This window comes from Phycodurus eques, chromosome 12, assembly GCF_024500275.1.
Source record: "Phycodurus eques isolate BA_2022a chromosome 12, UOR_Pequ_1.1, whole genome shotgun sequence".
Classification (NCBI taxonomy): Eukaryota; Metazoa; Chordata; class Actinopteri; order Syngnathiformes; family Syngnathidae; genus Phycodurus; species Phycodurus eques.
Genome location: NC_084536.1, coordinates 15,528,604 through 15,776,525, shown reverse-complemented (window position 1 = coordinate 15,776,525; position 247,922 = coordinate 15,528,604). Strand labels below are relative to the sequence as shown.

The 247,922-nt window shown below is 40.1% G+C and overlaps 8 protein-coding genes across 20 annotated transcripts; 5 read left to right on the top strand and 3 right to left on the bottom strand.

Moving 5' to 3' along the window:
- Window positions 1–16,137: 16,137 nt before the first annotated feature.
- csrnp3 (cysteine-serine-rich nuclear protein 3) lies at window positions 16,138–46,658 on the top strand. Its single transcript, XM_061692194.1, is given in 6 exon segments — window positions 16,138–16,338; window positions 36,250–36,418; window positions 39,796–40,055; window positions 41,195–41,209; window positions 41,211–41,492; window positions 42,577–46,658. Coding segments are annotated over 6 exon segments (1,743 nt in total). The 5' UTR covers window positions 16,138–16,335; the 3' UTR covers window positions 43,591–46,658.
- galnt3 (UDP-N-acetyl-alpha-D-galactosamine:polypeptide N-acetylgalactosaminyltransferase 3 (GalNAc-T3)) lies at window positions 46,287–57,149 on the bottom strand. 3 transcript variants are annotated; one of them, XM_061692193.1, is made up of 12 exons: window positions 56,454–56,478; window positions 55,383–55,512; window positions 54,380–54,921; window positions 52,792–52,964; window positions 52,135–52,284; window positions 51,814–52,048; window positions 51,631–51,748; window positions 50,022–50,222; window positions 48,701–48,832; window positions 48,392–48,493; window positions 48,127–48,279; window positions 46,288–48,030 (listed from the first exon to the last, which is right to left on the bottom strand). In XM_061692193.1, exons 3-12 carry the CDS (start codon window positions 54,874–54,876, stop codon window positions 47,917–47,919), a joined length of 1,875 nt encoding a protein of 624 aa, XP_061548177.1. In that variant the 5' UTR covers window positions 54,877–54,921; window positions 55,383–55,512; window positions 56,454–56,478; the 3' UTR covers window positions 46,288–47,916. The 3 variants fall into 3 exon arrangements, with proteins under 3 accessions (XP_061548175.1, XP_061548177.1, XP_061548176.1); XM_061692191.1 differs by lacking the exons at window positions 55,383–55,512; window positions 56,454–56,478 and adding an exon at window positions 57,112–57,149 and having other exon boundaries at window positions 46,287–48,030; XM_061692192.1 differs by lacking the exon at window positions 55,383–55,512 and having other exon boundaries at window positions 56,454–56,717.
- A 161-nt stretch (window positions 57,150–57,310) lies between these two features.
- ttc21b (tetratricopeptide repeat domain 21B) lies at window positions 57,311–75,182 on the bottom strand. 2 transcript variants are annotated; one of them, XM_061692445.1, is made up of 29 exons: window positions 74,999–75,182; window positions 73,990–74,119; window positions 73,779–73,889; window positions 73,533–73,699; window positions 73,324–73,446; window positions 73,025–73,182; window positions 72,483–72,567; window positions 72,259–72,357; window positions 71,978–72,170; window positions 70,408–70,505; window positions 70,064–70,264; window positions 69,836–69,965; window positions 69,602–69,759; window positions 68,163–68,387; window positions 67,859–68,097; window positions 67,653–67,725; window positions 66,327–66,437; window positions 66,106–66,244; window positions 65,242–65,348; window positions 64,849–65,037; window positions 64,585–64,695; window positions 64,417–64,498; window positions 62,942–63,092; window positions 62,692–62,853; window positions 61,652–61,847; window positions 61,179–61,403; window positions 60,963–61,083; window positions 60,779–60,846; window positions 57,311–57,354 (listed from the first exon to the last, which is right to left on the bottom strand). In XM_061692445.1, the coding sequence occupies exons 1-29, from the start codon at window positions 75,020–75,022 to the stop codon at window positions 57,349–57,351; spliced, it is 3,882 nt and encodes a 1,293-aa protein (XP_061548429.1). In that variant the 5' UTR covers window positions 75,023–75,182; the 3' UTR covers window positions 57,311–57,348. The 2 variants fall into 2 exon arrangements, with proteins under 2 accessions (XP_061548429.1, XP_061548428.1); XM_061692444.1 differs by lacking the exon at window positions 57,311–57,354 and adding an exon at window positions 59,993–60,700.
- A 201-nt stretch (window positions 75,183–75,383) lies between these two features.
- LOC133411007 (tetratricopeptide repeat protein 21B-like) lies at window positions 75,384–89,016 on the top strand. Of its 5 annotated transcripts, XM_061692786.1 has the most exons (30): window positions 75,384–75,482; window positions 76,423–76,552; window positions 76,641–76,751; window positions 76,826–76,992; window positions 77,062–77,184; window positions 77,866–78,023; window positions 78,206–78,290; window positions 78,385–78,483; window positions 78,568–78,760; window positions 78,825–78,922; window positions 79,657–79,713; window positions 79,822–79,857; window positions 79,921–80,050; window positions 80,134–80,291; window positions 80,451–80,675; window positions 80,804–81,042; window positions 81,257–81,329; window positions 83,358–83,468; window positions 83,572–83,707; window positions 84,082–84,188; window positions 85,545–85,733; window positions 85,910–86,020; window positions 86,110–86,191; window positions 86,305–86,455; window positions 86,534–86,692; window positions 86,808–87,003; window positions 87,129–87,353; window positions 87,869–87,989; window positions 88,115–88,182; window positions 88,277–89,016. In XM_061692786.1, exons 1-30 carry the CDS (start codon window positions 75,459–75,461, stop codon window positions 88,352–88,354), a joined length of 3,840 nt encoding a protein of 1,279 aa, XP_061548770.1. In that variant the 5' UTR covers window positions 75,384–75,458; the 3' UTR covers window positions 88,355–89,016. The 5 variants fall into 5 exon arrangements, with proteins under 5 accessions (XP_061548770.1, XP_061548769.1, XP_061548772.1 ...); XM_061692785.1 differs by having other exon boundaries at window positions 79,657–79,857; XM_061692788.1 differs by lacking the exon at window positions 85,910–86,020 and having other exon boundaries at window positions 79,657–79,857.
- Window positions 89,017–94,179: 5,163 nt separating this feature from the next.
- On the bottom strand, window positions 94,180–131,704 carry scn1laa (sodium channel, voltage-gated, type I-like, alpha). Its single transcript, XM_061693033.1, has 27 exons — window positions 131,635–131,704; window positions 122,460–122,776; window positions 122,091–122,209; window positions 121,769–121,858; window positions 121,551–121,679; window positions 120,244–120,335; window positions 119,284–119,547; window positions 117,713–117,776; window positions 116,917–117,058; window positions 114,745–114,948; window positions 113,820–114,068; window positions 110,838–111,209; window positions 110,085–110,202; window positions 109,760–109,998; window positions 109,503–109,676; window positions 109,069–109,425; window positions 108,421–108,903; window positions 102,530–102,656; window positions 102,297–102,451; window positions 101,967–102,140; window positions 100,210–100,332; window positions 99,621–99,896; window positions 99,477–99,533; window positions 99,230–99,367; window positions 97,800–97,904; window positions 97,445–97,715; window positions 94,180–97,348 (listed from the first exon to the last, which is right to left on the bottom strand). The coding sequence occupies exons 2-27, from the start codon at window positions 122,721–122,723 to the stop codon at window positions 96,201–96,203; spliced, it is 5,934 nt and encodes a 1,977-aa protein (XP_061549017.1). The 5' UTR covers window positions 122,724–122,776; window positions 131,635–131,704; the 3' UTR covers window positions 94,180–96,200.
- Window positions 131,705–134,378: 2,674 nt separating this feature from the next.
- slc38a11 (solute carrier family 38 member 11) lies at window positions 134,379–143,780 on the top strand. Its single transcript, XM_061692203.1, has 12 exons — window positions 134,379–134,453; window positions 134,529–134,649; window positions 135,269–135,343; window positions 135,430–135,564; window positions 136,482–136,547; window positions 136,639–136,745; window positions 136,824–136,903; window positions 137,046–137,116; window positions 140,233–140,394; window positions 140,472–140,584; window positions 142,045–142,176; window positions 142,265–143,780. Exons 1-12 carry the CDS (start codon window positions 134,442–134,444, stop codon window positions 142,502–142,504), a joined length of 1,314 nt encoding a protein of 437 aa, XP_061548187.1. The 5' UTR covers window positions 134,379–134,441; the 3' UTR covers window positions 142,505–143,780.
- A 166-nt stretch (window positions 143,781–143,946) lies between these two features.
- cobll1b (cordon-bleu WH2 repeat protein-like 1b) lies at window positions 143,947–174,908 on the top strand. Of its 3 annotated transcripts, XM_061691291.1 has the most exons (14): window positions 143,947–144,403; window positions 144,824–144,904; window positions 160,747–160,935; window positions 162,483–162,687; window positions 162,777–163,002; window positions 164,770–164,814; window positions 164,902–164,996; window positions 165,423–165,659; window positions 167,658–167,787; window positions 169,424–169,559; window positions 169,659–169,741; window positions 171,121–172,406; window positions 174,175–174,318; window positions 174,391–174,908. In XM_061691291.1, the coding sequence occupies exons 1-13, from the start codon at window positions 144,363–144,365 to the stop codon at window positions 174,310–174,312; spliced, it is 2,892 nt and encodes a 963-aa protein (XP_061547275.1). In that variant the 5' UTR covers window positions 143,947–144,362; the 3' UTR covers window positions 174,313–174,318; window positions 174,391–174,908. The 3 variants fall into 3 exon arrangements, with proteins under 3 accessions (XP_061547275.1, XP_061547276.1, XP_061547277.1); XM_061691292.1 differs by lacking the exon at window positions 144,824–144,904; XM_061691293.1 differs by lacking the exons at window positions 143,947–144,403; window positions 144,824–144,904 and adding an exon at window positions 154,445–154,639.
- Window positions 174,909–174,924: 16 nt separating this feature from the next.
- On the top strand, window positions 174,925–202,958 carry grb14 (growth factor receptor-bound protein 14). Of its 4 annotated transcripts, XR_009769542.1 has the most exons (16): window positions 174,927–175,142; window positions 178,897–179,082; window positions 179,922–180,045; window positions 189,728–189,884; window positions 191,242–191,363; window positions 191,462–191,536; window positions 193,543–193,680; window positions 195,817–195,927; window positions 196,006–196,101; window positions 196,717–196,779; window positions 198,370–198,486; window positions 199,296–199,362; window positions 199,627–199,714; window positions 199,854–199,947; window positions 200,289–200,565; window positions 200,902–202,958. XR_009769542.1 is itself a non-coding variant. In XM_061691294.1 (15 exons), the coding sequence occupies exons 2-15, from the start codon at window positions 178,928–178,930 to the stop codon at window positions 200,433–200,435; spliced, it is 1,554 nt and encodes a 517-aa protein (XP_061547278.1). In that variant the 5' UTR covers window positions 174,927–175,142; window positions 178,897–178,927; the 3' UTR covers window positions 200,436–200,888. The 4 variants fall into 4 exon arrangements, 3 of the variants coding, with proteins under 3 accessions (XP_061547279.1, XP_061547278.1, XP_061547280.1); XM_061691294.1 differs by lacking the exon at window positions 200,902–202,958 and having other exon boundaries at window positions 200,289–200,888; XM_061691295.1 differs by lacking the exons at window positions 199,854–199,947; window positions 200,902–202,958 and having other exon boundaries at window positions 174,925–175,142; window positions 200,289–200,442.
- Window positions 202,959–247,922: the final 44,964 nt, after the last annotated feature.

The window sequence follows — 247,922 nt, the reverse complement described above, 5'->3', positions numbered from 1 at the left end:
ACAATATAAGACAGAGGGCATTTGCCTATATGTTTTATTTGCAAATTGACATTGCTTCTGTACAATTTGTTCATTTAATAACAACCACTTAAAACTAATGTACACATAACTGTAGGGGGGAGCAGGGGGGGAAAAAAACTATTACAGTGGTGCCTTGACATTATAATTCAATTTGTCATCTTTTCCCATTGAAATGACTGGAAATGCTATTAAGAAACTTGCAATGAGGAAATGTGTCTCTAATAATGTACTTGTACAGAGGAATAACAAAATTAAATAATATGTAAACAAACTGCTTGTGCATGATGATTCAATGCTTCAATCAATTCATTGTGCTGCTCCTTCTGGTATGCCCACCTTGGCCACTAGAGGGCAGTATAATACAGTCATACAGTCACCTCTACTCTCAGAGATTCTGCAGCTGCAATAATATTCGTCTTTTTTTCACAGAGGATGACAAATTCACAGAGGATGACAAATATATACATGTGAGTGTAGTTTTTACACAGCAACTATTGATGCTAATTGTTAGCCTGTCAATTACATTTTCCATTATGTGTTAGCAACGAGCTAGAGGGGGCATTCTTAAGGTCAAGTTGATTGGTTGTTTTAAACACTCAAAAATGCAATTCTCTTTGTTTTATTTTTAGTTTGACAATACATTTCAACTGGCAGTGGCATTAAACCGCATGTTCACGATCAGCTAAATTGCAAATTATTGTGACGTGAGTTGGGTTGAGTTCACTGCTACCATATAGTGCTTGTATCTCTTGTTTGCACTTACAAGACAAAGCAAAAATTCAGCCAAATCACGACTTGTATTTTGAGAAACTCATAAGTTTGGTCACTTGTATCTCAAGGCACCACTGTGTGGTGTACAATTTAGAGTCTTTAATGAGTCTAACGTGCACGTTTTTGGAATGAGGGACGTAGCAAGTACCTGGAGAAAACACGGAGGGAATATGTAAACTCCACACAGGAAAACTTCGAACCCAAACTTGTGAGGCAGAAATGTTAACCCCTACACTACTGTTCTGCCTTGTTGAAGGTTTTCAGTAAGTAAACTGGGACGTGTAAAGCACTGCAACATCTAAGGACACCGAAATAAGTAAAATTGTCCCATTTATGCATTCATTATTGTTGCACTGTTCACTATTGTAATTTATGCTAATGATCGTGGGGGCGTCAGAATGATAATGCTCAACGAGGTTAGCTGATAAATGACACTCCAAGGCTCTAAAACTTTACATTTTCAAAACCTTTGCATACAACTTTTTGTTTTTATCCATCCATCCATTTACTGAGGCGCTTATCCTCAGAAGGGTCGCGGGAGTGCTGACGCCTATCCCAGCTATCATCGGGCAGCAGGCGGGGTACACCCTAACTGGTTGCCAGCCAATCGTAGGGAACATATAAACAAACAACCATTCGCACTCACATTTCACATTTAATTGTTTGAAAATAAAAAAAATAAAAATGTTTAACTTGCGCAGGTGCGTCTCCTGCTCCTTCGATGTTTAAAGAGATTAGAAAAATCTGAAGTTAAGGCAGTGTCGTCTGTTTGTAAGCAGCAGCAAGGAACGTTTTAACCCTCAAAGTCTTCCATGAGAGAAGAAGCAGGAACAGCAAATGCAGATTGAAAATGATATCAGTAGGATTAGCGCGCTGCTTCAAAATGTACAGTGTATTTCCTCACGCTCGCTTGAAACTTTTATTTTCAAACTGACGTGATTTCATGAAGTCTCTAACTACAGCTAACACAAAATATGATCTTGTTGCTCGGGGCATGAATACATTAAGTCTTTGCAAACTGCCAACAAGAATGTAACATTTTAGCTGTGCAGTGTACAGATTGAGACGTACTGTATATTCCACAGCGTTTAGTTTATAGTAGCGTGAAGGGCGGGGGATGACTGAAGCGATAACTCAAGGAAGGAATTTGACAGGCCGCCATGTTCACACAAACGCCACTAAATCACTGCTGAATGATGTCAACTGGCAAACGCTTGCATACCGAGATCTGAAGTAGCTCACACTGCATAGCTGCTTCCACTGCACAGTGACATTAGCAATGCAAATAAGCCAAATTTGAAACTTTTATTACCTGTGAAGTCAGCGACTGTTCAGTCCGATCAATAAAGCAAATCTTCACGTCGACCAAGACGCCTGACAACAGCAATGCGGCCGTTTATGCTGTTGCCCTCAAAATTATTCCAGTAATGTTGCAAATTGTATTTATTCAAAAAGGTTATACATCTTTTTAATTAAATCAAGGATGTACCAGTACCACATTTTTCAGACTGAGTACATGTATTAAATTTTAGTATTTGCCGATAGCAAGTTGAACCAATATGTGAAAATGACATTAGGTCTTGCAATTGTGATGAAAATCTGTTTTATCTTAATCAAATACTATTCCAAACCACAAACCTTTCTTAAATGTGGCATAAGTTTCACTCAAATAACATTTCTTAGAGTAACAGTTTGTCATTATTGACATTTTAACATTGCATGTTTTACGAACAGTCTTGCCACACATTGCACTTAAAATGTAGGCTGGTGTCTCAATCTGCACACTAGGGGGCACTATGTACAAGGAATACATACAGTAGATAATAGACAAAGAAGAAATAAGAGATAGAACATAGATTATGATGGCTATATAAGTAGGACTATATGGATGCTGTTACATCTGTGTGTTAACTACAAAAAGGCGCTCAAGTTCTTATTTAGTGGGTGAGGGGCGACTCCTGTCAGATTCTGAAGTGCATCATCGGCTGCTGTTTCAGACACCCCCCCTAAAAAAAATAAATACATCTGAAAACTGAAATGGTAAAAAACAGTTTAACACTAAGTCTCCACAATTGAGTACTCCTGTACATAGTTCTCAGTCTTTGCACGTTTTAGTAATTATCTTTAAACATGTATGATGTATTTAGAAAAAATAAATCTCAGAATTCAATTCACAGGGACTTCAATATTTTTAGTTTAGTTTTTGAAAGTACTAAAGGTTTTACGATGTAAACAGGCTGACCCATGAACGTATATCTATTTCCGTTCCAAGATGATGAGATGATTTATATGAGTGTAATTGTGTGTGACTTCTTTGATTGACGATGTTATGATGAAGTACATAGCGTTTCTGCGAATGGCCTTGTAGCTGTTAGATGTAAGCCAATGTATCCATGGTAACGAGGCGTGCGAGTGCTCTGCAACAGTAGTATCCTAATTGAAAATAAATGTCACATTAGAAAGACTAAAAATGACTGGCAAGTTTCAGTAAATTGATTTGATTACCACCACACCCTTGTGCCAGTTCTGAATTCTTCAAACTAGATCCTGCATTAGTATTATGACATTTGGCCCCATGCATCAAGACAAAACAACTTTTGTCATCACCATACAGCAATGAATCCCAGAACAGGAACAAACAAACAGGTGCTTTGAAAAAAGGGTAGGCTGCAGCTCTGTGACTCGGATACTCAGCGTGGCGCATTTGCAATTCTGCCCTTGCGTTCTTGCATCATGTTGGTGATGCTGATTGGACTTATGCTAACGAACTTTCTGTTTGATGTTTTCACACGACTGGTACTCATGCAGAGAACTGGGAGGATTTGTGTCAGTCGCCTGACCGCAATGTGGACAAACCCAAAGGTTGTCATTAGTGGATAAGGGAAAATATCGCAATCACAGAGTTGTTGTGAGTAAATCACGAACAACCAGAACACTCCAAAATATAGCGCTAAGCCCAAATGTTATGCCAAAACTTGATCGAACAGTCATCTTGCAAGATGTCACACAAACAATGAAATAATTCAACAATATTGGTAAATTGCCCAATCTAATTTAACTTTTTTTTTTTTTTAATTGTATTAATAGTAGTCTGGGGCAATAAAAAATATTATTTATGACTATATGATTCCAATGTATGCAGGTATTACGGGTTGAACCGATTAGTTGACGAGTCGACTTTACGACCACGCGTTGACGTTTAAAGCTTGAAGTCGACAAATCGCTAATCTCGTTTTTGGCATCTCATCTTCCAAATGGTCAATTTACAGGACTTTCAACTCGCCCGTCTGCTTCGCTTTGCGCCGCTGGCCTCGTTCCTCGCCGCCAGTCCCGAGGTCCCGCTGATATCAATCTTTAAAGACTAGCGGCGATCAGAATAGCTGAAGATAGCGAGGCTAACTTGCTATTCTTATCCACCACCATCTTATTTTGGTACTCATGGACCCGTATGAAGATTGTTGTCTTGTTGGCCGGACATTTCGCCGCTCCACAAAGCGTTATAGCCCGGCGACGGCAGCAGACAGGCCAGTTGAAAGTCCTTTCTTTGGAACCCAAGATGAGACCGGCTGGTTTGTTGAAGAAAAAAAAAAGCACAGGACTGTCACTATTTACAACAACTACAATTAGCGCAATGGTGAATTGTATTTTGAGCCATTTGATTTTATTTATTTCTATGCCTGTCTGTCAAAATATGACTTTAAAGGAAACTGGTCCGTGGCGCAAAAAAGGTTGGGTAGCGCTGTACTGTGCTGAAGAAATATTAATTATGTTAATGATATTTTAAACAAAACTCAACTGCCATCATATTATGATCAAATAATAAGTCGCCGATTTCTAAAACCTGTCTCATTTTTATTCCTTGGCTTTTTTGAAAACAACTTGAGATTCTGTTAAGTTTTAGTATCTTATTTTCATTTATTTGATTGTTTAAACTTTGTTTTTTTTGTTATATTGTTTCTAAATTATATTACATTAAATTGTTTTATGTTTGATTTGTATTTATGTACAGCAGTTTGTTTCAGCTGTGTTTTTTCTTTAAGTGCTATACAAAGAAAATCCTGTTAAGTGTTGAGACTACAAAATGTTTTTATCGTTCAATCCCTAACAGGTATATACTATTAATTTTAGTAATTACAACCCCAATTCCAATGAAGTTGGGACGTTGTGTTAAACATAAATAAAAACAGAATACAATGATTTGCAAATCATGTTCAACCTATATTTAATTGAATACACTACAAAGACAAGACAAGCTGAATGTTCAAACTGATAAACGTTATTGTTTTTAGCAAATAATCATTAACTTTGAATTTTATGGCTGCTATGGCTGTTCTTTGTGAACAAGTGCGTGAGAAAATAATCGAACATTGTCCTCAGTTTAAGGACAATGTTCCTCAACGTACAATTGCAAGCAATTTAGGGATTTCATCATCTACGGTCCACAATATCATCAACAGGTTCAGAGAATCTGGAGAAATCACTGCATGTAAGCGGCGAGGCCGAAAACCAACATTGAATGCCCGTGACCTTCGATCCCTCAGGCGGCACTGCATCAAAAACCGACATCAATGTGTAAAGGATATCACAAAAACATGCATTAATTGGACACTCTAAATTGCCCGTGGGTGCGAATGTGAGTGCGAATGGTTGTTTGTTTGTATGTGCCCTGCGATTGGCTGGCAACCGGTTCAGAGTGTACCCCGCCTCCTGCCCAATTATAGCTGGGATAGGCTCCAGGACGCCCGCGGCCCTAGTGAGGAGAAGCGGCTCGGAAAATGGATGGATGGATGGATGATTTGCAAATCATTGTATTCTGTTTTTATTTATGTTTAACACAACGTCCCAACTTCATTGGAATTGGGGTTGTAATAATTTTGGACTACATATTTTGGTGAAATGGCTTTTTCAGTAGGCAGCACGTCGGGCTGGTGGTTAACACGTCTGCCTTACAGTTGTGAGGTTCTGGTTTGAAAGGTTGTTGGACGAGCCACAGTTGAAGTTTTCATACAATGGAAAAAAACTGAGAAAACCTAATTTTGAATAAAATATACACTTCAGAATCCTCACAATGATTTTCATTCATGTTGCCAAGTCAAAACGCTGTTTATACTTTTTATAAAGGATTGACCGCATTTTACCCTCCAGCGTTCATGTTAGATTTTACAGAGAGAAAGTACAAATCAATCCGTCAGTGAACGCGGAATGAGTTTGGAAGGTTGACCCTCCTGATCTCTCTCTGAAACATAAGACCAAGGTCCTCGAAAGAATTTGCTATTGTATTAATTAAACCATTTTATTCATTTTCCATATATCGTACTATATCGACATGCTTGCAGATGAAACCAAAGAAAGTGAAGTACTCTGACCCTGTCCAACATCGAAACCACTGAGGCAAAATGTGCATGTTTTTCAATTTAAAACCTGAATTCACATTTTATTTTATTAATGAAGTTAATGACAACTAATGTACATAAACCAAGCCGCTTTGAAAATATATGATCGATTGATCTTTTCATTGCATGGAGACCATAATTGCAGAAGTGAGTTGAGGCAGGACTTGACATATAGAGTAACTATAAAACAAACCAACAAAGAACTTCTCTCATGATTGATGACTATAACATCCTCACATGTACCTCAGGAGTTTATATTTCCCTGAACCATTTTTTGGTAGTATTTTCTGCAAAACCGATGGAGAAAGGTGGACTGTGAATGTAAAAATAATAATAATAAAATGCAGGAAAGAACTCACTGAAACAAAATTGGGCAAGAAAATGAACAGCTAACAAGGGAATGAAAGAACAATAGCAGAGGACAGCGACAAGAAACCAACTAAAGACTGCACAGAGCAGTTAATCATAGTAGACGCAGTTGGGAGAACACAAGGGCGTGTAATTGGGTGGCACAGGAGATGAAAGCAAAACTAACAAGAACAGGTACATGCAGTATGTTGAATTCAGGAAAATAGAGTAGTCAAAAATTGCTGACCTCCGAAAGAAAAAGTGCATTGGAATGAAAGTTGTGTCCCTATCAGGGTAAATCAGTGGAATCCGACTTCAAATGTATAAATCTGATGACAACGCACATTGTGAATGTGAAACGTATATTAAAAGTCGACATACAATATTTGGTTGTCTCAGAATCTTTTCCTGTTCGGCTATGAAATGGATGGAAATGGGAAGCTGTGACATATCGTATTTTCACGACCATAAGGCGCACCGTATTAAAAGGCACAGTCTCAGTTACGGGGTCTATTTCTGTATTTAACACATACATAAGGCGCACCGTATTATTGGGCGCAGGCATGGTAAAATATATGATAGCTTAAAACATACGGTAGCATGCATGCACGCAAAAACAATGTTTTTAAAAAGCCAGCGGGAGCAAAACTGAGTTCGGTTGTACTTTATTGAAATATTTAACAATGTACTCACGTTATTTTTTTGATCAATCCTCATCCACAAATCCATCAAAGTCCTCATGTTCTGTCTCCGAAATGAACAGCTGGGTAAGTTCTCAATCAAACACGCCAGGTTCGAGTCAGTCTCGTTGCCGTGCGGAAGCTCGAACAGTGGAAGCAGACACGTTAGCCCCAGCATCCACAATCCATTCACAAATTGTGGCGTAACTCGCCCGGCGCTGCCTCCGCCCAGTCAGTAAAGCGGTAAAAAAAAATAAAAAAAAATAAAATAAAAAAAATTTTAAAAAAAATAAAAAAATAAATAAGTAAATAAATTTTAAAAAAAGCCGCTATATCCCTACTGGGGGCGTGGCTTTAGCGTCCTTCATATTTTGCTATTGCTATATTTGTGACTATTGGGAATGGCAGAAATGAAGGAACATTTGCGGCATGGTTTTGTGGGCGACATAAAAAAAGCCTTTGCCCTAGGGCCTGCTCTTTTCCAAACATATTCTGTCGACGTTTGAAACAACTCCTCTCAGGCCTCTCAGCAGCGAACACACGTTAACGCAAACCGAATGACAGCTATGTGACAGTTATATGAGGCTGGAAGCTGATTGCGACACATGGCTCCGAACCGTCTCCGTCAACCACCGTCCATCAGTATACCGATCGCTGTCATCTGACGTTAGACTCCACCACAACACGTTTCCCAACTCCAGAAGCGGCGAGCGGCCTACATGCTGAAGCAAAGCGAAACAGGATAACCGGAATGTTAACGATGTGTGCTGTATGACAAATGCTGCCTTCCAAGAAACAATGGCCAACAAAACACACACGACCAACATTGGTGGCAACAGGGAATATATTTAGCAGCTGCCTCTGCCATGACATAGTCGTTTCTGACACTCAATATCGGCATTAAAAGACACCACGGACACACGAAAAAAATCTAAAAATAAATGTCTCAAGTGACAAAAGAAGAGGCCCCATGACTTAAAGTAGGCTGACCCACACTGCAGTACATCGTGCGGGCGAATAGAATAAATAGAGAGTAGTCAATTTGCACGTCATGTCCAAGTTGGGCGTTTTCTACAAACGACACTTCAGTGAATGAACGATGGCATCGGGTCTAACATTAGGGTCGATGGTTGTAAAATGTCTTAAAGGCTTCTGTGGGACCTGTCAACTATCTATTTACATGCCATTGTTCCATTCTGGTCCTCTCGCTTGCTGTGTCAAGCCACTTGACGCCTTGTCAGCTTCAGTGTCCGTGCTGCAACATGTCACCACCATCTTGAACCCTCGTTTGTTAATGTGCACACGTATGTGTGTGTGTGGGGGGGGGGGGAATCATTCCTTCATTTTTTTCTCCTTTTCATAACTAACAGTTGACCAGTAGTGATTTATTTTCAACAAAACTTTATTATACTGGAGCGGATATTATGCAAAATGTATCATGCTTAATTAATCTCTACTGCCGCGAGGGGGCCTTGCAATGTAAGCATATTAAATCACAGGTCACACAGGCTGCCGAACCTGCGGTGGCTTAGAGATTAATAACGGAGTCGGGCGTTTGGGAGCTGAACCTTAATGAATGTTTTTATTAATGTTGGATCAGCATCGTGTTTGTTTGGATTAAAAATATTTGTCGATTTGTATTCAATCTCATTATAAGTGTTGCTTATATAGCTTGGGATTCATTTTTTTTGTTGCATTAAAGATTCAACTAATTCTACCTGGTTGAACAGTAATCTAACACACAGCATATAAAAGGGCACTTAAAAATCCATCCATCCATTTTCTATGGCGCTTATCCTCATCAGGGTCGCAGGTGAGCTGGAGCCTATCCCAGCTGACTGGTACACCGTGCACTGATCACCAGCAAATCGCAGGGCACACATAAGACAACACAACCATTTACACTCACATTCACACTTAAGGACAATTTAGGCTTCAATGAAACTAAAATGCATTTTTTTTTTAAATGTGGCTGGAAGCCACCAAAAGAAAACCCACACAGGAAGCCGGCGAATCAAACCCAGAACCTTAAGAACTGTGAGGCATAGGTGCTAACCATTAGTACACTGTGTTTTCCCCTGATTTTATATTTTTCATCGTTTGCCTTGATTGTCTCATCCATAGTAATCATGCACTTTCATTTGATTGTGCTGTTAGGGGCAGTTGCTCATAACCAAGCTGTATATCACATTCATCAATCAGTCATTTATCTTAGTCATTTTTGATTTCATAAGTACAAACAGGAGGGACATGTTAGATAAATATGTTTTTGCACTTTTAAAATGTATTCTGTGTTAATTATCACCTCATATATTTTGTTTTAATGCAAGGATAAGAAAGCAGATCTTGTTCCTCTCGCTCTGATATTGTTTTATCATTTTGCTGTGAGACAAAGCAAGATTTCTGTGGTTGAGGGTTTTTTGAGGTGGTACTTGATGTAATGTAAATTAGTGGAAGAGCCACTGGGTTCACACTTTGTACCTTTTTGAATGATGTGTGCCATCTTGTGGCTAAATCCAGCCAGCACAGTATTTTAATGACTTGGCAAAAAGACATTCAATGACATTCAGGTGTCACTAATTCCTTCCTATTTAATGAGTCTCCTGCCTTTTAAAGACTTTCTTGAACACATAACTCAGCATCAAATTAATAAAGTGATTACAATCACAGTGCAGGACTGAGCTGTATAAAGGCTTCTGTGCCTCGTGCCTTTTTCCTCTTAGTGAAGAATCGGAATACAAATGAGCCTCATCCAGTCTGATGAAATAATAATTCATCCAGTGTTACGAGGCCCCACACTCTTTAATACTCCTGCTTTCATTATTTATGTAACACAGCGCTCACTGGCTGCAGAGGTGCGAAACGTGTCAATCCAGGATGCTAATATGCCTCACGGCCCATTTGACGTTCACGCTGATTCTTACATACCGGGGGATGATTTACAAGGTAATTTGTAAACGTTGTCATGGATACGCTATCATTTGCCCCCCTGTGCTGGAATATGACACGCTGCCTCACACACACGGCAAAATAAATTACTTGCAGATTTTTGCTATTGGTGGCAGGGCTTGGTCCATATTCTACGCAAATAGCCGATGTTTCAATACTGTACATTGTAATGCCCTTGTATGTGGGCAAGGAGAGCCACAGTTACTGATTCACCTTGAGCCATTTATTGAACGGGACAAACAGTTGAACACACAAATACTAAATGAGAACACTCACAAGGAGCTGTTGTCAGCCACATCTCACACCCAGACGCTTTCATGCAGACTAACTGGCCAACAGAACTCCAGCTCCTCAATTTTACAGTCATTGCCTGTTCACATACAGCTATGTTTACTGCTCCTGTTACACAAGCAGATTAGCTTTTTATAGTGTAAGGGACACTATTTGCTAATTGAAGTAAAAATGAACCCACATGCCTTACAATAGGCAGGAGAACCATGTGATGTCGCCCAGCCAATCAGCTAAGAAAGGGAATCATAATGAAAACGTTCTAATGGAATGACAGAGGAGTACAGTATGTTATATTGTTAAAACAATACGCCAATACTGTAAAAATATTGATAATATTTACAGTTTTGAAAAAGCTACTGAAGTTTGTTTAAATAATAATCAATATACTAAACCTTTGTGTCGTGAAAGGGTTAAAAAACGAACTAACTCATCTGTTGCAGGATAAAAATCAATAAATTACTTATTCATTTATTTATTTTTTTGACTTTTTAAAAAAATGATTTCTATTTTCCCACAATGCACTCCAAATTTGAACAATTAAAATTGCCACTAAAGTAAAATGTGTTGCTTTCTAAACTGAAATCCCTTTTTAAATGTTCTTGTTAAAAAAATCTAAAGTTTGAAGCCTATGTAAGATTGAGTACGTACTGTATCGTGTGTATAGTTCCATTACAAATAAAGATAAACGATAAGTACAAGAGAGTACAACTACTGCGCCGCTTGAATTTTGGCAGATTTGCTGTCCAGCAGGTTATAACTTTCCCATTCCATTTAATCACGTGATCGTCATCTTAAATGTAGTTTCAGCAGAGCGCCCCATCTTGTTTTGATTCCTCACAATTGTTTATTCCACATTCGTGTGAACGTTATACCAAGTCACTGTGTGCCAATGTCAAGGCTGAGGGGCCAGATCTGGCCCGACACATAATTTTATGGTCCACTAAAACAAAAAATGTGTGTCCACTTCAAGTTTCTTGCTAAACAGATTTGTTCTTTACATTTTGAGAGAAAATCTGTTAAAAAATGTAAACTTTTAACATGTATTTCAAACTTTTCCACAAAATCCCTTCTTAATTTAAGTCGAACAATAGTTCAACAGTATACTTAAATATTTAGTTGCAAATTAAATTTGATGAAAAAAAAAATACAAAACATAAAAACAATAAATGCAGGGACCATTGTGTATAATATGATGAGGTGTTCATACGTTTATGATTTTCAGTCATCAGAAACCATAACTAAGATGTGACCAAGATGATATTGACTTAATTCCCCGCAGCAAAGATGTTAAAAGCAAATAGTCATTCCTCATCAAATTCATAATGAATCACACAAAAGGGAATGCCAGAAAAAGGATATGATTGTACATTTAAGTGTACAATTGCTCCAATTATTGACTAACACTTGTCAGTTATACTAGATGGGTGCAATTTCAAGCATGAACTGATTTGCCTATGTTTTACTGTGTCTATACTCATCAGCTAACCCTCATTCAAAAACACATGCATGCATCCACACAACAATAAGCATACTCACAGTAGATGTTATCCCAAATGTTGAAAGTTCCATCTTAAAATAATGCCTCCGGGAGCAGTAGCAACTCGCTCGTTGGTCTCTCTCATCTCTTGATTGAGTTTCCACAGACGTGCAACTGTATCACAGGATGATGACTGTCGGAGAAAGAGGACACAGGTCACTACACCCGGCCGGCTTCCACTTTCTTTGCAGCTTAAGAGGCCACTCGTAGAGACACATAATAGCCCTAAAGAGATGCACTTAGTGGTCCTAAAAGTGAAAATGATCGACATGTAATATAAAGAAAACAATGTAGTGATCATCGGTCAGAGCTGATTATTAGTGATTTGTCAGGATGTCAAAACCTTCGTCACACAGAGTGCTTGTATTGAAAGACGTTGGATGAGCTGTGTTAACTTGAGAGAGATGCATTATTCAGGTGAGGCCACAGCAGAGTGTCATGTAAAGCCTGCTCGCTCATCCACAAGCCATCAGGTTACAAAGGTGGAAGATCACTTTCTTCTTTGTACAAAGGAGTGGCTAGGACATTTTACTGTTGCTGGGTTGCTTCCCACATACAACCCCTTCCATCTCTCGGTGGTACTGGCCTGTCTTCTGGTATCTTTTACACGCTCTCGAGTCAACACAGGAAAGCTACTTCTGGATGAGCTACTCTACCTGAGCAACTTCAGTGGGCTGGAGATAGAGCCTCATGCTACCACATTTTTTTTTTACATGTGTATTTAAAACAACCACATAGCTTTGCCTTAGAAAAGTCAGTTTAGCTTCATGCTGACAAATAATGCAAAACTTAGAAAAGTCAGTTGAGCTTAATGCTGACAAATAATGCAAAACTCCGTAGAAGGGCTAACAAATAGCATCAGTGTTGCAGTGTTATAACCCTTGAAACAATGTATATTTGAAGATAAACGGTGGAGCAACACATGTAGAGAGATACTATAAAAAATACTCACAGCTATATATTCTTCCTATATCCTCTGTAAACTACTAATATTACTTTGGCTTACTGAGGACCTGACACCATCGTTCTATCACTGCATGTCTATATTATACTGCCCCAAGTGGCCAAGAGAAGCACACCAGAATCACACAATCTCCACTGAACTGAAGTAAAAATGTTTATAATTTCTTTACATTCTATGTAATTATGTTATTCATGTATTTTTTGTTAAGTACAATGTTATAGAGTAAAAAGTTTCTTATTAAAAAACACATTCCAAAAATGTTTTATGGGTTTTTTGGGGGAGGCCAGAAAGGATCAATGGCATTTCCATTTATTGCAATTGGGAAAGATGATTTTAGATACAGTATGAGCATTGTCACGGAACAAACTCATCTGAATTTACTCACAAATTTACTAATTGTGAGATCTTTCAGTCGTATGAATGACAGCAAGTGGATACGGAGGTCAAATGTAACTTTTGCCATCTAGTGGAAGAGCAGTAAATTATTTTACCTGTCAATATATGGCGCTGGCATAGATAGATGAACAAACATAGGCCACATTATTTGTAGTAAATAAATAATTATTTTCAGATCAACGTGTTGATCATTGTTAATCATTAAGGTCGTATTTTTTTTTCGAGGTGGTACTTGGTGTAAAAAGTTTGAGTTCATCATCCTCAATGAACCAGTAACTACCCTGCTAACATCCATCCATCCATTTTCTTTACCGCTTATCCTCACTAGGGTCGCGGGCTGCTGTAGCCCATCCGAGCTATCTTCGGACAGGAGGCGGGGTACACCCTAAACCGGTCGCCAGCCAATCACCCTGCTAACTAACAAACACTAATATGCAATATGCTATTTCCAGTTATTTTTCACTTCTTTTAACAGTCGAACCCTGACAGAGGTCTTCGATCTACTGAGTAACGTTGTAGTCAAATGGCCATTACAGCACTGCTAAAGCAACAAATCATGGCCTACGGCATTTGAGCAGTAAAGCAAGAAAAAATAAATAGCTCAAGTGCATCATTACTTGTAGAAATGAGTGAAGATATTAGGCAATAAAACTCCTCTGTTGGTTAAAGGTCTGCTTTTACACAGAACACTACATTCTCATTAGCCCTAATAAGGTTGTAAAAATAAAGGTCTAAGCCTTCAGAGAATACTCATGACATGATTCAAAATTTTAACAAAATAATGTATATACCACAGCAACATTTTTTTTTAATGAAGAAAATGTAAAAACATTATTTGTCCATTGTATGTAATGCTTATACAAGCTAGAGCTTATCCAAGCCATGTTTACTTGATGTTGTGTTTGTTCTTTGACCACTTTATTAGGAAGACCCTCACAAGCTTCAATACAAGATCTGTATAATACCTTCTGCCTTAAAAAGTTAATAATGCTCAGTTTTTATTGACCCATTCAGAGGTAAGAATTTAACATTTCCCCCCTATTGTTGCGGTGTAGATCTGCAATGTATCATGCTGAGTTGTATATATCAACATTGATTTTTTTTTTCCATGTCATATAGCTACAGGGTTAGGGTTAGGGTCACTGCCACCATACCCCTGTCATGAACGGTTATGGGTTAGGGTTACTAACCCTAACCCATAACGTTTGTATAAATCCCGTGCAATGTAATGTCTATTTTCCAGCATAACGGTAGCACCATCTGCTGCTCTATGCGAGAACCACAGGCGTTTCCAAATATTTTCAGACGTCAATGATCTATTGCCTTCATGTAAATGCATTCCTAATGTATGCCAATACTCCACGTGTGGGCGTAAAACCCCAACAGCCACCCACGTAAATGACATCTTTCTTCAGAAAATAAACAAATATTCAATGTCTGGTGTCTGCAGTGAAGTTGTCATTTATCGATTTGACCAAAGGGTGGCAGTGTGCTGCAGGAATCGAGGTCACAGCAGGTGAACATGAAGCCAATGTGGAATAGCACATGCAAAACATGACGTCTGGTGTTGTGAGCTACATCTTGCTTTCAAATACACCCAACTGGCAAAACATTAGGAATACGTGAATAAAATAACCACGTTGGCAAAGATCGTTTGACAGGGTCATAGAGTATTAACTTAATGTTTATTATCGTGGTGTAGAACTGTATTGTATCATATTGAGAGGCGTTTATATTTGTCATGTAGCACAATTACATAGCCAATTACCAAAATAACAGAAACACCTCTCTGTATGATGCTGTGGAGGTCTACAACAGCATAATAAACTTATTACATGCAGAAAATGAACACCTCTCTGACAAAAGTGGGAGCCACAATTGATCATTATTATCTTAGATGTTTTCTCAATATAGTTTTTGCATTGGTCCAATTAGATTGTGCAAGTGTACCTAATAAAGCTTCCAATAAGTGCATGTTTAATACTTCAACATGCCATAGATAGATAGACAGAGAGAGAGAGAGAGAGAGAGAGAGAGAGAGAGAGAGAGAGAGAGAGAGAGAGAGAGAGAGAGAGAGAGAACCCAAACTAACTGTAAATAAAAGTAAAAATGTAAAGGCTGAAATCTATTCAGTACAAAAGTAAAACTTAGTATTTACTATCAATTATATTTGGTACCTATATTAAAAATTTACACTTAGCACACATTACAGTTTCCTTCTTTAATTAACTTGCATATAGTGCATGTACGGTACTGAGGAAGTGCCCCCCTGAGTACTTCCCCCCCGTCCCCCCCCCCCCCCCCCCCCACCCACACCGCAACCTCTGGGACAACAGCTCCTGCATGAGCTAAACAAAATAACTGAACAAAAAATGCTGAATTAGCCAATGCTAATTGAGAAAAAAAAAACATCCTATGTCCTTTTTTTTCAGATGGATAATTTTTTTGAGCACAGAAGCTTGTGGTATAGGCTAACACAAGCAACAACATGTATAAAATAAATCTCTGAATTAAGGCCAACGATTGTCAGAAAGCTGACAAGTCAATTAAAGTTCGGACACCTGATCAATTTAAGACTAACGTATTTGTTCTTTGTTACTTCTCACCATTGCCTGGGATCCAAACACAGTGCACACACACACACACACACACACACACACACAAAAACGCGTGCAAAAGAGCTCTGCGGCTGATTCCTGGTGTTTGAGCCCTGATTGGACGGAGGAAGTCACGTTGGCCCGGGAGCCTGTCAGTCTGATGCCACACCATTGTTCCCCGGCAGCCGGAAGGAAGGCTACTGCTGCTGCTGAAAAGGCACCGGAGCGCGCTTCAACCGGACCGGTTCGTCTGCCGACCTCCGGACGCTGCCCCCATCAACGGATCCCAGTGCAGCCCACCGCACCGGAGGAGGTTCTGCATGCCGAGACACTGCATGGAAGTGAGGGAGGGGCGTTGATTTAATTGACTGGCTGCACAACCACATGAATGGTGAGTCGAAACACAAGTTAGTTGCACATTGACTGCAACGTCTTTGCATGGAACATTTCATATTTGGGTCTCAAATGTCTTTCCCCCCCTTTTCTGCTATGCAGTATGTTACATGACATTTGTCCAAACTCTACCTGGAGTCTGTAGCCAAAATTGCAGCCACATTTTCTTTGTCTTGCCTGAACAGTGCATCATTTTTGCTTCTTCTGCACAATGGATGTGTCTGTGTTACATAGCTCCCCCTTTCATTTATGGAGGGGGTGCACATGTGTGTCACCCTGGCTACAGCGTGACAATTAGACAGCAAGGCCAGCTTCCTGATCCGAAAGAGAATCTGGATCCCTGCAGAGTCCACTGCAGTACAGTTAGTCTTAACACCCACCTCCCTACACTTGCCTCCACCAGGATGCCCCCACTACTATGCATCTCCCTAATCATCTGTCTTACTCGTGCCAAAGTTTCCGAGCGTTATTTCTCTTTATTTCGGCTTCTTACATCAGGTTGCATGAGCTCTTTTTCTGCCTTACGTTATGCAACCTTGCTGCAGAAGCTAATGGTGATTTTATTTATTTATTTATATATATATTTTTTAATCCTCTGCAGGACAGAAGCAGGCAGCTGCAGTGTAATATCATTTTCTAAAGGTAAGATTGCATTGTTATGAACCTGAATTGGTGATTACATGAACATCCACACACAAAACTGTTGCTACTCTGCCTCAAAAGACCCTCTGGTAACACGAGATGATGTGCTGTTGATGCAGTGTAAAGTCAACACAGACATCTGCACCAGTCTCGCCGGATTATACCACAGAGACGCATCTGATATCACGCTCATTAAAAGAAGACTCTTTAGAATATTTATTGCGGGCTTGATATGCGGCGCTTATGAATCAAACATCAGTGGCATGAAATCGTTTCTCAGCGGTTTTTTGCGATGCGTTAAAAGACAGGCGGCTATTGAAGATGTTTGTTTATCAAGATGTTTCATTGATGACAATGATGTTCGAAATTTTCATTTTAGATTAGTTTGTCTGGTGACATCATCGAGTTGCAAAGTGCAAAGGGGTGGAAAATTTCTGGTGAGTTTGCATAGGGATGTTAAGATGGGGATTGTTGGAAATATTCCACAGTTGAACCTTTCCATGGGAATTTACAGTGAGAGGAATAATATATAGGTGAACCCTTTGGAATTTCTTAAATTTCTGCATAAATTGGTCGTAAAATGTGGTCTGAAATTAGAATAAACGAACAGTGCTTAAACTAAGACCACACAAACAAATATGTTTTCATATTTTTATTGAAAATAACGTAAATAAGGCGGGACGGTGGCCGACTGGTTAGAGCGTCAGCCTCACAGTTCTGAGGACCCGGGTTCAATCCCCGGCCCCGCCTGTGTGGAGTTTGCATGTTCTCCCCGTGCCTGCGTGGGTTTTCTCCGGGCACTCCGGTTTCCTCCCACATCCCAAAAACATGCATTCATTGGAGACTCTAAATTGCCCGTAGGCATAACTGTGAGTGCAAATGGTTGTTTGTTTCTATGTGCCTTGCGATTGGCTGGCAACCAGTTCAGGGTGTACCCCGCCTCCTGCCCGATGACAGCTGGGATAGGCTCCAGCAGGCCCGCGACCCGAGTGAGGAGAAGCGGCTCAGAAAATGGATGGATGGATGAATAACGTAAATAACATTCACTGGACAGGGAGGGAAAAGCAAGTGAATCTCTTGTCTATGGATTTTCCAAGAGCTAATCAAAGTCAGGTGTGATCCAATTTCAGCCAACCTGGATTCCAATCACAGAGACAAGATTGGAGGTCTGTCTTAAAGCTGCTCTGGCCGTTAGGAAACACAGACCAGGTTAGAATTTTCAAGTAGCCTGATGTGTACCATGCCTTGCTCAAAAGACCTACGATTAAGAATTGTTGAGTTGTATGAAGCTGGGAAAGCTGACAAAAGTATCCCTAAAAGTCTTGATGTTCATCTGTCCATCGATAAACAAATTGTCTGTAAATGGTTCAGCACTGTTGTTTCTCTTCCAAGGAGTGGCCGTTCTGGAAGGATGAGTGCAGGAGCACAGCACAGAATGCTCATTGAGGTAAAAAAAAGAACCCTAGAGTGTCACATGAAGACTTACAGAAATCACTGGCACATGCCAACATCTCTGTTGACAAATATACCATACGTATAACATTAAACAACAATGGGATTCATGGGAGAAGGCGTTGCTGACTAAAAAAAAAAAAAAAAAAAAACGTTTTCTAAAAGAGCATTTGGATGTTCCACAGCACTATAGGCAGAATATTGTGTGGACAGATGAAACCAAGTTGAATTGTTTGGGAGGAACATGTCATGTGTGGAGGAAAAATAGCACAGCACACCAATGTCAAAATCTTATCCCAAACATGAATAAGCTGGAGCGAGCATCATGGTTTGGTCGTGCTTTGCTATCTCAGGGCCTGGACAGCTTGCTATCCTCAATAGAAAAATGAATACACAAGTTTATAAAGATATTTCACAGAATTTGAGGCTATCTGTCCAAATGTTAAAGTGCAACAGTGGATGGGTGTTGCAACAGGAAACTGATCTAAAACACAGAAGCAAATCAAGAACAGAATGCTTCAGAAGAAGAAAATATTGTTCAGGAGTGTCCCAGTCAAATTCCTGACCTCAACCCGATTGAGATGCTGTGGCATGACCTCAAAACACACCACACAACAGACATCCCGGCAATCTTGCTGAACTACAACAGTTTTGTAAAGAGGAATGGTCCAAAATTATTCCTGATTGTTGTGCACATCTGATCCGCAACTACAGGAAACGTTTGGTTGAGGTTATTGTTGCCAGAGGGTCAACCAGTTATTAAATCCCTTACTTTTTCCTCCCTCACATGTAATGCTTTAAAAATTTGAAACAAATAATTGCTTTTGTGGCATTAGTTTAAGCGAACTCTGTTTATTCTTGTGATTTAGATGAAGATCGGTCATTTTCTGACCACTTTTTGCAAAAATTTAAGGAATTCCAAAGGGTTGACATCATTTTTCCTCCCACATTGTGGAAATCGAGTCCAATAATTAATTCAATGGAAAGGTTACATTTTCAAGCATAAACCTCTTTTGTTGTTGTCATAAGCAGGCATCCATACAAAATAGATAGCGCTCCTTACCCACATGCGAATACCTTAATTACTCTCCCCCCGCCCCCCCTTCACTCAAGGAGCATCATGTCTGTGGGTTGCTTAAACCTCAGATTTTGTCTCGCAAAAAAAAAAAAAAAAAAGACAAAGCCAAAAAAAAAAAAAAAAATAAGGACGGATTGTAACTCGAAAAATTTGGAACTTGGGGGACTCAAGTCAAGGTATTACTGTAATTGCGTGAAATCTGGTTGTTGTAGTCAGGATCAGAGGTGGGTAGAGTAGCTACAAATAGTACTCAAGTAAGAGTAATTTTACTTCAGAATTGTATGACTCAAAAGTAAAAAGTTTTCCTCCAAGTAATAATTGGAGTAAGTAAATATCCAGTGAAAAAGCTACTCAAGTACTGATTAACTGGTGATTAACTTCTGATTTACAAACTTTTTTAAGTAGCGCATGAATGTCAAATAATATAAAAATGGGAATATGCAAATTCAAATATTGCCCAACAATATCACTTTGAAACAAAAATTCAGCCACAATAAATTATCTTAAAATAAATTCCTTTGTTTACATACGTGAAGCAGATAATGCATAATTTGATTATATAGAGCTTAAACAGGTGGATTCACCCACATTTTTCAGCAGCGCTTACATCTGTTCTTCTGCCAACGTACATCTTTATCTTCTGTGCTGTGCTTTCTTCAGCAAGTAACAGAGAGCTCAAACGGGTCCAGACGAACTGCAATTTGCATTTACGTGCTGTGTTTGACTTGCTGATTTTATTCCACAGAGCCTTACATCTTGCAAACACAGACTGAGACAGCCTCCTTTGTTTCTCAAGTTCCAAGTGGAGTTCTTGTAGGCTGAAATGCGGACATTTTAGGCAGATACAAAGGCATAACTTAGCTTTTCTTTTGTTGTTGTCCATCTATCCTTTTTATATACCACTTATCCTCACTTGGATTGTGGGTGAGCTAGAGCCTATCTTTAAGGTAATTAGTAGATGTGTATATTTTTGCCATTTTTCATGTAATTGAGTCACTGAAGATGTTGCTTCTATGTGGGGCCATGTCGACCGTCTGACCCTGTGTAATGCGTGAAATGGAGCCAAGCGTCACTAGTAGGGCTGTTACAATCAAATATTTTTATAATTGATTATCCTATAGATATTTTGAGTACTCGAATAATCGCCCCTAATTTTTTTTTACTGCTAACATGCATTTCATTCTCATTTCTGAGGGCTGGACTTCTAAAACGGCATATGTTGGCACTGAGTGTATGTTATGAACTGTACAGAATTTGAGACAACAAAATCAGTGTTTGCTAACAGTTAGCATTCGCGATTAGCATTAGCACCCTAGTGATTACTATTTTAGGTTTAAAAAAATAATAACTAAACGGCCGTGTGAAACATTGGTTCAGGCGGCACAAACATGCTTCCGGGCAGAATCTTTTTTTTTTTTTTTTTTTTGTCCTGGCAGAGCTTTAAGGCAGAAATTCTGCGTCGACCTATTTTTGAAGTCGACTTCCCAGTCCCAGTCACTAGTAGTTATGTTGGATTGGTGAAACAGAGCCATGTGACACAAGTCTCCCTGACAATTAGAATTAAAAATATGTTATTATTACTATTATTATCATCATCAATTAGAATGGACTGCACAAATAGTACTAATTACCTGGAGATAAAACAATTTAAGTAGCGAAGTGGAATGTAGCTCAGTGTCAACGAGTAAAGGTTGTTTCTTCTCAACAGACATACTCAAGTAAAAGGTATGTTGCATAATTAAAACTTCTCTGAAAAGTACAATTTATCCAAGAAGTTACTTAAGTAAATGTAACTGAGTAAATGTATGTCGTTTACAACCCACCTATGGTCAGGATTATATATAAGTGGTGAACATCGCCGCATCCTTGCTTGTGAACAACTGAGCCTTTCGGGGATGCTCCTTTTATACCCGATCATGACACTCACCTGTTTCCAATTAACTTGTTCACCTGTGGAATGTTCCAGACAAGTGTGTTTTGTGTGTGTGTGTGTGTGTGGGGGGGGGGGGGGGGTATTCTTCAACTTTCTCAGTCTTTTGTTGCCCCTGTCCCAGCTTTTTTGGAACGTGTTGCAGGCATCAAATTGAAAATGAGACAATATTTGCAAAAAGAACAACAACAACAAAAAAAAAAACATTGACATTCATCAGTTTGAGCATTAAATAGCTCGTCTTTGTGGTGTATTCAATTGAATATAGGTTCAAAAGGATTTGGAATTCTGTTTTTATTTACATTTTACACAACATCCCAACTTCATTGAAATTGGGGTTTGCAGAATGTTTACATACTGTATTCCCAAACCCCGGATTGCATCATCAATACAGCAGCAATAATAAATGCGGTTGTAAGTCATTAAAAAAAAAAAAAAAACATTTTAAAGGTACCCTAACTGTTAGTGCAGTCAACTGTGCTGCCACAAAACAAACCTCTCTTTGCTGCATTAATAGAATAATTTTCTTCGCATCCCAAGAACTCTCAACTGCTTACCTTGTTTACCAGATGAAAAAAAGTAATCGAATTAGATCTATGAAGCACATATCACTGTTTTGATCAGTACGTGTTTAATGTAATAGTGTCCATCCTCTGATTAAACCCTGAGCATTTAGCTTGATTTTACCTTTGTTGACACCACTATGTAAGGAGCATACGTTATTAATGTCTGCGCTAGACTCTTAGATATCAGGAGAAAAATCCCTTTTGAATCAATACAAGTGAAGCTCCTGGCTTCTCTCGTCTGTTGTTGAGTGTAATATGATTTGAAAGCATGGCAGTTAAGTCTGAATTGACATTGGCGAACATGCATTTATTAATCAACATGTGACAAAATACAAAAACATAAAACACAACAGTGAGTTTAAGCGTCATTAATGGGAAAATGAGCACCTATTTGAATACTGTATTTTGCAGTGTGTTGTTACATCTATTAGAAAGAAAGATTCACATTCACACCATGATAGACGTTTATATATAAATAATAAGGCTTGTCTGCGGAATGTGAACACCCCAAATCCCACAGCCTTCTCATCCTGTGTGCGAGATGAAAGCATCCCCGTCTCCATGAAATGCTTTGGCAGCTCTGTTTCTGCCAGCGAGCCTGCCTTTTGTGAACTTTGCGATAACATGGGAAAATACAGTCATAAATAAGAAATAGAGGCATGAATAATGTAGTTGAGCATTGTGATTGACATCATGGCTGAGGGTTCCTGATTAGGGCTGCATGTGGTTGTGACTAGAATTAGAGCATATCAAAAACACGAGTCCGACTGTGGGACTGGTTTCTCGTACACCAGGTGCCTTGTGATCCCTCCTTTTTGTTACATCTGGCAAAATTCTATTATTTACAACGCATAAAGCTGTAATCCAAAGCCACAGTGGTCATCTTTGCTCTTTAGTTGTGTACATAGAAAGCCATGCTTCCTCTCCTTTATTGTTCTAAGTGGAAGAAGAACAGATCAATGCTTCCCAGCACTGTGTAGCATAGCTGCAGGAGGGAGTGCAGCTCCTGTGTCCGTGAGGGCTGAGCGGCCCACTTGCACCCGCACATCACTACCCCCACCCCTCCTTTTAATGTGTGCCGAGCAGATCTGTCTGCAGCCTCAGGCTAGTGCAAGTTAACAAATGTACAGCGAGCATGTGAAGTCTCATTTGCATAAATCCGTAGATGTCGCCGCATTTCCATAACTGGATTCCTTTGTCTGTAATTGGGGAATGGATATGTGTCGTTTTCTTTTGCAGAGCTTGACTGAGATTGAAAACAAGGACATTTGACAACTTTGCTTAATTATTTGCTCAGTTACACCATTTGATCTTTATCACACTGCGGGGATAAAACCGCCCGCTGCACACATTTTGCAGAAATTGTCAGCTGCAAGTTTTGCGTGCGTGACATGACAAATTAATGAAAGGCCATTTAAAAGTTTGTCACAGATTTAGTACTGTACAGTACTTTTAGCTATGAGTTACAAAGCAAGTTGTCCATTAAATTCCATCCATCCATCCATCCATTTTCTGAGCCGCTTCTCCTCACTAGGGTCGCGGGCGTGCTGGAGCCTATCCCAGCTGTCATCGGGCAGGAGGCGGGGTACACCCTGAACTGGTTGCCAGCCAATTGCAGGCCATTAAATTCCTCATTATCAAATGCAGTATAAAGTGAAGCGCCGTTTATTGCGGGCGATACAGTCCAGAAAATCCACCATACGGAAAGACCATATCAAAAAATATATATTCTTAATAGTAGTTTTATCTTTCCGACATGCTTTGAACACATTTTAAATTCTTGAAATACACTTCAAAGTATTCCTTAGCGCCTGTTCTCACTCTCACTGGCACAGTTCTCCAAATAAGAGGCACAGCGTGCTTGCTTCAAGCTGTTTATTTGTCACTCCCAGTTGAAGTTCACTGTAAAACTGACACATAAAACACAACACATTGTATATATTTAAACACCAAAATGTTCAACCAAACCATATAATTTCATCTAACAAAAATCAGCTAGCTTAATGCTAACAAATAATGCAAAACACCATAGAAAAATTCAGATAAATTAGCAGAAATGTTTTAGTAGTTGAAAAACATTCAGACAGTTACTACTTTACAACTCATGGAGCAGCAACATATAAACAGGGCATACAACAATCCTCACAGGCATTTAGTCTCTCTACTGGAGTTTAGTTGGGGACCTTCTCTGCCTCTTCTTGCTCTTAATTACTCTTTTTTTTTTTTTTTATTACAAGTAGACTCTTACAATAACTCTTACAATAAATAACTGCAGTTACACTTTTTACTTTCACTTTCAAATTCTGGCTGGATTAAACTCCCTTGCGCAGGGGTGTCCAACACATTTTTGTTGCGGGCCACATCGTAGTTGTGGTTTCCCTCGGTGGGTTGTTTTGAATGTGAACTCATATAAAGGTAAGATCATCTCATATTATTAGATACACACACAAAAATTGAACCCAGTGTAAAGTTGACTTTTTTTTTTTTTTTTTTTTTTTTTTACTATTACTTAGTTTATTGTGAAAGTTGCATTGGTAACCTTTAAGTTGGTAAGCTTTAAGTTTAACCCCTGTGCTCCACCGGTTAAATTTCTGACACCTAGCTCTCAAGAGGTGCAGCAATGTTTGCGTGTCCCTTCACTCTGATATCTCTTCTTACATGCCTGATTCTGGTTCTCTGTGTGGTGTAAACACAAAACATAGAGCAGAGTGAGAGTTGAATTTCCCCATGAGGGATTCTGGTCTTTATAACTCTTACCATAAATAAAAATACAGTGGTGCCTTGAGATAAGAGTTTAATTTGTTGTGTGCTCAAAAATCTGAACATTCATATCTCAAATCATCTTTCACTATTGAAATGAATGAAAATGCCAATAATACGTTCTAGCCTCCCTAAAAAAATACAAAATAACACTCTATAATATTGCACAGTAGAAAAATATAGTGATAACATGATTAAACAGAATGTAAAGAATTAAATTTGTGGATCATGATGAATTCATTGCGATTGTGCGGCTGGTTCTTGCGGCTTGGCCACCAGGGGGCCGTATATTACTGACCCGCGGATGGACCCATATGGAGATGGTCACAACTCCTCAGTAAGATGCAGTGATATTAGCCTTTTTTCACTGAGGATAAAGAATATATCCCTGTGAATATTGTTATATTTTGTCTACGTGTTGCTCCACCGTTTGTGTTCAAATACCAGTTGCATAAAGGGTTAATAACACCACAAAGCCAATGCTAGTCATTAGCCTGTCTGACTTTTTGCATTCTTTGTTAGCATTGCTCTAGGTCAGTGATTCCCAACCAGTGTGCCGGGGCACATTAGTGTGCCGTGGGAAATTATAAAATTTTACTTAATTGCCCAAAAAATAATTTTATTTCCAAGAAGTAATATATCTTTAGTCATCTATTTATGCCAGTGAGGCATCGTGACAGACAGAACAAAGAAATGCTCTTCTATTAGATGGCAGGAAGTACATACAGTAATTAATGTATCCACTTTTTGTGACATTTTTGTTTGTTGGTGTGCCATGAGATTTTTCAATTGTAAAATTACGTGCCTTGGCTCCGTAAAGGTTGGAAATCACTACTCTAGGTAGACTTTCCTAAGGCAAAAATGTAGTTGTTTTAAAAACACAATGTTTAATTTTCTGTTTTATTTTGACAATACATTTCAACTGGGAGTGGCATTAAACAGCTAATGCAAAAAGCATTAGCTGTTTTAGCTGTTTTTCTTCTTTTTTGAAGAAGAAAAAAAGAGAGTTCATTAGCTGCATTAAACAGCTAATGCAACTTTTTAGATATTTTTTTTGAAGAATTGTTAACTGTTTAATTGTTTTCTAAGTGAGTTCTGTTCACTTCCACAATACTTCACTTCCACAAGCAAAGTAAAATAAATAAATAAATAAATCAGCCGAACGATGGCTCGTATCTAAAAAAAAACTCTTAAGTTGGGTCTCTCGTATCTCCAGGCACTACTCTAAACTAATATAGATGGTGTAAATTCAGCTGAACCATTCATATCAGTGATGTTAATACATGCAGATGAAGACTAACTGACCTCTCACTGGCACCCGTGCCATTTATTTTAAGACCAAACCTCGACAAAACAACATTGATGAATGTCTGAGCTGTGTGTGTGTTTTTGGTGGAGGGGGGTAATCGTCTGTTGCTGTATAATCATCTCGGCCACAGTAAAGTCCAGCTGAGACCTACCTTATCTCTTCTCTCTCGCTCTCGCTCTCTATCAGTTTCTCTACCGCGTTTTCTCTCTATCGCCTCTTCCAAGGCTGCATTTAACGGCCGAGCGTGACACAGGTGATGAATGAGGTCGAATCCAAACTATTTTGTGGTTTCAGGATTTTGTCTTCAAGGCTTCTCAATTCTATCATCTGGTTCCACTGGGATGCACCCTCGGTTTCTCTGAGTGTATGAGAATGAAAAAGTGTTTAAAAAAAGAAAACAAAAGACATGATCTGCTGTAGTGTGTCCTGTGTAAAAACAAGTGGTTTATGATCTGCTAAGCCAGCATAGCTGGATGTTAGGGGTGTGAATTGCACAGTAACTCACAAAACGGTGTTTATAATACACAATATTTTGCTTAGGATAAACAACAGCGTCATGATAGAGGGCAATAATCATTTAATAGTCCATGTCTATGTCTGTGTAACGGAAGATTTAATTTTATTTTATTACAAATAGCCTTCTTGCACGTTAAATGTGTGTATATAGATGTGTGTGTGTGTGTGTGTGTATATATAAATAAATATATATATATATATATATATATATATATATAAAGAAATTATATACAGTGAATCCCTGGCGGTGTCAAGAAAGTCCATTCAAGTGATCAATCTCCACAGAGAAGCTAAGATTTGTGTATGTTGAGAAGTAGCTAGGTTTAGCCTGGTTTGTTAGCTAAAGTTATGGAGTAATTTTTTTCAAACATGAAATAATCTGTCAGACTTTTATTTTTACGGGTATGTAAAATGAGTTTGATTGTTTTGGGATCATAGTTTTGATGTACAGTACATTGCTTTGGCCACCGCAGGCACGGTCCATGAAATACTTCATGACAAGGAGCCACAATGCCCGAGATGGGTTGCTCAGATGAATCATGAAAATCTTCCCTTTAAAGATGGTCTCTTCTCGAGATGGTCCACACAATCCCCAGAGGCATAAAACTCCCTCAAGAGCACGTTGTGACAGTTTAGATCAGGGGTGCCCAAACTTTTTTGCCCCAAGAGCACCTTTTCAAGCATCCAACCTCCCGCGATCTACCTTTTTTTTGGGGGAGGGTGGGGGCCGCGACCATGTCTCCGGTTTGAGAGCGCGGAGCGCTACCAATGAGCTAAAATTCTGGGCCGCCGACACAGCTCAGCACCAATGTAGGTTGACGTACCCTGCATCACCGCATGAGCCAATCTTGCACAACACAACATAATTAACAATGTAATTTTTTTGTCATTTCCTGAGTTTACTCCGATGACTTGCACTGAAGTGAATCAGCCAGGGATGCGTAGTTAGTGTCGTATTTTCCATGCACAGTCCTAAAATGCCGCTCCACATTTCCGTTCTTTGGTAATGCGATGGCAGACTGGCAGATGAGGCATACGCATTTCGAAAATGTCATCGTGAAAAAATACTCCTCGTCCCATTCCGTCTGAAAGTGGTAAGTTTTAGTCTCCTTACTTGGTCCAGCTCCCCCACTCATTTTTATACCCTTTCTTAAGTTTAAGAGAAAACACCGAGAGATAAAAATTGGAGGTAACTCACTGACTAGCTTGTTAGTTTTGACACACTCGGCGCCGTTGTTTGCGCATCTGCAGTTACCTTTTAGCAGCGTTGTTTGTGCATGTGCGTGACCTAAGTCTCAGAAAAATTCAGATATCATCGATTATATATGTATATCAATCAAGGAACGGGATGGATGATAGGCTGATGTCTTTTTTTTTTTTTTTTTTTTAATGTCACGCGATGTCATGCGATCTACCAATACGATCGCGATCGACGCATTGAGCACCCCTGGTTTAGATCAACAATTTGCTGACACAGTGCGAGTGAAAACTTTGTTGACCAAGTGTCATAGAGAAACCATCCAGCTTTATGAAGTACATTTATTGCGGACTCTTTCATTTTTTTGTGAGTTCTATGGAAAGATGTTTAAGTATTTATTCTTTATGCTTAAAATCTAGCTTAAGGTCCATGTACTAGTATGCTCTTTATCCTCACTAGTAAGACGTTTCGGTGTACTATTAGAATGAGGTAAGTTATTTTTTGTTTGTTTGTTTGTTTTTTTCTTCTTCTCTCCTCTCCTCCCTCCCCCCGTCTTCTCCACTGCATGGACTGCCTTCCACCACCGTTTGACATTTCTGCATGCTAGTAGGACAACATGTTACTTGTGAGGCAAAACTGTGCACGAGTTGACATCGGTATGCTACTAGGAGTACTAGTGAACCACTAGATGTTAACTAGTAGAATTTTATAATGTGGCTCGTAGTACTAGTAGCGTCCTACTTGTATACAAAAATTCCATGTTGCAGAAAATGTCCTGCTAGTAGTGGAAATGTTTTTACTAGTTAGAAAGTCGTCAACGCAATGGATATTTGAACACGAACGATGTAGGCAGACAATATAACAATACCCCCAGACATACATTCTTTATCTTCATCAAATATTACCGCAGCCTATTGAGTCACTTGGTTTTGACCACAGCGCGACCGTTATCGATTTTTTTGAGGCCGATGCCAATCCTGATATTTGTCAGAATACAATTCCGATAGCCGATTCATTGGCCGATCAAATCGGCTGGCCTATTTATCGGTCGGGCCCTCGTTGTGACTCTTCTTTCTGTATTATGTATGTCTGTACAATTATGTACTGCCCCCTGGTGGCCAAGGTGCACATACCAGAATGATCAATACAATGTCAATCGAATAGTGATGCACAAACTCTTATTTAATTATGTAATTACTGTATGTCTTTATAAAGTAGAAGATGGCAGTGCGTAATTTTTCTTATTAAAAAAACAGGTTACAAAAAACTATCGATGTTTGGTATATCCGTTCATTTCTATGGGCAAAGATGATTTGAGATTTGATGTGTTTTGAGCTACGAGCGTGGACACGGAACAAATTAAGCTCGTTTCTCCAGGCACCACTGTATTTAGCATTAAAAATATATTTTATCTAAAGAGCTAAAATATACAAGATCTGGAGTGGATTTCAAGTGATCCTCATTTGCTTGTTTGGAGAAAATTCCATTAATGTTTTGGAAGGTACCTTTTATTCCCTACAATGGGAGGTGGCCAACTGTTTTGCATATGACCTCAATATTATTATGACTACACAAGAACATTTATTCTAAAAGCTTGTTTTTGTATGCTTGCTGTCTTCAGTTGGCCTTGATCGTTTTAAGGAAAGGAAATATAGGTCAGCGCATTGGCGGAGCAAATGCATGGCATCTCTCCAGCCTTTGCATCTTATGTAATAGGACAGAATATAAATGTGATACTCAGACAGACGTGCACAAGGTGCCTTCCAGGGACAAATTGAGGAGAAATTGACCAGACAACCGGGTAATAATCGGTTAGGATTTGATATATGTTTCGTTGCAGTAGCAAAACATTAATTGTTGACACTCTGGATGGATAAAAAATATTTTAAATGAAGCCGGCTATTGAAAACACTGATGAAACATATTTACAAATGCAGTAGGATCACAGACCTATCAAATAACAATAGAATTCCATAGATTCAGCAAGAACAAGTCCCTGTTGCCCGACACTAAGACAAGTAGCATAATGTTTATATTACGTGTATTGTATTGTTTAGGCATGCACTCGTTGGGAATGCCCGAGCTTATATAAATACTATTTCCTATACTGAATTCCCATGAGAGGGAAATGGACAACAGAAAGAAGGGTTTTAATGTGCACAAAGCCAGTAGTACTGTTGTATGAAAAAATCAGTCAAGATTTACATCAACAGATAAACAACAGTGAGCGTCTTCTTATTTTGCCTGCTGCACTTCTCTCATTAGCCTGACTTGCTCTTTGCTCTTTTGTGAGGCAGCCGTGTAATCTTGGCACGCTCAGCGGTGCACTTCCTCTGGCCTCGTTTTCAAACTGCATATTTAAAAGGTGATGTCTCAACGGGGCAGACCATTTATGAAAAAACATAACACATTTTAAATAATATACAACCACCACTACTGTGAAGAACATGAAATAGACCAGGGCTGCACAATTAATCGAATTTTAATCGTGATCGCGATTTTGGCTGCTACGTTTAAATTGTCTGTAATTTATTTATTTGGTAAAAAAAAAAAAAAAATTGCAGACAATCAGCCTCATTGAAACATATTTGTTCACAATTATCTGTAATCGTGTTAATTGAAGTTTTTTGTATCAAAAATACAAGTGATATCGGTACTCAGAATCGGTATCGTGAGTACTCAAGATTCAATACTCATACTGGTATCGGTATGAAAAAAAGTGGTATCGAACATCTAATACTCACCACAGATGCTGATAAATAAATATATTAATGTGTGGAGAATGCAGATTGCTACAGATGTGTTTTACTAGTTGACGTTGGCCATATCAAGTTTTACGTTGACCAATAAATCGGAGGCTGGAAAAATGCTGGTGCCATAAAAAGGCTGGCTGGCTGATTGGTTAAAGAAACATTCTAATTGCTAATAGTTTAAGTTACATAGGTCAGCATTACTGATTCTGAAGGCCCTGGGCAGAATACATTGACAAGGCAGCACAAAGAGGCTGAAATCTGATTGGACGAGTCTGCATGTGAGCATCTGGTCGTGAGCTGTGGTCGACAGCAGCTCCTGTGTGAGTGTGCCTTTGAGTATGAGTGGGCCTCAAATGTTCTCACTCTGCACACAAGTTGAGCGTACATGCAAAATTACTGTTATATTCATGACACGTGTGTACCGGCCAATTTTCTTAACATCACTGTGCATATGTTAATCAGTCAGAATTTATTGTAAATGGCGGGCTTGTGCCCATGAGCTGCAATCTGTTGGTGAATAAGGCCTAATGTTTGCATTTTACTGTTTTCCCTTCATTCGCCAAGCGGCTGAAAAGTGGCTCTCCTTTCCCAGTCAGAAAAGTGCTTAAAATTCACTATTTTCATTCAATCTACTCATCGTTAATTCATTGATTGATTGTGCGGTGACATTTTCTAATTTAGTTAGAAACTGCTCATGAATGCTTTTTCCAAGATGTGTTGCCAAAGAAAGAAATGAATTGATAGTGATAAGACAAAAGGTGTAGCAATGCATGGATGCTTAACTCTGAGCATTGACACAGCAAATGTCTGCACATCAGTCATATGTATGATATCTGATAACGCTGAAGGAGCAGCAGCTTGGCGTAGCTTCGGGAACCTTTCTAACAATATTCTTTGTTGATCCGACCAGCTGTGACGTTACTGTTTGTCTCGACTCTCAGCGCTCCCACAGCGTGCTCTCTGGCCTCAGCAGGCAGCTGTTTTCTGACAAAAAGCACTAAAAGCTCGCTACCTTCCTGCGCCACATCAAACTGACACAGTTAGTGGCTGCCTGGTGAGCACTGTGCACAATTTAGCCATTAAAGAGCCAGACGCTTCCCCGGGGAGTAAGATAGACCAAAAGCAGAGATAATGAGAGCTAATGTTGGTTTTTAATCACAATGCCATTGTTGACATTAGCTGAAAACTGCTTTAGCCACCTGTAGTGACCTTCAGGGCGTTACAACACGTGCTGTTCTAGATTGAGTAAAAATGAAATACAGTATGACATACTGAAATGCTTTATGTATGGGGTAATCAAGCATTTTTCTTTTTCTCTTTGTAGGCGATATGACAGTATTACGCATCCCACCAGTGTAAATGGATGATTGTTTTTAATGACTCTAATCCGGCTAGAGGCAAACAACTATGGGCTTTAAGTTTTCCTGTTACAGGAAGAACATGACTGTTAATGTTTACAAATGACAGCTGAGTCAGACGAATATCAACACGTCTTTCTTAGCTAGGAACATTTCAAAGCAACATACATAACAGCTTCATCTTTGCAGTGATGATAGTGAAGATAATTCTATATTGACAATTACACAACACAATAAAGATATGAATTAGAGGCAGAACATTTGACTGTTTTACAATACTTTGTCTTTTAGTATTTTTTTAACTTTACAAGAGCGAAAAATCAGCAAAAATCGTCAATTTTCTTTTTTGTTGATTTTTGTTTGTTTGTTTGAATGTAATTATCTTTGGCTTATGTTGTAGTGTGTTAATGCGTGGAAGAAAATAAAAATCGGTACAAAATCGGCAGATGTTTGCCCATTTGAAGATGGCTAATGTTGGCCGATTAAATCGGCCGGACGATTAATCGGTTGGGTCTTAATGAACATATTTTCAGAACTAAGATTATATATAAAGTATGAATGGTTGTCAGATGAGAACAAGCGTAAGTAGAAAAGCCCGGGGATGCCACCGCAAACCACATTCACATGTTAATTGTACAAACAAGAGCAGACATGCTCAACATGCTATTGCAGCTAACAAATGCACAGTCGTCATGTCGATTAGCTTCATTTTGCATTTCCTGACACTAGTAGTTTTTGGTCTTTTGATCAGTATTTTGTTTGTCGGCTGTTTTGCCAGTTAAGATCAGCAGCATTCTCTATTCAGGCACTCAATAAACACTGGAACAAAACAATGCGTCAACTTCCAATATGGTGGTGCATGACGTCACAGGCAAACCGTCGATAGCGGGACGGCGAATTGACGTAAACTGCACTAGATGTCCAACCCGCGACGTGAAAGTGATACAGTACAACAAGCTTCATTTGTTTTATTTTTGGGTCAATATTGATGCGGCTACTTAGCGTGTCGCGCAAATGGCCAACGCCGCGGCTAACGCCACTGTTTGCACTGTGTTGGCAAAGCCGAAAAATTGATTTAATTAATTCTTTATAGTCTAATTAATTATGTCATAATGAAATGTTTTAAATGTTCACTGAACTCAGGTCCTGTGAGATCTGCTGACGTCACGTCATGCATGATGACGTTTTGGACCTCCCATGTTTTTGTGCGTTTAGCAGTACCATTATTTTATTATTCCTATCAGATGGTTTTACAGCATTTTCTTTAACCTTTTCCCCCTTTCCCATCTCGCCCAAATACACCTCCTCATCCATTTCTCTGACGTTCCCTCGATGCCCCCCCCTCCCCATACCTCTGTTTCTGCCCCTACCCACACACCCTCCCTTTCCCATCTACCATGTTGGTAAAAATATCTGCAGACAGCAGGAGAGGAGGCACGCTCTCTCGCTCTCTCACTTTCTCTCTCCTGCACTCTCAGACAATCCACCCATGTGACTTCTCAGGCTGACTGTGCCTCAGCTCCATTCAGCCTCCTTGCCTACAAGCCGGCTGCCACTAATGCGCCTTTGTGTAGCAGGGAGAGCAACACTATGACAAAGAGGGAGCTAAAGTGTGAAAGATTGTCTTATTGCGTCTCTAATAAAGCATACAGTACCGACAGACTCATCTCTCAGCCTGCATCACCCCCCCTCTCTCTCTCTCTCACTTATTTTCTAAACCTCGTGCTCATGGACCTCTGGGGCCGCTGCAAGTCAGTAGACTGAGACAAAATGGGAACTCTTCATCCATCATGTGTGAATTGCCGCATTAATGATTGTGTAGCGGTCCTGCTGTGAGAAGAGGTGAAAAGAGTCGGAATCCGCCAGCGAATGGAGGTCAGTGGTCCCCGCGAGGGTCGGCCGGCCAGCGCCGGTGGGAGTTGTCGTTATGTTGCCTGCATGTTTGCCTGTTGTCATCTCCTTGGTGTGTATGTGTGTGTGTGTGTGTGTGTGTGTGTGTGTGTGTGTGCTTGTCATAGTGACTCACGGGGAGAACAGAAATGTAATATCAATGAGTGACGGTTGATTAAAGGATAGGAAAGGCTGTTCATTTGTGTGCCCAGAGGCTTTCCAAGATTGATTTTTATTTACTTTTATTTATCTATTTATTATATTTTTATTTTAAATTGAGATATCCATCCAACCAAGAGTAACAACAGTTTGTAATTTTAAGCATTGGCTTAAGTGATGTAGATGAATATCTTGTAATTTAGATATTTGTACATATACACACTCACACACTGGACCTTTTTTGGGTATTTGCTGATGATGAAAATTATGATTCTGCAGCGTTATATTGTATGGCTTTTGCTATAACATGTGACTACAAAAATCTGAACTTTATTTGTGGTGAATCAAAGGCACCTTAAAATGGTGGCAGGTGTGCTTTGAGTCCCTTTTAATATGAGTTTGAATGTGATTGGTTAATTCTGAACAAAGCCACATCCCCAGTTATAAGAGGGTGTGTACACATCTGCAACCACATTATCTCAGTTATATGTATATATATATATGTGTATATTTATAGGTATGTACATATATACCTATACATATATGTACATATACACATCCACTATATACAAATATATGCATGTAGTATTTCTATAATTATGCTTTTTTTTTTTTCTGTGAACATGTATACACTTGTATATGTAGTTGTACAGTATATGTATATTGCATGGCGTAATAATGTAGGGACGTCCATGTGCAATTTGTTGCTCTGGACACACTGTCACATGGGAAAGCACTAGTTGTGAGGGTACACTGGAATCTCCATGGAAACCCCTTTTAATATCAAAGCCTAATGCAGCCTCAGCAGAGAGCTAAAACGTACACATAGGTTGCTAACAATGGTGTCTAATTTGGAACCTTTTGGACGCTGCCCACGCAATTTTTGGTGGAAATTTCCATAACAAGAAGTTAAGCGGAATGTTTCTTGGTAGCACTGAATAGTGATGTGCATAGGCAAAGATTTGAGAATTCAAGTGATTTTGAAGCGATGATGCACCCTCCATACCGTTGTTTGAATTTATAAAAGGGAGTCCAATACTGACTTGACCCTTGCTGTCACTTTCGAATGGTGGATCGCACACCTCTGTTTTAGGTAGCGGTGGTTAATCCACAAAGCTGTTGGCGGTTGCAACACCCCCGCAGTTAAAGGAAAGAATAAAATCATAACCCCTGAGGAACAATGAGCCTCATTTTCTGGCAGTGCTGGTTCTCCTATCTGGGCTGCACCTCTTCTTCGCATCTCTTCTCTCAGGCAGCATGTCTCCCAGGAAGCATTTGCATCTGTAATGACTCGATAGCAGAGCCCCAGATGAAACGCGGCGGCCGTCTGTGAATGGAACTCCCCCACAACCTGCTCTGACAGATAGACAGGATGAGGCTCGGTGAAGATGCCGGCCGTCTTTGTTGTTTCCAAGGCGGGAAGCTGCGGAGCTGCCAGTCATTTCGTGCACAAAAGCAGCAGTGCTGTTACGCCGGGTTTATTCGGGACTCAGATTTGTTCAAGGGAGGACCATAAACAAATTTTGTGACCGAAAAGATCCACAATGTCTCGGTGCTTATGATGTTCCTATCAAACGGTGCTGTTGAATTCCCTTGAGCATGGTGCATGCAACTTCTATGCATTCTGATTGTCAAAGGTTGCGAATGATGCCAAAACAACTGATCTGTAACATACTGTAACCCTTTTGTTAGCTTTATCTGGATACCGACGCAAAACAGGTAATGTGGTGAATCTCGACACACTGCACTCAAAAGGTTGGATGTCCTCCATGGTCGCCCTTTGTTTACTTGGTTGTCTTCTTCTACGTAAACTTCCTTGGGGGTCGCTGCGTTAAATGATTAAATTGGCAAAGTCACTGCAGGGGGATTTTTTTTCTGTAGCACAAACAACATGTACTGAATATTCGGAACACATATTTCCAAAAAGGCGCATTGCCATTGTCATAAATTCAATGCATTACGCTGTTGGTCAAGCCTCCCTTTTTTTTTTTTTTTTTTTTTTTTTTTTCTCACCCCTTCTTGATGAACCCAAATGAACTTCCTCTCCATCAGATCGAGAATGCAATTAGCGGCTCTCGCTGGCCATCGCTCCTCCTTTGTGCCAAGGTGATCAATTGCCGGGGGAGCGCCAGGCAGAGCGGCAGGAGAGTTGGAGGTGGGAGGGAGGGATTTGGGGGAGGGGTGTGTGTGTATTTGTGGCTACGTATGTGGTGCTAATTGAGTGTATTGAGGATTACAGAGGCCTCCTAAACTGGATATTAAATAATGCGTGGCCCCTCTGTTGTCTTTGTGTTTCAGGTGCAGATGTGTCAGGCCATGAGTGGAATACTGAAGAGGAAATTTGAGGAGGTGGAAGCCTCCTCCTCCCCGTGCTCTTCCTTGAGGGAGTCTGATGATGAGATATCCTGCAGTGAGAGCGGGGATAGCAGCGACAGCGTCAACCCGTCCGCCTCTGGCCCTTTCACCCGTGAGTGTCGTTCGCCGAGTTGCTAACAAACCGCGTAATCCGAGTGGGGAAAAGGAATGTTGTCATTTCATTAGAGGGAAGGAAACAAAGGAGGTAATTTTAATCACAATGGAACTAATGGTATTATTCCAATGTTGTGTGGCTGAACTGGTCTTTAGTAAGAGGCAGTGCCATATGAATGCAGAGTCCGAGGTGTGCAGAGGAGAGGCTAAGTGATGCTGAGAGACCACTGGTGTAATAGAAAGGCGGCGTGTGCAGGCAGCTTCCTTTTATTAAGAACAGAATCAGCATGCCAGCCCAGCCAGATGAATGAGATGAGGACTTTCCAAGCTGTTTTGTGCATGAACCCTGTAACCTCCTTTCTCAGAAGAGGTTCACATAATAGTCTGTGCTACCTATTTTGAATTACATTTTGGGATAGAATAGCCCCTTTAGCCGGGGCGGTTTATTGTTTGCGCTTACTGTATGTACATTAAAATGTGCTGTGTCGAGGAACTAGCGGTGGGACAAAGCTGGGTTTTTAACACTATGTATCATGCGCCATCAATACAAATACAGTGGTGCCTTGAGATACGAGTGACCCGACGTGAATTCTTCGAGATACTAGCCGTCGTTCAGCTGATATTTTTGCTTTGACCTGTGAGCGCGGACTACAGATACGAGCTTACATGGTGGCGGTGAACTCGACTCGCTTCACATGAGTAGCACTTTGGCGAATAGTGAACTGTTCTTTAATAAAAGAGGCTCTGAGCTGTTTATTGTCACTATTAGTTGAAATTCAACCTTAAACAAAGATATTTTCACTTGGTGTATTCAAACAACCATATTGGTTAGCCTTACAGTCTGCTAGCTTAATGCTAATACTAAATAGCATCTATCTTGAGGTGCTATAGCATTTTTAGCAACCGATTGAACACAAATGGTGCAGCAACAAATGTAGACAGATGACCACTCAGTGATATTTTCTATTCTCTGTGAAGAATGACTAATATTTGTACGGTACTGAAGAGCTGAGAGGAGTTGAGATGTCTCTATTTCAACTCATCTCAATCTCTGTCCGACCTCCTCCATATCGCCACTTGAATTTGCTCCCTCCGTTCCCCCTCCTCTCTTCACCTCACTGTTCTCCCTGCACGCCTCAGCACCATGGGAGGCAGACCTTTCAGCTGCTCCGCTCCCCAACTCTGGAACTCCCCTGCCACCTGCCATCCGCAACATTGACTCTTTTCCTCTTTTCAAATCCAGAGTCAAAACCCACATATTCATGACTGCCTACTCCCTTTCCTGAACCTGCATTTCCACTGCCATGTATATTGTGTTATTTATTTATTATGTACGTTTATCTATCTTCATGCAATTTTACATTATTTTATTAATCTCTCTATGTGATTTTAACCACTATTGTATTGTTCAGTGTCCTAGGGTTTCTTGAAAGGCACTTGAAATGAAATCTATTATTGTTGTTATTATTAGGATTTTGCTGTGATTGTTTTTCCATACGGACTGTAACTGCAGAGCAATAAGTGCAAGCGAGGAGGAAAGAGTGCTTTAAATACAGACAATGTCCAAAGTTTGGGATCATTTCACACATAACAAAATAAGCTAAAGTGCAATGTGCCTTAAGTTAACCATCCGCACATCTCTGGTAAAGTAAACATTGTTGGCTAATTGTACCACTGCTAGTTAGAACACGTAATCCATAACAGGTGGTTTGGATAGAGGGATGATGGAAAGTGGATGCCACTTGTTCTCTTTCAATTGCTTTATTGAACAAATGGTAACAAAATACAGTAAATACAAGCACATTCTTGCCCTACTGCCGATGGCCTCAACTAACGCGGTCACTCTGGACACACAGTGGCTAAACCTAAAGCCAGTAACCAGCCGACTAGCTGAACGTCCTCATTCGCTCACTTCCACCTCACACAACAGGCAAGGCCCGCCTTTTAAAGCCAGGTACACAATGCACATGCATACATAGTATTACAGTATAAGCACAAATATATAAAATATTTGAAAATAATTCAACAAATACTTGTTTGCTACCTCACGGATTTCTTCGATTGCAGGGGTGGTGAGGAATGTAACCCATGCGATAAACGAGGGATTGCTGCATATACGTCTGTCTTGCTTATACTGCCCCCAGGTGGCAAAGGAGAGCACACTAAAAAGAGCAGCACAATCAATGGCCATTCAAATTGATGCTGTGCGCCAATAATTCTTTTTAATTCTGTTTAATTACATCATTACTGTATGTTTTTATAAAGTACAATACAATGGAGTGTTTTTTTCCCCTCATTAAAATACACATGACAACAATTTTTGTTATTATTTTTAGGGAAGGCTGAAACTAATTGTTGGTGTTCCCATTAATTTCAATGGGAAAAGATGATTTGGTTTACAAGTGATTTGACACTGTACAGCCAGAATGTTCTCTTCCTGCGAACATTTTTGGCATCCTAAAGGATAGAGGGTGAAATACTGTTGTCATCCCATATTTTTGTACCTCTGTAAAACTCATTTTGATAAAGCACTTGTATTAGATGTCATCAGATGCGAATACAGGTGTACCTAATGTTAGGGTTGGTGAGTGGAGAGCTGACATAAGGAGAGGAGTGCGTCCCTGGGGTCAGAGCGTGGCTTCTGTCAGCCGCAGCTGCCAGCGGACGGGGGCCCGCGAAGGCTGACCTTCTGTTGGTTGTCATGTAGTCGCAGCGCCATATGATGGAGGGGAAATCCAGTGACTCACTTGCGAACATTCGGGCACACTTAGAACGAGCTTGAAACATCTGCTAAAACAAGCTGATTAGCATTTGTTTTCCTTGAGAACCAATGTGGGCGGTGTCTCTCGCTCAGAACAGCAGAGCAGTTGTTGTTCCGTGTGTAGAACTTTAATGTCTGATAAGGGACGTCACTATATTGTGAAGTAGTACTCTTAAACTCAGGGCCAGCTGAGGAATTATTTATACTCCACTGTTGCCCTCCTCCCCCTTATTGCGTTCTGTGGTAACGCAGAACTGGGATGACATTTCCTTCACAACACAGTTGTGCAAAGCTCCTGATATGAAGAAGCGTTTCTCAAATTTCACGGTTTTAGGGTTGGTTTTCTCAGCAAATCTATGCCCCACATCTCATGTTCCCCACCAAATGAGAGTACAGTTAAATTATTTAAAGGACACGTATTACGCATCTTTTCCCAATTTAATACAGTTCTCTGGTGATTAAAAAAATCATTAAAATACTGTACGCATTTGTATAAAAGTAATTAAAACGTCAAATTTTCATAGTATCTCACCTTTAACACGTAGCTCAAAATGTTTTAATGGGCTCTTGATATTCGTAATGTCATGATTTTAACGCTGTGTTTTCCCCCGCAGCCGACTCCATCTTGAAGAGAGAGAAGCGTCTGTGCACAAGGAGGGTGCACTTTGAGAAGGTGACCGTGTACTACTTCAGCAGGAGGCAGGGCTTCACCAGCGTGCCCAGCCAGGGCGGTAGCACGCTGGGCATGTCCAACAGGCACAGCTGGGTCAGGCAGTACTCCCTCGGAGAGTTTGCCATGGAGCAGGAAAGAATCCACAGGGACATGCTGAGGGACCACCTGAAGGAGGAGAAACTCAACTCCATCAAACTCAAGGTAAAAAATATGTTTCATTCCACACATGGCTTCTTTGGAGTAATGCCTGTCACAATTTTCAACTCATTTGCATTCAACCTTACTTATCTATGCACTTATTGAAAACAACATTAAGTACAGCACAGTGCATATATAGCATCAGTGTCGGGCGAAATCCTTGCATCTTCAAAATTACTACTTTTCAGGAACTCAAAAGAACGCCACCTTGCTTTCATGTTGGTATTATACCTTACATTACAATCATATGCTGTTGTGCACCAACTTCAACACAACACCACCCCAAAAGCAACAATTTATACCGCTGTCGTTGATAGAAATTGTACGGATGCGTCGTCGGCACCACATCAAAGGTTGCAAAATTATATATATATATATATATATATATATATATAATTTTGTTTCACCAGAGTGAGTTTTAGGACATAATGAGAACAGAGATTTAACTGTGACCATCAGTTCTCTATCTACAGTGCATATTAATTGACGTGCAAAGATTTAGCATAATGCTAATTTCCATCTCTTGTCCCGTATAGGAAACATAAAGATATAACACCAAATGACAGACATAGTATACATTAAAAACAAACAGTGCCGTAACATAGACAAAACTATCAGAATAAACAATAAAACAGTTACAATAAAAAAACAATGAGCCCAGACCAACCCGCTATTAGTAAAAATCAGCGATAGGACAGACCATATTAAAAAATACTTTTATAGTGTTAACCCTCCCACATGCTTCAAGCACATTAAAACGCTTTTTTAAACACATTGCAAATGTACTTGAACACACACAATAAAACTGCAGGCATAAAATGTATAGAAAATACTCTACGTGAGAGTCTGAGTGAGAGCTGTGGCCTACAGCAGCTACTGCGTGAGTGTGCTCACTGTGTTTTACTGGCGTTCAATAAACATCTGAAAGTTACATCGGCAACTGTGGCTGTCCTTTCCGACATGCAAGGGCATTTTCAGTAAGTTAGTATACTGTAAAACCCGATGGAAAAACCTTTGCTTAAAAGTATAGCGGGGGCGCAAAATATGGACTGCGACATAGCATGGGAACATTGTACTTTGTGACTTGAGATTTTATAGTTCCTGAAAGTTTTGGTTCTTTTGTGATTTCTTCTATTTTCTAGCTGACCAAGAATGGTAACAGTCGAGTCTGACGAGGCCAACACACTCACCGCTGAAGACATTTCCGATGACGATATCGACTTGGACAACACGGAGGTGGATGAGTACTTCTTCCTGCAGCCGCTCACCACTAAAAAGCGGCGGGCCCTGCTGCGTACCTCCGGGGTCAAGAAGATTGACGTGGAAGAGAAGCACGAACTTCGGGCCATCCGCATGTCCCGAGAGGACTGTGGGTGTGACTGCAGAGTCTTCTGTGAGCCAGAAACCTGCGCCTGCAGCAATGCGGGGATCAAGTGCCAGGTAAGTTATGACAAAAATCACATAAATGTATAATTATTATAAATTATTATTATTATTATTATTGGGACAATTCTAATGTATATAATGCATCTATAACCCCTTTTAGTAACTGATATTTGAACACAAACGGTGCAGCAATGCATTAAGCTATTTAATATATCAATACTCACAGTCATATATTCTTTGTCCTCTATGAGGAGCTGAGACGACTTGAAGCGCTAAGGCTGTACTATACTGTGTTGATGTCCATTTGTGGTAAATCCATCTGTCTGTCTTATACTGCCCCCCGGTGGCCAAGGGGAGCAGCAGCACAATGGCCATTCAATTGATGCAAAGTGTGATGAAAACCTATCCCAGCTATCATCGGGCAGGAGGCGGGGTACACCCTGAACCGGTCACCAGCCAATCGCAGGGCACATATAAACAAACAACCATTCGCACTCACATTCACACCTACGGGCGATTTAGAGTCTTCAATTAACCTCGCATGCATGTTTTTGGGATGTGGGAGGAAACCAGAGAGCCCGGAGAAAACCCACGAAGGCACGGGGAGAACATGCAAACTCCACACAGGCGGGGCGGGGCCGGGAATTGAACCACGGTCCTCAGAACTGTGAGGCAGATGCTCGAACCAGTCACCTACCGTGCCGCCTGAAAACCGTTTAAGTCTTTTTAATACTATTCAATTACATCATTACTATTTTTCTCGTTTAAAAACACATTGCAAACTCTTGTTTTTTGGGGAGGCTGGAACAGATTAATGGCATTTCAATTTATTTCAATGGAGAAAGATGATTAGAGATATGAGGGATTTGTGTTACGAGCATTTTCACAGAATGGATAAAACCCTTATCTCAAGGCACCACTCTATTGCTGTTATAAAAATGCATTCCAACAGTTCACGACAACTTTAATGAATGCCTTGGATCCAATTCAGTATTTCCCAGCGCTTACTGATCCAAGGCACCCATTTTACATGAGAAAAACATGGGTTAAAAAAATGGCTGTACAGCACTGTTGCTTTTAAATTCATGTAATGATCCCAAAGTGTAGCCCATGACAGGAAATGCTTTGTTTTCTCTAGGTGGACCGCATGTCATTTCCATGTGGCTGCACAAAAGAAGGCTGCAGCAATTCAAGTGGCAGAGTGGAGTTTAACCCCATCCGCGTTCGGACCCATTTCCTGCACACCATAATGAAGCTGGAGCTGGAGAAGAGTCGTGAGCAGGAGCAAGCTTCCCCTACAAACGGTTACCACGGCAACGACGCAGTGAGCTCAAACCCTTTGGTTCAGTCTCAGCAAAGGTTGGACTACGCTTTGCCCGACGCCGTTCCGCAAAGCACCGGCGTGCATCTGCAGACGGCCGGCGAGATGGACGAGCCGCTGGAGGACGAGGACGAGGACGAGGACGAGGATGAGGATGACGAGGACGACGAGGAAGAGGACAACGAAGACGAGGAGGATAGCAGCAGCGTTTTCAGCGGGCTTTCAGACTCCAGCACTCAGAGTTTAGCCAACAGCGACTCGGAGGAGGACGAAGACGAGGACGAGGACGAGGAGAGGTCGGAGAACTTGTGTCACACCGAGGTGGTCCCCTTGGCCTCCGTGCTGTGTTACGGCGACGACGACAACCTCGTGAACGGGAACGCTTATTTAATGAACTCCTCCTCGGCCGAGTACTATCAGCTTGGGAATTCTGGCTCCGCCCCCAGTGGCCCAAGCAGCCAATCGGGCGAACCCTACGGGGAAGCCTTAGCATTCCAAGAGCCAATCATCAGCCCCCAACCCCAGGGAGCCTTCCCAAATCAGCCGGTGGAACAATATTCGACGAATTTTAATTTGGGCGGTAGTGCACCGCTGGCCTCTTTGAGCCACTACGCCCAAGAGAACGACAAGCAGATGCCGTCCAAAGCAGACTTTGTGGACCCGCCTGAGAACCAGTTTCATAACTACCTGAACAATAACGCCCACGGTCCGTTCAGCACTCACGGCTCATGTGCAACAGCCGAGCCGCCGCAGCAGTCCAGTGTCAACGGACACCCCGATCTGAACTTACTTGCAACAAGTACCAAGAATGTCTCTTTACCAGCTGTGTAGGAGGCCTCACATTTGCATCTTTACTTGCTGGCAAAGGTTGAATCAAGGCAGCTGAACTTTTCTCGATTGTTGAAGATGTTTCAGTTCTACATGTTAGGTGTACAGTTTCCCTTTTTTGTGCCCCGACGGTCGCAATGCAGTGCAGTGTAGTGAGAAGTGCAGTGACCTCTACATTGGAGAAACCAAGCAGCCTTTGAACAGGCGCATGGCAACAACATCGGCGAAAGGCTTCTTCGAGTCCAGAGTCAGCGGTTCATTTGCATCTTGAGAAAGGATATTCCTTTGAGGCAGGGCACCAGACTGCCCCTGAATGGTTGAACTTTGCCCCTAACTATTATTAAATATGAATTGTTCATGTGAAAATCTGCAGGTTTCACATAACTCTTTCACTATAAACTCGATTATCAATGCTTCTATTCTCCCCCCCAAAACCTTGATTCGATTTGTGAGGAAACGGTCATGACGAAAAAAGGCAGGAAATTCTGTTTTCGAGATAAGAGGCTGAGTATAATCACTAGTCCAGTGAAAGTCAGAGGAAATGTGAATATTAAAAGTGTGTGCCCCCAGATTTTGTGCTTCCGTCCCTAAAACTTTAAGTTAGGGGCCACTATGCTCCTAGTAAAAACAAAAAAGGTCATCTGGAGCCCCGCTTTGAGGACAATGACATCCAAATTCTAGACATAGATTTGGTTTGAAAAGATTCTGGTTTGAAAGCGGCGTAAAAGAAGCCGTCTATGTCAAACTCCAAAAGTCATCTCTCAACAGAGGAGGTTTGAGTAAGAGAGAACACTTAACTCTTAACTTAATTCTGGCCTCCCTTCACATTTTATTTGGAGATTCTGCTCTGTTTTTTTTTTTTTTTTTAAATGTCAAAATGATTTGGAGCCTGCCAGTCCTACCTCAAACGTCTCCAATTGGCTCAAAATGCTGCTGCTAGCCTCTTAACTGGTACATGTAAGAGGCAGCACATAACCCCTCTTCTGGCCTCCTTCCACTCACTGCCTGAATTTTCTCCTATTTGTTTTCAAATCTCAAAATGTTCTCGCCCCACCCTACTACTCTGCTGCTCCATTTCTACACTCCTCAGGTCAGCTGACCAGTTGCTCAGTGGGGACTGTGCTTTTTCTGTCGCTGGTCCCAAACTTCGGAATGCCCTCCCGGTGCACATGAGACAAGCCTCTTCGCTGTCCATTTCTAAAACTCACCTTTACATTTTTTTAAATTGTTTTAACCTTGGTTATTGTTTTATTGTTCTTAAATTACGTTAGTGCACGATGAATAAAATTCAGTTGAGTTACATCCCTTTCCCCAAAGATTCTCATTCCACGGGAAGAGTGACCCTAGCGAGTTCTTCACCAGCCACGCCAGGCAACAACACCGTATTGTGACCAGCAGCAGGGATCCCGCACGGCAAACAATAAATAAGGAGACTCCACATCTAAAATGTTTTGGATTAAAAGTGAAACGTCTTTAACAAACACGAAAAGTTTAATTACCTGGATTCAACCTTTGCTGATTACCATGACTGGGAATCCAAACGGACATCTTGGTGTTTTTTTTTTTTTAGGGAGCGCATAGCATTCATGGACTTTTGCATTGTCTGACTTTCAGTTTCAAAGCAGATCACAGCGCCGTGGCACATTTTCCTCGCTTCATCGTAGAAATGTTTCGGATTGTCACACAAATGACAACGTTACCACGGAACAAAGCTCAATTATGTCACGCTGTGCAATGTTATCTTGTAATTTCAGACGTAAAGTTCTAGTTTCGAGCAAATATTGTACCTTAGATGGAACTTTGTCTATCGTATGTGTCAAATGTGTGCAAAAAGGATTACCGTCAAGTTTATTTATTGTTTAGGAATTATATGTATACGTACAGTATATATTGTACAAGTTTTGATAATACGCATGCTCTTGGGAATTGCAGCAGTATTTAAGGGGAACAAAATGTTGTTTTATACAAAACAAAAATGCGCGCTTGTTTTTTTCCTCACTATGATATGCTTTTCTATGGTTTGAAAAGCATGAAAAAGCCTGAGTTCTCAGTTGTCAAAGGTGGGGCTAAAGTGTTGGATGCCGCAATTTTTCTTTTTTTTATCGATACTTGAATGGTGGAAAAGTGAAGATTCACCACATTAGAAAGTGTTACATTAATACAGGGATATTAATTAAATAGCACTTTGAAATGTCTCCAAAAAGCTCTTATTCAAATTCATACTGAACTATTTATCTAAAATAATGTATTGTCCTTTCTGGTTATAGATTTGTTTTAATTATAACTTTTTTTTCTCATTTGAACGCAGTGCAAACAACATTGCTGTCTGGTCATTTAAATAAATGAGGTTTATTGATGTGGATCCATTAATTGAGGTTGTTGTGTGCAATAGTTATCTACTAATGGTAGTCCACTAATTATTGTTTGGTTTCCTTTATGGCGCAACACTGCATATTTCTTTCTCTTATAATTGCCAATACATACATTAAAAATGGATGACAATCACAGCTTGATATTAGATGGTTCATATTAATAATTGAGTCATTGAAAATGGCAAAGGAGATACATTACAAAGTAAGCACTTAACAAAATCACAAAAGAAATTAAATAAGTGCTCTGCTGCTTATGCAGGAATATTTGCTTTTCAGTGGTTGTGTTGAGTAGTTTGGAACTTGTGCATGTGTAGACTGCTTTCAGGCAATGGAGGGAAACAACAGAGCCCTTATGGTACCGATTTATTTTGCCAAAGCATACAGGACAGTGAGGGCGAGACACTATAATGTTGCATCCGGTCAATAATTGTTTTTTTGTTTGGTTTTTTTCCCCAGTATTTGAGTGATATATTGAAATGTGTATTTATTGTGGGAAGTCAGTATTAAGTAAATTGCTTCAGTTTTTTTAAATGGTCAATTTATAAATGCTGATTGTGTGTTGTGAAGCTTAATGTGCCTGATTTCTTTTTCATTTTTCAATTATGTGAATTGCATATGTTTTGCACAAATGTTTGATTTTGATCTGTAGATAGAATTTGCTTCGTTTTAATTTTTACATGGTTTTGAAATAAATGTCATTTGTGAGTCTACTGCGCCCTCTCGCGACCAGATGAGCTCATTGATCACCTTCAGCGTCATGCACCGGGCTCAAAATATGGCATCTTTAGTTGCTATACAAAAAAAAGCCACAATTTGAATACGTCCACGCCATCTCTCCTTAACGATCATAAACTAAAAGTTGTGAAGCACCATTGGTGAAGAAAAAAAAATTAATTAAAAAACAAAAATAAAAATCACATATTGCTTATCCGGAGCTGCTGGACAAATGACTGCCGCTCATATTTATTTTCCAAGTTCCCATTTGACAGGAAATCATACAGTAAGGCTGGTAAAGATTGCAGTACTTAAGACTTCTAGCACAAAGCAGCCGCGTGTGGTGGTAATCCAAATTTGTGACTAAATGAAATCATACATTTGCAGCTAAACATGGGGCCTTGCATCACGTGGATCCAGAGCCAGCCAACTTCAAATCCAGCTCAAATAGCAAGAAAACAATGACATTGATGACCCACAACGGTATTCCCTGCACACTTTCACCCATTCAAACAGCAACTCACCTTTTCCCACCTCATATAGAATAAAATAACATCTAAGGCACTGGTTGAAAGCGGTCATAAAATATATTCTTAAAGGACTATGCTCATATTTGTGTTTCAGCTTTATCAATTTAGTCTCATTAGTGCACAAATTGTATTTTCTTTTAATTTAATAGATATTCAATGTTGGCTTCATATGTGCAACTACAGCACATTACAATACGTTGACAAGGAGACGTGAAAATACACCGCTCCTAAGTATTTATCAAGGAAGGGATTTCTAAATCTTAAGAAATCTTAAGTCATCTTACCCACACATTTTGGACAATAGTATGCTTCTAATTTAGTTGGAAAGCACTTGAGAGTCCTGACGTCAAACCCACTAAACGCCTTTAGGATGAACGAGAACCGATATTGTGTGCTACAGATACAATCTTGTAGAAAAGTAGAAGCGTGTGGATCAAGTTATTTTGTCCAAATACTTTTGTCCATATATTTGATCTCAAACACAAAAAGAGGCACCAGTCAGCACAGTGCATCTTCATTCTTCCAAAGCATCTTTGAATTCACATTTGGGGGGAAACGACAAACCCATCCCCCCACAGGAGCCCCACCTTGCTTTCTCCCGATATTCAGACTTTGAAGCAGCGACTGTTCGTTTGTATGTGTTAAAAATAAATTAAAACATTGCAGTCGGGAATCTATAATAAAAAAGGGATATTGAAGAAATTATTCTACATTCAGATGAAGGACCAAAGCTGGTATCTGTCCGAGGGGTCACAGGGAGCCAGAGCAGGATTCTCAAAACGGGCACTCAGGCACACTTTCCTTCTCGGCATGTAGAATAACTGGTTCTAGTCGAAGAGGAACACAAAAACACATTTCTTTGCAATGAAAAGCTCTGGAACTGCAAACAGTTTTACAGAAAAATGCTAAGGGTTCAAACATACATCCTTCAGCTCCCACTTTTGCTCCGGATCCACAACTGTATTCCCGCCTTTATACTGGCAGGCCTCCAGCTTGACAGCCCCCTCCGCTCCGTGCAAACACAGCTCCTTCTGAATGTTGTGTCGAATATCATGATGTGTGGAGAACTCAAAATACTACAGATGCACGCAAAAGAGAAGGGAGGGGGAAAAAACAAAAGTGTGATTTGAAGGTTAAACCAGATTAGATTTTTGTCGATAAGCCATAAAAAGGCATTTTCTTACAAACCTGGTTCCCTCCCAATCCGTGACATGGGTACATGATCAGATGTTTGCCCCCCTCATTGTTCTCGCCCGCATCCAGACACGAGTCCTTGCCCACATTTTTCACCTAAACACAAAGAAAGAACTCAAAACGAAAAGCCAACAAACCCGAGCAAGCTGTTCAAACAACTTGAGTGTCTGGAGAGAGTCAGTGGCGTCAAATTGGAACTCCTCTCGACCCGTTGGAGGTCCCGAGGAGAAACCCACAGCAGCCACACTGAGCTCTGAGGATTAGAGTCGGGGAGATGGCTGACAGGTCGGCGCCCAACATTACCGCGCCAAAGCGCAGAGGGTTCAGATCAGGCATGAAGACCTCTGGATAGACGTTCTTCAAATACCAGGAGAAGTTCTTGCACTGCAGCCGCTCACGAAGGTCGATGCGCTTTGAGATGTCGCCGAAGGTTTTCTGTAGGTGGGCACAACAATTTGGTATAGCTGCAATGACATCCACTTTAAAATTTGTTAGCAAATAGTTGCCAAATACATGTCTACGCTGGAGACGCATTTGCATACATTTTTGTTTGAAACGTAAAATACAATGGGGCTTTGAGAGCTCTCAAATCATATTTTCCCATTGAAATGAATGGAAATAATCCGTTCAAGCCCCCCCAAAACATAAGAAAACTAGCCATTCTATAATAATATACTTATAGATGCTCTTCACAGAGGATAAAGAATACATGCTTGCATTTTTTATATCATCTGTCTACATGTGTTGCTGTTCAGATGTCTGCACGTTGCTTAATCACTGCCACATAAATGCTAATTGTTAGCCCGTCTGCGTATGCTGCTTCCCACTGTATGTCAGTTTTGGGCAGTGGAAGTTCATTCACGTAGACCACTCTGGGACAACTCCTCAAGACAGCATTGTTCAATACAAAGTGTTTAATGGTTAATGTTGGAGACTATTCTCAAAATTTAGATATGATAAACACAAACAACAATATTAAGAAATAACAATAGAGCCGAGTAAATTTGCTCAAATTCAGATTCCTGGTCTACACTGCTCCAAAAAAACTGTAAAGCTGAAGTGTTGCATACAAGAAGAAAGACTGAACAAAGTGATTTTTTTGGAATAAGGGGAGCAATCACATGAAGAGGATGCTACTTACTTACTTGAACGCTCACAGCTAGTGCGGGGGACTCCTTGAGGAATGCGTGTTTGAAGGGTACTTGAGGTGGAGCCCTGAGGGAGCTTTTTATGGTACCTATGTCAGGAAACGCTACGAGCCTCTGTCATTTACCAGCGTTGCATTCTTCCAGGCTCTTTGGTCTCTGCCTGCTGCCAGCAAGCTTTCGTCACGGCCATTTATTTCTTTTCTTTTCAAACAATGTGCTTCCTTTCTACTGAATGAGGTAAATACTGGACTTCGGACTCTCTTTGTAATTCTACACTTGACCCTGAAGAATGTATTTCCCCCAAGCATGTAGCGTTGAGACCTAGCGCTGCTGCTAAGTAATTAACAAAAGGATAGGTTTAAACATGCCTTCAGAAGAGAGGTTCTAAACTTAAAAGGTCGACGTGAAAGCAGCTTGCAAAAATCTAGATTTTGAAATGATTGACTGGAAAAATGCTGATGAAAGGTAGCACGTACATCTTTGGCCATCTGTTTGGCTTGCTGGTTACGACGGTAGAAGATTTCCTTGTACTCGTCCATCCAGACCTCAGCCAGTCGGACCTGGTTGCGGGCGATCACCTGCGTGCCCTTGGGAAAGGTGTGGGGGCTCTTGGTGCGGAAAACGTGGCCGACAACAGAGCATGGCATGATCTCCAGCTGTCCACCACACTGCCAGACCTGCAGGTTGCATAAGAATGCCATAAAACACTTGCCATTAAGAAGCACAGTTCAGTAATGCCACAGTACGGATTGGATCAGGTATTCAGCAATAGTGTTCATACCAAGTACCACCTCAAAAAAGAATTCTGCACCATAACGACTAACATTAAAATAAATCTGCGTACTAGGCTCAAGTTTTCATCAAACACAAGGCAGAGGTACTATTCCTTAAAATACAGTATATTTAAGCCTTGTGCCGTGTTCATATTTTTGTCTTTTAGCCAGTGTCCATGGGTCTGGTGGAAATCTGTAATCAATTGTGTAATCTGATACATGGACTAATTTCAGTCCTCTGGTAAAATGTTTGGGAAATACGAGAGCAGAAGGTGTTGGTGTTTGAATTCTACAAGAATGTTACAATGTTGCGAGGGCAAGGTCAGAAACAAAATGCACATCCTGTAATATAAATGTGTTGAAAATGTTTTCTGATACATGCCGTCACAGAAAATGAGCCAAGGACAAGGAGTCTAACAAAAATCACTGTATTCATTTTAGGAACAAATAAAAATAAATAAATAAATAAATAAAAAGAAAATGCATCCCATAGCCCAAAACACCGTACTAGGATTATGTTAGCTACTGTAACATAGTAGACAGTTTGAACATAAACTCTAAACACGTATATGGAAAAGTCCCCAAATTTTAAAATAATGATCCAATTAAAATGTATTCAGGTAAGTTAAAAATGTACCTAAATGGTTAAACAAACTGTTCGAAAAGATTATATGCAAATGTATGGTACTTAAGCTAAACTCAACTGAACCCATTCATTGATTCAGTCAATTTCCAGACTGCTTACCCTCACTAGTGTCGCTGGCGTCCTGGAGCCTATCCGAGCTGACTCTGGGCGAGAGGCGGGGTACGCCCTGAACTGGTCACCAGCCAATCGCAGGGCACATATAAACAACCAACCATTCACACTCCCATTCACTCCCATTTGAACCCGGGTCCTCAGACCTCTGAGGCAGATGTGCTAACCAGTCCTCCACCCCAACTCAACTTAAAAATAAAATAAATAAATAAACATTATTCACAGTTTGACTATTTTAATCAGTAATTGTGTACCACACAGAACCACTGCTGTAACATTACTCTTGCAGCTGAAGAGCATGGAATAATGGCATTGACACTTTCATTCACAACAAGCCAGACAATTTGACCAATCAATGGACAACAGCGCGTCTACAGCTCCACCGATTTCAAGACGACAGACGCTTGCCACGGAGACGGGCACCTTAATGAAAGGCTACTGAACATACCGGACAGGTACTCTGCAGTAAAGTCACACTAAAATGCATACCACGACTGAACTAGGCTCTAGTGCTTGCTGGGAATGAGGTATGTTGATGGCTTGGCAAGGTCTTACCCTGAAAGACATTTCAATATTCTCGCCACCCCAGATTTCCATTTCCTCATCATAGCTTCCGACCTGGTAGAAATATTCCCTCGAGATGGAGAACAACCCGCCGGCAAACGTGGGAGTCCTACAGAACACTTCAATTAAAAAGAAGTTTTCACAAAATCGATATTGCGAGGCTGCTCGGCTTACTTGATTGGGCACGTTTCATTCTTCCTCCTCTTTTTCTCATGCTCCGGAAGGCTCTCCCAACCGAAGGATAGGCCCCAGTCAAAGTTTCCCCGGTTGTGGTTCTGGCCGTATGGGGACGGCTTGATGAACTCAAAGGTGTTAAGATCAATGGTCGATATATCAGGGCTGACCACTGCAGTCGAGTTCTCTGCTATCCTGGCAAGCAGTGGCTCCAGCCATCCATTAAAGCACTCACCTTTCAACACGAGAAACCACATCACACGCAGCTCCCTGACAACATTCGTAAGTGTGTCTGGGCTGGCATGCAATGTGTGAACTCACAATGGGCGTCCAGAAAGGTGAGCGCGTCACCGGTAGCCACGGATGCGCCCAGTAACCGAGCGGAGATGAGGCCTTTTCTCTCTACCTGCCGAACGACCCGAACGATACTCAAGGCTTTCAGATACTCGTCCAACTCATCCTTTAGCACATCTGAAAGGGAAAAAAAAAAAGAGAAAAAAATGAGACTGTGAAAGAGATTTAGATTTGGTAGATTCCCATATAAAGGTGCAGGGAGTCTCAAGGTGATGATTAGAAAAAAAATAATAATAATAATAATGAAAATGTTTGGCATGCATGACTCAACCAGAATAAAAGAAGAACAAGCTTTTCTGCTAATCCTCAACATGGCGAACTATTTGGTCAAACTAGTTTCCACCCACTAAGACTGCTGCACCACCTGTGGCCTGGCTCCAAACACGTAACTGAATCTAGCAGATCGACTGAACTCTCCCCGAAGATTCTGTTACTTCCCTCCCAGGATTCTATTTACAAGAGTCATTTCTAAGCTCTGACTGTGAAGTCCTCTTAGGAAAGTATTCACTCGAAGGCCTCTCTTCCTTGAGCTACAGAAGGGAAAGAAAGGGCTTTCTCGCCACCACGCCGCAAGAAATCAAACCCTTCAGAAAAGAGTGATAGGCTCCTAGTGGGCCCATTTACCATCAACACTGGCGTCGTCCACCAGGATAATCTCCTTGAGAAGAATAGCAGGGGATGTATGCAGGACACTGTACACGGTCCTTAGCAGGGTGCTCCAGGCCTCATTGTGAAACACGATTATCACGCTGGTGGTTGGCAAGGGAGGGCATCGTTTGAAGGTTTGCTCAATACATCTGCAGAGAGAAGCACAAAGATCTGTCTGTCCCCAGTGGTCCAGAAGGCTTCCTCTGTGGAATGTTCGATTGCTGCTGCGACACACCGTTCAAATCGGTAAGGGGAGAAATGATTTGATTCGGTTAGATTAAACAGCATGTTCTATGGCTGTCTGTAACAAATACAGCACTGAGATACAGTATTGGGGTGTGCTGTAATTAGCCAAACGCAAGTGCCTTTTGCCTGAGCTGGCCACAGTAACTGGGCAGGCATGCTGAAACAAAGTCTCGGTGAGAGCAATCATCTCCGTGGTTTCTGTCTAACTCCGCTTGCAAAAACCAAACACCGTGGAGTTTTTAATTTGAGTTTAGACTCCAGTCTTGTATTCCCCCCCCCCCCCCCCCCCATGCTAATCGATGTTACGCAAAAACTTGTGTGCTGTTTTTCACCTCCACCAAGGAAGTTACAGTGGAAGGTCTGAAGCTTAAAAAAATATGCTTGAAAGTCACATTAAGCTACAGAGTTTGAAACATAACCAATGAGTGTGTGCTTTCAAAGAGATGTCCCAATATTTGTGCCAGACCTCAGGACACTTATTTCAAAGAAAGGGCAGTATCAAAAAGGAGTGTAGTAGCAGCATCCATTTTCAGGTTATACTAGTTGTATCTGATTGACAACGGAGCATGACGTGGTTTCAGCAGACATGCCCACAGCGTTTGAGAGCAGACAATGGCTTGATATTTCACGATTTTGAAGCCACATTTCATATCGATTTGTTTTTTAAGCTTTCAAATTTGGCAGGGTTGTTAACAACTCCTCTGTGTTGTGTCAAATTTAGAAGACATACTTCTTTTACTTTACAGGGACTAAGTTTTAAGTGTTTTGTATTTATGTTTGGTTGTTTAAGTTATTTGACGACAGTTAAGAATGCTAAAACGTTACTTAAAACTAAAACTAAATGAAAAATGACCTTGATTCCATTGTTCATTTCTTTTGCTTGTCATTTAGGGTTTGCCTTAAAAATTACTGGGACAATTTAACCAAGCTTCAGTGAATGGTGAAAAGCACATTTTAACATTACAATACGGCACTTTTCAAAATTAGGACTTGAGGTTTTGTGGTCTATAGGTCCATTATCAGGCTATTCAGTTATAAATGGACATAGCACTGGTAGGGGTTTTTGGTCTATAGGTTGTGTCATATTTTGCCAGTTGGATTTTATTATTTTACTACCATTATCAGACTATTCGGTTGTTAATGGACATAGCCCAAAGAAGTAGGTGTGAATGCAGCTATGGTGCTGAGCAATTATTTGGGAAAGGAGTGAGCAACATTTTGTTCGCACAAACATCCCCGACTCCATGTTGAGTTTAAGATCCAGGTAAACATGAGGTCTTTTGTATGAACAGGATGAAGAGCGCACAAGCAAACATACTCCGGCGGTCTTGTGTCTGCGCCCAGGTCTCGGCTCAGGGAGATGCGATCACTGGCATACAGATTGAAGCAGTGCTTCTGCTCGCCAGTCTCCTTTTCCTTCTGTTCTGCGGGGCTCAGGGAGTCCGTGTGGAAGGGCTTGCCAGCGGCACCGGGAGCGAGCGGGTTCTGGGGAGGCCTCTCCAGGGCCGGTTTGAGCTCCGCAGCTGTGTAGCGACCCGGCAAACAGGTCACACTGTTTGCACTGTGCCTCTGATGCACAGGGGCTCTAATCTGCATCTTTGGCATGGCATCCCTGAAGTTATTAACTGCTCCCATCACCATGCCCAGCATGGTATCCCGTTTCTCTTTTATGTCCTTTAGCCACGGGTCCTTCTGTTGACTTTGGCTTTCCACTTCCCATTGTATGAAGAACACAAACGTGACAAAGACCAGAGCCACTGCGGCCAGTTTAAGAGGGTGCAGTCGTCGTCGGAGTACTCTGCGCAGATATGTCATTCTTCTTGGGTGGATAGGCCGACTGGTTTTAAACTGCAGTCTCAACTGCAACAAATTGATAGAGAACCAGTGTCAAACTCAGTGTCACATTTAGGGTCAATATCACGATAAAAGTGCCTTGCAAGTCCTCAACAGAATCACTCGGTCATTGTGAAAATGAAGCTCTACATCACAAGCTGACTTGAAACACTTCATCTTAGTCCCTGGTCAGGCTTCAGAATGCAATGAAAATGTACTGAATAGAATGAAAAATACAATAATGAATAAATACCATGAGATTATTTTTTTATAAGTGGCCAAACATTTGTATTGATTAGTACGATGACAAGTTTTTTCAAATGAGTAGTTGATTTTGGCATGTCCAACACATTGCTCTGCTAATGAGTGGGTTGTGATTGGTTAAAGGTCCCGTATTTTGGCTATTTAGACCTCCATAGAGTGACTCTCTAACATGAACTTTGTATACAAGTGTCAATTTCTTTTAAAACAAATAAATTTAAAAAAACCTTGGTTTTGTCGTACGTGTCCAGAAAAGCCCCCTACTTCTGTTTGACCCAGTTTTGTATCCGCTTTGTCCATATTTGGCTAAGACCACCCACTTTCCTCTGATTGGTTGTCTTCGTGTAGAAGACCCACCTGTGAGAGCACACGTGTTTGTTAGGTTGCCAGCGCTAGCTCGGGAGTGGAAAGGGCAGCCGGAGATCTTGCCTAGTGACATAGATTCATCCATTCATCCATTTTCTTTACCGCTTCTCCTCACTAGGGTCGCAGGCTGCTGGAGCCTATCCCAGCTATCTTCGGGCGGGAGGCGGGGTACACCCTGAACCGGTCGCCAGCCAATCGCAGGGCACATAGAAACAAACAACCATTCGCACTCACATTCACACCTATGGGCAATTTAGAGTCTTCAATCAACCTACCATGCATGTTTCTGGGGGAGGAAACCGGAGCGCCCGGAGAAAACCCACGCAGGCACGGGGAGAACATGCACACTCCACACAGGCGGGGCCGGGATTTGAACCCCAGTCCCCAGAACTGTGAGGCAGATGTGCTAACCAGTCGTCCACTGCGCCGGCCGTGACATAGATCAAGTCAAGAAACTTTAATTCATATTTCACGTTTACGCAGGCACCACAGAGACAATGTCACATCACAAATACTATCGTTTTTAAAAAGACGCATACACACACCTGTTTGCATGTGCACTGTCTACTTGCAGTTAATTTATAGTGTGGGAGCTTAACAACCTGCGCCTTTCCGACGGCATAACATCTACGTCATACAATAGAAATATGAAATTCAATAAGCGGCAAAATCGACTTTATTTATTTTTGTAAAATGGGGCATTCTCAAAAGGGACTCTAAAGTGATATTGACTTTGTAGTATTGGACAACACATGAACATTTTCCACTACTTCCTGCAGGTAAACATATAACTTGTTCTGTGATTGTACAGCGAGTAACTGTAGAATTAATATTTAATCACGTAATAAATGTGAAAGTGTCATAAATCACTGAGCCCCACCTCTGAGGATTCCGTCAGAGGAAGAGGATTGGGGGGGGAAAAAAGAACTTACCATGAGTCAGTGAACCAGACGTGCAATAAATAATAAAAAAAAAAAGGCTCCACAATCAACTCCAACAAAAACGCATGGACCGAATTCATGTCGCCTTCCGACGGGGCAACACGTCCGTGCCCACACCGACGCCGAGGAGAAAAGCTGCTGTTTACCGCGGAGACGAAATAAATCCGAATAAGATTTGTACTTCGCGAAACTTCCGTCTCGTTGGATCCAGGTGCGTTGCTCTCAGGTAGGAGGCGGGGACCGAGTGATGCGCATGCGCACAGCCGAAACCACCGTGTCAAACTCCACGGCTGAAATAAAAGGAGGAACACATGGAAAATGTAAAGTCTCTTGTCAGGCAAATGTGTTTTAAATGTGAGCATTTAAAAGCACACGGAGACGCGTTGCCATAAAGTTTCAATTCCCGGGTCGTCATGGAGCGGCTGAATGAAGAATGATGACGCCATGCAGCGGGGTTCGCTCAAGAGCCTCATTCATCCGCACTGTTGCTGGGATACAAACAGCGCAGGAACGCGCTTTATCGTGCACCGCATCCAATCGGCTCCTCTCACCAAAATTGGGCGAAAGTAAAAAGATCAAAAAAACAAACACTTTCATTCGCAAAAACAAGTTGCTACATTTGTGTGTGCTGTGTGTGTGTTTTCATTACCTGACAGTTACCAGCACGATGGATCATAAGTCCCCCAGCTCTTTTCTTCAGTTGATGTTTCGCGATAAAACAAAAAAAAAGAAAAAGAAAAGTGTTTGATGTTAAGAGGAGCAGCGACGTGGATCCCACCCGTGGGGAAAGTGGCTTTGGCCACTGTGGAGCGTGTCTGCCTTCAATTGGACTGCCTCCCACACTGCAAGCATCCACGTCTCATAAGGTGTTTCGGTGACTCTCAAACTAAATCTATAAAAGAAAAAGAAAAAAACTTAGCTCACCAAGAACCACAATCATGGCTAAAATGACAATACAGTAGTTTAGTAGTCCTGCAGGTGCTCAGCAAACTCAAGACAGGGTTTATTCCCGAAATGTACTATTATTGTAAGCTACTGTGCAGTTTGAATATTAAATTGTGCTTATAGAGGGGGGAAAACTGTACTTAAATTATTCAATTGAAATGTAAATTAAATAATGAAAGGCAGCACGGTGGACAACTGGTTAGCACATCTGTTCACAGTTCAGAGGACACGGGTTCAAATCCGGCCTCGCCTGAAAGGAGTTTCTGCTCGTGTCTGCGTGGGTTTTCTCCGTGTACTCCGGTTCCCTCCCAAATCCCAAAAACGACTCGAAATTGCCCGTAGGTGTGAATGTGATGTGGTTGTTTGTTCTATGTGCCCTGCGATTGGCTGGTGAACAGTTCAGGGTGTACCCCGCCTTTTCCCCACAGTCAGCAGAGCTAGGCGCCAGCACTCCTGCGACCCTAGTGAGGATAAGCGGTACGGAAAATGGACGGATTAAATAATGAAATAAATTGTTCCACAATAAACGTTTAAAAACAAAATGTTCTTAAAATTTTAATGCAAATGTACTGTCATAAAGTTGAAAACAACTGTGCTTATGCAGTGATTCTTTCATGTACCACTAGAGGGAGCCCATGTACCATTAGTGGTATGACTAGCACACTTTTTTTATTTTTATTATTTCGTTAGCCTAATAGCATAACTGCCTATGTTTTACAAAAAAATATATATTTTCACAAAACAAGAAGAAAAAAACCACCAAATTGAACAAACAAGAGTCCAGTTGCATTGATTCAACCTTTATGGATTAACCTTGACTTAGAATTCAAACACAAAGAAAACCCACAAACTTTAGCAAGCATTTCTTATTGACGTTGTAAGGTTTTTGATACATCTTGCAACGCACTCATCAGTGACGGATCTGGGGGGGCAGTGACCCCCCTTCCGTACAGTGACAATGCAGTACTCTAGTAAGATTTGTGTTACATTGCGTCAATGTAATGGGCGCATCACGTCGTCTTAGTCCCTGGTCAGGCTTTAGAATGCAATGAAATAATGCACTGAATACAATGAAAAATACCATTAATTAATACAATAAATTATAAATATCACGAATGAATAAATAAGCCATTCAGACAAAAGAGTGTGCGTGCCTATGTGTTTAAAACGCTGCCGACGCCACAGTTCGTTCCTCCTTAGCCACAGCCACCTTGAGGCCTTTTCTGCTGTCTCAGTGCTGTGCCGGATTGCCTGCCTTTTGTGGGGCACCTGTAATGCCCAAGTGATGGTAGGCTTCGCAAAGGGTCCAACCAACAAACCCTCTAGAGCCAACTTCAAATGGCAGGCATCAAGTCTTCCACCCCTGACTGCGGCAATCCTCAACCAGCTCAACGTACTTGCTTCGCTTCCGTTCAGTTGCTTCTTCCCACCGGTCCTCCAATGGAACAGCGAGCTCCAGCATGACCACCTACCCTTCCTTCTGATCTCTGGTCTCAGAGATGTTATTGTAATGGCCTCTGGGAACCAGATCTGCTTCCCCTAATCGACCATCAGCTTCCAGTCCTTGGCCATTGCCAAGAGACCAGTCGACGGCCTTTGCTGTACCTTGGGCTTCTCTCCAGCCTTGATAAAAGAGATGAATTACTTGGTTGGTCTTTGCTGTTGCTTGGCTCTGGCAATAACGACCTTCTTCAGAACCTGGTCGTGGCGTCAACAGTAGCGCCTTGTTTTATTCCCACTGCAACGGTAGCACATGCTCTTCCTCCACGCCCGCTCTCACTTCCTGTTGGGCCACTTCATGACTGGCTCCTGGAGCTGTTCTTAGCTGGAAGTGGTGATGGAATACTGCATAGACCTGCCCTTCTTGATGACACCTGACCCAGTTGATATAAAAATATTGTACACAAGTAGGGGCGTGGTTGGATGACATTTTGGTAAATCCAGGACTTGGACTTCCAGGCAAGGCCGATTTGTCAACCGCTGTAATTTGCCTCTGCAATTCTTGTCCTGCAGCTGTGATGGATTCGGTTTCTTTCGGGGAACAAATAAACAACTTCCCCAAGATCTGGACAGGCTTCTCTGAAATAGATGGTGTCTGTGTGGCTTCTAGGAAAAAAACGGAACTGGTAATGTAACAAAAAGTTAAAAATGGGCAATTTTGCTATGCAACTGTATATGAACGATTTGTCCATGCACTTTATCTTTAAACAATTCCCTTAAAAATAATTGTGAAAGCTCACATTAATTAGTTTAAAATGGGGGGAGAATATAGAAAAAAAAATACAAAAATGTATTTTACAAACATGCTATCTAACAGAGTCACTGCATAATCAGTGAAATTCAATTAAAAAGTTCTAATATATGCAAAATACGAGAAACATTAGTTAAACCCCACTGTAAAGTACAACTACAATAAACATATTGTTGAATGAATACATCTCTAATAGCGTGATTCAAAACTAAACTATCTTTGTAAATGCAGAATTATGACACAGATATTGTATTGTATAATTTCGTACAGGCGTAGCTAATCATATGGCCATGTAGGATGGAAAGACACTATGAGAATATGACACAAAACAATACAAAAATAATCTTCATTTATTGTGTTTTGGATATTTCCTTTACATTGGAGATTGATGATACAAAAAAAAATACTGAATTTAAAGTTCATTAAACTATGCTTAAGAAAGAAGTAACTATAACTACATGATCCCCCTGTTTTACAACAGGGTATATACAGTGGATATAAAAACTCCACACACCTCTATTGAAATGCCAGATTTGATAAATACTGTATTGTAAAAAAGAAAAAAAGAAAAATGAGACAAACATTAATCATTTCAAAACATTTTCCACCCACGATGTGACCTAAAACCTGTACAACTCAAGACCACAAAACCGTCAGGCTTCTGATAGAAAGCAAAAAATACATTTAAAAAAGTCAGGAAAAGCCTACTAGTACATCTGAAATTTATTTGTGGTAAATCAGAGGCAAGTTGAGTTGTACAGGTTAGAGGCCACATTAATGGTTGGACAAGTTTTGAAGTCACAATAATCTGGCATTTCAATAGCGATGTGTCGACTTTATATCCACAGTAACTCCACTGTGACCTGCATGGATTAATTTCCACAAAGTAACTGCAAAATGAACCAAACATTAAACATTGAACCAAAGTTTTAGTGTTTTTGACATTTAACAGGCGTTCAAGATCTTATGGTCTTAAGGCCCCGCGAGCTTTGTCCAAAATGTCCTTTCTCATTTTTGGATAGTTTGGATGAGCAGCAAGAACCTGTGAATCGACGGGAATGATTTGTGATTACAAAATAACGGGAGGTGTTCCAACTGTAAGCATCGTGAGATATCTCACCTTGTGGCAAACATCGATGGCATCAAAATGGCGCTTTGCTTTTAAGTAGTTGAAAGCAAGCTTGTATCCTGAAATGCAGATTGTTAGATTTTTTTTATTTTTTTGCAACATACCGGTAATCATCTTAACCCAAATTTATCTTCATAACTAGAAGTGGACATCGCAGTGATTCTGGTCAACATACCGATGGTTGGGTTGGACTGATTTCCATATTTCCAGGCCAGTTCATAGTTGAATGCTGCATCTCGGAATGCCTGCTCTTTCTCCATTATAAAACCCCGATACTCATACGCTTTACAGCATGACTGCAGAGAAAATATTGAGTTAAATTCTTGATATTAAACATTCGTGATTAAGAAAAAAAAGGTTGTACATTAATAATATTAAAGCAGTGACATACCTTGTTATGGTTGAGACATCTCTTTAGGAGGTCATCTGCCAAGTCGTACTTCCCTGAATGGATGTAGATGTCCGCCAGGAGCAGCCAGCTCTTCTCAAACTCGTCGGCGTCGACAATGTTCCACGTCATCTTTGCTATACGTTTCAGTTGGTTCCTGGCTCGAGGAGTTTGTTTTTGCATCATGTATGCCGTTGCCATGGCTAACAATGCTGGCACGTGGTCTTTCTAAATTAAAAGACAACATCCTGGTGAAACAAGATCAAGGCAGCAACACCACCCCATCCCCTTCTTGTCTGGTTACCAATTTCACAACGATCCGATCTACAAAACCACAGTAACATTGTGAAGACAGCTAGTTCAGCAATTTTGCCCCAGTGTAATGGGTGATAAGAGAAGATAAAATAATGTGCTGTTATGTTTATTTACAGTGGGAAGGATGCAGTCACTCAAGCATGCCATTATGGATTACTCACCTCACTGGTTGCAAACTCTGTGAAAACAGCAAGAGCTTTCTCTATATTGCCTTTCTGTTTAGTGGCGAGTAAGCAGTAGTTCTCCAGGATACGGAGCTGTATATGTCCACTGGGTGTCTGCGGCTTTATCTCCTTTACAAGTCTCTCGGCAGTTCTCACTGCAACCTGCTCCGTCTCTTGTTTCTCTGTTGATTTCCTGAACAGATAGGTTGACACAGATTGGCGTTTTAATTGAACCTTTTGAGTTATATCGTAAGAGGATACAGTACAGTGACGCCTTACGATACAAGTGGCTCAACTTGAGTTTTTCAAGATATGAGCCGTTGTTCGGCTTCTTATTATTCTTTTGCCTTGACTTGCGAGGGCGAACCTATGATATAGTTTTATATGGTGGCAGATGACATAACTCACAGCGGTTTGTCAGAATAAGTACATTTTTACAAAAGATGCTGCAAGCTGTTTATTAGTTTACTGTCAAACTAAACATACAACAAAATAGAATTACACATTGTGTATTAAATCACCATGTAGCTTAACCTTTAGCCAACTAGCTTAAAGCTACAAATAATGGGAACCGTCGTCATAGGCACGGGATGATCATTCGCATCTATGTGAGTTCTTTTAACCAACCCTTTTAGCAATGGATATTTGAACACAAGGGGTGCAGCAACAAATCTAGGGTGCCTATATAACAGTATTCAGTCATATATTCTTTATCCTCTGCATAGAACAACAAATATTACTGCTCAGGAGTTGTGACGTCTCGTCTGTCTCCATGTATAAAAGTATGTCTGTCCTACACTGGTGGCCAAAGCGCACACATCAGACAATGTGCATTGAATTGAATGGGATAGTGTGACAAAAACTCTTTAATTCATTTTAATTATATTTGTGTCATTCCTGTAAGTTTTTTATAAATTTTAATTATTATAGAGTTCTATTTTTCTCATTAATAAACTTACATTATAACTAAAAAAAAAAACCTCTTATCTCAAGGCACCACTCACCCAAAAATCTTTTTAATGTGCTTTTCCACTCACCCAACTTCCCCATCTAAATTCTCAAATACTTCTCCTCCCATCGTGTCACTGTCAGGATTTAGGTAGATTTCAATCATGTTATAAATTGCATTTTGACCCCAATCATTGTCTTTCCGTGCCTGGTTGAAGTGTCGCAGAGCAGCATTAGGTTCTCCTGTGTACCTGAGCATCAAGCACAAATTTTTGTTGAACTGTCTATCGTACAGTACAAAGCAGATGATACCATAATCTCAAGAAACATCTGACTCACCAAAGATAAAGTCCTTTGCAGTAGTTAAAACCAGGGTCAAACTTGGCCCGAGAAGAATGTTTCTCTGCCCTATCAAAAAATTTGGGCACATCTTCCAACTTTCCTGCCCTCCTCAGCAAGTCAATGAGACGTGACAGAGTTGGGTAGTTGTCTAAATTGTAATAAGAAAAAAAAAGAACAATTTAAAAATTCAAATGATTATGCTCGATATGCTTTTCCAATCAACCATACACCAATCTGTAGTTACCACAAATATATGGACAGAACTATGCAAAGGTCTTGGGCCAACATACTGTATTTGTACTTTTAGCAATGGCTAGCACATCTGCCTCACAGTCAGAGGTTCTGAGTTAAAATCTTGGCTGAGACCATCTGTATGGCGTTTGCAGGTTCTCCTCATGCTTGAATGTTTTTAAGGGTACTCCGGTTTCCTCCCACATTCCCCCAAAAAAACAACAACAAAAAAACAAACAAACAAGCATGTTGGATAATTGAAGACTATAAATTACCCCTTGGTGAGAGTGTGAGTATTTGTTTGTCTGCATGTGCCCTGTGATTGACTGCCCACCAGTAAGTTTGGAAAATGGATCGTTTAAACAATGCCCATCTATTAATCAGATATGTTTTTTTGCATTATTAAACAACATGTGCATGTGAGGCACAGGCATTTTTGTTGTCTGCTTCGAGTCGCCATCCACACGAGCCACATTATAATATCTGTGACTTTGAATGTGTGTGGCTTTAAAAGGTGGGGCCTGGCCTGGTGAGTGACATGCGAGTTAGCAAATGAGAGTGTAGCGATTGCAGTTAGCCGCTGGCTGTCAACTGGCTAACCATTAGCAAGTTTGCATACAGTTGAGTGCCTAATCATCAGTTTTGGCTGTAGAAGCTTGGGTATTTATGAGATTATTTTGTAACCGTTTTTCAGTCAAGCGAAGTGTGTGGAGTTTTCATATTCTCCCCGTGCCTGCGTGGGTTTTCTCCAGGTACTACGTTTCCTCCCACATCCCAAAAACTTGCACGGTAGGTTAATTCAAGACTCTAAATTGCCCGTAGGTGTGAATGTGAGTGTGAATGGTTGTTTCTTTATATATGCCCTGCGATTGGCTGGCGACCAGCTACGGATGTACCCCGCCTCTCAGCCAGAGTCAGCTGGGATAGGCTCCGGCACGCCCGCGATCCCAGTGAGGATAAGTGGTACGGAAGATGAATGAATGAGATTATTCTATAAATATAAATACATTTTAGTACTGGGTGGTAACATTATGACCGTTGATGCAATTAAATTAATGTATGCAGATCCACACTAAAACATGATGGCTTCCTTCCTGATCCCTATATCATGCCACCTTTTCACTGTGCAACAATGACTGCTGTGAAAAGGGACATTAAAACAACAAAGCTAGTGGGCCCAAGACCGAGCACAGTCATGCACATAAATAATAACTGATTGTAAGAAATTGTGTATTTTGCACCTGGCTTACGCTCCAAGAGTTGTTGATAGCGGAAGACAGCCTGCTCATAGTCTTGTCTCCTGAACATAAGGTCAGCCATCATCTAAACACAAACACATGTTGAAAATAAGACGTACTAATGTGTTCCAACAGATAATGGCCAAATATGCAGTGAAAGACTGAACACACCAGGGTTGCATCTTCATTAAACTGGTCCTTCTTCAAGATGACACTGCATTGTTCCTGGCATGAATCAACCTCATCGATGGTAAGGAAAATCTGGGCCAACTCCAGCATCACCTAGAAATAGTGAGTTTTGTGAATCCCTCTTCTCAAATCCAACAATCCAAGAGAGGGTTAATACATGTAGGGATGACACTAAAAGATGCTCAGGCTGGTCCACCACAGCTGCAACAGGGAGGACATAGGATGTTTTGATTCAGTAGTACGGACCTTGTGATCCGTCTCACAGTAAACAAGAGCTTCTTTGTAGAACTTGATTGCTCTCTCGTAGCCCCTCTGGCTAGTGTAGTGTTGAGCGATCTCAGCGCAGATCTTGGCAGCGAGTTGCTTCTGCATGGGGATGGCGTCAGGCTCCTCCAATTCCACGCGCTTTAGCACTTTCGCCTGCACATCTCGGGCCTAGAACAGTACATCATTCAATGATAATAAAAACTGCTATCCATTATAAAACATAACTGAATAGCATTGCCGTTAATACTTCATTCAGTGTATTATGCACACATTTTTAAATGAAATACTAATGCAGACCTGCTGAGAGATAATGGCATCATTGATCCAAAATATAAAATCTTAATCGAGAACTTAACAACTAGGACCACTTACTCTTTGTAGGGATGTTAACGCTTCCTCTGTTTTATCAACCTTATTTTGGACCTTTGCCAACAGCATTAGATAGCGGCAATCATCTGAGAGGGCGGTCAGTTCATTCACTTTGTTGGAAGACAGAACAATTGTAAATTACAATGACGTACATTACTATATAATTCCATAAAAAAGAGCTGGGCAGGTTCACATGTAATTTTGCTTGCTTTTCTGCCTTCTGTTCATGACATGCACGTACTCATGGGCGACAACAAGGCGATCTAAAGCGGCCACGCCAGTGCCAAGCCCACACAGTGGTTGTCAAGTGGGATTCAAAATAAATAAATAAATAAATAAATACTCCCTAACCGGTCTTCCACCTGTCTGTGGGTGATGTGTGTCCACTCATGGCCAGTGACGAGGCACTCGGGTGGCAACGCAAGTGGATTGTCTTAAGGGAAATTTTATTTTCGGTGTGTAGGTATAGCTAGGTAGAAAACTGGGCGTCGCAATTACGGCAGAAACGCAGATGCAAACGAAGGCGCTTAAGTTCTTAAATAGTGGGAGAGGGGAGACTGCATGCCAGGGGCCCTAGTGAGTCACTAGGCACCGTTTTAGCCCCCCCTCCAAAAAAAAAAGTTTCTAAAAAATGAGGACAACTGAAATGGTGAAAAGCAGCCTAACGCTATATCTCAGTATAAAGTACTACATCGCTCTCAGTCTTTGCATGTTTCCAGCAATTATCTTCAAACGTATAACGCATTCAGAAATAAATGTCTTGAGTTTATTTTACAGGGCAGCATTGTAGATCCACTGTCCTCTTTTCCCTGGCAGAGGTCTGTGGTGATGTGATGTTGACACTGTGTTGTATGGGAAGAACTGCACCTGGTTCACGGGTGAGAGAGTCATGCAGAAGTCTCTCACAGCGCTCGTATTGCTTCATCTTCATCAGCAGCTCAGCCAGGTCATAGCGCAAGATATTCTGTTGCTCAGACTTCAGTGCAGCTTCATAGTAATGTATTGCCTGTGTAATGAGAAGCATTGCATCAACACTGAGATCTTTCTGAGAGGCAATCATGGGTATCCCCGCAAATGTTGATACAAACCTTGGCGTAAAAATGAGTCTTGACCAGAGCTTTACCAAACTTGCTGGCAAGAGCGCCATCTTTGGGGGTTTTCTCAAGAGCATGCTCATAGACCTCAATGGCTTTTTCTGGCTGAGGATCAACATAACAAACAATGAGTGGTAGGGCAATTAGCATGGTTTAAATTCAAGCATAAAATGAATAGGCGGAAGTTTCTGACAATAATTGTCAAAGCTGCTTTAAAAAGTGAAGGAAATTCATTAACTACTGTATAGTTCACTCATGACTGTTTTGGTTTGTTTATAAGTACAAAACATAACTAAACACAATGCATAATTGTATAATGAACATAGTAATTAATTGAAAATACTCAGGATAATAGTGACTAAAGCAGAGCTGCCAACCTATAAAAATTCACTTACAGAAGAATTTATCCAAATTTGTCTGAATTTCCATGTTTCCAAAATGTTGTCAAGAACATTACTGTGCTTAGTGAAAACTAGTCATATCGCCAAGGTAAATGATGTCACTTTTCCATCCATGTATGTTTTGTTTTTCATTATACATGTCTACAATTCAGTTGCAGAGATCTGTTCGTAAATTACAGATGTCAGCAACTGACTTGTAGATATCTGTAATTCCAGTTTGAGATACCTACAACATCAGTTTGACTAGTCATAATTCCAGTCACAGATATCACCAACATCATGTCAAGAGTTAAAACGTAGTTTAAGATCTCTGAAAAGAGGCATGTAGATACTGTATCTTGAATTGAGGTAAATTAAGGATACCTTGAATCGGAATCACGACTCGGCATGGGCTGGCAACAGATTCTGACGGTACCATATTCTTGAGCAAAAATATCACGGTATCACGGTATTATATATCGAAAATGTATTATTTTTTAATATTTGGGTAAACAACTTTTTTCCCATTAAACACAATTTATGAATTACAGATATCTGCAACACATATCCAGTCTAACTGTTAAGATGTTAAAAGCGCTTGCCATAGTATTGTAGTTTGTTTTGGATGTCCAATATGTAAAATAAAAAAGTGCCAGTAGGGGGCCATGATTACCCACACGGGATACCAATGCTGACTCGCCATTCAAATGTGTAATATAGTTGATTGAAGTTTGACTTGAGTTTGAGTTACACCTTATTCTCGAATACAATACAGTAGCTGTAAAATTCCAGACTCCGAACGACTTTCAGGTTGTATATGATGAGTAAAGACGAGATTACAATTAAAAATGTACATCTCAAAACTGAATCTAATGAAAGTACTGTAAAAGGTACATTTAAAAAAAAAAAAAAAAAAAAATCAATTGATTCTTCCACTTACCTCTAAAATGTGCATGTAAGCGTCCCCTAGTAAGACACATGTCTGAGGACCAGGTAGCTTATCCACCATTTCCCTGGAGAACAGACCAAGATCACATTGAATACGTGCCTCATTAAACAGATATATCTAGGGATAAAAGTGTTGGTATACTTTCTCACGACTATAAATAATCCAGTTACATCATGATCCCATTTACTACTACTCACCTGTAACAGCTCACAAACAGACGCTTATCCTTTTTGTGGTTCAGGTATATTTCTGCCATTTTCTCCTTGGCCTGGATGTAGTACAGCTGCTGAGGTGTAATGTTTCTGAGCATGCTCAGTGCCAACTCTGTGTCACCTCGAAGCAAAGCCAGGTCTGCATTGGCAATAGTGACACGGAGCTCTTCTGGTGTCCCTGAGAACTCATTGATGGCATCCTGCATCACCTTGGCTGCTTCATGCTGTAATATTAAATTGGTATATGATCTTACAAACAATAGAGATTACAAATATACATTCTTTATACCTGTTCTCCATTTAGCCACAAGGCCTCAGCTAACTCCAAGAAGATAGAGACACAGTCAGCAGAACTCAGTTCGATCTTTTTGTTTTTGGACTTAGCTGATGAACCACCCCTGCAGATCCCAGGAAGACTCATTGCCATTTGCAAAATTTGAATAGCCTCAGTCAGTTCACCGATTTTTTTCTTTGCCTGGGCTTTGATCAGGAGATACAAGGGATGTTCTCGAATCTGAAATGAGCAAGTAGCTTATTAGGGCAAAACATTTTCTCCATGTCATTTACGAAAGATGTATAGTGGAACCTTGGTTTGTGGATTTAATATGTTCCGTGACCGAACAGAAAAGTTTGCGAACCAGCGTAATGCTTCCCATTAAAATGACTGACTGATCAGTCTAAACTGCAGAATTATGTTATATTTACCTAATTTCAATTGGTGTGTGTTTAAAATTAAACTACTGTGCAATATAGAAATAAGTGAAAGCAGAAAAACAATGTGCTTGAAAACAAATCACTGTGCAACGTCTTAGCCTTTTCCCATACAGTAGCTACTGTTTACATTCACCATGGATACAGGTAGCCTAAAATGGCCAAAAACAAGGATGCCTGCAATGTGTGCACGCATGGACCCAAGGATGTTTACACGGCACGAGAAAAAGCACAACTTAGCCTTTCACGACAATGCCAAGACTGTTCGTTAACCGCAAATAGTCCTTGAACCAAAGTATTTTTTATTTTCTCGAAAAAGTTGTATGTAAACTGGGTTGTTTGGAAATCGAAGTTCCACTGTATTATAAAATGGAAGCTGTGAGTAAAAAACACAACTCGTCCCTTCCATACATCAAAATATTGCATTGCTTGTTGTTTGCAATACAATATCAATAAAAATATTGATACATACGCACAAGGCACTGTTTGTGTGTATGTATCAGTATTTATATTAAAAATGCAGGCGATCAAAATGCCTTAATACTGGCTCCTCCAAGTGGCCCCCATCAGAAAAAAAAAAAAATCAGTATTGAACTGTAATATTCATGCTGAAGTGTACAGACACAAGAAAATAAATAATAATAATAATAAATCAAATTCAGAAAGTGCTTTTCTTATTACGCGTAATTATGACAATCAATTTCACTCATATAACAGAAACAAGTTAACATTATCTTGTAATTGCATCTTTAAAAAAAAAAAAAAGAAATGCATGAGGGTTAATAAATGTATCTGTGCCGAAAAGATTATCTTTTCTTTTTTTGGTAATACATAAAAACAGGGACTATTTTTTTGTTCTTGCAATTCATCAATTATTGTCCAATTGCTGTATTGTGGACAAAATATATAGGTAATATTGTATTGTTGATGAAGTGTTAACCACCAACTAAAGAGGGAATTACTTTGCACAGCTGAGGTCACTATAGAAAATTGTGATGGCAATGACGATGCTCTTACCTCAAAGTTATGGCTGAGGCAGAGTTCAAGCGACTGGGAACACGAAGTAAAGCTACCCCGCAACAAGTGGATCTGTGCCATGAGCAGATGAGAGTCCGTATGAGAAGGACACTGTTCGAGGCAGTGATGTAGACTGCTCTGAGCAGCGTCAACATCACCTGAATGGACACAGACATGCAATAGTTACAAAGTCAGTTAAAGAAGAAGCTAACACATTTAAAATGCAGTGCTCACCGGACTGATATCTGACTTTGGCTTGCAGGAAGACCCCTTGCAGGAGGCCTGGCACTATCTTGACCACTGTATCCAACAATGCAGCACAGTGCCTGAGTTGAGGAGCAGGAGACAGGCCCTGAGCTGGAGGCTAAACAGCATCAGTTGAGAAGAGAATTTTACAACAATAATTTTAACACAAACCTTCATGGTGGAAACTTAAACCTCATCGTCATTTATAAGTTGTACCTTAGTGGGACACAGAGCAAGGTACTCCTTGACAATCTGTAACAGGAAGTCAGGGTTCAGCTTCTGAAAGTACTCCGCACCCAGAGGTAGACCCTGGAGAGTAGACAAATGGATTTCCACGGCATCGTTCAGGAGCTTGGTTACCTCTTCCTGGGAGTGGCGCTTTTTAATTGCTACAAGCGCACGCAGGTAGAGGATGTCCTAATGAGATGGAAAAAAAATTTCAAATGTATAACTAGACTGAGATGGAACCAAACACTGACATTTACCCACAGGAGCAGATGCCCTGTGCTGACAATTATTGTAAATAGCATTTAAATAGCATTATTTTTGAATAATAATACCCCTGATTTTCCTATGGATTGTTGAATTTCTGTAAGAAATTCCAGTTGTTGGTCTGCATCATCAAGGCGGCCTTCTATCAACTGGCATTGAATTATACCTGTGCAACAAAATGATAATGGGCATATACTGGATATAAAAGACTACAAATCAATGTTCAAATTCTAGGTTTTTGCGATGTACAAAATAAGACCAATATAAATCATATCGAAAACATTGCCACCATTAATAAAATAAACAACTGATATAATGTGGTTGCACAAGTGTGCACACCCTCTTATAATTGGGGATGTGTCTATGTTCAGAATTAACCAATCACATTAAAACTCATCTTAAATGGGGTCAACGCACACTTGCCACCATTTAAAGTGCCTCTGATTGAACCTAAATTCATATCAGTTGATTTAGTAGGCTTTTCCTAACGTTTTCTAGCAGAAGCTTGAAGGTTTCGGACTATCACCAACGGGTATTTGGAACTGTTCATAATTTTATACCACTTGACAATGGCCCAAATTCCAGCAGAAGAGAAACAACCCTCAACCCATCATCATGCTTCGTTGTAGGTATGTTCTTTTGGAAATATGCAGTGTTGTGTTTGTCTGACACATACCTTTTGGAATTATAATTAATTCTAAAAGGTATGTTTGCCCAAAACACAACACTGCTCAATGCAAAAATAAATAAATAAATAAATAAACACCGCCAGATAAGTGTGGGGTAGCAGCATTTTCTTTAACTGTAACTGGGACCTTAGACAAAGTGTGAGGAATTACGAACATTTCCAAATCGCAGTCAGTGTTTGCACAACACCTTCAGGCTACTGCTAGAAAGGAAATAAAATATCTGGAAAAGTCCATCCATCAATCCATTTTCCGAGCCGCTTATCCTCACCAGGGTCGCGGGTGTGATGGAGCCTATCCCAGCTGTCATCGGGCAGGAGGCGGGGTACACCCTGAACTGGTTGCCAGCCAATCGCAGGGCACATACAAACAAACAACCATTCACACTCACAGTCACGCCTACGGGCAATTTAGAGTCTCCAATTCATGCATGTTTTTGGGATGTGGGAGGAAACCGGAGTGCCCGGAGAAAACCCACGCAGGCACGGGGAGAACATGCAAACTCCACACAGGCGGGGCCGGGGATTGAACCCAGGTCCTCAGAACTGTGAGGCTGACGCTCTAACCAGTCGTCCACCGTGCCACCTATCTGGAAAAGTGTACTATAAAATAAAAAAATTATTTGGGGTTAATTAGAGGCACTTTAAATGATGGCAGGTGTGCGCTGACTCCCATATAACATGAGTTTGAATGTGTATGGTTAATTCTTAACACAGCCACATCCTCAGTTTTACATTATCTCAGTTGTTTATTTTTATTTCCCTTCTTGAAAAGATAATTTTTTTTTCAATTGAGTTGTACAGGTCATAGGTTATATTGGTGGGAAAAAAAGTTTTCAAATCATTTATCTTGGTCTCATTTTTTTATCTCGAAAAAATTTGGCATTTGTGACTTTCTGTAAGTCATTATTTCCCCATGGATCTCTACGTTATCTTTAGTCTTTGCAACTTACCAGTCAGTGCAGAGAGGCTTGTCTCATCCAAAGTCATAGCTGTCTTGTACCACTTTATGGCCTCCTTGATTTTACCCTGAAGAACCATGAGGTAGCCCAACTCCGTGGCTAAATCCGAGTTCCCTTCTGTCATGTAGTAGGCTTTTTCCACCATTCTGAACACCTGTTCCAGGATTTTCTCATTTCGTCCACACTAAGAGGAATTAATGCATAATAATAAATTGTGAAACTCCACATTAGAAATAACTAAAGCAAAAACAAACAAGAATAGTAGCTCTTACAACTCGGGTGAATGCAAGAGACATTCTATAAACAAGCTCTGGGTTGCGTGGTTCAAACATGTCCAGACTGCTGATGAGGTTGGAAAGATGTTTTGTTGACTGCCAAGCGAAATACAGAAACAGTACAAATAAAGAAACTATAAGAGCACTTTGATGTCACATATAACAGCTGTATATAACATTTTACTGGGACTAAGGTCATGTTTGCTATAGTTTTGAGGTACCTCAGCAATATCTCCATTTTTACATAAGGAATACAGTGTTAGCATCTGTAGTGCGTCCAGGTTGTTTTTATCCATTTGTAAAAGTCTGAAATGAGACACAGCAACGTTTGAATTGAAGGGTTTTGCATTTAATAATTGATAAAGACATCGACGGAAGACTAATGAGCTTCCAGTAAAAAGTTCTGACTTTAGAATAGCTGCCAATGAATGGACAATATTGTGGCACCATACACTTAAACTGGGTAGGATAGCATTGTAAAAGCAGACCAGTGAGCACAACTGGTGTTTTTACTCTTGGAATTGCAGTATGTTTTCATACTTTGGTTTTTATTGTATTTATTTGTATTTGGTTTTATTTTGCTTTGTTTTGCTTTTGCTGTCTGCAGCCAGGTCAGCGTTGCAAATGAGAATCTTTTCTCAATTGCCTTACCTGGATAAACAAAGGTTCAATAAATAAATACAATCATGGAGGACTGATGTGCTTGCAATGACAAACTGTTAACTTTAGAGAATCACTAGGGAGAGACCATCTCAATCCTTACCTGATTGCTGCCTCTGTGGTTTGCTCCCAGTCTTGGAGGTTTAAAAACAGTTTCATCTTCTTAATAAGAGCAGGCAAGAACCCAGGGAAACTAGCAATGACCTTGTTAACCACATCTAATGCTCCTGAATAGTTCTGACGATATTCATAGTATTGTGCCTAGGATAGAAAAGAAATCCCTTTAATCATAGTAAACACAGCAAGAGGATGTACAGGTATACAAATGTTCTTCGCATCATAACAGTTTGAACTGTGGTTGAGGAATGAAATTCAATAATAAACTATTTCTTTCGAAAACACCTTTCCCATCAGAGCAAAAACATCTGGTCCGTCCTTCAGCCCTTCGTCAAAGTATTTTCCAGCTTTTCTGGCATATGCATCTTTCCCACACGTCACATCTATCCATCCTTTCAGGATTATACCCTGGAGAACAAATTTGTCATATTCTTTTCCCAGGACACCAACTCCTGAATGTTTCACTTACTCTAACGACACCATGATTGTCCTACCTCTTTGGAGCCATTGGAGAGTTTGATCATTCGCTCTGTGTATTCCCTCGCTTTATCATTTCGGCCTAATAGCCAGAGAAACACACCAGCATGGTAAAGACTCTGAGGAGACGCGCTTTTGCGATCCTCCTTGATTTTAGCTTCAAGTTCTTGTATAACTTCTCTGTCTGCAATGCCAAAAACAAATTAAAATATTACCAAAACTGATACATTTATATCATGAATAAAAGGACCTTGTTGTCTTACCTGGTTTTGTCTTTTTCTTCTCAATGTTGACAAGTGCCATTAGAGTGCACAGAGACACATCTCGTGCATCTTTTAGTGTGTGCAACTCTGCTGTAGCTTCTAGAATTGAATCTGTAGTTAATTAAAAACAATCTGTTAGTTACGTATGCATATTACAAGTAGACAATTTGGTAAGAGGTTATGTATTGCTAGTGTATTGTGTTCAGTCTACCTTGCATTAAAGAGCCATATCCATGGAAGAAACTGAGGACGGGGTCACCTCTGAATTTTGTCAGAGCAGCTGCTGCAGCGTTCACAGCATGGTTGAAATATTTTTCGTTGCAATAATATCTGATTAAAGCCTGAGAACAACAATACCAGAGAGTTATAGCACCAGTTGTGGGACGTGAAGAAGTTAGTGTACTGAAGTAGATTTTTCAAGCGTCTATATTTTACTTTTACTCCCTTCATGTGAAAACAGATATCTGGACTGTCCTTACTTTGTCAAAGTAGTCTTGTTACTTTTTTAAACCTCTGTAGAACTCAATGTGAGAAAAAAACAACCCGTAAACATATACTTATTGACAGTATAAGCTAAGCTCATTTTTCTTTGTACTTAACAACATTAGAGTCAATACTTTTAAGTAGACACGTTAAATCAGTTTGCCTTTTTATTTCACACAAGTATCTGTATTTATTGTATCTGTATAGTAAGGTGTATTTTTCAGTTATCATTATCTAATTTAGCAGATACAAAGCTATAAACGTATCCAGGTGCTCATTACTGCTCAGCACCTGGATACGAGGTGCTCGTATCCAGGTGCCCGGTTGTCAATTCAGTCCTGGTAAGGACAAAACCAACTTGACTTTAGTACATTTTAGAGTCTATACTGTTTTGTTTGTTTGTTTGTTTGTTTGTTTTTTAAACAGGAGCCGAATAAGTACTTTTAATTTGACCGTATCCGTACTTCTACGTAAATACTGAGTATCTTTCCCCATTTCTGTAAAGGCACACAGCAAACGCAAATAATAATAATATAACAAATAATAGAAAAAACACAAAACGTTGTGATGATTCATCACATTATCGGTCTAAATGACCCAAACTAAGAACGCTAACTAGCTTGTTAAATGTTTATGCGTCTTGAGCACAGCCAATATTCGTAATTTGATGGAAACACCCCGTACGTACGACATTACGTCCATGTATAGTAAGTAAATGAGTTAAAATGTGCGCTCACCAGTGCTGTCTCCTCCTTCTCCATTTTGGCTGAGAAACGCTATGCGTGTGCAACAACTGATGTGCGAATAAGATATTATTTATCCATGTGGTCTTAGTGTTTATGATCAACAATAACAGCTGCTTATTTGCTTTGCTGTTTTGTGGGGCCGATCGCCATTTTGAGCTCCCTCTTCTCGCGTTGCCTTGGTAACAGCAGACGGCTCATTCTCTTCTTCGTTGTTCGTCTAGGTTGACAGACGCAACACTGTCACCAACAGGCGCAGCTAGAAAATACAAGCGTTGGTGTGAATACTGCAAATCGAAAACAGAAGCTCCTTTATCGACGCGTCATCGGTTAGCTATAAAGTGGCTTTGAAGTAAAATGCGAGGTTAAAACATGCACTGTAAGTACTGTAAGCACACTAAAATAACACTCATTCCCACTTGAGCTCTATGAACTAAAAAGTCCCTCAGTCAAGATGGAGAATAAAGACACAGCAATGGTAAGCAGAGTCTTTATCGGTTTGAACGAACGTGTGTGTTTGGTATCCACGGAAAAAAATAAATAAATCTCTTGCTTACTTTATTTTACTTTTAAGAGAAGAATGGCTGCAGAGGCATTTGAAGTTGAACCTTGTGTGGTTTTAATTGTGATAAATGTAATTAAAACACGCACAAAAATATACTGTTTTACAAAGAGATTTAGTGAAACTATTACAATATAGTCTATGAATGACTAGTTTTATTTATACTAGTTCCCTCGTACCTCTAATTACATTAGAAAAAAATCATGGCACACTACGAAACAAAAATACACAGGTCAATTATACATAAACATACATAGACATAAAAAGTCTACACACCCCTGTTCAAATGCCAGGTTTTTGTGATGTAGAAAAATGAGCCCAAGATAAATAATTTCAAAAACCTATCTACCATCAATGTGACATATTTTCCCACACGTTTTGATGCATGGTCCGATGAAACCGAGGTTGAACCTTTTGGCCATAATTCTAAAAGTTGTGTTTGGTGCAGCGGCACGGTGAACGACTGGTTAGAGCATCTGCCTCAAAGTTCTGAGAACCGGGGTTCAATCCCCGGCCCCGCCTGTGTGGCGTTTGTATGTTCTCTCCGTGCCTGCGTGGGTTTTTTCCGGGCACTCCGGTTTCTTCCCACATCCCAAAAACATGCATGGTAGGTTGATTGGAGACTCTAAATTGCCCCTAGGTGTGAATGTGAGTGCGAATGGTTGTTTGTTTGTATGTGCCCTGCGATTGGCTGGCAACCAGTTCAGGGTGTACCCCGCCTCCTGCCCGATGATAGCTGCGATAGGCTCCAGCACGCCCGCGACCCTAGTGAGGATAAGCGGCTCGGAAAATGGATGGATGGATGGATATTTAATCAGCTTTGATAATCTAACACTGGGATCTTTTTCGTTTCTAGGCTTTGATTCGATATTTTTGCAATGAAAAATACTTCAATCATGTTGCGAATGCCACAGCAACTGCACAGAAGACATTTCGAAATGAGCCTGTCTTCAGTGTCTTCCGTGCATATGGCATTTTAATGCTAGGTGAGAAGGACGTGATCAAATGAAAGAATACTATCTTGTTGGAATTTCTCTTTCTCATTTGTACAACAATTTCATCATTCAATCACAGGTCAAGTTCAACAAGCTGCAGCCGAGTTGGACGCGATAAAGGATAGATCAGATGTGTCACTCTGCTCTCTAATGGCACTCGTCTACGCTGAGAAAAAAAAGACGACGCCAGGTAAGCCAACAAATTCGATTATTTGTAACAAATTTAACTCAGTGTTATCTTAATGCTTGTCTTTGTAATCACAGACAGGGATGTTATTCGCGAGCTTGAAACTAAAATCAGAGAGGATCGCAAAAGTACATCTCCCCAGGGTCTGTACTTTGCTGGGATGTTTCTTTGGCTATTGGGACGGAATGATAAAGCGAGGGAATACATAGAGCGAATGATCAAACTCTCCAATGGCTCAAAAGAGGTAAGACAAAGCTACTGTCATTCATTCTTGGTTGTGTGGACATTTGGGGAACTGTTGTTACCTTTACAGGGGATAATCCTGAAAGCATGGATAGATGTGACATGTGGGAAAGACAACTACGCCCGAAAGGCTGGAAAATACTTTGACGAAGGACTGAAGGACGGACCAGATGCTTTTGCTTTGATGGGAAAGGTGAGATTGAAAAGTTAAGGTGAATTCAGTTTTCTCAAACATTGTTAAACTGTTATGATTTGTCACATTTGCTCCTCCTCATATTCACTGAACACCAATATAGAAGCATCACTTGTTTTCACACCTATATTTTATGAGCTATACTCAAAAAAGTTAGGACTTTTCTACCTATATAAAAGGCTTTTCCTCTCACATTTTGTGCACAAATCTGTCAAAATGTTAAATTGGATGTTGGATGTCTGCCATACTACCATCGCTACCATCTACCGTGGATGGATTGTCCTCCGTAAAGGAGATGTGATCTCTATCACAATTTTAAACAGATTTGTGAGCAATATTTTAGAGAAATAGGCCTTCATAGTCAAAGTCTTAGATCTTTGAGTTCAGGTGATGAAAAATATGGGCGAAAACTAAAGTGTTGGCATTTATAACCTTGTTCAGTATAATAATTAAGGTGCTAGCTAAGAACAATGTAGAATAACGTATGTTATTAAAAAAGTACTGTACAAGGGAATCTCTACAGTAAAGCACATTTGTGAGACATTAGTGGAACCAATATTTGTTGTAATTTCAAACTATTTGAACTTGAACATATATATTTTGTAAGCGTATTTATGAAGTCAGTACTATAATATATTGTTGCGTTTATTCAGGCTCTTATTTTTGGTTTGTCTGTCCTAGGCACAATACTTTGAATATTGTCAAAATTACTCTGGAGCATTAGATGTGGTTAACAAGGTCATTGCCAGTTTCCCTGGGTTTTTGCCTCCTCTTATTAAGAAGATGACACTTTTTTTAAACCTCCAAGACTGGGAGCAAACCACAGAGACAGCAATCAGGTAAGCAGTGAGATGGTTTCTGCCATGCGATTCTCCAAAGTTACAATTTCTTCATTGCAAAAGCACATTGGATTGCAATGACTACGAAGAGTAAAAAAAACATCAGTTGTCATCACTAGTCTGCCTTTACAAATGCTATCCAATTTGAGTGTAAATGAACCATTTCACAACTGCCATTTCAGGGTTCTACAAATGGATACAAATAACCTGGATGCTCTACATATGCTAACTCTGCATTCATTATGTATCAATGGAGATATAACTGAGGTACACAACCAAAGACAACTTTGAACTATTAGAGTAGTAAACCAATAATAAACTAACTTATTTGTTTAAACTGTCTCTCTCTCTCATGTGGCAGTCAACAAAGCATCTTTTCAACCTCATAAAAAGTCTGGACGTCCAGGAACCACACAACCCCGAACTTGCTTACAGGATGTCTCTCGCATTCAGTCGAGTTGTAAGACAAAATTCTTCCCGTCTATTTCTGCCACAGTTTTATCTTGTATGGAATGGTAGCATTTTCCGCATTGATTCCTCCTAGTGCGGACGGAATGCGATGGTGCTTGAGCAGGTGTTCAGAATGGTGGAAAAAGCCTTCTATGTGACACAAGAAAGCTCAGATTTAGCAGCAGAGTTGGGCTACCTTATGGTTCTTCAGGGTAAAATGAAGGAGGCGATGAAGTGGTATAAGACAGCCATGACTTTGGATGAGATGAGCCTCACTGCACTCACTGGTAAATTGCAAAGTGTACGTGAACCCTTGTCAAGGTTAGGGTGTATGATTCTTTTACTGAACAGGTATAATTTGGTGCCAGCTGATAGAGGGCTGCCTAGAAGAAGCTGAGAAAGATCTGGAATTTCTGACAGAAATTCAACAAACCGCTGGAAAATCAGGGGTAAAGTTTATGCAATTTCCTTACTTGTGTTATGTATCTTTTGCATATATGAGGTGTGTCAGAAAGGTTCCGGGACTGGCGTCACAAAAGAGATATTTCATCCCCAAACTGCAAGTTTTCCCCTTCATTGTGGGCCAGACGATCAACCAGCACATCTACAAAAGAGATCCAGCGGCGTTAGCTTCGATTGCGAGAGTTGTGGTAGGACAGCTCATGGCCGTGTCACCATGACAGCGCGCTTGGTCACAATGCCCTGAGCATCTGACAATCCTCAACCGACCTGGACCCGTGCGATTTTTGTCCTCTTTCCCAATCTCAAAGGGATCACCAAGGGGACCTGCTTTGAACATGTGGACGACATCAACATGGTTGTGACGACGGCTCACGGAGGATCCCAGAAGAATCCTTCAAGGAATGTATAAGCCTGTGGAAGAAAAGCCTGGGAAAGTGTGTTTGTCTCCAGGGGAATTACTTCAAAGGGGAAACTTGTAGTTTGGTTTTGAAAATCTTTTGTGATATCTTTTCTGATACCAGTCCTAAACCTTTCTGACACACCATGTACTGGACATATTAAAAAGATCAGGTATCAATCTGAATAATTTGTCAAGATCTCTGTTTCTGTTCCTGCAGTTGTTTTGTCTTATCCTCTGTTCTCAGTGGGATATTTTACATTTTGGGATCTACTTTGTTCAAAACACCTTCTCTTTTTTTAAGTATTTGTTGCATCTCATTAGGAAATCCTCTACCTGCTCGCGCTTGTGGCAATTAAAAAGTGCCACCCCCAAGAAGAGGTAACCGAGCTCCTTAAGGAAGCAGTGGAAACCCACTTCTCTACTATCCAGGGTCTCCCTTTGGGTGTGGAGTTCTTTCAGAAGCTGAACCCTGACTTTCTCTTACAGATTGTCAAGGAGTATCTTTCTATGTGCCCTACTAAGGTACAGTTTATGTTTCTACCTTAAAGCCGTCTTTTTAAATAATTTTGGCTGTTTTTGATTCAGCCTTCAACTCAGGGCCAGTCTCCTGTTCCTCAGCTGAGGCACTGTGCTACCTTGTTGGAAACAGTGGTCAAGATTGCACCAGGCCTCCTTCAAGCGGTCTTCCTGCAAGCCAAAGTCAGGTATCAGTCGGGTGAGGACTGCATTCTAAATGTGCTGGCTGCTTCTCTACTAATTATTAGTAACTAGGCGTACTGCACGTCTGTGATCATTCAGGTGATGTTGATGCTGCTCAGCGCAGTCTACAACATTGCCTTGAACAGTGTCCTTCTCATACGGAGGCTCATCTCCTTATGGCACAGATCCATTTGTTGCGTGGTAATTTCACTTCGTGTTTCCAGTCGCTTGAACTCTGCCTCAGCCATAACTTTGAGGTAAGAGCATCAATTAAATACCATGGGTGGTCAAGGTTCTGGGGTTAAACGTTTTATTTAGTTTGTCACAGTAAAAGACAAAATGATTACCATTTTTTAATTAAAAAGAATTTCAACATATTTTCATACCCTTAGTTAAGTCCACTACGTCCATTCCAGATTCGAGAACATCCGTTGTACCTCCTGATCAAGGCTCAAGCAAAGAAGAAAATGGGGGAGCTGACTGAAGCGATTCAGATTTTGCAAATGGCAATGAGTCTTCCTGGGGTCTGCAGGACTGGATCATCAGCTAAATCCAAAAACCAAAAGATCGAACTGAATTCTGCTGACTGTGTCTCCGTCTTCTTGGAGTTAGCTGAGGCTTTGCGGCTCAGTGATAAACAGGTGCAAACAAGACTTGTACACAACATAGTTCAGTGTTTTAATCTATTTAAATTGTGTTTGGGAAATGGGAAATATTTGTTTGGTTTACATTGTTTATATACTCAAATATATATGTCTTATTATTGCAGCAAGAAGCAGCCAAGGTAATGCAGGATGCCATCAATAAATTCTCAGGCACTCCAGAGGAGCTTCGAGTCACCATCGCCAATGTAGATCTAGCACTGTTACATGGTGACACAGAGTTGGCACTGAATATGCTCAGAAACATTACGCATGAGCAGCCCTACTACATTCAAGCCAAGGAGAAAATGGCAGACATTTACTTAAACCACAAAAAGGATAAGCGTCTGTATGTAAGCTGTTACAGGTGAGAATCTCACCTGACAGCATCTCGATATGTCAGTTGCTGACTATGCATTGTTAGTTTCTCAACTGTACACAAATACAATCACTGACCTGTTGAAACAAAACATAAAATTGGAACACACCTGTAAATGCATTAATTATAGCATACAACCCATTCCTACAGAAAGACGATAACATCTCTTGAATTGAATGTGCTATGTTGGTCTGTTCTTTAGGGAAATAGTGGACAAGCTACCCACTCCTCACGCATACGTCTTACTCGGGGAAGCTTACATGCACATTTTAGAGGTAGGTGGCAAACACAGCTGGTGTGCATGTGTTTATATACAGCATTTCACAGTCACTTATTTGCACAATTACCTGGTTATATAAAAAGCTCAAGCCCTTGTGTACTTAAAATGTGTACATGTAGCATTTGAAATTGTTGTTGGCTAAACTTGAGCAGTAATGAAAGAGTTCACTTTTGTGGAGTGACTATTTCTACTGCCAGATAAGCATATAAAACTATCACTCGTCACTATCGATATCCATAATGCATAAACAACCCATATTTTGTGCATGTACATCTATTGTGTTTCTTTGGGCACATCACCATCATTTCCCGCAGCGCATATCCTCCCTAGGGTCGCGGGCGTGATTCACACTCACATTCACACCTACGGGCAATTTAGAGTCTTCAACTAAGCTACCAGGCATGTTTTTGGGATGTGGGAGGAAACCGTGGTACCCGGAGAAAACCCACGCAGGCACGGGGAGAACATGCAAATTCCACACAGGCGAGGCCAGATTGAAACGGCGGTCCTCAGAACTGTTAAGCAGATGTGCTAACCAGTCGGCCACCACATAACATTTTGGAAAAATTAAATGGGAAAATGCCTATAAATTGTTTAAAACAGAGCAACAAAATGTCCTGCCACCACGGGCGAGTCTAGGTCAAGTACTTTGAGTGGGCTGAGCCCATGACCTAATTTTGGAAAGTACCCTTCTGAAATTTGATCAAACTTTTTAGGCCTTGAAAAAGACCATTAAGTGGATGATGATAATAATAATGATAATAATATGCACATGGTGACACAGAGTTGTGAATGATATCTACTGTATTTATCTATTTATTCAATCCATTATAAAAGTCTGGTTTATTGTCAGAAAAGCATAGACCTTTTGTTACAGTATGCATACAATATGAGAATTTCATCTCAGAGGAAAGGAATATTAAAAACATTTTGGCTAGTCTCTAGCTCTATTAAAGAAAAAAATACGTTGATTATAAGGTCACCTTTTGATTTGCGTAATAGACAACACTGTTGGAAATATATACAGAATAACAACTACACAAAAAACAAAGGAAGACAAACTAATTATCATGCAGTCATGTATTTTTTCTTAGAGGCCCTCACCTGCACCTGACTGACTTCTTTTAAAAATATAGCATATGTCCATCTATTGAAAGGTAGGCAATTAAAAACAGTGTTTCGTAAGGTGTCCTGTCGTAAACTAGCATTTAACTAGATTTAGCACATGTAGTTATGACAAGGAAAGCGACCTGATACTGCCAGCGTTTTCTTAGACTGAAAGAAAAAAACACCCACACTGCAAAACCTCAAAATCTTAAAAAAAATAAGACTTATCACCTTGTTTTAGACAATTTTCACTTGTTTCAAGCAAAAATATATATTTTTTATTTTTATGTGATGCGCCCAATTTTTATTATTTTTGACAAGAAATAAAATATTCTTGGTAAGAGTTTTTGCAGGGCATTTTCTTCCCCATACTCTTAAATAAATAAATAAACAAAGCAAAACAAAACAAAAAGCCAGCACATAACATAGAGAGCAATTTAAAAAGATGCATGAAGCATCGCTGTGTGGATTAGAGATAGATTGTGTCAGGGTTGTACATCAAGTATTACCTGGTGATTAACGTTAACATCTTGAAATGTGTGTAGCAGTTCTGACAATAGATATGAAGACTTATACGCCCGCCAGCGCGCTGTCGCAGCCAGGCTGACCGACGTGCCTACGTGGCGGCCATGTTCGGAGGGTCGATGTTCCCTTCAAAGACAATGTATGGACATTGAAATTAAGTCATAACTTGCTCATTTGTCAACAGATTTTCACGAGGTTTACTTTTTTTTTCATTGCCAAAGCATGTTCCATGTTCTAAAAAAGGAACTAAAATATGTATTTTTTAAAATTAATTTGAGGACGAAATCATAGGGTTGGCTAAAACAGGTTTTTGGGTGGGCTCAAGCCCACCTAAAATAGGACTGGTCTCGCCACTGTCTGTCACTAATCTTACAAAAACCTGTACTCTCAGCCAGAGAAAGCCATTGAGGTCTATGAGCATGCTCTGGAGAAAACCCCAGAAGATGGAGCTCTAGTCAGCAAGTTTGGCAAGTTTCTGGTCAAGACTCATTACTTTGACGAGGTTTGTACTTGCATTATGCGTTTTTATATTTGTATTTTTAAATTCAAAATTAGGATTCACACTCAGCGAGAACAAAGTGGTGACACACACATCTTTTACACAGGCATTACATTACTACGAAGCTGCACTGAAGACCGGACAACAGAACTTGCGCTATGACCTGGCCGAGTTGTTAATGAAGATGAAGCAGTACGAGCGCTGTGAGAGTGTGCTGCATGATGCTCTCTCCCAAAAGCCAGGTACTTTGCAGTACTTACATCGTCCTTACACAGCCAATGCAGTGAAAACATCACAATGAACCGATTTGTGCTGTGGAAAATTGTCCACAACCCTTCCAGCGAGGTCCTCAAATTCAAATTTTACATTGTCGTGAAAAGGTCTTATCATCACTGTCCAATGAAAACAATCTATTTTCTTCCTGTTTTTCGATGAAAGCACAAACTTCGGAATTGTTGCTTCATTGAACAAACAATGTGTGTGAGAAATTCCTATAATCTTAAAAAAGAAAGATTTGTAATGTTGAATAAATGTTGCCTCTTACATGACCAAACAGAACCGTTTTTTGTTTTGTTTTGTTTCGTTTGTTTCTTATCTTTTCCATTGGCCATTCTAGTGAATGGACTATGTGCACTGTCAGATGATTGCCGTTATCTGATGCTGTTGGCAAAGGTCCAAAATAGGGTTGACAAAGCTGAAGAAGCCTTAACATCCCTACAAAGGGTGAGTCATTTTTAATATTCTATCGGTTACTTTCTTGTATCCAATGTTTTATCTATGAATGCGATGTATACTTGTTTTACATTTGATTCTATTTCAGGCTACATTTACACTATGTTCCCGGTGCCATGGTAGCACGGTTTCTGTCACGATCCTGTTATGTTGCCACCCTATGCTGGTTGTTTCCCTTGTGTTGCAGTTTCCTTGGAGTGTATTGGTGGGTGTAGTCTCCTGTGTCACACCTGCTGGCAATCTTCATCAGCAGGGCATTGAACACAGAAGAGATGGGGAGGAAGATGCTGAGTAATTTTTTGCTAGGTGCCATTGCCTCAGCTGTTGATACTCTCGTGCTTGTTTCCTGCGTTCTCCTGTTTCTGCCAGTAGTTACTCTTCGTCTGCTGTGTTACCACTAAGTACTACTGTGATTTTCTGCTGCTTGTTTCATAGCCTCGCATAGGATTTTTTTGGTTAGCATTTTGACTATAAACTGGATGTCTTCCTCCCGTGGCTCTCTGTCCACCTTTTTTGTAGTTGTTAGTAGTTGTTGGTATTTTCACGTCGAGCTTTTGTTTACTAGTATATATTCACGCTTGTGCGGTCCTTTTGTTCGATAGACTCTGTAAAACCTGTACCTTGTTTAGTTTCCACTGGACTTTGCCACAAGCGTTTTTGCACACACTGACTCTTTCAGGCCACAATGGACAAAAATGAATTGTTTTGAAACAAGGCAGGGAGATGGGATGGGCAAACACTACAGGCCGTGATTGCTGTGGATGTTCGATTAGTTTTTGTTAAAATGTGATGTGAGGAACTCCATCAGAACCTTATGTGCCGGGAGGGTGGTAAACCGCGGGCTGAACCAATGCACGCCTTGTAGCCTCCGGGACTCAGCAGCCCCCTTCCTCCCTCGGCCCATCACAGACACCGTGATAGATCGTGATAAAACTTAGCAACACTTGAATACGGAGAAAAAAGGGCCCAAATCCCACAGTGCACTCCGCTTCGAGTAAACGGCTCATGTGGCCGCTGGGAACATAGTGTAAACACCTTTATGGAGGTGAATGAGTTGTTTGAGGATGATCCATGAACTGGACACATTAGACAGATACCTCTCAACCCTTTACTAAAACTAGCAGTTGAGGCCTGTAAATGGCTGTAAAACATTGATTAAAGCCTATTAGAATGTACTAGCCACTCATGATTTAACTGTGCCTTTGTGTGATTTTGCTGCCATCTTGTGACTGTACTGTATAGTGATGCTTACATGGTCAACGATGTTTACACCTTTGAGAATGTCTATTCCCTGTTGACCTCCATTCTATTGTTATTGCTGTCACTGATGAATGGCAATGTTGCCAGGCGCGGGACATACAGGCCAGAGTGCTGAAGCGGGTGCAATTGGAGCAGCCCGATAGCTTCGACTTCCAGAAGCAGCTGGCTGCCAAGATCTGCACTGAGATCGCTCAACACTATACGAGCCAGAGGGTTTACGACAGAGCAATCGAGTCCTACAAAGAAGCTCTTGTGCATTGTGAGACAGATCACAAGGTTCGTACTACTGAATCAAAACATCTCGTGTCCTCCCTGTTTCAGCTATAATTGACTACCCTGAGCAACTTTTAGAATCTCATACGTACATGTATTAACCCTTTTGTGGATTGTTGCATTTGGGAAGAGGGTAGGATTTATATCCTTCATAAAACTGATGAAACATAGAATTCTAGGTGATGCTGGAGTTGGCACAGATATTCCTCACGCTAGATGACGTTGATGCATGCCAGGAACAATGTAGTGTCATCTTGAAGAATGGCCAGTTTAATAAGGATGCAACTCTGGTGTGTTCGTCTTCTGTCTTCTACCTCTCTGACCATAATCCGCTTGAAACAGATCAGTAGAACCTATTTCAACATTTGCTTTTGTTTAGATGATGGCTGATCTTATGGTGAGGAAACAAGATGATGAACAAGCAGATTTCCTTTGTCAGCAACTCTTGGAGAGCAAGCCAGGTGCAAAAACATCATATTTCTGAGAATGCAGAGAAAGTGTATGATAACTTCAGTTAGCTGTGGTGAATAAGCCTCACTGAATGTATATCAATTTGAACCTTTATTCTTTGAAGACAACTTCTCAATCGTGTCGCGTCTCATTGATTTGCTGAGGAAGGCAGGAAAGTTGGAAGACATGCCCAGATTTTTTGAGAGGGTAGACCAACAATCCACCTTGATTAAATTTGACCCTGGTTTTAACTACTGCAAAGGACTTTATCTTTGGTGAGTCAGATGTCTCTTGAGATTATAAGTGGCATCTGTTTTGCATGTTGTATGACTAAATTTGTGCTTGTTGCTCAGGTACACAGGAGAACCTAATGCAGCTCTGCGTCACTTCAACCAGGCCAGAAAAGACACCAAGTGGGGTCAGAATGCTGTCCATAAGATGACTGAAATCTACCTAAATCTCAACAATGACTTTATGGGAGTCGAATTATGTAACTTAGATTTTAGAACTGGGTAAGTGTGTTACGGTATCAGTAACACAAGGATCATGAAAAAGTATCAGTAACACAAGGAACATAGGTTGGACGTTATGCATGGGTTATCACGGACGGTCCACATCTCTCATCAGGAACTCTACAGAGATGCAGGAGATGGAGAGGGTTGCTGTCACAACAGCACATCAGCTTTTGAAGGAGATAAAGCCAGAAACACCTGGAGGACACTTAAAGCGCCGTATCTTGGAGAACTACTGCTTACTGGCCACAAAACAGAGGGTCAATATAGAGAAAGCCCTCTCTATTTTCAAAGAGATCGCAACTAATGTGGTAAGCAAACTGACAATTGTTATGTTGTTCTCAATTTACTGTACGGACTTAAGAAAAGCAGGAGAAGGAATGGGCGATGTTGCTATCTTGATCCTGTGTAATCAGGATGTTGTGTTTTATTCTAGCAAGATTACCTGCCAGCACTGTTGGGCATTGCAATGGCTTTCATGATGTTGAAACAAACCCCTCAAGCCAGGAACCAACTAAAGCATATAGCAAAGATGACCTGGAATATTGTTGACGCCGACGAGTTTGAGAAGAGTTGGCTGCTCCTGGCGAACATCTACATCCATTCAGGGAAGTATGACTTAGCAGATGACCTCCTAATGAGATGCCTCAACCATAACAAGGTCAGGTAATGCTTTAATGCTGTATGCGTTTCACAGCCACACGTTGCACTAAACCCGTTTTTAGACATTCATTTATAATTTTATAACTTAATACTAATGAACCACGGAACAACCTTGGATAATGAATGCATACTTTATTCTCACTGAACTGATCTGATACATCTGTGCAGGTCAAAATAGGGCAATAGCTAAATTTGCCAGTAAAATATGAATCCCGTGAATTTCAATGTAAAATATCACTTCAATGATTTGACATACATGGTGAATTTTGTAGAAACATCTTTTTTTTTTACCATGCTACCCATTGATAGACATAGCCATTATTAAGTTCAGAAATATGTCCAAGTTCTGACACGGCTGTTATGCGCAAGTTCTCTCAAACATTACAAACATATTTCATGATGACTAAAAGATCGACTTCTATTCGGGTGCTGACGTCATTTGCAGTGAATATATTTGGAGATGTCACAGGAGAAGCACAATATGATGATTCTAATTTAACATTTTCTCTGCAGTCATGCTGTAAATCTTATGAGTATCGGGGTTTCATAATGGAAAAAGAGCAGGCATTTCGTGATGCAGCATTCAACTATAAACTGGCTTGGAAATATGGAAATCAACTCAACCCAATCATTGGTAGGCCTACGTAGATCATTTATGTCCAAGTCTGTCCAAAAATAAATGATGTCATAATATGTTTCCAATTTATGTTCAAGTATGTCCAAAGGTAAATGAACTGATAATATAATGTGTCATTACAGGATACAAACTTGCCTTAAACTACTTAAAAGCAAAACAGAATTTTGATGCCATAGATGTGTGCCATAAGGTGAGATAGCGTAGAAAATCCTTCTTTCTGTGAGTGTGTGTTTTAATTTTTGGATTCTCACGTTTTCATTTGCTTTCTTTGCGTCTGTCTACAGGTGCTTGCTACTCATCCCAATTTTTCAAAAATTAGAAAGGACATCTTGGACAAAGCTTGTGCTGCCTTGAGGGTATAGGAGTTTGACTGCTGGGTTTTGGGAGAAGTATTTCTTTTGGAATTCAACTTAGTTACTGCACAGTATTTGTTGAGTCCCAAACATCATGCAATACTTCGGATCAATATTTAAAGTAAGTTGTACCCCTCTCTGATTGATCATTTCCAATATCACATTACTGTAAATTGGTTGCATGGTAATGTAGTGTTTCTGTAGTCATACTTGTCAAATAAAAAAACAGTAATCTGACTCAATAAATAGTTGAGTGGTCGGTGCATGTTAGCTTGCTAATATTAGCTTAACATGCTCCTGAAAGTGCTAACCGTGTAATAAGTTGCCTGTAACGTAAATGGCCCTCCTTGGTCGTGCCCACAATAATACATACCACACAATATTACACTATCACCATTCACAAGATGAAGCTAAGGTATTACTTTATTTACTTTATGAGGTATTAGTTAGTACTCACTAATCTTGCTTCAGATGTTTTTGACATGCCGACAAAATAAATGTAATTGGCCCTGTGTTACCTTACGATACTATTACTTACTTAATTGTTAGTGATCGTGAACAGGATTCTTTTTTTAAGGCTATGTTCCTTCATGGTTTAAAAAATATATTTTCCCATTCTTTTTTAATTGACTCAACCGCAGTATTGAGCTGTGTAAATGGCTAGTTTTTCTCTCGTACCTTGTGTGGTGTATACATGTTAAAGTCTCTGTAAAGTGAAAATACATTTCTGTATTTGATAGACATCATAGAATAGTGTTGTTAACAACTCTACCAAATTTAAATGATTAAAGAATTCAAGTTCACGTATAGCAGGGTAGAGGGGACTCATGCTGGACCCAAGTGCGTCACTGGGTGCCATTTTAGCCATGCCGCAAAAATCATGAAAACTTAAATGTTAAAAAATAATGTAACACTATGGGCTCTATTTTTGTCAAGACAAATCTGCGGTGTATCAAGGCTCGCCACGTGTTTGCCAATTTGGCGGACAGGTTTGTGCCAAGCTGGGCGTTCTGGACCAGCGAAAATGTCTCCTGAGAGATTATTATTATTATTAATTTCATCATCATCATCATTATTCTTTAAATCATCTCACTTGCCGGCACAGCTAAGGTGGTTACAATAACGATGAGGGCTGGGGGCCAAGTGCCACTCCATGGCACAGATATTTGTGATTCCACCCCCCCCAAGCCAAATTTACATCTACCGCCCATGGAGGTCTGCTTGCAGTTCTGTATAAAGGCGCTTTGCACACTTCGACCTCCAGGACGAGCAAATCAGTTTCTTCATGGGAAACATTTGTCTGCATCCTCCATGTTGAGACTCAGTGCGCGCCGTTTAAAGGGACTGAGAGGAGCTGCTTTGATTGGACATAATCGAAGTCGGCTGTGTTCACTTCCACTGTGGTGCAGACCTCTTCTAGATACGCCAGCTTGCGCTTGCCTCTGACGTAACCAACAGAGGGTCTAACCTGTCTCAGAGTTTCACCGGTTACGAAAATAGAGCCCTAAATCTCCATAAGTAAGTACTACATTGTTGTCAGTCTTTGCACAAGATTTTAAATATTTAACTACATTGCTGCATGCATGTCATTTAACATCCCCAAATTAATAGGCCGACTCACTGTTCACTTTGCTTTGTTGGAGTTCTGTTGTGTCTCCCCTGTCCTGCTGCTTGTCCAAGCAACCATATGTGTGTGCAACACTTTTTAATGCCGTTAAATATGTCCGTATTTTTGGAGGACACAATGGACACAACTCCTCATGCAAAACGAACAAACAAACTGTCAGCAATTATTGTGAAGAAGAAAAAGTCCCTTGTTTGTGTACTTTTGTTGAGATCGACCAAAACATCGGCCAGTCTTCTGCAGTCTTCCACACCCAGCACGCATTGCGGCATGCAATGCTGAACTTTTTTTCTCTAGTAAGGCCGTTAATCAATAATGTTTGTGTGTTTACGTTACCCGAAGTTCGTTGAATGTGTGTTTTAATTAACTGTCGGCTTTCATTATTTTTGTGCGTTATTAACATGAACTTGACTGTGACCTGTGTGCGATACAGTAAGATCTCGTTGAGGTCCACCCATTGTTAAGCAGAGGTTAGCATTAGCTGGTGTCCCACCTGTCAATCCTCGCTTTTTCTTCCTAGTAATTATGCGATATTTTCTACTTCTTCTCCATCTTGAGGAAGGCGCTGCTTCCTTGAGCTATTCACCAGGGCCACAAAATCACAATGATTGACAGTTTTTTTTTCCTATGGGAGAAGAACCTGTGGAAGTGCTACAAAGTGATGTCTGCCATCTAGTGGTAAACGGTGTTAGTACGACTTCAAACTGATCCATGTATGGCGGAGGAAGCATTTTTATAATGTTACAAAATTAATCAAGGGGCCACACCGAGTGTGGGCACTGTGAGCTACACTAACAAAAATAATGCCATAAAATCAACACAGTCTAAGCCATATGGTAGAAGATAAGTGGATTTTGGACTTTTATTAATTAAAAACTACGTTGGAACAATCCAGTATGAGGCGGCACGGCGGATGATTGGTTAGAGCGTCTGCCTCACAGTTCTGAGGACCTGGGTTCAATCCCCAGCCCCGCCTGTGTGGAGTTTGCATGTTCTCCCCGTGCCTGCATGGGTTTTCCCCGGGCACTCCGGTTTCCTCCCACATCCCAAAAACATGCGTGGTAGGTTAATTGACAACTCTAAATTGCCCGTAGGTGTGAATGTGAGTGCGAATGGTTGCTTGTTTGTATGTGCCCTGCGATTGGCTGGGAACGAGTTCAGGGTGCACCCCGCCTTCTGCCCGATGACAGCTGGGATAGGCTCCAGCACGCCCGCGACCCTAGTGAGGAGAAGCGGCTCAGAAAATGGATGGATGGATGGATAATCCAATATGCCTTAAATCATCATATTGTTACAGTACACAGGTTAAATTAATGTACGTAGCAGGCTTTATATGTAAGTGTTTTTTTTCAATGTAATCTAAAGTAAAGAGCAAACTGTGATGTTTGTGCGTTATTACCAGTCAAAGCATCTTTACAATGTTTAACTGTGGAATTATATTTCCATCCAGCCATTATGTAACGTCATGCATTGACTGATAAGCTTTTGGTTTACAGCGTTGATTCAATAGTGGGAGCAGCATGTATCCAGCATGGACGGTACAACTGTTCCAGGAGAGACCTTTCCAGGCCGTGTCAGATATTATTTAGCCACTAACTGTGGCACAAAATCATTAACTCTCTGCAGCACACATCAATGGAAGCGTAAATCACATTGCTGTCGAGGTGAGGCAGCTGTCTGTATCCTGTAGCGCACAATGTAATTCACAGACATGATTCAATCTTGTCGCAAGCCTTTCAAGAGAAGTATATATTGTCAATCATATAAGCAAATTAGCATTAACTGTGGAGAGAGAGGTTACATGATTGAGGTGTTGTCCATCGCAAAAAGTAATAAATATTGCATGGACTGCTGCACTTAGAAAGAATGCTTCTGAAAACCTTTTAGAGGAAAGACCGTGGAATATGCATGCCCTGGGTTATACTACCGTAGCATTCTAATGGCCTTCTCCATTGTGGTTTCTATGAGCCATTATTGATCAAGTCATACTTGAGTCCTACTCAGTGATGCAGGCCTTTGCTAATGAATGCTTTCGTTTTTCTTTTTTCAACTTGTCGTATGATTGGCGCAAGACCGTCTTTGCATCCAGGTGCCAATTTCCTCATGATATGTCTGTATTTAAAACTGGAGAAGGGCCTGCTTGTGACTTTTTTTGAGGGAGTGGTTCAATTGAAACTGCAATTTAGTGGTTGAGAGAGAGAGAGCATGTGTGTCACTTGGACATAGGGGAGGTTAGGAGGAACTCACCACAACCTAATCTAATGGAATCGTCTTCCCATTTTAGGCAAATAGAATTAGAGCTCTTATGGGTTGCATTCTCAGATTGCTCTCTGTTTTTTTTTTACTCTGCTTCTCCTTCGATGCTCGTGGCAAGATCCAAAGCCAAATTGACATTCTTTCTCTTAGTTCCAAAATTTCACCATATCGCAGTCCAACACAGGATAGTTGGCACTTGGCAGGTTGCTCCTGAGCTAGTCAGCAAAATCAGTTGTATACTTGTGTGTTATTTACTTCCTGTGGGATGTGGGGGTGTCAAATTTTGTGTGATTACATATTTGGAAGTGCCCTTTAAAAATATAAAATAAAGCGGCTGGGTTCAGCTACTCAGGCAACGATAACAATCCTGTGTGAGACAGGAGAGTTGATACAATCAATAATTGGTTACCATCCTTTCGTTTACTGTACTCAGGGTTTAGCTGTCAAAAGCAGTAAAAAATGATTTTTGACTGTAATCAATATTTTGACTGTTATTAATAATTAATAAAATACTCAACCCATTTATGACCCTAATTGTTTCCGGCAGAAACCACAGAGCACACTCACAAACCAGACTAGAGCTCATTCAAGAGAGATTAGCTGAAACATAATACACATTAGATTCAAGTATGAAAAATATGTCAGAAATGGAAATATTGACTTGTTTTATAGAGCTTATTTCATTAATAAGGGAAATAGTAATTAAGCGCACATGAAAGAAAAAGTAGATTACTGCATGTTACACTTAGCCTTTAAATTAGTTTTATTTTTATGATCAAGTACAATGATTGCTTGAGATACGAGTGACCTGCACTGTAACTGTTTTTTGTTTTTTTTAACAGTTCTTCTACTGTTTTCAACTTTACAGTATGTTACTGTAATTGCTGGTTTCATAAAATTTGTGTTTTACTGTATTTTCTTTCTTTACAGTAAAATACTGGCAACAGGTTTGCCGGCATTTTATTATTTTACAGTTCACTATTTTGTCATGATCTGTGTTTTTGTTTACTTTGTTTTCATTAGGTTTAGTTTGTCTCATGTTTCGTCAAGTTTTCCTGTCACGTTCATGTCTTGTTTGCTTGTTTGGTTTTTGTCTCCACTTGTTCTCGTCAGCCCTCTACTTTGTGTCAACCAATCAGTGCCCTCCAGCCACTCGTGTCTTGTCCAGGTGTTCACCGCCATTCGGCTGATTGTTATTATTATTATTAATTATTCTTTTTTATTATTTTTGCTTTGATTTGCAAGCGCTAATTTGAGATCCAAGCGCTGTATGGTGGCAGTGAACTCAAGTCAACTCCATAATAAGCAGCTGTTAGGCAAATATTGAACAATTCATCAAAAAAGAGGCTTCAAGCTGTTTAATGCCACTCCTAGTTGAAAGTAGCAGTCGAAGAAGTACTATCCTTCTTAGTTTGTGTCTCCATGACCGTATTACAGTATATTCCCTCCTGGTGGCAAAGGTGGGCACACCAGAAGGAGCAGCACAATGAATTGCATTCTAGCAATAATCATCATGATACATAAACTCTTTAAATCTTTATATTCTATGTAATTAAGTTAATACTCATAAAGTACAATATCATAGTGCTATTTTTCCTGTTAAAACCACAAACAGATATTTTTTTGTTTGTTTATTTGGAAGGGCTCGAAGGGGTTAATTGCATTTCCATTCTTTTCAATGGGAACAGATGATTTGAGATACGATTTGAGATAGAAGTGTAGTCACAGAACCAATTGAACTCATATCTCAAGGCACCACTTGTATTTTTTTTTTAAAACAAATGTTCTTTAATATCACTGTCTTCCATTAAAAAAAACATGTATCTCCAAGTGCAAGTTTATTTGTTATCTGAAAAATTTACACACAAAGGTGACTTCATAGATAAAAGAATTTGTGTTGGACGAGAAAACAAAAGTATTAGGCATACTTGAGGTACATGTCATCTTTATTCTTTTGGCTTTTCACTGAAATGGGTTATAGCAGAGTCTTGCATGCAGTATATTTATACACTACAAGCATTATGCATATTAATGATGGGAGATATTAGAGTCTGTTTAATCAAATCCTTTTGTCATCATGATCAAAACAATGTATGTATTGGATGTTTTAATTACATGCAAAACATTCACATTCATGTAATGATGCTCTCATAACATGGAACAGTAGATGTAGTTTGCTATATGGAAACAACCATCCCAATGACAAAAATGCCCCAGTAAAATGTAAACACAAGTAGGAAACTACTTTAAGAGCAAGGTCACATTGAATTTGTGGTGACTTGTCCATGTACAATCACTAAGAACTATTCTTGCATACCTCTAATTTTGATATTAATCATGATAACGATTGCGAGGTAAAACAAAAACAAGTTGAAATGTGTCCTTGAAAAAGTAGTGTTTAGAATGTTTAACTTCTGCTGGCTGTTCGGACTACCTCTATAAAACTGAGCATTTGTTTTATGTCAGAAGTAACCAATATTATGACGAGTCCACAACTTTATACTAATTAAATAATACAGTGGTTGATTATCATCTACAACAACTAAGACATGAAGGAGGACCTGTCTTATGCTTTTGTGTATGAAACACTTTTCAGTAATGACTAGTGACACCGCCGCCCAACTAAGACAATACTGTATTACTGATAATCTGTCTGCCCGGAGTCTATTCTTAGCAATTTCATGATACAAGTTCTATGTAATCAGCATTATGGAAAATGGTACACTGAGTAACACACAGTGACCTGAGATAACCGCAATGATGATGCAACAATAATGAATGTGCAAAGTTTTACTGGCCCAGTGTGACTGATCGGACAGCATGGACTTGTTTTAACATTCGCTTAAGGCAGTGCTTCCCAACCACTGAGATCATCAGGTGTGCCACAGGAAATTATCCAATTTGACTTAGTTGGTCTGAAAATTACTTACTACGAATAATGTATCTTTGTCCATCTTTCTATGGCAGCTACTTATACATACAGGCAGAACAATTAAATGCTCTTCCAGTTGATGACAGAAGGCAATTTTTGTTTAGCAGTTTGTCATGAGATTTTTTCCAGTGTAAAATATGTGCCTTGACTCAATAAATGTTGGGAATCACTGGCTTGAGGTGATGTTTTCTGTTAGCACGGACACTACAGTGTAACATCCAAAGTTAAATGCCAATAGTCGTACAACTTGCAAATGCTAAAGTAAACAGTGTATTATTCACTTCCCATAAAGCTTATATCACAAATGTTACTTAAAAATATACAATTAATACAGAATCTCATTGTATTATATTGTATGGAAATTGTTGACTTGGAAGTCAACCAACATGACAGAATGGATTATCATCAACTTTGGAGGTTCCACTGTATTTATAAAAAAACAGCCATGTCATGATTTGCTTTGCATCACGAAACAAGCAGCTGATGAAAATATGCTCCACACCAAATGCTCTTGCATGCATAATTCTGGGACAAAAAATTGTGAATCCACATTGGCTGTCTGACATTGTCCGTTGGATTTTTCAAGTATTCTAGACACAGCTAGCGTAACAGAAATTCTGTTCCCCCTGAACGAACCACAGATTTCAAAAGTTTGAAAATAAAGTGTGAGAAAAGGCAATCGATGGATTCTACAAGAAGTTACATCACGACAGGGCTTTTAAAATAAGTAGGCAAAACAATAAACCAGTCGGTGATATAGTTATAATCCAAGACACTGTAAAGCAAAGCTAGCTGCAATAAAAAGTAAAGCTTGAACTAGTTTTCGAACACTTGTGAAATGTTGCCCATCCCCTTCAAACAGTCTCGCTCTTAGAAAATGGTTTCACTGCTGAATGAGCCGCTTTACCCTTTTAGGCACCAACCTTTAGGCTCATGAGCGCAAGTCAGTTTGGCATCGATATCCACACTATGAGAAGGAGTCTAATGCCATTGTAAACATTTTGTCATTACATACAATGTATTTGAGGCATCTCCGACATTTTTTATGAATCATGCTCAGTGCCGTCTTTGCCTGTGACATCCAGTTCAGCATTGTCATTTTCAGACGGCTGATAGGTTGAAGGCTCCTTTATATCTAAACCAGAAACTTCATTGAGTTTGTCCTTGACTGGAACTTCTTTGTCAACTGGCTTTTCGTCATTTGGAATCTCATCTTTGGCTTCTTCAAATGTTTTGTCAGGAGCCTGTCTCCTCAAATGCTCTCTGAAAGCTCTCTGGATGATCACGGCTGATGTGTCCTCCTGTCTGCGGCGAAGGGTGGTCGTGATGGGTTCGTATGACATTTTGGAAGGATTGGAAGCCATGAATCTCTCCTCCATTTGCGCCCTTAGCATGTCCATCTCTCCACCCTCGCCAAGAACCCGTTTAGTAAAAGCAAAGAGGATGTCCAGGCAGTGAATGCGTTCGCCACTCACCATGGGAAGATCCATAGAGATTAGTTCGATGCTGTTCGGCTGGGCTATGCGTAATGGTGGGTCCAAAGCATCAGCAAACTCAGACAGCTTGTTGTACTCCATAAACTGGGTTGCACTTGGATCAAACCTTTCCCAAACCTCATAAAACATTTCAAAATCATCCTCACTTAGTGGGTCAGCGCTCTCCTCTGTGGCCACACCAAAGTTTTCCAGGATGACTGCAATGTACATATTTATCACAATAAGGAAGCAGATGATGATGTAGCTCACAAAGAAGGCGATGCCAACAGAAGGAGAACCACAGTCTCCTTTGACAGCGCTGCCAGGATGCTCCATGGTACTGTCACAGTCGTCTTCATATTTGTTGAGAATGGGCGCTAATAGGGCGTCCCACCCAGCTGAGGTGGTGATCTGAAACAGGCAGATCATGCTGTTGCCAAAGGTCTCAAAATTGAAAAGGTCGTCAATGCCTGATTCCTTTTTCACATAAGCAAAGTTTGACATGCCGAAGATGGCATAGATAAACATCACCAAAAAGAGCAAGAGACCAATGTTGAACAAGGCAGGAAGTGACATCATCAAGGCAAACAAGAGGGTCCGGATTCCTTTGGCACTTTTAATAAGGCGGAGCACGCGTCCGATTCGAGCCAGTCGGATGACTCTGAACAAAGTTGGTGACACAAAATATTTCTCAATCAGCTCCGAGAGAGACATACCTAAAGAAGGAAGAAAATATTTGTTAGTCAAGTACAAAATCCTATTCACTAATCAGGATTCACTGGAACGCCCCAGTAAAGGCAAATGAATCGTACCAATAATTGAGAGAACGACGACAATGAAATCGAACACATTCCAACCATTAGTGAAAAAGTACTGGCGGAGTGCGATCATCTTCAACAAACACTCGCCCGTGAAGACGCAAATGAAGACCCCGTTGATCCAGCTGAGAATTCCTTTCTTTTTATCTGACTGGTCATCAGTTTCCACCATCATAGCAACCATGTTAAGCCATATAAGAATCATGATCACAACATCAAATGCTTGCATTGTGGTGATGTCAAATATGTATGCTTGAATCTTGTTCTGAAATGGAAGATGCAAGAATGTAATTAAGGTGATAATGAATACAAAGTTTTAGAATGTAGATTAGATTTTAAAGCTACAAACCGATGGTCTAGGAATAGGTTTTTGTGGCTTCTTTGAGCCCAGCTTTTTCATGGCATTGTAGTATTTCTTCTGTTCCTCAGTCATGAAGATGTCTTGACCTCCAAAGTATAGAGAGGATGCGAGTAATGTTAAATAACTGCAAAGCGACTATTTACTGAGCTAAATAAAAATACCTGATTTCTGTGGAAATATATAAGTCATAAGCCTCATAAGTCAAACATCCCAGCAGACATACAACCCCAATTCCAATGAACTTGGGACGTTGTGTTAAAGATTAATAAAAACAGAATACAATGATTTGCAAATCATGTTCAACCTATATTTAATTGAATACACTACAAAGACAAGATATTTGATGTTCAAACTGATAAACGTTGTTGCTTTTAGCAAATAATAATTAACTTAGAAATTTATGGCTGCAACACGTTGCAAAAAAGCTGGGACAAGGTCATGATTACCACTGTGTTACATCACCTTTTCTTTTAACAACATTCAATAAACGTTTGTGAACTGAGGACACTAATTGTTGAAGCTTTGTTGGTGGAATTCTTGTTCAATTCCTGTTCACCTCTGGGATGTTCCAAACAGGTGTTTGATGAGCATTCCTCAACTTTCTCAGTCTTTTTTGCCACCTGTCCCAGCTTTTTTGGAACGTGTTGCAGCCATAAAATTCCAAGTTAATGATTATTTGCTAAAAACAATAAGGTTTATCAGTTTGAACATTAAATAGCTGGTCTTTGTAGTGTATTCAATTAAATATAGGTCGAAGATAATTTGCAAATCATTGTATTCTCTTTTTATTTATGCTAAAACATTGTCCCAACTTCATTGGAATTGGGGTTGTACTATGTGGAGATTGACCAGAAAAAATACGTCATTCAGCAAAAAATACAGACATCAATTTAGCGTCATGCACCTTCGCATACTGTATATCATGAGTCCTCATAAAATCCAACACTTTATATCTCATCAAGTTGTTGATGTGAACTATGTAATGTTGGCCCACTTCTCTTCAATGGCTCTGCGAAGTTGCTGGATACTGGCAAGAACTGGAACACGCTGTGGCATTTGACAATTCAAACTCAACTATGCTCAATGGTGACACATCGGGTCAGTAAACCTGCCATGCAAGTAGTGTGATGTGTTCGGCTTCCTTGAATTGTGTACAGATGCCAGAACATGGGGTCATGAGGCAAATAGTGGTCACGACAGATATTGACTGGTTTTCTGACACATCTCCTCCCCTGTACACACCAATCATTAAAGCTGTGGCCTTTTATTGTGGCCAGCCTAAAGCACACCTGTGCAATAAGTGTGTTGCACTGCATGAGGCAAATGGTAGTCAGGCCAAATGAAATTGGTTTGACCTAAGAGGTTACACTGTAAGTCAAAATCATATACACTACTTGGTTAAAATACTAATAACTTATCTTTCTCTTTTGCTGGTTGAAATTGTCAATTATGACACCAATGAAGAGATTGAGTGTGAAGAAGGCTCCAAATATGATGAAAACAACAAAATACAGATACATCTTCAGGTTGATCTCATATGCTGGCTGTTCTTCATTCTAGAATAGTACAACACAGAAGCATTCATGATCCTTTGTTTCTGGTCCATATATAGAAAAAAGAATCCTATGCTGTAAACATTGTAAAAGCCAAACTAAATGCTATTACCTTGCTTGGCGAGTCTACCGCAGCATACATTATGTCCATCCAGCCCTTGAAGGTAGCCTGTGTATATGTTCCAAATTATCCATTCAAATTATTCATCATATTTAGAAGCTCATTTAGTCAGATGCTGATGTAACTGTAACTCACCACTTGCAGCAGTGCAAGGTAACCCAGTCCAACATTGTCAAAGTTGATTTTAATATTCTTCCAACGAGCAACGTCCTTCCCTAAGGCCAAACATCGTGTCATGTTCTGCACTTGAGTGGGCAAGAAAGGCTCATCTGAGGTTCTGTTGACACAGCGATAGTACTTTCCCGCAAATAAGTTCACGCCCATGATGCTGAAGATGAGCCAGAAGATGAGGCACACCAACAGTACATTGAAGATGGAAGGAATCGCCCCCAGCAGAGCATTGACAACCACCTGTAGAACACCAAACCAAAAACAAATATAATCAGTCAAATGGCAGAATACATGTAGCTCTGTTCATTGTGCAAGTTCAGGTTATCAGGGATAATTTTATCACAGTTGAAGGTAGTTGAAACTTAGGCGTGTTAAGACTAGTATCAATGGTAATCTTTTCTCAAATCAACAGTAAAAACAGTTTGCGGTGAATTGGTCATATGCATTTGTTTTGTTTGAGAATTTGCTCTCCAGGTCTTGCAAACGGACTAGTAACGTAGCAGGTGACAATGATGTATGACATGGAGCTGATGAGAGTTTCCAAAAGACTCACCCTCATGCCCTCGAACCTCGAAAGGGCTCTCAGGGGCCTCAAAGCTCGCAGGGTTCTCAGAGATTTGATGGCCCCAAGTTCAGCAAATCCCAAAGCGTTGGCTGTCAAACTGACCAGTGAAACCTGGAACGCAAACACACAACAAAAATATGCTTGCAGTCCTGTCATTGGCTGAATAGACACATGCATTTCACGCATTTGATCATGACCTTTGCTAATGAGGATATATTTCATTGCATTGTTTATTTGTTAGTCAGCAGGGGTTCACAAAAATGCTTATAGATCCCTTAAAGTGAATTAGCTATTTGTTTGAAGCTAATTGCTGACAACGTGTAATGACTGAGAACTATGTAGTACTCAATCGTGGAACATTAGCGTTAAACATTTTTTATGCCATTTCAGTTATCCAGATTTTCTGGGCGTGGCTTAAACGGTGCTCAGTGACACACTTCTGCGTCAGACATGAGTCCCCCCAACCCCACTATAAGATTTTGAGCACCTTTGTTTGCATCAGTGGTTATCCGGCACAATTGCGAGTTGTTATTACTCGGCCCCACCCTGCTAACACGCGAGCTAGCTGGTGGCTAGTGCACTTCATCACGACATGGAAAGCCCCGCAATGATCCGTTGGGATATATTCCAGATACTGGAAGCTTTAAGAGGATATATTTTCGTGGCTCAAGAAAAATTGTTGGTATGGGCAAAGGAAGATGCATACTTTTGTCGTGGAGTTGTTTAAATGTTCCAGATATACAGTAATTCCTTAGTCAGTAATACATCTTAAATCAAAATCCGTAGCCGTATATAATGCACCAAGTACACCGTAGAGATTATTCAAAAAAGCAATCAGGAATAAGAGTTTATCCATGAGAAAATGTCAAACCTTCATCAACATTAGAAAGAAGATATACTGTAATTTTTGACACGCGTTGTAATCTGAAGTATCATACGTACTGCTATAAACAAACACAATTTGAATGCCAAAAATCTGAGGAGGACAGACAATTTTTAATGTATCACCCAGGTTCCTTATTAATTTTAATGAAACGAAACCAGAAGTGATGGTGTTTGGTCCCAGTGGCCCTTGGAAACTCCCCCGCATATGACTTGGGCTTCTTGACACAATAGTGAAACAACAGTCGTGAACATTGTTTTTAAATTGAACCAACACATTGGTGCAGTGGTCCAGCTTTTTTCAAAATGTTTTTTTACCTTAGGCAGCTTGCAAAGGTGAGGCCCCTTTTTGCACAACAGCAATTTTAAACAGCGATTCATGCCTTTACCACATCTTGCCTGAATTACCGTAATGCACTTTGTTTTGGAGTCAGCCAGCCCTGTCTCAAATGTCCTCAGTTGACTCAAAATGCTACTGCTCGCCTCGTAACTAAAACTCATAAGAGGGAGCACATAACTCTGATTCTGGCCTCTCTTCACTGGCTGACTGTGCACTTTAGATATCATTTTAGCATTCTTTTTTAAAAATCTTTAAATACTCCAGCCCTATGCTCCTGCTCAGTCTCTCAGGTCAGCTGACCAGCTACTATTGGAGGTACTGAGGTCTAAGAGAAAGATCAGAGGGGATAGAGCTTTTTCTGTTGCTGGTCCCACAATTTGTCATTCCCAACAAAATATGTCAAGCCCCATCTGGGAAATCTCCCGTGAAAGCAAATCGGTCCAATGATGGGGCTAAAATCCTGTAGTCTTATCCAGGCATAAGTATTGGTGTTCTAACAGTTCTTCAAGATCGATCAACTTACAGCAACAATGAGGAAGTCAAGCCAACACCAAGCATTTGTGAAATACTTGGCATAGCCATAGGCCACCCACTTCAGTAACATCTCCAAGATGAAGATGTAGGTGAACATTTTGTCTGCATACTCCAACATTGCTTTAATGTTCTTACGGGTTTCAATGTAGACATCTTCAAAAGCCTGGTTGGAAATAAAACAGTAAATATGATTACATACAGTATTTCAGCAATAATCAAATCTGTTGCGGTCCTTTACAGAAATGTTTATTCTTAACATGTCACTCACTATTGCATTTGCACATGGTCATTACAGCCATACAGTAAGAAAGTAACTTACTAATGCACCACTACTAAGCAGGATCATAAAGATGATGAAGCTCTCAAACCAGTTGTGCTCCACTATTCTGAAACAGGTCTTTCTGATAGTCCACCATATTTTCCACCAGCCCACCTCAACATTTACTTGGCAACACTGGAACCTCTGTACACAGCCTGATCAGGAACAAATGACAAGCACTTCTTAAATTGACCGCAAAGATCAGTCGTGGTTGTGTTTGGACTGATACTCACTGTTAGGAAAGCAGGCGTCAGGTTCCATAGATTCCGCTAATTCAAAGTCTAGAGAGTCTCCATCTTTGTCCCCGATGTCTGCTGTGCTGCCCTCAGAGGTGCTGAGCTGGCCATCGTCATCGACAGTCTAAATGGATGAATCCAAACAAGCATCTGACATGAGACTAACATAGAACAGAAGCATGATAAATGGCAGGTGTTGATATAAGCAAGACATCTCAGTCTGCCAACCTAATACTTCCCCTTTGAATAAAATGTTAAAAACACAAAGAACATACAAAACAGTCACATTTTCATTGGTAAATAATTTACATAAACACAAAGTCTGACAATTTGTATTTGGTAGAATATTTCTCTCTCATAACAGTCCTAGAAAGCCCATTTATTTAACTTTAAATTATGTCCCTATCTTATATTTTGAATGAATATGTCAATTAGCCCACAAATGTTTTGGTGAACTGAGGTAAGCAATGCTGGCAGGCCTTTTTACAAATTGAGACTATTTTTAATGTTTTCAATTCGTTAGAGTACAAATAGAGTGCTACCTTGACTTACAAATTTAATTTGTTCTGTGACCAAGCTCATAACTCAATTTAGTTGTAGCCTATATGAAATAAAATTTCCCCATTGATATGAATTGAGTAACTGATGGTGTAGTGTACATTAATGTCACTGCCTGACATCGGTACAGGGTTCAGTTCTCACTCAGTGACAGTGTGAAGGTTAGTGCGACTGGTTTTCTGTTTCTATAAGTGCCCTGCGACTAACTGGTAACTAGTCCAGGGTGTAGTTCACCTTTTGTCCAAAGTCAGCTAGGATATGCTGCAGCTGCGACCCTGAACAGGATAATTGGCATTGAAAATGGATGGATGGATGAAATGAATTGAAATGCCTTTAATATGTTCCATCTCCCCCAAAACACAATTTTTTTTAAGTACTTTAAAAGTGTTTTCATTTTTTTCCCCACAAATACATTTAATATGTTTGAAGTTAAGTGATGAAAATGTGGAAAGACTGAGAACAATTTAGTACTGAATTGTTAAGATATAGTGTTAAAACAGTTTTTCATCAGCTCAGAATTTTTAGTTTGCTAAACGGGGGTGCGCTGACACAACCAGGGAACATCATGAGTCGGTCCTCCACAATTGTGAATTGGCCTGCTACTAGCCATTAACCGCAAATGGGCTGATGGACCGGAGTTGGGTCCATCCAATACTCCAAAGGATGGCTCCATGTGCCGCATATAGAGCCACATAACAGAGAAACTCATGGAAAGTTAACTGTTTATTCCATTCGCTATCCCACGTGCTAAGGAGCTCACTCGACCGCGGCAGGCATCCTGTACGCGCCTCGCTCAGTGGTGGTGTGTGTGAGTGAGTCTCCTCATAACAGACGGGAACATTAGCTGTTTCTCAACCGTAACCACAGAAGGACACATTATTCAGCCAGTAGCTGACTACAGACACTTGAGCACATGGCGTACGAGCAAACGTATTCGAGTGACTGGTGAAGGTGAGTTGTGGCCTACAGTAGCTCCTTGCGAGCGTTCTCATTTTGTATTTGTGTGTTTGAGGGTCCCATTCAATAAATGGCTGAAAGTGTATGGGTGACTATAGCTCTGGGGCACCTGTAAGTCAAGGTACCACTATATCTTGGGGTTATTGTTTGGATGGGTGCTGCTCTGATTCTGTGGAGATTAAACAGTTTCAAGCATTTTGCATGACACTGTCATCTATCGTCACATTTTAGGAAAGCCACATATTACGACAAAATTGAAATTGAATTACAATGTTAAATATTACATTTCATAGTTGATGTTTGAGCTGGTATTTTATACTGTCTCTTAGAATATTTTTTTCCCATGTTATTTTTTGAACTGAGTTTTGAAAAAAAAACAACAACACTAATTTGAATTTAATTTAATTGATTTTTGCTGCTTGCTGCTAACACTGAAAGACCTTTAGGAGGCTGTGGGACACCACAGAATGTGCTTACAGTAAACATAAGCATATATAAATCATTAAAAATTTATGCTGAAGACCCAGGCAAACTACACTATCTTTACAAAAGTATATAGACACACTTCCTAATCAATCAAATAATGAGTCAGAAGTTGGACAAGACATCTTATTTCCCCCTGAATCTTAATGATTCATATTGCCAAGACCTTTTGGACAACTTCATGCTTGTGGAGAAGTTTGTGGAAACCTTTTGGGAAAAGCCCTTTTCTTTTAAAGCAGGCCATCCCCAGTCCACAAAGCAAGAGCTATAAAGACATGCACGGAACCCAGACCTCAAGCCCATCCTTTGGGTTGAACAAGAATAAAGATTGTGATCCAGGCCCTTTCTCAGTCCCAACAATTCTAAAATCCCACAGACACACTGCAAAATTTAGTGGAAAGAACAAAGGAAACTGGTATACTGCAAAGCAGCAACTAAATTTAACAAGATTTCCACTTCTGTAGTTGTAATAGCCAGATGTCCCAGTAGTTTTGTCTGTACAGTGTAAAAACATGACAGTGCAGTTTTACACCATGCTAAACTACAATCACAATAATAAACGTAGATTTAATACTTTATAAAAGTAAGCTTTATCATCTCTGTAAAGGCAGGCTTTTTAAACCAATATCAAAATCAAATCTAATCATGGTCATAATGTTAGCGTATGTATCCAAGCAGAGTTGCTCTCCACCAGCCTTTGCACAGGGTGTGTCTGCTTAGAGTTAGAGGATGAGAACAGCCTGAAAGGTTTCCTGGTAAATACTGTAGGAGGCCTCGGATATACTGGGATTGGCTAATGCTGTGTGGGGAATGATGTAAACATGTAACTGTGATATGCTCTGAGCACTAAAGTTAATGTGTTTGTGCTGCCAATTAAGCTTTAAATATACCACTCTAAATCTTTCAGTTATTTGTGATGAATTTGTGCACAAATTAAGAGCAAGCAATTGTTGTTTTACTACATTATATGAAATATAAAACTCACTTTTGAAAGTATTAAAACAGCAGACATTTGAACAAACGTAAGTTAAGATAAAATATTTAAAAGAATAAAAATGAACAGTATCGGTGAAGACACAAACATTGGAGGGGAATTAAGTTAAGAGAAAGGCCAGTCGGCTAAAAGGTTTTTTGTGTGATTATATCTCCATTATGAGTGTAATGTACAGTAAAGTGCTCTTGCAAGCCTTCTTCCTAAACATTATTGTGAATGCAAATATTTTAGGGTAACATGTTAAACAAGGGTGTAGTGTTTCCTCTGCAATGTAAGCTTTGCCTCAAAACAAGACAAACTGGTCCTTTAGACCTGAATGGCGCATGATATATTATGTGCTCTGGAATGTTTGCTGTCTATATGGGCACTCATTGTGAATTCAGAGATTTGTTTCTAAATACATTATACATTTTTGACGATAATTGCTGAAAAAAGACTGACAACTCAATTGTGGAGATTTAGCGCTAAACAGTTTTTCATGATGTCAGATTTCCAGATTTTATGGGGGAGTGGCTAAAACGGGGCGCAGTGACGCACTTGGGCCCCGGCATGAGTCGCCCCTCCTGCCTTTGTTCGCATCAGCGGTTATCCAGCGCAATTGTGAAGTGCAGTTAGCTAGCTAGCTATGCCTACACCCCGAAAATGCATCTTCACTTTGGATAGTCCATTGGTTTTTATAGGACTATTATCTCGCTACCACAAAATCTATTACTTTCATGGAATTTGTGCAGCAATAACATCCTAAGATAAAGAAAACTACTATTGTTTTCAGTGCTCAATTAGTCCATACCCTACGTTGGTACAGTTCAGCCTGGCCATGATCTGAAAAGGTAAACCCTGGCTGGACAATGCCATGCATTGTGTATGGTTGTGATAGCTGCATTTATGTAAATAATGTGACATCATACCAGCAGGAAACAGTTACCTGCTAATGAATTCAACAATAAAATTGAACATAATGCCACGAATTGCTGATTGCTGACAGTATCTGTAGACAAGAAAAACAAAAAGGCTTGGAATTCTAGTGCCATTGAAGCCCATGGTGTTTTCTATTTTTTTTTTTCTCTTCCCATTAACTAGCTCCATCTGACCACAAAAGCCCAATTTTTTCTCATGCAGTAGTTCATTCGGCTCTTTATGATTTGGATCTGGTAAACCCTGCTAATGCTTGTGTTTCGTCCCTGCCGGATATGTAGGTAGCTGTGTCAGCTACCTCCACGGTGTGGCATCATCCCATATAATTTAATCCATGATAAATCGGAAGAAAACAGACCCTTCTATGTTGACTAATCAACAGTACCCCGTCATACCGCTGTGATACAAAAAACAAAAAGTGGGATTGTTTGGGTTGGATTTTGGGACCCTTTACACCAGAGATCTCAAACTCAATTTATCCGGAGGCCGCTGGGTGTGTCTGGGTTGTTTATTCCACAAAACGTGTTTCAAGAATTCCCCCCAAAAAAGTATGGTAGAACTAATCCAATCTTCTCAATCTTTATTATCAACAGTTCAGAATATGATCGTGACCTTCTATCATCTCCCTGTTATTTTGCATACTCATCAGCATGTTTAGTTGAGTAATGACGTCTGATGCTGTATTTCTTTAGCGCTTTAGCTGTGCATATAAGACGTTTGGGGTATAGTGGGCTTTCACTTGTGTAGTGCTTTTCTACCTTCAAGGTACTCAAAGAACTTTAACACTTCAGTATCTTGTGCAAGGATACTTGGACATGGTCACAGGGGCCGAGGAATAAACAACCTTTGGTTTGGGAGAAGACCACTATCACTTGAGTCATGCCACCAGTGCACCTGTACTCAACAACAACAAAAAACATTTCGTCTGCCGTATTTCCTGAAATTGGCTGTGCTCGTCACCAACCGTTCTCTTTACGGCAGGTTTGAGAAAGACATGACGGGGACTAGCTGAAAGGATTTCCTTCCACATTTCCTTCCACTTGGTATCACTTCGGAATTACATTTCAACCAAGTGACTAACATTGCTAATTCACTTTGCCTAACTGTCAACAAACACTGCCGAAAGCGACCATGAACCTGAGCTATGGTAGATTATAAGTGAAAAAAAAATGCCCAGTAAAACGGCTTGACAAAAAACGCACAGACCGCACTAACGCTACACTTTGATGTCAAGTAGAGGGCTTTAAAATATCATCCCGTGGGCCTTCAATTGGCCCCTGGGCTGTGATATTACTCACAAAAGTTTGGGGATATTGGGCTTGGATTAATCTAAAATGAACTATAACCTTAACAGGTGAACTTAATTTGACCTTCTCTAAATGTACTGTTTGTACAACTTGTGGCTCTCTAATAAGGAGCTGAACGGCAAAGTTCACAATGGGTGATGGACCCATTAATGGACTTTTCCTGGTTCAATTAGAATTGCCGTTTAAACAAGTTTCTTCATTATGCCGTTCACATCTTGACACCATAAGACCAAGACGACATCTAACTATTGATCAACCGTACCTCGCCATCAAACAGGACATTCTCAGAGTGCAGTGGCCACTGAGCTTAGAGTGTCAACAGGTTGCAACAGAGAGACTTGAAGAGTCACAGACAGGCATAGTAGTGAACGTCCTAGAAACTGTATCGGTCGGCTTGTGGATCAAACATTTGTTGTTCATTTTGCCGTTCAGCTCCTTGTTAGAGAACAGCAAGTTGAGCAAAAAGTACACAAACATTGAACACTTAGGATGTGTAGATTCAAAAGTTTAGAGATGGTCAAATTAAGTCAAGTCAATGATATTTATACAGTGCCATTTCACAACAGATGTTAAGGTAACACATTGAGGAGGTCAAGAACCACACTCCTCATACAAAAAAATATTTGGCACTCAAGGATCATAAACTCAGACAGAAATTTTAAGAGCATCCTTACCACACGGCATTCCACTGCGTCGGATGAGACACTGCTGAAGTCCTCTGTGTTGAGGTTTTCAAAGTCGGACTCCCCCAGTGCAATAGGAACATTGACAGTCAGACTGGGGTTGTTGATGAAAGACATTATGGAATCATCAGTCTTGCTGCACACAATGTACTTGTCCCCACTTTTGTCCACTCCAGTCACATCTCCATTTCCGTTCCTCGGTAGCTCTTTAATGGTATGGTTAGGGATACCGTTGGGTGCTGAACCTTTGGGGAAATCCTCAAGGGATGATTTATCTTCTCCCTGGATTTGCGAGTTGCTCTGTAGACAGACACTGTTACAGGTGCTCTGAAGCAGGGATTTAACAAAGGCGATGCCATTGTGTATCCGTGCAATGGCGATCTGCAAATTGTTTGTGTCACTGTCGTCCTCAGTGGCAGCGAGGTTGTCTGCACTGAATGAACTCAGTAGCAAAGCCAAGAACAGGTTCAGCACCTATCAAAGCATAATAAGACCAATGAGATCAAAGTCTGAATAATGTAAGACTGCAATAACTTTACATAGAGTAAGTGTTATTGTAAAAATCTATTGACTGCATAAATTAGCTTGACCTATAGATTTGGATGACTCATGAATTGACCACAAGAGATGAAAATGTACCACAAGGTTTCCAATAACCATGACCATCATGTAGACAATGATGCACATGGTTGGTCCAGCCACCTCCATGCAGTCCCACATGGTCTCTATCCACTCTCCACAAAGCACTCGGAACACAATGAGGAATGAATGGAAAAAGTCACTCATATGCCAGCGGGGCAGTTTGCAGTTGCTGGAGATTTTACACACACAATCCTTGTAGCTTTTCCCAAACAGCTGCATGCCCACTACAGCAAAGATGAAGACGATAATGGCCAGCACCAGTGTCAGGTTGCCCAAAGCTCCCACAGAGTTACCAATTATTTTGATCAGGGTGTTGAGAGTAGGCCAAGACTTGGCCAACTTGAATACTCGCAGCTGTGAAAAGAAAAAGACAATGATAGAAAAAGAATCTACAACTTCTTTCAGTGAATGTTTTGCGTGTTGAAACTTACCAATCTAAATGATCTCAAGACTGACATTCCAACAACATTGGACAAACACAGCTCCATTAAGCTTAAACTGACAATTATTCCATCAAAAATATTCCATCCCTCCTGAAAGTAATAGTACGGATCCATAGCAATGATTTTGAAGACCATTTCAGCCGTGAAGATGCCAGTGAATACCTTGAAAGAAACAGAAATACCTTCTTTTCATAAACATGGTACCTAAATTGTTAATGAACATACTTATATGTTCCTTAACTCACCATGTTGCCCACACTTAGTGTCCTGGAGAAATCCTTAGTCATTGGGTAATGCTCCATGGCCATGAATAAGGTGTTGAGTACAATGCAGATAGTGATGGTTAAATCCGTAAATGGATCCATCACAATTAGTTTGACCACTTTCTTTATCTTAAGCCAGACTGGACAACATTGCCAGATAAGGAAAGTGTTTGCAAAACTGTACCAGCAGGGAGGACACTTCTGCCTCGATTCCTCAAGCTCTGTTGCAAATAAAAGCTAGGTTTGGCGTTTTTCAACATCTAAAATATGAAAACCTAACACAAATATTGCGGCATCCTAAACCTACCTTCCATTGTGCTGGTTATGACACTTGCTACGCTGTGAGTTCTGTCCCTGGCCTCTGGGTCCTCAGGAAAGTCGATACATTCCTGGTTTGTTCCGCTTTCGGTGTCGGTGGTGTCAGCCTGCTGGGAGAAACACTTCTGTAAATGCTGAGTGAGTCAAGGATGATCATATAATGTGATAGTATCTGTATTTAGTCCAAAAGCAAATACTGTATCACGTTTTCCATCGCTGGACGATCCTTACAGTTCAGTTCAGTTTGCCCTGATCAAGGGTATTTGGGGGATGGTATATGAATGGGTGCTGAAAGTGGGTCAGTTTGGGTCAGATATTCTGGAACCCTTTACAATAGAAATTCAATAAATGAACTGAATTGAACTGAAGAAACATGGTGTTCTATCATCTGATTTCATCTTTTATACTCCTCACATCCTCTTATTGTATCTTGGGTTTGCTATATAAGTCATTTTCTTTGGTGTTCCAGAATGGTTTGAGAAATTTGATTGCTCAGCAAATTTGCACTGCCAATGCCAAGGCTCTATTATCATTTGAGCTTTTCGTACCCTAGGCACTGACAATCTTTTTTTTAAATTGTAAAATTAAAAATGAAAGAAGTTCGTGAATAAGCAATATAAATACCCATTTAATTGATTTAAATATGCATGCTTTACAACATAGACAGGAAAAAGACAACAAGCAAAGAATTATTTCTGATGATATGGCAGAGGTGAAACAAGACGGGACAACCCTTTCTTACTTTGTCTCTATTGGAGGCCATATCTACTGTCAGTTTAGGACGAAAGAGCCCCATAGGTGATAATGGGATTGACTCGACACCCATTAAGGACACTACTCCATTGCAGTCTACAGTGCTCTGCTTCATCCTGCAGGGTGAAAGTAGCGGATGTGGAAAGAAGCTGGACTGGCTGATACTGCTGCTGTTGCGGTCACACCCCCGGGTAAAAAACAAAGAGGTTCTTCGACTCCGGTTGTCCTCAAAAATGCTGTTCTCATCATCTGCAAACTCATTTTCTGAGCCGACATCTCGTGATTGGCTTTGGAAACTGAAAATGCTGGTCCTGCTGTTCCGTCTGGATGAGAATGGATGTCCGTGAATACTCAGAAAGGACTAAGAGAGAAAGATATTCTTCAGTAGCAAGGACGAATATACGGGAAGATTTATGAATTGATGACATTAATGGGACTTAGTGGAGAGATGAAGAGTGGCATGATGATGATGATGACCAATGCGCAATCGGCATTGAAAACAAGGAAAATTAAAAAACATATTTGCAATGACTGAAAACCATGAGGATGATGATGAGGAGGAGGTGGAGGAGGAAGAAAGTAGTAATTGTGGCTGTACTGGTGAAAAGCATTTCAAGGAAAACCAAATTTAAAAAGCATCTTGGTGACATCATCAGCAAAGAAGAGTTCAGAAGATGAAGATGGAGATTTGGATTTTGAGGATAATGATGCACCATGAGCATATGAAGCTTGCTATTCAGGCTTGATTTCTATTTAATGAAAATAACAACAGCATGTATTACTGAATAAAGAACGTCAGCGTGGACATGCAGTGCATGACAAAACATTTGCAAGCAAAAAGATATGGAGTGTTTTCAAAGACTGTACTCACTACATAAACATAACATTAGGTAGACCCACGCAATCCAATGGCATGTTAATTAAATTGTGAGTAAATGAACACCTATCGTCCAGTGTCATTCGAAGGTTATTAATGCAGAATTTTTGATACAGCTCCTTAGATTGTGCAAGTAGACCTAGTGTTGTGCCTGGTAAATGCAATGCAGTTCATGAATACTAGATAGAGAATGTTTAAATTTGTATTTACATATAAGTCTTCTGGTATTAATTTGGTACAAACAGTGGAACCACTGAAGTCGACATCCCTTTTTTTTTGTATTACAAAACAAATTTTCATACACTTGAGATATGAGTTTAATCTGTTCCTTGACAACACGCATAACTCAAACCACTCAAATCACCTTTCACCATTGAAATGAATGGAAATACCATTCATCTGTTCCAGCCCCCCTTCCCCCCAAAAACTAAAATATTGCTTTGTTTTTAAGGAAAACACAAAAAGGAAATAATAGGACGAGTCAGGAAAATAGCACTCTGTAGTATTTTACTTTATAAAAACATAAGTACTGATAACAGGAGTCATAACATAATTAAATTGAATGTAAAAAAACTAGTTTGTTTTTGCCTTTTTTTTTGCTTCAATTCAATATACATTGTGTTGCTTGATCTTTTGTGTTTGTGCCTTGGCGACCTGGGAGCAGTATGGAGACAGTACGGTCTCAGCTCCTCAGTATGGCAGTAATGGTTGTTTTTTTGTTTTTTTGCAGATGATAACAAATACAGTATATGCCTGTGAGATTTGGTCTATTGTCTGTCTACAGCCGTTGTTGCAGTTTGTGTTCAAATATCCGTTGCTTAAAAGGGTTATGACACCGCAACCAAGGCTTAAAATAACTTTTTTAGAAGATTTTTTGAGGAGCAGTTTTATTAATCAATTACTTTATTTGTGGAGCAACTTTCTAATTTTGAGAGAGTTTTTTTTTGCAGGTTAGTCCTACAAGGACCTGAAGCAAGGGAGCGGTATATCAGGGGTTTTGTGTGCTACAGGTTGGGCAGAGACTACTTGTCAGGCCTTTAGGCCTGGTTATAACAAGGATCAAAAAACAAGAAGGAAAATTAGATCAAAAGTAGTTGTCAGGGGGGGCTTTTCTGGACACTCGTATGACAAAACCAAGTTGTTTTTTGAAATGAAATTGAAATTAAAAAAAATATGAGGATATCTGGGTCTGGTTGCCTTTTAAGAATTTTTAAATGAAGAGGGACATACATGTAAATCTTTTTTGGACACAGACTTGTGTCCAAAGTTACCACAGGTGTCCCAGGTACTAACACTTCAGACAGTAAGACTAGTGATTAGAAGTATCAAATTAAAATTCAGCGTCAGAGATGTAACAGTATCTTTGATGCTAAAATGCTAATACTACACTACTACAACTATACCTACAGTATCTACATTTGACCCAACCTCTGTGCTCACCCAGCCTCAGCTTTTTTCCAAAATTGTTCCCTATTTGCCAAATTGAAGCTTGTCCAAACAGCGCTCGTATCTCAAGTTTTTGCCCGCAAGTCAAAGCAAAAATTCAGCCGAATGACGGGTCGTATCTTGAAAATTCATAAGTAAGGTCACTCGTATCTCGAGGCACCACTGTATTTCTTTTGTAATAAGAGTTGCAAAAAAAACTGTAAAAAGCCAAGGATAAAGGGAAAAAAAGCTATTTGTTGCTTACTGGTTTGAGCTCTTAGCTTGAGGTATTATGCAATATGTTAATCTTTCAGAAGAACTGTGGCAGTTTGCCGTTTGTTTGGTTCAGTTTGAGCTAACCTTGTCATTCATGATGACGATGGTTGAAACTCAACAATTTGTTTACTTTAGGGTCAGATTTTTCCCCATCAAATGTTGGTATAGAGTAATTCCAAATTGTATTCCACTTCAACGGTTCCACTGTAATTGATATTGAATGATTATTTTACACGCAATCCTGGATGCGCCCTGTTGGTAGATCAGCGTCAACATCTAGTTTGAACCAATTTTGCACATAAAAAGCTTAGTAAATCAGGCCCTTAGAGCGACATTACATTTGAAGACAAGACAAAACACCACAAACAGATCACCCTACAAATGGTACTGAACCTGGTGGGCTGATGAGCACTTCATGTCATAGTGGAGTATATTGGGCTCCACAGAGAAGCGGCATCGGGACTTCTTAATACTCTCCTGAGACTCGGACTTTGGGACCTTGCCCTCCTCTTTTTTTTTTCTTCGCCTGTTGCATCTCTCTTTGGCACTTTTTGAACTGAGTTTGGAGGTTTCTGAGGAGCTCTCCATGACACCGCCGTGATCGCTGACCTCACCGTGCTCTGCTGATGCCACTGCTGCAGCCTGAAAAGCGCGGAAGAAAATATCAGATTCAGAAACCACGCATTTTAAATCAGAAAAAGCTATTCAGAAAAGCAATTTAATCTCTGGTAACACAATAAAGCATCTCTGTTATTGGATTATATGTTGTGACATTTAACATGAATACATTGATGGCCTTTCACAAGACAATGCCAAAACAAAAGTACAAATGTTAATAATCCTAATAGGTCTGCTTTCTATAGAAGTTTTTCCACTTTACTTTTAACTTATATTGATTTGGAGTCGGTGGACGACTGGTTAGAGCGTCAGCCTCACAGTTCTGAGGACCGGGGTTCAATCCCCGGCTCCGCCTGTGTGGCGTTTGCATGTTCTCCCCGTGCCTGCGTGGGTTTTCTCCGGGCACTCCGGTTTCCTCCCACATCCCAAAAACATGCATGAATTGGGGACTCTTAAATTGCCCGTAGGTGTGAATGTGAGTGCGAATGGTTGTTTGTATGTGCCCTGCGATTGGCTGGCAACCAGTTCAGGGTGTACCCCGCCTCCTGCCCGATGATAGCTGGGATAGGCTCCAGCACGCCCGCGACCCGAGTGAGGAGAAGCGGCTCAGAAAATGGATGGATGATTTGGAGTCCTCCATGTGCTCTGCCTTACTCCCAACACTGGATTCAAAACAGCAGCGCACAATAAACTGTCCCACCTGAGCATCTTGCTGTCGTTTGAGCTGCTCCAGCATGGCCTGAAACTCCTCCTCCTTCTCCTGAGCCTCCTTGATAGTGGCCTGGCTCTGCTCCTCGTACGCCATCGCCACCACAGCCAAAATCAGGTTGATTAGGTAGAAAGAGCCAAGGAATATGACCAACACGAAGAACACCATGTAGGGCTTTCCTGATGCCCGTAGTGTCTATCGGGAACAAACAAATTATAGTTATATTTGCAGTTCTTGTGAATTTTTTGTAAATTGCCATCCATTTTACACCGCTTAACCTGCTGGAATCACTGAGTGGGAATATATCAGCCGTGTGCACAACTACTGTACATGACGTTTTATTAGTACATTTCTTTATTCTGAATGTTGTTTGCTGTAATCTTTTTTTATAATAACTCAAAAGAAGTTGAGATTTTCCTTGTTTTAAGTAGATGTTATGCTGTTAGAAATGCACATTGGTCAAGCTTCCACCCTTTTTTGTTTTTGAAATAAATTAACTGCAGGCAGACAACGTACCTACCGACAGCAAAATATGTGCGCTTGCTGACAGGGTGGACAATGACACGCTGGACATTTTTGGCCAATGTTAGCATTTTATGGGCACATGGTGGACCTTCACTTAATTGATTGTGTACTGTTAAACAAATATAATGCATACCGTAGTTCTGAAAGGTATTCGGATAAATTGTTATTTCACTGGACATGTTAAGAGACATTAACCAAGTTAAGCAGCAGACCGTGACAGAACCCATCACACGGGACTGTGTTGTTTGAGTCACGCCTCGACTCGTCTTTGTTCATTCATGGTCAAGACACACCTGCGCATCATGTTGAGCTTTGTTTGAACAACCTCTTGAAAATGTATTTGTCAAATATTGTAATGTGAGAAGCCTTTGGCAGAGACCAACCTGGGCTGTTTTTGTGTTCAGACAAACTGACAGAAGAAATACAGCACATCCATTAAGGTATGAACCATGAATATTAAGAGTGAAGCAATACATTCTTCATTTGGACAATCAACCTTCTTTGTAACAGGCTTTGGATTTCATTGTAAACCAAAATCAAATTAATTTGTTCACCCTGAAGGTTAAGTGTTGACTTAAATGAAATGAGAACTGCACTGAATCTTGTCTAAACATATTTGATATATTGGTCTCCATTTACGTAGACTGCGCAGCTGCGCTCGAGCGTAAAATATTTTCGTTTAAGCGCAAGAATTGCTGCGCGTGTTTGTTTTCATTTGGCAGACCGGTCTGCATCAAGATGGGTGTACCGACGCAACGAGGATGGGTCCTTTGACATTCGCCCGTCGCATTTGACAATTTGGTGACTGAAAGTTTGTCTAAACTATGCCTGTTCAGACCACTTCGAACTTTTGAATTTGATGGAGGTGCAGGCAGACAGATATGTGAGCTCCGCTGACATGTGTGGTGGCTCAGATGTACTGTATTTCATCCATAAATACAGTATGTTAACAGCATGCAACGAACCTTCTGAATGATTGTAGATATCAATTCATTGAAAGCATTATTATAATTGTCGTCATTAATATATTTTTAAAAGTATCCCACATACTGGCATGCAAGAAAGATCAGTTGGAGGGTGGTCTTCAAGTGCCCATTCCACAGCATAGATGTGTGATCACCCCCCCACACCCCAACACACACACACCCCAAGCTTTCTTCACAACATCAGGCTGTGGAGGTCTGCTTGCCGTTCCTTAGAAACGTAGTTTGTGCGCTTCGACCTCCTGGACCCGAGCAAATCAGTTTCTTCGTCATGTGAAAGACTTATCAGTGTGCTACTCGTACGCCACATTTAAAGGAAATGAGAGAAGCCGCTTTGATTGGACAGGTTTGAAGTCGGCTGTGATGAAGCCCACACCAGCGCAGACGTCCCACATTTAAATGCACTTTGCTATGCCGGTTCATGAAATTACCAACACCGGATCTAACCCACCTCCTCGCAGAGTTACGCCAAACACAGCGGTGGACTTCAGCCGGTCATGAAAATAGAGCCAACTGAGTGTATTGTATTTATTTTACTGATGAAATGCAGTGCCGTCACATCAGTTTTATATGAAATTGCATTGTCCCAATCAAAATTAAATGAAATCAAACATTTGTGAAAATGTTTCATAATCTCTCAGACATTATGGCTTACCTGCTGGTACAAGTTTTCCCAACAATCCTGAGTCATTAGTCTAAAGAGAGAAAGGAAGGCCCATCCAAATGAGTCAAAGCTGGTGTAACCATAGTTTGGGTTCCTTCCCACTTTGATGCATGAAAACCCTTCTGGACACTGCCTACATTAAAAAAGAAAAGAAAAGGTGTCACATATTGCATACTGCACCAAAATGCAGCATATTCATTATACAGCGGTGCCTTGAAATTCAAGTTTAATTTGTTTTGTGAATAATAAACAATAATAGCTCTATAATATCGTACTTAGTAATAACATCATTAAATAGAATGTAAAGAATTAAACAGTTTGTGCATCATGAATAAATACTGCAATCCAATTCATTGTACTGCTCCTTCTGATGTGCTTGCCTTGGCCACCGGGAGGTAGTATAATACAGTCATGCAGACACAAATGAAGAACAGTACTTCATCTACTGCTTTTGTAAATGACTCAGGATGATGTAATATTATATTTTAAATGCAATTATGGAAATAAATAAACTTTTCCATGATAAAAATTGTTTTTGGGAAAGGGTCTGTACAGCGCTCATAAGTTAAGTTTGTGCTCACAAGTCAAAGCAAAAAACTGGCCGAATGACGACTCGTACCTCGAAAAGTCGATCACTCATATCTCAAGGCACCACTGTACTTGATTGTGTAATTCCACACTCGATGGGTGCGTACAGAGTAGACGCAAATATGTGTATACAAGCAATTAAAACTTGTTTTTTTTCATTATATGGCCCCTTTATTATATAACTGTGGTTGTAACTCACCCAGCCTCACTGCCGTTTCCACAAAGCAATGGATCCCGTTTGCCTGGGAGGTAATAGTAATTTTCTGTTGGCGACAATGAAGTTTCACTATTGTGAAAGCCCGGACAAATGTAGATCAAAAGTTGAGCGGTTGCAGTGCAAGACAGTTGTGATGAATAAGTAATGATGACATCACACTTGGTCATTGTTGAGGCTTTAGTTTGTCATGATCTAATAAGGGGACAAAACAGTGGGCATAGAAGCCAATGACAGGCCTAGTATTTTGTGCCTGGGTCTTAAGTGGGTATTAACCCGACTTAATCCACCTCTTAATACCACCACTACCACTTCATAGTTGTAGAAACCACCAATACTATAATTAAAATGAACTGAGACAAGCCAGTTAGCTTCATGGTTGGCCGACCTCTCCTCACAATGTCTAACATTTCTGGAAAAGACCGCCTTCAAAATGGATTTTTAAATATGTCCAAGACCAAGTCAATTTCTCCTCTTCTGTCAGCCATTGTGGGCATCAATCCATCCATTCTCTTAACCGCTGATCCTCACTCGGGTCGCGGGTGTGCTGTTGCTTAACTCAGCTGACTTCGGGCTTAACTGGTCGCCAGCCAAACAAAGGGCACTTATAAACAAACAACCATTCGCGCACACATTCACACCTATGGACAATTTAGAGTCTCCAATTAACCTACCATGCATGTTTTTGGAATGTGGGAGGACACCGGAGTACCTGGAGTAAACCCACACAGGCACGGGGAGAACACATAAACTCGCCACAGGGAGACCGGATTTGAACCCGGCACCTTAGAACTGTGAGGCCAATGTGCTAACCAGTCCGCCAAAGTGCCACACCGTGGGCATAAAAAAATTTAAAAGTATTCATGTGTGCGGATCACTACAGACGTGACATGTTTTTAGTATCACTTGGCTGTAACAGTTCTGCTCTGACCAACTAGTCAGAGGATAGAAAACTGCTGACATTATCTTCGGGCAGTTAGCTGTCCCTCTGGGGTGAATTTGAAATCTGATTGGTTAAAGAAATAGTTCCATTGCTAATACAGTACTGTATATTTTAGGAAAGCCGGCACTTTTGATTCTGAATGTTAGACTGACCCTGACATCTAATTGGACAAAAAATTAAATAAACACATACATGTTCTGGAAGTGGCGGCACGGTAGAGAGTGGTTAGCACATCTGCCTCACAGTTCTAGGGACTGGGGTTCCTGCTTGTGTGGAGTTTGCATGTTCTCCCCGCGCCTGCGTGGGTTTTCTCCAGGTACTCTGGTTTCCTCCCACATCCCAAAAACATGCATGCTAGGTTGATTGAAGACTAAATTCCCTGGAGCTGTGAATGTGAGTGTGACTGGTTGTTTGTTTATATGTGCCCTGTGATTGGCTGGCGACCAGTTCAGGGTGTACCCCGCCTCTCGCCCGAAGATAGCGGGGATAGGCTCCAGCACGGCCGCGATCTTAGTGAGGATAAGCGATGCAGAAAATGGATGGATGGATGTTCTGGAAGTTGTCTTTTACACAGGTAGAATGGGTGAAAGGTCAAAAGTTTTCAAGTACTCACTATTATCAAGTGAATACTCTGTCCAGTTGAAAGCCTCTTCCTGGTTGTTGTTGTATGCTCCGTTCATGTAGGTCTCATTGGAAAATGTGCCATTGATGGGGGAATTATTGTGGACTGGCATGAACACACACTTTTGTTTTAAATGGCCCATAAACAGTTGCAACCCTATGAGGGCAAAGACGCTCAAGCAGAAGACAGTGAGGATCATCACATCAGAAAGCTTCTTGACCGACTGGAACAGCGCGCCGACGATGGTCTTCAAGCCTACCAAATGTAGTGGCGTTGTTAGGCCATGTCAAGTAGTCAACGGCAGCAACAAATGAAGCAATACATGAGCTCAATTGACATACAGTACAACAATACAGAGCATATAGTAGAAATAAACACTGCTGCTTATAGCTAAACTACCAAACAAGAAGTATTGGGACACACCTCTTCATCGATTAACGAACCAATCAGGGATTGGGCTGAATTCTTAAATCTTTATTCCACGATGAGTTTGGTGTGGAAGTGCTTGAGAGCCCTGACCTCAACCCCAATTATGTATTTTCTTTCATTTTCGCTTCCTGTGGCAGTTATGGAATATGTTCCAATACTTTTGTCAATGTAGAATAACATTCACTGTGACTGAAAGCAGTTGCTAAAGGTGACAGTAGGAGTACCAGACAGACATAATGGATCATGCATTTTCGTGATTAAGTATGAAACTGAGCCTGCCCTCACTAAATATCAAGTGGTACCTTTTTAGGAGTGCACCAATTTCACTCACAATTTGAGACATGAGTAAATTGAGTTACAAGCTCAGTCATTAAATTTGTAAATCAAGGCACCACTATTAATCAGAAACCAGCGGTAGTAAAATGAGCATTTCTGTGTAGTTGGGGCAGGTCTCACTCTAACTTTGTCATAAAATGTTAGTGATGCAGGTAAATGACATTGTGTATTACCTTTACGGCTTACCTGGGATCACAGAAATAGCTTTTAAAGCTCGCAGCACTCTGAATGTACGAAGAGCTGAGAAACTGCCAAGGTTTACAAACTCGGTTACATACCTACAGGAAAATGTACAATTAAAACTGAGAATGAAGAACATGCCACTTAAAATCCCTGCATATTGAAAATAAATGTATCTTATAAACTTGACACAACAAAGAGAAGAGTGATGTTAAATACCCTGAAAAAATTGAATGATTAAAAGAAACAAACATTTTATATAAAATAAGACTACAAAAACATGACAAAATAAGCCCGTTTTTCTTCCCTCAGACGCTGTGGACGTGTCTGTTGAATGCGTGAAACCACACCGCACTGAAAAATGAATGCCACTTTGTTTAGCATCTTTCTTATGCCTATACCTCCCTACATGTTTGACTAGTGAAAATATATTGGCTTAAGGCCTCTGGTGGCTGGAATATATCCCACCGGGTTGTCGCGAAGCTTTTCCATGCTGCAATAACAAGGCGCTCAAAAGCGGCCATGCCCGTGCAAAGACCCCCCCCCACCCCACACACACACCCACCCACACGCTGGCCATGAAGTTAAAAAAAAATGTACCCCCTCCCTGCTCTTTGGTTTCTCTCTACTGTGTATGACATGTGCACTCACGGCTGACTATGAGGCGCTCTAAATCAGCCTCACCTGCCTGAAGCCCCAGTCCACACGTTGGCTGTCAAGTCAGACTTAAAAGAAGAAGAAAAAATCACCCCTCCTAGCTCTTTCGTCTGTCTCAACGTGATGTGCGCGCACTCAAGGTCGAGAGCGAGGTGCTCTAAAATGGCCACACCGGCGGAATAGCCGAAGGGAAGATGCATTATTGGGATGGGGGCGTAGCTAGCTAGCTAACTGCACATCACAGGTGCTCAAGTTATTACACAGTTGGGGAGGGGCGACTCATGGTGGGCTTCAAAGTGCGTCACTAGGCACCTGCTTTAGCCACAGTCAAAAAGTCAGGGGAACTGAAATGTTGAGTTTAACGTGATAGTGTCTCCAGAATTGAGTACTGCATAGTTCTCAGTCTTTGCACGTTTTCAGCTATTGTCTTCAAACATGTATAAAGTATTTAGAAGCAAAGCACAGAGTTCACTTTACATGTTTTTAAATATAATATATGAAATGTCAGTTCCAACAGACTCCCTGTGATGCTGCTACTTCTGTGGCTGTTACAATTTGGGCTTTAGGTTACGGCAAGTGAGGTTGCTCCCATTGATTATTGTTCCAGACAAAACATGTTCACTTCGGTGCATACATTTTTGTGTGAAAGTACTTACGCCATAACAATGACGGAGAAGTCCAACCAATTCCATGGATCTCTAAGAAAGGTGAACTTGCCTATGCAGAACCCTCGGGCTAAAATCTTTACAAGGGATTCGAATGTGTAGATTGCAGTAAAAGTGTATCTGTTGGAGACAAAGAATGTTTATTCTTAAGAATATCAGCACTTGTAGTGTAGTATAGGATTCAGTGAGTGACCAGAGAAACAACATACTCAACATTCTTGGCCCAGTCAGGCGGGCGACTCAGTGTCATAAATACACAGTTGGTGATGATAGTGCACATGATCACCAAGCTGAACAATGTGAACACTGGTGTCAAGGAAAAGCATGACATAGAATGAACACTGCGTATCCGTAACTTAAGCTACACTTGCCACAACATTAGGTACACCTGCACAATCTAAAGAGAGCCAATATGCAAGAGCTGCATCAAAGATTCGCTCCTTTAAAATGATAAGAAGAGCACTGAGAATCAATCAAATCTACTAAGGTAGCATAGAAGATAAGGGCAAGTAAATGTTAGAAAAAGGATATGAGTGGACCAAAATCCAAATAGATATTCTTCTAAGGAGGTTGAAAGGGCTCAGGAGGTACAAGGCAGGAGCAGCGTTGAACCGGAAGATGAAATTTCCTTTGTTTATTACTATGAACGTCTGGGAAACAAAGACAGTTGACCAATCATATCAGCACTAATTTACACTTTAGCACTCTGCACTGTGTTTCCCTAAACAAACTCAACAAATCGCTAATCAGATTTTGTAGACTACTGATTCACATCTGGTTTTTACTGTCTTCTTGTCAAGACACATCGGTTCTGACTACTCGGGTCCTTCTTCCCTCCAGCCAAGCCAAAGAGAAATCCATCGGTTCATATGATTAAGTCTATTGTTTGAACAAACCTACTTTCTGATTACTGTAGTAGGGGTCCAGGTCTTCCACCGGTGTGGAGACCATTCCTTTGGGAACCTCCCCGTACACCAGGGGGACGGACTTTCCCGCCTCCAAGTCGCTACTGGGCTTGAGTTCATCCTCATCTTTGCGCTTTCTCTTCTCTCCCTTTGGCTTTTTGGCGTTCTCCTCTGCGATCCGCTTCTCGATGGCGGCGAGGGACTCGCAACTAAAGCGGCGGAAGCTGTCTGGTCCTGGCGGTACAAGCAGCTGCGCCATCTTTTCATTCTGCACCTTCAGAGCGCACAGCTACCATCCCGCATAAAAAAGGCCTGGACAGAGAAGAGTGTTATTTCGTCACAGCAAAAGAACATATTTTGAATTATACTCTACATAAAATGGTTGATAGAATGATTGATGAAGAATGGTCATTTCAAGGGTTTTAACAAGTCAATTTTCACCTTTAATCCTGATGATGAAACTCTGAGATCAGTGGCCACTTGGACCAAATTTTGAAAAGTATTGTATATACAGTAGTCATGTTTATTTGTATAGCCCTTAATCACAGAGTCTCAAAATGTTTCACAGGCCCATAGTTGACAGAGCTTGACGACATACCCTGAACTATCCCCCCCCCCCCCCCCCCCCCAATTAAGCAAGGAAAAACTCAAAACCCCATTTGGGAAGTGTATACATTTACTTACAAAAAGGTGGGGATATTGGCCTTTTATTCGGGTGAAATTTGAGGATGAACCTAAAATACAGTATAACCTTTACAGGTGAACATAATTCACAACAGGTGTTCTATCCATTGACATTTCCAAGGACTTTCTGTGACTCCTCCAGTCTCTCAGTTGGCCTCTTTCGGATTCTCGTTTTTGCTTCAGAATTTTCTGATTTTATCCGAGCGAAATGACTGACTTGGAGGAAAGGTCGTTTGAATTTTTAAAAATGCTTCGTAAAGGTGGCTCAATGCAACCTTTAACCCACTTTCAGCATAGACTAGGCTACTTCTGATCAACCTTCACGAAAGGATGTTACCTATAATCCTTTAAGGTAGCAATATTTAAAGCAACAGGCCACTTGTGAAGTTTACTGACTACGCAAAGACACACCAGCGTACGGAAGAACAAGAAAACTTCTGTGGACGATAAGTGACAAAATGCGAGTAAGTTACCGTTATGCTACCAAACAATAATTTAACAATGTAAATATTAGACAACATCATAATAGTTTTTTTTGTAGCCCCTAATTGAGACCATCAGAAAATAAGATAACTTGACATTTAAGAAAGACTACTCGGGGAAGTAAGTTCAGCCTCTTAAGTGAGTCTCATTGTTGGCGACAATCTAATTGAAATAAATGCAATAAGTATGCAGGTATCAAAGCAGCGCTTTTTGTAGTCCATCTTCGGAAAATAGTACTTTCTTGCACGAAATTTAATTGCCGTCGCGCGATGACTGGTAAGGAAAAGTGGAGTCGAATTCATTCTAAACAGTGATGTCCTTTCCTATGTTAGAAAGAAACAACATTTTCATCTGCCCTTGACCCAATGATGTTTTCCATTAAGGAAAGGTGGTATAAATTCTAGAAGGTTAGACTTTCGGAGGAGGCCCCATTGCTCTGTTGCAACCTGCTGATGACACTTTAAGCTCAGAAGCCACTTCCTTCTGAGAATATACAGTTTGAAGCCTTGCAATGGCGCAGTACTGCTGATAAATTGTTAGGCGTCGTCTTGGTCTCATGATGTCATTGAACCAGGAAATGTATTAGTTGAGTCGGTTTGTTCTCTGACAAGAAGCTGAACGGCAAAATTGACAATAGGTGTTTGAACCATAAGTAGACTTCTGAGCTCTGGGCTCTCAGAAGAAGCTGTTGCTTGGCTTTCTATCTTAGCAGTCGGACGCAGTGCATTAGATAAGATCATGTATGCTCAGATACAATATTTGTTCACAAGGAGCTGTCTCGCTTCAGTTTGCCTAGCACAGACACACAAACATAATGTCAGCAGGCGGTCTTTTTAAATAATCATCTGCTTCAAAACAAAAGGCAAATTGTCCACAACAAATGGCATGACGACAAAGTCACTGCAGGCTCTCCAGTCTCCGGTGAGTTGACAACAAACTGCTGGTCGAAGTCATTCTTTTATTGTCACACAAACCAACACTCGAGGCCAACACCCTACTGCATGAGTAAAAACGGAGAGCAATCAGCTAAAGTGGTCACTCCTGTCACAGCCAACTCACCCGACACGACTCTCATGAATCCGCCCCACACCTCTCTCTCCCTGTAACCCATGACAAATCATGCCCAACTCCAGACATTGTCATCTAAATCAGCAAAATATAAATCCCCTAGATTTTACTGCAGCTATAAAACTTTAAAGCACCCTCCTGCAAAATGACAGATATGAAGTTAGCCCACTCTAATTCTCAGTGGCTCATATTAAAACACATCTTGCTGTTAGGCAAGTATATCGCTGAAAAAAATAAAACAAGAACCCAATTGTGACAGACTGATAGCTGACATAAGATGCCCGACTCGACTAACCTCAATGGGCAATCGGGATTTGTTCCTGGTCTTACGTTCCATCCGCCTCAACTATCAACATCCATCCATTTATGAATCCATCCATTTTCTATCGTGAGTTCCTATGGATAGTTTTCTCTTGACATCACACATCTCTGGGCACACCCGTGGCCAACATGTTGGAGGTTGACGCATTGTTTTGTTACAGTGCTGATAGTTTGAATAGATGAATTTGATAGTCAACTTTAAAGAAATAGCGAGTTACCTTGCAATGGTTGGCTGCTACAACATAGGTGTGTGTGACGAAGTCTAATTTTACTGTTTAACCCCAACCCACCCATCCGCTGTATGCGGAATGTCACGTGACCAAACCCAGAAAACGGTAGAAGATTTTCCGTGTATGCTGCGATAACGAGCATAGCTATGGGGTTGATGACATAATGGTTTGAAGCCGAACTTGCGAGAATGTTGTTTTCTTTATGGCTGGTGTCTGTGGACAAAGGTTAAATACATGTATATCATTTATTTATAGAAATATGATATGATATATGCACGAATGCAGCCTAAACATAGGACATTGTCATCTTTTGTAGCTCTTGAAGACATCTTGTGTAAAACAAAAGACATTGTAGACTTTTAAAGTTCCTTTGTCTCAGTCTCCTGCTGGAGAGTTCCGTCATTTACCTGTGCTGGAAGGAAGTGCTTTCACCTGTTTTGACGGATGCAGAAGTTTGTTGCGCATATACCGTATTTTAAATCAGGGCGAGAAGACGAAAATGTTGTTAAGGAAAACCGAACGTGATCAAAAACTGTATTGTTCTCGATAGGGTCATGGGGTAGCAAGTGGAGCCTATTCCAGCTGACTTTAGGCAGAGCACACCCTATACTGGTCACCAGCCAATGACAAGGCACATATTGACAAACATCCATTCATGCTTACATTCATATACAACCTTAATTATATTTGTAACATTTCTGTTACTACGGTTTTCTTCCAGTATACTGTATGTGAATGTTGGATTTTCTTTTTTTTTTGTCCAATCCGGTATCAGCTTCCATGTGTTGTCATGTCAATCTAATCTACCAGAGGCTTCAGAGTCAGTAGTGCTGGCTAATGTAACTTAAACAATATTGGCAATTGGACTAATTCTTTAACCAGATTTTTAAGTGGCCTCAGAGGATATATTTCTGTCCTCTGATTGGTTAGTCAGAGTATGCCGGGTTTGACTAGCAAAACACGTCTGTAGCGACCTGCTCACATTAATACATTTAATAATTAGCATCTCTGGTAAATATGATGTATTTTCTTTGTATTTTTTGTTATTTTATTAGATAAATATTGGTCGTGTACAACTCCAGATGATGTACGTGTCACAGTCCTGTCCACAACTAACAGATCTTGACGATATCTGTATTTATAAAGATTTCTTCAAGTCAAACCAAGAAGGCGACTGATCAGGAAAATTATTATCATAATAATAATCATTATCACGCACCCCCAAATACTTAAAATGACTGTGATTAAACGAGAGGAATAAAACCATTCCATTCAGTTCTTTCATCAGAGGCTATCGTCTTAAGGAGCCAAGCTCCAGAGAGGACACATCGAAATTCCTACCAAGGGAGGTAAAATTAGACCTAATTATGCCCCCCCTCTGGATAAAATTAAGATTTGATATGACTATGATGGATCGCAGGTGAGACTTCCCTCCCTTAGCAGCATGAAAAGATTCATCCTCCTAATAGGCTTGACCGCTGTGATGTGTGAGGGAGCCCATTGCTCTTATTAAATATGAATGCACTTCAGACTGCAGCATTCTGCCACTGAGAGCTTTTGCCTTCGGTTTAATAGTGTAATAGTATACTTCCACACTTTGCTTTTGCGAAGAAAGAAATCAATCACAAACAAAGCTGGTCAATCAAGTGCCCACAGCACTGGGCTGCATGTGTGACATAATCGCAGCAGCAGAGTGAGGGCTGAAAACTTTCAATAGCAGTGATTTCCAAGTGGATATCAAATGGATATGCAGATATTAACTTAAAGATTCAATGAGAGAGTCCGTTTTTGCATGTGTAACCCTAATACATATAGCCAATACTTAATATGTTACTCTATATAGTACATAGTTTACCTGGTAATCTTAGATCCAGTTCCTCATTTGGTATAAACGCTCTCTGTCTTCTTGACTTGAGCTCTCCTGTTACCGATAAATTAATAATACTTTATTTAATTTAACTGTGTTTTGGTTTGTTCGCCTGTGCATTATATTATGGAATTTATGTTATGTATGTTATTTTCGGATTAACTAAAAAAGGAGCTAATTTCATCCTGAGGTGTTTTTCCTAATAAAACATTGCTCAATAATTACACTGTAAAAATACAAACATTCAAATTATAAATTTTTCCACAAATAGCTTGAATTTTGTTGTATGTATTACAGGCAGAATACTGTACATCCTGAGTATTGTTGGTTGAAACAATTATCTAGTGGTCACAGTGAACTAGCGGTTAGCACATCTGCCTTGCAGTTCTCATGTTCAGGTTTGAATCTCGCCTTTTTGTTTGGAGTTTGCATGCTCTCCCCATGCTTTTGCTTTTTGACACTCACCTACAACATTAGGCACACCTTGACAGTTCAATAAAGTTCAATACCAGTGCTTTGCAAAGACAATGCTTGAATTCCATTGACATTGTAGTAGTCAGAGTTATTCATTCAAGTTTTTATTCATATTTTTACGTAGCTGACTGTAATGCTTTGGTTACATTTTTTAGCTAGGGGAGAGAGAGAGAGGGGAAAAATATTACCTCTCAATATGATACAGTGCAGTTCTATAACACAGCTAACACTAAAACTGCAGTAATAAACATCTCTCTGACAGTACGTATCTTTGTGAAGGCATAACTTTTGAGTCAGCACCTGTATTCATATGACAACAGTGGCATGCCGTGTATTTGTTACCTGGGCCTTTAGTGTAGACTTACACGACTTTATCCATCTCTTAATACCACTACTATCACTATGCCATTATAAAAACCATCAATGCTATACAAAGATGATTTTTTTTTAAAAATCAGAAGTCAAGGATAATAGTTTGTTCAACTATTGTTCAAGTCACTGTAAAAGGGGGTTTGGTAACAAAAAAATGCTTGTAATGTCAATATATCATTTATTATATATGACAATTTGAAATTTTGGTACCGATTTTCGCAAGAATTATGGAAGTTGACGCACATTATTTGCTTTTGCAGGCCTTATAAAATGATGTGGTGGGGCAGATCTGGTCCCCGGGCCTTGAGTTTGACATCTATGATTGATTGCATCACCAATAACTCTTAAGACCTTTGAAAAAGAGTTTGTCAAGGTGATGTAACAGCAGACATTTGCTTTTGTGAACAATTTGTCTGGTTGGGTGATTGGCGTGAGCGGAGACTTTGATGTGACAACGTGTTGTACCATTGATTTCAATGACAGTGTACTAAATTAGCAATAGAACATTATTTGGGGTTAGTGTAGTGTTGATGATGGTGCGCAGTAGTAAATAATAGGAATATAAGGTAGTGTATAATACCAACTTAAATGTTGAGGTATTTGGTAACTCAAGCAAGACAGGGTTTTTGGGATTTCCTGAGAAGTAGTGATTTTGGAGATGCGAGGAATCTGCCCGACAGCGACAATATTCAGATTACTTTTGTTTACAAACAACTAATAAAGTACCTCGTACGTGGGAGTACTCCTGCTGTGACAGGACAGAGTGTGAATAGCATAACTTTAGCCTTTCTGATCACATTTGAGAAGAGCAAAAGCGGGGTTAACCTTGACAGGATGTTGACCCAGTGAGGTCGTCGCGTGCATCATTCGTCCGCAAGCAACTCATTACAATCCACTTGAGATACGCGCTGACGCTTTGAAGCTTCAAATAGAGCCACTCCGCTTTATCGGCAACCTGTCGGCATCGCCGACTTGACCAAGCATCATCGTACGTTCAACTTTCACCGGAGCACAATGTACAGTCCTTCACCTGACGATGTTTTCAATTGGGATTATGATCTCAGTTGAGAAAATGAGTAAAAAACCAAAACAAAACATTTTGTAGACATTAGGAGCACTTTTGAAAAATAACCCTTGGCTTAGTATGGACTTCCTGTTCATGAGCTACTTATTAATCAGTGCTTTCTTGCTTTTTGTGGGAGTCTGAACCTTAATACAGTATTATATTTTTGTCAATGCACCTTTTATGTCTTTTTAACATATTCCTGTTCAATGTACTGTATACCCCTTTTCCTAACTTTTGCACTGTTAATCTCCCGTAGCCAGCAAGACTATAAAACATGCAGCGCAAGTGTTGAATATTTGAAACAAATCACTATTTTAAATACTGAATTGGCCCATGAAATGGATGATTCGAAGTATTTTGGAGACTGTAGCGAGTCGAAGAAAGAACAATGTCAATTACTGATGGCTTTCACTGCTGCCTGTGTCAACATTGGCAAATATAATGTTATTGTTGACAGCAAACACACATTATTTGAATGAAATGAAATTAATATTAGTGTCGTTTTTGGACCTTCTTGGAAGCTTTGTGATGTGAGCTCACAACTGGGTCTTAAAGTGAATATAGTCAATTACAATTATGCCTTTACAAAGATATTACTTGTCAGAAAGGTGTTCATTTAACGTGTTGATTATTGTATTAGCAGAATTGCATGGTGTCATAATGAGAGGTGTTTCTATTATGTTGCTTTAGCAACATGACGGAAGCCAAATATTAGTTTTGTACCAACTCCTCTCATTATGATGCAGTGCAGTTCTACATACTGTACAACAATGATCAAAAATATTGTTAAATGACTACAATACCTAGTAAACTGTAAACTACTCAACACATCTGAGCTCGAAAGACTACTAAACCCAACTAGTAGGCATGTGTAAAAATCCATTTAGAGCTTTTATACAATGTATTTTCTATCCAGTTTAAGATCCATGTTCTTTGTCCTCACTAATAAGACAATTTCAGCACACTTGTAGAACGAATGTGTCTTACAATTAAACGTCACTGGGAAACTACTGTGGTGCATTAGAAGCACTACTAGGCCTAACTAGTAGGCATGTATGGAAAGCCGCCGATATCATTGATATCCAGCTTAAGGTCCATGTACTAATACGCTCTTTGTCTTCACTAGTAAGATTATTCACTGCACTAGTAGAATGACTGCCTTACTAGTAACGTTTTTTTCCCACTACTTTTCTATTCACTAGACAATCTTGGCATACTAGTTAGAACATTTTACTAGTGAGGCAAAACTAGTACTAGTTGATATCTGCGCTCTACTAATACTAGTAATAAAGCATTAGATGTTGACTCGTAGAATTTTACATTGTCACTCCTGGTACTAGCACAAGTTGTCAACTAGTTTATTTGGATAACAAGGATATCTAATAAATTGATACACAGCTTAAGTTCCATGTACTACTACACTCTTTGTCCTCACTTGAAAGACATATCACTGCACTAGTAGAACAACTGGGGCGCACTGTTAGAATGACAGTCTTACTATTAGTAGGAAAAACTGCACTAGTCGACAACTCTTAATGACATTATATATACTGCTAGTTAACATCTAGCGCTTCACCAGTAGTACTAGTTGTGTCCAGTTGTCAAGTGCACAGATTTGCCTCACGAGTGGCATGTAGTTGCCCTACTAGTATGCCAAAGTTGTCCTACTAGTGTCCAGAAATATCATACAGTAGTGAGAAAAAAACATTACTAGTAAGACACAGTCATTCTACTAGTGCGCTGAATTGACAAAGAGCGTACTAGTACATGGATATATTAAATAAATGTGCAAATGGCTTTCCAAACACTCGCCTTGTTTTGGGTGGGGGATAGGTGGACCTTTCTCTGTGAAACTATAAAATAATGTGCTTTTTATGAGAAAACCCGTACTGGGTGATCACTGTATTGAATCTGTAACCTCCTAAGGGACTGCTCTTAAGTGCTCACCACCAATGCTTTGCCCCTTTGCAGACAACACGATTAAGATGTTGCTCATTTAGGGCGTTGGCGACAAGGGACCACCAACACACACTTCCCTACACGTAGATGTTTGACGTGCGAGCTTCCATAGGCAACAGCGCGCACAGATGTCTACACTCTGGCAAGAAAGCAAACAGGACAGTCTGTAATTGACGGCAATCTAATAAGGCTGTTGACAGCCATGCAAACAGGAAGTGCTCAGAGGTGGAGTGTGGCCTTAGCACTGCTGATGCTCCCATTAATGACTGCACTGTAGCTCATGGTGAAAAATCGCTTCATTGGAAAGACTCATCTGTCATTTTTCCCCATGCAAAACAGGGCAACAGTGACATTAAAAACAAAACAAAGCTCAGTCATAATCCCTAAGACATTGATTGATGTTGTTGACTACAATGCAATGAACAAGATAATAATAATACAAAATTACCGTGTACAATTTTTATGTCAATGTAAAGTAAATGAAGAATATAGATAGATAGATAGATAGATAGATAGATAGATAGATAGATAGATAGATAGATAGATAGAAAGATAGATAGATAGATAGATAGATAGATAGATAGATAGATAGATAGATAGATAGATAGATAGATAGATAGATAGAAACACATTGAGTTGCACTTACCATTAGTTTTCCATTATTTCCAGATGACCAACACTCCAGAAAATGTCCTATTTCGAACTTCAGAGAGCCCCCAAAAAAGAATAGAAAAAAGAAGTTGTTAAAAGTAACAAATATGTCCGTCTTGGTGGTTGGTAACAAGCTTGCTTCCAATGACTTCCTAGAGGAAAGAGCCTATTAAAATAGGAGAGCTTGCCAGAGAGAGAGCCTCTCATCAGCTCTCAGTGCGCCTGTCTGACTGGTGGACCTCTCAGCTTCCTGGGTACCAAAAGAGGGCAGAGACACCACCAGCACGACTCCTCGCGTTCGAATCCAGTAGACTACTGTGTGAAACTGCCAATAATATTTGGCCGTGTATGAATGCAATACAAAATATAGACTTGAGCAATACAACATTTGTGATTTTTTTTTTTTTTAATTGATCAGAATATCATTTTGGAATAAGGGTATTTATTTTGTCCAAAAGGCGACCAAATGGAGGAGTTAAAGGTGTGAAATTAGCTTAAAAGTTAGCATTTGTTGCAGAATGGGCGCTTTTGCAGCGCTTTACATTTGTTTGGCGGGGCTTCTCTTTATCAGGACGTCATCAGGGGTGTGTTGCCACCTGGTGGTGACTTTTGGTGCTAACTCAAAAAATGCTTCTTGGCGCTTGAAATCTAACTTTTATCGAGACGAGAACCACAATGGTGCCTGAGATACGGATCTCAATTCGCCCAATTCAATTGAATGAATTGAAATGCCAGCAGGCCCCCCCCCCCCCCCTTGTTTTTTTTTTTAAATAAAGAAGATAGCACTCTATAATATTGCATTATATAAAGTATATAGTAATGCCACAATTAAATAAAATTAAATAATTAGAGCAGTTAGTGCACTGGTGTCAAACTTAAGGCCCAAAGGCCACATCCGGCTTACCACATCATATTATGTGGCCCGCTGAATCAAATCATTTGTGTCAACTTCCATGGTTCTTGCCAAAATGTTAAATCGTCACATACAACGAATGATAACATTGAGCTATTGCAAGCATTTTTTTTTGTTACCAAACCCCATTTTACAGTAACTTGAACAATAGTTAAATAAACTGTTATTCTTAACATCTGATTTCAAAACTAGTTATCCACCAATTTGTTGTGTATATGTAATAAGAGGATGAGCCAATTAAACATTTATATGGTTCCACATTCATAACGGCTCTCTGAGAGAAAACGTACAAACAATGTGGCCCATGCCAAAAAGGATTTTGACACCCCTGAGTTAGTGCATCATGATTAATTTATTGTGTCTCTGTTGTGTGTCACGGTAATGAAAACACAAGAAGAAGACTTTCACAAATACTGTAATTGACTCAGTAAACTGCAGTAATATTTTCCATTTTCTGAGCCGATTCTCCTCACTAGGGTCACGGGCTGCTGGAGCCTATCCCAGCTATCATCGGGCAGGAGGCGGGGTACACCCTGAACTGGTTGCCAGCCAATCGCAGGGCACATACAAACAAACAACCATCCGCACTCACATTCACACCTATGGGCAATTTAGAGTCTCCGATCCATGCATGTTTTTGGGTTGTGGGAGGAAACCGGAGTGCCCGGAGAAAACCAGTCGGCCACCGTGCCGCATAATATAATATAATATAATATAATATAATATAGGCGGCACGGTGGATGACTGCTTAGCACATTTGCCTCACAGTTCTGAGGACTGGGGTTCAAACCCCGGCCCCGCCTGTGTGGAGTCTGCATCTTCTCCCCATGCCTGCGTGGGTTTTCTCCGGCTACTTCGGTTTCCACCCACATCCCAAAAACATGCGTGGTTGGTTAATTGAAGACTCTAAATTGCCCGTAGGTGTGAATGTGAATGATGGATGGTTGTTTGTTTATGTGTGACCTGCGATTGGCTGGCGACCAGTTCAGGATGTACCCCGCCCCTCGCCCGAAGATAGCTGGGATAGGCGCCAGCACCCCCACGACCCAAGTCAGGATAAGCAGTACAGAAAATAGATGGATTATACTTTAAAAGTCCTACAAATGTACAACATTAATTTTGAATGGGTCTGTTTCGTGAAACACAGAGGTATTATTCTGTTACATGAACGGCAACAGATTGACACACAAGTTAATGGCATCTTCTGCCATCTTGTGGATGAGCATTTAGCAAGTAATTATTTTGACTGTTCCTATACGTCAATGGCATAGATAACTGAACAAAGATACATTATTTGCAGTAAGGAAATAATGTTTGGATCAATCACTGCCCTCTAGGCATCTGATTAGATGTTAAGTGTTATAATATTCAGTCATGCCATGATATCATTATCGCAACAGTGCACCTTCTATCCATAAGTTCACGTTTGTAGAGCTTGAGATATAGCAATGCTGATTTAGCATTTTTTTAAATGCTGAATTACTGTTGATCCTCTCAGCATTCACATAATAATTCTCTCGGTGGGAAAACACTTGCCCTTTGTCTTATTAGTCGTTGCATTGATCCAATTATTTCCCTTTTCTGAGCTGGAACAAGTGGTTGTCAAATTTACAATACACTTATATTAGTAATCATTTAATACCAGATTTCCTCGCGTGCAATAAAAGGCCATAGTATGTAATGCATGTGAGGCGACATCCTGTTGCTCTTGGCCGAAGTTAATAGTTTGACTCCACTCGCGACCTGTTGGGGGCGTTGTGGAGTTGTTTTGAAAATCTTGAGTGGCGTCAAAAGGGAAGTTTTCCCAGCACTACCATGACATTTCTTCACTGGAGGCACTCAAGACAAGGCACAAAGAAAGCACCATTACGGACAAGCAACTGCTCCCAATGGCTCAGCAGGTATGCCTCAATATACAACACAAGGCACGAGAATGTTTTCTGCTTTAAACACTGCTTTGTTTTCCCATTTTCCAGTTAAGCAATGAACAAGGAATCACTTTAATTTCCTCCCAAAAAGCTACAAGGGAAGCAAGATATTCCATGATATCTGCATGCTTTAATTTCATCAATTCCATCATCGGCTCTGGGGTAATAGGTAAGGTTGAATATTAATTTATCCACTAATTGAAGTAAAATTAGTTCCTGTTTGATTTAAGTGATAATGGTCTTTAATAGTTATTTCTATTATGCATTTTTTATAGTTAGTATACTAACTTGTTGTAAAAAAAAAACCCTGCAAGCTTGCATAAGATTCTGTGCTGTGCAGAGCTAAAAGCTCTTGGTCATATGACCAGCGCCTGTTTGGCCCCCTTTTAACTCTTTCAGCCTCCAAAAATGACCTGAATCACTGCTGCGTCAAGCAATCTCTGTGACTCCAGTTTAAGGCTCATAGCCACAGCACTGAGATTTGATGTATGTATGCAATATTGTAACATGCCTGTGTGGTTTCAATTACTTTTTAGACTTGACTCAAGAAAGCCTGATTTGCCCCACTCTGACACAATTATAACATTCCACAAAATGCAGTTAAAAATAATTTGAATCAACAGTGGAACCGGGGAACTATTAAAAACCCTACAGAGGGTTGTTTGTATTTTCGAGATATATATTACGTCATGTTGGTGTTATTTCCAGTTGCTAGGAAATGAGTATGTCAGCTCACTATAATATATTTGTTTGTTTGTTTGTTTCCAATCAATTTTAATTAAAACCAGGTTTACCGTACGCATTGAACCAAGCAGGACTCCCTTTAGGCTTTTTGCTTCTGATTGTTGTTGCACTCATCACAGGTAAGTGAAGTCAATATTTTCATCATTAAAAATATTCATTTAGATTGATCGGATTGGTGACAGTATACTTATGCTTGTCATGGCAGACTACACAATCATCCTACTCATCAAAGGAGGCAACCTGTCAGGGACAAACAGCTATCAGTCGCTGATCCAAAGCACATTTGGTTTTCCAGGATTCCTCGTTTTATCAGTGCTGCAGTTCCTCTATCCATTCATTGGTAAGTCGGATAAAGATTTATATGTTGTTCAGCCCAAGAAAACCTTTGTCCATTGGAACCTAGAGTAAAACAGTATCCTTTCTAAGATGCCGGTCGACCTACAGTATATGGTTATTATCTAGCGGTTTCTTTGAGCATGTGCCATTCATTCGCAGTCTGGATGTAAAGGAGTGAACAGCTCCTGTTGCAGAGGGAATCCCAGAGTCTCCAGAAGTCTCCAACAACACCACAAAATGTTTCTACATCTTTTGGTCATCACTTTCTAAAAATAAAGTACCTCAAAGAGTCAGAGGAGTAACTAAATATGAGCTAATTAGCAACAAAGTCTTACCGTTGCCCCTGGTTGTTATTGTAACGAAAGCCATACTTGGCATGAGACAGAATCGACCCAAAAAACATGTTATTTGAACTAGTGTGACAAGCAGATAATAAGTGGGCTGTTAAATTGCAAAAAAACAACAACAGATCATTCAAATGTTAAAATAAGTTAACCCCTTCATGATGGGCTCCACTAGTGACTAGCGCAAATCCAGCACTGTGCTTGGTGTAACTCTGTGAGGAGGCAGGCTATGCAACTTTCTTGTCATTACAATGAAATTGCAGTCTGACATGTCACGAGGCAATGCTAAGTTATAGAGTATTTATAATAATAAGTGTACATTCAGACTAACGTAAAGTTTAAAACAATGTACACACTTTAGACTATTTGAACTGTGACACAACCAGCAACTGGGGTTAAAAATCTGGTCTGATGGTTAGACTTTAGAGGCAAATTTCTCTGGAAAATTCTTTTCGGATTCCGATTTGTACCACTTCAGTAGCAATTAAATTTAGAGGTGCCACTGTGGCACATTTTCTAGAATCATTATATAAACTAAGAGTTGGAATCCCACTAAGTTTCTGTTTTCTTTCAACAGCTATGATCAGCTACAACATTACTACAGGTGACACACTCACCAAAGTATTTCAGAGAATTCCTGGAGGTACATTGCCAGTAATTCTGTTTAAGCATATAAAGTGTTAAAATAAAAATAATAATATATATATATTTTTTTAAATGGCTTATGTCTGCAGTTGGCCCAGGTCACATCGTCGCTGACCGCCGCTTTGTCATCGTAATGTCCACCGTCTTATGTACACTGCCTCTCTCACTTTATCGAAATATAGAGAAACTGGGCAAGGTAAAGTGCCTTTATTACAGAATTGCAGGTCTCATTTGTTTTAGTTGCCTGTAAAAATAAATCCATGTCTGCCACCAGGTGTCCTTCCTGTCAATGATACTGACAGTCATCATCCTCGTCATTGTAATTATCAGAGCAGTGACCTTGGGACCTGAAGTGTATGATTACACATTTATGCATTCTGTTGTCATTGAAAAAAATCATTAAATGTTCCCCTTTATTAAGCACTGACATTGCAATGTGAGAATGCGTCACTGCGGTATGGCTGACGACTAAACACAAAACGTGGCTTCTGTCTAGACCTCCGACGGAGGCCCCGTGGCTTTTTGCAAAGTGGAATGCGATTCAGGCTGTCGGCGTCATGTCTTTTGGTGAGTTTCCATGCAAGATGCCAATTTAAATGAACAGATGCATTGATGGAATATTATTTATTTGGTTTTCAGACAATTTTAAAAGATAAACAAATGTTGTTCTCGCTGTCTTGAATTGTAAATTACCTCTCGCAACCCTCTCCTGGTGTCGCAAAATATTTTTAAAAAAAGGTTGATTATCCTGTCTGTTTTAGGATGTGTATGTGCAGTATAATGGATTTTTTAAATTTGCATTTATTAGAACAGTTAATAATAATCATAGTAATCATAGTAATAATTTAAATAAATGTTAAATAAAATATTTTTTTTCCAACCCTGTCTAAGGCACTCTTGAATAAAATTTCTTAGAAATTATTGAAACACAGTACATTACGATACTTTTCTTTTACTCAAGTTACCATTTCTAACAAGCACATAATAATGATCTCTGTACATAATATGCATTTCTTCCCTGATGTTTCCTAATAACCTTTTCATTCTGATCATTATCTTTCTTTACTCATTGCTGGAACAAATGACATTGTTCTAATGCATTATGGTTCTACGTAAGTTATATATTTGGTTCCTTGCCCTATTAAGGGCTACCTTATATAATGTTTAAAAAAAAACTCATCATAAAAACTGACTCTATAACCACACTGAAATGATTGTTTGCCTATGGCAAAATGCAGGAAATCAAATGCGAGACAAAAAGCAGTTTATTTCCTTACAAAGCATTTCATTCTATTTTGTTTCTGTTATCATCACCTTCCCTCAGGAAAAACAATGGCCCTGAAAAAAATGCATTGATGGTAAAAACATTAAGTATGGGATTTACTTGAAGCAAGGAGAAAACAAAAAACAAATCCCTGCAAAGATAGGAAACAGAGGCAGGGATAGTTCTCTTTTTCCTAAAGAAAGCAATGCTTCCCCGAGGAAAGACACACTTTGCAAGATAGCATTGTCAACATGGCGTAGATCCCTTTAGGCCTCAACGGTCATGTGTCGTGGATCTCAAAGACTCATTCAGGACACCATAAAAGCAAAGCACAGTGCAAAAGTGATTAGCAACTCTGCCGTATAGTTCTGAGGCTTGTGGTTTGAATCTCAGCTCTGGCGTTACTTGGTGGAGTTTGCAATTCTGCCTGCGCATTTGTGGGGTTTCTCCCTGTACTCCGGCTTCTTCCCACATTCCAAAAACATGCAACTTAGGTTTGTTAAAGACTAAATTGTCCATAGGTGGGAATGCAAGTATAATTGGTTGTTTGTCTGTAGGTGCCCTGCAATTGGCTGGCAACCAGACCAAGGTGTGCCCTGAAATAGGCTCCAGCTCACCCGTGACCCAAGGGAGGACCAACGTTATAGAAAATGGATGAATGGATTAAAGCAACTGGATTCCAAATGTTATTGCAGAGGTTGCAAAAGTACTCACACTCTGTACTTAAGTATAAGTGTATACCGTAATTTCTCGCGTATAATGCGCACCCATGTATTATACGCAGCCTCAAAACTGACCTAAAATTTCTGGAAAACTCTTGTACTTATGTATAATGTATTTTTACAAGGCATGATTTTGCTTCGGCCCATATGATGAAAATGAAGTATTATCTGTATTTTGTTAGTTTTTTCAAATAAGTATTCTGAAGTTAAGCACTTTATTTGAACACGTAATACTTTCTTTTTATTTACTTGCTCTTATTTTGAAATTCACGGCCCTACCTTTACTGAGTAAATGGGAAATCTCACAGTTGTGCTCATATGTTCGATTACCAAGGCAGAATTTGTAAGATGGGTACAATTCTTTAAAGAAAACATGAAGGGCCAGGTGAAACACATTTTATTTTATTTTAATGGGGTTCAAATTAAACTGTCAAGCATTATCTTTAAACAAAACATAACCATAAAGAAATGAATGATGGTTGTTGTTCAGTTATCAGTCATATTTAAAAAACAATATTTCACAAATTGTGCCAGCGTATGTAAATTTATGAGCACAACTGTACATATATACAGTCATACGTACAGTGGTCATATTGGAATGAAAGTGTAGGCTACACCTTTTTCATAATCTCTAGGTGGCGGCCAACATGTTCTTACTTGTGTAAGAACATGTTGGCGTGGCTGTTTTAGAGCGCCTCAGCGTTGGCCGTGAGTGCACGCCCATCATGGAGAGAAGGCGGAAGAGTGAGGGGAAAACAAAATGTTCGACTTGACAACCACCGTGTGGACAAGGAATTCGAGTTGGCGTGGTCGCTTTTGAGCGCCTCATTGTCGCGGTGTGGAAAAGCCCCGCGACGATCTGGTGGATATATACCAGATTCATTTTTTGTGACTCTGTTGTGTGTGACGGTAATGAAAACACAAGAAGAAGACTTTCACAAATACTGTAATTGACTCAGTAAACTGCAGTAATATTTTCCATTTTCTGAGCCGCTTCTCCTCACTAGGGTCGCGGGCGTGCTGGAGCCTATCCCAGCTATCATGGGGCAGGAGGCGGGGTACACCCTGAACTGGTTGCCAGCCAATCGCAGGGCACATACAAACAAACAGCCATTCGCACTCACATTCACACCTACGGGCAATTTAGAGTCGTCAATTAACCTAGCATGCATGTTTTTGGCATGTGGGAGGAAACCGGAGTGCCCGGAGAAAACCACGGGCACGGGGCGAACATGCAAACTCTACACAGGCGGGGCCGGGGATTGAACCCCGGTCCTCAGAACTGTGAGGCAGATGTACTAACCAGCCGGTCACCGTGCCGCTGAAAAAAATACACATTACTTTTATTTAATTTTTTTAAATTGCTTTTGTGTTTTTTTTTAATAGATTAGTCTTTTTTAGGCTGTTACAAGACAACACATTTGCCTATCAGTCAATATCTCAACTGGTTGTGTTAAACTACTATAAGTCGTTTCTATTTTGACAAAGTCAGTAGGAAATACATATACCTGTTTTCAAATCTAGGGAGTAAAAGTAAAACATTGTCAGAAAAAGTACAGATACCTGAAAAATCTACTTAGGTAGAGTAACGAAGTACAAAGAGGTCGTTACTTTTTACCACTGGGCATGTGTTTCTTTTGTTGCTTTAATTCTGTTGGGTAATTGGAGTTGTAATTTTCTGCTCCTGTCTTTCTCAGCCTTCATATGTCACCACAATAGCTTTCTCATCTACGGCTCTCTGGTGCAACCCACACTAATCAACTGGACTCGGGTAACTCACATCTCGGTGGGCTCCGCGCTAATAATCAGTGCCACGTTTGCGTTGGCAGGTTATGTCACCTTTACGGGCTACACGCAAGGTATGTATATGAACATCAGCACATGTGTATTTTTCTTATTGTCATACATTGACTGCCTTGTTTCTCTCTGTGGCTAGGAGACATATTTGAGAATTACTGCAGAAATGATAACTTGGCAACGTTCGGTCGCTTCTGTTTTGGTGTCAGCATCATCACAACGTTTCCGCTGGAGTGTTTTGTTACTCGAGAGGTAAGCTGTACTTTTTAAAAGATTCCACAGGAATAGTCACTCTTTTTATTTAGATTCAACATTAATATCTAGATTTGAATTTTACATTTTTATTTTGGCGGCACGGTGGCCGGCTGGTTTGAGCGTCTGCTTCACAGTCCTGAGGACCAGGGTTCAATCCCCGGCCCCGCCTGTGTGGAGTTTGCATGTTCTTCCCCTGCCTGCGTGGGTTTTCTCCGGGCACTCGGGTTTCCTCCCACATCCCAAAAAAAACATGCATGATAGGTTAATTGACAACTCTCAATTGCCCGTAGGTGGGAATGTGAGTGCGAATGGTTGTTTGTTTGTATGTGCCCTGCGATTGGCTGGCAACCAGTTCAGGGTGTACCCCGCCTCCTGCCCGATGACAGCTGGGATCGGCTCCATCACGCCCGCGACCCTAGTGAGGAGAAGTGGCTCAGAAAATGATGGATGGATTTTTATTTTGATTTAACATTTATATTTAAAAAATGATTTAACATTTATATGTAGCATTCACATTTAACATTTATGTGTCAGAATTAATATCTGGATTAAACTATTTAATGTATCTCTCAGTTGACAAATATTGTTGTAAATGTCCCAAAAAGTGACTCCCAAAAATTCACACCAGTTTTTTAAACATTGTTTGAAACAAAATTCCCTAAAGCTAAGTTATTTTCAGCGTTAGCCACTTTGAAAACTGCACTCCACAGCTTTGGTGTAAAACTAATTTTTGTCACTGCCAAACAGTTTCCCACGCAGGGTCGTTATGACTTCAAATCGCTCATTCATTAAGCTGTCATTGACTAAAATGGCACAGACAAGTTTCCAGTGCTAGCCATGCACGTCACAGTCTGTGCTCACGCCGACCCACAGTCCGGAAAAAGAGCCTATAATATGTCACAAAAGCAAACGACTGTGAGTACATCATCTTCCCAAACTCTTTGTCAAAGGTCTCAGTAAGTAATAAGTAATGCAATAAATAAAACGCTGACTGAAGGCCTCTTTATACCCCCGCGCGGGCGACAGTAGCCACATTGCATCCATCATGTGACCAACGCATTGGGCCGTGCCCGACAATGTACACAATCGCCCATGCACTTATGTTTTCTATGTATTTTTAACACCAAATTTAATTTAAAACCAGGTGGCACATAAGATGGTTCAATTTATGTTAAGAAGAGATTTGGTAAAAATGCTTGTACTTAAGTAAGTGACGAAAAAGTGCAATTTCTGTACAGATTTTCTGCCAAAATGAAAAGAACAAGCTCACTTAGCATAAACATGACGTAGACATTGAATTTGCTTTAGTCAGACACAAAAAGGATGTGTTTTGAGTTTGACACCTGTGCTAGACATGGGTCATTCCATTGCATTCCCCCCCCCCCCCACCCAATCATCTGCCTACCACGAATTTTGCTCCTTGCAATTTGTTTGTAAACACATTCTCCTCTTGTCAGGTGATTTCGAATTCCATTTGTGGTCGAGAGCTTTCCAAAGTGGAACACATGTTTGTAACTGTGATCATAGTTGCAGTTTGTACAGCGATATCTTTGGCCTACGATTGCCTGGGAATTGTTTTGGAGTTGAATGTAAGTCACTTGTTCTCTGAAATGTTAGTTTTTTGCTAGTTTTTTTTTCCCCTTTAAATCTCGTGTTGTGTTGTGCTCAATCAACCAGGGTGTTCTGAGCGCCACACCACTGATCTTCATTATCCCCTCTGCGTGCTTCCTCAAACTTTCCCCTGGATGCTGGTATCACCGTGAAAACTTGATTCCCACCATTTTGATTATTCTCGGGGTATTCGTCATGATCACTGGCTTGACGATGACGAGCCTCTACCCCCAAGACTGTTCACACGGCGTGGAGATGTTCTACTGCGCGGATGCCAATGTCTCCACCACTGTATCGCCTGTATGACTGCAACTTAGGAGGACACTCAGAACATTGGAATGTTCTTTTGGACTGCGCATCGCTTTTTCTTTTACTAAATGCTCTTCCACAAGATGACAGTATGTAAAATGAACCCGTGTATTCACCTTTTGCCATGCATACAACAGAATACGGTAACAGCTTTGTGTCTAACTAAGCAGGCCCAGATTTCACACTTTTTGAATAGAGACGAGATCGTCATTATTTCTGTACATATACTTTTTGTGATTTTTGTTTGTTTGGTGGTATGCTGTGAGATGTTTATAATGTAAAATACATTACAGTACACGCATAGAGTTAGTGATATTGGGATTTGGGGTGAAATTTCAATGTTTCTTTTTGCACAACTAGCTTTTCTCTAACGAGAAGCTGAACAGCAAAATTAAGAAGAGGTGTTTTTTTTAAATTTCAGAAGTCTACTTCTTTGTCTTTCTGTTTCTCTTTCTATCCCCCTGTATTTCCATTGCAACCCCCTAATGACTCCTTGAAGCGCTAAGATAGTGATTCTCAAAATGTGTTACAAATACCACTTGTGGTACGCTAGCTCTCTCTTATGGTACGGAACAGAATCACTTAAATGTTTCAACTGCATAATGTTAAAGTATCTTATTTTTAAATGTTTAATCCTGTACAGTACATTTTTTAAGTACAGTTTAGCTTTAACTTTTAAATGCAATACATTTGCATTTAATCTTTTAGAACTGTTTCCTTTCAAACATTTAGGTACAACTTGTATTTAACTTTCATGGCAAAAGATTCAAATTGAATCATTGTTTAAGTACAGATTTTTAAATTAGTTATATTTAAGTATAGTGGTGATGTTAAAACTGCATAATGTTACAATAATACTAAATATACTTTTTAGTAATAAGACCTCTGTCTTGTTTTTAATGACCATTTGGGGCTACAACGCTTGTTTATTATTATATATTTTTTTAAATTAATGTTGATCATTCACTTTCCTCTGAAAACAGAATATGTGTCGTCTTGGTCTCGTGATGTTTAAATGTGAACCGCAAGACGAAGAGGACTGTTTAAATACCAATTCTAACTTAACCAGGAAATATATCGGTCGCTTCATGGATCAAACACCTGTTGTGAATTTTCCCTTTGAGCTGTTGTCAAACAGCAAGTTGTGGAACAAGTACTGAAACATTGAACGTGTTGGACATGCATTCATGTACATTAAAAATTAAGAGGTTAAACTAAGTTCACCAGTGAATTCAATAGTGCCTTTTAGGTCCATCATGAAATTTCACTCGAAAGCCGGATACAGGTATCCCTAAATTTCTAAGTGAAGTTTGGAAAACATTTATAAACTGAGTGGGAATAGCTGGTCGTTTCCACTAGTTGCCAGGTGGGGTCACTGTTGACACACTTAACGTGCTCATTAAAAGTAAACCAGCAAAGAAGAATTCTTGTTCGTGTGTTTGTTTAGCGTTGCCTCTAACTTCATTTTTTTGGGCTTTCGGATTAACATTTCCAAGGGTGTGCTGCGTTTCCACTTTTGTATGTCACAACGCTAACAATTTGATTGAAACGCCCCGTCAGGATGGACGCCAACCGCACGGAGGAACGCCCCACTTCTTTTACAGCCTGACGTTGCGGTGTCGCAGCGGCTTTTGGATGTAAATTGTCGGGATGATGGGGAAGAAAAGTTGCCAGACTCGAGTACAGTACTGGTAGAATATCCGAATGTCAGGCATCAACGCGGTGAAAAATAAAGAGGGATGGCTTATTTAAAGAGGCGAAAGACGCCTAACTAGGACGAATGAGGTTCCCGTTTTCCTTCCCCAAACTGATGTTGGTGGCGGCTTACAACGAGCTCGCATCCCTCTGACGGCTCATGGATGTTGAAAACCGCCACGAAAAACATTTGAATTTATGGTAAGCTCATATTCTTACTATCTATCTATCTATCTATCTATCTATCTATCTGTCTATCTATTTCCATCTCTTATGTCTATCACTATCTACAGTGTAACTTTCCCGTTCTCTCTATCTCTTGATCTGTCGCTCTCTCCATCTGTCTTCCTCATCTTTCTCTCGCCAGCTCTCGTTCTCTCTTTGTATCTCTATCATTCACTTTCTGCCTCAGTCTCTTGCTTTCTCTATCTCCATCACCATCTATCAATTTCTCTCTCTTTGTCTTTCTCATGTATCTCCATCTCTATCGCGCTCTATCTCACACATTCTCTAGCTTTCTATCTCCTGTCTCATTATCTCTCTCTGGCTATCATGGAAAAAAGTGTACCTTAATGCAACACTCAAGCTGAAAATGAAGCATGACTTATTCTTCCCCCCCAGTCTGGTAAATTTTGTCAAGCCGATGAGTTTAGTCATGGATGATCATTTATCACAGCCTCATCAATGCAGCTCTGCTAAGAGGTAAGCAGCAAGCATTTGTCATTCCTCTCACCAGCTGTTATGGCCCTTGTATTTATGACTAAAGGAAAACTGCATAGGTGTGTCCCTGCAAACCCCTACCGAGCCATCCTCAGCAGCGTGCATACTCACAATGCAACCTTTGTGAGTAAAAGGTCATTGACACGACTAACATTCCTTTCACAGAGCGCATCTTGGTGAAATCACAGTTGTTGTAGATGTTTTCAACGATCTCTGAACAAACCCTTCCCTTGCACCCCCCCCCATTTCCTGCTCACCCAGTTTGAGTGAGAATTTGCCTTGAACATATGCTGAGGTCATGGGAAATATTTAGCAGGCACGACACTCTTGCCTCCTCTGTTACTGCGATAAACCGGATGATCTCTCCCCCTCCCCATCCGCCTCCTTGCTTATATAAATTATGTGCTTACTTGTGTATCCTATAAACAAAATCCTAAAGTGTCACGTGATAGTTTTAGCGCAGGACACGATGGAATTTCCCATTATTTCTGGTTCAGGGAGATGATGTCAACCGCCTGTATTCCAGCGGTTGAAATCATTAAAAAAGGAGGAGTGAGTTTCCAGAGCTTGTTACTTGCTCTATTGGCAACTCTTGAGATATTGCAGCTTTTTTGGGTGTTTAAATTGAAGGTGAGAGGAAGAGTAGGAGGTTTTGACTGATGCAAACTTTCCATTCCTTAGAATGCAGTGTTTTCCATTTGAGTATGCCACACACAGTGGAACCTCGAAGGAACACAATCCATTTTGGGATGATAGTCAACGTCCAATTTCTTTGGATTTAAAAACACTTTTTCCAGAAAAAGTATGGAAAAATACATAATGTCTTCCAGGGTCAACTGCCACCATCATTTAAAAGCAAATTTTGAAGTATCATTCAAGTCACTGTCATTGAAAGCCAAAGATAAAGAAAAACATTCGCCATAAAGAATGCTGAAGTTTTGCGTGACAATCTTTTAAAATAAGTTTTGCAATGAGGTCAATGAAAAAAGCAGAATCACACCCAGAAGAATTACCAGTAATCCTTTTGAGGCTTGCTTAACAATCTCTTGCAATTTGTACAGTCTCACGTAACATCATGCACATCATATTTAGGAATTAGGATTTAGGAGTTTGACATTTTACAAAAATAATTTCTGAGTGTGATTTGTTTTCATATTTCTGTTAGCAGAGTGAGTTCAGCTCAGTGAAGAGTGGCAGGGAACCGAAATCTGTGGTTTATTTAGAGAAGTTAGCCACCCTTTTCTATAAACGGGATGGCACATGTTCTGTGGTCTTCAGAGCCAATATTTAGTGGACGGGCGTCAAGTTAAGACTGCATGCATCCTCCAAAGTTATTCTTCATGTGTTATCCAATGGTGACCCCAGCCAGAACCACGGTGTTGGTTCTGTTCCAGGACACATTAATTGCTAGCACGCTTGTGATTACGTACTCATTATTTAAGATTAGGCAGTGGAAGGCAGTGTATTTGGTACTTGGACGCACAGTGGGGACTTACCTGATTTAATTGACTTCTTCATATCGCCACTATGGTGTTGCACCTATAGAATCTGTCAAGTCAGTACTATTAGGGACTCTATATGCCTGTAGTCATACTCATAAAAATGCTCCAATATAGCGACACCGATACTACTTCACCAGCCTGACATAGACCTTTTGGGTAGGAGCTATGTTAGTCGCGTGGAGATACTTTAAGATACAAATGGATGACAACACTTTGACTGCTAGTTATGTGCTACTTAAAGGTAGACAGGCAAATGTCCCGTGAGTTGTGGTGGTGGGCCGATCTGCCCCTTACTTTTCTAAAACAGTCAAGCGTAAAGAGAAGTAAGTGATGGTGTGATACTGTATCACTTCAGTAGTCCTTGCGCCTTGTCTTGCAGGCTACATTTAAGTGAAATGTGTGGTCAGGCTTTTAGAAAAAAACATGCAGTTGTATGTTCAAATGTCAGGGTTATATTTGAGTGAAGCTTCTGCCATGTTGTGGCGGCTGAGACTCGCTCGCTTAAAACCAGTAAATGCCGTGTTGCCGTTCAGCTGGGTTGAGTGGGTCGGTACCAACCACGAAGTGGGCAGGTATGTACTTGAATAATTAGTAACTACCTACGTCACAAACGCATGGAAATTTGATCCGGTCATTTGCAAGCCCTGTGCTGTTTATTGGCTTTTGCATTCAATCGACCAGAACCGCAAAGATGTCAAACTTAAACTATGTCACAGATTCATTTTCACCTGTTATGTGCAAAACAGTAGACATTTTTTTTTTTATTTTGATGGAAGGGCACTTCTAAAATCAAACACATTTTTATCACAATTTTAAGACATAATGGCATGATTAAGTATTGGTACTTGGTACTGGCAACCTCTCAACCAAACCTCATTTTTTCGTAAGTATTTGTGGTTAGTCTGGAAATAAATCGGTATCTGTGCATCCCTAAGTACTATACAAACACACAACTGTGCCGTACATCGTTTGGAGCAGTTCAGAATCAATATTTATCTAATCACATAATTTTTATAGACATCATACTCACCGGGGATGCTGATTATTAAATGTACAGTATTAAAATGTGCAGATCGCTACAAATGTGTTTTGCTAGTTGAACTTTTCTTGCTCTGACCAAACAATCAGAGGATGGAAAAATGCTGATGTAATCTTAGCCCAGCTCACTGAATTTGAAATCAGATTGGTTAAAGAAACAGTCCCATCGCTAAAATAGTTTTAACATCAACCAGCATTACTGATTCTAAAGATACTGAGCAGACGAGATTGACACGTAGAGGCTGAAATCTGATTGGACCAAAAAATAAATAAATCTGGTACCGTCCATGCTACGATATGAAGTGAATATGCACTCATTTCAAGATGTCTTTCTTTGTGACTACAATCATCCAGCTGAAAGCTTTATTGGAGCTTGTGCTATTTATTAACTGTGATTACATGACTGTATGACATCAAGACATACTGTATCTACTCAGTAAAAGTCTCACTGTTGACTGCTTGGCACCTTCTAATTGGACACACCTTAAACTCAAGCATGAGCTCACATACTAGTGCTGCTGTTCTTCAGGGCAGAATGTGGAATGAGTTAAGGTATTGCAAATTACCGCAGCTGTTTCACGACACGTGGGCGGTCCAAGCGCACAGCTGCTCACATGATACATGCGTTATGCCAAGGAGAGATGGGCAAAGCTTGTGGGCATATCGAGGTAAGAGACTTGTGCTTGTTTTTGCAGGAACGTTCAGGAGAATTATATCACAAACATTATCCTTCATAATGTTAAATATAAATAGTGTCGTTCAAAGATGGTGAAATGAAGCAGTAGGCTTCCCCTAGAGTGCAATTTTCCAATCAACCTTATTTATTTTCCACAGTTGGTAATTAGGGTTTCCCTTGTCTGTTCGACACTTCTTGTTGTCTGTGATTAGTTTCACCTGGTCTTGTCATGTGCTGCTAATCAGTTCCTTACCTGCGTCGTGTTCTTGTCTGTACATGAACCTGAATGCAACATTTAGTCCAACAGTCTCTTCTCTTCGTTTCATAGCATTTGTCTTGGCTTCACTGTTTCCAGTAAATGTATGAGGATGTTGGGTTTTATTGTCCAATAATATTTGAGCCTCAATGTGCTGCCATGTCAATCTAATCTGCCCAGGGCCTTCAGAATAGGCTGTGCTGGCCAATGTAAATAAAACTATAACAGCAATGTTAGTATTTCTTCAACCAATCAGATTTCAAATTCAGCGTAGAGTGCATTGATACATCTGTGTTTTGACAAAATTAGCTCAGGGATGTTGGTCGTAGACCTGAAATGGTATGAAACGTCCATATCACAATTATCATAATAAGAGGTGCACGTCTGACTTGTTCTCCGTGGGACTTGATTCTTCTTGCTTCTCATTTATTGTGCAGTTGGCTTGCTAACAGTTTTTGATTTTGCACCTGGTCTCTCACTAAACACACTGGTAACTGGTCATTTTAAAACAGTAATACTGACCATCTGAAATCATATGGATGTTTACCGATAAACCATTTACTGTTTCAGTCCGTTGAAATCTGATTTATTCAGATTTCGGGGAAAAAAATAAAAAATTCTTATCAGAAACAATAGAATATAAATAATAAATTACAGGGTCAAGCTGTTTCCAGAAAAATAAGAAACAATATTAACACTATAGGCATAGTAACATTTTAAGTACAAAAAGAAGTTAACCACAGTCTTTAACGGCAAATGATGGTTCCCCCTATACCACAGGTGTCAAACTCAAGGCCCGGGGGCCAGATCCGGCCCGCTATATCATTTTATGTGGCCTGCAAAAGGATCGTATGCATCAACTTCGTTTCTTGCTAAAATGCCAAAATTGCTAATTTCCTTCACTTTTAAAAAGATTGTAAGAATTTTTTTGCCAAGCTCCCCTTTTCAAGTTATAGTTGAACAAACAGTTTTCACTGATTTCAAAACCCGTTATGCGAATTTATATGAGTTCACAGTCGTAACGGTCATGTGAGGGAAAACATAACTACGATGTGGCCCGCGACAAAAATGAGTTTGACACCCTTGGGTACCGTACTTTAATTTTTTTTAAGCGGGTTTATTTTAACAAACTAGACCAGAAACATAAAGACACAGGAAACAAATACTACTGGACCACTGATTCCAACCGTGGAGTTAATCAGTTGTGTCGTGGAAAATTATCCAATTCCACTTAATTGGTCCAAAAATGATTTTTCTGTATGCATCTTTGTTCATCTCTCCTATGCCAGCGATGTACAGTGTCAGGCAGAACAATTACAGAACATGCTCTTTTTTTTTTAACATGTAACCTGTTGCCATTCATACAACAGATATCATTGTGTCCAACTAAACAGGACCAGATTTCACACTGTTAATTTGTGAGCAAGTTTAGACGAGATAATTATTATTTCAGTATATATGGTTTTTGTGACATTTATTTGGGGGGGTGTGCGGTGAGATTTTCCTGATTGAAAATATGTGTCTTCGCTCAAAAAAGGTTGTGAAACACTGAACTAGACTGAAAGTGAAGTTGAGACACTCACGAATAGCTCACCTAAATGAGATTCTCAAAACCATGAGCTTAATCTTTCACATAGAAGCATAAACCAAATTTTACTTTGTCAAACTTTAGCATTAGTGGACATGACAAAAAAACACAGTTTGTGTGGGAATAAACGGCCCTGTTTCCTTATTCAGGGCAGTCGCCTTTGGTTGGATGTCGCTTTAATTTGTTGTCATTTGTGTATTTTTTTCAATCTGACGGACAGAAGCTGAAAAAGCCAAACCAATGAATTTATGTGCTGAACTCAGAATCTGAGTGTCTGATTATTGTAGCGTGTAGCAATGTTTGTATAAGCCTTGCACAAACCACTGAACATTAACGTTGACCCTCACGGTAACAAGCATGAGAGCTGTCCAGTCTGGTCCCCTAATATAATACACCGTTAAAGTAGGTGATCCAAGGTTACCACGGCAATGTTCTCCTTATAATAAGCTAATATACAGTTTAAAATATTTTTGCAGCTGTTATAACCACTGTTCCTAAAAGGCACATGAAGGGGGTTAGAGTACAGTACGTGGAAAGAGGGATGTTTGATCTCGCAGATGCATTCTGCCTCACAGGACTTAAACAGACAACCTGGCAACGAGCCAAAGGACTGGGAATAATGGGTCGTCTTTGTCACCACACTGAAGCCAACGCATTGACCGTAAATACCAAAGAATACTTAATGCCACACAATCACATGCGTTATCAAGACAACCATTTTTGCACGTGATCAGTAGATTTCTTTTTCAAAAGTGCACAATTGTATTCCTACTTTGCCCATGATCCCTTCGACCTACTGCACAGATCAATGTTGAACACTGGCACAAGTTTTACTTCTGGAACAAATCTCTTCCAGGACGTGACAGTTAATTCCTCCCACTCTCGCCCTGTGAAAAATGCAGTATGAATTAGCCCTTTGTATGCTGCTAATAGGAACATTCACTTATATGGAATAACATGCCAGTATTTTGAACAACACACTTATCAGAATTGATTTAACCTTCATTTTCAGTGTTTAGATGGGATATTTATGCAGATAAACAAATCATTCATGGCCAGCAGTGGCTCAAATTGATTTCCACAATTTTTACTGTCACTGCCTTGACCTGAACCAAGTTGCCAAAAGAGTAAAATGTACAACTCTGACATTGAATGGGATATAAATCGTTCCACTTAACATTCTTTGCCACACTGGTCTGTTGGGCCCCCATGCTTTATATGCAGACACTCTTGGTAATTGTCAAGTTAGGAGGCTTGATAGTTGTTTAGGGCTGAGATTCAAACACTGTAAGATCTCCTGGTCTTAGAGTTGCACAACTTTGCATTCATTCCAGTTGAGACCTAGGTGTTAAGTAAATAAGATTCTGCTAAACTCACTTTAGAAACTTCACTTGCTCTGATAAGCAAAGGGCAAATGGCATCCTGAGATCTGTTGTAAGCAATTCTGGATTATTCCAAATGAAAGGACATTGTATAGTATAAAGCACTATACGTGCCTTTTCTGTAGTCCAACTTTCAAAAAACTAAGCTGTGTCCAAATCACCAGTAGCAATTGTGATAATGCAATCACAATCTTTTCTGTGCACTTGTTAGACAAACGTGTGTTTCATGTGAAGTCACATGAACAAAACAGTAAACCCAATTTCCAGTTCAACACTTTGCAGTTCAGCCATTTTTGGTGACAATGCAGTTTTTTAAACCTGTCAAATAATGTGATTAAAAAAAACGCTCAATGATTTTAACACTTTAAGGCCTCTTTGATGTGTTGTTGTAAAATATTAGTACTAGTGGTTGTACCAATTGGTCGACTAGTCGACTTCAATACTCTGCATCGATGTTTAGAGCTTGAAGTTGACTAATCGCTAATCACGTGTTATTTTTACATCTCATCTTCCATCGATAACTCACCATGATAACAAGAACTTTATCAATATAAAAAAAACGCACAAACATCAGGACACTGGTGGCTTCATGACACTTTGTCGTAACAGTTGTCGCAGTACGGCATACAGCTGTATGCTACAAGCGCGTGGAAATATTCTGTGCAGGGTTGGGTAGTGGTCAGTGCTCATATTGTACATACAAAACAGTGGAATTAATAAATTATTGACACAGGAAGTTGCAAGTTCTTCCAGAGTTCCTTGTTCTCGTCTTATCCCGCCTCACTAATCTCCTTCTGTCCTGCAGTCTTTTTTTTTTTTTTTTTAAAAGCTTGTTGACTGTGAGTGACCTCTCACCAAATTACCAGCTGCGGCTCATGGTCCCGCTGTGTTATGTCTTTCGTCAGGGATCAACCGCCCTTCTGCCAGTCTGTGCATGTGTGAGTGACTTTAAGATCCACCCCTTTGACCCACTCCCACACATACCCTCTCAACACTTACCCTCCTTTCATTTGACGGCATCTAGAAGAAGTATTTGCAAAAGGCCGTCAACTAAGATTTGGAGCTAGGTTAAAATTCATGCACACGCAAGTCACAAGGAAGTCTCAAGTCTTCACCCTCCAAGTGTCCAAAAAATATAATCCCAAGGTACTGCGGTAATAATTAAGTCCATTCCTTTTTTGGGATCAAGCGAACCGCTTCCAACCCAAGTTGCCCAGGCGACTTTTATTTCCTCTTTAAAATAGGGCTGTCGCAATAAGACCCCCAGATGACGGCAGATATGAGTTTGCATACCGATGTCTCATCTTCCTGCGCGCATGAACAATTTAATTCATCTTTAATCCAAATTGAATTATCTTAACCCCACTCTGTTGTGCCTCATGCGTTGACCCCCCCCCTGCTGGCACTGATTCCTCAGAAACAACACAGTCACCTGTCATAAGTCAAACCTCAAGTTATTATTATTAAGATCAGGTTTAGGAAGAGTCTCTCTCAGCCTCACCAGCCCTTGTCATCATATCAATGAATATTGTGTGACAAGTATCGGCTGATAATGCTGCTTAAAAAACTTGAATCACAGATGTGTGCATTATGCAATGCATTCAAATGACTGTCCACTAAGAGAAGTGCCAGACAACATTAAATTGTGACGTAAGAAGAATCTGTCAAAACTTGAACCTACTAGAAGAGTCGGCAAGTATTAATGTTATCTGTCTATATGTGCGCTATGATAGACTGGCTACCACTCCAGAGTAGACTCAGCCTTTTGCCCAATAGCAGCTGGAATAGGCTCACTCTCACCCATGGCTCTGAACAGCATATGTAAGTGGGAGAAGTGTAGAAGCCCACTGCTTCATACTGAGAAATGTTTCTTTCAATTTGACTAATACTAATTACAGTAATTCCCTCCTCCATCGCTGGGGTTACGTTTCAGACCACCCCCGCAATAACTGAAATCCGTGATCTTGAAATACCCTATTTCAATACATGTTTTTATAGCATTTATGACTTTCATTTTTTTTTTTCAAGGTCTTTAAACACACTTTTGAAAGAATACAAACACAGCTGTAATACAAATCTGAAGGGGTTTACTGTAATAGAAAATGCTCTACTAAATCATAGTGTGGCAGCAAACTCAATCTGTAAAACATGTACAGTCCTTTTAAACCCTTAATAGTGCACATTTGCAATACAGTGAACCCTCGCTATTCGTGAGGACTAGCGACTAGGGACCAAGCCCTATTGCGAATAGCTACTATTGCTGTTTTGTAATTGCCTACAGATACGACAAGATTTGCATCAAAGCACTACTTTTGTCTTAATGAAGCTCTTCAAATCACTTCAGCATAGTTCCTTGGCACCAAGATGCTGCCAAAGCAAAAAGTATTTTTCAGCAAATAATGGAGGACAGGCTGTTACCAAAAAATACAAAAATGCCAAACAGTGAATTTGAGTGGGTTAACTGTACTTCTATTTGTTGTCATGCATTCATCATAATTATTTGCCATCCTAGTGTAATTTTAAAATGTTTAACTTTTTCATTGTTCCTTTCCTTGGAGGGCGACGTCTCTCGAACTCTTGACAGTAAGCACACAATTTGTATTTTAGTTTGCTAGCTAGCTGCATCTGTTTTTTAAATGCGTACCATGTAAAGATGTTATGAGTGTATTTAGATCAGAATTACACCTATGTAGTTATTTTTGTACCATTATTCGCTCAACAGACAAGCCCTTGACATGATTTAGGAGTGAGTCACAGTTCACGGGTAAGGTGTGGCTATAAAAAGTTGTTGTTTCTCAATGAAAACAAATGCCAAACAGAGCCTGATTCAATTAAATTCGAGTAGTGATATTTCCAAGTTTGTTGTAAACCTTCAGTCCCCTTTGCTCTGCTAACACAATCATCTCTCTCCTGATTAGGTCAATCATGATTAGAAAACACTAGTATCATGGTCAAATTAACCTACGGTAGTTATCAAGAGCCACGTGCTTGGAATGTACAGTGCTCCTGTGACCACGCCCACAGGCTCATGTCTACACAGGGAGGCAAAGCTGCTTACACCTTTCTTGTCGTGACCGCGGGGGGAGTGCTATCAACATACATGCGCTGCAGCTTTTCCCAAGCCTGCCTAGCAGGATTTAGGTGGAGGAGACGCGTTAGTGATACTGCAGCTCAGGCGTGGCATTAAGGTGGGCCTTTTGAGGCTCTGCTCGATAGCCTTCAGTCTGTCTGACAGCTCGCGGGAGATAAGCGACACCGAGTAGAGGCAGCTTGAGGTAAGCGAGTGGAATGAAATGTGGGCAAAATGAGCGGGGAAAGCAGGTCGGTCACACCTGCTCTCCACATTTTTTTGCACGTGTGTAAAATACTGTGGCTTGGCAGTCACGGAACCTTTCCTGAAGTCACAGTTGCATTTTGTTTTGACTCCTAAGTGTGGGGTGTATTGGACTGGTGTGTTGGAGCCTGTTGAAATAACGGAAGTGCTGAAGGTGAAGTTTAGCTTCTTTATTAACTCTTAATCTTTAGTTGTTTTTGTTGTTTTTAAATAAAAGCAATGTAACTGACTGGAAGGGATCATCCCAGCTGGAATCAGGTTTGGAATGTAAGGACTTTGGATGATGTCTTTTCCTCCTCCAAAACTTTCTCTTACCAAATTTAGGTTTTATACATAAGGATACAAAATGTAGTTGTTTTTCTACATTTAAACTCCGAGGCTGCCACCAATCACAATACGGCTCACAGCAATGAATTGCCCTTCTTACAGCTTTAAAAAAAACAAAAAACAAACACATCTCAACATGATGTTATTTATAAAGCATTGCAAATTTAAACTACAATATTTAAGTTGACTTTAGTTATATTAATACATCAAGTACTACATCTACTCTCTGGTAGAGTCATTCAGAACTGAGCATTACTTTTGTTGTAGCAGCATTTTCTTGTACGACTTGTATTCTTTGGTGTGGTCGATGAGTATGTTTGTTTTCATGTTGTTTGCACAACCGAAGAGCAGCAGATCCTTATATGATGAAAGCAGCGGGGCGGCACAATGACAGAAGGCTTGCTACTTCCTGGTCTGTAGTCAAGTATATGTTCTGTGTTATTGAACAGACTTGTTTGCGAGCATGGGAAGCTTGTCAAAGAGGCTTCAGCACAGTCAAGCTGTGACATGTCTCGTCTACTGACAAAAAAACCATGAGCATAAAATCGCTCACACCCTCTCGTCTGAGCTGCTGTCACCTGCTCGAGGTGTCGCGGAAACATGACAACGCTGTTCACTTAGCACCCAGCCAATGGAAGGGCACATACACCACAAACAATCATTCACACTCATTTTCACACTTATAGATAATCTTGAATTAACCTAACATGCATTCTTTTGGAATGTGGGAGGAAGCCGGAGCACCTGGAGAAAACCCACACTAGCATGTTAAGCGCATGCAAACTCCACACAGGAAGGTCGGAGCCTGGATTCAAACACCGAACCTCAGAACTGGGTGGCAGATGTGCTAACCACTCAGCAAATAATTCCAAAGTCAATGTCAAATAAATAACCAGGACCTTGAAATCAGGACTTTGCACTAGACTGGTGGTGTTTTTAGAGTGGAAATATTTGGTATGTTTTGCTACTGTCTAGTCGTTTTTTTTTTTTTTTTTTTTTGGTTTTTATTCCCTGTCAGTTTTCTGAATATTCCAGTTTTCAATAGCAAGTGGAAATGTAATAACATTGGTACAGTTGAGCCTTAACATCAAATTGGCTTTATAGTCATTTAGTGGATGTCCTTTCGCATAAGTGATTTTAAATCATCATAATTAATTACATGCTTTTTTTTATCATTTCCAAATGCATGCTTTGTTCATTCCTTCAATACAATGAATCCTTAGGTGAGGTTGAACACGATCCATTCTGCAACACTGGACTGGCCTTCATGAAACCTTGTAAATGGTAATTGTAAATTGTTGTACTAGTGTAAAAAGATTAAGCAATGTTAGTAGTAAAACAAACATTCTACCTGGTGATAACACTTTATTCTTCTTTAACACCCCTTGTTTATAAAAACACAAAAAAAAACAAAGGAAAAATGACTGATCCTTCAGTTATCGCTGAAGAGAGCTTTCTTGAGCTATCCTAAAGTCTTGAGCAATACATTATCTCGCATGATGTGTTGCATAAATATGGCTCGACTGCATTAGTTGAAGTGCACAGAAATGCTGATGCAGCTCTATTTAAAACATTTGGTGTAGTAGTTCCTGTGTGATCTGTTTTGGTGGCCTACAAGCTGAATATTTTGTTTTTACTGTTAAAGTAAGCAGTAATTACAATAAATACCACATTGGCCTTTTTCTTTGTCCTGTTTTGTCAGTAATACAATGAAGAAGCTATAGCGCGCCTCTGCTGTTTTCTATTCAAAATAATTATACTTAATCCTTTAATGAGACGCAGTCATGGAGACAAATGTACTCCAGCATATTTAGTTAGCTTGTTAAACTCATTGTTTACTATGAAGAAATATTAGGCTACTCTGTATACATTTGCACAGGGCCCAGTTTTCCTTCTTCACGCCTGGTAAACTTGGTTGCCGATATTTTATTATGTGTGCTAACAGCTAGCCCGTTGCTATATCGTTGCTGCAGATGTGAGAGGCACATGCTTCACCCAGATCTGATTGTGTCTGTCACCCTGAAGCAATGTGAAAGACTTTCTTTCATCATCCGTCCGTCCATCCATCCATCCATCCATCAATTTTCTGAGCCGCTTCTCCTCACTAGGGTCGCGGGCATGCTGGAGCCTATTCCAGCTATCATCGGGCAGGAGGCGGGGTACACCCCGAACTGGTTGCCAGCCAATCGCAGGGCACATACAAACAAACAACCATTCGCACTCACATTCACACCTACGGGCAATTTAGAGTTGTCAATTAACCTACCACGCATGTTTTTGGGATGTGGGAGGAAACCGGAGTACCCGGAGAAAACCCACGCAGGCACGGGGAGAACATGCAAACTCCACACAGGCGGGGCCGGGGATTGAACCCCGGTCCTCAGAACTGTGAGGCAGATGCTCTAACCAGCCGGTCACCGTGCTGCCTTCTTTCATCGTGTTGGTAAAATATTGTTTTTGTAAGGGCGCTCTTATAGAACACCCCAAGCATCCCATATTTTCCTCCACTGCATGAGTGTAACCTTCATTAATGGGGCAAAGTTATTCAAAACACCAAGTAAATATATTTGCTGAGTATATACAGTATATACTGTGTTTCAATGATTATCTTAATAAAGGCAGAATTTTCAATAGCTCTGCAGTATTGGAGTTCGTTATTAATTTATCATGCTGGGGTACCTGATGAAGTGTCCTGTGAGTTTATGCATATGGAGTGGAACCTTTAACTGGTTGACACTGGTTGTCCTCTGATTAAGTTCGGGTTGGAAAATATTCTCCTATGAAATGAAGGAAATAGTGATATGATATGATTTCAGAATCAAACTATCCTTACTCCCACTTCTTTTGCAAACCCAACAGGCATTTTTTTTAAGGAACAGACTGTTTCTTAATTGTCAGATGCAGAAAAACAAATTCAACTGTTAAAATTAAGAAGTGTGGGGGGGAACAGTCCTAACTTTAATGACAAAAGGCTGCTACGGTTTTCACTTGCCAGTGCAAAAAGGAGTTGCGTTGCAGATGTGCTTGTCACGCTAATGTAAAATGTAGATAACCACTGTATAACTTGAAACAACAAAACACTACAGTGAACCTTGGCCTATTCACGGCTGGCCAGTCATGAATTCACCCACAGTGGTACCTCAACATACGAGTGACCTGACGTACGAGTTCTTCGATATGCAAATCGTCACTCGGCCTACTTTTTTGCTTTAACCTGCAAGTACAGTTTTGAGATACGAGTGCTAAATGGTGGCAGTGAACTTTACTTAACGTATTCACAACAAGCAGCACTTTGGCAGTGAACAATTCTTTAAAAAGGCCATGTGGTCACTTTAAGATACTCCTAGTTGACATTTACTGTCAAATGAAAGAGAAAACAAATAATTACATTTAAAACGATCACATAACTTTGCCTTACACAAAAGTCTGCTAGCTTAATGCTAACACACAATGTAAAATGCCCCAGAAGGGCTACCGAAACTAGCATCATGTTGGTGTTATAACCCTTTAAACAATGGATATTTGAGCATAAACTGTGCAGAAACACATTTAGACAGACAATATAATAATATTCACAGACATATTCTTCATCCTCTGTGAAAAACGACTAAATGTGCCTGCAGTTTACTGAGCGGTTGTGACCGTCTTCTTTGTTTAAATCTATATGTATGTATATATTGTACTGCCCCTGGTGGAAAAATGTGTTGCAAAAATAATGAGGTCTCTGAAAGTTTCCTAAGGTTTATGCCCGTGTCTTGTGCAACACTATGCGTGACAGGGGTTCAAACTCTGAAGTTTTATTTTGACTTTTGAGGCATATTTTTCCAGAATATTTTTTTGTTTGAATTTCCAGTTATACAAGCTCAGTTCACACAGTATCCATGTGACTCCTTAATTCAGTCAAATTATACACTTGTACTCAGTGATAAACGGATAAGAGATTGCTTGCCATCTTATCACACTGGGATATCCACATCCCTTGGTGATTGAGTGCTGTGAGTGTTTTCATGTATATGATGGTGTTTAAAGACTTGGTCCCCACAGCAAGGCTAATAATCGTTTGCTAGACATACCTCAGTACATATAGCCTGTGACCTCACATTGCTCAGATTCCTCCGTACCCCCACATGAGACTTTAACAGACTATAATTCAGGGCAAGAGGTCTGCAAAAACCTGCTTCATCTGTGGCTGGCCTGACTACATGCCCCGCTTGTCCGTTTGTCCACTTCTCCACCGCGGGGGCCATGAGAGGATACTGTAATGGTAATTTATTAAGGAATAACTAAATATTTAAAAAAAAAAAAAAAAAAACACACAAAAATTGTCAGTTGTGTCAGTGACCCGAAATGCCTGGAAAGGAATTCAATTTGGTTCAATTAATTTTTATACTTGTATCAGTTCAGATTATTATTTTCTCGATGCAACAGTTAGACCCTGGAGTATTGTTTTTAAATTATTTTCCTGTTATTACATCATTAGTTCACATCAAACCCAATTTTATTAATAGCATGTAAATGCGAAGAGACATCTGTATCATAGGAAATAACGAATACAAGCAAATAAGTTAGTGCAAAGCTGTGTTTATTTGTTTGTTTGTGTGTGACAAGTTTGAGCAGTGATTTTACTCCACTCTTTTCTGTGAATGTTTGTTACTGTTGGGGTGGGCGGAATCCCCTTGTGTTCACTGGAGCAGTTCCCTCTAGTGGTCTGCGAAGAATTACTGCCTTACAGTTCAGTTATATTTAACTTTGAAGTTCAATACATTTTCTTTTAATCTTTAAAAACTGTTTGATATTAAACATTTATTTTAATCAAATTCTATTCAACTTTAACATTCTAATTGTTCCATTATGAAAGTATGTTTTAGCACAGTGCTGTTGTTCAAACTGCATAATGTTACAGTAGCTTACATTTTGTTATTACTTTTATGTATTTACAGTACAACATAATGGTGTGCTATTTTTTTCTTCCATACATTTTAATGGGGAATGCTGCATTGGGATTCTTGTGTTCCAAGTTATGAACGTGGTCATTGAACTCATATCTCAAGGCACTACAGTTGTTGGAAATAAATTATACACTTTTCCCCTCGTTTTGGCTCAATTCATTGGACATTATGCATGCTCTCTCCGGTATGAGCCTTAGCCTTGGGGCAGTATAATACAGACATATGTATACTGTATATTGTACATGAAGCTGGTCTTAGCTACAATCGCAGTAATATTAGTAGTTCTTTGCGGAGGATAAAGGACATATGCCTGTGAGTATTGTTATATTGTTTGCTGCCTCATTTTTTGGTCCACCCCCTCCAATTATGTTGATAGGGGCGGGGGGCTCGGTAGTTGGTGTAAAAGGTTTGATCCACTGTACTAGAGTATGTCTAGTACAGTGGATGTCAAAAAGCATACACACTGTACAAGCTAAATGGCTATGATGCCTCTTATTATGGGTCACGTGTGTCCATTTTCAGACACCTTCGGGCTTAATGAGTATATACAGTATCCTCTCTTGATGTCTTGTGACTTGTTTGCAATGTTAACTTTAATGGTCTGCCTTGTGATAGAGTCACAGCCCCAAGGAGAATCAATTCCATTCTATTCAATCTGATTGGTATCTTAAAATTATTTATATATTTTCCAGAAAAGAGCTTCAAAGCAATTATCAGAATGCTTTCTATTTTTACCAATCAAATTAAATAACATATTTTTGTTCAACAATAGGGTGTCGACCAAAAGCAAAGCCCCATCCCCGCCGGGACTGAAGAATTTGGATTCCTCGGATTTCTCCCAGTGGTATCCAGGAAACGCTCGTTTCACCATGGACCACAAGGAGAAACTCGTTGATAAAGACCTCTCCTTAGTGGTTGTTTTGCCGGATGGTGTGGAAAAGATGACCACTGTTCATGGGAGGTAAATGCATTGCACGCAAAAACATGGGAAACATTATACACTCACCTATCTACTTGTCCAAATGGGCTGTGAATGCAGTTTTCAACCATCAGCTATTTGTGTAATATAGAACCAATAACCCCACGGTTTTTTAACATTGTCTGACTCAAGATGGTCATGGTTTATAGTGTCTTTTATAGGGTCTGATCATCTTATATAGCAGTGAACTAAAGGTACATACAGCATTTCTGTGTCAATACACCTTTAGACTTGCAGAGAGACGACTCCACCCAGACTTTCCATCAATGGGAGTTTCACGCTCTCTCTCACTTTGTTGATAAACCTTTCAGCGATAGATCACTTGCTCCCTGGCCTCTTGAGAAATATCACACTAATCCCAATAGAAAGGATTACGCATCAAATTCTTTGCCTTCTTTTCTCCCTCTGAAAGCTTGTTTTAGCACCCGCACAGCAGTTTCAGAGATTTATTTTGAGGATTACCTTCAAAGGCATTGTGTTCCAGTGCAATGCAACAGTTAAGAAAAAGCTTTACATAAACTGTGGACACCTGGCTTTTGCACCCGTCAAGATGGAAGGAAGTAAGAAGTTAGAGATTTTGGCGTGCGTCTGTGGACATTTTTGTCCATTAAGACTGAAGAACATTTTTCTCACTTACATCTGAGATCTAATTAATCACAAAGGTGTTTGATTACGGTTGTGGTCAGGATTTTCATCTTCTTCAACTCACACAATCTTGTCCTTCTGGACCTTGCTTTTTGCTCTGGGGCACGATCATGGTAGAACAGAAACATTTGAAAACTGTTCGCATACATTTGTCCAATTTAACTGTCTTGGTATGACATAAAATTAAGATTCAGATAGGATAGGGGTCAAAAGTCCAAATGTCTTCACTTAATGAATCAACATTTGGACTTTTGAAATAGTGAACAGGTGGTCCTCGCTTTACAAAGGTTCTGACATAAACCTTTCGAGGTTACGAATGGCAAAAGAAGGCACAGCCAGTAACCGGCGTACTTAATTTTTCTCGTGATTAATATTCATGGTCTGAAAGTCTTTTCCATACAAATATGTACTGTAATAATTAGGTATAGGTGTACGAATACGTGGTCATGTGGCACAAGACCGCACACTCAGTGTTTCTGTCTATCTGTCTGTCTGTCTGTCTAGCTAGCTATACAGTATATACATACATACTTGTACAATAGTACACACGTTATACACATATATACATAAACATCCATTCATCCATCCATTTTCTGAACCGCTTATCCTCACTTGGGTCGGGGGTGTGCTGGAGCCTATCCCAGCTGACTGGGCGAGGGGCGGGGTTAAAACTAATTGCCCAACCCCGCACACTGCGCAACAGGTTCGGTTTCGTGGCTTGTGTGTGGCAGGCCTTAGAAGTCAAAGATTTAACATTCCCATAACAGAACACATTGCACACTTATTTTGGTCACACAACTTTGCATGTTAGGACTGGTACAGGAGGTTTCACCACTCCTCCTTCAAATCCACCATGCAAATATTGTGTTCTCTGTGTCTTTCAGTAAGCCTCTAATGGATTTGTTAGTGACGCTCTGCGCAAGGTATCGCCTCAACCCGTCAAGTTACACTTTGGAACTGATCACGGGAGGCTGTCACAACATCAAACTGAAGCCCAGCGCTCTCATTGGAACCTTGGATGCAGAGAAGATCTTACTTAAACCTAAAGGCGATGATAAAAATAAGAAGACAGGTCCTCAAAAGCCTGAGGTACAGCTTTCCATCCCTAAAGGTCGCCTAACATAACTATTTGTTTTTGTGTTCCATAGTCATTTAAACAAATCTTCTCTTTTCTTCAGGCCACTGTTCGGATGGTAATTAACTACAAGAAGACACAGAAAACTATTTTAAGAGTCAATCCTCAGGTTCCCTTGACTGAACTCTTACCTGCAATATCTGAGAAATGTGAATTTGCAGAGTCAACAACAATTCTGTTGAAAGATGTGCATTCACTGGCCCCTTTGGACTTGTCCTGCTCCCTAAATGATTATGCAATCAGGGAGGTTTATGCAAGAGACACAAGAGGTAAACTAGCAAAGTTTGCTTCATATTTTGTCATGACTTTTGGCGATTCTCTATTCAGACCCTTTGCAAAAAAAAAAAAAAAGAATATAATGGAAAATTTTGTTTCCATAATTCCATTCAAAAAGTTTAACTTTCAGAGATTATAGATTCGGGGCCCCCAAACAATTTCCAGTATGTATTTGTTTACTTGTACATAATTTGGTGTTCCAGCTCATAAAACCCACAAAATCAGGAATTTAAAAAACTGTTAATACTGTGAAAAAAATCACCATTTACTTTTTTTTTGTAAACAAACAAAAAAATTAGGGTCACATTAAATCAATCAAAATATGGTCCTTTCAAAAGGATATGTTAATCTTCAATACTTGGTTGGGAATCCCTTTGCTTTGATCATTGCCTGGATGCGCCGTGGCATTGAGCCAATCAGCCTGTAGCATTGCCTGGGAGTTTTGGAAGCCCAGATTTCCTTGATGCTTGCTATCAGTTCTTCTTTGTTTTTGGGTCTGGTGCCCCTCATTTTCCTCTTGATAATACCCCATAGATTCTCAACGGGGTTTAGATCCGGCGAGTTGGCTGGCCAGTCAAGCACTGTGATGGCATGGGCATCAAACCAGGTTTTGCTTCTTCTGGCGGTATGGACAGGAGCCAGGTCCTGCTGGAAGATTAAATCTGCATCGCCATACAGATCCTCAACAGAAGGAATCATGAAGTCCTCTAAAACATTCTGATAGACCGCTGCGGTGACCTTGGATTTAAGAAAGCAGAGTTGACCAACACCTGCACTGGATATTGCACCCCAAATCATGACTTACTGTGGATATTTCACACTGTACCTCAAGCACTTTGGGTTCTGTTCTTCACCAGTCTTCCTTTAAACCCTTGGACCTTGATTCCCGAATGAAAGGCACACTTTCCTTTCATCGGAAAAGAGGACCTGGGACCACTGGCCAACAGTTCAGTCCTTCTACTTGGCCCAGTTGAGACGCGTCCTACTTTGGCTCAGGCTCAGAAGTGGCTTGACCTGAGGTAGTTGTAGCCCATCTCCCAGATGCGTCTGAATGTGGTCGTTTTTGAAGCTATGACTCCCGCCTCATTCCATTCTTTCTGGATCTCTACTAGATCCTTGAATCTTCTGTTTGATAATCCTCTGAAGCCCACGGTCGTCTATTTTGTTGGTGCATGTTCTCCTGCCACAGTTTGTCCCTTCCATTGATATGCTTGGACACAGCACTCTGTGAACAGCCAGCTTCCTTAGCTATGAAGCTTTGTGGCTTAGCCATCCTATAGAGGGTATCAATGATGGTCCTCTGGCCAGTTGTCAAGTCTGCAGTCTTCCCCATATTGAACCCAAACTGAGACAATTGAACCAAACTGAAGCAATTTAATGACACCTGGGGAAACCTGTGCAGGTGCTTTGAGTTTAGTAAATGATTTGTGTGTGACACTCGGTTTAAAAAATGTATGGCCTGCAAAATTTGGGCTGATTTCGTCACAATATTCAAATTTTTTGAATTCCTGATTTTGTGTGTGTGTGTTTTTAATGAGCTGGAAGCCCAAATTATGTTAAAACAAACAAATAAATACTTGAAATTGTTCAAATTGTGGGCCCTGAATCTATAATCTATGAAAGTTTTACTTTTTGAATGGAATTATGGAAATAAATAAACATTTCCATGATACTCAAATTTTTTGGAACGGGTCTGTATATTTACGCCGTCTCACTCTTTTAGTGGCAGTGCCCATATTTATTACCCTATCCACTTACAGGACACACTGACCTTCCTGCGAGTCCAGCCTCACCCACACATGCAGGTAGGGAGGAAATCTGTTTTATTTATTTTCTTGCTTTTTTTTCTCCAATACTTGAAACTTCTGCCTACTACAAATGTGTACTTCCAGTGGCAGTGATGCCTGGAAAAGATAAAAATCAGAAAGAAAAAGAAAACAAGGGCCTCTTCAGCAAGTTTGGAAAAAGCAAGAAAACATCTGAACAGGTAAGTTTTTCAGTAATAATAGGCCTACTGTATATATTCACTGGCCAATTCATTAGGTTCACCGAAACAATGCTCTGATGTACAATAAAAGAGCTTTGCAAAGATAATGTTCATTTGGTAATATTTTCACATTAATTTGGTTATTTGGCGACATGAGAGGGAAAGGATATTGCTTGTTATAATGTACACTCACTGTTGAGCATTGCCATTTTACATCTCTGCAACTACAATACTGGAGAGTTGAGCAATATTTAATTTATAAAAATAGTATTGTAGGCTTGTTAAAATGTGTTGGTGTACCTATACCTGTACCTGAACATTCAGAGGGAGGTTTGTTGACTTAGCTTTTCCATTGGTGGACCATGTGCCATGTTGTTCGGGAGCAGAGGTCTTATCATGTCCTGATTGGATGTTTGCTCTTTAAAGGCCACGACGGCCAGTGCCCCGGCTTCTCCAGTGCTCGTGAGCAAGCCTCGACCACTCAGCGTGGCCTTGCCCAGCTCCTGCTCACCTCCACATATGTCGTCAACATCGCCTGTCGGTGACGTGCCCAAGAAGAGACGGGCACCACTGCCCCCCATCCTTGTGTCACAGAGGTGCCACGCGGACATCAGCACCCGTCAGAGGCTCTACTCTGAACCTACTATCCCAGTGGACTGTGAGGTTGGTAAACCAAATATTGAAACGTTAACGCAATGGAGAATAGACTAGTTCATAGTGTTTGTGGACAATGGGAGCCAGGATACTTCCAAATGGCAGAAATGCAATTGACTACTGTTGACCTGCCCTGTTTTCAGACAATATTAACCAAAATAGTTATTTATTTATTTATTCATTCATTCATTCATTCACTCACTCACTCACTCACTCATTCCCTCCCTCCCTCAGATTTCTAAAAAAAAGAAATATATGAATTAATTCAGCGGAACCTGTGAGTGAAGAGGATAAATGAGTGAATGTCATAAATAGTTGTACAGAGAAAATTTCAAGACTGCTTGGTGGCATACTAGCCACTTCTAAACAGTGTTGCCACAGTTAACTTGAAAACGTAACTTAGTTACTTGACTGATTTCAAAAGTAACTGTTAGAAAAAAGTTACTCTTTAGTTACTTTCAGCAGCTGTCGAGTCGGAGGAATATCACTTACCCACAGTATAAAAAAAGTATTAGCTTAACCGTACCCATTACTTGGTAATGTACGCCACACGAGTTATAGAATTATGTCATCAACATGAAAAAAAGAACTTGAATATGAGTGTAGTTGAAGCCACATTAAATGAGCAACTTAGAGCAGACTTGACATGCCAAATAGCCACCTAAATATAAACAAGCACCCCATTCTCAGTGCACGTCTTTAAAGACTCTTAACTGCGTCCATTGTGTTTGCGCCGCTGGCTGCTTGGTTATACGCGGGTTGCCTGTGTGCGGAAAACGTGCAACACGTCACGTGATGTCATTGCCCCAGACGGCTCAGTTTATAAATAGTTCGCCTTTTTTTCGACATTGTAGTTAGTCTCGTGTGCATTTTAGTTATGGATAGTTAAGAATGTAGTGTGTTTCGTCTGTTTTATTTATCATTATTAAAACAAAGGCTGAAAATTGGTCTACACTTATGACATGCACCGTGACTGAATCAAGTGTCTTGGTTATTGACTTGCCTCATGTTCCCAAGCATTGTAGTTTGTTAATGATAAGTATCTGTTGCCTAAGCATAAATTGCATATTATTATTCAAAAGCATATTAAGCTCTGCTTCTCCTGAACAAAAAAGTACCGCAATTTCTCGTGTATAATGCGCACCTATGTATAATACGCACCCTTCCATCCATCCATTTTCTGAGCCGCTTCTCCTCACTAGGGTCGCGGGGGTGCTGGAGCCTATCCCAGCTGTCATCGGGCAGGAGGCGGGGTACACCCTGAACTGGTTGCCAGCCAATCGCAGGAACAAACAACCGTTCGCACTCACAGTCATGCCTATGGGCAATTTAGAGTCTCCAATTCATGCATGTTTTTGGGATGTGGGAGGAAACCGGAGAGCTCGGAGAAAACCCACGCAGGCACGGGGAGAACATGCAAACTCCACACAGGCGGGGCCGGGGATTGAACCCGGGTCCTCAGAACTGTGAGGCTGACGCTCTAACCAGTCGGCCACCGTGCCGCCTAATACGCACCCCCAAAGTTTAATTAAAATTCTGGAAAACCCTTCTACCTATGTACAACCCCAATTCCAATGCAGTTGGGACGTTGTGTTAAACAAATAAAAACAGAATACAATGATTTTATACACGGGAAATTACGGTAACTATTGGGAGATAAATCAAAGTAACTGTAATCTGACTACTCTATTATAAAAAGTAACGCGTTAGATTACTTATGTCACCGGACCACATTTTTTAATGTCAACCGGCATCACTGCTTGTTAAGGGACAGACTCCTCAATCACTGGGTTTGTGAGAGTGATTTTTCCGCAGTTATGTTTAACTGTAGCATCTTCTTTTTGACTGACGCTTCACACATTCAAACTATGGACTGGAGAGATGAAGGCTAAAATAATCATTCAAGCCATTTTTTCCCACCTGGAATTACATATGACGTTATGATGAAATGTCCTACAACTTTCATAATGTGTAGTTAGTAGTAATGATTTTTCTTGTGCGGTGTAGGTTTCTGGTTTAAGTCGCGGCTCCTCTGCAGAGTCTTCACTGAAGAGAACCAAGCGCAAGGCACCTCCACCGCCAACATCCCCGTGTGGTGCTGTTCCTGAAACAGTTCCTTCTCAAGAGAATGCGCAAGGTTAGTCTTTGTTGTATGTATAATTTTGAGAGTGTGGCTCATTGCACTCATACTGTACATTCAGAACTACCTACAGCTGTAGAAGATTCCCCCCCAGCAGGTTTATTTGGTTTATGTGACATTTCTGCCCTCTAGTGGACGATATTCTGCAGTTCAATGTGGTAGACGTTTGCCCTTTCAATTTATTTTATGAGTGAAATTAATCACATTTTGTTTAGGTGCCTTGATGCAAAATGTCCCTGTTGTGTTGTCCACTTTGGAGTATATTGACTAACCAAGTAAACTGAAGCCATCAAATCGGCAACCAATTGATAATGTGTTGTGTTAAAAAATCTAAAATGTTAAAAGATAAAAGCCACTCAAAGGAAAACAGAGTGAATAAAGAATCTCTGGCTTCCCACTTTTGTCCTTGAATTTCAAAGGACTGTGTGTTTTCAAACCCCTTGTAGTTTTCTCTCTTGAGGTGGAATGAGCCGCCTTTGGAGTTACTTTCCGGTAATTGTCCACGCACATTTTACCATTATTGTATAGTCCTGTGAGGGAAGTTCCACCCTGGACTGAACACAAAGCAATTTAAAGCAACAATAAGACTATTTAGCGTTTCTGCCTGGGTCTTTAAAAACAAACTCTGTGTGTTTACATCAGAAGAAACGTTGTCGCCACCCTGAATTAACCGAGGAAGTTTGACCTCAATGCTCACTGCACTGAACTGACATTCCTGATTTTGTCCTCATTTCTCCTCCTCTGATGTTCATGAGCTCCTTAGTCTTATGTTGCTTATCAAATATCAAGATCGCTGGTTATATTGTGCTTACGTTTGGGTTGACCTGAAATTACCTGCATTTGTGATCTCGCCATATCACTTTCATCAAATGACCTGCACATGGAATAGTACACACACACATAAAAAAAGGAAACACTAAACAAATGAGTGAACTGTTGACCCATGACTACTATGATGATGAAACTTAAATACATAAAAATACTTCACAAATGACCTATTATGCAGTAAGTAAATTTGCCGTGGTGGGGTAGTGCCTATAATGTGAGTGTAAGTGTGGATTGTTGTTTATCTACAGCAGTGATTCCAAATCTTGATGGTAAAGCTGACCTTTGTTTACTGAACATCACACAGCTGTTGTGGTTTTGAGCATTCATGTAATTGGACGTGTAGGGATGACAACAGCAGGGTCCTGGAGAGCAAAAATTGCTTTCAACACAAAGGGTGTGGGCATTGAGTCTCTGGTGTTAAATTTTATTCTCTGGTCGTGGCTATCTGCCTTTGTTACGCCGCCAATATTACAATGAAAGTCTGAAAGTATTCATTATGAGCCAGGAAAAAAAAACAGAAAGGGCTGACTGAAAGTGTAGTTCATCAGAACAATAAATGGATATTTAAAAAATTACAATTGTTTTTCTGGCCTTCATCTAAATCTGTATATTTCTGTATATAAAAGGGTCTTTCCTGTTACCACTAGGTTGGAAGCATGCAATTAATTTTCTAGTATGTCCTTAGGGGAACAAAGGGGTCCGGCCAATCGTCTGATTGATTATTCGGTTAAGAGGAGTCAGAGGTGTCACAAGACTTTTTTCTGTCAGTGTATTTGCGTGTGACGATCACAATGCTGTTTTATAGACTTTTTAGGTGCTAAAACACTGGAGGAGATTATGGAGGAGACGGCAGCAGCTGCAAGAGAAGACCCCACTGTCAGCTCAATGTCTGACAAAGGCCGTGGGGAAGATCAGTCTTGTGATCTATCCTCAGATGGCAAGTACGAACTCTAAGACCTCTCAAATCAGAATTTTTTTTTATTTTTTTAAATCATTCTTAGAAATACTTTTAATTCCTATAATTTGCTTGATTTTGGCAGTCAGCCACAGAGCACCAAGAATGATTCAGCAATTCAGACCGATGAGTGTGTGCCTCCTGCCCCAGACCCATCTCAACTGCAGGGTATGGCTTTGTTGTGCCTAATCGACCAATATGTTTTTATTTCTTTGAAAATATGTGTTAAGTAGGTATTAAAAAAAAAAAAAAAAAAAAAAAAGTGTTGTTTGTATTTGTATAATCCATTTCCTTGTGCATTACCATGGACAAATGCTCTTTTTTTTCCCCCATACACGGACAGGAAATTGTCGAGTGATGTGGGTTACTCTGGTATAGTCCTATATGTTTCAGTGCTTGAATTTTATTGGATTGTTTTGAAGGTTTGAAATGCTTGAAATAGTTAAATTAATAGGTAGTTAATAGTGAAAATATCCATCCATTTCAGTAGTGCTTGTCCTCCTCATGGCTGCTGGTGAGCTGGATCCTATCGCAACTTATTTTTGCTGAGAAGTGAGCCGCCCTTGACTGGTCATCAACCAATCACAGGGCACATATAGACAAACAATGATTCACAGTCACACCTGTGAGCAGTTTAGAGCCATAGTGAAAATATTTATCAAAAACTTTATTGCTCTGATTGAATAACCCTAACCTTTCACTTGTTCAGAAATGTATAACACATGAACATAAACAAAAGACTAAATTATTGTCATGCCAATTCAATACAGTTGAACAGATGACTTAAACAAGTGTTGTAAATGCCAAACAGGTTACCACATGAGATGCTACTCCACAAACTAGAAAGTGCAAATTCTGTAGAAATTGCGTGCGACTGTTGAAAAGCTGACGCTGAATTAAAATACTGGAGAATAATTTAGGAATAATTCAAATGTGAGGAATGAATGTGGAACTTTGCAAAAAAAAAAAAGAATTACAGGATGGAGAGTATTTTGCTTTACAGCATTGCAAATGAGAATCTGTTCTCAGTTGCTTGACCTGGATAAATAAAGGTTAAATGAAATAAATAAATAGCGGTAAATATAAAGTAGAAATATTTGTGAATATTGAATATTTTAGTGAGAGAGATTTTAATCAGTTTAGAAAAATTAATGAGTAATTTTTTTTTATTTCTCCATAATTTTGACTTGTTTTTCTTTTAGAGGAATTGTGGGGAAAGTGAACATATGAGGAATGTGATGACTGTTCTGAATGATCTGAATATTTTGACATTGGAATGTTTTGAATCGGTTGAGAAATGTGGAAGTTTTGGAACGTCAAAAAAATAATATAATAATACCAGTAATAATGTTTGTGGAGAAACGTGAATGCACTTCAGTATTCGTGCAGTAAATAGATAATACTTTCTTAGATGATGCCGCAAGTTCCAACAGATTTTTAAGGCCAAGGAGTAGAGGTCAAAAACTCAATTCATTTACAAAAACAACTGAACTGCTTTTAGGTTTCTATGGTCTGTCTCACATTGTCAATGCTTCTGTTTTATACAGAAAGTGTCTTGTGTCAAGTTGAAAGCGAGCTCTGCCAGTCCTCGTGTGAAGACCCTGCAAGCAAGAGTGTGAAAGACAACCAAAGGGATGCATCAAGTGACCTCCAGCAAGATGCAGACAGATCTCAGGCTAGTTCTGTTCTGGAAAACACCACCACCACCCAGGGGGAGTCAGTCAGCTCAGAGAGCTGGGAGATTATCGGCGCATCCCGCCCCGCTGGCGAGGACGCTCAGGTGCAAACAGATTTCACACCCCTACCGGAGCTGCCACATCAACAAGAACTCACAGATCAAGGACTGCCCTCTGTCAAGGAGGCTGCTTTGGAGTCCGCGGACAGCAAGAATGATATCTCCACTTCAACAGATGAGCCGCAACCCGCAGACCTCAAATGTATCCAAGCCTCAGAGACGTCGACACCACTTGTTGCCCCGAAAGCTGCGTCGAACGGTGGCTCGCACCCTGAGCCAAAGCCGAAGCCTTCCAACGAGTTAACCAGGGACTACATCCCCAAGGTGGGGATGACGACATACACCATCGTGCCTCCGAAATCGAACGAGAAGCTGAGGTACTTTGAAGTCGCACTGACACTGGAGACGCCCCCCGTTGCCACGGAAGATGCAGGCGAGCGCTTGAATACACCCAGGAAAGAAATACTGAGCAGCACTACTACTTCCGCAAGAAACACTGTCAATGGATGCCTGGCTGAAGCCACTCACGCCTCATCACACAGCACCTCGCCTCAAGCAGATCACAGCTTCTGCTCCTCACAAGCAGGTTCTCCAGGAGAGGTCAAGGCAACTAAAGTTCCGCCCGCAACTAAACCAAAGCCAGGATCGTTCCGCTTGTCAAAGCACAAAAATACACCTGGGTATTATGTAACTTCGGCTGCAGAGAAGAGTCCCACTGCCAGTCCCTCTTCTGGCCACATGGGGGACCAAGTAGACCGAGCAATGTTGCTATTGCCTCCTCCTGCTCCTCCTGCGACTGATGTTCACCCGAGCCCTAAAAGGGACGACACACGAGTCACGCGTATGACAAGGCAGAGCAGTCTGTCAGCCAAAGAGCCGAGCTTTGGGTTAAGCGTGGAGAAGCTGAGGAGCTTCGCAGCCCCCAGGCCTTATTCCCCCTCCACGCCGTCCCGCTTTGCCCAGGCGGTGTCCTCGGCCGTGAAGCGGAGCCACTCTCTGCCCCATAGCCCCAAATCACCCAGCTCTCCGGTGACACCCTGTTCTCCTGCTGTAAATCGCTATTCAGTCATCGAACAAAGTACAGTTTTGAAGTTCAAGGTGAGTCATGGTCACATATGATTCACACTTTCAGAATCAGAACCAGAATCATCTTTGTTTGCCAAGTATGTCCAAAATACACACAAAGAATTTGTCTCCGGTAGTTGGAGCCGCTCCAGTACGACAACAGACACTCCAGTACGACAACAGAACACTTTTGAGACACAATGTCTCCAAAGACAAACGAAAAACACAAAAACAAAAACAATACTAGAGAGCGCATACAAACACCAGGCACTTTATTAGGTACACCTGAATGAGGAACTCATTGAAAGAGTGTTTTCCCGCATATTTGTGATTTGAGACTTGCGGGTTCATCTATTCACTGATTTCTTTTTGGAAACTGTCATCTGTTATTCACTGAAAGGCTCTGGTCAAAGAATTAAAAGTACAGTGGTGCCTTGAGATATGAGTGGCCCAAGTGATTAGTTGTTCAAGATGCATTACGAGCCGTCATTTGTTGTGTGTCTATTTATTTATTTATATATTTTTTTGCTTTGATTAGTGAGCACAAATTTGAGACAGGAGCGCTTAAGGGTGGCCGCAAATTCTGCTCAACTAACTTACCAACAAGCAGCAGATAGCAAACAATTCTTCAAAAAAAAAAAGAAGAGGCTTCAAGCTCTTTATTGCCATTCCTACATGACATTTACTGTCAACCTAAACAATACAAAGACAATTAAATGCCTCTTTGAAACAAGCACATAACTTTGCCTTAAAGTCTGCTAGCTTATTGATAACACACAAATTGGAAATGTCATACACCGCCTAACGAATAGCATCTGTGTCACAGTTTTATAACACTTTAAGCAATGCATATTTCAACACAAAGGGTGGAGCAACACATGTAGAGAGTTAGTACAATAATACTCATGGGCATACGAGGCAAACGACATACAGTATTATTGCAGTTTACTGAGAACCGGTGACAGTCTCCATGTACAATATATCTGTATGTCTGTATTATACTGCCCACAGGTGGCCAAGGCATGCACACCAGAAGGAGCAGCCCCAATGTCCATTGAATTGAAACAAAAATGTGTTAAAAACTGTAATTCATTACATTCTATTTTTGTCATTGCTGTATATTTTTACAGTAGAACACTATTACTACGAAAGACAGTATTATAGAGTTCTACTTATTAAGAAACACATCACAAACATATTTGTTGATTATTATTTTTTTTTTAGGAGGCTGGAATGGATTAATAGATTAATGGATTTCTATTCTATCCTTCTTGTGATGTCTTTGAGCCAAGGAAGTATTGTTGTTCCTTTCAACAACGCGGTGTGTTGAAATGAGTTTAGACAAAAGTGGTGCTTTGCCACCAACTTGTGGCATCTTGGTGCCAAGGAACTATATAGTCTGTTGAAGTGAATTGAGGAGCGCCATTTAGTCAAAAGTAGTGTTTTGCTTCCATCGTGTGGCGCATACAGGGAGTCAGAACCCTTTTTAGAGTGAGTGTCATCTATTTCTACACTTAATTTTAAGCATCATTCAAGTATGATTTTTATTTGATTTCATGGTTTCATTCTTGTATTATTGATTTTATAGATTGTGACAGTAGTACATTTTTGTGTAACTACAACTTCAAGTCAAAGTATGAGAATGATTCTTTATTCTATTTTTAGTGTGGCCCTAATTCTCCTTAATAGATTGAAATCTAAATGTGTTCTGATCAATTAATAACATAAAATTTGTGTTGGTGTCATCTTGCCTTTTAGTCATTTTTAGCCTTCAAATTCTTGTTCACATTTTTATTAACAGGTTGGTGAGAAGATCGGGGTGGTGAATGACAAAGATTCTCTGCCAGGAGTCGAACAACAACCAGCGTCATCGAGTGAACTTTTTCAGATAGATGGAAGGAGACAGTCACCCATAGCAGTGCCTTATGATGAAATATGATCTACTGTAAGAATTTAATTTAATTTACTGTAAATATTTGCACCTCACGTTCCTAAATTACAATTATTTTTCTTTCAGGAGGAGAACATCCAGTTGTTTTTGTTTCCTGAAACCATTTTGGCACAAGAAGCCTTTTTTTTTTTTTTTTTTAATTAAATAAAACCTCTTAATTGGCAGTGTACATAGATTTAATGTATTTTTGATAATTGCTGTATTTTGGTTTATTTGTTCACATTTCATTAATGGCTTCAGTTGACATGCATAATTTAATATATGTCTTATTTTGTGAAATGCGCTGTCTTGCATTAAATGCATTACTGTTTTGCCTGGCCCAGGATATTAAGTAAGAGCAATTCTATAAATTATAAAGATGGTTTTCAGAGTTGTAATAATATTGGTTTATTATGGTTTATTTAGAATAGTATCTAAATGTTGATTTATGAGTTGGGAAACACCAGGTTTGACTTGTGGTACTAAATGCCCCACGTTTGCATTGTTTATATTTAAAATGTATCAGTTTCATAAAGCCGTGTGCAAATGTTGAATAAACCTGAACTACCCACGTTGTTGTAGTAAACAATAAAGCTTTTATCATTTCAACAGCTCCCATGGAAGTCATTGGTGCATGTGTACAACGCGACAGGTTTTTCCTGCATGAACTGCTGAAATTGGACACTGCAAACATTCGAGTGTACACTCAACAAGGTGTGTGATACATTTCACATTGCACCGAAAGCACCTGAGAACTCGCTCTGTGTCGCTGTCCACCACCGAGGAGGTGATGTGAACACTTGGACTTCCACGGGAAACATCACTTAAAGAGAAACAAGGTATGTAACCTTTTCATTTCAGGGGTGGAGGATACCCTCCAAGGAGCTGGACTAGAAATGATACCGCAAGTCTAATGAAATAAGTCTAAAACAGCAGTGTTGGGTTGTAACAATAAATAAATAATTGTATAGTACTAGTCATAGGAACAACACATAATATTCATAATGACGTGAATGGAGTAATATAAAGTTGTACCTTAAGATACGACAAATTTGTTCCATGATCACGATTCGGTCCTCAAAACAATGTAGGATGTCCAAATCACATTTTTTAGCCTCTGAATCACTTGCCTGAGTCACTGAGTCCTGATCAATACCTCGGCAGTTCATTAAGAAATGCAGGTAACTCCAGCCCCAAAATGCATTTTAAAGTCTTTTTTTTTTTTTTTTTTTTTTTTTAATAAATAAGAAAAATCACAATAGTATTATACTGCATAAAAACAGTCATAACGTTTGCTCACCACATAACCTACAAACACAGGAAATGTGAGCACAAAACAGCGCTGTACCTGATGTTTTTTCCTTTGTTGTTGTTCTTTTGTGGGGTTTATTGGCGGTTAGCAAACAATGTTAAGGGAGCATTAGCATCATCAACTACTAATAATAATAGATGGGACTTTTGTAATGTTTTTCATGATACGCAACAGTCGCCGGTGTTGTTCCACTGCAAGTAAACCAATGTGAATTTATTGTGGCCGGATGTTGCAAAGTTTGCTGCTGCCATCTAGTGGTGAGGGCTCAAGACAAACTATCAGCCATGCGCAACGGCTTGTGTCTCGAAAGACTGAAGTCAAGGCACAACTGTTACACTTTTCATCAAGTCTTTTGAAATGGAAAGGCTATAGGGATATATGCACGTTTTAAAAAAAAAAAAAAAAAAAAAAAAATGTTTTTTAGGTATAATGGTCTGGTGATAATGGTCTTTTATCGAATGTTTGAATGGTGACAGTGGCACTTTTAATGCAAAGCAAATTACCTAGTGCAACATGTTCTGTACAAAAAGAAAGTTGTCATAGGCATTTAAAGCTAAAGGTACAGTGCACTGGTTACGGATTATTGCTTTATAGATCCAGACTGATTAATCATTCGACACCTCACATCCACATGATGCCTTCTTTTATAACAAAAAGATAAACAATTTCAGTGATATTTCGCTATGGTCTATTATTCCCTATCAAAAGGACTGTGAGCAAATATTTCTGATCAACTTTTGGCATTTTCCCTCCATGCATGTGATGAGTTAACGTTTATGTCTGCAGTGGCCAGTCCTGTCAAACATTACCTTTTGTAAAGAGGTCTTAATGCCTGCCCCAAATAACACTTGTCTGCTGAGCTGGTTATATTTGTATTACCTCATGCCTGCGACACTGTAAGAATACGTGTAAAGGGCAATTTGGAACCTTGTGCAAACTCTAGCACAGACGGGTATACAGTACAGTACAACCCCAATTCCAATGAAGTTGGGACGGTGTGTTAAACATAAATAAAAACAGAATACAATGATTTGCAAATCATGTTCAACCTATATTTAATTGAATACACTACAAAGACAATATATTTAATGTTCAAACTGATAAACTTGATTGTTTTTAGCAAATAATCATTAACTTAGAATTTTATGGCTGCAACACGCTCCAAAAAAGCTGGGACAGGTGGCAAGAAAGACTGAGAAAGTTGAGGAATGCTTGTCAAACACTTGTTTGGAACATCCCACAGGTGAACAGGCTAATTGGGAACAGGTGGGTACCATGATTGGGTATAAAAGGAGTTTCCCTGAATTGCTCAGTCTTTCACAAGCAAAGATGGGGCGAGGTTCACCTCTTTGTGAACAAGTGCGTGAGAAAATAGCCGAACAGTTTAAGGACAATGTTCCTCAACGTACAATTACAAGGAATTTAGGGATTTCATCATCTACGGTCCATAATATCATCAAAAGGTTCAGAGAATCTGGAGAAATCACTGCATGTAAGCGGCAAGGGCGAAAACCAACATTGAATGCCCGTGACCTTCGATCCCTCAGGCAGCACTGCATCAAAAACGGACATCAATGTGTAAAGGAAATCAACACGTGGGCTCAGGAACACTTCAGAAAACCAATGTCAGTAAATAAATAATTTGGAGAGACATCCAGTTCTTGATGGTTGATTCTGAACACAGCTACACCCCAGTTATGAGGGTGCGCACACTTGTGCAACCACATTATTTCAGTTTATTTTTACTTCCCCTTTTGAAAAAAAAATAAAAATAAATATATATATATATATATAAGAGATGTACAGGTTATAGGTCACAACGGTGAAAAAAAAACTTTTTAAAATGATTTTTCTTGGTCTAATTTTTTTATATCAAAAACCTAGCTTTTGAACAGGGGTGTGTAGATTTTTTATATCTACTGTAGTTCCTTAGCTCCAAGATACCACAAGATGGCGACAAAACAATACCGTTATTGCTTGAGCCTGAGCACAAAAACAGAAAATAGGTTTTGTTGTTTTTCAGCGAATAACAGAGCATAGGTTCCATTAAAAAAAAAAAATAAAATAAAATAAATATGTGAATTTGAAAATGCCGTAATAAGCGGGTGTCCACTGTATACAGCAGTGTGTTTTTATAGGCAAAAAAATTATCATGGTGACCAGTGATGTTTGAAATTGCTTATTTGACTAATATATTGTTTTAAATGATTTTTCTGTGAACTTTTCTCCATTTATTTATAAAATTCATTTTATGTAGACCACACGGTGCAGTGACTAAAATATTATTGAAGATATGGTGAAAAACAAATGTCCAGTGGCCAAATAAATACCATTAAAAATATCTGGTAGTACAACCACTTTCCAAGGAATGCTGCAGTAAAGTGCAAATAATGTAAATTATTAAAGTATGCCTGCCTGAAGTATTGCTCAGTGACTAAAATGAAATTTAATGATTTCTTCCGTAGCGGCAAGGTAAATCTAAGGATATAAATAATTTTTAAAATGACTATTGATGCATCTTGATTGATAGATGATTATATCGTCCGATAAACATTTTATAGCGTATCTACAATATATCGCACAGCGCGAAGTCATCCATCCATCCATCCATTCATTTTCTGTATCGCTTTATCCTCACAAGGATCATGGGCGTGCTGGAGCCTATCCCAGCTATCTTCGGGCGAGATGGGGGGTACACCCTGAACTGGTTTCCAGGCAATCGCAGGGCACTAATAAACAAACAACCATTCGTGCACACATTCACACCTACGGGCAATTTAGAGTCTTCAATTAACCTACCATGCATGTTTTTGGGATGTGGGAGGAAACCGGAGTGCCCAGAGAAAACCCCCGCAGGCACGGGGAGAACATGCAAACTCCACACAGGCGAGGCCGGGATTTGAACCCTGGTCCTCAGAACTGTGAGGCAGATGTGCTAACCAGTCGTCCACCGTGCTGCAGCTCGAAGTCCGTGAGTTTAAAAAGAATTCCATTCAAATTAACTTTTTGATGAATCATATTAACGTTAATTTCACTGGTTGCTTTGTCACAGTGGGGGACGGCCGCGCATTGGCTAAAATATCTTTATCGTGATGGATGGATCACGTTTGTGTGGGAGGGGTCGGCTTGCCCTACTGAGGCAGCCTTGTGTGGCGGCAGATGAGCCAGATGACTCATGTATACAGTATGCGTGAGTGGAGGAGCACCCTCACACACTACAGTACACTCTCACACTCAACTGCTGGTCTCTTTTGACCCCCCCCCCCGTCCCCCTGTTATAGATGATGATGCCTTGGATTTAAGTGTGGTGATATGAATAACGCATTGGGTGACTTATCTGGAAGCCTTGGAGCCAAAGCAGAGATTTACCAGAGTGGCCGGAGTAATGGGAGCGAGGCTCTCATCTCCTTGCAAGAGCCTTTACTGACACCAAAAGTCAAGAGGACTTCACCCTGCCAAGGCAACAGGTATGACGACATGGTGTACTCTGCTGTCTTTTTGGCTTATAATTATGTTGGATAAATTCAATACAAAAGCTGCAGGAGAGAGTGTAGACTTTGCACCATAAATGCGCTCACCCGATGTCACGTAAAGGACGAGCGAATTATTTAAACAGCACAAGTTGAACATGATGGAATCAAATCTGGCAATTGTTGGTTTGTGGGAGATAATGAGTAACTCAGTAACTGTGCTGTTTGCAGAGTGGCGAGGAAAGTCAAGAGAGGAGCGCCTCATATTAAGAAGGGGGGGGAAAAAAGTTTAATCAGAGGCTGTATGGGCAAAACTCCCGTACAGCCTGAACAAACATAATCTTTATTAAAATGACAACATGTTAGCAGTCTATGGTAATTCGGTTGACTTTCTACCCTTCACGCAAGACACAGTATTACTGACTTCATAACTATTGAGGCTGCACACCTTGTACAGTATGTTCTATGCATTCCTCCATCAGATGCAAACAGAATTTCTAACCAATGCCTTTGAGCTCATAGACTACAGCCAGCCAAGTTTTACCGATTTTACATGACACACAGTACCAATTACACATTAGATTGTGCATTCTAATATGAAATCAGTGTCCAATGCAATTACAGTATCCAAAGTTCTGCGTTTAGAAAGATAATAATCACTATTGGTGTACAGGGAGGTATTATTTCAATAATGTATTTACTATTGGGGTTGTATTTACAACTCTTTTTTCCCCCCCGGTAAAGTTACTTGCAAATATTTCAAATATTTCTGCATGTTTTCCACTGAGGTGATGTATTTCTTTGGCTCATTTTAAGTGTCTACTTCCGTTCTCCAGGTTAAAAAAAGAGGCCAGTGAAGTTTCACCTGGTCCACCTTCTTTTCCTGAAGGTCTTGCTTCAAAACTCTCACACTCTGCCCCTGAGTCTTTATTACCTTGGACCAAAACAAGTGCAACTCAGGTAAGCACTGTTTCATCTATTTATTAATTTGTACAGTAATATAATTTTAAGCTTTTGTATAGTTAGTTGATTTCTCTGGTTACTCTTCATTAGTTTTTCTTGTTGTTGTTGTTATCATTACAATACTGTAATTCCAATATATCAGTATTCCATTGGGATTATAGTTATTCTTCTGACTGCTCCCGGAATAATGTAATATTTATTTTTTTGTGAGTTTTTGGTGTTTGTGAGTTAAGAAGCGTGCTTACAGTTAAAATCATTATTTTTATGTATATATTCTGATTGACAATGACACAAGACTGAAAAAAGAGGGAAAGAAGTTGTTGGGGAAAAGTAAAACATTTTTTTTTCCATTTTCATATTTTGTTTATTTACATTTGAAAAAAATAATCATACACAATCGTTTGCACTTTTGCACACATTCTGAAAGATCCAACAACACAGAGAGTATTCTCATCAACTACACATTTCGAAAATGGGATACATCTGTACTGTATTGTATTGAAAATGGTATGAAGACTTCATGTCAAAATGTAAAAATAAAAAAAATAATAAAAAAAATGCATGTTAACATTTATTTTTTGGGGTATCTGGATTATTATTTATATTTTTTTGGCAAAAGGTTGAATGCTTAACGATACCGTAATTTACCAATTTCCCCATAAAGTAGAGCAGTTACAGTCTTATTGCCTGAGAACATCCAGAAAGTGTCCATTGCAATACATTATGGTCATCTATGGACATTCCTTTGTAGTTTTTACCAATAAAAAATAAAATAAACAAATAAATAATAATAATGCCTTCTTCAACTTACGCCTACTAAATTCTCGTGCGGACACGCTCCTGTGATACACGGTATTCAGTTTGGATGGCCAACTGCATCAGAAGTAGATTCATATCCTAAAATACAAAAACTAGCATTATAGTATTTACTGTACGTGTATGGCTGGCGTTAAGTTGTAGTTTGCTCCAAAGAGGCCTCTGTAAGGCCGAACTCATAGCTAAGATCGCCTGCCAAGTTAAAGTACAATACAATACAATGACACATGCACCTTCAATTGGCTCTGTTTAAATGATCAACAATTTGGAAACATGTATATCCAATGTAATCATAGTGTAAATAAAAAAACCAAAAAAAAGTACCAACTATCTAGCAATACTGCATGTCAAAACCCATAACCAGACACACTGTTACTGTATTCCTCACTGACAGCTTAAATGCTGCTCACTTTTTTTTTCTCATAGAAAAACAAAAATTTATGTCATTTCCCAGGGTTGTAAACGTATAAAGCCTACATCTGTCACACTGCAGCACATAAACTACAATTAGATGCCGACTGCTTTCAATTCCAATTTTAGAGTAACTATGCTGTACATACATCAATCAGATATGTTTTTTTTTTGTTTGTTTTTTTTTTACCACGAGCTTTTGTCAATAACACACCCATACCATAAAGTGAGAGGCAGGGTACACGATTGACTGGTCGTGAGCCAATGGCAGGGCCCTTGATTTCCAAACAACTATTCACACTCACATTCACACCTATGGACAATTTTGAGATTTTAATGAACGTGGGAAGAAGGTGGAGTACTCAGAAAAAGTCACACAAACTCCACACAGGAGGGCTTGAGCTAAGGTTTGAACCCAGAACCTCTCAACAATGAGGCAGACGTGCTAACCACTAAGTCAGAGTGCTTTATTGCACCAATTCACATTGATGAGCAGATGAAGAACCAAACTCCTTGTACATTACTTGTACATCTCATCGGGTTACTGATACACTATCCCAAGGCACCCCTGGATGTAAAGAGGACTCTTGCTATTCTGGACCCCAAATATTGAAAATCCGTGGATAATTGACAGCATTTATAATTGCATTGGGAAAAAAAAAGTTGTTTTTAAAACCCTCAAAAATCTTGAAGACCCAGGGATAAACCGCCAATAAGAAAAAAAGAAAACGTAAAAAAGCGAAAATAAATTCCGTGGGTGCTGAACTGCAAGTATGCGGGGGTCCACTGTATTTAAGAAAACTGACTAACCCCTACCTGAGCAAGCACTTACCGACAGAGGTAATGAAACATATGCTCGAAGAAAGAACAATGGGCACAACAACTGCCATATCAACAGTAGTAATAGTCCCATGATTACAGCAATAACCACAATATTGATAAGAGGCAGGAAATGTGAAGGCGCACCTCCAGAAGCAGGGAACACCAGCCACAAGGTAGACAGAGAAAGACAAAGCCAAGCAGGTACCCCATGGATGGCCATGAGACAACAGCAAACCTAACAATAGCTGTATCCATAACATAACATTACTCCACTATTACAAATGGTTAATTATCCATTAGGGATAGTAGCTGTCTTATAGTGGATGCTACTTGTAGTTTCAAGGGTTCAATTTAAAAAAACATGTACTGTGAGTGTGTGGCGGGAGTAAATAAACATCACATTCTTCTGCACGTTTTAGTTGAACTGAAGCAGTGTTGTTGTGACAGCTTAAATTGCAGTTCAAGTTCAACTATTTTTAGGAGACTATTTATAGTAAATTGCAATCCACGGAACTGCAAACATCATCTCGGAATGAAACAGACTAGGAGGAGAACATTTTGTATGCTTTATGTATGCATAAGTCAAGTGACAGTTTTAAGGAGTCGTACTGTATAACTAACTACACCTACATCTTTAGGTGAGTGTTGTTTGCATACTTGCATTTGTACATTTACGGTCTGGCTAATTGACCCTGCTCAGGGTTCTTGATTGGATCAAGCCCGGTCAAGGACAATGTGTCACGAGCTGCCTCTGTTATGGGAGTAGTGGAGACTTTATCATCATCTGGGCTCCATTAATTCTTATTCATTTTAGCTTTGTGATAAGTGCCAGCGTCTGACTGTCTGGACTCTCACCAGTCCAGGAGCCGTGTTGGGAGATAAAGTCAACCCTGTTATGGGAAGGGTGCTCCTTCTACTGCTTCTTCTTCTGCTACTGCTGCTGCTGCTTCCAACTCTTATGAGTGGCGAGGGTGGACCACGATTGGTGCCAAACCACCATGTTCGCTGCTGTGGGGTTAAATATACGACATGTGCTATATTTGTATTCAAAGAGGGAGGATAATGGTGAAAAAAAAAATAGTCATGCATGGTTTGTAGTTAGACACATGAACATGCAGTATTGTTAAATAGAAAATATGTCACAGTTCACAGTTTATTATTATTAACCAGGTAAGTACAGTTTTTTTTCTTAATTTTTGCATTTTTTTATAGTTCTTGTATTGAAACTAAATAGATTTTCTCGGTGACCTCATGTTCTGCCCTGTTATCTTTTGTCTTTTGTTTTGGACACATTTTTAAAATTTTACACAAGTTATGTTGTGAGCCATGATGGTTTTGTTGTTGTTGTTTTTTAAAATATAAATATGTCAGGACATATAAATATAATACAGGGTGGAAAAGGTCATTTAGGGTTTAGTTCTCTGTGTATATATCTTCACACTTCTTATCAAGGATACGGTTGGCTGGCTGTGATATGATCTACTTTTTTGTGGAAGCAGGCTTGTTAGCTTTGTGAAGTTCTCATACAGTTCTTGTGTAGCTTTTTACGACATTGTGTACCTAATGAAATGGAATGATTATAAATGACTGACTCGTTAGGTAACTTCTTTAAATAAAAAATAAAATAATAATAATAATTAAAAAATTGCATCATGCAACTGCAATTTAAACCTTTGACTAAATAGTGAATGAATGACCATCAGTAGGTATTTAAGTAAATTTCTCTTGCCCTCCTTGGCCTTGTATTTTTTAAGTAAAATGAAAATAAAAACATGTTTGCTGCAGTCTTTTCAGAAAGAAAAAAAAAAACCGGGGGAGAACGGGAAGCTTTTACTTTCTCAAGGACAAAGGAGGAGTTTGTGTTTTGGGGAGGAAACATTACTTGTTTCTCACACTTAAATTGCAACAGATCTCACTCCCATTTTAATGTTGCGCCACTTAAGTTACCCATATAGAGTAGTGAAAGTCTAGTCTGTACCTGTCCAGGTAAAAGGTGTTGATCATTCGAAAACAAATATCAACCTAAATAGTGACTATGTATGGATGTTTTGTCAAATATTCTCTGAAGACTGCAGCATGAACTTCAATGCAAGAAGAGTAACCTTGCCTGCCATCACACCTCTTTGTCTTCAGAAGCGGGTAGGAACCTAAACGTTCAATCTTTTATTTATTTATTATTATTATTATTATTAAGTTGAATTCCTTTTACTCTACATTGATAAAGTGCAACCTTCTTTTTTTTGTTTTAGAAGAAATCCAAATCTTAGTTATCTTGTGACTTTAATTTAGTTCTGTTAAAATCAAAGTCATGAAGGGATCAGGACGTGTCTGATAAAGCTTTCGCTTCAATTTAATTTCAATTAGCAGTATACCTTATGTGCTCTTATTTGTTTCTTTGTCAATTTGGTTGTCTGTTTTTACTGTACTCTTTGGAATAAAAATCGGACAGTATACAACACTACATTCTTCAGACGTCAGGCAGTCAATGACTATAAAAGATCTATATCTTTAGAGTTGTTATATTTACAGTTACTATGTCAATTGTGAATTTTTTAGACCTTGGAAATGGAGGTACTTTGCTAAAAAGCGCTATAATTTCTAATGTCATATTTATCATATTATTTGTCATATTATTCAATCTTCACAAGAAATAACCATAAAAACTACATCACTGTCCAAACACAATAACTATGTATTTCACGTGTTTATAGGTTTGTGAATCAAAATGAAAATTGCTCGTTTTTCGCAATCTAATAAGAGCCACTATTGTAATATACTGTGCGTGTGTGTGTGTCTATATATTGTATATGTATTACATACGTATTATATTATTATGATGCAGTACACTTCTTCAACACTGCAATAAGAATAATGAACATACAGTGGAACCTCAATTCTGTTCAGCAATGCTTGCTGACCTCTGATGTGTCTGGATTTTGAATGATTTTACCTCTTAATAGGGAATTTCGCTGGGGAAACTATATTTTAACATAATCATGTCTAAAACAACCAGATTATGTCCAATTATAGTGCTACCTATATTCAAAATAACATAATCCGGTACATGCGCAATCTAAAACTGGTAAAAACACTTCCTCCTAGCTGGTGTAAATGGCGAAAGGGGATGTGTGGGAATTTCAAACAGCTACCATGTCTTTTTTTTTTTTTTTTTTTTATAACCACAGCTGATATTTAGGCGTTGTTCATCTTTACATATATGATATCATATTAGTGTAAATAATTGATATAATGTATTAAACCTTTGTCTAAAGACACCAGTCATAAAGAATATTTTAGCAAGTTCAGCTTCAGACAATCATGTCATCAATCCTAGTTATGCTCTTTAGTGTAGCAAACACAGCTATACCATTTCCCGCGTTGATCACATGACGTTCCACATATAGTGAATTGGCACTTTTAATAGTAAAAGAAGGGAATTTCCCTTTCTGACATATGAGGAAAAAATACAACTTATAGAGATCATTCGTGCTGCTTAATTGATTGTCCAATGCAGGCAAACTACTTGGAAAATGTAGTGAGCTAAACTACGAGCATAAGCTACACTAAAATGTAGCTTGCGTACACTGAACGCCACGAAAAGTAGCTAGGTAAGCCACAATAAAATGTCAAAAGTAGCTAAACGCCATAAAAGCTTGTTTCCTACCTCTTCCTGTCTAAATTCCCTTCACACATGCACAGACACACATGAAGAGTTTTACTCTATTGGTGCCTAAAAAGATGTTGCTAGTGCTATGTTAGCTGTTGATGTTTGTGATTTGTGACGACTAGCTTAGCTGGCGACTCTTGCGCTAACACAATCATAGTCACACCATGCAGAAAGAAATGTTTTTTTTTTTAAATATATTTTTAGTTCTCAAAAATTGGATGCATCCGGATTAATCTAATGAATGATGTAGTTTTTTTTTTTTTGGTTTTGTTTTTTCTTTTTAAATCTCCACATTGGTAAGAAAATGCCTGTAAAGAAAATTATGCAACGTTACTCTGTAATTCATATGAATGTCAGGTGTGTGACTTAGCCGCAGTTGACTGATGGTAACAATAAAAAAAGAGGACATTAAAGTGAAAAGGGGCAGTTAAGCAAAGGTTATTTGCTTTCCCAGCGTCTTTGCGGCGACTCGCTTCCAGTTGCTTGTGCGGCTGCTAGACAAAGCTGGAGGCCACCTCCTCAACCATCACTCAGATAGAGCTGCAGCTGCGGGGGTGCGGTTCAAGGTTGAAGCAGACGAGTCTAATTGGGCAAGTGGCTCACACTGTCCCATCCTTGAGATAAGGTCAACAAGACCGTTCAGCCGTGCACGCTCACAATGTGTAGATTTACGCTTTGCTTGCCCTACTGACTTTTTTATTTTTTATTTTTTTTTCCTCCGGCCGATGGTACTGTTGGTATTTCACCAATTCTGCCATTACAATATAATCATTTTCAATTTTTCATTAACATTGTTTATTTAAAGCTCAAAAGCAGTAGATGGATAGATGGATAAATAGATACTGTAGATAAAAAGAAAGATGGATTTTAGACTATCTGTTTAATTAATATATATTCCCTCATCTACAATACTCACATTATTACACACTAATATGGATGAATTAGTAAATATATTGTATCTTTAAAGCTAATAACAGAGATGAAGGGGATCTCACACCTCATCACCCAGCTCTCTAAGACGGTGTTTCCCGACCTTTATTGAGTCAAGCCAGATATTTTACATTGGAAAAATGTCAAAAAGTATATACCTTTATTCTGTAATCATGATGGTCTCCTCTTAATTTACTCATTCATATTAAGGTTAATTGTAACATTTGCTATCTAGTAGATGAGAATGGAATTGTTCTGCCTGTCAGTATACGGCGCTGGTATAAATAGATGAACAAACCTTTTTTTGTCGTAAAATAAATAATTTTCTGACCAGTTAAGTGAAACTGGACAAAGAGCGCTCATGTACACCAATAGGCCATGGCACACTGGCTGGGAATTACTAGTCTAGGATACATGCTTCTGATTTATGACCCCTGGAATTCACCTAAAACAGCTTACTACCTGTTCAATTTCGGCATTGGTCCTGTTATGGTGTTGTTACAATAGACGTGCCCTAAAGTTTGTGTTGATCAGTGAAACTGGTAGTGGGGGGATAAGTGTTTTATTTATTGATATATATATATATATATTTGTTTTTTACTTTCCAGGGTGCACAACTGATTTAGTCTTGTGGGGTCATGTTTGGGAATCCTAAAATACATACTAGGGGTGGCGGGGGTCCGGCGGGGGGCCCGGGGGTGGTTGGTGGGGTCGTGGGGGTGGGGGTGGGCGCCGGGGTGGGCGCCGGCAGGGGGAGTCTTTTTTTTTTTTTGCCTTGTCTCAAGTGTCTTCCCATCTAAATGTTTTGTTACACTTCACTGATATTTCTCCTCTCTTTACATGCATGTACGACTACTTGTCCTCGTCCCATTTTTTTTCTCCACATAGTAATAATCATGTGCTGTCCTTTACCCTGCAGCTGCCTCTCAGACCAGCTACAAAGCTATTAGTTTAACTTTCGAAGGTCTTATTTATTTTTTTTTCATTATATTTTTTGCTTTGACTTGAAAGTGCAAACTAGAGATAGGAGCGCTATGAACTCACCTCACTTCACAATTAGCCACACTGCGGCAAACAGTGATGCCACTCCCAGTTGGAGTTCACTGTCAAGCTAAACATCAAACAAAGAAAGTTGCCTGTACATGTATGCTAATGCTAACACATATTGGGAAACACCACACATATCCATCCAAACATTTTCTATTCCGCTTATGCAAGATATACAATGGGTATTTGAACACAAAAGGTGCACCAACGCATAAGCTAATATAACAGTACTCAGAGTCATCTTTATCCTATGGAAGGACCTGAGACAAGCTGAGAGGAGCGATATATGTCTGTCTGTCTTATACTGCCCCCAGGTGGCCAAGGCAGGCACACAGAAGGAGCGTTCAATTGATGCGAAAAACGGTTGAATTCGTTTTAATTCTATTAACTATGGCATTACTGTATGTTTTTATAAGGTATAATAATATAGTGTCCACCCCCCCACCCCCATTAAAACACATTACACAATGTTTTGTTGTTTTAATGGGGGAGGCTGGGATGGATTAATTGCATTTCCATTCATTTCAATGTGGAAATATGATTTGCGATTTGTGATATGAGTTACGATTGTGGTCACTGGAACAAATTAAACTCCTATCTCAAGGCGCCACTCTATACACATCAAGCAGGGACGTGTACACATAGACTCCTAGTGGTGCTCCAGCATTGGCCCTTTTACCCTGGATGAGAAAAGTACCCTTTTGCCAATTATTGTTTTCTTTATTCATCAATATTAAAAAAAATAAGCCCTCTCTGTCATTAATTCCTCCCCAAACGTGTTTTGATATCTGACGGGCATTTATTCGAGTCCTTGAGGCTTGTTCCCCTCGCTGATCTGCGGCGCACATGCTCCTGCTTTGCCCCCTACCCCCGACTCTCCTCTTGACTCTCATGACATGCATGCAGTTGAGCACTGCCTTCTGTGACTCAGACACACGTACAAGTAGGAAGAAATGTTTGTGCAATCCCTGACTGTTTGGGGCAACATTAACCACAATACTACACATAGGATTTTTGCAACCGCTGAAAATTTTACGTGGCTATACGACCGACATTTCCTAATTGCGGCCAAAAAACAGAGGTGGAAGGTGGGGTCAATGTCGAACAACATTTGTCAGGCATATATGCTACAGTCACGCTTTGCATATGCAAGGTTTTGTACTAATCAAATCTGTGATTTCAAAGCCTCTTTACTGATTTTAAATTATGTTAATGAAGAAAGTAGGGGAGAACATACATGCTAGCTGCAGCGGACAGACAGAAAGACAGTCAAGCAGAAATTGTATAGCTGGCTTTGCAAATTGAAGAAGTCAATCAGTTTTATTTCATTTAAAATCTTAATTATGTTGAAGCCAGAAGAAAAAAAGTGTGACCACAAACATATTTTGCAGTGATGTTTTATTCATTGCATTGTCCTGACCAAACGTCACATGAACTCAAGGAGATATTTTAATGCAATTATTTATACTTAAACATTCGAGGTTTACAAGTACTTTTGTAAACTATATTGCTCTATATCAGGCGTGTCAAACATACGGCCCAAAGTTCAAAACCAGCTCGCAAGGGGGTACAATCCCGCCTGCAGAATAAATTTGAGCGTGAAACAAGTACATAGGAAGTGTTGTGGTGAGGACCAAGGATAATTTAAAAAATATTATGGTGTCATGTAGAAAATAGAAAATCAAACCGTAATAATTCCGAGGTCTTCACAAGTTGATTCATATTTAAAGTGCAATACTATATTTTTCAGTTCCAAATGCATGTGACTTAAAGCTTTGTGCCTTAAAATACAATCACTGTGATCAATTTTAATGATCAGATATATAGTAGATACTGAAGATGACAAGCTGAAATTTTTTTTTTTTCCTCAAGCGTCATTCATTCTAAATATTTTCATAATGCACGTTTTTATTTTAGCATCAAAACAAAAGAAAGAACTTTATTTGCAATTAAAACAATAAGTTTGATTGACATTTATGCTTGCAGGTAATTAAGATTTATAATGAAGATAACACCAGCAGAGCGGTAGAGATCCCCAGTGACATTGTTGCCCGGGACATATGTCAGCTGTTTGCCTTGAAGAGCCACTGCATCGATGAGCACAGCTTGACTCTTTACGAGCACCTCTCCCATCTGGGAATAGGTAAGACTTGATTTAACGGAAACTCGGGAGTTAATTCACTGGGTTTGGCTTGTCTCATGCAAAAGAGCGACTGTATGCCCCACCCCACATAATGCTTGGTCAATGGTGAGTCTGTCTTTTGTTACCTTGACAAACAGGAGGCGGAGATTTTACTTGCGAGAGCAGAGCGCAGAGTGGGGGGAAAAAGCGAATTAAGACAATAAAAGCATTTTCACTCATGGAGGCAGCACTTCTTACGCTAAACTTTGAGTAAACAGCACATGGACATGTCACCTAACACAAAGACACCACCATTTTGTCAACACCTTTACGGAGCGTGCCGCTTATCAGAAGCTAACGCCGTTTACAAAGTTTAATTAATTGCATTGCAGCTCTGCTTACCCTTTGGCTAACCTTAGCAGGGGGCTTCGCACCTGTTTCTGCATAATCGTCTTTCAGATAGTGAAGTCTGACGGCTGAGCGATGGCTTGAAAGTGGCTCTGGATCTTCACCCAGCATAGCTGCTACGTAAATCATTGGCTGAGAAATTTGGTGAAGGGTGGTGGTTATCCATATGTAAATTAGCCTCACTTTTTCGTAACAGTGAAGTGAAAGTGCAGAATGACTTGCTCACAGACACACTTTTAGAAATTGGGAAAGCATTCATCCAAATCACATGGCTTCACTAAATTAAACGAAAAGCCAGACCTCCAGTAAATTCAATTGAAAATGTCTTTTTCAATTGAATAAGGATTATTATTTCTATATTTAAAAAAAAAAAACGGATAATTTTCTACAGTTTATCCACTGTAGCATACTACAGTGTATTCAACTTTATTCAAATCAAAACAAAGCAACTAATTACTGTGACAGTCATGTTCCAAGCAATTACAATTTAACTGAATACATTTGAATAAAACTGCAATATCCTACAGTTCAAAGCTATTTTATAAAAAAAAAAGAATAAATTAATTTTGAATATATTTGAAGGGGGACAAAAAGGACCCCAAATGTCAGTTATGTGAGACATCATAATTAGTTACATACAACATGAAGCATGGATGTGTGACCATGAAAAAAAGTCTTAATCAAATCTTTTGAATAGTTGAATGATAAAATAATAAATCATGCAGAGTTCCTTGACTTCAGGGTGATGCTTTATGTGGAGATTACACCAAGGCTAATAAAAAAGATAATCATCCACTAAAACTATCGCTGGGAAGTCTTAGCAAAGCTGTCTATTAAGTTATTTGATCCGAATTATATCTTAAGTCGGTAATGCTTATTTGACCATACATAACATTGTAGGTAGTGCAAACAGGGAAAAACAAAAAAATAAAAACATGATAATGATATGTTCCCCTCATGTCCTGACTAGAGAGAACGATTGAGGACCATGAGTCAATTATGGAGGTGATATCCAGCTGGGGAATGGATGCAGACAACCGGCTAAATTTTAGGAAGAATTATGCAAAATATGAGTTTTTCAGGAAACCCTTGGTGAGTTTGTGATAGAAACGTCTGCATCATGTCATTTGAACCACTTCGCACATCTCTCTATGCAATGCCAATGTGAACAACCATTTGAATTCTTGTAGGACTTCTTCCCTGACCATATGGTGTCCATATCCGGTGAGACCAATGAGGTGGTAGATCACTCTCAACTTGTACAGGTACCAACTCTTCCTTATTCCTTACATACTGTTCATTTTCCATGCATATGGAGTATGTTCCGAGTCAATACAGTATGTCAAAATGTATTAACAGCCTGTCTGACAATCAATGTTTCAGAAAGAAGGGAAAGTGTACAGGGTGTCCTAAAATACACTTCCTTTTTTCCATTTGGTTTCAGGTATCATTCAGTAGGACTTCTTCCCTGACCACATGTTCGGGGAAGAAGGTCACATACAGACGTGAGGCTATCAGCATTTGACACCTCAGGCTTTGCAGTTTTTGTAAGCGTATCATTCCCCATACCCAAGGCTCACCAAACAACATTGGAGCAGTGTTGCAAAAAGGTGTCTAGTGGAAGATTATGATGCTTAAGTCAGTACGGGTAAAGCTTTATAACTCTTCGAAACATCTGCTGACTCAAGCTTTGATTGATGGTGATTTCCAGTGCAGCCCGCTGGAAGAGACTTTTTTCCCTGGCTGTGCGTGAACGCCTGCTCTAGAAGTTCCGTTGTTTTCATCAGTGGCAGTAATAGCAGGCCTTCAGCTGTGCGGTTTTGTCAAGAACAGCTTCGGTTTTAAGAAACTCGCCATGCCTCGCATAATTTGTATTATGCTTTGGAGCAGTGTGACTGCCATAAAGCTTCTCAAACTGCCACTGCAGTAGGGGACAGAAAAAGCTTCTTCCTAGGCGGTAGTAATCATGCCTTATCATGGCCAAGGGAATGGTATGCTGACAAAAACTGCAACGTCCAAGCTCTCAAATGCTGATGGCCTCATGTCTGGCCGAACGATACCAGAAATTAATATGTACTGTGACTTTTGGGATGCGCTGTATTTTTGTAGGTACCGTACTTGCTTTTTCAGTTGCAGATCTCGTGCCTGTGCCAAAGCACCCTATGACCCCTGTATGACTTCTGTTCTTTATGTTTAGTATGTATGATCCTTATGTTATTTGACTTTTTCACTGTTTGGAGATTCCCCCCTGACCATTCAAAGACCAACAGGTGCATGTTTCTGCGAGAATCTGTGCAAATGTGGTTGAAACACATACAGTTCTCAGGACCGTTTCAAGCTCCCTCTTGTACAATGTTGCCACTGTCCCATAAAAACATACACAAATTTATGGCATGTGCAATAGTGTCACAGTTTCAAGATTCCCACCATTTTCCTTGATTGAGCACGCAATGGTAAATCTAAAATCCATTTTAGAGGACAATGTCAAATTTGACCTGGGAAAGCCTCAGTGCACAAACACTTTGTAGAACCTGAGAAGAAGAATGGCAATTTTAAATACATGCCTTGAGATACAAGTGACCCCACTTAAGAGTTTTGAGATTAGATAGCTTTGCCTTAATAAAGTCTGTTTAGCTTAATGCTAACAAATCCCCCTATGAACAACAAACACCATAGACAGGATAATAAAAAAATATTGGTGTTGCAGTGCTGTAGCCCATCGAGCAAAGCATGTTTGAACACGAACGGTGGAGCAACACATGTTGACAGATAATATAAAAATACCCACAGGCATATCTTCTTTTGTAAAAAATGACAAAAGTTACTGCCGCTTACTGAGTCAGTTCTGAAACTTTTATTTGTGTCTCAATACTCCCCCAGAAAGAACAAACACCAAAAGGACCATCACAGTGACCATTGAATTGAAGCAAAAATAAATAAATAAATAAATAAATACAAATCAGCAAAAACTGTTACATTATTCACATTCTATTTCATTATGTCATTACTGTAGTTTTGTGAGGGGTGGGTGGGATTAACAGATTAATGGCATTTCCATTCATTTCAATGGGGAAAGATAATAGTGTGGTCATGGAACAAATCAAACTCATATTTCAAGGCACCACTGTTTTTTTTTTTTTTTTTTTTTTTTTTTTTTTTAACTGCTGACAAATGTCAAAATGGGCCAGCCTGAACAGTACGTACTGTAAGGGTTATCTTAAGTTCCTCAGCCTTCATATATGAACAAGTATATTTATTTACACACCAACAGATCTTTCTCAGCGCCAGCACTTGCCCAGAGATTCACGGACATCTCCACACCAAGGAGCCAGGCAAGAAGTCCTGGAAGAAGTTGTACTTTATCTTGCGGAGGTCAGGGCTTTATGTCTCCAGTAAGGGAACTTCTAAGGTGAGTGAGCCAACGTGAAACAGCGACAGATAACACTGACCATAATATGTTTAGCACAGTGTTTTTTATCATGGTTGTAGAATCATCCCGAGAGCTGTTTATAATTTTTTGCTTGGTTCATGTTGCAACACAAGAATGCCTTACTGTATTATTATTTTAAATAAATGCCTCTCACAACTAAGCAGTGAGCATCATTATCACTCAAGCACTTGTGTTGAAGAGATTGCATATTACCAGCTGCCCGTAGACAAAACATTGGGACAGGAATAGAGAAAAAAACAACATCTTTTTATCTGGGTAGATTTGTTCTACTTGTTCTAGTTTGTCGACACAAAAGGTCAGCGGTTCATCTGGTGTTCTATCTCGGTCATGTTTCAAGGGAGTAGTGGAACGGGCTGAACTTGATTTGCCTCTCAGCAGCCTAAAGGCATTAAGAATAGGCAGAATGCTGCTGATAACTTCTCGACAGGCGGATTTATGGTCATGAAAACATGGAAAATAGGTCTAAAATAATTGCTATAAAACTTTTAGATTCAAAAATGAAAATACACATTTGCATAACTGTGGTTAGTGGTACAATTACATGATTTCTTCATTGTAAAGGCAGAATTGTTTCTACAGCTCTTGTATTGCTTTGAATTTGATTGTGCAAGTGCACCTGTGGTGCGGTGGTTCTGCACGTGTGTGTAGTCATGTGGCCACATAGTATTCATAAAAGGCATTGACATTAAGAATTTCAGAGAAGGTCATGATAAGGTTATTTAAAAAATGCCGACAAATCTTTTAACCTGCTACAGTGGACCTTTGTTGTCAAACGCTGTTTATCGCTCTTGTGTGAGCGCGAACACTATAATGCTGCGCTATTACTTTAAAAGGGAGGGTAGAAAGACATGAATGTGTCACATGAAAGCGGAACAATGGTAGTCTTTGTGTGTGTTCCCCCCCCCCCCTCCCATGTAGAGAGTCATCTTTGGAACTGTTGGCCAATATTGAGTCTCTCGATTTAGTCGTGTAAAGCAGTATGCTTGCATCCAACATTATCACTCATTTACTTTAATTACTTTACTTTAATTTATAGAGCACTTAAAAAAACAGCTGAAGAAAGTGCTGTGAGTCAAACATAAAACATACCCAAAATAATAACAAAAATAAATGAAATATTATTTTTAAATCAAAGCATGCTTCTTTAAAAACATAACACTAGTCAGTGACATTGAAAAAGTCCTCTGTGTCTTTAGCCCAAATTGTCACGGTCCTAATATGCCTGCTGTTTCGACGTTGGTCTGTTGGCGGTTTCAAGGTGTATGAATTTTCTTCCTGAGGGGATGTCGAGTTATTATGTAATTTGTTCCTTGCAGTTGTACAGTATATCCATGTCTGTACCACACTGCCCCCCCCCCCTCTCCCCCACCCCCCGACGGGCAAGGTGTGGACAACAAGAAGGAGCAGCAAAATGTCCATTGAATTGAAGCAAACAAATGTGGCAAAAGCTGTTTCATTTCTTTACATTCTATTTAATAAAGTCATTACTTCATGTTTTTATAAAGTGAAACATACACATTATAAAGTATACATTTTTTTTTTTTTTTTTGGAAGCTGAAACAGATGAATGACATTTCCATTCTTTTAAATGGGGAAAGATCATTTGAGATAATGTTTTCAGTTACAAGCATAGTCACGGAAAGAAATTCAACTTGTCTCTCATGGCACCACTGTAATTGTCAGCAAAGATTTTTCTTAAATTTCATATATTCATTTTTCTCCTGTCCTTGTCCTGTTCTATCTTGTCCTGTCCTTTCCTCACAGGGTGTAGCACTACAGCACCACACAACACTCATATTAATGTTTCATTGTTGGAGATAATGTAATGATTCACTTTTCTCATCCTGTTTACAATTAGTGCTTTGTCTTTTGTCTTTGTTTCTCTCTCCCTTCTAGAAACTTTGTTCTGTTCGACTGATCAAGTCTGATTCTCAATAAACTTCAATTATAATACCACAGCGGAAGCTTAAAAACTCCACTGTGACACAAAAAAAAAGGATACAGATTTTCGATTCTGCTTGACCGAACAGGACAAAAAAAAAAAGAGAGAGAAAAACAAAATATGAATATATATCTTTATAATGCTGATTACAGGACCCATGGCATCTTCAGTTCATCGCTGACTTCACTGACTCAAATGTCTACACACTGTTGTCAGCCAAAAAAGCACACGGGGCTCCCACTGAATTTGGCTTCTGTGTTAAGGTCTTGTTTTTATCCATCCGTAGCCATTTGCTTACTTTGTTTCCGGTGTCTTTAAATTGATCTGTCTTGTATTTGTAGTCCACAAAGTGCACTTCATCCCGGGATATGAAGCTCCTGTGTGCAGATGACGAGCAGACTAGGACGTGCTGGGTCACAGCCGTGCGATTGTTCAAGGTTGGCTTGGATTCTATTTTTTTTTTTAATAGTCCGTGCATTTTTACATAGTGCCCCCTAATGTTCAGACTGAGATGCCACATAACTGAAATACCTTTTGTAACAGGCAACGCTTAAGTGAAATGTGTGGCAAGACTTCTAGAAAAGCAGGCAGTTGGATGTTAAAATGTCCGTATTGACAAGTTGTTACTCCAACATGTGTTCGAGTATTGGGTACATAGAGTTTGAGTAACACTCATACCATGTTCAAGAAAAGTTTGTATTTTGTGTTGTATGATCAATATTTGATTATACGAAAAAAATTTTCATGCCTGTTGCAAGACGTAATAGCATTTTCAAGTATTAACAGCTATTGGCGAGTACTCAAATGTAAGTACGTGTACTCGTGTACTTTCCTTGTCTTCGTTCCAAAAAAAAAAAATCACGTTGGTTAACAACTTGTTTTTTATTTATTAAAGTGATTGAATACAGCTGGAGAGGGAGACTGGGAGCTAAAACCCAATTGTTTCCTCCAGCTCTTTTAAACACAATAAAATAAACCACGTATAATTTGTTGAGGAGCTCCAGTGTAGGACTGTCGAAGATATCATTCATCAATGCACTGTTCTTTTTCAGTATGGGATGCAACTGTACCAAAACTTCATGCAGCCACACCAGAAACAAAAAGCCTCCCCAATGGTAATCTGGTTTTCTCACAGATGTTAATTGTGAATCAAGAATAATATCAGTATTTTATCAAATTCGTAAATGTTTACCTCCCACCGTTAGCTTCTCAAGCATGTTATCGTGTCCATTGTGTCAAATGAAATATCGTGTGATACTACTAAATAAGGAGAAGCTAAGCTGTGTAGTCGCAGTTGTTGCTGTATAAATAGTTAGGACAAATGAGGCACCTTCACTTGATGGTGTCCCAGAATAGCCTGAGACCCAGCTGGCGGGAGTGAACACAATCTATTTATGGCATAAAGATATGTTCATGAACTCTCTGTCTTCTAAAAATAACACTATCAGGTGCTCTCAAATCGGACAGCTCACCACCTCTCCTTTTAAGTGGGATGGTCATGTGACCAACAGTCTTGCCCAAAGTATGAGGATCTAACTACTGAGTCGTATTTTTCTACGTCTTGTCTTATTCCCTCGTGACTTTTTAGCAAAAGTGTTAATATTATCATTTGGGCAGACCAGAATGTGTGTGGTAGAAAAATACATAATAATTCTTTGGGTACATGTACAGTAGAGGTACCCAGTCTACGCAAGAATATGTAATCATTTTACTTAAAAGAGGAAAGTAACATCCTTTTGATGGAACACGGGCTTGTAAAAAGCAAACAAACAAAAAAAGCCTCTGGCATTGCCATGGGCGACCCCAGTTTGGCGATCCATATTATTGATGATGTCCAAAGAACAGCATGTATTTCTTAATTTCGTTACTTAAAAAAAACCAAATAAACATACAAAAAACTAATTTTTAGATATACAAAAAGAATGCTAAATACAAGCTTATATCCATTCACTGCGATTGGCTGACAACCAGTACAGGGTGTACCCCGCCTCCTGCCCGATGACAGCTGGGATAGGCTCCAGCACGCCCGCGACCCTAGTGAGGAGAAGCGGCTCAGACAATGGATGGATGGATGGATGGATATCCATTCATTTATCTTCTATTCCGCTTCTCCTCACTAGGGTCGCGGGCGTGCTGGAGCCTATCCCAGCTATCATCGGGCGAGAGGCGGGGTACACCCTGAACTGGCCGCCAGCCAATCGCAGGGCACATACAAACATACAACCATTCACACTCACATTCACACCTACGGACAATTTAGAGTCTTCAATACCCTGCATGTTTTTGGGACGTGGGAGGAAACCGGAGTGCCCGGAGAGAACCCACGCAGGCACGGAGAGAACATGCAAACTCCACACAGGCGGGGCCGGGATTTGAACCCCGGTCCTCAGAACTCTGAGGCGGATGTGCTCGTCCATCGTTCCGCCAGTTTATATCCAGTCAGTGCAAAATATGTATTACCTTCATACCATTTATGTATTGGTTATTAATATGATAGAAGTACACCTGTACAACAGTTAATTTGTATTCACCACAGAAGCATAAAAGTAGACCCTCTACACCTGTAGGGGAAGTGTCTGCGTAGTGCACCCCCCCCCCCTTCACCCAAAAAATAAAAAAAATAAAAAATGAAGAGACAGCAATTAATGCAACATTCAGTGTACTTCTATATCACAAGTGTGTTAAAGTGAAACCTGACCTTTCAGCGGAGCATCTCCGAGAACTCCCTGGTGGCCATGGACTTCTCGGGCCAGAAGAGTCGGGTGATCGAAAACCCCTCGGAGGTTCTCTCTGTGGCCGTGCAGGAAGGCCTGGCATGGAGGGTGAGTTCGACCCATCGGAAAAGCAAAGGAGTTGAAAACACTCCAAATGTGGAAAGACATGGGGCTCTATTTTTGTGACCGCCTTAAATCTGCACGGAGGCGGGTTAGACCGAGTGTTGGTAATTGCGCACACAGACGCAAACCGTCATATTTAAAAAAGGGAAGTCTACATCGCTGTGGGCGTGAACACAGCTGACTTCAATCCTGTCCAATCAAAGCGGCTCCTCTCATTGCCTTTAAATCTGGCACACTCAGTCTCGCATGGAGATGTCTCTGTGCGGAAGAGGTGGATGCGTAAATCGCTTCGTCACTTGCGTCGATTAATCTGTAGATTCTTTGTTTCCGATTAATCGACAAAATCGGATTAAAAAAAATCCTTTATTCAAAAACATAATTTCAAATTGACAGTGAAGAAAATGCACAAACATAAATTGATTATGATCCAGTTCCTGGTTTGGTCCGTAACAGTTTTCTAAAGTAAAAGATGTTTGCGAATGTCTTATTATGATAAAACGCAAAGATAATTAGTCTGCTTTATTATTATAATTACTACAATTATTATTATTTACTGCTTTATTATTTTGAATATAATTATTTACTATTGAATGGCTGAAGTTCAGAGGATTTTGACAATTTTAAGTTAAACAAGGTCTCTAAATGTATCAATGAGCAAAAATTTTTGTTGAATCAAGGTACGGTAGTTTTTGTACGCCGCCACATATTCGGCGTCTACAAAAATAGAACCCACAATGTGAAACAGATGGAATCTCAATTGTCTTCTTCAAATCATTTTTTTGGTGTGTTTTCAGAGGAAAGGTTGCCACCGTCTGAGTGCACATGGAAGCCCTTCTGCATCCCAGAGCTCACTAAATATAGGTTGGGTTCATTTTCTTTCATTTTGTGTTTTTTTTGTAACCAGTCCTTGTGCTGCTAGTTACTTATATAGTATGGTGGATCTGTATTAGGGCTGCAGCAATTGAATAGTTTTAGAATTGCGTGTTCTACCAATTATCCCATCGATTAATTGAGTAATCGGATACAACTGGATTTTAACACACACATTTTGTGTGCTGATTTGCTTTGAGTGCCCAGAGAAGTTACAGGAAGTTGATGTTGAATGTATTGTTTCCTGCACTTCAGCTCTCCATTTAGCCCAGCCCTGGTTCCATGGCAAGCTGTCACGGGAAGAAGCTCAGCGTCTGATCACTCAGCAGGGTCCAGTTGATGGGTAAGAAGCTCTATTGGGACACGACTATATCAAATGATGAGGGGCGAATCATACTGTCTCACTGATCACAACATTATGTACAGTATACAATCTAATGAGATCCAATACAATCATTGTGTTAAAATGTTTGGGTTTTCAGGCTATTTCTTCTGAGAGACAGTCAGAGCAACCCCAAGACATTTGTACTGTCACTGTGCCACATGCAAAAAGTCAAACACTTCCAAATCTTACCTGTGAGTACCATGGACTGTCTTTTATGATGATCATTTAGGTTGTCATGTCCACTTAGGTGTGTTTGCATACATAAGCCGAACACACATGCGTATGTACTTTTTTTTTTTTGCTGCTGTCAGCCACGGCTCACATCCAGACTCACCAATTTCACACAACATCCTAAAAAACCCCGCCTCTTAAAGGCACATGCGTGTACACAGACACAAAAATAGCAGTTAACAATTCCACAAACCTTTCATTTGATGATTTTTCTAACTATGACACTCGCAGGCAGGAATTCCTCATTGATTGTGCCTCTGCCTCTTCGAATGTGCATATTCATACTCCCACCACCCCACAGGTGGATGACGCAGGGGAGTTGTCCTACAGCCTCGACGACGGCCACACACGCTTCTCAGACTTGATTCAGCTGGTGGAGTTTTACCAGCTGAACCGGGGCGTGCTGCCCTGCAAACTCAAACAACACTGCACCGGGACCACCCTGTGACAACCGGGAGGGACCGCCACCATGGAAGCCTCAAAGTCACCTCCTCTCAGAGGCCTCTTTTCTGGGCAGTCACCCGCAGTGATCTTGTGCATGGAAGCAAAATTATGCAAAGACCCGACAGGCTTGCAAGGTGCGTCGTCCATTGGCTGAAAGAGCAACATTTGACATTTATTTGACTGTAAGCTCTTACTGTATTATGCTAAATGATTATATTTTATAATTATTAAATGAAGCATGCATTTTGCAAAGGTTGGAAAATATTTTCCCCCTTTGTTTTATATTCAAAGTCTATTGGTAAAAAAAAAATAAAAAAAACTTTATTAAAAGAAAAAAATATATAACATACTTTGAATGATCTTTTTGTCCTTCACTCATATTTTTTCAAGTTGTAATGAATAATTGAAGTGAATGTCATCGTCTGTTAAAGCATTTGTAATAAATCTTTTTGTGTGATGTGTTGTGACAGGTGCAAGGTAGGATTTCTGTTCTTCCAGCGCCATCGTGGCCCTCAATAGGGCAAGGAAGCGGATTTGGTTAATGGACTGGGTGATGATTATAACAAGCAAAAACCCAAAATTCACAATCTCAAGAAATATTAGGGGAAAAAACAAAACAATTAATGTAGAAATCAGGTAGAAATTGGCCTCATGAAAAGTACCTATATGTGATTAATACACCAATATAGTATGACTTTCACTTTGTGGACCACTGAAATAAATGAACTTTTCAACGAAATTCTAATTTATTGATATGCACCGACCTGTTGTTCCACTATAAACCCCTTCAAAACGCCACTTAAATTCCAACATTAGATACGGTCATATAACATCACAACATTTCCAATTCATCAAATTCTCAAAGCAAATATTCTCAAGTATATAGGATGACATGTATGTATATTTTGAATAGATCTAATAAAGACCAAGAAAATACGTCCAATAAATCAGGTATAACCTTATTTTATTTTAAATTTGACATGATAAATTCAGGCTTTATCCAGTGGATATTTCTCAAATATAATAAGCTTCCTAACTAGTGTATCTTTACCTACACTTTGTTCACTTATTTATTATCTAACCTCCTACGGTTAAAGTTAAATTTAGTTGCTCCATATTGCACGTGAACGATACACATTAACCCAATATTGCCAAACGTGATTTAATATATTCGATATGAGGAATATGTAGGCATTATGTGGCCTACATTGTGGATGCAGTGTGGGAGGCAGCAGCACCTAGGGTGCAGGTTAACCCATGACCACTAGATGGTAGTAAAAGCATTTTGTTGGCTGTGTTCCAGTTTGATGTCGTCAAATAAGTCAAATAATCAATTTACGTTTATGTTCACGTAAGTTCCAATAATTATCATTGATTGATACTGCTGACAATAGACAGCATCATACTGAATTTCTGGCTACAAAATTAGGTCCAACTCCACACTAATAAGTCAAAGTTAGCACAAATGATCAGAATGAACACTTGTCAGAAGGCTATGGCGCTTTGCTCCACTGGACACAACAACCATAATGATGAACATATGACAACATAAAAACAACTGAGATTATGAGAGATTTTGTTCATACAGTTACTGTATTCGACCTTGTTTGGAGGTGCAACAATTAATTGATTATCAAATTAATTGACAACTCTTTTGATGATTGATGATCCCATTGTTTTACTTAAAATTGTCGAAATCCATCTAAATTCTCCCAACAGTGAATCTTCTCAGATTTCTGTAATCCTTCATGAAAGCAGACTGATTATCTCTTGCGTTTAATTAAAAAAAAAAAAAATTTTCAAACATATGCTTTTACTTTGGAAAATCATAATCAAACTTTTTGCCTATTTTCCTACATGTTACAGACCCAACCAGTCACTGTGTCCTCAACAATTTATGGGGGACAAAAATAGTTTAATATATTACAAAAACAATCATTCATTGTAATGTAATGGACTCTAGAAAGTATTCGGTAGTAACAGCCCTAACCTTGTTCGATTAGATCGTAAACATGTAATATTCACTTGACCAACTCCAAAGTGCCTTGCGTGTATTCCCTTTCTCTAAGGATGTGTACAATTATTACAAGTGCAAGTAATGACTCATCCTTTCACTTACGTCTGATTTTTCCACGGCCCCATCCCGCTATGAGTAAACCCTGCAAATGATTCCCCGCTCAAACAGCAAACGGCCAAAATGTCTCGTCTGGAAGCACCCGTGTGAAACAAGCTTCTTTGTTGTGATATAAATGCACTGCCCCGACGCCTCTCCGGCTTCACTTCAATAGCAGCTTTTTTGAAAGGGAGCGCTCACATCCAGGGGAGACGTGCACAAACACACAAGTCTTAAATGTACCCCTGCTTCTTAGGTCTTGTGCTAAATGTTGTTTTGGATGTATTCCTGCCATTGATCGGCGCCTGGCTGCAGGGGGAGAGATGGCAGCTGGGAGAGAATGCGCCTCCTTTAATGAATTCATCCAACACTAACGGCCTGTGGACACTGCATTTCTTCCAGCCTTTCTCTCTCTCTCTCTCTCTCTCTTTTGCTCTATTTCTCTCTCTCTCTCTCTCTATCTCTCTCTCTCTTTCTGCTCTGTCTTGGCCCTCACGGACAACCAGCAGCACTCTTTGCACTTCACACCACTACACGGCTTGTATTCGGCTCGCGCTCTCACAGAGGTGTCAACTTCCCCAGTGGTTTTCATGGGAAAATAATTAGCGGTGGCACTAAACATTTAGGTTGACTACATAAGCAGGAACACTAGAGCAGTGGTTCTCAAGTGTTGTCACCCTGGGACCCACTCTTTCCTTTTGTTGCAAAGTCGCGACCGACATTTAAAGAAGTTAAGAACAATAAAGAGCATGTTATGTTTTCAAATTGCTTTGGACAATGTATAATATATTTTCAAAAGCTGTTTCAAAGGAGGCGGCACGGTGGGCGACTGGTTAGAGCGTCAGCCTCATAGTTCAGAGGTGCGGGGTTCAATCCCCGGCCCCGCCTGTGTGGAGTTTGCATGTTCTCCCCGTGCCTGCGTGGGTTTTCTCCGGGCACTCCGGTTTGCTCCCACATCCCAAAAACATGCATTCATTGGAGACTCTAAATTGCCCGTAGGTGTGACTGTGAGTGCGAATGGTTGTTTGTTTCTATGTGCCCTGCGATTGGCTGGCAACCAGTTCAGGGTGTACCCCGCCTCCTGCCCGATGACAGCTGGAATAGGCTCCAGCACGCCCGCGACCCTTGTGAGGATAAAGCGGTCCAGAAAATGGATGGATGGATGGATGGATAGTTTACTTCAGTGGTGTACAGTAGTTAAAGATCGGCGTGCATATATGGACCCCATCAATGCGGCCTAGACAGGCTAACTAATCCACTCATCGAGTAATGGATGTGGCTTTGCAATTTGGAGTTTTGATAATCAATCACGAGCATTCAAGTCTCTGTGGAGTCGCGTGTTATTTTTTCTCCCCCCCCCCCCCCCCCCAAATCCACAGCCCTATTTTGCTAATACATAAGGGAACCGGGTCTGGCCTGATCCTGTGCATTTTGATGCCTTATTAGAATGTAAAGTGGCTCAATTAGAGCTAGACAGTGCGGCTTGTGAAATAACTGTTTCAGACAGAGAGTGATGAATGCTCATATTTAATGCAGATCCTGCAGGAACTGAGTCAAACAAGAACACAAGAAAGATTGCATTATGGCATGACTGCAGCTCTTCTTTTTGTTCCAACTTAATTATTATTATTTTTAAATTATGAAACATCCATATGAGTTCAAACAGAGACACACAGTCAGCCACCACACATTTACTGTTGGTACATATGCAGAATCTATGTCAAGAATTTTGTATATAATGACTGCCACTGTTAAAGGCATTAATTATACAATGTTTATACATAATTATATAGTTGTAGGAAAATAGCAACATACAACCACTTTATTGATAAGGTACCTAGTTATACAGTATAGTACAAAGCACAGCGATACGCTTTGACATCTCACAAGCTGAGAAAATGGAATTATGCAAAAGAGATGGGAGCCTCTACGAGGGCAAAAATATATAGAGGTGAAATATGCATAATATAGACGGGTATCGGATATACTGTATATATAAAGTATACAAATTAAAAGCAAATCAAGAAAATGAAATGCTAGAAATGGATGTAAAAATATGGCATTCAAATAGTACACCATATTTAATATACCATATCTGAAATGGTTTTATCCCATCGAAATGAATGGAAATACAATTAATCTGTTCCAGCCCCCCCAAAAAACCCAATCCCCCCCCCCCCCGGTTAACTCTTTGTTGATAAGAAAAATGGCACTCAACAGTGTTGTACTGCATGTTGTACAAACATGGTAATAAATGTAAATATTCTCCACATACACGGAAAATGCCAGCACAAAACCCAACTGTACCCAATGTATTTTCCTTCCTTGTTCTTTTTTTGTGGGCTTTATTTGGTAAACAATCTTAATGGTGCATTAGCGCCACCAACTGGTATTGTCCTTCCACTGCAAATAAACCAGTCTGACTTTAGGGCACACTGGTATTTCACGGCACCACTGTATGTCATTATCATTCATTAATTTATACTATTATTACTATACCAGTCGTATACTTCTAATACCACTACGCTGACGACAACTACTACTATTACCAATGATAATGATTCTACTCTGTTCTCCTCCTCATCCTGTTCATCTAAAAAGTCTAAAAATCCTTTTTGGATAAATTTCCAGCAGGTCTACCTAATGTTGTGGCCATGGAGTATTCAGTATACTGTACTGTACAGTGGTGCCTTGAGATACGAGTGACCCGGTCGTTCGGGCGATTTTCTGCTTTGACCAAATGGTGCTCGTAATGGTGTCAATGAAATCACTTCACAACAAACGTAAGCAAACAATATTGGTATTGCAGCGTTGTAGCCCATGAAGCAAAGGACATTTGAACACAAACGGCAGAGCAACACTTATAGACAGATAATATAACAATACTCACAGGTATATTTTCTCTGCAAAAAAACAAAAACGACTGGTATATTGCAATTTATTGAGTCACGTGCAGGAGTTGTGAAAGTCTTCTTCGTTTGTGTCTCCATGATTCTATTATACTGCAACCCCCCAATGGCATAGTCACACACACCAGAGGGAGTCGCAATGAATTAATCATGATGCGTAAATGGTTTCATTCTTTACATTTTATTTGATTGTTGTTATGATGTTTTTATAAAGTACACAATTATAGAGTGCTGTTTTTCTTATGAAAAAACATGAAAGAAATATGTTTTGGGGGGGGGGGGGGGGATAAGGCTAGAATGGATTAATGGCATTCCCATTCATTTCAATGGGGAAACATTGAAAATGTGTTTAGCATTACGATCATAGTCACAGAACAAATTAAACTCGTATCTCAAGGCACATTGTATTTCTTTTGTCTGTTGTTCTAAAAAAAAAAAACAACAAAAAAAACAAACACCTTAGAACTGTCCTTTATGATCCTAGCCACAGGTAGATGAAGCGCTATTGAATCCCTGTGTGCATTCTCCTCATTCAGCGGGGTTCCTGTTATTGTATTGTTGGGCCCACCTTCAAAGCTGAAACGCTGCAGAGGTTCTTCATGTCCTTGAGAAATTAACATGGGAGGACTGGCTTTGCTCCGAGGGAGCCCTATTGAGGCCACGTCCCCCCCCCCAGCCTCCCGCCCCTCCATAATCCCCATCTGAAAGACATACCTCCACTGGCCAGACCGAGGTAGCCGCAGCCCAGCGGGCCGAGTGTTTACATGATAGCGGAGCATATGCTGACATTTATGAAGACGTGCGTGATGTCGTTTGATTCAAATTGTTGAGTTGGAAACGATCCGCACGTTTGAGGGAGTGAGCCACAGAGTGGAATGAGTTAGGCCATGCGCAGATGAACAAACAGCGGATTTGAAGTGTACCAGCCTGTGTGGCCTCCCAGCAACTGGACAACACAGAGGCACTCCTCCATGTATTTATAAAAAAAAAAAACCCTGCTCACTTCTCCCGACTCAGCAGGGAGGAGCTCACACTGGAAGGCAGACAGTGAGCGATGGACAGCGGGGAGACATAAACCACAGCTCCTGGTGGTGATGGACTGATGTTTTAGGCCATCAAACGGCTGGCTTGGGAAAGGGAAACGACAGGGGAAAAACCAGGAGGGGGTCTCACTTGGAGACGGGAAACTTTTTCTGACTTGAAAGGTAGCGAGACATGGAAAAAAAAAAAGTTAAGCTGAGATGTTTGACAGTGTAACACTTGGGAAGGGTATTACTGGAAGAACAAGAAATTGCAGTTTCCGCCCAAAGAATATTACAGGTATTAGAGCAGTGGTCCTTTTGTCTCAGAGGTTTTATTCATAATGAATATTTGTAAAATTATCCTAAGCGTCTGTGACATTATGCACAGTTTAAACATTTAATTCAGTGATTCATTTGCATACCACTAGAGGGAGAAGTCGCACAATATTGTTGATGTATAACGGCATTAGCGTAAATGCTTGTCTCTCAGTATTCGTGTACTATTATCGATTCACACTAGCACACAAACACTTGATACGGTTGCTTGTCTCTTGGCCCTTTGGACATCGGTTTTTTTTTTTTTATTGTTTTTTTTTTTTTAAAACCGTAGCATTAGTGTGAATACTTGTCTCTCAGCATTCACTCAATATATTTACATAGTAATGTAAGTGTGAATGCTTGTCTCAGCATTTCCACATCATTTTTTGGACACACAGTAGCATTGATGCTAATCTAAATAGCATTTTTGTGAATACTTGTCACTAAGGATTCGTACATTATTGACTTCACAGTAGCATTATTGTGAAAGTTTGGTTTTCCTACATTCACTAAATATTTCTTGATGTATAATGGCATCAGTGCGGATGCTTGTTTGTTAGCATTCACACGTTGACACGCAGTAGCATTAGTATAAATCTTTTTCTCTCAGTATTTACCTCATAAGAAAAATCAAGACTTATTTTCACACGATAGCAGTAGTGTAAATACTCACAATATCATTTGTGTGAATGATGGTCTGACAACACTCACGTAAAAGAAATACGATTCACAAGACGCAGAAGAGAAATAATGTGACCGCTCGTCTCTCGGCATTTCACATTTTTTTTGGCTGCACAATTACATTCGTATGCACACTTGTCTCTCAGCATTCACGCAATAATTTTGATAGCACTGGTGTGAATGCTTGTCTACATTAAAAAAAAATATTTCTTAATTTCTTCAATCCACTGTAGCATTTGTGTGAATAATTGTCTCTCAGCACAACTAGACACAGCGTCCAAGAGTGCTAGTGTTCGGTAGAATGTGCTTCGCTCTAACTTCAGGGATGCTCTCTATATTGTGTGAAAAGAAATGCGCTGAGGTCAAAGAGCAAATCTTAAGATGTATTTTTCCCGCAGAATTAGATGGGCATGAGCGCATTTGCACACATACTGGATAGCTTCACCTGCTTCTTCTCTTTTCTTTTTTTCCCCTCCACTCTCATTTACATTGTGTGCGAGTGACTCCTGAACAGAGTGGGAAGCCTCATGGAAGAATGAGGAAATGGTCCATTTTTGAGAGCACAGTGAAGTAGAAGCAGAGCAGCCTATGTTGGCATTTCATTCGCCAATCGATGAATAACCCAGAGCGATGTTTTTCAGTACAGATTGGCAGCCGTTGTGTGTGTGTGTGTGTGTGTGTGTGTGAAGAGGAGAGAGTGAGAGAAAGCGATGGGGGCATGGAAGAGTGGGGATTCATCCTTCCCCGTAGAATTACACAGTGGTCAAAAGTATTTGCAATGCCAGGAGGTATTTTGAAAGATATGTGGAAGAAAAAAATAAATAAAAAATCCAATACCATGGTGACCTTTTGCTGGGCATTTGCGAACGGATTCACTTTCCATATAATCTGGCTCAGAGTCAAAATCTGTGTTAGTGTAGCATGTTGTTGATTCTAAATTATGGTAATCTATTCTGTTTGTGTACTTACTTTGATGTCTCTATTCAGCTCTTTTGTTTGCAGTTTACCAGTCAAAGTGGCTCCATTATACTGTTCTTGTGTATTAATATATGCGATACCGAGATTCCGACATCTCTACCGTGTACCTCATAGATGTACATTTCATTAATTTGTCTTTAATCCAAGATTCATATTACAATACATCACGGACATCACATTTTACTGTCATTTATTCATTATTGTACCCTCCTTTGCTTCGGGCCTTCCTATGTGGAGTTTACATGTTCTCCCTGTGCTTGTGTGGGGTTTCTCTGGGTACTCAGCCTTCCTCCCACATTTCGAAAACATGTTTGTTCGGTTAAGTGAAGACTGTAAATCAGTGTGAATGTGAGTGTGAGCGACCGTTTGTCTATATGTACCCTGCGATTAACTGGCAACCAATCCAGTGTAGACCTCGCCTCTCTCCAAAGACGAGCGATATTAATAATGGATGGCTGGATATTTAAAATAATTAAAATTCAACTTGCTTACCAAGATTTTGTGACTGGCAGTAAATTCAGCCCGGTGAGCAACGCAGCTGTGCACCAGGGGCGGGTTAGATCAGAGAGTGGGTGGGCTGCTTTGCTGTGGGTGTGTTTGCAGCCAACCTCTTTGCCAATCAAAGCGCCTCCTCTCGTTCCCTTTAAATTTAGCACACTGACAGTCTCGACAGTGACATCTCTGTGCCAAAGACGATGATGTGTAATCGCAGTGATCCCTGTGTGAGTCGAGAATTCTCACTGTCCTTGTCTGGTGTGGCAACAGTCAATGGGAGCGGGTACCCTTATTAAATACAGAATGAGCTGGCGATAACCGCCGGCGACTTAAATATATCCGCAGTCCTCAGTCTTTCTGCTTGTGCCCTGATCGAACTTACCAAAATACTCGTCAGACAAACGGTTTACCTTACGCCAAAATTTCGACGTGGTCTGAGCAGATTTAACTTTCGACCGACTTTCTGCCACCAAATTGTCACTCCAATAAGCGCATCTGCAAGGGCAAACCCTCGCTGCGATGGAACACCAAGCTTGGCGGAGACCGTCTGCCCAATTGGCAAACACGTGTAGTGAGCCTTGCGCTTGCAAGAAAAACAGGATCTGCTGCCGGCATTTGCCGCAGATATACTGTCTCCAAAAATAGAACCCTATGTGTCAGGTACGTTATACCTGGTATACATAGTACACAGCACCATACTGCAAACAGTAACTGTTTGTGGGCCATTCCACCAAATCGGTACCATTTGCATGTTGCAACTCTTTAAAAACAAAAGTAATTTAATAAATGTCTTTTTTCAACTCTAAATCTGGTATATTGATCTACTCAATATATATATATATATATATATATATATATATATATATATATATATATATATATATATATATATCTCAGGCAACTTTTTTTATGACATTGTTTTATTATACCGAATTCCTCATTTGAGTAAGAGGACTGAACGTAACAGGAGTGAATTGTTAGCATAGACTTGGCAAACATTGTCCATGAAATGTAGCCATGGCATTGATGCTAACAGCATGTTGGCCCCTTAGCCCATTGCAGTGATTCAATAAAAACATAATTTTAAAAAAATAAACAAATGACAATTCAGGTAACAGGACTGTGCTGTTTTTTGTTGTTGTTTTTTTTAACCCCCCCTCCCCCTGAATCGTTGTTGGAATATCATCAAATACACAGAAAAATAAACAAGTGAAGTTTGGCCTTCCCATGGCTTGCAGAGGATCTGAATGATGCAACGTTCTGTGGACCATGTGACTCGTGGAATATTCATAATTTTTCAGCGGGGGTAATGTGTTAGGGTAGCTGGACTGAGTGAAAACGCAGGGAAATGACTGAAGTGTGAAATTTTAAACAAATGTGTTTTAAAAAAAAAATAAAGTTAAGAGTAGCACAAATATGTTAACAAATATAACATTTCTAAAGGATTTAAATGAATATGCTTCATGGTAAAGTCTAATATTTGATACTACATATTTTCCAGTGTTCAAGGTAGTTTAAATGAATCTTTTAGGGTATATCTATCTATCTATCTATCTATCAATCTTTTTCTTGTGGATGCAAAAGGCACACATTCCTTAGGCCCATCTACTCTTTGTTTGTTTATTGACTCCCTAAATACTCCTTCAAATTAAAAAATTCCAGTGTTGAAGGTACTGTCGTTCACATAAAACACTTAGGGTCAATTTGGAGGCCACTTACATTACTTTACATTGCTTACGTTAAAATACATAAAAAATGTGAAGTTAACTTTATTTTACATTTATTCATTTTATTTCCGGGGGACGTAAATGCCACCAATTCAAGTGGAATGGCCTACGTTTGTTTATTGATGACGTAAATGGCACTTTAAATAAATAAAACACCATAATGACCTCAATAGTAGCCAATATTATTTGTGTATGTTTTATACAGCTAAAACAACCTGAGGTCAAGGTCACTCTAAATAACACCGACGAGATAAAATGCCGCAATTGCCTCTCTATGCGGCCGCACGTGTCGCACATCCCAAAATCCGCCACCAGTTAAAACAACAACAAAGTGACAAGAATGATTAACATGAATTTCTTCATTATTTTGAACTCTTATTGTCAACTGTAAAAGAAGTAGCACACATTGAATGTGAATATTAATGAAAATCGTGAAAGAAAGCAAAGAAACAAGTATATCTTCCAAATTTCTACAAATGCTAAGAATATTTGTAGCTCCTAACAGTGCGTCTTCGCTAAGGCTTTGCTGACTAATCACGTCTCTATCAGTGACCGATGCTCTCCGGTGTGGCCCCGGTCCCACAAGTCCTACAAGCATCAACACAGCACAATCATATTACACGACCTACTGATCAGCCATTCATTCCCGCACGGTGACACATTAATGGCACGCTCCAACACAGCAACCGCAGGGAGTGACTGTTTCACGCCGAGAGGTGAGGCTTTGCGGTTATCAAACACATGTACTCCTACGGTTTCATTACGCTGCCACACTGTTACAAACAACGCTGCTTGGGAAACATTAATTCAAATTAAAATCACACCGGTTCAACTGGATTTGATTATTTCCTCAGATTCTGCTTGGAAATGCTCAGACTGGCTGTCACGGGGTTTCGCTGAATCTTAGTAAGGTACTGCATTCATCCATACATTTTCTTCCAGAGGCGGGATACGCCATAAAGTGGTCACCATCAATCACAGGGCACAATTTAGAGCAGGGATTCTCGAAATTAATATGTATCTATTTACTATCTTGTTAAATCATTGCTGATTATTTTGGGGAGAAATCGTTAACATGATCAGTGTCTTGACATAGATCCGTCCTTCCATCCAAGCAAATCAATGATTATTACTAACATAATTATAGGTAATTGGAGCAAGTTTATTTCAGAAGTGTGTATCAAACGGCTCGCACTCGCCCCATTAATCAATAGCCAACAAGTAACTCTCACTTTCAATAAGGTTTGTGACCCCTGATTTAGAGTCGTCAATGAACCAAACATGCGTGTTTTCGAAACGTGGGAGGAAGCCAGAGTACTCTGAGAAAACCCACGCAAACAAGGGGAGAACATGCAAACCACATGCAAAGCGATGAGGCCAGATTTGAACCCAGAACCTTGGATTGTGAGGCAGATGTGCATCCCAGGGGTGGGCGAAGTATGGCCCACATGCCACTTAGAGCTCAATATATTGTTTTATTCTTTTTTCGCATTAAGTATTTGGGTAATTGATTTATTTGAAACAATAAAAACTCCTCAAACAAAACACTCCTGTGAGGTGGACGGATTATCTCGGCTAAGGAGAAGTGCGCTCGAACACAGAGTTGTGAACAATATTTGAGCGAAATAAGCCTTTTGTGTACATAGAAAAAAAGTCTTAGATCTTTGAGTTCAGATAGTTAACAATGGCATTACTCTATGTTTTAAGTACAATATTATAGAGTCCCGTTTTTCTTATTAAAAACATTTTGTTGTTTTTTGGGAGGCTGGAATGGATTAAAGGCATTCCCATTCATTTCAATAGTGATACATGATTTGAGCTATGACTGTTTTGAGTTGCAAGCGTGGTCACGGAAGGAATTCAACCCGTATTTCAAGGCACCACTGTACTTTCTTGTGACTTCATCCATGACTGCAACTGATCTTTTAGAATAAAAAAAAAAAAAAAGCCAAAATATTGTAGCTTGCTGAGCCGAGGACCTTTGAGGTTTGGGCAATATATACTGTATAATCCTAATTTTCTCCAAAACCTTCGACGTTGGGGGTTCCACTGTGCATTGTGTTGCATATTAATTCCCAACACGCAGTAGGGAATTAAAAAATTAATCTTGAGATTACACTCGTAGCATAAGCATGCACTTAACATCTGTTGCACACTTGTATGTCATGTAAGACTTTCAAAGGACGAGATATCACAATGAGATTTATTCAATACGACACACAACAACCTGTTTCGCACCAAAAGCTACTATCTATAACTGCAAAACATGCAGGCTCACTCGAGCAGTGACAAAAACACAGCAATCCATAGTGATCCGTTTGCCTTCATCTCCATTTTGACATGAATATATAAAGAAAGGAAACATTGAATTCTCTGTGCTTTCACTCTTCCCTCTCTATCATCACCCTGAAGCTTTGCCCTCCTTCAGATAGTGGCAAGTATGAGCTACAGCTTGTCCTTCATCTGTGGGATTTACAGCACACGAGCTTATTCAATTTATCAGCAGCTCCACAATGCATGCATGCACATCACTATGTGGCGGACAGCTTATAAAAGTGGCTAAACACCATTTCAAGTCCTCAAAAGTGCCGCCGCTATTTTTTTGACTATTCTATACAGGTACACGTTTTATTATTTTTTTTTCTGTGTGCGTTTACTTGGAGGCTGATTGCAAACTCGTGTCAGTCGTACCTTTGGACCTATGAAGTGTACAGCTTACTCCTAGCCTGTGCCCCTTATTATAAAACAAGTTAATTGAATCTGACTGTCAACTGACTTCCAGAAGCTTCCACCTTTCTAAAGGTAAAAAAGCAATGGAGTAGGTGTAGGTAGAATGACGAGTATTTCGCCTGAATACTGTATCTCTTTGCTCTGGTCAGACATTTAGAAGAATAGTCACAGCTTTGTAAACCTCTTTCATTTAGCGCCGGACGATATTCCTATCTGTGTGTTTTCAAAAGATTCCTCTTTGACCCCTCACAACAGAGGAAGACTTCAGACACTGGTGCGGCCCGCAGTTTGCTCGGCTTGCTAAATATACACCGGGAAATCGGATATGGACAGAACGGCCGTGACCTCAGAAATGTCTGCACGCTAAAAGGAAAGGAATTCATCTTTGTCCGTAACACACTGAACACGGGGATCACAACATATTCACGTGTAATGGTTTGCAGGGGTTGACAACTCACAGAGCTGCCAGAGTAATTGCTGTCATGTTTCTCCAAAGACTGCAACGGGAGCGAGGAACGCTTACGGACTTTGGGCTTTGTGTGTGTGTGTGTGTGTGTGTGTGTGTGTGTGTAAATGTCGGTTGGTTGCTAAACTATTCAGAATATAATGTACAAAAGTAAACTTATATTTATATTTCTTCTGCTCAGTTCTTTACGACTTTCATTTAAAATGCGCCACCTCTTGTTCTGCACTTTGAAAGCAACGTTTAGCACCCTTTCAATCTTGGGCCAAACATTTGAAAGGAGCGTCTTAGCAACTATCACACTAACCAATAGGGTTAAAGAAGAGCCCTGCAAAGTGAATTAATAGATTATACATGTATGAAGGTAATTCCTGAAAACTGACAACTCCACAGTGATGAATTGTGCAATGATGAATTGTGAATCTTTAAACAGTTTTTCACCCTTTCACTTTTCCTGATATTTTGGGCGTGGCTGAAAGGGCGATCGATGATTCATTTCGGCATCTGCCCCTACATTCCCAGCGTCTTCTTTCACATCAGCGGTTATCCAGCACAATTGAAAGGTGAAAATTCCTCTTCCCTTCAGATAGTCTGCTGGTGTGGCCACTTTAGAGTGCCTCGTTGTCTGCCATGAGTGCATGCACATTATGCAGAGAGAGGCAGAATAATGAGGAGAAAAGTCCGACCAGCGTGTGGCTTCGGGATGGCGTGGCCACTTTAGAGCGCCTCGTTGTCAGCCGTGAGTGTGCGGCGTCATGGAGAGAAGGCAGAAGAGTGGAGGGGGCGTTGGAGTCCGACTTGAGAGCAACATTTGGACCAGGTTTTCAGGCTGCTGTGGCCACTCTAGAGCGCCTCGTGAAAAAACCCTGCGATATATTCCAGCCATCAAAGGCTTGAGGCAGATATATTTTCTCTGCTCAAACATGAAGTTATGTGTAGGCATAAGAAACATGCTAGACAAATTAACCAGGCCATAGAAGTGGTATTTTATTGACAGTGGACACTTTACCGAGGTGTGGTTTCAGCGCATTCAGCGGACACGCCCAAAGCATTTGAGAGCAGAGAAAACGGATTGATTTTGAAGCCTCATTTTTTTATATTTGATTTTATTTTTCTTTTCATTATTGAAATTTGGCGGGGTTGTTAACAACACTTTTCTTTGTGGTGTGTCAGCTTTAGAGGGCATTTGTACTTGGCACTTTACAGGGACTTGAACAACTATCGCTCCAAACTACTGGGTTGAAGAAGAGTCGAACAGTTTAAGCTGGATTAAAATAACCAACGTTTGTAAAACTTGTCTTAAATGTGTAAAAGGATTCAGAAAAAAGTGGGATTAGTGAACATTTCTAAATGTATCAACAAAACGTTAGTTAGGCTCTCTGTTTTTTATTTTTTATTTTAACTGATGAAATGTATAAAGGAACGTGACATGGCGTAATGTGGGTGTGACTATTGAATGCAATAACCTACAAGCAATTTATATTAAGCAAAAAAAATCATGTCAAAATATCTTACAGCAAATAGTACAACTATTAGGTTAACACTGCGCACGTACTGTAAGCCACATGAGCTACTTTACATGGAGTGTCGCTCTTCTTTTTTTTGTTACAGTGTTTTCTATAACCACTACAGCAGCACATAGCTTTGAAGTACATCTCCAACTCCATCAGTTTGCTCTCAAAGACATCATGGTTTAAAAATTTAGCAGTCCTCAAATCTTGATGGTACAGTATATGCTGTAAAGTATTTTGCTATTCAAGCAGCATAGTGAACATAACTGTAGCCATACAGCACATTCTGGATTCAGAGTATTGTTGCGTATGCACCCACGCCCAGGCTACTTTTTAATTCTAGGAGGATGAAGTAAGACAATAAAAATACTGTAGATGAACAGGCCTCTCCACCATTTGCATTTTGAGTCGAATGGCGAAAAGAAAAATAGATAGCACAAGCTGGATTTTTTTAACCAGATTTACATTTTTATAGATTCTCCCCCAGCATGTACCAACCCTCAGCACTGCAAATCAGTTGTTGTTTTTTTAAGTATGCCTGCAAGCCAACCAACAAACATCAGCTAAAACTATAGCTCCTGCTTCTTCACTTTGGCAGAGGCTAATAATTCCTCGTTTTTGACTAGCATCATAAAGGGATATTAATGTTTGTCCTCTCTCACCATTTTCGAAGCGCCACTACTGCAAATTACAACCACAATGTATCGCTTTTTACTTAATCTGACTCACACACGATAAAAAAAAGTAAAGGTGACAGCCTTTCACTCCCAAAATTGTGTAATGCGCTTCCTTTTGAGGTGAGAGTAGCCTCTTCAGTGGACATTTTCAAAAAGCTGATAAAAAAAACAACAACACATTTGTTTGGGCAGGCTTTCCAGAAAGACTAGATTGCTTTTTATTTGTTTTGAGTGACTTTTTTTTTTTTCTTTTTTCCTTCCCTCTTCTATACAAGAGAAAAAAAAACTGTATTTTATAAATCGTCACTGTTGGGCAGAATTTGGTCAAGTCCACATTTGTTGCACAAATCAATATTATTGGTCAGTCTCCATGAAGGTCTGTTATTATTAGAAATTAATGACCAATCTGAAGTGTAGAAAAATGTCTTGCTTTCTTTGACAATGTAATGCTAATGGATCAACAAACATGCTGTTTTTTTTTGTTTTGGTTTTGGCGATGCGGGGATTCTGCTTGATGCCAGCAAGTTTACTTATGATTTTGTTTTAACTATGTGAAGCATTTTGTGACTTCTCTCTGTGCAAAGTGCTACTTAATTACTTGCAAGTAACGATGACTGTGCCTTTGTCACCACTTTTTCATGACGACTCCTTAAAATGATTGACAATAGTTGATGCCATGCTGTGCCCACATTGAATGATGTGGGCAAAAAAGATTCGCAATTTCGCTCTCTCAGCTAACCGTCTTCCAATTGGGGCCCATCTAGGCAAATTCCCAAATTGCAGTTTGTCAAACTAAGTCCATCCTGTTATAGACATGCCCACCCAAAATTGTGTTAATTGATGAAAGTGGTGTTAAGCGCTGATATTTTTGTTGTTGTTGCAACTTTTCCAGATGTGCTACTGAATTAGCTTTTGGATACGTTTAAACCAGGATTCACCCTTTTAAAAAAAAAAAAAAAAAAAAAAAAAGTAAGATTTAGGGCGTGTTCATGCCCCCTAAAAGGCAATTAGTTCATCGGAAGAATTATAATAAACAGCGATTCCAAGATGGCCTTCGCACTGCCTGGTGCTGGGGGTGCTAATAATACACATATTGCTGATTATTATTATTCAAGGTACGCCTCTCTGACAGTGTCAGTCAAAAGGGAGCATTATCTTTACAACGGCAGTTAATTTTTTGTCACTCTCATTAGATTTTGCGGGTGTACCGATTGTTGTGGCCAGTTATTGTCTATACAAGTCCGATGAAATAAACTGTTAAAAGTTGGACAAAAAGGTAGATGAAAATCTTAAATGTATAAAGTATAGCACAAAGGAAATAAAAATATTCCAGACTCATTTACACCAACGTCACTCAAGCCTTTTTCATCCAGAACATCCCAGATGTCCCCCTACCCGCTCTCGGGTCCCCCGATGTCGGAGAAATGGAAATATATGCAATCAGAATTCAACACATGAGGTCTCTGTGATATAAATTCTGCACCACAGAGGTGAATGAATAATAACATTAATGACATATTTTCATTGACTTAAAGTCAGAGTTCCCTCTTATTAATTATGCACTCTATCTTTAAAACTCAGAAATATAGAGCTGGAGTTTTCTGCCCGTGCACAAAGGCTTATTTTCAATAAAAGTTATAAAAGGAACTATTAGTTTGGAATAATGTTAACATTGTTTGAATGAATGCACATCATCAGTGAGATAAAAGCTCAAAAGTGCAATCAATAGCTTTGAATTGAAGCTGCGGGAAAAAAAGCAGCACGCTGATTATTTCGCAAACTCTTTTGCAACCAACTGGTTTCTCAGTGAGGTGCGTGTGTAAACCCCATCCTTATTTTCAGGTTCCTATTTATTGTTAAATAGACCGTACCGAGGATTTCATTTCCAAGCAGCTTGTCTGCTATTCATCCATCCAGCATTGAGTAAAGATGGACTTGATCTGCCTGTAAGCGAACAATAATTCCAGCAGCTCTTTTTCTTCCTGTAAGAGGTCTTTATTTCTATAAAGGACATCCAAAACCTGAGACTTTATTTGACCATGAATAAAGCTTTCCTCTGGGGTCTTAGATTGTTATGCTACAGAATGGCCTTATTCCCGGTAAAGGCCTCGAGCCCAAGCTGGGACATCTCTGCTTTAAATCAGCTTTGGGATCTCATGGACGCCAATGATTTCCTTGTAGGCCTTTGTGCGCTTAAGAAGTGATCACCCTCCTTCAATGCCCCCGTGGATTAAACAGGGCAGACCGGTTCACTCCTCTCTCACGCCGCTTCCCAACGCCTCTACCTTTGTAACCAATAAAAGACTAACTAGAAAAGAATGAAGCGATGGGAGAATCAATCTACTGGAAGCCTCCCCACGGTTTTCTCATCATCTCGCGTGTCGTATGTCATCTTGGATTGGAACACAAACAGGTAAAACTCGGTATGAGGGATGGTTTGGCCGCCATTCAGTGCGCCGCAAAGCCACAGAAGCGTGAAGTGAGATATGGGTTGACGACTTCATTTCTGCTAGCTGCTACACTACTGTACATTTGACTGTTTAGCTTCAAATCATAAATGCAGCATGATACCGCGAGCGGAATTATTTAAGTACAGTGGTGCCTTGAGATACGAGCGACCTGAGGGTTTTTTTTTTTGCTTTGACCTGCGAGCGCAAACTCGAGATGTGGGTGTTGTATGGTGGCAGCAAACTCAATGCAACTCGCTTCTCAATAAGCGGCATTTTGACAAATAGTGAGAATAATGGCATTTCCGTTCGTGCTCCAGCACGACGAAGATTTTTCTTGGCCAGGAACTGTCTGATGCTCAGTGCATTGTGAACAGGTGCATTGTCATAGAGAAGAAGCTTTGATGAGTTGCCACAAGCCTCACCTCTTCTCACACATTGAATGAGGGTCTCTGTGGAGATGTGCTGGGATCGTCTGCCCCCCATTGATGGGGATAAGATAAATCTTTTGTGACCCCAGTACTAGGGGCTGATTTATCAACAGTGTGTAGAAAAGGTTCTAAATGTTGGGGGTTTATAACGTATCTGTTGTGACAGAAGTCCTGGAACTTTTCTGACACACCTCGTACATCACAAGATCTGCCTTTACAGAGAAAACAATTCTTAATGCACATTGTAAAAAAGGGGAGGGGGGTGGTGGAAACATACTTTTCATCATATTTTTTTATGATAATAAATATGATCTGTGAAAAAAAATCTGTTGTCTCTCTGTTGTCTTGTGCCTCTTATTTGAGCTACAAGAAACCACAGCGCCCGAGGAAAAACAGCCGAAGGCGTGGCTTACGAGGTGTCAATCATTTGTCACACACTCGCTGGCACACTCATCGTGGGCAAACCCCTGCTGCCTCGTGCTGACCTGTTACCTTTTTATCCCAGTAAAGCACCTTATTCATAATGGAGTGCTACTGTAGCACTCAAATTTATCTTTTAAGTTTTTGTTTTTGTTTGTTTTTTTGCGAAGCTGAGGGCGTGTGCCCGTGATGAGTGTGCCTGCGAGTCGGTACCAAATGATTGACACCTTGTACGTCAAGCCTTTGGTCTCTTGACAAGATGGGGCCGATTGATTTTTGAACAGATTGTATTTATCATGTTCTACTGTCAAGTCATAATGATTGTTTTAACAAATATGAAAACAGTTATTTATTTTCGAAACTTGTCAACCCCTCTTTGATACTTCACAAATACTTCAACAATACGTTTATAATTGTTGTAGTTTGCAGGGCTGTGAAAGTACATGATCTTACTTTAACTATCTTTGCCTCAACTGTTTTTTCAATATTGTATTTGATTTTGATACTTTATTTTCACAATTCGTATTCTTTTGACTGTGATGCAGCTTCCCATCAACATAGTTACATTTTTAATTATTATAATTTTTTGTTTTATAAATTAACATCAACAGCTTTAACTTAATAACAGACTGTACATCTTTCTAGATTCCCATCTATTAAAATGCAAACAGAAGTGATTTTAATTCAATGTCAAGTATCAACTTTGGAGAGTCATCCAGAAATTGTTTGATTTTTAACTTTTCATGTCCATGCGTGTTCTTCTAAAAGTCCATTATCACAGTGATGCAAATGACCGAATGTAAATGTGGACAAAGCTGCCGTGTTCCAAGTGTTGAAACCATTAAACAGCTTTATCTTTCCATATGGTTTTGCACTGTCAAAGACGTACGAGTGCATTTGGTGGTCCGGGCTGCACTGTGTGAGGACTCCACATCAGGGGATGAAGCTGTCTGTTCAGGTGATTGACACAAGCCCACATTAAGAGGTGGTTTTGGAAATTAGTCCGTGGAGACCCTTTGGAGCCGAGCTAGCGAAGGAAGGCCGTCTCTGAGAGGAGCCATGCCTTTTTAACCCCGCTCATTGGTATGCCGATGGGCGAGTGGCGAGCTGCTCTCTAAATGGCTGAGGCATCGCGGCGGGTAGCCCCTCGACACGTTCCTGCACAGACAGAGCCCGTGGAGAGCTGCCAACAATATGCGAGCCACAACCCTCAAATTACAATGGGCCCAATTAATAATCACATAGTTATTTCATATTTTACACCAAGTAGGGAGCTCGGCAGAACAAAGAACGCAACAGAAAATACTTCTTCTTAACAATGCAAACTTACAATAACATGTCAGCGACTACATTTTAGAGGATAAATTGGTCGTTATGTGGCCAAATTATATCTGTTTAAATGATCATCCCGTGCCATCAAACTCCATTTTTTTCCCCCTACTGTTTTATGCTTAACCTCGATCAAAAGGAGTCTGTGACATAGTTCAAGTGTGACATCTGTGCGGTTTGTCGATTGTATGCAATAGCTTTTGAAAACCAAACCGCTTGCAAAGCGGGTGAATTTGAAATCGGCGACGTAGACTTGACAATTAATATTCAACTACCTGCCCGCTCAACTCAAATTTGATCGACGCTGTGTCGAGACAGCCAATCGGTGTTGAGAAAACGCTGTGTGATTCCTAACATCCTCAAACAACGGCGGATACAATGATCGTTGTGATTTGTTGGCACCAGGCACTCCTGCTGAAATATGAGCCGACCTGGAGAATGTTGAGCGAGGAAATTAGTGTATCTGGTAAGTACGACTCGCTCACAGCTGTCGGCCGTAGAAGCAAATTACACATTCGATGTGTAGACTACGCCACAGCTGCGGTCTTACGTCATATTCAAATTAAGATAAACATCGATCCAATCAGTGAAAAACTTATTTACATGTTGAATATTATGGTGAGAGATGAAAAATCAATAGCTTGAAAAACAGCATCCTGGGCATGTCCAACCCAAATGAACTCGCAACACAATAAAAGGACATTGACGAATATAACAAAAAGAAATGGAGGGCATGGTACCTTGATATTTATAAATGCTCAGGCTTTATTTTATTTTTCTCTTACCATCGAAGCACCTGGGTTGAAAAGAAAGGATGTACTGAATAAAACATATATCAAAGAACATATCCATGATCATGGTCGTACAGCAAATTTAGAAATGTAATTTGGCCACGGCACTCGCTATAATATTCGATGGTAAGGAAACGAGCAGAAAACAATTAGTACCGCCTCTAGCGGCGCTGAATTATTGTAGGAAACAAGAATAATATGACACAATACGTTAGGCGTTAGACGATACTGTGAGGCAGTTAGACGTTCAATTCCCATTGGTGTCTAGTTCCACTCTTACACGAGCATTAGTTCAAATAAACCCTTCCTTGGACGCTTTACTTCAACTTCAAACGTCTCGCATATTTTCAGAAGAGTAAAAAGGCCAGGAGGAAATATGGCACTTTGTACTTCTTAGGTATACGGGGACATTTTTACATTACTACTTTGGCTCTTGTCATAAAACTGTTACTCCGAGATGTGTAATTTGATATCCTATAATTAATCCCCCCTTGTGTTAAGCATTCCCGCATTAAGCGTTCCCGCAGCCTGTGGTACGGAATCGGAACGGCGCCTCTTTATGTCAGCCGTGAACACTTTTCGCTTTCTGACATGTTCATTTAAAGTCGTTAATCAGATGTAAATATGCAAAGCGGCTTCCCAGGGGCAGCCTTTGAAATGCAAATACAGGGTGCAAACAAAGGTGGGGTGGATATAGGTTCTGATACAGCAAAATCACGGAGGTTGTTCATGCTCATTAAAATATGAAACGATATCAGCTTCAACCTTTTAAATCTATCTATCTATCTATCTATCTATCTATCTATCTATCTATCTATCTATCTATCTATCTATCTATCTATCTATCTATCTATCTATCTATCTATCTACACAATAGATCATGTAATATGCATCTGTAAAGCATTTAAAACCATGTGGGTGGCTTTAAGTGAAGAATATTTGTGAAAAGTGCTCCATTATGTTTTAACCTGAAAAGGTTCTCTCTCATGTTATATTAATGTCAATAAATACAGTCTTTGAAGGGTTTCCATTTACACCAGAGAGTTCTGTGAACTCAAGAGGGCACAACTTGAAGTGGAACGTGTGAAACTTGTTTTCACCGCTTTTTCCTACATTATCAATTGCTTATGTCATGTTGATCGAAATGTTTTCTAGTGTTCTCTGTTAAAAAAACATTGAACGTAGTCCATTGCAATAGTCTTTACATGCAAACTGGATGAACAGGTTGTCGTTATATGTCAAAGTATATCCATTGGACTTTTCCATCAGACCTTTTTTTTTTTCCAGCGTGAATCTTGACTAACCATCAACTGGCAAGTATGATGCACTGTATATATAGCTGCAGCACAACACAATGTTAAAATGTCTGACAATGGAAGGACAAGGCATTGGACGGGGACAACAGCCAAAGAAAAGAAGAGGAAGAGGAGTGTTGGGAGGCAAAACAGAGGAAGAGGCAGAAGAGGCCGAGAACAAATGCGCATTCCTAATGAGATAAAATGAGATATAAACAAAATGTACTTACTTACTCGAGCCGAGTGATCACAGTTCAAGGTTTGAGAATTGAATCCAGGCTCGGCTGCTGCGGCCTTCCTGTTGGGAGTTTGCATGCTCTGCACGTTTTCTCCAGTTACTCTGGCTTTTTCCCCACATTGCAAAAACATGTATGTTAGGTTAATGAAAGATTCCAGAATTGTCCACAGCTGTAAATGTGAGCGCCGATGGTTGTCTGCCTGTATGTGCCCTGCGATTGATTGGCTGGCAACCAGTCCAGGGTGTACCGGGTAAAGTTAACTGGGATAGGACCCATCACACCCGTGACCCTAATGAGGATAAGCGGTATAGAAAATGGATGGATGGACTTCCTTAGTCATGATAAATGCATTTTACATCAAGCATATATGCATTGATGGGGACAAACAACAACTTGAGTGTATACATTGCAAAAATTAAAAAACTAAGATAGCTTCCGTTTTAACTTAAAGTTAACTGTGTTAAATCAGATCGCCCGGTTTCTATGTTTATTTATATACCGACTTATAAAATGATCCAATTACAAGGTTTATTTCTATTCTGCCTTATAAAATGATCCAATTACAAGTGCAGTCATGCGCCAGGCCACTAGATGGCGCCTAGGACAACAGAGATGTTAAATACCCCCTATAGAGCTGCAGCAAAGAACAGGTCCAGATGTCAAGTGGCGCACAAGCTAACGTATTTTCCCTCCTTGTTTTAAAATACAAGGTTATATTTTTATATTGTTACTAATAACATACCTTTGTTCCAGTGCAAGGCGTGAGTGTATTTGAAGCTGGGCTTATAACCTGCCACATCTAGGTGAGTACGTACTGAGAGATGTTTACCTTTATTCTGTCATGCTAGGCTAGCTGACCTGTTGCTAATGTGTGCACATTTGAAGTAGCTCAAGCAGAAATACTAATTGAGACCTAAACAGTGTTAACGATGTTGTTTTTCTGAAGGGCAAATTCACATACATGTATTATATTTGGTGGCACACATCGAGTTGCTAATCATGGGTGGAGAAACTTGGTGTGAGGGTCAGGTTTTTACTTACTGCAGTAATAGTAGGGCCCAGATCAGAATGGCTTATGTAAAGATATGTTCTGACATAGGAGGCTTACAAAACATTTACTTGGTGGTACAATTTCACACTTGATGGGTGGGCAGGCACTCCGCAGCAGCGAAATGTGTGTATACAAGCAATTAAAAAGTCAGTTTTACATAATATGCCCCCTTTCAAGTTAAGTACTATAATTATACCGGTGTCTCTCCATTTTTTTACATTTTGAATTCATGACACTTCTGTTAAACTACAACCGAGAGTTTTTATTGCATGTGTTGAGCATGTCGAGGAAGGAGAACACATCCTGTAGTCAGGCTGAATATTTTCAGCCTCTTTTGTTTCTGCATACAGACAGAAGGAGGGTTTATGAAAATGCCCCACCCTGATACTTAGCAGGCCAAGGGGGCACCACGTAAAGTGCAACATTCCAAGACTGTACCCCCCTGATTCTTTCCAATGTTTAGGCGAAACTGCGTTGATGGTTTTACCACACACTCATGTCCCCATTGGAATTTCAGGAGGAAAATGCGGGTTCCTGAGTATGTGAAGTGCCATTTTATGACACTGGAGTGGAACCTCATATTCAATTCCTGTTCAACACCTCTTCATTAACTAACCACCACGCACACACCATGTTTGAGATGATTTTGCTACGGAGGCACCTTCAAAACATGTTGCAGGTCCACCACTACTGTTTTCACCCTTTTGAAATGTAAACACTACAAAAGCCAGGATTTGTTATGACCATTAAATGTATTTTTTCGGATACTAATTTGTTGAAGCAGAGCAATCCTGACCAATCCCTCTAGAGAGGTTCTTCAGCCCCCGGTGTGTGTACAGCCACTTAACCAGCCTCACAGACATTAGCCACCCATGACTTTACTGCCAATCCACATTCAACACCCACCATAGTCCCCATTAAAATTTTACAGGTCAAAAATTTAAAAGGCTGTTAAAGAAATGCTTTTTCATTACATGTGACAAAAAAAGGAGTAGGTCAGCCTGTGGCATAATGGCACTGTAATTAGAGCGTCATGGTTTGATAAAGTGTGACTGTAAATCAATGTAGTACTAATTAATCAATAGCTTAATTATTAGACCTTTAAATGAGGATTTTGTAAAATTCCCCTGGATCCCTCTGCCATATTGGCCTCCTTTGTCATCATTAGAGCGAGCGCTGAGGGTTTTACAGTGTTGAACGTGCCATCAAATGGCGATGAATAGAGACAACAAAGAGCTTTGATATACTCTTTAAGCTTAAGTAAGGAGAGAATTGAAGCTTCGGTAGGCGTATTTGTCCTATGATTGTAGGGTCATTCTGATTTCCCCGTGTCTTTCTGCACCTACTAATTAGATTATTTTGTCAGAGCACCCACTCAAGTCAGTTAGCCGTATGTGTTTCAGTGAGCAAAGCATAATGAAACAACACCCATGGTCACACATTGTGTGGAGACAGAACAAAACAATGTCCTTAAAGAAATAAAACGAAAATCCTTGTCCTTGCTGAATGACCCAAATCTTGGTTATTAGTGATAAGTAATGTTGGAAAATACATATGCCTGCATTCTCTCATGAGGTCCTGTACTAATAGACTGTAGCTCAATATCTTCCTTTGTAAAGGTAGTAATGCTCAGTATTGATTGTGACTGTCAGAATGTTATTAATGTGTAAAAAAAAAAAAAAAGAGTATTAAAGTACCCAAGTTCTTGCTGGTCAATTGCAACAACACCCAGCCCCTTGACAGTGCAGTGTGTCGCAAGTGTCCCAAGCCTGGATAAATGTTAAAGGTTGTGTCGTTCTACTTAAATAAATCAATGAATCTATATAAAATTAAAATGACAGAACACTGATAAGAAAACCATAAGTTCCAGTAAACACTAATTTTCACAGGAGTGATGTTCCAAAACCTGTGCCGATAGTGAAAATCCATGAATACCTGGGACTTTTTTCCCCCTGTAGTTTAAACCATAAATTATTCTTTAAACACATCGTATGTATCCGTAAACCCATAAACCCCAAATTAATACAGTGGAACTCTGCCTATTCGGGGTTCGGCCCCCACAGATTCACCTGTCGGCAGATTTTTTTAAAACATTTTTGTTCAATTTCTTTTTTCAATCTTGTAAAGTTTTTAAGTTTTCTATTTTTGAGGTGTCAATGTCCTGCGGATTTTAGTGCGGGTCCACTCTGTACGTACTGTAAATAAATTTCAGTGTACTTAGCAGTGACTGTATAAAACTTGAGTGAAGAAGATGATGAATCAGCAGTATGATGACTTTGACGTTCATGATTTGGAGTGCACAGCATAAATTATCCGGCAGCAGTAGACTTTGTCGATGTTACAATATAACGAGGACTTTGCAAGACAATAATTTATTGTTCACATTTGAAATCCGCGAGTAGCCGCAAATTCTGAACCGCAATATAGCCGAAGACCCCTGTGTCTTACTAAACTTCCTTGGTGGGCTATTGAAGTGCATAGAGGATCAATGACAGTGGATATAAAAAATCTACACACCCATGTTCAAATGACAGGTTTTTGTGATGAAAAAAATAAGAACGAGCTACATCATTTCAAAACCTTTTCCACCGTTAATGCAACCTACGACCTTTACAACTTTTTAGATCACAAAAACCCAGCATTTGAACAAGGGTGCTACATATTGTGTAGTCTTTTTATCCATTATAATTATTATTTTTTAAATACTGAACAATTTCTAAGAGGATGTGTTAATCTCTCTCTGGATGTCCTGTTAAGTTATATCTAACATTATTATTTCATTAGAAAAATTATGGATGGCAGATAAGTGGTTGAATGTTAAACTTAATTAATTTCAAACCTCTGAGAGAAACCCAGTGTTCTCATGTTGATGTGTACATTTGAATCTTTCCCTGGATACAAAAGATGTTGAGACAATCTTAAAATTAACTAACACTACCCTGAAGTGTTCTTTCTTAGTAAAAAAAACTACATGTTCTGCAAATTATGAGATTTAAAACATCTATATAGACCAAGATGTCTTACAGTGTATACACACACAATCTACTTTAAGCCCACATTCCCAAAGGGGGGTAACATAATTTACTAGAGTCAAATGTGGGTTGGTTAAAGTTAAGATTTACAATACCATATTTCCTTTGTTAAGGCTGAGAGGCACAGCAGTGTTAATTTTCCCAGTTTCATAAAGTTATAGGACCTTTCCTTTGTCGTCATGGTCACAGTAAAAGTCCCTTCAAGCGGCTATTGGCATTACATATTTCCACAACTTGAACATTCTTGCAGAAAATGTGATTAAGACTTAAAAAAAAAAAAAAAACTAATTAAAGGTCCATGCCAGTCTATACGTCATCAAATTGGTATTTGGACTTTACTGGTAAATAATTTAAAATTAGATGGCTGATTGGCTCAGAATGACACAAATTGGAGGACAAGCAGGTAAGAACATGTGGCTAAGGGGTTTGTGAGGTGTCAAAAAAAATAATTGTAACAATAGTAATTGCGGCCATTGAAGCCACTGAAAATAGTACACTGTTTTGGGAAATTGTCTTTTCATCATTTTTTAAAACCAAGCTCATCACCTGAAGTGGCTGTAGTAGGAAAAAAAGAAACATAATCTGCTTTACACCAAAAGTTTTATTTCACTATAATTTATGCATATAATTTGTAAAATAAATAATAGTCAAATAACACAATCAGAAAGAGCTGTGAAATGGGTTAATTGTAATAACAGGGCATGAGTGTCGTTAGTATAGTTCCTATGGTAACCAACAGTTGCAACATACCATCAACCATTTGGCAATCAATTCGTATGGACACGACTCTGCGTTTGTTTTTGTTGTTTTTGTTGTTGTATTTTTTAATCCTCGTAGTCTCTAGTTAATGTCGTTAGCATTAGCCATGGCGCCTACCAGTGTGGTCGCCTCAGGAACGCGGTCTCGAGTATTGTTTTTGTTTTTGTGTTTTTCGTCCGTCTTTGGAGACCTTACACGACTCACTTGCACAAGGGGAGACCTACTAACCATCAAGGAGGCTACTCCGGACTTTCTGTCACCAACTTTCGCAAATCCGCTCAGTTTTTTCCCCGAGTTACTCACCGGAGCGGCGTCCGCGGTTTTCGGCGCATGGAGACGGAAGCGGCGCCACAGAGGGAAACGGGCCGGCATTCAGGTGAAACTCCGCAAGAGAGGACACAGATTGGCGTTCCCGTCGATCCACCTCGCGAATGTACGCTCCCTACCCAACAAAATGGACGAGCTTCATCTTCTGTTAAAGACCAGTAAAGACTTCGGACGTTCCGCGGCCATGTGCTTCACGGAGACCTGGCTTTGTGAGGCTGTACCCAATGGCGCCGTCATGCGTCCCGGCTTCCTCATTCATCGAGCGGACCGCGACATGGAATCATCGGGGAAAACAAAGGCCGGCGGGATATGCCTCTATATCAACGGAAAATGGTGTACGGACGTCAAGGAGCTCAGCACACACTGCAGCCCGCATTTGGAGTCGCTATTTTTAAACTGTAAACCATTCTACTCACCACGTGAGTTCGCATCGTTCATACTGGCTGGAGTCTACATACCGCCTCAAGCTAACACGAACGCCGCACTGCTAACGCTCGCCGAACAAGTCAACGAAATTGAAAAAAACACCCGGACTCACCCCTCATTATTCTCGGGGACTTTAACAAAGCTAAACTCAACCACGAACTCCCTAAATACAAGCAACACATCGACTGTCCTACCAGGGAAAATAATACTTTAGACCACTGCTACACTACGGTAAAAGACGCATACCGTGCTATACCTCGTGCAGCCCTGGGCTCGTCTAATTCACTTAATACCGACGTACAGGCAAGAACTTAAATGTGCGAAGCCTACAGTGAAAACAGTGAAAAAGTGGACCAATGAAGCAAAGATGGAACTTCAAAGCTGTTTAGACTGCACAGACTGGAGTGTCTTTGAAAATTCAGCTGGCTGCCTGGATGAATATACGGACACTGTCACATCCTATATCAGTTTCTGTGAAGAGGTTTGTGTACCAACAAAATCATTTCGCACATTCAACAACAACAAGCCGTGGTTCACTGCTAAACTTAAGCAGCTTCGCCAAGCTAAGGAGGACGCATATCAGAGCGGGTACAGGGCCCTGTATAATCGAGCTAGAAACCAGCTGACTAAAGAAATTAACATTGCAAAGAGGATCTCTGCAGCAAAGTTGGAAAATCAGTTTAGCACAAATGACTCTAAATCAGTCTGGCATGCATTCCAATCGCTGACTAATTATAAGCGACGATCCCCCCAAGCTGAGAACAATAGCACACTAGCCAACGACTTGAATACCTTCTACTGCAGATTTGAAAAGGACAGTTTCACACCACACACCCGCGACCACAATCACACCTCTGACTTCTGCGTTAACCATCCATGAACAGGATGTGAGACGCATTTTCAAACAACAAAAGATTAACAAAGCGGCAGGCCCGGACTATGTGTCCCCATCCTGCCTCAAAGTCTGCGCGGACCAGCTCGCTCCAGTCTTCACTCAGATCTTCAATAGATCTCTGGAAATGTGCGAAGTTCCATCCTGTTTCAAACGGTCCACCATCATTCCAGTCCCCAAGAAACCTGTAATCTCGGGTGTGAATGACTAGAGGCCTGTCGCTTTGACATCTGTGGTCATGAAGTCCTTTGAACGTCTCGTGCTGGACCACCTCAAGAGTGTCACAGGTCCCGTGCTGGACCCCCTGCAATTTGCCTACCAAGCGAACAGGTCTGCGGATGATGCAGTCAACAGGGGACTGCACTTCATCCTAGAACACCTCGACAGTGCAGGGACCTACGCGAGGATCCTGTTCGTGGACTTCAGCTCAGCGTTCAACACCATCATCCCTGTACTCCTTTCATCCAAGCGTCTCCAGCTCAGCGTCTCACCTGCCATCTGCCAGTGGATTTACAGCTTTCTGACGGGCAGGACACAGCAGGTCAGGATGGGGGAGGCCACCTCATTCACACGCAGCATCAGCACTGGGGCGTCCCCAAGGTTGTGTCCTCTCTCCGCTGCTCTTCTCTCTCTACACGAACGACTGCACCTCAGCGAACCCGACTGTCAAACTCCTGAAGTTTGCAGATGACACCACTGTCATCAGCCTCATCGAGGACGGTGACGAGTCTGCATATCGACAGGAAGCGGAGCGGCTGGAGCTGTGGTGCGGCCGACACAACCTGGAGCTGAACACGCTCAAGACTGTAGAGATTATCGTGGTCTTCAGGAGGCATCCTTCGCCGCAGCTGCCCCTCACGTTGTCCAGCTGCCTTGTGTCGACCGTCGAGACCTTCAAGTTCCTGGGAATTACAATCTCTCAGGACCTGAAGTGGGCGACCAACATCAACTCCGTCCTCAAAAAGGCCCAGCAGAGGATGTACTTCCTGCGGCTTCTGAGAAAGCACGGCCTGCCACCGGAGCTGCTGAGACAGTTCTACACAGCGGTCATCGAATCAGTCCTATGTTCTTCCATCACAGTCTGTTTTGGTGCTGCTACAAAAAAGGACAAACTACGACTGCAACGGACAATCAAAACTGCTGAAAGGATTGTCGGTACCCCCCTACCCACCCTTGAGGACTTGCACGCTGCCAGAACTAAGACAAGGGCATGCAAAATCCTCTCGGACCCTCCACACCCCGGTCACCAGCTCTTCCAGCTCCTTCCCTCAGGTAGGCGCTACCGATCAATGCAAACTAGAACTAGTAGACATTCCAACAGCTTCTTCCCTCTTGCAATCAACTTCTTAAACAGCTAACCTATAATTCCATTACAACAAGCTGGCAATTTTTTGACTTGAGTTCGTTGTTACATTTCTGTGGGGCCAATTATGTATTACTCATGCACTCACTGTGGTTGTCTCTCCATGCTGCACTATTTGCATATACTGGCCACTCATGCCAGAGTAGAATCTGCTCCATTTGCACACTGATTGAGGAGTATCTGTAACATTTGCACAACCAACATTGTCCCAGATGATCGCACTACTCGTCACTTTAAACTGCATACACTCCTTGAAGTCTCAGCGCCCTTTGCACAATGGTCATTGCACCGGACTATTGCAATATTAGTCATTCGCACTGCTCTAAGTGCTAGAGGGCTCTGCATCTTTTTGCACAATTGTTTTTTGTCAATGTCTTTATGTCTCCAAAGTGTTCTGTAAATTGACTGTCTGTTGTACTAAAGCGGCTCCAACTACCGGAGACAAATTCCTTGTGTGTTTTGGACATACTTGGCAAATAAAGATGATTCTGATTCAGTTTATCAAAAATATCAGCTGTTGACAGAACATACTGGTTCTGTATGTGCATTATGTGGACTGTTACACTTTTATTTGTGTACGAAACTTGTACATGTTGCATAAGCTCGACATTTGTTTTGCATTTTCCATTGTGCTAGTAGTATTTTTAGTATTATTTTATTGTCCAGTGACAATTGTCTACATCACGTTTCAGTTTCAAACTAGTTTTCAACAAAAGATAGTAGACATCTTTACCACCTGCATCTTTTCACAGCCATTACTTTGTTGTATACGGAGCCCCTAAAGGGACATGGAAAAAAAAGAAACTTGTTTCTCATTCGAATGAGACTTTCTCATTCAAATGAGAAATTTTCTCTTTTGAATGAAAAAGTTTCTCGTTCGAATGAGAGAGTTTCTCGTTCGAACGGGAAAGTTTCTCATTTGAATGGGAAACGTCTACCTGTGAGTTGTAGCTTATTTCCCTGCTAGCGGTAGCTTCCTGCGTTCGGGTAGCCGTAAAGTAGCTTATTTACAACTTGCTTCCAGCGCACCTCAGCTGAGAGAATGGCAACAGAAGAGGACACTAGTGTGTGTGTGTGTGTGTGTGTAAATAACTTAAACTTTCTCGTTCGAATGAGAAACAAGTTTCTTTTTTTCCCCCGATGTCCCTTTAATAACGACATGTTCCAAAAAAAAAAAACCTTGACACTCCAAGTTGAAGTTTGTCAAACTAAACATAATAAAAGACACAAGTGTATTTCAAACAACCACATAACTTTAGGTCTACTCGCTTAATGTTAAAACATAATGGGAAACACCATAGATAGGCAAACGACTAGCATATATGTGGCAGTGTTATAACACTTGGAGGAATGGCTGTTTGAACACAAATGATGCAGCAACACATGTAGACAGACAATTTAACAATACTCACAGGCATATATTCTTTATCCTCTGTGAAAAATGACTGTTACCGTATTGCTGCAGATTACTGAGTCACTTGCAATAGTTGCGTGAACCTCTTCTTCATTTGTCGGCACACTTGTATTATACTGCCACCTGGTGGCCAAGTTGCACACACCAGAAGGAGCGATAATGAATTCATCATGATGCACAAACTGTTTAATTCTTCACATTCAATTTCAATTTATGTTTTTATAGATTGCTATATTACAGAATGCTATTTTCATTATTGTTTTTTTTTTTTTCTTGGGGGTGGGGGTGGGTCAGAATTTATTAATATCATGATTCAATTTAATGGGGAAAGTTGATTTGTCACTACTATATTTCTAAAATTACTAGCGATATATTTTACATTGAAATTAGCTGAATGAATAATATTTGTTCATATTTACCTGCATGCATCAATCAGACTGTGATCAGTAAAATGATACTTTTATTGTCAGTCATATGCTCAAAACATTCCATTTGTTATCCAAGGTTGTTGGCACTTAATTATTTAACAAAATAAGGGTGCTCGGTTCTTGTCTTGATCGTCTTGTGATGTTTTGCTCATCTTCAAAACAATGGGGGAAGTGCCATCTGAAAAGGAATGATCTTTTTAAAGGACAGTTCTGTTGTTAAAAATGCCATTATAAAACATGTTCATTGTGTTTAGCTACACTGTTGACAGTGCATGCAGGGTCATTTGGTTAACAATGTCTGAAATTGTTGTAAAATTGACTTCACTGGGCAGCAGCAATATAGTGTAAACAATTAAAACAAAACATTTACTAATGAATGATGATGATGAATGAATGAATATGAGAAACCACACATATTGGAGGGATGAGGCGTTGCCATTCATGATCTTCTGTACCTCATCGTCATAAACAGGCTTATATTACATGACAGCTACACACAAGATTTTGGTAACTATGCAAACTAGATGTTTTTTTTTTTTTTTAAATGAGAATGTTCTAAATAAAAATCCATGTTTAATACTGTTTATATAATATATTTCACAATTAGCTAGGCATTATTTTAAAAATCATACTCTTCATAATTGCACTGCCCCCCAGCACCCACAATTATCTTCTTCCTAAACTACATTACATAACTGCTTGCTATTAAAACTAAACTTCTGCAGTTATTAAAAAAGCAAAATCTCAAATAAATTCAAGCATACGGTTACTTTAACTAGCACTTACTGAACAATTATTTATTTTTCACATTTATATTTTGCTGGAAGAAATAAAGAAGACCATGCATCATTGTGAGGAGATTTATTTATACATCTCATCTGTAGGTGTATCTAATGAATTGGGTGGTGAATGTAGCCGATTTCTGGTGGAGGCAAATATCTCCCCAGTATTTCAATGCCTGCATGTATTACCCTCATTCAAAGGGTTCCAGAGACTTCTAAGCATTGGGGGTGGTGGGCATATTAGCAGTTCTATGAAGTGGAAGAACAAGCAAGGTTAATGAGCAAGAGTAGACAGAGCAGTGCTGACACGGGTGGAAGGGGGAAGGCATAGAGAGCTGAATGCCTTTGTTTTTTTGTTTTTTTTTCCTTACCACATTTACCCTCTACACTTTTAGAATTGAAGATGCTAACATTTAGTGAATGGTTAGTGCTAACGCCTGCTTGCAACTCATCTGAGTGTAACTCTCAACCACGCCTGGCAAAACTGTGCAGATCTCTTCTCCGCTCAGGCAGAACTAAAATCTGGAAATAATCAGCTGGTCGAGGCGGCGAGAAATTCCCCCAGAAAACAGTTTACCGCCACTGGAGCCCACTGCCCCTCAAGATTAGACTCAGGTACCTAATCCCAGACGGCAGCTAACATCCCCCACCCAGCCCGATCCATCTCCTTGCTTTTCTTTCATGCGTCAGAGATGGCCAGCCATGGGGTGTCATTGGGGGCAGAGCGACTGCTGTAGCTGACACCTGCTGGGCGCTATAAATGTAGAAAAAAAAAACAGAGCTGCCATTGTCAGTTTTACTGTAGTCCTTCTTCACAGGCCACTCGTTCTCATAGGGTGACTTTAATGTAGGATGAAGGCATCTGCCATCACCAGAACATTAGATATGCAAGGCCTCCAAATGACTCAACTGATTCTCCCCATCAGCTTTGAGTCTTTGTGCAGCGTGGAAAGCTCTTGATGTAATTGGTGTCCCACAGGGTATGGAGAGTAACGCCACACTGAAAAATGTACAGTTATCACCCTAGGAGCACTATCTTATTCTTTTAAATGCAATTAGTGGTGCATGACAAAACAGAATATCTGCTTGAACAATTGGGATCAATTGTCAAATCAATGTCTCCCACTCCACCAACACCATATCATACTTCCTTAACACTTCAATGTTTATCAGCGAAATCCTTGAAGACCTCTTATGTCTCCACAATGGTGTGCATATTCCCCATACAAACACCAATAAGTTACATGTCATGATGCCAGTACAAAACCCATCCATCCATCAATTTTCTGAGCCGCTTCTCCTCACTAGGGTCGCGGGCGTGTTGGAGCCTATCCCAGCTGTCATCGGGCAGGAGGCGGGGTACACCCTGAACTGGTTGCTAGCCAATCGCAGGGCACATACAAACAAACAACCATTTGCACTCACATTCACACCTACGGGCAATTTAGAGTTTTCAAATAACGTGCATGTTTTTGGGATGTGGGAGGAAACCGGAGTGCCCGGAGAAAACCCACGCAGGGGAGAACATGCAAACTCCACACAGTCGGGGTCGGGGATTGAACCCCACTCCTCAGAATTGTGAGGCTGACGTTATTGACATTATTGCACATACCAGAAACCGCCACAGTGTGAAATAAAATGCCACTTATGGTGACTTACGGGTTTAATTATTTGTGTGTCCAAACTCGTAACTGAATTTACTATTCTTTCAAATGAATGTTCCCCCTATTAGAATAAAATGACAATTTGTTCTCCTGCCCACGTTTTTGTTGTGTTTTTAATAAATAAAAAAGCACTGGAGTGTAAAAACAGAATAAAAGTGTAAAGGAATAAACAGATTTTTTTCTGAAGTATAATTACTGTACGTTGGAGCAAACTGAGTCATAACAACAACAGCTGTGGTGTTGTATAAGTGCCTTTAAGGGGTGTGGTCTTGTGAGTGATGTCAGGAAAATGGCCGATTAGTCTTCGTGCGAGATTCTGTGCGTGAGTTCTGGCTGACTGTAGTGCTGTGCTAATGGTTTCATTTTGTATTTGTGTGTTTGACTGTTTGTACCATTCAGTAAACGGCTGAAAGTGCTTTGTAGTATCTCGCTCAAATTTTGGCTCTCAATACAAATAAAAAAAATCAACCAAGTGACAGCTCGTATCTAGAAAAACTGGTAGGTTCGGGCACTCTTAAGTCAAAGTATTAGTGTATATTTGGACCAAGAAATTACAGTTCCTTCAGCATTTGCATGAATGCTGAGAAATGTTGTGGCTAAACTGAAACCAAAGCTGAAAATAATTGAGCGATACAATGGCAATCAATACCTCACATCATGTCATATCATATCATTGCGATCCCCAGATACCGTGTCAACCTGTCCCTTATAGGCTGTAAGCAGCAACATAAAGACATTTGTGTGTTCTGACTCGGTACGTAATTTTGTGGATTGATTGATTAATTAATTATGTCTTGAAGCAATTGAGGCAAAACAGACCTCCAGAGGCGCTGTTGTTCAATCTCAACTAGTTTGAGGTCTCAAGAAGAGCAACATGACGTAAGATAAATGAATTAAATTCATGGAAAAACATGCATGGTAGGTTAATTGAAGACTTTAAATTGCCTGTAGGTGTGAATGTGAGTGTGAATGGTTGTTTGTTGACGTGCTCTGCGATTGGCTGGCAACCATTTCAGGGTGTACCACGCCTCTTGCCCGATGACAGCTGGGATAGGCTCCAGCGCTCCCGCAACCCTTGTGAGGACAAGCGGCTCAGATGATGGATGGATGAAATCATTTCGGCCGCTTCGGTCATCTGAGAGGATCTCAGAGTTGAGCCACTGCTCCTCCACATCGAGAGGAGCCAGATGAGGTGGCCGGGGCATCTGATTCGGATGCCTCCCATACGCCTCCTTGTTGAGGTGTTCCGGGGATGTCCCACTGAGAGGAGACCCCGGGGACAACCCAGGACACGCTGGAGAGACTACATCCTTCGGCTGGCCTGGGAACGCCTCGGGATCCCCCCGGAAGAGCTGGATGAAGTGGCTGGGGAGAGGGAAGTCTGGGCATCCCTGCTAAAGCTACTGCCCCCGCAACCCGACCTCAGATAAGTGGTAGAAAATGGATGGATGGATGGATGAAATCATTAATTTTCCACATTGTTGATCATTTAAGTCAAGCAACGTTAAGCATCTCCATGCATAAATATTTTTTTATATGCATATTTTTTTACATAGTTTATTAGATTAGCTAACCGGTATACCCAATGTCATAGCCCATGAGTGTATAATCAAATGATGGATTTTAAAGTAATCAAGTAAACAACTGTTTAAACGGACCAGGAGTCCTGCATCATTGCAGCCAAGCAGCTGCACAAGTGTTGTGAAAATTGAGTTATGTTGCTGCATAATTTGGTTGTCTGAAGAAAATTGCTTGTATAGAGCATATAATTAATCTTTGCATGTGACCTGGTCAAATTCCTCTTAATAAAACAATCGTCCCCACATGGGCTGATACATACTGAGGGGTCCTGGTGAAACTCAACATTCCGGCAGATGTCAGAGAGATGGAGAGTTTTTGTTTGAAGCCAGCCAAGATGTGAAGCACACTCACTTGACAAACAGCTGAGTGGCCTCATATTACACAGCACATTACCTCTTCCGTGTTACATCCTTCATTGGATAATTATAAACAGAACAGTTTGGAATCTTCACCCTGGAAATATTGCTAGCATGACAGAAATGGGCCTCATTTACCCATAAATTTATTTCTAAGAAACTAATTCAGAACAACAGAGGAAAAATAGTTTTATAACCTTTTTGTAACTCAAAACCTTGAAAATCCTAAGAGAGGTGGAAATGACATAATAATCCACAACATTATATTATATTACCATAATTCAGATGCTGTGCAAGCGAAAGACTCGCTGCGCGTCTTTACCTATTTGGCAGACCTGTCTGTGCCAAGCTGGGCTTGTCGGTGCAGTGAGGGTATGCCCTTGGAGATGTGTTTGGCGGAGTAAGATTTTGGTGTCAGAAAATCCATGTAAACCTGGGGCTGTTCATACCACGTCAAAGTTTTGGCGCAGGTGATCGAATGCGATTTTGGAATTTGATAGGGGCAGATGCAAGCAGACAGAAACGCGAGCTCCTCGGCCATGTGTGGTGGATGACAGATGACAGACTTATTTCAGCAGCGGGCATCCAACCCTCTGAATCATTAAAGAAATCAATTCATTGAATGCACCATCATTATTATACTTGTTTTAAATCATCCCACGTACTGGCCGTCACGCCACTATCTCTGACTACCTCCAGTTGCAGATTACTGTAAAACTGACAGATAAAACAGAAGAGAATTAAATGTATATTTCAACTAAATGTTTAGCAAACTATGTAATTGCATCAAATGAAAGTCCGCTTCCTAAGTGACAACATACAATGCAAAACGCCATAGACGGGCAAAGGGAAATTAGCATAGTTGTTACAATAATTATAAACCTTCACACAAATGCTGTTTTTACACACACAGAGCTGCAACACACACAAACAGCATACAACAATCCTCGGAGGCATATATTCGTGCTGCTCTGTCAAAACGAATTTTAGCCTACTGCAGCTTAGTCTCTGGAACTTTCTCTACCTCTTGTTCTTGCTGCATGCACTGCTGTATATCCAGTAGAGATCAGTGCTGCCTGGAATGTTGCGACACAATGTGACACTCAACTGAAGGCGCGTAACTCTAAATTCGGACTTGCCTGTACACTGTAAAAAACAACAACATAAAAAACAATTGCTTAAAAATCCGAAATGTAGCAGGGGTGCAAACAATGACCTGCAATTTTGGAGGGGTTTGCTGTATTGATATTATGATGGTGTATCGTGAGAAATACGATACATTGAATACTAATGCTAAAATGGCTTAGTAGAGCACATTATACTAGTTCACAGGAAAATTACATTGTAATTGTATGATTACTTAATTTCATTGTTGACAAATCCTGGCTTAATAATGTCACATAATAGTATTATTGATTGTTGGTCAGTCTTCTTAAAAAATGTGTAAGAACAATAAATGACTATAAAACACAGGACTTTGTTTATACTGTGTATCTCCCTTCTTCAGCTGTACTTTAACACCATGGGCGTGCACGTTCTTTACAGATCATTTCCCCTGGATCTCCAATTTGTGTTTCTCTGACTGTTACAGGCAGCGGCAGTGCTTTACCAGGCCTGCCAGAGCCAAACTTTGCCTCTCCACTGTCAAAGTGTGACACCACCCATCCCATGCTCTTGTCAGTCTATTGAAGAAAAAGTGGATTAATGTCAGTTTCAGGCAGCCTCACAAAGCAGTGCCTTGCCTCTTACATGGGAGCGATTCTTGTTGAGACAGTCGTCCCTGGCATCTGGGAGGGGTGAAGAGGGAAAAACATGGTGGGGGGTGAAGGTTGCAAGAGAGAGAGAGTGAAAGAGAGAAAGAGAGAGAGAGCGAGAGAGAGAGTGCTACAACACCTCAGAGATACACACCAACAGGGTCATCAGACTATGGGCTGTTTGCAGGCAGATGCTTAATCACACATAAGCAGCATCAGTGAGCCGACATTGCGATGCCTTTTAGAGATGTGATTCCTGTGTGTGTGTGTGTTTGCAGCCAGAGCCCCTACCCCCCGCCTCCAACCCCACTCCCCGCGACCTCACCCCTTCCCTTGATTTTCCCAGGAGACACCCCGCAGAGAAAGCGACAGGGCAGCAGAAATGTACAAAACCGTCTCTCTGCCAGCTTACACAGCCTCTCTTTGCTGAAGCAGTTCACAGTGGTAAAACCGTGGCAGTATTAATCCTCACCATAGTTAGATAATGCCACAAATGATCATATATTGAGTTGTCATTGTTTTTTCCAGCGCACATTGCAGAGTCTGTCATCGTTTAAGTCCCGCTATACCGTTGTCGTTTTTGGGCTTTTATGGTAAACTTTTACTATAAACATAGGACATGTAATATAATAATGTCATCACATGTGGGAAAGGAGAGCCACAGTCGTCAATCCACACGCAGACAGTCATGCGGAATCGCTGAAGTCACACACCACCCTGCCAGGCCCTGCCTCTTAAGGCACATGAATGTACACTGGGACTACAATAGATACAGTATTTGCTATTAAAAAAAAAATCAAACATTTGTTTGTGTGTAAGTGTGTTTTAACAAATTTGAATATGTCTAAAGTGTGTGCAAGGGCTAAAAGTATTATATATAATTGTGTATTGAAAAACATTTATAGTATATATTTACTTGTATGTTAAGTATATATTTAACATTACAACATTTGGGGGATTGATGTGAATAAAGGGAGGTAGGTTAAAAAAAAAAATCTGTGACTAGGTGGTCCACTGTATATCCAAATGTATTGTACTTTAAAGTTAAATACAATTTGAACTGTACAAAGCAAATGTACTGTACTGGATTTTAAGCCATCTGTCTGTTACATTATACACAGTTTGAATATTTAATTCACTGCCTTAAGTCATTCTCTGTGATGATAAATTGACAAACACACAACGCGACCCAATTTTGAAAATGTTTGTGTATTTTTTCCATTGAAGTTAACCGAGAACCATTACACATATCCCTGAATTAAAAAACAGTTTGGTCGTGTCATTTTACCTCGTCTACCATGAAACAGGAAGTGAGCTGTTCACGCAATTCGCTTTTGTTCATGGTTCAACCTTGGTAGAGCTCTATGCTGCCATTTTCACTATCTTTGTAAGTGCACAGCTTTTGATTCAGCTCTTGAGTTGAATGTCATTTAAAGGTGTGTAGGTGTGCCAATTTTGTGATTAGTGAATTTATTCAGTAATGGAAAAAAAATTCGATACTCTCACAATGACTATATAAAAGGGTAAAAAAAAAAAACAACCTCAGAAATTTGTTTGCATTGTATTCTACATAAATTATTTCATTTTACACCCCTACAGATGATTAAAGTAACCTTTATGTGAACACAACAAATCTGTCAGTGCTAGTGGGGAATCTATTTCTTAATTCCATCAGTTGTATTTGTAAACCTGTAAATTGGGCTTGCTTGTCATTCACGAGCACCTTGTACAAATGCTTCTGCAATTAACTCCAATTAGAGCCAGTAGTGCTGCTTAATGTAAACATAGGTGACCCCCAGCAAACCCATTATAAGAGAAACGTCATATAGCAGCACATCAACTAAACTGGGACTGTCACAGACTATAACTCCTCTACATGCACGCACACACCGAAAGGCACATCTTTAAGTGGGTGTTTGACAATGGTTTTGCACTTAGAATGCATCGTTATCATATGGAAGGTCGGGTTATTGTGTGTACTTTGAAAGCTCTTGAGGTTGAACAAGTAAGTTCTTTTTAATAGTTTTTCTTTAATAATTTAATTTAATTTAATTTAATTTCTTTAATTTTTTTCTTTAATACAGCTCTACAGCTACAGTATGCACCTACATATACAAGAAAATCAACACAAGATATATGGATCTGTCTTGTTGACTTGCTTGTATATGCTCAATAAAGAATAAAAAAAAAAAAAAAAAAAAAAGGTGGACTACATCGTCGTCATGTAACTGCGTTGCAGTAATGTAGGGTGCATACACAATGTACTGTACATGTTCAATAGGAGAAGGAAGAAGTGAAAAACTTATCAGGTCCTACCTCTTATTCTTCACCTGAAGCAGCTTGTTTGTGCGCAGTGTCCCAACGGCCCTTTATTAACATACCTCTGAGCTGTTGCTTTTAATTATTTTAGTCATTTCAAAAAAAATGTTTCACCAAATTATTGCTATTATTAATTTTGGAGATTAGAGAGCCAGAGCAATACGACCCGGGAGGGAGTGATGTTTTACTATGTGTGTGTGTGTGTGTGTGTGTCAGGGCAATGATTCGGTCATTGGCACGTCGCCACTTTTATACGGTTCTACAACCGACGAATATTAGATAAAAGTGATGAGCGACAAGCTACAAAAATATTGACTTGTTTGTTTATTTAATCAGTCATTCCACTGACAACAAACTGTTAACTGTCTTGCTTCTTCGCATCTAATCCTCGCTTGAAAAGGGTTGAATAAAATAGCTTGTCATACAGCCAGCGCAAACGAGCCAGTTAACAGAAGACATGCTTTATTTACCAGCGAACCTCACAATAAGAGCCATCTGGCCTTCCACATAAAATGACAGTAACAGAAAAACACTGAATCATATATATATATATATATATATATATCCATCCATCCATTTTCTGAGCCGCTTCTCCTCACTAGGGTCGCGGGCGTGCTGGAGCCTATCCCAGCTGTCATCGAGCAGGAGGCGGGGTACACCCTGAACTGGTTGGCAGCCAATCGCAGGGCACATACATACAAACAAACAACCATTCGCACTCACATTCACACCTACGGACAATTTAGAGTATCCAATTAATGCATGTTTTTGGGATGTGGGAGGAAACCGGAGTGCCCGGAGAAAACCTGCAAACTCCACACAGGCGGGGCCGGGGATTGAATTGGGTGTGTGTGTGTGTGTGTATATGTATATATATATATATATATATATATATATATATATATATATATATACATACATATGTGTATGTATGTGTATGTATATATATATATATACATACATACATATGTGTATGTATATATATATATATATATATATATATATATACATACATACATATGTATATATATATATATACATATATATACATACATATGTGTATGTATATATATATATATATATATATATATATATATATATATATATATACACACATGTATATATGTCATGTATATATTTCACTCAATTTTTGACTCACAGTCTCTGGATCAATTAGAGATGGATTCAAACTTCCTTAAGACTATATTTGTTATACTGTATCTTTCCCCAGTTTTATCTGCAGTTTCCTGGCAGAAATTTTTTTTTCATTGACATAGAGGGCAAACAACACACCCACCAGAAGGTTCCTGGCCATATGGGTGGATGATATTTGTCGCAATTATTTCGGCTATTTGTCTTTTATAAACAGCATTTGGAAGTATGTACAGTGTGTTAATATAGCATTCCTTCAAGGCTAAGAGCAGGTGGGCTGTCCTGCATAAAGATGAGCACGCAGTGTATGAAACCGTTAGAAGTGGTCGATTTAAAGTTGTGACAGTTCAAGGAAAGCGGGGGCCATAACATATTCAGAATGGCGCTGTGCAAGGTCGCTGTTTTAGTACCTCTTCATGTCTATGCACTGAGGTAGACAAGGATGCAGCACATTTCATTTGGGACCGCCGGGGAAGACAATGTGGAGCCATGACTTGTCTAGACGCTCGGTGCTCGTCCTTAGCGCTCGGGCCCGCTAACAGCACCTGCATTGAAATAAATCTAAGACCAAAGCTTCTGTCAAAGAACAAGCCTACCAGCCATACAAAGGAATGCTCATCACTTGCTTTGTAATGCATTCAGTTTACATTGCAATATATAACATTGGCTCAGACTTGGCTGATTGACCTGCATTCCAGAGCCCGTCCACTCTCTCTTCGGCACACCTGGGGCCCGGCGCTGGCGTGTGGCTGTCACTGGCCATCGCCGCGGCCCGCGATTGATGACAGCTATTCACTGATGAAGCTGTATTCATCATTCCTGTCCAGGGCTGCACTGACCAGATGGACCCTGACCATCCATCCACTGTCAGGGACACATCTGTTCCCATTGTTGCTTAGAGTACTAACAAGTCACCTGCTCTGTAAAAAGCTGGTGTCACACTTGGAGCAATGGTAAAGACACAGAACGATTCTCAACACTAAGCTATTAGTGGATTTTGGTTTCGACGCTTGCAAGGGGAGACAAGACAACCTCTCACTGTCATGTTGATTGTTGTTGATTTTTACTCGAAACACAAACGGTACAATTCGATCCAATACAAGAAATGCTGGCCTTTGTTGAGACTCAATATTGCAATTACGTATGAAAGTGAGGCATCACAAAATTCTATCTCAAACGATATCCTTGACACAGGTTTTCACTTCAGGTCATCACATTTTAATCAATTATAAAGATGCAATGATGTGCACAGGTATTTTTCCTATCCTGAATGGAAGGAAATTACACATTACACATGGAAGGACAGTCACTGATGGTGTAGTGGTACGCCTAACTTTGGTGCAGGCAGCGTGGGATCAGTTCCCACTCTGTGACGGTGTGAATGTGAGTGCAAATGGTTGTCCGTGTCTATATGTGCCCTGCGACTGACTGGCGACCAGTTCAGGGTGAAGTCTACCTTTCACCCAAAGTCAACTGGGATAGGTTCCAGCACCCCACGACCCTAACCAGGGTAAGCAATGTTGACAATGGATGGATGGACATGGAAGGACATGTGTACAGTTTCATTGAGTTTCAAAAATGTATTATTCAGCACAATAAATGAAAGCAATATCTTCCTTTTGCACGATACCATTTTTACCCAGATAAAATGGGTCTTAAATCATATCCCCATTTCACCCTCCAAAAGTTGATATTTTCCACTTTACACATATTGGTCAAACTCCTAGGTTTTTTTTTCATATTTTTTAAAAATAGATATAAATAAACTTCAAGCAGTTGTAAGCAAGTGGACCTTCACTTAGCAACAAGATTAAGCTGACTGTGTCCTGTTTAACAGATATATTAAAAAGTTCAGAAAAATTGTTTTTATATCAATTAATGTTTCACTGTGACAGAGCAGATATGTTAATATTGACAAAATCCAACTACACGTAATATGAAAACTAACTGACAAACTAACCCTACAAACATAAGTGTCAATATTTACTCTGCAACTACCCACCGTTCGGCCTACATTGAAGAAAGACAAAATGGTGGCCATAATATCACAGATTAAAGGGGCAGTTACCCCATGATGACAGGGCAGGAAGCAATTTCAGGGACACATGCAAAATGCTCAATATGATTACAAAAATAGAATATACATGATTTAAATGACATCAAATAACTTGTTGGGAACAATAAAACCATGTTTTTTTTTTTTTTTTTTCATGTAGTATCATTTAACTCCTTACACACTGTATTTAGCAGAACAGTGTGTGGAACATGCCAAAATCACATACACCCAATGAAAAATAAATGATATAAAATGAAGGAAACACATTATAAGGGGCTTTTCATTGTACTGGTATGTGTGCAAATGTTTGGCCTCAGAGTTGCATTATTCTGTTACATTTTCATGATGACTGAATGATTCTGATGAGGACACCAAAGGCACTTCACAGTGATATTGACCAACATCTTGTTCACGTGTCTCTTACAGGTTTGAGTGCACATTGTGTTTGCACACAGGCTTGAACCATTGAGTTTGGCTGAAGCTCAGCGGTGTCAGCCTCTCAGGGTGCACGTTTAAGTGCTTTGCAGGTCTATTTAGCCGGTCTGAGTTCATCAGGTTCCCTGAGAGGAGGTTGAGTGTGCCTGAGGAAGCCCCGTGAAGTTCTTCATTGTCTTAAGACTCAATTGTAATCACCTTACTCAGCGTGACTGACACAAGAGCTCTCTGGCATGATTGAAAGTATTGATCTTTTGGCAGCTCTCACAAGACAAGTCAGAGCTCTCACCTAAAAAAAAAAAAAAGAAATCCCTTCATCTCTCTTGATCAACTGATCAATAATTAACATTAGGACAGTAGAGCTTTAGCCATGTGAGACTGTTTTTAGCCACCTGCAGCCGGCTGTGTTTCCCACTGGAGAGGAATCTGCTGAGTAAAGCTGATCTGCTGGCGTGGGGCAGTAAAAACAGAGAGGAAGGCCAAACTGCAGTGACTTTCACATTCATAAGCCACACACAGCCCGGCCTGTCCAGCGCCCTTCACTGCCATGCAAGATCTGCAATATTTCTGTCACCTTGAGAGATGGTAACCAGCCAAGTGCCTTTGGAAACAACATGCGTTTTCACAGCGCACCCTGTTGCGGCAGAATCAACGTGTTAATCGCCTGATAATTGCGGTTTTAAAAGAAGAACACAACTCGGGGGGGAGAACAGTGGGCGGACGTGATGTGCTTTGTCCATTAGCTTCTGCCAGTCGCCACATCACGAGAACAATTAGATATGTCCTATATACTGTGGAAAGAAGCCGATATGGAATTCATTACACAAGCGATGGAGCAAGGCCCAGTTATCCCATTTAGAGGCATTCTGAGCTAAGCACCCTTGTTAAAACTGTATTCGTGAGACACATCTTTTCCATGGTAACACCGTAATGACAGCCTCGCTTGCTGGAAAAATACCACAACAGGGTTGTTTAGCGCCGACACCACCCAACAGGGTTGCCCCTAAGTGGAACAGGCTGGAGACCGGGGTTACATATGTGTCACTGTCTGATACCACCAGCAGCAAATATGTCTGCACAAAATCTATTAGTACCACAATTCTCCTGCCCAATCTGTCCCTTAAACAAAGATGGCAAGCTTCATAACTGCACAAACAATAGTAATAATGTTGTTTTGGTCAGTAATGAGTGCGCCCTGTTGTTGGTCTCACTGTCTAAACACTGAGGCCAAGGGTACATGGCAAAACACAAAAGCAAGTGTGATTTGTATCATTTATTTAAGTCATTAGCTGCCTTATTATGTTTTGAAAAAATACTTCTGCTTCAAATTACATTGTTTTTATTTTATTTTTGAGCAAAGTTGTACATTTATCTGCAAAACATTCATTAGCAACTAATTGGATTGCCATCTTCTATCTTGTCTTTAATTGAAAACTTTGTATTAAAAAAAGGGGTTGTTTGAATGCATAATTGGTTTGGTGCAAATGATTGGTAGATGATTGGCAAAAATGACTTCCTGGTGTCAGGCTGTTGCTCGACTGCTAATTTCAGCCAAAATTCCAAATATCGGTGCCGATAATCGGGCATGCCGATAATCGGTCGATCTCTAATATGTAGGTGGCAGTAAACGTTTGGATTCCACTTGACGGATATAAACATGCACTGCAGTGAATGAGTTTATCTTTGACACAACTTTTGTTTTAGCTCGCTCGCTTCTGCCATCTCAGGCTTCTGAAAATTGTCTTGTGATATTTAAAAAAAAACAAAAACTTTTGATCATTGTAATTTGTCCAATAAGGTAAGGGTGCTTGAACATCAAGCCAGATCATCTTCTGAGAAGCTTCAGTGTGTTTGCAGTGATTGCAACCTAATGATACTGAACCACAGAACGAGGAAACTCATCAGTTAATTGCTGTGTAGGAAGGTCACTCAACAATTTAAAGCACCTCAACCTACTGGGGAGTGCACATAGAGATTCACCGGCTTACTTAACGAATGCAAAATGAAAAGTACAGTCCCACCTGAATGCAGGCTTTTACACCAGTCGTACACATTATGTACAAAGTCTTACAAAGATAGTAAAGCATTACCGGTTTCGACTAAATGACGCAGAACAGTGTGTTAAACATTATCTGCTTCGTGCAAAAACATGTAATGGTGCGGTGTGTATCCTGCACACCCTTACAGCACCATTCAACACCTCGTTTTCAATACAGTGATAAAGGTAGCGATGATGACAATGTCAAAGAAAAACAGCGGCTTCTACACCAACCTTGAGTTCTTTTCAGATTTACAATTGCTTTCCTTTTATCAAACCCGCATCTTTGCAAAGGACACAATTTAATTTTTTAAGCCCTACTCAAATACGAAAAAGAGGAACTTTAGCGATACAATATTCAATGGCCTTACAACTAATATTATCAAAACAAACTAGTAGTGAATTTTCCACTTAAACATGGGATAATATGATAAAACGTGGTCTTTATTTAGTGTCATTCATCTATATGCGGGACTGAAAATCCAATACGACACTTGACAGTAGTTCAAGACTAGTTTCTATTGGAAGGGGCGACAAAATTACATGGAAGCATTCAATCATGTTAGATAGAAAAGATCATGCTTTATTCATCTCACAGTGGAGAAATGTGCATGTTACAGTGGGGAAGAACAGATAAAAACACACATGCACTATGGAGTCAGGTCAGGTCAAAATAAAACATTTTGCACCACTATCAAATTCTGCTTTTTCACATTTATGTACGATTGAACAGAGAAATACATTTTCTTTTTACGTTACGTTTCTCCTACTCTAAGAAAATTTACCAAACAAGGTATTGCCCGTTTGTAACCATTCCAAATCGGCTGGACTTACTGGCTCCGTTGTGTGCAGCGGATTTGTCTACCTTGTGTGCGGTGTCCCTATGCTTTGGAGCAGTTTAAGAATTATAAATCGTTATCATCTCGTGTGCAGTTTATCAACTTGTGGATGCAGGACCCTAACATGATGAAGCCGATCGGCGAACAATACCAACATGTCATGTCGGACGAAGGTACATGGAGATAATTAAGTTGCATGTGTGTTTGCTTTTTGACCATCTGTTTTAAAAGTTCAGGTAATGTGTGT

Excerpts from the sequence above, each read along its gene's own strand:
- galnt3 (XM_061692191.1), bottom strand. The coding sequence starts at position 57,138 with ATGATCCATCGTGCTGGTAACTGTCAG. Across the intron at positions 48,833-50,021 it reads CCAAACAGATGGCCAAAGAT|AAAACCTTCGGCGACATCTC; the intron begins GTACGTGCTACC and ends GCCCACCTACAG. Across the intron at positions 48,494-48,700 it reads ACCCTCTGCGCTTTGGCGCG|GTGAAAAATGTGGGCAAGGA; the intron begins GTAATGTTGGGC and ends CTTTGTGTTTAG.
- ttc21b (XM_061692444.1), bottom strand. The coding sequence starts at position 75,022 with ATGGAGAAGGAGGAGACAGCACTG. Across the intron at positions 73,890-73,989 it reads ATATGGCTCTTTAATGCAAG|ATTCAATTCTAGAAGCTACA; the intron begins GTAGACTGAACA and ends AATTAACTACAG. Across the intron at positions 67,726-67,858 it reads CTGTTTGTGAGCTGTTACAG|GGAAATGGTGGATAAGCTAC; the intron begins GTGAGTAGTAGT and ends TCTGTTCTCCAG.
- LOC133411007 (XM_061692785.1), top strand. The coding sequence starts at position 75,459 with ATGGAGAATAAAGACACAGCAATG. Across the intron at positions 77,185-77,865 it reads CTTTTGCTTTGATGGGAAAG|GCACAATACTTTGAATATTG; the intron begins GTGAGATTGAAA and ends TGTCTGTCCTAG. Across the intron at positions 81,330-83,357 it reads CTTACATGCACATTTTAGAG|CCAGAGAAAGCCATTGAGGT; the intron begins GTAGGTGGCAAA and ends CTGTACTCTCAG.
- scn1laa (XM_061693033.1), bottom strand. The coding sequence starts at position 122,723 with ATGGCGCAGCTGCTTGTACCGCCAGGACCAGACAGCTTCCGCCGCTTT. Across the intron at positions 109,999-110,084 it reads CATAACCAGCACAATGGAAG|AGCTTGAGGAATCGAGGCAG; the intron begins GTAGGTTTAGGA and ends TATTTGCAACAG. Across the intron at positions 97,905-99,229 it reads TCAACCAGCAAAAGAGAAAG|TTTGGAGGTCAAGACATCTT; the intron begins ATAAGTTATTAG and ends TCCTCTCTATAC.
- slc38a11 (XM_061692203.1), top strand. Across the intron at positions 135,565-136,481 it reads GTTCCTCTATCCATTCATTG|CTATGATCAGCTACAACATT; the intron begins GTAAGTCGGATA and ends TTCTTTCAACAG. Across the intron at positions 136,548-136,638 it reads ATTTCAGAGAATTCCTGGAG|TTGGCCCAGGTCACATCGTC; the intron begins GTACATTGCCAG and ends TTATGTCTGCAG.
- cobll1b (XM_061691291.1), top strand. The coding sequence starts at position 144,363 with ATGGATGTTGAAAACCGCCACGAAAAACATTTGAATTTATG. Across the intron at positions 162,688-162,776 it reads CAGGTCCTCAAAAGCCTGAG|GCCACTGTTCGGATGGTAAT; the intron begins GTACAGCTTTCC and ends TCTTTTCTTCAG. Across the intron at positions 163,003-164,769 it reads TTATGCAAGAGACACAAGAG|GACACACTGACCTTCCTGCG; the intron begins GTAAACTAGCAA and ends ATCCACTTACAG.
- grb14 (XM_061691294.1), top strand. The coding sequence starts at position 178,928 with ATGAATAACGCATTGGGTGACTTATCTGGAAGCCTTGGAGCCAAAGCA. Across the intron at positions 180,046-189,727 it reads CCAAAACAAGTGCAACTCAG|GTAATTAAGATTTATAATGA; the intron begins GTAAGCACTGTT and ends TTATGCTTGCAG. Across the intron at positions 195,928-196,005 it reads AATTTGGCTTCTGTGTTAAG|TCCACAAAGTGCACTTCATC; the intron begins GTCTTGTTTTTA and ends TTGTATTTGTAG.